The sequence below is a fragment of the Scyliorhinus canicula genome, chromosome 4 (genome assembly GCF_902713615.1).
Source record: "Scyliorhinus canicula chromosome 4, sScyCan1.1, whole genome shotgun sequence".
Lineage (NCBI taxonomy): Eukaryota > Metazoa > Chordata > Chondrichthyes > Carcharhiniformes > Scyliorhinidae > Scyliorhinus > Scyliorhinus canicula.
The window spans coordinates 6,313,720-6,567,159 of NC_052149.1; the positions used below are offsets into that span (position 1 = coordinate 6,313,720).

Consider the following 253,440-nt stretch of genomic DNA (forward strand, 5'->3'; position numbering starts at 1 on the left):
CATCTACACCTCCCGCTGTTCCATCTACACCTCCCGCTGCCGGGGGAAAGCGGGCAGCATAATCAAGGATCCCTCCCACCCGGCTTACTCACTCTTCCAACTTCTTCCATCGGGCAGGAGATACAGAAGTCTGAGAACACGCACGAACAGACTCAAAAACAGCTTCTTCCCCACTGTCACCAGACTCCTAAATGACCCTCTTATGGACTGACCTCATTAACACTACACCCTGTATGCTTCATCCGATGTAGTTACATTGTATATCTTGTGCTGCCCTATTATGTATTCTCATGTATTTTCTTGAATTTTGTTTAATTCCCTTTTCTTCCATGTACTGAATGATCTGTTGAGCTGCTCGCAGAAAAATACTTTTCACTGTACCTCGGTACACGTGACAATAAACAAATCCAATCCTTTAATCCACACCAACTGGAAGCCTGCGGATCCAGGACAAAGCAAGAGGCCATTGTTCCCTGATCCGGCAGTTCCCTTATTCCAGATATGTATTGGCCTGTTAGTGGTAGGATTAGCCTAGTCTTGTAGTTTTATACGCATAAGTAGTAGACAACTGTATTATAATAAACGTGTCTTGTTTGAACTTACTAACTGGTGTATTGAGTTATTGGTCTGAACTTGAACTTGAAACTTGTGGCGGTATCTTAACGATACCTGGCGACTCTAGAGCTAAGGAACAAAACAGAGCCAAATTGAGTGTAAAGACACTCACCCAGAACGAGCAACAGAATCTTTTACCCCAGAGAGCAGTGGTCCTTCCCGTACCAACCTCCCCAAACAGGCACCGGAATGTGGTGATGAGGGGCTTTTCACAGTAACTTCATTTGTAGCCTACTTGTGATAAGAAGCGATTTTCATTTCATTTCAGTGGGTCCTGGACTATACTCCAGGCCGAGTTGGACAAGGGAGGTAAATGAGGTTAAGGTGACAATCTGGTCCACCTAATCTTAGCTCCTGGAGGGACAGGCTCGAGGGGCTGAATGGTCTATTCCTAATTCGTATGTTCTTAGGATCTACATTTACATAAGGACCAAAATAACTTGGGACGTGGAGACTATATCAACTTGAACGAATTAGCTGGAACTGCCTGGGGACAGACAAGGATGTGAGTATTTCTGGTGCAATTGCAATTAGGGGCTATTTAGCACAGGGCTAAATGACTGACTTTGAAAACAGGCGAGCAGCACGGTTCAATTCCCATACCAGCCTTCTCAAACAGGTGCTGGAATGTGGCGACTAGGGGCTTTTCACAGTAACTTCATTTGAAGCCGAATTGTGACAATAAGTGATTTTCATTTTTTCAATTGGGCGCTTCCGCCCCTCTCCAGGGTCTGTTGCCGTAATTTGGGTGAATGGTGAAATCAACGGCGCACCCAGGAGGCACAATGTGTCGACATTCCCAGACCTGTTTAACATGTTCCCTTCCTTTAAGTGGGTGAACGTGCTCCAACATGAAGGGAAATCCGACACCCACTTCTCTGGAGTCAGTGTTCCTTGTCAACACAATTTATCTTCGACAGGAATCTTAGCCCAACAGTTCCTCAAAGCACCTCGTGTCCAGACAAAGCGTCCCCACCTGTTCACAAGTCCCCCTCCTCCTCTCCTCCCCACACTGGCCAGGGAGCTGTCCTCTCTGCAAAGTTTGTCCCCTTTTCGCTCCTTGGGTTGAGGGCACACAGCCAGGGCTGTGCAACTTTCTCAACACAACAGAGAGAGAGAGAGAGTGAGAAAAGGAATCCCAAGGGGGCGGCAGTGAAACTCGCCCAGCACCGCTGCAAGAACAGAGATCTCTGGAAGTGTCCTGACCCTGGGAGGAACTACTGCTGCTTTATTCACTCCCTACCCCTGCCCCCAGAAAACCGGGAGAAGGTGAGCAAAATGCCATTGAGCCCTGAATCTTGCTGATGTGACCAGGGCTGCCTTCTGCTTTGTTGATCAGCCTTGTTCTGTACAGGTAAGTGGGGGGTGAGTCTCCCAACGCAGCTAAGCAGATTCCTCAACCAGGACTTCAAATATACTTTCGTTTCCAAATTCACAGTTGGGTGAATTATTGGTTAATTCCCCGGGCTTTAGCCACCGGAATTTAATGAAATGACTGAGAACATTTTCCAGGAGTTTTACAAAGTAAGCAAATGGGATCAGTGTGAATGATGGTGACTGTGTTTAAAAGTGAAATTGCCAGATCTTCATTTCCAGTCTGCTGTCTATTTTTTGAACGCGGTTTCTTGTTTTATCACTGGAATGCTGTAAAGATTAGAGCAATGGCCTGGTCACCTAGTAACCCCCTATCAAAGGGATGTGTGTCTTCAAGCTTTCGATATCACACAAGAAGTTCACGGGCAATGGAATTCTTCCTGAACTGTAGTTGATGTTAAAATGTCGGGAAATGCTTCCGCCAATTTGTGAGCTGTACTAACACAGCAGTTAGAGGACCAGGGAATCTGGTGCATTGATGCTGGGTGAGTATCACTGTTGCCCCTGACGGTCGCTCGCTCTCGTTTTAAAGATATGTGTAACCAGCCTCCCCGGACAGGCACCGGAATGTGGCGACTAGGGGCTTTTCACAGTAACTTCATTGAAGCCTACTCGTGACAATAAGCGATTTTCATTTCATTTCATTTCACATGTTTTTAATAAGATAGGAAGCTTAACTGGTGCCAACCTTCGCAGGGCTATTTCACCCTCTAAAACTCTTATGGATGCTACCACACTTCACTTGCCACCGATTGTACTCAAATTCACTTTCAGATGTGCTGCTAGGTGAATTGGACGTTCTGAATTCTCCCTCAGTGTACCCGAACAGGCGCCGGAATGTGGCGACTAGGGGCTTTTCACAGTAACTTCATTGCAGTGTTGATGTGAGCCTACTTGTGGCAATAAAGGTTATTGTTACTATAGGTTGAAATGAGTTTCCCTGTTTGAGGTGCTGTGTACATTTAAATGTTGGGTCTACTGCAGAAACGCTGACCCACTTTTACTCTTCAAAGGTGAGAACTAACTAGCTGCAATTTTCATTTCATCAAAACTGTTCAAACTTACTTTAATCCTCCACACTCAATGGCTCAGAACGGTTCCTGATAGAGGACAATGAAAATAAAAAATGAAATGAAAATCGCTTATTGTCACGAGTAGGCTTCAATGAAGTTACTGTGAAAAGCCCCTAGTCGCCACATTCCGGCGCCTGTCCGGGGAGGCTGGTACGGGAATTGAACCGTGCTGCTGGCCTGCTTGGTCTGCTTTAAAAACCAGCGATTTAGCTGAGTGAGCTAAACCAGCCCCTCTCACTGGAAGAGCTCAGAGAAACAATTTTGTTAAGATTCATTTCTTTATTGTTCCCTATCAGGAAGGGTTCTGACCCTTTCAGCACACAGTGCCTGGCACTAACAGATTGTTCAGGCATTCACTGTCAGTGTAATTACTGGACAGTACGTGCACATTTGGCTGCTTTACAGACTGGGCGGCCACTTTCAGGCAATTGATCATCTTCTTGCTGACATTAGCTGCAAAGTTCGTAACAAACTAATGCACACTGGGAGCTCCCATGTGGGCTGTCGTCAGTTTCCCAGCAAAAAATTTAATATTTCCAAATTTGCCGATAACACATAACATAAATAGAGACATATAAGATAGTCAGAGGGTTAGATAGGGTGGACAGTGAGAGTCTTTTTCCTCGGATGGTGATGACCAACACGAGGGGACATAGCTTTAAATTGAGGGGTGGTAGATATAGGACAGATGTCAGAGGCAGCTTTCTTCACTCAGAGAGTAGTAGGGGTGTGGAACGCCCTGCCTGCAACAGTAGTAGACTCGCCAACTTTAAGGGCATTTAAGTGGTCACTGGATAGACAGAGGGATGAAAATGGTATAGTGTAGGTCAGATAGGCTTCAGATGGTTTCACAGGTCGGCGCAACATCGAGGGCCGAAGGGCCCGTACTGCGTTGTAATGTTCTATGTTCTAGGTGGGAATGTGAGTTGTGTGGAGGCTGCAAGGGTATTTGGAGAGTGAGCAAGGACTTGGCAGATGGAATATATTGTGAATAAGCCTGAAGTTATACACTTTAGTCGAAAGAAACAGAAAGACGGAGCATTTCTTCAATGCTGGGAAAAGGCTGGAAAGTGTGGGTGTCCAAAGGGACATGGTGTCCTTGTTCATGAGCCACTAAAAGCCAGCAGGCAGACTCAGCAAACAATCAGGAGGGCAAATAGTACGCTGACCTTCATTGCAAGGGGCTCAAGTACAGGGGTGAAAATGTCTTGTTGCAATTGTCTGGAACATTGGTGAGACCACAGTTGGAGTATTGTGTAGTTTTGGTCTCCTTATCGGAAGAAGGATATATTTACTATAGCGGAAGAGCAATAGAGGTTTACTGGACTAATTCCTGGGATGACGGGATTGTCTTATAAGGAGCGGCAGAGGAAATTAGGTCTGTATCCTCCAACATTTAAAAAAAAAAATAAGGCGATCTTATTGAAGCTTACAAAATGTTTAGATGTGGATAGGATATTTCCCCTGGTTGATGAGTCTAGAACTAGGGGTCACAGAGTCAGAATGAGGGGCAGGCCATTTAATACTGAGATCAGAAGGAATTTCTTTGCTCAGAGACTGGTGAATCTTTGGAATTCTCTGCCCAGAGGGATGTGAAAGGTCAATCATTGAGCTTGTTCAAGAGAGAAATCAATACATTTCTGGATGCTAATTACATAGGAAGAACGAAGTTGAGACCAAGACAGCAAGAACCAGTGAGATATGGAACTTGGGACGAATGTGGTCAAAGGACGTGGGGGTAAGGCAGGATCAGGCTATTGAGTTGGATGATCAACCATGGTCATAATGAATGGTGGAGCAGGCTTGAAGGGCCGAATGGCCTCCTCCTGCTCTTATGTTCTATGTATTGGATTGGATTTCTTTATTGTCACATGTACCGGGGTACAGTGAAAAGTATTTTTCTGTAAGCAGCTCAACAGATCATTAAGTACATGGGAAGAAAAGGGAATAAAAGAAAATACATAATACAGTAGGGCAACACAAGGTATACAATGTAACTACATAAGCACCGGCATCGGATGAAGCATACAGGGTGTAGTGTTGATGAGGTCAGTCCATAAGAGGGTCATTTAGGAGTCTGGAGACAGCAGGGAAGAAGCTGTCTTTGAGTCTGTTAGTGCATTTTCTCAGACTTCTGTATCTCCTGCCCGATGGAAGAAGTTGGAAGAGTGAATAAGCCGGGTGGGAGGGGTCTTTGATTATGCTGCCCGCTTTCCCCAGGCAGCGGGAGGTGTAAATGGAGTCAATGGATGGGAGGCAGGTTCGTGTGATGGACTGGGTGGTGTTCACGACTCTCTGAAGTATCTTGCTGTCTTGGGCCGAGCAGTTGCCATACCAGGCTATGATGCAGCCAGATAGGATGCTTTCTATGGTGCATCTGTAAAAGTTGGTAAGGGTTAATGTGGACCTGCCGAATTTCCTTAGTTTCCTGAGGGAGCATAGGCGCTGTTGTGCTTTCTTGGTGATAGCGTCGACGTGAGTGGATCAGGGCAGATTTTTGGAGATGGCACCCAGGGGAATTTGAAACTGCTAACCATCTCCACCTCGGCCCCGTTGATGCTGACAGGGGTGTGTACAGTACTTTGCTTCCTGAGGTCAATAACCAGCTCTTTAGTTTTGCTGACATTGAGGGAGAGATTGTTGTCACTGCACCACTCCACTAGATTCTCTATCTACCTCCTGTATTCTGACTCATCGTTATTCGAGATCCGGCCCACACTGGCCGTATTGTCAGCAAACTTGTAGATGGAGTTGGAACCAAATTTTGCCATGCGTGTGTGTACAGGGAGTATAGTAGGGGGCTAAGTATGCAGCCTTGCGGGGCCCCGGTGTTGAGGACTATTGTGGAGGAGGTGTTGTTGTTTATTTTAACTAATTGTGGTCTGTGGGTCTGAAAGTCGAGGGTCCAGTTGCAGAGTGGGGAGCTAAGTCCTAGGTTTTGGACCTTTGATATGAGCTTGGCTGGGATTATGGTGTTGAAGGCGGAGCTGTAGTCAATAAATAGGAGTCTGAAGTAGGAGTCCCTGTTTCTATTTTTACGGAATATGGAGATAGTGGGAAAAATGGAGTGAGAGATAGATGATCAACCGTGCTCTGGTTGAATGGGGGAGCAGGCTCGATGGGCTGAATGGCCTTCTCCTGATCCTATGTAGCTGTCTGTCATGGAGGTGCACAGCCAGAATGCATCACGCTACAACAGTGGCCTTGGTCTCCTCTGCTATAGAATTTTTCTCTACCTTATGGACCCACAGCTGCCACACAAGGATTGTGACTATACAGCTAAACATCTTCATAAGCACGGTGTCAGGGAGGTTCAAGTCTGTGTGTCTCCCTGTGCTGTCTCACTTGCTGTTCACTGTGCAGACATTGCACTCAATGAGATTGGAAAAGACATGAATAATCCAGGCTGTCCTATTAACAAAGTCATGAAAAGCCAACCATGAAATGGCTTAAAATTGCCCCCAGCCATTCTGTGAAACAGCAGCTAATATTCATGCAACTGCCATGGACCACTATCCAGATGGATGGTATTGTGGGGTGCATGCACTATGAAGGAGCAACATCTTATTGCTGACCCATCAGCAGAGGGCCCTGGCTTCGGCCTCATAAGATTACATAGGATATAGGACGCAGAAACAAGACTTTGGACCCAACCAGTCCATGCCGATGTTTCTGCTCCACTTGAGGGTCATCTCATCTTTCCTCATCTAAATCTACCACCTTAACCCTCTATTCCCTTCCCCCTTATATTCTTGCCCAGTTTCCCTTTAACTACATTAATGTTATTTGCTTCAGCCACTCCCTGTGGTGGCCACATTCTCACCACACTTCAGGTGAAGAGGTTTCTTTTGAATGCCCAATGCATTTCTTGGTGACTCTCTGATAACTGGTCTCGAGTTCTGCTCTTCCCGACAAGAGGAAAACTCCCCTCTGTCTCCTGCACTCTATCTACATTTTACCTAATTTTAGCAAAGTCCTACTCGGTCATCCTTCAGCCATCCATTTACAAAGTTAAATAAACCCAGCCTGCCAATCCTGATATGTACATCCACACAAATCTGACTTCCGCCTTGCGAATGATGGTGAAATTTGAATTCAATAAAACTCTGGAATTAAAAGTCTGATGATGACCATGGAACAATTGCCCATTGTCGCAAAAACCCATCTGGTTCACTAATGTCATTTAGTGAAGGAAATCTGCCGTCCTTACCCGGTCTGTCCTACATGTGACTCCAGACCCACAGCGATGTGGTTAACTCTTAACTACCCAACTCTGAAATGGCCGGGCGAGTCACTCAGTTCAAGGGCAACTGGAGATGAGCAACAAATGCTGACCCACCCAGCGACGCCCACGTCCCAATAATGAATTTTAAAAAAGAATCTAACTATAGGTTTTACTCTTCCAGGCACAGGAACATTTAGTAAACCCAATTAAAAATATGCCTTATTTCTTTTAGCTATGAGGAGAGATTGAATAAACTGGGGTTGTTCTCCCCAGAGAGACAGAGGCTGAGGGGGGCGACCTGATAGAAGTTTATAAAATTATTAGGGAAATAGATAGGGTGGACAGTTGGAGGCTGTTTCCCAGGGCGGAAATGACAATCACAAGGGGGCACAAGTTCAAGTTGAGGGGGGATAGATTCAGTGGAGATGTGCGGGGGAAGATTTTTTACACAGAGGGTGGTGGTGGCCTGGGATGCACTGCCAAATGAGGTGGTTGAGGCAGATATATTTGCGACCTTTGAAACTTATCTGGATAGGCATATGAACAGACTGGGTATAGAAGGATACAGGCGGTTGGTTTAGATAGTTTACATGATCGGCGCAGGCTTGGAGGGCCGTGGGCCTGTTCCTGTGCTGTTCTTTGTTTTAACGTTTACCAATGCAAATATAAAGCCCTTAAAACTACCTTCTTTTTCCTCAAACGGTTCCAATTTCCAATTATTTCCTGCACCTAGTGATACATTAAGGCAGACTTTTGTCCATTCTCCATGAACAGGCCGTTCATCTGTCGCCAGGGGCGTATAGCTTGAGGCTTGTGTGGCGCTATCCCGCATCAAGCGTCGCTGATCAGGAATCTCTCCCACTCCTAGTGCCAGTCATTAGTGTGTTTGCAAGGATTTTGCAGGCTGTTTGACCGCGTTATGAATGCACCTTCCTTGGCCATTAAGTCCTGGAATGGGATTCGAACCCCCAGCTTCTGGCTCAGAGACGGGGACATTACCCACTGAGCTACAGGACCACCTCTCTGGACAAATACCAGGTGCTAATATGTTTTCTTGTTGAATTATTACAACATAAACATTTCATTTTCTTAGCCAACGTCATATTACACAATTTTATTTGCCAATCATGGTCAGGGCAGGTTTACATGAATTGATGCATGAGTATATTAAGATTCAATTCAGTTTAAATTACTGAATTACTGACACTAGGGAATTATAAGATGGTACCTAATGAGATATTCAGGTTGACTCACAGCTGTGAAACTCAAGAATATTTTTGTCTTTTCAGCCACAAGATTTGGAAAAGTAATCAGTCCACCTAACTACATCTAGTCCAAAAGATACATTAAATGCTGTGGAGATTCACAGGAAAGATGGATTTTGTTCCAATTTATTTTCTTTATGATCGATATCGAATGTCACTAAATTCCATGATATCGGCTCTCAAGGATTAACTCATTGTTCAATAAACATTCAGCCGTGCTAAATAGTAACCAGCATTTCTAGCCGAATTGAGAACATGGCCTCTCTTCCTTTAGATGTGTATTTACTTAATTCTGTTTCATTAACTTGACACTTTAACATATGAAGGAGAGGAGGGAGCAAGCAGAGAATTACATTCAGTCATTATATCAGGAAACATGGTAGCCACAACTTGTTCAGAAGTGTCCCACAGATTGCACCCAAAATGACCGACCAATTAATCTGATTTTCTCAGTGTTGCTCTTCCTTGATTTTAATCGCTCTACCATTATGCCTTCAATTGCTGAAGCCCTCAAACCTCTCTCCTCCTTTAGGACACTCAATAAAAACTACCTCTCTGACCAAGCTCTGTATGTCTCAAGCAAAAGATGGCAATGCAGCAGTTACTCAATACCGCACTGAAGTGTCAGCTGAAATGACATGCTGTAGTCCTGGAGTTGGGCTTGAACCCATAGCCTTCTGATGCAGAGAGGGCAGGAGTTCTGACAATGTAGTGCTTACTGCTTTGAAATGATGGACAAAGCTTATAGTGGGATGTCTCGTTTGTCTATTCGACGGTGGAGGGAAATGAGGAATCTCCGAACAGATCTCAGCGGGCAGGTTGATCTGATGTCTTCAGTGATCTGAGACTCAATCCACAATTGCACCTTGGGCCATCCCTCATCTTCCACTCACGGACCAGGGGGATGCATCACCCATACCCAGTGCAGATACAGTTGTGCTGTGCCCCTGTATTTGAGGGAGGTAATGTTAGAGAGGTGGCAAAAATAGAAAATAATTATTTTGCTTTGGTATATTTACAAGGAGAATAATCAGGTAGACATGATACTGAACAACGAGATGAGCAATGAGATGTAAAGCCACACCAATCTGAGAAGGCTGAGATGCCAGAAAGACATCTGAAGTGATTTTCAGGCCTGTGAAATGTGGGTTGAAATAATCGTGGAAATCGGTGGCTGCCTCTCAGAGTTTGTGCAAGGAAGACAAAGAAAACCTAAAATGTGGTAGTGTAAAATCCTGGACTGGATGTCCTGTAAAAAACAGAGCAGAAACATTGTTTAAAAGTGTAATTTGGATAACGCGGACTGGAGTTTGGACTGCAAACTGCTAAGGGAAAGTAGTATTGTGAGAGAAGATTCTAAAGCCTGTTTTTGGAGTGGAGTTTGGAAACACTCCTGTGATAATCATCTGGGGCAATTGTGAGGAGATATCGACAAACATTGATTTGGGGCTCAGAGTGGAAAGAAAGGGTCTTTGTGTATTAATGAGACCGTTGTAGCTTAAGATGTTGTTTGTAATCCGTGTTAATCTTAAAATCTGTGTGTATTCGTTAAGATAACGGAGTGTTGTAAAATAATCCAATAATTGGATCCAATAATCCAATAATAATAAGTATAATAATCCAATTTTTCATGTTTAATAAATGTTTTCTTTTTCTTATTGTTAAAACTAGTCAGCAGGCCCGAGATTTGTTCCTCCGTGTTTTATTTAAATAGTACAACTTATGGTCTTTTGAGCCAGTGTTCCAATTTGGGATCTTCCTGTCCAGACATAATATCAACTGGCGTCATAACAAAATTCATTTGTCCACATGAATGCAGATAGTTCATGCTCTCTTGTCAGTTTGCAGTGTGTTGTTTAGCTTATATTAACACTGTTCTAATAACTACAAGTTAATTCTCTAGTTAGTACAACCCATAACCAACGTTCATGAAAATCAACCGTAATTGTGTGTCACATTTGTGAATGCCGCTTCCTTTGTGATGTAGCTGGTTAAGACTGTGTAAAATCTAGCAGAATCTGAGGTTCAATCACTGCTCTGTGCTTATTATTCAATATCATCTGGAGCGAAGTCTTACATTTCATCTGCGCACCTTAATGTTTTTTTTAATAAATTTAGAGTAATCCAATTCATTTTTTCCAATTAAGGAGCAATTTAGCCTGGCCAATCCATGTACCCTGTACATATTTGGGTTGTGGGGGCAAAACCCATGTAAATGTGGGGAGAATGTGCAAACTCCACACGGACAGTGACCCAGAGCCGGGATCGAACCTTGCACGCCTTCATGTTGATAACTCAGCCAGAGATACCTCCCAATGATTATCCAATGGCACCAACCTGAGCTGTGTGTGATGCGGAACGAGGCCAGCAGCACGGGTTCAATTCCGGCACCGGCTGAGGTGATTCAGGAAGGCCCCGCCTTCTCAACCTTCCCCCGCCCCTGGTGATCCTGCGGTTAAATCACCACCTCAAAGGCTAAAGCAGCCTATGGTCTTCTGGGACGATGGCGACTTTTCTTTGCTTATATGGATTTTCGGAATGTCACATGATCAGACATGGTCTCCTGCTGCACTCATAGAATTTTCCGGCACTCACTGCATTACAGCTGATTGCTCAGGGGTTACACTCATTGGGTACTTACTTGTGTTGATATAAAGGAACACTCCTTTTATTAACCGTGATGTAGTAGGTAGCATTCCTGCCTCTGACTTAGAAAGTTGCGGATTCAAGTCCCACTCAGGAGGTGTAAGAGAACAATCCAGGGTGACACTCTCGAGCCGGGGTGTCCTTGGAGAGGGCGGGTGTGATGTCAGTAGTACGCTTGAAATCTTTGCGATGGATGAGACAGAGGCTAGAGTGTATCGTCGACCTACAAATATTATTTCAATTTAATAAATTTCTGTTGTAGTTTTCTTTTTGTTACTGTGCCACGTTATCATAGAATTTACAGCGCAGCAGGAGGCCATTCGGCCCATCGAGTCTGCACCGGCTCTTGGAAAGAGCACCCTACCCAAGGTCAACATCTCCACCGTATCCCCATAACCCAGTAACCCCACCCAACACTAAGGGCAATTTTGGACACTAAGGGCAATTTAGCCTGGCCAATCCACCTAACCTGCACATCTTTGGACTGTGGGAGGAAACCGGAGCACCCGGAGGAAACCCACGCACACACGGGGAGGATGTGTAGACTCCGCACAGACAGTGACCCACGCCGGAATCAAACCTGGGACCCTGGAGCTGTTAAGCTATTGTGCTAACCACTGTGCTACCGTGGGGTGGTTCATCACTTACTTTGCTGAATAGTTCATTAGTTTACTTCATTGGCACTGTGTACTCAAAATAGTTTCAAAAGACATATTTTGTGGGATTCTCTGATTCACCGGCATCGCATTGACACTGGCGGGTTTCTCCATTGGCTGGCTGCGGAAAGGGGAATCCCGCTGTGGCGGGAACACGCCGGAAAACGGGGCTGGCGGGAGTCAGAATCCCAACCATTGTGTTTTTTTGTTACATTGTCCCTTTAAGCGGCATTCGTTTGTTTATTGGGTTATTTGTTTTAATCTTGCACGAAAGAATATGTGAAGAGAGACTTTGCCACCTGGAGAAGGTGTGGGACCCAGGTCCTCCCCTTTCCCATCAGGGATTTTTCACGGATATAACAATTCCGTGCAATGAAGATTAAGTAGTTTTGTGGACTTCCGGCTGCCAGTATTTTCTGTGCCTTTGAGGAGGCTGAGTTCCATGTCCATATAGGTTGTGTAAGCTCCAGCTCCGTTTTGGGAATTTGATGGGGTTGCTCCTCAGGTTTTGAGTTTTGTCTGCAATTCAGCTCCATGCTTCTGATCTTGGTGCAGGAGTGAGAATGGTGGGGTGCGGGGGGAGATGTTGTGGTAGGTGGGCAGATCAGAAGTTGTTGTAGCTCCTGGACATGGCCAACGTGGCCATTGACAGGTCCAGGCATCGGGCAGTTGAGCGGGTCCTTTGACCTGACTGTCTTTCCCTCTTCCATGGTTACGAATGTGCCCTCGCGGGCAGCATGATAGCACAGTGGTTCACACTGTTGCTTCACGGCGCAAGGGTCCAGGGTTCGATTCCTGGCTTGGGTCACTGTGCGGAATCTGCACATTCTCCTCATGTCTGTGTGGGTTTCCTCCGGGTGCTCTGGTTTCCTCCCACAAGTCCCGAAAGACCCGTTGGATGTAATGGTGGGGCATGAAGCGTTCTCCAAGGCGGCCTTCAGGACGCGCGACAACGCAGAATCGCTGAGCAGAAACTTATAGCCAAGTTCCGCACGCATGAGTACGGCCTCAACCGGGACCTGGGATTCATGTCGCATTACATTCACCCCTCACCATCTGGCCTGGGCTTGCAAAATCCTACCAACTGTCCTGGCTTGAGACAATTCACACCTCTTTAACCTGGGGTTACCCCTATCTCTGGATCTGTAAAGACTTTGTCTTTGTCTATATATATATGTTTCTGGAACATACCTCTTCATTCACCTGAGGAAGGAGCAGTGCTCCGAAAGCTAGTGTTTGAAACAAACCTGTTGGACTTTAACCTGGTGTTGTAAGACTTCTTACTGTGCTCAACCCAGTCCAACGCCGGCATCTCCACATCATGGTCACCAGAGAAAACTATCTCAAGTCTAGAAGGAAAAAGTACCAAAACAAAAGCCTGAACCTCAGAAAGATATTAACTGGAAATCATCCCAGTGCATCAAAGATCCTTTATCCTTTTATTTCATTAATATTTTCTTTACCTTTCAATCACCCTTTCCCCTCTATGTTGTTTTTCTGTATATTTGGACATATGTAGAGAGTGGAGGTAGTAGGAGGGGGGTAGGGAAAGGGGTATTAGATAGCCAGTTACATCTTCTGTCCATTTCATTATAATACTGTAGATGATAAAAGGTTACTTGTGTTAAAGTTACAAACATGGGGCGGCATTCTCCCCTACCCGGCGGGGCGGAGGGTCTCGGTGTAGGGGAGTGGCGCCAACCACTCTGGCTTCGGGCCTCCCCATAGGTGCGGAATTCTCCGCACCTTTGGGGGCCAAGCCCTCAAATCGAGGGGCTAGGCCCGCGCCGGAGCGGTTGGCACCACACCGACTGGCACAAAAACCGGCACCAGCGGCCTTTGACGCCCGCCGCCCGGCGGAAGAGAAAGAGTACCCCCACGACACTGGTCCGCCCACCGATCGATGGGCCCCAATCGCAGGCCTGGCCACCGTGGGGGCGCCCCCCCACCCCGGGGTCCGATTGCCCCGCCCCCCCCCCCCCCCCCCCAAGGACCCCGGGGGCCCGCTCGCACCGCCGATCCCGCCGCCACAGAGGTGGCTCAAACCTCGGCGGCGGGAGAGGCCTCCCAGCGGCGGGACTTCGGCCCATCGTGGGCCGCAGAATCGCCGCAGGGGGCTCGCCGATCGACGTGGCGCGATTCTCGCCCACGCCAATCCCCGGGTGACGGAGAATTTCTGCCACGGCGGGGGCGGGATTTTCGGCGGCCCCGGGCGATTCTCCGACCCTGCGGGGGGGTCGGAGAATTTCGCCCCTGGTGACTACAATTTATTTGCGCTCAACCGAGAAGCTCGGGTATTTTAAATAAAATATCATTTCATCTGTGTTGCGACTCTGGGTCAACTGCACATCAGCCCAGGGTGTTGTGACACATGCAGATAGATAGTGGACAGGCTTTGGGAGTCAGGAGGTGAGTCACTCACAGCAGGATTCCTAGTCTGCTCTTGTAGCTACAGTATTTATATGGCTAGTCCGGTTCAGTTTCTGGTCAATGGTAACCCCCAGGTTAATGGGGATTCAGCGATGGTGATGCCATTGAATGTCAAGGGGTGATGGTTAGATTCTCTCTTGTTGGAGACGGCCATTGCCTGGCACTTGTGTGGCATGAATGTCACTAGCCACTTGTCAGCCCAAACATAGAGATTGTCCAGATTTTGCTGCATTTGTATATGGACTGCTCTGTATCAGAGAAGTTGTGAATGGTGCTGAACATAATAATAATCTTTATTGTCACAAGTAGGTTTACATTAACACTGCAATGAAGTTACTGTGAAAAGCCCCTAGTCGCCATACTCTGGCCCCTGGTCGGGAGAACTGAGGGAGAATTCAGAATGTCCAAATTACCTAACAGCACGACTTTCGGGACTGGTGGGAGGAAACCGGAGCACCCGGAGGAAACTCACGCACACATGGGGAGAACGTGCAGACTCCGCACAGACAGTGGCCCAAGCCGGGAATTGAGCCTGGGACCCTGGCGCTGAGAGATGCAACTGTGATAACCACTGTGCTACCGTACCACCCATTGCAAGATCATCAGCGACCATCCCCACTTCTGATCTTATGAGGGAAGAAAATTCATTTATCAAGCAGCTGCAGATGGTTGGGCCTAGGACACTACCCCGAGGAACTCCTGCAGTGATGTCCTGGAGTTGAGATGATTGACCTCCAACCACCACAACCATCTTCCTTTGTGCCGGGTATGACTCCAACCAGCGGAGAGTTTCCCCCCTGATTCCCATTGACTTCAGTTTTGTTACTGCTCCTTGATGCCATGCAATACACATATTTACAGACAATTATTGACAAGTTCATTTTACAATGAAACTATCAGCCGGTCGGGGGCCCTGGGCGTTCTCTGCGATTGTCGCAGTCACGGCGGTGATGCTGGCGTCGGCTCGAGCATCCGTGGCTCTTGGAGCGTGTCGTCTTCAGCTTCATCGCATCCGGATGGGGCCAGTGGGAGGACGGATCCTCCTGGGAAGGGGGCTGCGGTGGGGTGTGCTGGTGAGAAAATGGTTGGGGTTGGTGGGGGGGGGGAGTGAGGGTGGGGATCCAAGGGGGGCCGGATCACGGAGAGAGACCGTGTCTTGTCGGCCGTCGGGGTGCGGCACATAGGCGTACTGGGGGTTAGCATGGAGGAGATGTACCCTCTCGACCAGTGGGTCCGACTTGTGGGCCCGTATGTGTTTGCAGAGTAGGACGGGTCCGGGGGCTGCCAGCCATGTTGGGAGCGAGGCCCCCGAGGAGGACTTCCTCGGGAAGGCCAGGAGACGTTCATGAGGTGTTTCGTTGGTAGTAGTGCACAGTAGTGCTCGGATGGAGTGAAATGCATCGGGGAGGACCTCCTGCCATCAGGACACTGGGAGATTCTTGGGCCATAGGGCCAGTAGGACGGCTTTCCAGACTGTCCCGTTCTCCCTCTCCACTTGCCCGTTTCCCCGGGGGTTGTAACCGGTCGTCCTGCTGGAGGCAATGCCCTTGCTGAGCAGGAATTGATGCAGCTCGTCACTCATGAAGCAGGACCCCCTATCGCTTTGGATGTTGGCGGGGAAACCGAACAGGGTAAAGATGCTGTGGACGGCTTTAATGACGGTGGCAGCCATCATGTCGGGACAGGGGATGGCGAAAGGGAACCGGGAGTACTGATCAATCACATTTCAAAAATACGTGTTGCGGTCGGTGGAGGGAAGGGGCCCTTTGAAATCCACGCTGAGGCGTTCAAAGGGGGGGGGAAGCCTTCACCAGGTGCGCTTTCTCTGGCCTGTAGAAGTGCGGCTTGCACTCCGCGCAGATTTGGCAGTTTCTGGTTACGGCCCTGACCCCCTCGATGGGGTAGGGCAGATTGCGGGTTTTAACAAAATGGAAGAACCGGGTGACCCCCGGGGTGGCAGAGGTTGTCGTGGAGGGTCCGGAGTCGGTCTACTTGTACACTGGCACAAGTGCCGCGGGACAGGGCATCAGGAAGCTCGTTGAGTTTCCCAGGACGATACACGATCTCGTAATTATAGGTGGAGAGCTCGATCCTCCACCGTAAGATCTTATCATTTTTAATTTTGCCCCGCTGTGCATTGTCAAACATGAAGGCTACCAACCATTGGTCAGTGAGGAGAGTGAATCTCCTACCGGCCAGGTAATGCCTCCAATTCCGCTCAGCTTCGACGATGGCTTGGGCCTCCTTGTCGACGGAAGAATGGCGGATTTCTGAGGTGTGGAGGGTGCGTGAAAAGAAGGCCACGGGTCTGCCCACCTGATTGAGGGTGGCAGCCAGAGCTACGCCTGATGCGATGCTCTCGACCTGGAAGGGGAGGGACTCATCGATTGTATGCATTGTCGCCCTGGCGATGTCTGCTTTGATGCGACTGAAAGCCTGGCGGGCCTCTGCCAATAGGGGAAAACCATGGGCTGGATTAGTGGGCGGGCCTTGTCCGCATTATTGGGGACCCACTGGGTGCAACAAGAAAAGAAGCCCAGGCAACGTTGGGGCAGTGGAGGAGGGGAAACTCTATGAGGGGGCACATGCGTTCGGGATCTGGGCCTGTGACTCCATCATGCACTACGTAGCCGAGGATGGCTAGGCGATCGGTGCTAAACACACATTTGTCCTTGTTATAGGTTAAGTTAAGGATTTTTGCGGCATGGAGAAATTTGCAGAGGTTGGTGTCGTGGTCCTGCTGGGCGTTGCCGCAGGTGATGACATTGTTGAGGTACGGGAACGTGGCCCGCAGACCGTACTGATCAACCATTCGGTCCATCTCCCGTTGGAAGACCGAGACCCCATTTGTAACACCAAACGGAACCCTTAGAAAGTGATGGAGCCGCCCATCTGCTTTGAATGCAGTGTACTTGCGGTCGTCCGGGCGAATGGGGACCTGATGGTAGGCTGATTTAAGGTCTACTGTGGAGAAAACCTTGTATTGCGTTATCTGGTTGACCATTTCAGATATGCGGAGAGAGGGTACGCGTCGAGCTGTGTATACCTGTTGATGGTCTGACTGTAGTCTATGACTATCCTATGTTTCTCCCCGGTCTTTACAACCACCACTTGAGCTGTTGCTGGCCTCGATAATGCCTTCCTTTAGTAACCGTTGGACCTCCGACCTAATGAAGGTCCGGTCCTGGGCGCTGTACCATCTGTTCCTGGTGGCGACGGGTTTGCAATCGGGGGTAAGGTTTGCAAACAGGGAAGGCGGGTTGACCTTGAGGGTCACGAGGCCACAGACAGTGAGGGGGGTATGGGGCCGCCGAATTTGAACGTTAAACTTTGCAGGTTACACTGGAAGTCCAGTCCCAGGAGTGTGGCAGCGCAGAGATGGGGAAGGACGTAGAGTCGGAAGTTATTGAACTCCACGCCCTGGACCATGAGGTTGGCTATGCATTACCCCCGGATCTCCACAGAGTGGGACCCAGAGGCCAGGGAGATCTTTTGTTTTATCGGGTGTACAGCGAGGGAGCAGTGTCTTACCGTATTGGGATGGATGAAGCTCTCCGTGCTCCCAGAGTCGATCAAGCAGGATATTTTGTGCCCGTTGATGAGTACCGACGTCGTAGCGGTTAAAAGCGTTCGGGGCCGAGACTGGTCCAGTGTCGCTGAGGCAAGTTGTGGCAGAAGCTGAGAGATCTCGTCAGGCAATACACAGCCACCTGAGTCGGGGTCCTGAGACGCCATCCAAGATGGCTGCCCCCATGAAACGCACATGGCCGGCTGGGTGATCTCATCAGGCGATACATGGCCAGCCGAGTCTGGGTCATTCGAGATGGCTGCCCCCATGAATCACACTTGGCCTGTGAGGAGAGGAATGGCAGCGGGCCCGGTTCGGCTATGGAGACAGCGGCAGTGACCGGGCCTGGCATACTGCCACGAGGGGCCCCTTCTTCCTGCAGCCCTTGCAGATTGCGGATCGGGCCGGGCAGCATTGCCTGGGGTGTTTGTTTTACCCGCAAAAATAGCATCCCCCCCCCCCCCCCCGGGTTTCCTGGCTGCCGCACTGCACTAGCTTGTGGGGAATTTAGGGGTGCTTTGGAATCGGCCGCGGGTGGGGTCCACCCTGTCCATGCGGGTACCGCGCGGTCAGGAACGTAGGCCTGGGCATTGCAGGAGGCTACATCTAGGGAGTGCGCAAGTTTCCGTGCCTCTTTCCAAGTTTCCCAGCAGTTGCTGGCAGATTTTAGAGGACAGCAGGCCTGCAGCAAAAGCATTCCGTATTAAGAGTTCGGTCTGGTCATTGGCTGGAACTTGTGGACAGTTACAGTTTTTACCTAACACTAACAATGCGCAGTAAAAATCGTCCAGTAATTCCCCTGGGATCTGCCATCTGGTAGCTGAAAGATGCCGAGCATATACCTGATTCACAGTGCGGACGTAGTGCTCTTTTAACAAAGTCATTGCGTCCTCGAAACCGTCCGCGTCTTCGATAAGCGTGTAGAATTCTGGGCTCACCCTTGAGTGGAGGACTTGCATTTTCTGTTCCTCCGTGGGGGTAGTCGGGGCCGTCCTGATGTACCCGTTGAAACATGCCAGCCAATGTTTAAAAGTTGCTGCTGCATTTGCCGCGTGGGGGTTGATTTGTAGACACTCTGGCTTGATGCGGAGAGCAGCCATTCTTCAAGTCTTGTTCATTAAATTGATGCACGATCAATCACTACTGAAGCGAGATTGTAGTCCAATTGAAGGCTTTAATGAACAAGTAGTTACCCCAGCAGCTCCGATACAGAATGACTGCTGTGGGTGAAACACAGACTCTTATGCTCCGCCTGCTGGGCGGAACCAGCAGGCAGGTTCTACCACTCATACTACAGTATAAGGTACATCCCACCTAGGTACCGCAATACCCCGAATATAGCCTACCACACTTTCTCCTTAGTATTTTGGGTCATTGATTGGAGGATTCTACGTTTCATCTGGGGGACGGAACGTTATGCCATTTTATACAAATGTAAACTTGTAGGACTGCACGTTATATGCCCCCTCTGGGTGTGCTTTTAGCTGTTTGCGGGACATGTAAAATAAGGCAGGTGACCAGCCCACCACTTTCATGCCCATCCTTGAGTTCACCCCCTAACACGGAAGGGTTGGGTGGGCAGCAAGATTGGCAGCCCTGCCGTTATATTTGAATAAGTAATCAAGCGTCAATTAGTCTTGTTACCAAGCCAATTAACCCTGATAACACACTACCCACCCCACAAAACATTTGAAATGGGCAGCCAAGCAGGGATGGGAAGCCCAATTCTTAAAATAAGGGTCTGGATTCTCCGCACCCCGCGCTGAAATCGCGGCCGGCGCCGGGGAGGAGAATGCATTTCCCTGCACGGAATTGGGACCGGCGCCGGTTCTCCAATTCTGCGGGCCCCGAAACGCGGCGTACTCTCCGAGCCTAGCACCGACCTGTGGTCATTGCTGGAGGCCCACTCTGCCCGCCTTTCCGCACCCGACCGGCCGAAGTCTCGATGGCGTGGATCTAATATGGTCCTGCCGGTTGGATACTACTCAGTCCGCGGCCGCCCTGGTCGGGGGTGGGCTGATCGGAGGGCAAGAGGGGCCTTATACGCGGCTGAGCAATGTTTGGGCGGGCGGTCAGAGTCGGGCACGCGGCCGATCGGGGGGTGTATTTTCAGTGTCCAGTTCCGCTGTCTGAGTCTGGCATGGAGCATGGTGCGGCCGCTGGAGGCCATCGCCATGTGCAAGCGTGGCCTCTGACCTGGAAGTGTGGGGGCCCGTATCTGCAGCAAAAGCTGTTAGATTTACGCTGGGTCCCTGCTAGTCCCCTGCAGGGCTGGGAACATGTGGCCCTTTCACACCAGTTTTTCTGCCATGTGAGTCTACAGTTTTGACGCAGGCGTGGGGACATAGTCCCCAAAACGGAGAATCCAGCCCCTGTTCTTTAAAAGTGCGGGAGCGAAGGATAGTTCGCTTTTTGTGGGCTGTCTTTTGCCGATTGTGGGGTGTCCCCACTTCCCCCCTCATCCAGCCCGCCTACCTGAGCTATCCAAGTGCTCTCCGCATAAGCTCCCAGTAATGCCTCCTTCGAGAATCCACTTCTCCCTTCTCCTGCATTCCTGGCAATCACCACACAGCTGCTGGGACTGATGAGGCCGTTGGCCAATCGGATTCGCCCGCAGCTCCAGATTATGGCACAGCCTCCCGAATGAGGGGTGAGGGGCAGATGTTCCACTTGCTTACCCACCTCCCCCTCCCTCCCACAGCCCCGTTTACCTGCCCCGAGTTTGCTTCGTGGGTTGGAAGTGAGCCAAATACTTGAAGCAGAAAAATAAACCTTGCTGGAAAATTTGGTGCCGATACCATTTTGTTGATCTCCCGTCAGGAATCACCTTCGCCGGTCACTCACAGACTTACCAGCTGGGAAGTGGTGGGAAGGGGGATTGAGCAGAAAACAACAATATTGTCTGGAACATGGCCCTGAGTTTCGAGATTCCAATCTCAGTAATTATAGCAGAATGAAGGAACAGACAGTTCTGAAAACTGCTGACCTGTTTTTTGGTTTCAGTCATCTCTGGGTATAATTAACAGTCAGTTATACACATGGCTCACAGATTTATTTTGTATTTTTCAAATATTTATGCTTGGTATGTTTGCCAGTTCTCGACATATAAGAGAAAGGGCAATGCACCAAATGCATAACAAAACACACGCCATTCACCCCACGTTGTGAGAATGGACTGGCAACGAGTTTAGCATCAAGTATCTTTAGGAAGCAATAGTGTGAGCAATTTGGCTGTACATTATCATCGACCATCTGGCAGTGCTTACATTATTGTCAAATTACATGACGAAATTTCACTCCTTTAAACCTAAATCCAATACTTCTCCCGCTGTGAGTTTCAGCTATTGCTGCGGGTATTGCTCGAGGAGTAAAATTATCCAGATTGCCATGGCTTCAATGAGTCCCCTCCATTTTCATTAATAGCCTCAGGCAGCTAGCTCAACAAGATACGGGGTGCGATTCAATGGTAATTAAATAGAGTCCTGTGTCAGGCTCGTTTAGCGGGGTGATTCCCGGTGCTGGCAGTGTTGAGAATGTTACTGCTATTAAACAGGGTTCTACTTAATTTATGGACATTGCCAGGGTGGTACCCAGGTGGCACTGCCAGGGTGCCCGGGTGGCACTGCTAAGGTGTCCGGCTGGCCCGACCACCCAGGGGCCCCCGATTGCCTGGGAGACACACGCCGCCCAAGTGCCTGGCGGTATGACTGGTCCATGTTTGTGGAAACCAGCACTAAACGGCACCAGCTCGGGCTCTCCGAGTGAGGCTGTTCGATCCTGGCTGCTGGGTAGATCTGGCGCAGACATGTTCAAGTGAGACGAGCCACTCACTTGAATATGAAAATCTGGATCCCGACCTCAATGGACATGTCGAGGCCAATAGATCGCGCCCATAGCATCTAATTTCAATGTGTTTCACAATGCTCTGTTTTGTCAAGAGACTAATACATGGTGACCGATTGTATACTCTATTATGTACACTCTTGCACAATCATGTATATGGACCGTGTAGCTACATCAAGTCTGGCAGATGTAGAACCATAGAACCATAGAACCATAGAACAGTACAGCACAGAACAGGCCCTTCGGCCCTCAATGTTGTGCCGAGCCATGATCATCCTACTCAAACCCACGCATCCACCCTATACCCGTAACCCAACAACCCCCCCCCTTAACCTTACTTTTTTTAGGACACTACGGGCAATTTAGCATGGCCAATCCACCTAACCCGCACATCTTTGGACTGTGGGAGGAAACCGGAGCACCCGGAGGAAACCCACGCACACAGGGGGAGGACGTGCAGACTCCACACAGACATTGACCCAGCTGGGAATCGAATCTGGGACCTTGGAGCTGTGAAGCATGTATGCTAACCACCATGCTACCCTGCTGCCCCAAAGTAGTTCATATATCTTACTCTCTCCCATTCTAATTATTTCCCTACATTGCCTGGTTTAAGGAATATAGATTTGCATATTCAAAACAGTCTCACCTCTGCCAAAACTGCTCGCTATGTTAGCATCATCCTTGAATGTAAATATAAGTTGCAGCTTATTTTTGCCACCATCTGCCCTCTTTCCTCCGCCGTGCCCTTTAGAAACAGTGCAATGTGTTTATCACCTTTTTCAGTAAGATTGAGGCTATCAACTCTCTCTGCCACATCCCTCCTTCCCCCTCGAGCCCTGCATCAGTCTCCAATTCGACCTTATCCTCAATCATGTCAGTCCTGAGCTAGTCATGAACCGAGACACTCCCCTGCTCCCGCGATTCTATCCCACTAAGTAACCACCCAGTCTGTATGCAGCTCCATCTCCTCACAAACTGCTCCTCTCTCTGCCAAATCCTATATAATTACCCCTCCTTCCCCTTAATAAAAGTCTCAAATGGCATCCCATATGACTGTGAGTTTGGTGCACTACCTCCTCGATCTCTTTCCACTGTCTGGAGTCTTTGGTATAATTGGCAATGTGATCCTCATCTCCCACCTTGGCCATTTAAATGAATCTAAATCCACTCTTGACTATCAAATCTCAGAGAATCTCCTGCAGCAGATTATCTTTCCATTCCCGCACTGTTACCTCTGGTGGTCCCTGAAGGATTTATTCTGGATCCCCTCCTATTTCTCATCTACGCGGTGACCCTGAGAGACACCATTCAGAAGCACAGTGTTCATTTTTTAAATGTGTACCGACATGGAGGCTGTGATTTCCTGGCCAAGCTGCGCTGGCTAGCTTCTCCTCTAGCGGATGCAGCAAACCAGCCAAAGGTCCATTGTCTTCGGCATGACCGGAGGATTGTGCTGGTGGACAGGGCTAGCTGGAAGCTAGCGGCCAGAGTTATGTCTCATCGCCGCCTCTTTGGACACCCGACTGTTACTAAGTTCTGAAATTCCTTATCCACTTTCAGTACGGACTGAACAGAGATCTCCTCCTCTTCCCGTACCAGCCTCCCCGGACAGGCGCCGGAATGTGGAATGTGGCGACTAGGGGCTTTTCACAGTAACTTCATTGAAGCCTACTCGTGACAATAAGCGATTTTCATTTAATTTCATTTCAATATCGGGAAGATTGACGCTGTTGACTTTGGTCTCCATTGCAAACTCCATTCTCCAACTACCAACTTCATCGCGCTCCCTGATAACTCTGCAGCTGAACTTGTCTTTTCCCAAATTTTGTGTCACTTGTGACCCTGAGATGAGCTTCCGACAACATGTAGGCGCCGTCAATAAGACTCCTCTGTAACATCGGCCACTCTGCCCCACCTCAATTTATTTCCATGCCTTTGTTACCTCCATTTCATTCATGACTGACCTTCTGCATTCTACTATCTGTCACCTTAAGGCCGTCCAAAACTCTACCATCCATATCCTAAGCTACTCTAAATCCCGTTTACTTTTCATGTCTGTATTCAGTGACCTACACTTACTCCTGATCAAACAGGTATCAATCACGGTAACACAGTGGTTAGCACTATTGCTTCCCAGCGCCAGGGTCTCCGGTTCGATTCACGGCTTGGGTCACTGTCTGTGCGGAGTCTGCATGTTTGCGTGGGTTTCCTACGGGTGCTCCGGTTTCCTCCCACAAGTCCTGAATGACGTGCTTGTTAGGTGGATTGGACATTCTGAATTCTCCCTCAGTGTACCCAAACAGGCGCCGTGTGGCAACTAGTTAATTTTCACAGTAACTTCATTGCAGTGTTAATGTAAGCCTACTTGTGACAATATAGATTATTATTATTATATTAAATTGATCAGCCTTGTTTTTAACACCCTTCGTGGCCTCTCTACTTATTATATCTGTAACCTCTTCCAGCCCCATTACATAGCCTCTTGCATCTAATTCTGGTCATTTAAGCATCCACAATTTTATTGACTCCATTATTAGTGGCCATGCCTTCAGCTGTCAAGGCCGTAGGCAATGAGATTTCATCTCTCAACCTCTCTGCCTTTCAATCTCTCTTTCTTTAAGACACTCCTTAAAATTTACCCCTTGATAAAGGTTTTGGTCACCTTGTCTAATATCTCCTACTGTGAATTGGTGCCAAATTTTACTTTAAATTGTTCCTGTTGTTGTGCCGAAACCACAGTGCGTCTTTAACCCGCCGACAGTGGACAAATGACTACAAGTCTTCTTCATACAGTGATTCAATATTTATTCACTATCACACAATTGTTACTGTTAATCGATCACACACACACACACTTAAATTAAACTACAAAGCTAGTACGCACAAGACTTTAACTTAACTTCAGAGTGACTAGCAAGTACCAGACAGATATTGGCCTTTATCTGTCTCCCGAATCTTGTAGTCCTCAATGCTCATTCCTTGGTCTGCTCTGGCTCTGGTCTTCCTTCAGTTGGTCGGGTGATGGTCTTTCTCTTCGGCCAGTGAATGGTCATTGTGGTTGGTTGCTGCTGCACAGCGAGAGATTCTCAGGTGGTGCAGCACCTTTTAACCTGCTCAGATTTTGTGCCCTTTGGGCCATTGTCAGTCAGTCGATCAGGGCTAGATCACCCTGATCGATCGAGTCCAATCAGGGGCTGCCACATCGATTTTGGGGCGGGCACTCAGTGTTGGGGCAGGCAGGCCCATTCAAATAAGGAGTTTAGGTGCCGCTGTGTGTGGTGAACATATTATAGTAACCATTCACCTCTGTACTACATTGGACCACGCTGTTGCCCATGTGGGCTCCACCTATGGACCACTGTACTGTACTACACTGATTGTATCATGTTGGTGCCCTTGTGGGCTCCGCCCCCTTGAGGGGAGATATAAGAGCAGCTGCCCTGTAGGCGGCTCTCATTGCAGAGCAGTCGCAGGCAGGCACTGTTCTAGTTGATTAAAGCCACTGTTCACTTCAACTCTCTGTCTCGTGTGAATTGATGGTCGCATCACTGTGTCTGGTAAACAAGTGTGTTGACAGCATAGTTCTATTGTTCCTGGGATGGCCTGGAGATGGCCTTTTTCCTGGGTGGTTAAAAATGTCGGAGCTGCAGCTTTTAGTGTATCTGCAAGCTGCAGCCCGTCTGTCCCTGGCTTTGACCATTTTTCCCAGTGTTCTTTGCAGGAGGCCATTTTAGGTGGCCACACTGTGAAGGACCTTGGTATATCTTATTATGTTAAAGGTGCCCTCTCTCTCTGTCTCTCTCTCTCCCTCTCTCTCTGTCTCTCACTATCTCTCTCTCTGTGTTTTTCTCTCTGTTTCTCTCTCAGTCTCTCTGTCTCTTTATCCCTCTCTCTGTCTCTCTCTTTCTCTCTCTCACTATCTCTCTCTCTCTCTCTAACTCTTTGTCTCTCTCTCTCTGTTTCTCTCTCTGTCTCTCTCATTATCTCTCTCTCTCTCTCTCACTCACTATCTCTCTCTCTCTGTCTCTTTCTCTCTCTGTCTCTTTCTCTCTCACTGTCTCTCTCTGTCTGTCTGTCTTGTGGTGATATGCATCACTGTAAATACACAAGGGGTTAATGTAAATACACATAGACTAGATAGACACTAGAGGGAGCACCAGAGACATGACACACAGACATTCAACCAATAGGTCAGTAAGGTAGGACACGACCAATGGGCATTCACGATACACACAGAGGTGACACCACCACAGGAGGGCATTACACCAACCCATATATAAAGGACACAGCACACATGATCTTCCTCTTTCCAGTGGAGACACTCAGTGAGTACAGACACAGGGTTGATTGAACATCACACCCACCACGTGGATTGTAGCAGACTGGTTCGTCAGGCTGAGTAGCTATAGAAGGATTAACAGTAGAGTCGAATCCAGGTAGGAGAATTGTTAGTAGCTTAATAAATGTGTTGAAGCTATCTCCAAGTCTGAACCTTCCTTTGTCAGACTGCACATCAAGGAAGCAGCTTATGCTACTTCAAGAGCATAACAAAACATGTCTGTCTGTCTATCTCTCTCTCTGTCTCTCTCTCTCTGTCTGTCTATCTCTCTGTCTCTCTCACTGTCTCTCTCTGCCTGTCTATCTCTCTCTCTGTCTCTCTCACTGTCTCTCTCTCTCTGTCTGTCTGTCTATCTCTCTGGCTCTCTCTCTATCAAGTTGGTGTTTTTCTCAGGTCTTCTTTGCCACTGTTGTTATTTGTCAACTATATATTTAATGGTTTTTAATTGTATGAGATGGTGGACATTAACGAGGGTTTCACTTGTGCTCCTCGAAAGAGGAACATACATCAGTTGTGGGGTTAGAAGATGCCTGCTAGTAATGTGCACCTCTATAAATAAATATAAATAAAAGCTTTACTTCAATTTTGCACATAAATAATTGTTATAAATTGGTTCAATATCACACCTGTAACAAAGTGGCACTTCCCAGCAGTGTTATCAATCATAACTCAAACACAAAGATTTATCAGAAGAAGTTACCAAATGCTTGATTAAAGAGTTGGTTTTCGTGCGGCATATACAAACGGATAAGAGCGAGGTAGAATGGAGGAGAGGTTTAGGGAGGGAATTTGAGAGCTGAGACCCCAGGGAGGGGCTTTGACATAGATGGCTCAGAATGTAAAAAATTGACTCAGTGTCTAATGGGGTTCCAATGTATAAGCAAACACAGAATGAGTGATTAATGAATCTCAAGAGTTAAGTTCCAATATAAAATATTACAGTAAGAAGTCTTACAACACCAGGTTAAAGTCCAACAGGTTTGTTTCAAACACTAGCTTTCAGAGCACTGCTCATTCAACTGAGGAAGGAGCAGTGCTCCGAAAGGTGGTGTTTGAAACAAACCTGTTGGACTTTAACCTGGTGTAAGACTTCTTACTGTGCTCACCCCAGTCCAACGCCGGCATCTCCACATTATAAAATATTAGTCACCCTAGTCAATATCCTGAGGGGCACTAATCCCAGACAATGTAACCACCCCTTTCAGAACTCCTTCTCAACTTTAACTAGAACCGGGGCGAACGAGCTGTCTTTGTGACTCAATCTTCATTGTTCCTGTAAGCAGCCTGATGTGACAATATGTTCCTCTGACAGGCACCCACGATCAGGACGCATAGAGTGTTCACTTCATAAAATATGTACATTAGTATGTTTACATATAGCATGGCTTCTATCTGAATACATCCTTGATTAGTAAGTTCGCCGACGACACAAAAAGTGGTGGAGTTGTGGATAGTGAAGAGGATTGTCAGAGGATACAGCAGGATATAAACTGGTTGGAGTCTTGGGCGGAGAAATGGCAGATGGAGTTTAATCCGCACAAGTGTGAGGTAATGCACTTTGGAAGGTCCAATGCATGTAGGAATTACACAATAAATGGTAGGACTCTTGCAAGTACTGACAGGCAGAGAGATCTGAGCGTGCATGTCCACGATCACTGAAAGTGGCAACACATGTGGATAAGGTGGTCAAGAAGGCATGTGGCATGCTGGCCTTCATCAATCGGGGCATTAAATATAAAAATTGGCAAGTTACAGGACCTTAGTTAGGCCTCATTTGGAATATTGTGTATAATTCTGGTCGCCACACTACCATAAGGATGTGGCTGCTTTGGAGAGGGTACAGACGCGGTTTATTAGGATATTGCCTGGTATGGAGGGCATTAGCTATAGGGAGAGGGTGGATAAACACGGTCTGTTCTCACTGGAACAACAGAGGTTGAGAGGCGACCTGATAGAGGTTTACAAGATTATGAGTGGCATGGACAGAGTGGGTAGTCAGATGCTCTTTCCTAGGGTAGGAGAGTCAAGTACTAGGGGACATAGGTTTAAAGTGCGTGGGGAAAAGTTTAGAACGGGGCGAAATTCTCCGACCCCCAGTAGGGTCGGAGAATCGCCTGGGGCCGCCGAAATCCGGTCCCCGTCGTGGCAGAGATTCTCCGCCACCCGGGAGGTGGCGGCGGCGGGAATCTCGCCACTCCGATCGGCGAGGCCCCTGCGGTGATTCTCCGGCCCGCGATGGGCCGAAGTCCCGCCGCTGAGAGGCCTCTCCTGCCGCTGAGGTTTGAACCATCTCTGGTGGCGGCGGGATCGGCGGCGTGACGGGCCCCCGGGGTCCTGGGGGGGCGGGGGGCGATCGGACCCCGGGGGTGCCCCCACGGTGGCCAGACCCGCGATCGGGGCCCCCCCACTCAGACCCCGGGCCAGTGCCCTGGGTGCACTTTTTCTCTTCTGCGGAAGAGAAACCCACATCGCGCATGCGCCGACCGGCGAAAGCCTTTCGGCCAGCCCCGCTGCCGGGGGCGCCGGTTTTTTTTGCGCCAGTCTTCTGGTGCCAACCGATCCGGCTCGGGGCTAGCCCACAAAGGTGCAGAGAATTCCCCACCTTTGGGGAGGCCCGACCCCGGAGTGGTTGGCGCCACTCCCCTACGCCGGGACCCCCCGTCATGCCGGGTAGAGGAGAATCCCGCCCCAGATGTGCGAGGCACGTTTTTTACACAGAGGGTGGTAAATATATGGAACGTGCTGCCCGAGGAGCTGGTGGGAGCCGGTACGATAGCGGCATTTAAGGGGCATCGAGACAAATATATGAATAGGGTGGGAATGGAAGGATACTGACTCCGTAAGTGCAGACGGTTTTAGTTTAGGCAGGTACCATGGTCGGCACAGGATTGGAGGGCCAATCTTTGTTCTTTTATTGCACACAGGCTTCTTAAGACACACACATGAATATGTACTGGTTTGTAAGCTGAGGGAGAGACAGCCAGACTCTGGCTTGAGGATGCCCCTTCCTCAGGGTAGCTGTTGTCCCCTCTGCCTCCAGGATTGGTCTCACAAGTCACCCAAGGACACACAAATCATGAAATGTGGCAGACACCACCCTTGCTTCGAGGAACTGTTCGCGACGACAGCAAGAATTTGTTGCCCGAAAGCCCTGTAAAGTGTGGTGGTCAGGAAGTCCATGTTGCCGTGGCAACGTGCACATTTACATGCATGTTATGGTCTGGAACTTTGGATAGCGATGGCAGAGGCTCCAACGATTTTTCCATCATACGGCTGACCAGGAATCTCGCCAGCCATTGGTGTGAGTTGGAAAGATTTACACTGTGATGCTCAACCTGTTTGACCTCGTTACGAACTCACCTTCCTTTTAAATCAAGTCCTGAGTGGGAGTCAAACCCGGAGCTTTTGGCAAAGCGGCAGCGATGCTACCAACTGCATCACGGGACTTTACAAAGTGTAAATTCTGAAAACCTAATAAAAAGGATAATTCTCCATGACAGTTCCTTGACCAATCAGAGTCAACCTGTCCGGTTTGAATTTAAACAAAACCATGCCAATTTACTGATTGCTGGTGCAGTCTCCATGGCAATGACTCTATCAATCAGTAAGAAGTCTTACAACACCTGGTTAAAGTCCAAGAGGTTTGTTTCAAATCACTAACCTTCGGAGCACTGCTCCTTCCTCAGGTGGAAGGAGAGGTAGGTTCCAGAAACATTTATATAGACAAAGTCAAAGATGCCAGACAATATTTTGAATGCGAGCATTTGCAGAGAATTAAGTCTTTACAGAGCTAGAGAGAGGGGTAACCCCAGGTTAAAGAGGTGTGATTGTCTCAAGCCAGGACAGTTGGTAGGATTTCGCAAGCCCAGGCCAGATGGTGGGGGATGAATGTAATGCAACATGAATCCAAGGTCTCGGTTGAGACCGTACTCATTGTGCGGAACTTGGCTATAAGTTTCTGCTCGGCGATTCTGCGTTGTCGCGCGTCCTGAAGGCCGCCTTGGAGAACGCTTACCCGGAGATCAGAGGCTGAATGCCCTTGACTGCTGAAGTGTTCCCCGACTGGAAGGGAACATTCCTGCCTGGTGATTGTCGCACGATGCCCGTTCATCCACTGTTGCAGCGTCTGCATGGTCCACCAATCAGAGTACACTTGCCAACCAATCAGGACCCTCTTCCCATGGAGTACAAATTGTTGTTCCCTTCGAGATTTGGTATTCTTTTAAATCTGCCGTGATGAGTGCAAGGTGAAAAGCTTCGACAGGTTGTTTCATATTTAGCATAACTTAAGCTCTGTGCAACCAAGTGGCCATTGATAAAAAGGAAGTTGATTAAGAACACTGACAGCGGCACTTCGCATTGCTGTACGACAAAATATGCCGAAGACTGATCTCAGCCGTGTTCGTGATTGTGAACTTGGCAGTCAGCAGCATTGCCCGATTTAATCACTGCCTTGTGTCCCACTACGAGGAACTGGTTATTCCACCTCAGTGGAGATTTATTTGGGAAACAAAGTGAGGTGCTGGGCTGTGTTCCCTAAAAGTCTCATAAAGATTCCAACTCCTCAGAGATTTCTGCAGAGGACGTGCTCAAATATAGCGGAGTTCTGTGGTACGCTGTGTATTTTAGGTGGAAGCATTGACTGTTGCAAGTATGTGATTCCGATCTTGGTTGACATTTCTGTAACCAAGCTTTAGGGCGAGTCATTTATTTTGGAACAATTTTCTTTCACAAAGTAGGAGAGGAACTGTAGTGAAATCAACATGCAAAGTTAAAGATGTTGTACAGAGATAAAGGAGCCCAGCAGGAGCACGTACGTAGCAACCTCATCACAATTTAATGTCATAATGTCGTAGAATCTACAGGACAGAAAGAGGCCATTCGACCCACCAAGTCTGCACGGGCCCTTGGAAACAGCTCACCACTGACTCCGCACAGTGACCCAGCCGGAAATTGAACCTGGGAGCTTGGAGCTGTGAAGAAACAGTGCTAACCACAGTGCCACCCTTAGAAATACCTCCGCCCTATCCCCATAACCCAACCTAACCTAACCTTTGGACACTGAAGGCAATTTATCATGGCCACTCCACCTAACCTGCACATCTTTGGACTGTGGGAGGAAATCGGAGCTCCCGGAGGAAACCCACACACACACGGGGAGAATGTGCAGACTCCGCACAGTGACCCAGCCGGGAATTGAACCTGCGAGCTTGGAGCTATGTGCCACCCTTAGAAATACCTCAAAGCGCTGCATGCCATGAACTACTCTATAAGTGCAAAGATTTGGGGATTTTTGGCCTTTTCTCCCTGAACTTGCTCTCCTCCATCACCTCACTCCTCCAACATGGAGGAGATCCACTCCTCCAACACCTTCAACAGCTCCCCCTCTTCCCACAGTCCCTTCCCATGCAGTCGCAGAAGGTGTAACACCTGCCCCTTTACCTCCTCTCTGCTCACCATCCCAGGACCTAAACAATTTTCAGGTGAGGCAGCGCCTCACGTGCACCTCCTTCAATCTGGTCTATTGAAGTCACTGCTCCCTGTGTGGCCTACTCTACATTGGAGAGACTATACACAGACTGGGTGACCACTTTGCAGAATACCTCCGGTCCGTCCACAGGCAGGACCCAGACCTTCCTGTTGCTGCCATTTCAACTCACCATCCTGCCCTCACGTCTACATGTCTGTCCTTGGCTTGCTGCAATGTTCAAGTGAAACCCAGCGCAAACTGGAGGAACAACACCTTGGGCGCGATTCTCCGCCCCCCTCGCCGGGTGGGAGAATAGCGGGAGGGCCTCCCGACATTTTTCACGCCCACCCGCTATTCTCCCCCCACCACGCCCGATAGACGCCACGAATCGCCGCTCGCCGTAAAAAACGGCGAGCGGCGATTCTCCGAGGCCGAGTGGCCGGGCCTTCATGCCCGTTTCAACATGGCAGCAAACACACCTGCTCGCTGCCGTCGTGAAACGGGCGCCAGATGCCCGTTTGGGGCATCTGGGGGCCCGATTGGCACGGCAGTACCATGGCCGTGCCAATGGGGGCATAGGCCCGCGATCAGTGCCCACCGATCACGGGCCGTGCAGCTTGATCTTGTGGGGCGGCTGAGGGAAAAAACGGCAACTGCGCATGCGCGGCTGACGTCATCGGTCGCGTCAGCCGCCGTGATGCTTGTCGTGTGGCCTTGTCGACCGTCGTCAAGGCCACGCCGCCGTGACGCATAGGGCCGCGCTCCTAGCCCCGCCCGGGGGGTTGGGGGGGGGGAGATTCGGCCCCGGAAGTGGGCGTGAAGGCTGCCGTGGGTCACGGCCTGTCCCACGGCAGCCTTTACGATTCTCCGCATTTGCGGAGAATCTCGCCCCTCATTTTCCGATTAGGCACGTTACAGCCTTCCGGACTTAACATTGAGTTCAACAACTTCAGACTGTGAACTCTCTCCTCCACCTTCACCCTTCACCCCAATTTTATTTCTATCAATTTATTTTCATTTCTTCCATCAATCTGTTTTCCCCTCACTATTGTCCCACCTCGCCCACCCCACTTGAACCATCTGTCCCAGGTTCCTATTTGTCCCTTGACACCTTTGTTCTGCCATTAATACATTCTAACCTCTTAATGTGCCTCCCTTCTCAGCCTGCGTTCAACTCCTGCCACGACAGATGATGGGAATTGTATCCAATAAACATCTGGAATTCAAAAGTCAAGGATCATGCCCAGCAAGCCACTCAGTTGTGTCAGACTGTTACAAAGTCAGTAAACTGGAAATGACAATGGCAAACACAGCCCTGCCGACCCTGCAAAGTTCTCCTCATTAACATCTGGGGGCTTGTGCCTGAGTTGGGAGAGCTGCCTCACAGGCTGGTCAAGCAACAGCCTGACATAGTCACACTCACAGAATCACATCTTATAGACAATGTCCCAGACACCATAATCACCATTCCTGGGTATGTCCTGTCTCACCGGCAGGACAGACCCAGCAGAGGTGGCAGCGTGGGTTTCTTCCTGGTGCTCCGGTTTCCTCCTACAGGTCCCGAAAGACGTGCTTATTGGACATTCTGAGTTCTCCCTCTGTGTATCCGAACAGGCGCTGGAGTGTGGTGACTAGGGGCTTTTCATAGTAGCTTCATTGCAGTGTTAATGTAAGCCTACTTGTGACACTAATAAAGATTAATATTATATCCTTCTGAGCATCAGCTTTTAAAACTGAGATTGGTGTATTCTTGTTCAGCAATGATATTGATTCGACGTGGAACGAAGGTGCACAGATAGAGTTAAGATGCAGGTCAGCCGTGGTCTGACTGAATGGAGGAACAGGTTGGAGGGGTTGAGTGGCCTCTGCCTGATCCGATCTTTACGATCAGCTGCCAGGCATCAGTTGTACACTGAAGAGCTGGGAACAAAGTTTCTGAGCATTCACGTTGTCAGTCCCATGAGATGACATTGAATTTGAGTCAGGCAATTTCCACTCCCAGTGCAGTTTATGTTATACTGCGCTCCACATCACAAACACACTGGAGTCCGAGGACTATTTAGTAATCCTCCCAGAACAAACAGTGACTGAGGAATTTCCTGCCACTTGTAATTAGCAAACTTATCAGATGATCATGGGGGTGACCAGACAGATGGAGATCATCACTGTGGCTCTGACCAAAAAGATGGAAACTAGCGGGAACTGCAATCAGAATTAATAACCACTTTGGAGAGAAGAGTCAAGAAATTCTTTTCAGTTCATCACAAATGAAAAATCAAGAGCGCAGGGCCGTGAAAGCAATCCTTCTTTCTTATCCTCTGTTTCACTCCTGTACTGGAGATTTTGGCTTCCCAGATCAGGATCTGTGTTTATGTCATCCAAACATCCATTATCCGCGTGGGACTCCAACCTTTGTGCAAGCAATAATTCCTCCTGAATTCATGGGAAAAGTAAACCAGGAAAATATCTTCTGAGAACTCGACACCCGGGGGGGAAGGTCAGCAGATGTGTGGCGAGTCCACAACAAGCACATTCCCTCCAGGTCATCACTATACTTACTTTTAGAAAACATTAAGAACTAGTGTGTTTGCATCAGTTAATTGATGTGACATTGTGCGGCTGGCTGATAACACAGAAACTACACGGTGTATGTACCGTGTTAATCACATTAGTGGGTGATGTGTGTACCGTGTTAATCACAGTAGAGGGTAATGTATGTACCGTGTTAATCACCCTTGTGGTTAATGTGTGTACCGTGCTCATCACATTAGAGGGTGATGTGTGTACCATGTTAATCAGATTAGTGGGTGATGTATGTACCGTGTTAATCACATTAGTGGGTCATGTGTGCAGTATGTTAATCACATTAGAGGGTGATGGGTGTACCGTGTTAATCACAGTAGAGGGGGATGTATGTACCGTGTTAATCACATTAGTGTGTGATGCGTGTACCATGTTAATCACATTAGTGGATGATGTGTGTACCGTGTTAATCACATTAGAGGGTGATGTATGTACTGTATTAATCACATTGGAGGGTGATGTGTGTACCGTGTTAATCACAGTAGAGGGTGATGTGTGTAACGTGTTAATCACAGTAGAGGGTGATGTGTGTACCGTGTTAATCACAGTAGAGGGTGATGTGTGTACCGTGTTAATCACAGTAGAGGGTGATGTGTTTTCAGTGTTAATCGCATTAGTTGGTGATGTATGTACCATGTTAATCACATTAGAGGGTGATGTGTGTAGCGTGTTAATCACATTAGAGGGTGTTGTGTGTACCGTGTTAATCACATTAGAGGGTGATGTGTGTACCGTGTTAATCACATTAGAGGGTGTTGTGTGTACCGTGTTAATCACATTAGTGGGTGATGTGTGTTCGGTGTTAATCACATTAGAGGTGATGTGTGTACCGTGTTAATCACATTAGTGGGTGATGTGTGTTCGGTGTTAATCACATTAGAGGTGATGTGTGTTCGGTGTTAATCACATTAGAGAGTGATTTGTGTACCGTGTTAATCACATTAGTGGGTGATGTGTGTACCGTGTTAATCACATTAGAGGTGATGTGTTTTCAGTGTTAATCGCATTAGTTGGTGATGTATGTACCGTGTTAATCACATTAGAGGGTGATGTGTGTACCGTGTTAATCACATTAGTGGGTGATGTGTGTTCCGTGTTAATCACATTAGAGAGTGATTTGTGTACCGTGTTAATCACAGTAGACGGTGATGTTTTTATCGTGTTAATCGCATTAGTGGGTGATGTGTGTACCGTGTTAATCACGTTAGAGGGTGATGTGTGTACCGTGTTATCACATTAGAGTGTGATGTGTGTACCGTGTTATCACATTAGAGGGTGATGTGTGTACCGTGTTATCACATTAGAGGGTGATGTGTGTAACGTGTTAATCACAGTAGAGGGTGATGTGTGTAACGTGTTAATCACAGTAGAGGGTGATGTGTGTACTATGTTAATCACATTAGAGGGTGATGTATGTACCGTGTTAATCACATTAGAGGGTGATGTGTGTAACGTGTTAATCACAGTAGAGGCTGATGTGTGTACTATGTTAATCACATTAGAGGGTGATGTATGTACCGTGTTAATCACATTAGAGGGTGATGTGTGTACCGTGTTGATCACATTAGAGGTGATGTGTGTACCGTGTTAATCACAGTAGAGGGTGCTGTGTGTACCGTGTTAATCACATTAGTGGGTGATGTGTGTAACGTGTTAATCACAGTAGAGGGTGATGTGTGTAACGTGTTAATCACAGTAGAGGGTGATGTGTGTACCGTGTTAATCACAGTAGAGGGTGATGTGTGTAACGTGTTAATCACAGTAGAGGGTGCTGTGTGTACCGTGTTAATCACATTAGTGGGTGATGTGTGTACCGTGTTAATCACATTAGAGGGTGATGTGTGTACCGTGTTAATCACATTAGAGGTGATGTGTGTACCGTGTTAATCACATTAGTGGGTGATGTGTGTTCGGTGTTAATCACATTAGAGGTGATGTGTGTACCGTGTTAATCACATTAGTGGGTGATGTGTGTACCGTGTTAATCACATTAATGGGTGATGTGTGTACCGTGTTAATCACAGTAGAGGGTGATGTGTGTAACGTGTTAATCACATTAGAGGGTGATGTGTGTACCGTGTTAATCACAGTAGAGGGTGATGTGTGTAACGTGTTAATCACAGTAGAGGGTGATGTGTGTAACGTGTTAATCACAGTAGAGGGTGATGTATGTGCCGTGTTAATCACAGTAGAGGGTAGTGTGTGTACCGTGTTATCACATTAGAGGGTGATGTGTGTAACGTGTTAATCACAGTAGAGGGTGATGTGTGTACTATGTTAATCACATTAGAGGTGATGTGTGTACCGTGTTAATCACATTAGTGGGTGATGTGTGTACCGTGTTAATCACAGTAGAGGGTGATGTGTGTAACGTGTTAATCACAGTAGAGGGTGATGTGTGTAACGTGTTAATCACAGTAGAGGGTGATGTATGTGCCGTGTTAATCACAGTAGAGGGTAGTGTGTGTACCGTGTTATCACATTAGAGGGTGATGTGTGTAACGTGTTAATCACAGTAGAGGGTGATGTATGTACTATGTTAATCACATTAGAGGTGATGTGTGTACCGTGTTAATCACATTATTGGGTGATGTGTGTACCGTGTTAATCACATTAGAGGTGATGTGTGTACCGTGTTAATCACATTAGAGGGTGATGTGTGTAACGTGTTAATCACAGTAGAGGGTGATGTGTGTAACGTGTTAATCACAGTAGAGGGTGATGTGTGTAACGTGTTAATCACAGTAGAGGGTGATGTGTGTACCGTGTTAATCACATTAGTGGGTGATGTGTGTACCGTGTTAATCCAATTAGAGGGTGATGTGTGTACCGTGTTAATCACAGTAGAGGGTGATGTATGTACCGTGTTAATCACATTAGTGGGTGATGTATGTACCGTGTTAATCATATTAGTGGGTGATATATGTACCGTGTTAATCACATTAGTGGGTTATGTGTGTAGTATGTTAATCACATTACAGGGTGATGTGTGTACCATGTTAATCACAGTAGAATGTGATGTATGTACCGTGTTAATCACATAGAGGGTGATGTGTGTACTGTGTTAATCACATTAGTGGGTAATGTGTGTACCATGTTAATCACATTAGAGGGTGATGTGTGTACCGTGTTAATTACATTAGTGGGTGATGTGTGTACCGTGTTAAACACATTAGAGGGTGATGTGTGTACCGTGTTAATCACATTAGAGGGTGATGTGTGTACCGTGTTAATTACATTAGTGGGTGATGTGTGTACCATGTTAATCACATTAGAGGTGATGTGTGTACTGTGTTGATCACATTAGAGGTGATGTGTGTACCGTGTTAATCACATTAGAGGGTGATGTGTGTAACGTGTTAATCACAGTAGAGGGTGATGTGTGTAACGTGTTAATCACAGTAGAGGGTGATGTGTGTACCGTGTTAATCACAGTAGAGGGTGATGTGTGTACCGTGTTAATCACATTAGTGGGTGATGTGTGTACCGTGTTAATCACAGAAGAGGGTGATGTGTGTACCGTGTTAATCACAGTAGAGGGTGATGTATGTACCGTGTTAATCACATTAATGCGTGATGTGTGTACCGTGTTAATCACAGTGGAGGGTGATGTGTGTACCGTGTTAATCACAGTAGAGGGTGATGTATGTACTGTGTTAATCACATTAGTGGGTGATGTGTGTACCGTGTTAATCACATTAGTGGGTGATGTCTGTACCGTGTTAATCACATTAGTGGGTAATGTGTGTAGTATGTTAATCACATTAGAGGGTGATGTATGTACCGTGTTAATCACAGTAGAGGGTGATGTGTGTAACGTGTTAATCACAGTAGAGGGTGATGTGTGTACCGTGTTAATCACAGTAGAGGGTGATGTGTGTAACGTGTTAATCACAGTAGAGGGTGATGTGTGTACCGTGTTAATCACATTAATGGGTGATGTGTGTACCGTGTTAATCACAGTAGAGGGTGATGTGTGTACCGTGTTAATCACATTAATGGGTGATGTGTGTACCGTGTTAATCACAGTAGAGGGTGATGTGTGTACCGTGTTAATCACAGTAGAGGGTGATGTATGTACCGTGTTAATCACCCTAGTGGTTAATGTGTGTACCGTGTTAATCACATTAGAGGGTAATGTGTGTACCGTGTTAATCACATTAGTGGGTGATGTATGTACCATGTTAATCACATTAGTGGGTGATGTATGTACCATGTTAATCACATTAGTGGGTGATGTGTGTACCGTGTTAATCACATTAGAGAGTGATGTGTGTACCATGTTAATCACAGTAGAGGGTGATGTGTGTACCGTGTTAATCACAGTAGAGGGTGATGTATGTACCGTGTTAATCACATTAGTGGGTGATGTGTGTACCGTGTTAATCACAGTAGAGGGTGATGTGTGTACCGTGTTAATCACATTAGAGTGTGATGTGTGTACCGTGTTAATCACAGTAGAGGGTGATGTATGTACCGTGTTAATCACCCTAGTGGTTAATGTGTGTACCGTGTTAATCACATTAGAGGGTAATGTGTGTACCGTGTTAATCACATTAGTGGGTGATGTATGTACCATGTTAATCACATTAGTGGGTGATGTATGTACCATGTTAATCACATTAGTGGGTAATGTGTGTAGTATGTTAATCACATTAGAGGGTGATGTATGTACCGTGTTAATCACCGTAGAGGGTGATGTATGTACCATGTTAATCACATTAGTGGGTGATGTATGTACCGTGTTAATCACATTAGAGGGTGATGTGTGTACCGTGTTAATCACATTAGAGGGTGATGTGTGTACCGTGTTAATCACATTAGTGGGTGATGTATGTACCGTGTTAATCACATTAGTGGGTAATGTGTGTAGTATGTTAATCACATTAGAGGGTGATGTGTGTACCGTGTTAATCACATTAGTGGGTGATGTATGTACAGTGTTAATCCAATTAGAGGGTGTTGTGTGTACCGTGTTAATCACATTAGAGGGTGATGTATGTACTGTATTAATCACATTGGAGGGTGATGTGTGTACCGTGTTAATCACAGTAGAGGGTGTTGTGTGTACCGTGTTAATCACATTAGAGGGTGATGTGTGTACCGTGTTAATCACATTAGAGGGTGATGTGTGTACCGTGTTAATCACAGTAGAGGGTGATGTGTTTTCAGTGTTAATCGCATTAGTTGGTGATGTATGTACCGTGTTAATCACATTAGAGGGTGATGTGTGTACCGTGTTAATCACATTAGAGGGTGATGTGTGTACCGTGTTAATCACATTAGAGGGTGATGTGTGTACCGTGTTAATCACAGTAGAGGGTGATGTGTTTTCAGTGTTAATCGCATTAGTTGGTGATGTATGTACCGTGTTAATCACATTAGAGGGTGATGTGTGTACCGTGTTAATCACATTAGTGGGTGGTGTGTGTACTGTGTTAATCACATTAGAGGGTGATGTATGTGCCGTGTTAATCACATTAGAGGGTGATGTGTGTACCGTGTTAATCACATTAGTGGGTGGTGTGCGTACCGTGTTAATCACAGTAGGGGGTGATGTGTGTACCGTGTTAATCACAGTAGGGGGTGATGTGTGTACCGTGTTAATCACATTATAGAGGGTGATGTATGTGCCATGTTAATCACATTAGAGGGTGATGTATGTGCCATGTTAACCACATTAGTGGTGATGCGTGTACCGTGTTAATCACATTAGAATCTTTGAAAAGGTCCCGGTTTAGCTCAGTTGGTTGGACAAGTAGTTTGTGTCCGATGCCAAAAGTACAGGTTCAATTCCCGTACCAGCTGAGTTTATTGGGGAAGTTATGGCGTAGTGGTGGTGTCCCAGGACTAGTAACCCAGAGCTCTGAGGTCCCAGGTTCAAATCCTGCCACTGCAGATGGTAAAATTTGAATTCAATAAAAAAAAATGTTTGGTCTGACGGTGACCATGAAACCATCGTCAATTCTTGTAAAAACCCATCTGCTTCACTAATGTCCTTTAGGGAAGGAAATCTGTCGCCCTTACCAGGTCTGGCCTATACATGACTTCAGACCCACATCAATGTGGTTGATTCGGAATTGCCACTCAAGGGCAATTAGGGATGGGCAATAAATGCTGGCCCTGTCTGAGGTGCCCATGTCCCAAGAACAAATAGAAAAAAAATTCTTGAAGGCCCTGCCTTGACAACATTGCCCCTCACCTGAGGTGTGGTGATCCTCAGGTTAAATCACCACCACTCAGCTCTCCCTGTAAAGGGGAAAGCAGCCTATGGTCACCTGGGACTATGGCGACTTTATTTATTTTTAGGAGGCATTACGAAGCATTTTGTTTTTACAAGTTAATTGATGTGACCTAGATATAACTGGCAAGACCTGGGGGCAGCACGGTAGCACAGTGTTTAGCACAGTTGCTTCACAGCTCCAGGGTCCCAGGTTCGATTCCCAGTTTGGGTCACTGTCTGTGCGGAGTCTGCACGTTCTCCCCGTGTCTGCGTGGGTTTCCTCCGGGTGCTCCGGTTTCCTCCCACAGTCCAATGATGTGCAGGTTAGATAGATTGGCCATGATAAAATGCCCTTCGTGTACAAAAAGGTGAGGTGGCGTTACTGGGTTACGGGGATAGGGTGGAGGCTTGGGGTTAAGTAGGGTGCTCTTTCCCGGGGCCGGTGCAAACCCGATGGGCCGAATGGCCTCCTTCTGCACTGTAATTTCTACGATTGTATGATATTGCCCATTACTAGTTACCCTTCAGGTGGCAGTGATTCACCACATGAACCACGTAGTGATGCTAATGGTACTGGGTTCCAGGACTTTGACCATACAACAGGGAGAGAATGGCTTAAAAGTGCTTGAAGTCAGGATGGTGATCTGCTGGAAATGTGCCTGTTGTTGTCTACCCAAGCATCTGCTGCCCTTCTTCCAGGCTGTGGGTTGGGAAGGTGCTGTTGAAGGCTTCCTGTTCCATCTTGTAGATGGTAGACGCTGTTGCCAACTGGTGGAGGGAGTGAATGTTCAAGCTGGTGGTTGGGGTGCCAATCAAGTGGCCTGATTTGCCCTTGAGTGTTGTTGAAGTTGCATGGATCCAGGCAAGCAGAGTATTCAATTACACTCCTGGCTTGTGGACAGGCTTTGGGGAGTCAGGACGTGAGTTACTCGCTGCAGAATTTCAGGCCTCTGACTTCGCCATGTAGCCCTTCCAGTTAAGTTTCTGATCAATGGTGACTCCCAAAGTGTTGATGCTGATAGAATCAAGAAGTTACAGTGCTGAAGGAGGCCATTCGGCCCATCGAGTCTGCGCCGGCTCTGGGAAAGAGCACCCACTTAAATCCACACCTTCAACCCATCCCCGCAACCCAGTAACCTCACCTAACCTGAGGGAAATTTAGCATGGCCAATCCACCAAGCCACTGATGAATTCAGTGAAGGTAGCTGAACGTTAAGAGGAGATGGGGGATTGCCTCTTGTCGGATATGATCATTTTTTGAATGGAAGAAAACTGAGATATTTTAACCATTCTGCTCTCACTTGTTTTTAGGACACTGGATATTCTCAAGCAGACAAAGGGGGATTTTACTTGCTGCCCTACAGCAGAGGTTTACAGCAGGAGCCAGTGGCTGTGCTGGGTAAGGATTGCATTATTAACATTATAACCCTTCAAATATTGGGGAGTGATGTTCTCCCTGATTACTTTTCTGTTGTGATGAATCAGTAAGAGATCCCACAAGAGTGAGTTTCCAGCAACACACACACACACACACTTGTCTACACACAAGGAGATGCCCACAGACACACACTCTCTTACACACTAATACGCACTCTCTCACACTCTGAAATACATTCTCGCACCCATGCCAACATCCCCCCCACACACCCACCCACACAAACCTACTTCTTCTTCGGCGATCGCTCGCTAACGAGTATGATTGTCCACCTAAGAAACTCTCTGTTACTGGTCATGGGTTCTGTGGGTCTTTGCATGGCTGATGATCCCGATTCTTGAACACGCCTTTGGAGATCCGACATCGTATCCAATCCATGAGCGCCTCCTTCAGACGGCGAAGGACGAGAGTCTTTGACACCGTGACATTCGTGCAGACACCAAGATCCTCGTGTACAAGGTGGTCGCCCTCCCAACTCTTCTAAACGGCTCAGAATACTGGACTCCGTACAGATGCTACCTCACGGTAGCACAGTAGCATGGTAGCATAGTGGTTAGCACCGTTGCTTCACAGCTCCAGGATACCAGGTTCGATTCCCGGCTTGGGTCACTGTCTGTGCAGAGTCTGCACATTCTCCCCGTGTCCGCGTGGGTTTCCTCCGGGTGCTCCGGTTTCCTCCCACAGTCCAAAGACGTGCAGGTTAGGTGGATCGGCCACGATAAATTGCCTTAACGTCCAAAAGGTTTATGTGGGATTCCAGGTTACGGGGATAGGGTGGAGGTGTTGGCTTAAGTGGGGTGCTCTTTCCAGGAGCCGGTGCAGACTCAACGGGCCGAATGGCCTCCTTCTGCACTGTAAATTCTATGAGTCTATAAGGCCCTGGGGAGGTACCATCAACACTGTCTGTGACAGATTCTCCACATTAGCTGGGAGGATAGGGACAATAATATCAGTGTCCTTGAAGGAGCCAATATACCCCCCACACCCTCACACACCAATATACCCCCCCCCCCCCACACACACACACACCACTATACCCCCCACACCCTCACACACCAATATACCCCCCACGCACACACAAACCCCCCCACACACCAATATACCCCCCACGCACACACAAACCCCCCCCACACCCTCACACACCAATATACCCCCCACACACAGATCCCCCCAAACCCTCACACACCAATATACCCCCCACACACAGACCCCCCACACCCTCACACACCAATATACCCCCCACACACACACAACCCCCCCACACCCTCACACACCAATATACCCCCCACACACACACAACCCCCCCACACCCTCACACACCAATATACCCCCCCACACACACAAAACCCCCCCACCCCCTCACACACCAATATATCCCCCACACACAGACCCCCCCCACCCCCTCACACACCAAAATACCGCCCACACACACAACCCCCCCCCCACACCCTCACACACCAATATACCCCCCACACACACACAAACCCCCCCCACACCCTCACACACCAATATACCCCCCCACACACACAACCCCCCCCCACACCCTCACACACCAATATACCCCCCACACACACACAAACCCCCCCCACACCCTCACACACCAATATACCCCCCACACACACACAAACCCCCCCCCACACCCTCACACACCATATACCCCCCCACACACACAACCCCCCCCCCCCCACACCCTCACACACCAATATACCCCCCACACACAAACCCACCCCACACCCTCACACACCAATATACCCCCCACACACACACAACCCCCCCCACACCCTCACACACCAATATACCCCCCCCCCACACACACAACCCCCCCACACCCTCACACACCAATATACCCCCCCCACACACACACAAACCCCCCCACACCCTCACACACCAATATACCCCCCACACACACACAACCCCCCCACACCCTCACACACCAATATACCCCACACACACACAACCCCCCCCACATCCTCACACACCAATATACCCCCACACACACACAACCCCCCCACACCCTCACACACCAATATACCCCCACACACACCCAACCCCCCCCACATCCTCACACACCAATATACCCCACACACACACACAACCCCCTCCCACACCCTCCCACATCAATATACCCCCCCACACACAAACCCCCCCCACACCCTCACACACCAAAATACCCCCCACACACACACAAACCCCCCTCCCCACACCCACACACACCAATATACCCCCCACACACACACAACACCCCGTCCCACACCCTCACACACCAATATACCCCCCACACACACACAACACCCCCGTCCCACACCCTCACACACCAATATACCCCCCACACACACACAACCCCCCCCCACACCCTCACACACCAATATACCCCCCACACACACACAAAACCCCCCCACACCCCCTCACACACCAATATACCCCACACACACACAAACCCCCCCCCCCACACCCTCACACACCACTATACCCCCCACACACACCCAACCCCCCCCCACATCCTCACACACCAATATACCCCCCACACACACACAACCCCCCCACACCCTCACACACCAATATACCCCCCACACACACACAAACCCCCCCCCACACCCTCACACACCAATATACCCCCCACACACGCACAAACCCCCCCACACCCTCACACACCAATATACCCCCACACACACAAACCCCCCCCACACCCTCACACACCAATATACCCTCCACACACACAACCCCCCCACACCCTCACACACCAATATACCCCCCACACACAGACAACACCCCCCTCACACCCTCACACAGCAATAACCCCCCCCACACACAACCCCCCCACACCCTCACACACCAATATACCCCCCACACACAACCCCCCCCCCACACCCTCACACACCAATATACCCCCCACACACACACAACCCCCCCCACACCCTCACACACCAATATACCCCCCACACACACAACCCCCCCACACCCTCACACTCCAATATGCACCCCACGCACAACCCCCCCACACCCTCACACTCCAATATGCACCCCCACACAAAAACACACACACGCCAATAAACCCTCCGACACACAACCCCCACCACACCATCACACACCAATATAGCCCCCAACACACAATAACACACACACATACCCTCACACACCAATTCACCCCCTCACGCACACAAAAACATACACTCACACACCGACATGCCCCCCACACACAGAATCTCTCTCGCTCTCGGACGCACCCGTACAACACACCTACGCACAACTTAACATACATACACACAATGGGCGCACGATCTTCCGGCCTTGCTGTGCTGGAAAAGCAGCTCACCGTGGCGCAGCGTGGCCGGTGAAAGCCGGGAGACCCCGCTGGGATCTACCCAACTCGCAACGCCTCGCGAGATTCAGTGCAATCTTGCGGGTCGTTGCTTGCGGGATCACATTTTAGCAAATTTGCATATTAGAACGAGGCTGTAAGCCTTACCCTAATGTGCAGATTTCCGAGGTACCCAAGGCTTTGGGGTTCAGTCCATTCACCTCAGAGACCTTGGGTGAGCGATGTTTGGTACTGGCCCCACAAACGGGGACCAGACCTAACGGCACCCGTGAGGGTCTCCAAGGGGATCGGAGGCCCCAGCTGCATGCTCTTTGGGCCTGGGAAATTGGGAAGCCATTTTTAAAATGGCGTCCCAATTTCTTGCTACAACTGGGGTTTTGGCAAGCAGGGCTCCACACTGTAGAAAATGGGGCTATGTGTAGCCTCCGCCGTGTGTTCCCCATTTAGGCCCCTTATTCAAAGTGAGTTATGTTCAATAGCCGTGTGTTTCTTGGCACTGTGAGTGCTCGCTCGGGGACACACACATATATTCTCACACACACTCATACAGACACATACATATACACACACATACACACAAATATATACACTCACACACAGCCACACTTACAATTCTGGAGGATTAACCACCACCACTTATCAAGGACAATTAGAGATGGGCATGAGGTTTTAGCTTTGTCAGTAATGCCCCATCCCATAACTCAGGAACCCCTACATCCCTCCAGATTCTGACTGTAGCCAGCACAAAACAATATTTTCTGGTAAACCAGATATTCTGATTTACCAGAACTAGTCTTCTTAAGTTGTTTGAAATTATCTGTTTTACTGAAGGTACCTATCAATTGATCCAGTATTTAACTTATTCACATTCTCTCTTTTACAGTCTTAAAATTGGATGAGAAGATGGAAACTTGCCACTACAATAAAACAATGCAATATTTCTACAATCTCAGTAGCAGTGGCTCTTCAGAGAATTTCGCCGGGAAAACCTACGACATCGCTTTAGGCTTTGGTATCATTTGCTGCCTGTTTATATTTCTTTGCAATTTAATGATTGTTATCGCAGTGGTGCGGACCCGACAGTTCCATTTCCCTTTCTACTACCTGCTCGCCAATCTAGCGGCGGCCGACATTTTTGCCAGCTTAGCTTACGTCTTCCTGATGTTTCACACTGGCCGCGTTTCACGGACGCTGACGGTGCAGCAGTATTTCCTTCGCCAGGCGCTCCTAGACGTTAGTTTCTGTGCGTCATTGTACAGCTTGCTGGTCATAGCGGTGGAGCGCTACTTCTCTGTCATAAAGATGAGACTGCACAGTAACCTGTCCAAGCGTCGCGTCATCTGCCTCATCGTGGCTATCTGGGGGACGGCAATTTTCATGTCCACTATCCCCAATATGGGATGGCATTGTATCTGTCACACCGTTGCCTGTTCTTCACTGGCCCCCATTTACAGTCGGAGTTTCCTGATATTCTGGGCTTCTGTCAACCTCTCCACGTTTTGTGTCATAGTAATGATATATTTGCGGATCTATACCTACGTGAGAAAGAAAACCTTGAACTTGATGTCGCACACCACTGGCTCCATCAAACGCAGCAAGATGCCGCTGAAGCTAATAAAGACCATTGTGACTGTTCTGGGTAGGTGATTGACTTAATCATTTATTAGAATTATAGAACCTTGCAATACAGAAAGAGGCCATTTGGTACATCGCGCCTTAGCTGGGTCTTTGACTATACCAAGCGCAGGAACTGGGACCTGAAATGGGCCATTTGGCCCTTTTTAGCTATTTGCCCTTCAACAAAATGATGTCTGATCTTGCCCTCCAGCCTTCCCCTACCCCCTTCGTTCCCTCAGCATGCAAAAATCCAATGACTTCTGACTTGGTTATACTTAATAATGACCTTCACTGAGATTAAGAATTGCAAAACTTCACAACCCTTTGAATAAAGAAGTTTCTTTCCCAACTCCTTGTTTTGAGAGTGCGGCCCTGAGTTCTAGATTGCCTAACCAGGGAAATGTTTTCTCAGCATCCACCCGGTTAATCGGTTCCAAATGATATGGGGTGTGACTCCAGTTGGGAACACACCATTATCATTGACTCTTGGCTACCTTCTGAGGTTTCCACTTGATTGCGTCCAACTGTGGGGAAACTAGGGATGGGTAATGAACGCTGGCCTTGCCAACTAGAGATCCAGAGGCCCAGGCTAATGCTCTGGGCACACGGGCTTAAATCTCACACAGGCAGCGGCTGAAATTTAAGTTCAGTTAATAAAAGCTGGAACATAAGGCGAGAGTCAGTAATCGAGAGCATGAAACTCTGCCATTGGTGGTTGTAAAATCCTACCTGGTTCATTAGTGTCCTTTGGGGAAGGAAATCTGCCGTCCTTACCTGGCCTGGCCTACATGTGACTCCAGACCCACAGCAATGTGGTTGACCCTTAACTGGCCCTGGGAAATGGCCTAGCCAGCCACTCAGTCCAAGGGCAATTAGGGATGGGCAGCAAATGCGGGTCCTTGCCAGTGACGCCCACATTTCATGAAATAATATATAAAAGAATGCATAATTTAAAAGGAAGAAATGAATCTGTTGTGTGGCCTGTCCTTTACTTTTCACAAACAAATGATGCTTTGTGAGCAATGTTAATGGGTGAACTGAGGGTTTGCCAAATAAAGATGATGACGATTAACAACATAATCCTCTCAACCTGTTGGGGCATGTCTTTCCTCTGGCTGTACTTGTACTTGTGAGAAACAAGGGAAGCGCAATACACACCGTATTTGATTGGTGCTCGATTGGTAGGGAGATGTTGAAAGGCATCTGAGTGGGTTGACGCACTGAAAACCACCAGTGGCAGCGGGGCAGTGACGTAGAGGGAGAAGAACGGTAGACATTTTAAAGGAGGGTTTAAAATGGAAGAGGAGGGGAAGAAACATGTTGACTGAATTAACCAAACATTGTTGAAGAGTAAACGATCTTTCTGTTCGGACTTATGTTGGACTCCTGTGAAAGCGAGATGGAAAAACCGGCAGTAATGAGAACAGAAAGTGATGCGCAATCACAGAAAGTCTGGCAGCATCTGTGGAGAGAGAAACAGAGTTCTCATATTTCGAGCAACTTTCTCTATTTGCTTCAGATTCCTACATCCGCAGTGTACTGTTTATTTTGCTGACTTTAGCCGTGCTGTTTTAGATTTGAATCCAGAATTTTCACCACTCGCACAGCCTAGAGCTCCTGAGCCTGCCCTTCCACCACCAAAACCCAGTCGCTAATCACTCTTATGCAAAGCACCCTCCAGCCCAAAGACTGATCTGGACGTGACTGTGCTTGCCCTGTTGCTGAGCACTTGATTTTTAGAAGAGCTTTCCTTATTAATAACTGAGATTGCTTCTCGTAATAACACATGCCCCAAGCCATCGGCAGATCAACACAAGGGCTCTTTCATTTCGACGTGCTTTAGAACATTCTAGAAATCAGCTGCACAGTGTATCATTTCACAGCAGCTTACCTACGAAAAAGGTTCAGAAATGACTAACGCGGGGCAGCACGGTGGCCTAGTGGTTAGCACAACCGCCTCACGGCGCTGAGGTCCCAGGTTCGATCCCGGCTCTGGGTCACTGTCCGTGTGGAGTTTGCACGTTCTCCCCGTGTCTGCGTGGGTTTCGCCCCCACAACCCAAAAATGTGCAGAGTAGGTGGATTGGCCACGCTAAATTGCCCCTTAATTGGAAAAAATAATTGGCTAATCTAAAATTTAAAAAAAAAATTTAAAAAAAAAAAGAAATGACTAACGCCAATTGAAATGTGCAAACCTGGCCGGTTTAGTGGCTGCGAAATAAAAGTGATTGTTTATTCAAACTCTTCCCACACATGCAAGGTCGGATTTTTGAAATTGCTTCACGGGGTCTCTGCTGAACAGCATTTTCAAAATCAGCTCTGTCAGTCTCTGACGGTTTATTTCGGATTTATAACCATGAAGCCAGGAGCATGAAGTTGAAATGATTAGAATCCTTATAGTGCAGAAGGAGGCCATTCGGCCCATTGTGTCTGCACTGCACCCCCCCCCCCCCCGCAGAGAGAGCACTCTATCGAGGCCCACTCCCTCGCCCTAACCCATAACCGCGCATTGATCATGACACTAAGGGACAATCTAGCACGGCTAATTACGTGACCTAACCTGCACATCTTCAGACTGTGGGAGGAAACCCACGCAGACACGGGGAGAACCTGCAAACTCCACACAGACAGTCACCCGAGGCTGGAATCAAACCCGGGACCACGGCGCTGTGAGGCACCGTGTGCTGGTCAGAAACAACAAAAGAAAAAAGGCATAATCTGGTGTGAAGTCAGTTTGTCTGTCATCAGCATGGATAAGCGTGTCAAGATTAATAAAGTGAAATGAAATGAAATGAAAATCGCTTAATGTCACAAGTAGGCTTCAAATGAAGTTACTGTGAAAAGCCCCTAGTCGCCACATTCCGGCGCCTGTTCGGGGAGGCTGGTACGGGAATTGAACCGTGCTGTTGGCCTGCCTTGGTCTGCTTTCAGAGCCAGCTATTTAGCCCTGTGCTAAACAGCCCCTGGTGCTCACTGGGTCAGAGAGTAACGTGTAAATTAACTGCTGACTGGCTGAATTACTGAGTGTGAAGGTTGCTGGGACGGCAGGGGTGGGGGGTGGGAGAGTGGAGTGGGTGATGGTGGTCATGGAAAATCAACAAAAGTGGGCATAAACCACCTGGGAGGCGGTGGCACTGTGTTATTGTCACTGGACGAGTAATCCAGCAACACAGATTCACAACCCACAATAGCAGACGATTGAATTGTTGATTACCGCGAAAACCCAATCTTGTTCACTAATATCCTTTAGGGAAGGAAATCTGCCGTCCTTACCCGCTCTGGCCTACATGTGACTCCAGATCCCAGATCCACAGCAATGTGCTTGAATCTGAAATGCTCCCTCAAGGACAATTAGGGATGGGCAACAAATACTGCCTCAGCCAGCGACACCCGCAAGCCATTTCCCAAGGTGACATTCCAGTGCTCCAAGCAGATAGCCACGACAAGATTCCAAAGTGCTTTGTCCATTATTAAAACCTTCCATCCTAGTCTAAACCAGATCACGTGATCAATCTACAGTGAGCCAGTTGCATTATATTAACGTGTTTCCTTCTCATTAGAGATGGAAATATTGTGGCCTCTACTCTTGCCTGATGTCATCACGTGCATATCTGTGCCCCTTAGCTCTGTTTCAATTAAATAACCTACCAACAGATATACGAGAAAGAAGAAGGGACTTTCATTTATATATCGGCCGGGATGCTCCCCTAACCGGCTGAGCGGGCTATACCGGCGCCAAGGAGTGGCGTAAACCACTCTGGCGCGGGCCGCCCGGCATGTGCGAGGGGTTGGTTTAGCTCACTGGGCTAAATCGCTGGCTTTTAAAGCAGACCAAGCAGGCTAGCAGCAAGGTTCGATTCCCGTACCAGCCTCCCCGGACAGGCGCCGGAATGTGGCGACTAGGGGCTTTTCACAGTAACTTCATTGAAGCCTACTCGTGACAATAAGCGATTTTCATTTTTCATTTCAATCCTCCGCACCTTCAGGGGCTAGGCCGGCGCCGACGTGGTTGGCTCCGCACCAACTGCCGGCGAAGGGCTTGGCACGGCGCCAACCGGCAATGAAGGGCCTCCGCCGGCCGGCGCAAGTTGGCGCATGTGTGGGAGCGCCAGCGTGTGCTGGCGTGATCCCAGCACATGCACAGGGGGGGGTTCTTCTCCGCGTCAGCCATGGTGGACGTATACAACAGCCGGCGTGGAGGGAAAGAGGGCCCCCATGGCACGGGCCCGCCCGTGGGCCCCGATCGTGGGTTAGGCCACCATGGCGGCACCCCCTGGGGCCAGATCCCCCCCCCCCCGTGCTCTCCCGAGGACTCCGCAGGCCGCCCGCAGAGCCCACCGGTAAGGACCTTGTTTGATTTTCGCCGGCAGGACTGGCTGAAAACGGGTGGCCACTTGGCTCATCGCGGAGCGGAGGATCGCCGGGGGGGGGGGCCACTGTCAACGGCCCCCGACCGGTGTGGCGCGATGCCTGCCCCCGCCGAAAAACCGGTGCCGGAGAATCCAGCAGCCGGCGGCGGGGCAGCATTGCCGCACATCATTCTCAGGATATCCCAATGTACTTCACATCCAACAGAGTGCTTTTCAAAGTGCATTCACTGCTGTAACATTGGGTAACTGAGCACCCAGTCTGTGCACAGCAAGCTCCCACAGTAAGATAGTGACCAGATGATCTGCTTGCTGATGACGTTGATTGGAAACTGGGGAGAACTCTCCTGCTCTATTTTGAAATATTGCCAGTTTGATCCACATGAGAGGGTTTACAAGGACTCGGTATAGCCAAGCGACATCTCCGACAGAGCAGCCCTTGCTCAGCACTGCACAGAAGTGTCAGCCTGGATCATGTGCTCAAGTCCCTGCAGTGGGTCACAGACCTGCTGACTCGGCTGCGAGTGTTACCGACTGAGTCAAAGCAGACACTCTGTTCCTGTTCAATACTCATACTGAACAACAGACTGAACCAGGACCACCATTCTTTTAACATTTTAAGACTGTGCGGAAAGTTCGATACGTCCCAGGAGTGATAACATAAGAAATAGGGCTTGGTTATTTTAAAACAAACTTTATTCAACCAAAACAAAAGAAAACAATATTTAAATTGCTTCAGCTCTGACACTAACAGATTGCATGCAGTTTCTTAACCTTAACACAGTAGTTCCCATAAAACAACAATATAACAGAACATACAGCTCTCGTTCCACTTTACAGGTAGACAGAGGCAATATTGAATTTAGAAAGCAATCTTTCTTCTGTTAGGAACATGTGTTCGGAATCCCTTTCCAAAGCGTGCCTCAGTGTCAACTTTCATAGCCTCTGGTCAGTTTCCCACAGCCTTCTGCTGTAACTGTTCAAAAAGCATTTCTTTCTCTCTCTCTCTCTCTGAGCTCTGTCCATCTCCTCAAACAAAGGTTCTCCCCTGAGATGGCCAAACTTGAATCCTTCATCGTTATTTTGGCTGATTGACCACTCCCGTTTATACAAAAGAACAATGGCGGGATTCTCCACCGGCAGGATTCTCCGTTCCGCCAGCAGCACATCCACATCCACGAGTTTCCCGGCAGCGTGGGGCAGCTGCAATGGGAAATCCCATTGGCAGGTGGCAGGAGCGGAGAATGCGGCTGCCGACGAGGACGGGCCGCTGACAAGTACGCAGCTGAGGGACTGGAAATTCCCATCCCAGAGCTGTGCCATTCATATACAACTAACCTTCTCCTGGCGGACAAATAGGCAATCAGACTCTGTGATGGGATAATGGCTGGTCATATAAGTGTCCTGAACGACGATGGTTCTTGAGTGGATCATCCTGGCTCAACCGGAGCTTCTTGTGTATTCTTAATGAGGTTAAGTCTGAATGGGACAATGTGACTCAGTCTGTGGGTGTAACCCTCTGAATCTGCTTCTGGCAGTCTTTTTAACCCCTAAATTGCCTCCTACATCTTGGACTCTATTTCTGGCCCCAAGTTCCCAATATCTCCCTATCATGACAGCCTTTCAATAGAACTGGATCGGGATTCACCGGTCACCGATGCCGAAATCTTGTTCGGCGATCGGCTGGAGAATCAACGCCGGCGCCAAAATGGTGTGTGGTGCAGCTTTTGCGATACTCTGCCCCATCCAAAATGGCATACTACAGGAGTGCGCCGTACGCCATATGGACAACCTCAGGACAGTACCTGAGGCCCTTCCCCAATGCTCCGCCCTCCCTTCCCGGGCGTCGGTCAATCATGGTATTTTTTGCCGGGAACTCGGTGTGGCGGCTGCGGACTGAGTCCAGCGCCACCGCAGTCTGGGGGGGGAGCCAATCCGTTGGCAGAGGGGGCTTTGGCGGGGGCTGGGTGCGTGGGTGGGGGGTAGCCTGGGAGTGGCAAGCCTGGTCAAAGGGGGTCACTATTTGGCAGGCCGGGTCCGCGCTGGGCCGGTGACATGTTGCACGGCGCGGCAATAGCAGGCTGCCGGCGTGCGCGGCCACAGACCCGGAAATTCTCTGACCATATCCACAGGTAAAGCCAGGTGCTTTACGCTGCGTGCCTGCTGGCCCCCCACCAGACCGGGGATCGCTGGCCGATTTGCGGCGTTTTTTTCAGTTGTAAAACACCACCGTTCCCACGCCGCAGCACTTAGTCTCAGAATCAGAAAATCCAGTCCCTGGTCTCTGTTTCCTCTTCCATCTCTTCTTCTCCATTTGCTCAAACACTTAAAGTTTAACAAGCCATGGAATGATTCAGGGAGGGATTAAAATAGCTGGCAGTGAGGTCGCAATGGGTTGTCATTGGTATACACATGGAAACTGATACTGTGCTTCTGGATCATTCCACTATGAAAAATAGGAAGTGACCAAGGATAGCCCCTGGGCGACAGCAAAAGTAATAGTGCAGGAAGAAGAAGAGAAGTCAACACAAGTCATTGCCTGGCTACATTGTGAGAAAGACCATTGATGGTCTTTTAATGGTGCATTGCTCGAATATACTCAATGTTCTCCTAATGAAGATTTAATTGCTGCTGTTACACAAGAGTTATGTTGTAATGAGGAAAAACCAAATTGCCTAAAGGTGTGTCCCAGTGTTATGTTGATTGATCTGGTTAAGAGTTCGCCTCCAGTAATTGTATCAACATCTGAGTATCCATATTAAATTCCCACCAACACTAAGTGTGTTTATTTAATCGATTTAAATACCTTGAATGCTTTCCCTTGTCTTTGGCAACTTTTTTTCTCATAAGACGCTAGTTTGTGTTGTGGTGATATCTCTGTGTTGAACATGGCTGGTGTGACTAAGAACCCCACTCTGGCATGGCATCTCTGCTGTACTTGCTGCAGGGGAGGATAGTGGCTGAGAAGGTGCATGATCCACCCGCTTGTTTCCTTTGAGGTCTCTTCCCAATTGGCTGAGCCTTTTGTTTCTGCTCACCTCCTCCAATGCTCTTCCAGTCAACCTCCAGAGGTCGCGGCCATCAGCGACTCTCTCCCAGTTGTCAGTGTTAATGGCCACCGTCTTCATATGCCTCTTGCAGCATCCTTGTCATGGAGACATGGACAGCTAGGAGGTCATGACCCAGGGGTCAGTGGTCTTTGGGTTTATGGCCATCATCCACCGTGATGAACGTGGCTGAGCCAGCGCGGACTTCATTAGCAATGAGTTTATGCTGATGGAATTAACACGCTCCAGGATCTCTGGGTTGGTGACCCTGTCATAGATCATAGAATTAACAGTGCAGAAGGAGGCCATTCGGCCCATCGAGTCTGCACCGGCCCTTGGAAAGAGCGCCCTACCTAAGCCCACACCTCCACCTTATCCCCGTAACCCCACCTAACCTTTTTTGGACACTAAGGGTAATTTAGCATGGCCAATCCACCTAACCTGCACGCCTTTGGACTGTGGGGGGAACCGGAGCTCCCAGAGGAAACCCACGCAGACACGGGGAGAACGTGCAGACTCCGCGCAACAATGTCCCAAGCCAGGAATCAAACCTGCGACCCTGGGCCTGTGAAGCAACTGTGCTAACCACTGTGCTACCGTGCTGCCCTACTGTGCTGTCCTGTCCAGAGATGCTCGAGATTCATCTGAGACAGAGAAGATGGAAACTGCTCAGCGTTTTCTCCTGCCTGGCATATCTTGTCCAGGTCTCGTCATTGTAAAGGAGTGTTAGTGCGCTGAGGACACAGGCTTGGTAAACTCACAGTGTGGTATTCTCAGGCAGGTGTCCCTTGCGTTCTTTATCGTATTGGTATTATCACATTTCATAATATTACTCCAGACACCCCACTGCAGATTAGTTTTGCAAATACTGCCGCCCCAAAGTCCTCAAACTTTGTTGTCTCCCAAATGTGTCCACATCTTTCCCAAACTCCATGTCTGAATCTCTCCAATCAACTTTCCAATGCTGACGCACTAATAAAACAGCTCTTATCAAAGTCACAAATAACATCCCGGGTGAGTGTGGCAAAGGTAAACTGGGATCTATCTTGGCACCCAGTCAAGCAACAGCTTGATTTAAAAATTCTTATCCTTTTTTTCAGAGTGTCCTTAGCCTCAACCCTCCCTATCACCACCTCCAGGCTTGAAACCCTCAGAAATGAACAGGGATTGGGCGGGGGAGTGGGCCTAGGTGGGTGCTCTTTCAGAGGGTCGGTGCACACAATGGGCCAAATGGCCTCCTTCTGCACTGTAGGGATGCTGTGGTCACGGAACCTGCATGTTCTCCCTGTGTCTGCGTGGGTTTCCTCCGGGTGCTCCGGCTTCCTCCCACAAATCCCGAAAGACGTGCTGTTAGAACATAGAACAGTACAGCACAGAACAGGCCCTTCGGCCCTCAATGTTGTGCCGAGCCATGATCACCCTACTCAAACCCACGTATCCACCCTATACCCCCCCTTAACCTTACTTTTATTAGGACACTACGGGCAATTTAGCATGGCCAATCCACCTAACCTGCACATCTTTGGACTGTGGGAGGAAACCGGAGCACCCGGAGGAAACCCACGCAAACAGGGGGAGGACGTGCAGACTCCACACAGACAGTGACCCAGCCGGGAATCGAACCTGGGACCTTGGAGCTGTGAAGCATTTATGCTAACCACCATGCTACCCTGCTGTTAGGTGAATTGGACATTCTGAATTCTCCCTCAGTGTACCCGAACAGGCGCTCGGGGCTTTTCACAGTAACTTCATTGCAGTGTTAATGTAAGCCTACTTGTGACACTAATAAAGATTATTATTATATGCACTGCTCCAAATCCCATACTGCGCATCGGTTTTAATTGCTCTATTATTGGTGGCCATGCCTTCAGCTATCGAGGCCCTAACCTCTGTAATTTCCTCACTAAACCTCCTCACTTCCTCCTTTGTGATCCTCCTTAAAATTTGAAGTTTGCAAGACACAATTTCAAACTGCGAACTGTGCGGAGAATGATGACAGACTTCACGGGATGTTCAAAGTCATGAGGGGTCTGGACAGAGTGGATGTGGAGGAACTGTCTCCACTGGTGGAAGGTTTGAGAACCAGGGGGGTCGCAGATATAAGGTGACTGGCAAAAGAACCCAAGGTGACAGGAGTGAAACCATTCTGACGCAGCGAGTGGTTAGGATCTGGAATGCACTGCACTAAAGTGTGGAGGAGGCAGTTTTGATTGTAGCTTCCAAAGAGAGTTGTGCAATCATCTGAAGAGAAATAAAGACTTCAGGGTTACAAAGAATGGAAGGTGCGAGTGGGGTTAGCCAAGTTGCTCCTGCAGAGAGAACTGGCACAAACATGAAGGCCATTAAGGGGCAGCAGGGTAGCATGGTGGTTAGCATAAATGCTTCACAGCTCCAGGGTCCCAGGTTCGATTCCCGGCTTGGGTCACTGTCTGTGCGGAGTCTGCATGTCCTCCCCGTGTGTGCGTGGGTTTCCTCCGGGTGCTCCGGTTTCCTCCCACAGTCCAAAGATGTGCGGGTTAGGTGGATTGGCCATGCTAAATTGCCCGTAGTGTCCTAAAAAAAAAGTAAGGTTAAGGGGGGGGGTTGTTGGGTTACGGGAATAGGGTGGATACGTGGGTTTGAGTAGGGTGATCATTGCTCGGCACAACATCGAGGGCCGAAGGGCCTGTTCTGTGCTGTACTGTTCTATGTTCTATGTTCTATGATGGGTTGTAACTCCGCAATTCTTGCGGGATTTGCCTTTTCCCCAGCATTTCTACCCCTGATTGTCAGCCGCAGGCTAACTTTGACTTGTTTACCTGAAGCACTGTGGCCTAGCTTTTGATATATTACTTTCAGAATCCTTTCCGCATGCCTGACTTCTGGCAATTTCTCCCGAGTAGACCTTCCAAGCACTGTGGCTGGGGATCAGTAATGGTAACCACGGAAACAAAATCTCAAGGCCACAGCTCACAAGGATGAGTGGGAGTTTGGGTTGCAGTTGTCGAAATTTTTCGCAGATCGCTGCCTGCCACAGAGGTACGGTTAGGACATCGGAAGTGTGGCCACGAGCTTTCAGACCACATTTGGAACCTGTGATTCTGGGAATTACTGACCTCACAGTTCCAGAGGGAAAAACATTTGAGTTTGTTCTGGAGAACAGTACAAACTCAGATAATGAGCATAAAGGCTCCTTTGACAAACTTAGAATTTGTCAAGAGGGGACAGATTTGGTTGTGTTGCTAATATTGTGTACCATTGAGAAACATCCCATTAATCTGCTCAATAGCTTACAGGGACGAGGTGGAATTTGTAAATTTGAGAAAGAACCTGACAGGATAAATTGGAATCGTTAAATGCCCATTTTCTTTCCTGCACCAGAGCTGTCACTATAACCCATTGTGTGTGGAGTTCTTTGAGACGATTCTTTCAGGCAATTAATAACCAATTAATTTGCTGAAAAATTCAAGATTTATATCAAATGGGGAACACAGCGTAACTCCCACTCATTCATTAAAAGCAATGAACTGTATACTCCCTTCTTCATAGCAGGATAGACAGGCCCGTCCCTTTTTCATTCAACAAGCCGAAGTTGCAATAGGTTCTCCCTCCATAACACACCCACTCGCCTCTCTTTTATATGACCTGTCTGACTAGTTTATTCCAACCGACTCATCGGCTGTATGGACGCGCTCCAGCGCCATCTTGTTGGCTGGGATTTTGTGTGTGTGGGGAGTGCCGTGTGTATATGTGGCTGCAGCTTGCCGTCCTCCCGAGTGTCGATCGGGAATCCGGTGAATCCGGCAGCGTTCCTCATTGGAATCGATTGTGTTCCACGTTGCACTCGCCCCTCCATGGCCGCAGAATCGGGTCCAGGTGCAATGCCAGTTTTGCTGTCATGGAAGTCCACAAATCCTGCCCCGGTGTCAACACTTAGGGCGGGATTCTGCGGGGCGGGCAACTCCGGCACGAAAGAGTGGCGTGAACCACTCCGGCGTTGGGCCGCCCCAAAGGTGCGGAATCCTGGCGTGGGGCTTGGCGCCATGCCAACTGCCGCCGAAGAGCCTCCACCGGCCGGCGTGGCGACATTCCCGCCCCCGCCAAATCCCAAATCCCCGGTGCCGGAATATTCGGCAGCCGGAGGGCGGGATTCTCCTTGATTTACCTCCTTTAATGGACTGACCCAATTGCCTTATTGAAAGTTACTATTGAATCAGTATCCACCGCCCTTTCATGGTTCACAGTGCCAATCACTCGTCTTTTTCACATGTTGCCTCTGATGCCTTTTCAAACTATCATGACTCTGTGTCTTTTGATTGACAATTTTCTTAGTCTCTTTGGAATCATAGAATGAGAGAATCCCTACAGTGTGGAAGGACACCATTCGGCCCATCAAGTCTGCACCTACTCTCCGAAAGAGCACTCTACCTTATCCCACTTCCCTGTCCCATCCCTGTAACCCCATAACCCACCTCACCTTTGGACACTAAGGGGTAATTGATCGTGGCCAATCCACCTAACCTGCACATATTTCGGCAGCAATATATGCTGCCCTTCTTCAGCCATGGCTTAGTTGATAGCAGTCTTGTCTCTCAGTTGGGAGGTTCTGTATTCAAACCCATCCCAGAACAGGAATCCAGGCTGACACTCCAGAGCAGATGTCAGGGAGTGTTGCACTCTTTGACGTCTTGGATTGGGTTTTTCCATTGGGTGAATCAGGTCATTTCCGGAGTTCAGAAAGGTGAGTCCGTCACCTCTGCTCATACCCACCACATCTCTACCCCGGAGATGTGGGAGGGCAGGTTTTCTGAGTCTTGAGGCAGTATTGGAGGAGTGTGGGTGCTGGAGTGGACTGGCTAGAAAGCCCCCCCCCCCCACTTGGTTTGCTGGATATCAGCCCAGCTCTCGGCAACATAATTCTTATGCCCCCTGACCTTCACCCCCAGACCCCCTCACAACCTCCATTCCACGCAATGCCCCCGATACCCTCATGCTCCTCTATGCCCACCATGTATCCTCCAAAGTTACTCACCCAGTATCCACTCCAAACAAACTTCCTATTTTCTTTGAAATTACACTAATACATAAACTTCTATCAACCTAACAGAACTGTCTTATTCAAAGTACTTCACTGCGAAAGCAAACTTTCGGCCGTACAACGCATTGAAAGAAAGGAAATGCCGCCAAATGGGCAACCTCTTGCTCAAACAAACAAACATCGATTTCCCTTACCACATCAAAGACAGATAATCTTTTAATAACCTATTCGACTGTCAATCAAAATGCAAACAGAGCTCCCCCCTCCACTGACAAAAGTCATTTGCAACCTTTGAGACTCCGCCAAATACTCATAATAGCCCCAGCTATCAAAACAAATCCTAAGAAATGTCAACAGTGGAATCCATTGTAACTGAAGATTGATGGGCTTTATCAAGCCGAAAGCATTGTTTCATTTTCATTTCAAAAGAGATTTCCTGTCAGTCAATGGAGTCAGCAGGTGTTTTGATTGTTTTTAATATTCAACAGCTTGGCCTTTTTCTAAATTTAAAGACTTTCAGATATTTATATCTCAGTCCAAAGCACGGTAGAGGGTTTGTCGGGCTATTTTTCAACAGTTGTGACCGTTTGATGGCACTTTCCCCAATGGAAAAGTACTGCAATGCATGTCAATGTTGACCCAATGTGGTTGATGTAAAGTTCAGTGCACCCCTGACACTGTGAATTACAATTTAGAATCAAAAATCCTACATTTTCTACTTGACCCGATCTCTACCTCCAACAGTAGAAGAAAGTTCAGCCCAATGTCTTTCAGATGAGATGTGAAACTGAGGCCCCATCTACCTGCTGAGCTGTATGTAAAATATCCCATGGGACTATTGTGAAGAAGAGCAGGGGAGTTTGTCCTGGTGCCTGGCCGATATTTAATCCCCAATTAACATTACAAAAATAAATAACCTGGTCACAGTTTAATTTTTTAATTTATGACTTTGTGTTTCTGAAATTACACTTCATAAGCACGTCATTGGCTGCAAACAGCTGTGAGATGTCCTGTAGTTGGGAAAAGTTTTTTCGTTTTGATAATTGCAACTTCCTGATGCCTGGGATCTTCCTTGTCCTTTCCTCTCCCATCTTCCAGGTTTTCTCTCCCAATCTTTCTCGCGGACAGGACCATTCCTCTTACTTACGCAGGTCTGAAGTCTGGGATCCAGTACAGTTGCGATTAAGACCATGCTGGATTTTCTCAAATTTTGGATTACCTGTTACCCAGCAAGTTGAAGCATCACGCAAACCCCGAGCAGATTTCTGGCTTGCGTTTAAATCAACCATTTTCAGGGAAAGCTCCATTCTACCACTCCATGGAGGTGTTGGATTGTGAGAAGTGCAAGACAGGACAGCTGCTTATTGCTGATACTTGAGGTGCATGCTATTAACTGACAGGATACATGAGGGGCGGCATTCTCCCCTACCCGGCGGGGCGGGGGTCCCGGCGTAGGGGAGTAGCGCCAACCACTTCGGCGCGGTTGGCACCACGTCGACTGGCGCGAAAACCGGCACCAGCGGCCTTTCAGGCCCGCCGCCCGGCGCCGGTGCTGGTCGAAAGGCCTTCGCCGGTTCGCGCATACGTCGGTGGTGATGCTGGCGGCGGCGGAAGAGAAAGAGTGCCCCCACGGCACTGGCCCGCCCACCGATCGGTGGGCCCCGATCGCGGGCCTGGCCACCGTGGGGGCACCCCCCGGGGTCAGATCGCCATGCCTTCCCCCCCAGGACCCCGGGGGCCCGCTCGCGCCGCCAATCCCGCCGCCACCAGAGGTGGTTCAAACCTCGGCGGCGGGAGAGGCCTCCCAGCGGCGGGACTTCGGTCCATCGCGGGCCGGAGAATCGCCGCAGGGGGCTCGCCGCTCGACGTGGCGCGATTCCCGCCCCCGCCAATTGCCAGGTGGCGGAGAATTTCTGCCACGGCGGGGGCGGGATTTTCGGCGGCCACGTGCGATTCTCCGACCCTGCTGGGGGGTCGGAGAATTTCACCCGATATAACAATTGTAAATTGTGGTGTAGTGGTCATGTCACTGGACTAGTCATCCATAATTCTAAGGCGATGCTCAGGGAACATGGGTTCAAATCCCATCACAACAGTTGTTGAAATTTAAATTAAATTAATACATCTGGAATAAATCTGTATAATGGTCACCATGAAACTATCCTCAGTTGTAAAACCCTTTACAAACCTTACATGGCCTTGCTTAAATGTGACTAGATCCACAGCAATGGCCCTCTGAAGTGACCGAGCAAGTCACTTAGTTCAAGGGCAATTAGGAATGGGGAACAAATGGTGGGTCTACCTCCTGTCAAAGAATAATTTAAAAAACCTCTCGACTCTGGCTATCAGTCCATTTACAGTTAGCACTGTTGCTTCACAGCTCCAAGAAACCAGGTTCAGTTCCCGGCTTGGGTCACTGTCTGTGTGGAGTCTGCACGTTCTCCCCGTGTCTGTGTGGGTTTCCTCCGGGAGCTCCGGTTTTCTCCCACAAGTCCCGAAAGACGTGCTTGTTAGGTAAATTCGACATTCTGAATTCTCCCTCTGTGTACTCGAACAGGCGCCGGAGTGTGGCGACTATGGGATTTTCACAGTAACTTCATTGCAGGTTTAATATAAGCCTACTTGTGACACTAATAAAGATTATTGGCATTCAATGGCATTGCCATCGCTGAATCCCCGACTGTCAACATCCTGAGGTTGTCATTGACCAGAATGTGAACTGGACCAGCTACATAAATACTGTGGCTACAAGGGCAGGTCTGAGGCTTTAAATCCTGCAGAGAGTAACTCACCTCCTCACTCCCCAAAGCCTGCCCACCATCAACAAGGCACAAGTCAGGAGTGTAATGGAATACTCTCCACTTGCCTGGATGGGTGCAGCTCGAACAACACTCAAGAAACCCGACACCATCCAAGACAAAGCAGCCCCACTTGATTGGCAACCCATTCACTACCTTAAAAACATACTCCCTCCATCACCGACGTATAAAATGCCCTGCAGCAACTCATCAAGTTTCCTTCCACAGCACTATCCAAACTTGTGACTTCTGCCATCTCGAGTCCTTAAAGGACAAGGGCAGCAGATACATGGGAACACCACCACATGCCCCTCTATGCTACAAACCATCCTGACTTGGAATTATATCGCCATACCTTTACTGTCACTGGGTCGAATTCCTGGAATTTCCTGCCTAACAGCACTGTGGGTGTACCTACACCACCTGGACCGCAGCGCTTCAAGAAGATAGCTCACCACCACCTTCTCAAGGGCAATAAGGGATGGGCAATGAATGTTGGTTCAGCCAGCACTTCCCACATCCTGGGCGGGATTCTTTGAAATGGAGGTAGAGTGTTTGCGCCGCGTTTCACGACGGTGCGAAACGGCGCGGGCACTACCGATTCTGGCCCCCATAGGGGGCCAGCACGGCGCTGGAGCGGTTCACGCCACTCCAGCCTCCCTTCCTGGCACCAACTGGGCGCTGCGCCAACCCGCGCATGCGCAGTTGGGAGGCACCAACCCGCGCATGCGCAGTTGGGAGGCACCAACCCGCGCATGCGCAGTTGGGAGGCACCAACCCGCGCATGCGCAGTTGGGAGGCACCAACCCGCGAATGCGCGGGGGACTTCCTCAACGTGCCAGCCCCGACGCAACATGGTGTGGGGGTTCAGGGGCCGGCCGCGTAATAAAATAGGACCGGGACTGGAGAGGCCGGCCCGCCGATCGCAGGCCAGACCCCATCGGAGGCCCCCCCCGGTAAAGGAGCCCCTCCCCCCCCCCACTCCCACAGGCCGCCCCCCGACCCACCGCGCAGAGTTCCCGCCGGCTGCGAGCAGGTGTGAATGGCACCGGCGGGACTCTGCTGTTTCCACGCGGCCGCTCGGCCCATAAAGGCTGGAGAATCGGCGGCCCGGCCGCGGATGGCGGCCCGCGATTGGCTCCACGCCAAACGCGCCGGCGCAAGTGGCGCCGATTCTCCGCTCCTTGTGTATGACTAAGAAAACATTTGGATTTCAGTTTTTTTGAATAGGCGAGTGTTCATAAGGAGAATGTGTTACTTTCACTATCTGGGCTGTTAAATTTAAATCACTACTAGCTCACTGGAAATGATCTGTACTCCTCGGAGTTCCGAAGAATGAGCGGTGATATGATTGAAACGTATAAAATTCTTTCGGGAGGTTAGACAGGGTAAATGTTGGAAGGATTTTTCCACTCATGGGAAAGTGTAGGACCAGAGGGCATAGTCGCAGAATAAGCGAGGGCGTTCTCATTTAAGAACGATTTGAGGAAGAATTCCTTCTCTCACAGAGTGGTGAATCTTTGGAATTCTTTATCCCATCTGAATCTGTGGAGGCCAAGACCATGAACGTTTTCAAGGCTGAGATCAATAGGCTTTCAAGCAGTCGGGGAATTAAGGGTTCAGGGGGAAGACAGGAAGGTGGAGTTAGTGAGTAATGGGTCATCCATAACCTCATTAAATGGTGGAGCAGGTTCGAAAGGGCTGAATGGCCTACTTCTGTCCCTATTGCTCATGGTCTTATGCTTTGGACTGTGGGGGGAAACCGGAGCACCGTGGAGGAAACCCACGCAGACACGGAGGGAATGTGTAAACTCCACGCAGACAGTCATCCAAGGCCGGAATCGACCCCGGGTCCCTGTGAGGCTGCAGTGCTAACCACTGTGCCGCTGTGCTGCCCCGACAAAACAATAGGAATTCAAACGGGTATTATGGAACAGAGAGAAGTGGATTACACTCGGTGGAAGGTTGAAGGATTCTTTGGGATTCTGACTGGGAAAGAAGCCGGGTAGAGGTGGTGCTGTGAACGTTGTGCCATTGTGACGGTGATGGAGATGTCTACCACATTCCGCACGTCCAGTTTGCTGCAGGAGGCAGCTATTCCTTTGAAAACAGGAATGAGCATAAAGTAGAGAGGTTACCTCTCCAATTCACACTCTGGTACGGCAGATTTCACTTGTGCTTTGACCCGCTCCCTTTATCTTCTTGCTGTTGCATTGTTATTGCTTCAATGACAAAATGTTCTGCCGAGTGAGTGTTCAACCTCGAGAGGGACCTGATTTACTGTTTCGAGCATCGCGGGAGAGGAACCCACTTCAGCACAAGAAGTTCTCAAACCTGCCTTCAGTGCGATAAAGCTGTAACGATGTTCAAGGCCATCGCTCACAGACTCTGGCATTCGAAGCTCCTGTTTATCGGCAGAGTATATATTTTGAGGATCAAGAGCACTGGTAAAATCTTACTGGCGTACGGTCACTGCCAACAGCTTCTATACAGTCCGGCTGCTATCGGTGAAACCAGCGTAAAAGATAGGATCATAGAAAACAAAGAACAAAGCAAGAGTGGGTTATTTGGCCCTTCGAGCCTGCTCTGCACTTTAATAAGACCAGGGCTCATTGAGTTGTGGTCTCAAATGTGGGCGGCACGGTAGCACAGTGGTTAGCACTGTTGCTTCACAGTGGCAGGGTCCCAGGTTCGATTCCCGCTTGGATCACTGCCTGTGCGGAGTCTGCACGTTCTCCCCGTGTCTGCGTGGGTTTCCTCCGGGTGCTCCGGTTTCCTCCCACAAGTCCCGAAAGACGTGCTGTTAGGTGAATTGGACATTCTGAATTCTCCCTCTGTGTACCCGAACAGGCGCCGGAATGTGGCGACTCGGGGATTTTCACCAGTAACTTCATTGCAGTGTTAATGTAAGCCTACTTGTGACAATAATAAAGATTATTCATTATTAACTCCACTTTCCTGCCTGCACCCACAATAACACCTGACACCCTCTAGTCCATCAAACATCTGTCTCCGCCATGTATAAATTCATTGCCCCAGCCCCCACTGCTTTCTGGTCTTGCGGAGACCGCTTATTTTTAAGTGTTATTTTTAATTAGATTGGGGAACTTAATATGTGGTTGAGTTTCGCCTCGAGTCAACCTACGTTGGTGTTTTTCACCTTGGGCGCAATCCAACGGCCAGGCTGTGCTGGAAAAGCAGCTCACCACGGCACAGCATGGCCGTTGATAGCCGGGAGACTTTGCCTCCGGGATCTATCCGGCTCGCAACGCCTCGCGAGATTCAACGCAATCTCGTGAGACGTTACAGGGGGAATCCCGGCCCAGAATTGGCGGGATCACTTTTTAGCAAATCTGCATATTAAAGGCAGTAAGCCTTACGCTAATGAGCAGCTTACCGAGGTACCTGAGGCTTTGGGCTTCAATCCCTTCGCCAGCGCCGTTCAACACTGGTCCCCATAATTGGGGACCCGATGGGACAGCACTCATGGGGGTTTGCTAGGGGATCGAAAGCTACCCTTTGGGCAGCGTGGTGTCCTGGCACTGCTGGTGCCACCAGGCACCCTAATAGTGTCCCTGCCAGGTGGCACTACCAGGGTGCCAAGCTGGCATGTTATGCGTACGTGTGATGGAGCCGGGGTTGCCTGGCATGGCTGTTGTGGGAGGGGGGGGGCGGAGATTCTCCCATATTTTGTTCGGGGGGGGGGAGGAGGGAGGGGGGGGGGGATTGTTTTGGAGGCCTCGGAGATCGGCACGCCCCGATCTCTCGCTACAGTGGAGAGATCCAGCGAGCGGAGCTCATCACTATACAAAACTGGGCTCTGGGAGCCGGGAAACACGCGGCTAACCGCGTTGGCGAGGGGACTTTGTTCCCTTCTGGGAGAATCGCGCCCCATGTTTTCCCGCTGGATCAAGCTTGAGATCCTTTGTATCAGGCTCCGCCTAACAAACTGTCCAGTTCCACGTGCCAAAAGTGAGAGATTCTGCTCTGGGTCAGGAAGATGCTTCAAATTGTGCTCGTTATCTGAGTCTGACAGGTGGCTGTGGTCAGCACCTTTCAGAAAGTCGTGCTTGAGCGTGCCTCCATCACAATCTCAGCTGGGGCTTTCAAATTCCTAATTAAGCACTCACTGTGTCCCAAAGTATTTCCTCATGTTTCCGTGTCCTTTGGTTCGCGATCGACCCTTCTGTCAATTTTAGTTCAGATTGTGCATATGTAGAGAGCTGAACTCTCTTATGAAATTATGTTTGGTCATAAATCAATTTTCAGTATTAGTAATGAAGCAGCTCGTTACAATTCTTTGAAAAAAAATCACTGAATAATGGTCAGAAAATGAAAAGAATATTACATTTGCATGGCATCTTTCACAATCGCCAGATGTAACCCAGCCAGCTCTACGTCCAATTAAGTACTTTTGAAATGTTCTCGCTGTTGTAGAGTAGGAAACACGGCAGCCAAATTGTGCACAGGATGAACTGAAAAAAAAAATGAACTGAAGATCGCTTATTGTCACGAGTAGGCTTCAAATTAAGTTACTGTGAAAAGCCCCTAGTCGCCACATTCCGACGCCTGTTTGGGGAGGCTAGTGCGGGAATGGATGCTCCCACAAAAGCAGTGTGATAATGGCCAGATGATCTGTTTTTAGTGATGTGGGTTGAGATAGATTTTCACCATGACATTGGGAAGAACTCCCTTGTTCTTTTTCTAAATAATGCCATGGGATCCTCTAAGGGGCTGGTTTAGCACACTGGGCTCAATCGCTGGCTTTTAAAGCAGGCCAAGGCAGGCCAGCAGCACGGTTCAATTCCCGTACCAGCCTCCCCGAACAGGCACCGGAATGTGGCGATTGGGGCTTTTCACAGTAACTTCATTTGAAGCCTACTTGTGACAATAAGCGATTTTCATTCATTTTCATTTCATTTCATTCATTCGCCTGGCGCCACAGTTCAACATTACATTCGGAAGATGGCCTTCCCAGCACCCCAGTAGCCTAATGAAATATTATCTTGGATTCTTCTGCTCAAGTGCTGATTAATTTCAGTGCAAACTAGATTTGTAAATGAATGGAAGCATGATCTAATGGCATTCATATCCATTTGTCCAAAATGATTACCAGAAAATTGTATAAAGATTTGGGGCGGGATTGTCCAACCCCCCGCCGGGTTGGAGAATTGCCGGGGGGATCGGCGTGAATCCCGTCCCCGCCGGATGCCGGATTCTCCGGCAGCGTTGATTTGGCGGGGGAGGGAATCGCACCGCGCCGGTTGGCGGCCACTGGCAGCGGCACCCCCCCCCCCCCCCCCGGCGACCCGCTCGTTCTATGCAGGTCCCGCCGGTGTAGATTGGACTAGGTCCCTTACCGACGGGACCTGGCCGCGTGGACGGGCTCTGGGGCCCTGGGGGGTGGGGAGCACGGGCGATCCAGCCCCGGGGGGTGCCCCCAGAGTGGCCTGGCCCGTGATCGGGGCCCACCGATCCGACGGCAGGCCTGTGCCATGGCGGCACTCTATTCTTCCACGACGGTCGTGTCAGCCTCCGCGATGGCCGGCGTGAAGGTGAACCCCCCCCCCGTGCATGCGCGGGGATGACGTCAGCAGCCGCTGACGCTCCCGCGCATGCGCGGACCCATGCCAGCCGGGGCCGAAGGGACTCTGCCGGCTGGCGGGGCGCAAACCACTCCGGCGCCAGCCTAGCCCCTGAAGGTGCGGAGGATTCCGCACCTTTGGGGCGGCCCGACGCCGGAGCAGTTCCTGCCACTCCACTGTGCCATTTCTGCCCGCCCCGCCGATTCCCAGAGAATCCCGCCCTTGGTTTAGAGGGCAACATTGCTGACCCCGTAAACAGATTAGTCAAACCTTCCAGCACCAGTAAAGAGTATGTCTTATTGTTATCATGTTTATTTTTGCGTTGAGTCTCTGGTTGTAATTACCATGATGGTGTTTGCAGTGAGAATGGTTCTTTGCTTTTGGCAGTCAATGACTGTTTACGTTGACCAGCGCACAGATCAGCAGAAGGAATCATCACCCTGTAATCTCTCCTTCATTGGTCCAGCCTATTCTATATGTTTGCAAATTCTCTCTTCAACCTTCACGTTTCATCAGCGTACCACCATTGCAAAGGTGGCAACTCTATCCAGTTGCTGTTTTAATGACGAGCTTGGATGCTTTTGCATGATAGCACTAGACAAGTGTTTGCATCAGAACCTTTTTTACTGTTTAGATTAAGCCAAAGTTGAGCATTTATAAATAAAACAGTCTTGCAATGTTCCTTTGACTGTTTATAACATGATGAGCAGGCCACTGGAATCACTAATGTTTTACTTAATGGCCCAAGATGTATTTTCACTCCCTCTGACTCATCGCTCCCTCTACCAACTCCTCACGTTTGTAACTGAATCCAGTATCACAGGCTGTCGATTTACAACTTCCTGTGTGGGGGCTGCTTGAGGCAACACTACCCCTAGCCCCACCACCTCAATCCTTGCTCAACCCCCCCCCCACCCGATTACTGCCATCGATATTACCACACTCTCCACCCACTCACTTTAAATCTTACAACTCCTCACCCTATTTCTGTGCATATTGCGAATGATAGTGAGAGTGACCCATGGTTAATCATGCTCTTGTTACATCAATGTTTTAGTAGCGTATAGCAACCAAGTTGAGGAATGATACAGCACAGTGCTAGAGCTGGAATGTTGGACCCCGCGGGGGATTGTAGAATTCTGCCCATGGTTCCAGAGATGAGGTGCGGAATTCTCCGACCCCACGCCGGTGCGGAGAATAGCGGGAAGGGGTGTGGGGGGGAGGGGGTTTGGGGGGAGGAGGGGGGGAGGATGGGGGGGGGGGGGAAGGGTGGTATGGGGCAAAGGAGAAGGGGGGGAGTAGGAGAAGGGGGGAGAAGGAGAAGGGGGGAGGGACGGCCCTCCGTGGCTCGACCATCCTCACCGCTTCCTCCGTTCTTCTGGCCGCTCGCGCCTTTTTACAATGCGGAGCGGCATCATTGTGGCGTCATTCCGGAGTCGCAGCCTTTTCGCGTCATTTGACGCGTGACACCCGCGGCCCCGCTCCTAGCCCATTTCCGGGATAGCTCGGGAGCGGGGCCGTATCGGACCGTCGTGAAGCTCGGCCGATTTCACGACGGCCATCCCGTTGTTTATCGGGAGCGGAGAATACCGCCCGAGTAACTTAAGTTATGAGGATAGATTGGAGAGGTTGGGACTGTTCTCCTTGGAGAGAGGAAGGCTAAGGTGGGGGGGGGGGGGGGGGGGGGGGGGGGGGGGGGGGTGGAGAGAAGATAGAGAGAAACTGGACCAAGAATGAGAGGGTGCAGATTTAAAGTGATTCGCAAAAGAAGCAAAGGCGATGTGAGAATTTTTTTTTTCATACAATGAGTGGTTCAGGTCTGGAATGCACGGCCTGGAGTTGGGGTGGAGGCAGGTTCCAATGAGACATTAACATGAGAACTAGGAGCAGAAGTCGGCAATCCAGTTCCTCGAGCTGCTCCGACATTCAGTACAATCGTGGAGGACCTCACGTCCACCGTCCTGCCCGTTCTCCATAACCCTTCAACCCATTACTGATTAAATATCTGTCTATCTCCTCAAATCTACTCAATGTACCACATTCTGGGGTAGTGAATTCCACAGCATTCCACAAATGAGTATTTATTTTTTTATTCATTTACGGGATGTGGGCGTCGCTGGTCAGACCAGCATTTATTGCCCATCCCGAGTTGCCCTTCAGAAGGTGGTGGTGAATTGCATTCTTGAACCGCTGCAGTCCCTGAGGTATACGTACACCCACTGTGCTGTTAGGGAGGCAGTTCCAGGATTTTGCCCCAGCGACAGTGAAGGAACGGCAATATATTTCCAAGTCAGGGTGGTGAGTGACGTAGAGGGGAATCTCCAGGTGGTGGGGTTCCCAGGTATCTGCCGCTCTTGTCCTTCAAGATGGTAGAGGTCGTGGGTTTGGAAGGTGCTGTCTAAGGAGCCTTGGTGAGTTACTGCAGTGCATCTTGTAGATGGTGCACACGGCTGCCACTGTGCATCGGTGGTGGAAGGTTTGTGGAAGGAGGAGCAATCAAGCGGGCTGCTTTGTTCTGGATGGCGTTGAGCTTCTTGAGTGTTGTTGGAGCTGCGCTCATCCAGGCAAGTGGCGAGTATTCCATCACACTGCTGACTTGTGCCTTGTGTTATTTGAATAGAATCAATGTGCAGGATGGTGGGGAAAAGACATGGAAGTGGCCCTAAGACATGGTGCTCATTTGGAGAGATCACTGCAGAGATGATGGGCGGGATGGCCACAACAATTCTGTGATTCTGTGAAAAGGAGGCTATTTAGCCTATTCTTCTTGGACCAGCTATGTAAAAGAGCTATCCAAGTACTCTTTTCCTCCAGCCTTGCAATGTTTCTCCTCATCGTTTTGGTAGAAAGGACATGAAGCGACATTATAAAATAAAGAGAACTGATTCACAGGTGAACAGGAGCAGACACAATCGGGTGTACCTGTTCACTGCCAATGTACTATTAATCTGGCAATCACCTTGTTCAGTGAATTACTAGTTAAATATGTGACGTTGATTATCCAAAAATACAGACAATTGGAACACTTTGGGGTGAGAGCTTCTTGTGGGTCCTCAGCTATGAGGAAGTAGGGACTATGGGAGGGTCAGCACCCCCAGCACCTCTCCCAACACCCATGCAGGGCACCCCGGCAGTACCAACCTGGTAGTTCCCATCCCAGCTGGCAGTGCTTGCTGGGCACCTTGGCAGTGGCCAAGTGACACCAGCAGTGACAGGGTAACACCCTACCCAAAGGGCATGCAGCTGGGACCCTCCGATCCCCAGGGAGACACCCCCCCCCCCCCCCCCCCCCCCCCCCCCCCCCCCCCCCCGCCGGTACCATTCTGTCTGCTCCCAGTTGGTGGAGACCAGTACTAAACGGCGCTCACCCGGAGTTTCCGAGGCAAAGGGGATGTATCCCAAAGTATCCGATGAGCTTTAATTTTCTGCATGGCACCTTGTCCAGTGCCTTCTGGAAGTCTAGATACATCACATCCACTGGTTTCCTTTTATCACCTTCAAAGAACTCCAATAAACTGGTTAAACACGGGTGGCACAGTGGTTCGATTCCGACCTCGGGCGACTGTGTGCAGTTTGCACATTCTTTCCGTGTCTGCGTGCGTTTTCTACGAGTGCTCCAGTTTCTTCCCACAGACAAAAGATGTGCAGGTTCGGTGGATTGGATATACTAAATTGTCCTTGGCTGGAGTACAGGGATAGAGTGGGGGATTGGGCCTGGGTTAGGGCACTCTTTCAGCCGTTGGTGCAAATACGATGGGCCGAATGGCCTCCTTCTGCACTGTCAGGATTCTATGATTCCATGATTTCCCTTTCACAAAATCATGTTGACTCTGCCTGACCACCTGGGATTTTTCGAAGTGCCGTGCTATAATTTCTTTAATAATGGCTTCTAACATTGTCCCTGTGACCAGTGCCAAGCTAACTGGCCTGTGCTCTCCTGATTTCTGCTTCCCTTTTTCATTAAAGGAGTTACTTTTGCTATATCCCAGTCTAATAGAACCTTTCCCGAATCTAGGGAATTTAGGAAATTAAAATGAATCAACTATCTCATCTATCTCATTAGCCACTTATTTGAAGACTCCAGGATCAACAGGACCTGAGAATGTTTCAGCTCACAGCTCCAACAATTTGCTCAGTACCACTTCCCTGGGAATTATAATTTTCCTGACACCCTCCCTTCTAATTCCTGATTTACAACTATTTCTAGGATGTTGCTTGCGTCCTTTATAATAAAGACTGAATCAAAATACCAGTTTAATTCATCCGCTCCCTCCTTATGTTCCATTACCAATGTCCCAGACCGCACTTTCTGTCGGCCCAATAGTCACTTGTAGAAGCTGTTATCTGTCTTTGTATTTCTAGCTAGCTTTCTCTCATACTCTACTTTGTCCTTCCTTCTCAATCTTTTTGTCATTCTTTGCTGTTCTTCATATTCTGTCCAATCTTCTGACCTTCCCCCCCAGCTTTGTGCAATTATATGCTCTTATGGGTGGGATTCTCCGACCCGGCGGGGGGGGGTCGGAGAATCCCACCCATAAGAGACTATCCCGAAAATATTCTAAGAACTCTCATCTCCGCTACCTTTGTCCAACTGATTTTTAGTCTATATGTAGTTGAAATTTCTCATGATTATATCTCTCTGACAAGCTTCCATGATCTCTTCCTTTATACTCTGTCCTCTGATTTGATTACTGTTAATGTCCTGGACACCATTCCCATAAATGACTTTTTTGCCTCTGTAATATTTTATCTCTACTCAAACCGCTTCCTCATCCCGCTTTCCTGAACTTGGGTCACCCCTCTCCCATGTGCAAATACCACATTAATTAACGGAGCCAACCCTCCCCTTTCTAAATGTCACATACCCTTCAATACTCAAGCCTTAACTGATGTCGTCTAGCGGCCATGTCTGTGGGATAGCTATCACATCGTAGTTATTTATTTTTATTTCCCCTATCGGTTCATCTGTTTTGTTTTGAATGCTACGTGCATTCAGACAGAGCCTTTACATAGAAACATAGAAAATAGGAGCAGGAGGAGGCCATTCAGCCCTTCAAGCCTGCTCCGCCATTCATTATGATCATGGCTGATGATCCAACTCAATAGCCTGTTTCCACCTTCCCCCCAATATCTTTTGATCCCCTTTGCCACCAAGTGCTATATCTGATTATTTTTCTTACCTTTATCGGCTGATTTACTCTCTGTCCCTTCCTCTCACAGTCAGTTGGCAGTTCCCACAATAATACCTTTCTCTCTTGCATTGCTCTACTCTTTGATTTAACACATCTTCCCAAATTTGATCCCTTGTCCCCACTAATTTAAAGCCCTCTCTACTTTGCTTCATTGTGCAGCTCACCAGAATACGGGTCCCACTTCTGGGTCAAGACGGCAGAGCTTTCAACCTTCCTGTTTGAAGTTGCCACTATTCTCCCTTGACTCCGTTTCTCCTGGTACAGCGGCTATGAGCAGCCACTTCCTTTTTCTGTCTGCTGCCACGTGTCACCCGCTCACTCATGGTCATGTGACTCTTACATCATCACGTGGGTGGTACAGTTTCCACATTAACACTATTAACATGAGGCAGAAGGGGCCTCAATTGACGTGTCATCCGAATCACAGCACGCTGACAGTCCGATTTCCCCCGAATATTCCACTGTCAATGTCAACATAGATTTTTGTACTTGTCGAAATGGAGATTTTACACTTTGTGCTTTGGTTGTGAGGGCATAATTTTCAAGAAGCAAGTTTTCTAAATGCCATTGTTTGATTTTAATATGCCTCAAATACTATCTGTAGTTTTTCTCAGCTGCCAACTAAGACTTTCAGAGCAGTTTGGGTTTGACCCTTGTGGCGATATGCATCACTGTAAATACACAAGGGGTTAATGTAAGTACACGTAGACTAGATAGACACTAGAGGGAGCACCAGAGACATGACACACAGACATTCAACCAATAGGTCAGTAAGATAGGAGATGACCAATGGGCATTCACGATATTCACAGAGGTGACACTACCACAGGAGGGCTTTACACCAACCCATATAAAAGGACACAGCACACATGCTCAGTCTCTTTGCAGTGGAGACACTTAGTGAGTACACAGGGTTGATTTAAAACACATCACACCCACCACGTGGATTGTAGCAGACTGGTTAGATAGTCTGAGTAGCCAAAGCAGGATTAACAGAAGAGTCGAATCCAAGTAGGAGAATCATTAACAGTATTATAAATGTGTTAAACTATCTCCAAGTCTGAACCATCCTTTGAGTGCACATCAAGGAAGCAGCTTATGCTATGTCAAGAGCATAACAAAACAACCCTGAGGCCACGTTGAGCTAAGGTGTCCGCAGTGACATCGGGTGAAAGTAATTGGCTGGGTTCCGCACTCCTTATCACCGCCCAGGGGCCCTTTCTGGGAAGTGCGGACTTCATGTGAGCGCAGGGTTGAGTTTAGCCGCAATGGCTCTCGGGCTTCAATTGGCTCCCACCGTGCTCGCTCCCGACTCTCACGTGAAGACTGGCTGAGGAAATGGAGAGTGCTGGATGGAGCAAAAGAGAAGGACAAGAAATGGGAGGGGCATTTATTGGCCAAAAGGGAATATGCTCTGATTTTATTGCTCAATATTTTACAGTCAATCCATCCTCCTCCGATAGTCGCCTGTGATTGGGGGTTGACTTGCTTCCACTCTGGCGTGATGGATTCTGGGATGGCGGGTAAGTCCGACGTGTGATGTGCAGAATCTGACAGGAGGGGCAGGTGGCGTCTGAGGAGTTGGGTAGATGGGTTGTTTGGAGGTTTGTGCGCTCCCTCTGACTTTGTCCCTGCAGGTTCGTGACAAAGACAAATAAACCTTCTCCATTTTGGTCGTTCATAAGCCAGAGGCTCCCTTAAGTCGGCGGGGCTGTTTGACCTCTTCAGGAGTAAATTCCACAGGCGGGATTCTCCGGCCCCACCACACTGACTGGGTGATTTGGCTGAGCGCTTGATCCTCTGTTCTTGCTAACTACGGTAGCGGGGTGGACTCGCAATGGGAGAATCCCGGCCCATAGCCCATTACAAGCCCATAATCCTCTGGGATCTCTGCGTTCCTCCACTTCTGTTCTCTTGAGCATACCTGACTTTATTCTGTTCGGCATGGCCAGGCCCTATGCTCCAGAATTCCCTTGTTTCTCCACCTCTGCCTTCTTCTTCAAGAAGGCCTTAAACTTTACCGTTGGACCAAACGGTTGGACATCTAAGCTAATATATTTTTCTGTGGCGAAGTGTCAAATGCTGTCTGCCAACTCTCTTGTGAAGTACAGTAAGAAGTCTTACAACACCAGGTTAAAGTCCAACAGGTTAATTTGGAATTGCTAGCTATCGGAGCTGCTCCGAAAGCTAGTGATTCCAAACAAACCTGTTGGCTTTAACCTGGTGTTGTAAGACTTCTTCCTGCGCCCACCCCAGTCCGACGCCGGCATCTCCACATCATCTCTTGTGAAGCACCTTGGGGCGTTGTGTTGATATGTAAGTGCAAGTTGTCATGATTAGAACCTACAATAGGAATTGTTTCTAAAATGGGCGCGTCACTCAATCGCCAAGAAAGATGAATTAAAGTGGCACCGCTTTGAAATGTGTTTTCTGATTAAACAGCCCCGACATTGGCTTTGTGGCCGTTTGTTGGCCTTACCGATGATTAGATCTCAGCTGGTGTGTTGCTTCAAAACAAGTTGGACCCCACCTTTGTCAGACGACATCATCTGTATTATAAAGTTGCTATTAAATTTAAGAAATTACCCTTGATGATGAAAGTATATTTCTACACCTAGGGCTTTTAAAACTCATCTTATCTTGTGTTAAGATCAATGAGTCATCTGATTGAGTTGCATAAAAAGATTAGAGGATTAGATTGTGTGGATAGGGAGAAACTATTTCTCAGGTGGGAGGTGGTGGGGGGGGGGGGGGGGTTGGAGTCGAGAACAAAGCAGGTACAAAACCTTACACTTCAAGCCAGGTGGTTCAGGGATGATGCCAAGAAACACTTCCACATGCAAAAGGGAGTGGAGATCTGGAGTTGCCTTTCGTCTTTCCCCCGGGGGGGGGGGGGGGGGGGGGGGGGGGGGGGGGGGGGGGGTTGGAGATTTCACAACCAAGGTGACTACATTCAGGGTTTAGCCCAGTTGGCTGGATCATCATGCAGAGCGAGGCCAGCAGCCCGGGTTCAATACCCGCATCTTGCCCCTCGCCTAAGGTGTGGTGATCCTCAGGTTAAATCACCACCAGTCAGCTCCCCCCCCCCCCCCCCCCCCCCCCCCCTCCCCACCTCCCCTCAAAGGGGAAAAGCAGCCCATGGTCATCAGGAACTATGGCGACTCTATTATAAAATGGAGAGGCTGTGGTATAGTAGTGTTATTGCTGGACCTGTAATCCAGAGACCCAAGGTAATGCTGTGGGGACCTGGGTTCGAATCCCACCACGGGAACATTTGAATTCAATTTGGGGGCGGCACGGTGGTGCAGTGGTTAGCATTCGATTCCCGGCTTGGGTCACTGTCTGTGCGGAGTCTGCACATCCTCCCCCTGTGTGCGTGGGTTTCCTCCGGGTGCTCCGGTTTCCTCCCACAGTCCAAAGATGTGCAGGTTAGGTGGATTGGCCATGCTAAATTGCCTCTCAGTGGGATTACGGGGATAGAGTGGGGATTTGGATTAATGGAAGATTTAACAACCAAGATTTTTGTTAGGAAAAGGTATTAAGAACCAAAGCTAGTCAATGGAGTTAAGAGGCAGAGCAGCCATGATCTGATTGAATGCTAGGACAGGGCCAAGAGGCTGAATGGCCTGTTCACTCCTTCTGCCGATCAGGAGAGATTACCCAGTGTCCTTGATGTTATCCAGCCCTCGTCCAATGGCGCCAGGACAAAGTCATTGCTAATTCTACCTTATCGGTGTTCATGGGATCTTTCAGTGCGTGGCTAGACTGCCACATTTGCCAATATTAAGAGTCACCACCACACTGTGAATGAAATTGGAATGAAGCATCTCATGCCGGATGCGATGAGGAATTCGGGATGTTTGACTCCAGGGGCAACGCCACGTTGCTGAATCGGCCGTGCGCCCATTGGGGCTGAGATTGGTTGGCACCTTCACCTGCAGGGTAAATTGCGGTGATTGTTTGAAATTTGGCATTCTTGTGTTTGCCCTCAGAGTGCAAGATGAAAAACTTCAGCAAAATGTCTCTTTTCAGCAAGGTTCAAGCTCTGTGCTTCCAAGTGGTAGTTTTAAACAAAAACCCTGTTTCGTTAATCCTATCGTGCCAAGTGAAGCTGACAGATTGCACTGATATTGACAGCGAACATGACGTGTTTACCTAATGTAATTGTGTCAGATCAATGTCAGTGGGAGTCTTAGTCAAGTTGTAACAGGCTGAGGGATAGATGACAAACATTTCAATTAGAGGGTGTTTCTTGCAGGAAACACCTAAAAGTCCACTGAACTTGTCAACAAATAAATCTCCCCAGTGACAGGAACATGCTAGATTTTTGTGTGATGTATCCAGTCAGTCATCCCTATTTGGGATGGAGTAATTTCCCTGAAAGATGCCTTGATGCAAAAGCAAATGATACAATTTTGGTTCAGTCCAATGAATTGCAAGTGATACATTTTCTTTGAAAATGGAGCCATGGAAATTTGATTCCAGTGCACTTTACCATGGGACAGTGAGTAACACTCAGCTCTGGGACAGCTGATAGGTTCAAATCACACTCTGGCGACTTGAGAACAAGTCTATGCCGCACTGTCGGAGGGTCAGTACTGAGGGAGTGCTGCAGTGTCAGAGGGCCAGTGCTGAGGGAGTGCTGCACTGTCAGAGGGTCAGTACTGAGGGAGTGCTGCACTGTCAGAGGGTCAGTACTGAAGGAGCCGCACTGTCAGAGGGTCAGTGCTGTGGGAGTGCTGCACTGTCAGAGGGTCAGTGCTGAGGGAGTGCCGCACTGTCAGAGGGTCAGTACTGAGGGAGTGCTGCACTGTCAGAGGGTCAGTACTGAGGGAGTGCTGCACTGTCAGAGGGTCAGTACTGAGGGAGTGCCGCACTGTCAGAGGGTCAGTACTGAGGGAGTGCTGCACTGTCAGAGGGTCAGTGCTGAGGGAGTGCTGCACTGTCCAGAGGGTCAGTACTGAGGGAATGCTGCACTGTCAGAGGGTCAGTATTGAGGGAGTGCTGCACTGTCAGAGGGTCAGTGCTGAGGGAGTGCTGCACTGTCCAGAGGGTCAGTACTGAGGGAGTGCGCACTGTCAGAGGGTCAGTACTGAGGGGGTGCGGCACTGTCAGAGGGTCAGTACTGAGGGAGTGCTGCACTGTCAGAGGGTCAGTGCTGAGGGAGTGCTGCACTGTCAGAGGTTCAGTACTGAGGGAGTGCTGCTCTGTCGGAGCCTCCGCCAAATCAAGGTCCTGCGTACCCCCTGAGCTGCGCGATGAAGGTATTATTTCCAAGAAACTCGGGAGAAATTCAACGATCTGACCAATATTTATTCCTCAGTCAGCATCAATTCCCACCAGCCCAATCCATATTTTATAGAACACTCTCCGTCTCTTTCTCGCTCCTTTGATGTAGAGAATCCCACCCAAACCTTTGATCAATGATGTGACAGTGTGACTGATCCATGCAGAATGGTGGATTGCTTCAATCTTACTCTTATTCATATTGCTCGCCATATAATCCCACAACAACTTGCACACAACATTTGGGAAGCTGTAACTCTGTTATTTTTGTTGCATCCAATTTGCTGAATTTGGAATGCCCATTGAGCATTGTTTTATTATGAAACCCCAGGTTATGGCTGTGTATGTACCTGTTGGGGAATTTGATTACAGAACAGTACGGCAGCACGGTAGCATTGTGGCTAGCACAATCGCTTCACAGCTCCAGGGTCCCAGGTTCGATTCCGGCTTGGGTCACTGTCTGTGCGGAGTCTGCACATCCTCCCCGTGTGTGCGTGGGTTTCCTCCGGGTGCTCCGGTTTCCTCCCACAGTCCAAAGATGTGCAGGCTAGGTGGACTGGCCATGATAAATTGCCCTTAGTGTCCAAAATTGCCCTTAGTGTTGGGTGGGGTTACTGAGTTATGGGGATCGGGTGGAGGTGTTGACCTTGGGTAGGGGGTAGGGTGCTCTTTCCAAGAGCCGGTGCAGACTTGATGGGCTGAATGGCCTCCTTCTGCACTGTAAATTCTATGTAAACTATGTAAACTTGAAGCCATCGGTTAATGGATTCCTTTTGTTGGTGATAACATTGCATTTTCTGGCGTTGATTGCCATCTCCTACCATTTTTGCAATTCCAGAAGGTCATCTTACAGTGAATTGATACCATTTTGAGTTTTCCCTGATGTGCAAAACACACGGCAATCTCCAAATAACCACTTCCTGTTTTTGTTTAACTTATTGGGAAGGCCGTTAATATATCTTGGATTTCAGGTCAAACCCTCCCCCCGCTCCCTATTTCTATATACAGAAACCTTCTTTGCACAAAACGAGCTGTTAATGTTCCTTTACTTTTCCCAAGACGTTCAACATCCCAGATCCCTCCGGGCAACATCTCAAATCGCCAACACGCAACTTCTGGAATGTTGGACCTTTGGTAGTATTTTGGTTTTCTGAGTGTGTAACATTCAGGAAATTTCAGGTAGATTTAGCCTCTCTCTGTACCTATATTAACAATTTTCTGATTTTACTGCAGAGTGGCCCAGCAGGCAGTAAAACTGGCCAGAAGATGCTGCCCATAAGGACTACTCCCTCTGCCCAATGTTTAGCCACTTAGTCAAATTAAAAAGTTAAGGGGTGATGCACAGTTACCACAAAGATGGGAGTAGTGGGGTAATCGAGGCTTTATTGAGCAAAGATGTTGTGCCTCCTGTAGCTGGAACCAGAATGGCTACAGCACCGGCGAGCACACACATTTATACGCCGCCTACTGGGCGGAGCCAGTAGGCAGGGATTTGCCCATGTACCTCTAGTAAATGTGTCTTACCGTAATACATATAATACAGCGAGTGGTGACTACCACAAGGAACAGCAGATTGAGTCGGGATCTGATTCAGTTCCTGCCGACAACTTGGGTTCTTAAAATACGGGGAACACTGATCTAAATAAATATTGAACCCCTCCCCCACCCCGTTGAACCCCCCATTTACACCATGGAGCTATATCCCCCTCCCCCCCCCGCCCCATCCCTCTCCAAGGAGGTCATCCTTATCCACTTAGCACTTCCCCCACGGAACCCCCCCGTCCCGCAACCCAACCATCACGAAGCCCCCCCCCCCACCCACCCCCACCCCCACCCGCCCCGCCATGGAACATCCCATTGGCCCTTGCCCCAGCACTTCCCCCTGGGTAGTACCCACTCCCCCACAGGGTAAAGCCTGTGCATGATCACCCCCTCCCCGGGGACTGTACGCCCCTGTGCCCGGGTTCTGCTCACCAGGTACCCATCATCAGGGACTCGACGTGAATCACGCCAACATGAATGGGCAATCTAACAGGGGAGGGGGATGGGTGGCGTGAGGGGATGGGGGGGGGGGGGGGAGTGAACTATCCGGCATTAAGGCCTGATCGATTGGGGGGGGGGGCATGGTAATCTGAATGGGAAATCCCACCGGTGTGAAGCCTGTTTTGGAACTCCCGTGGGTTGTCTCCCACCCACCCCCCCTCCCTGAAAACAGGAGTACAAAATCACCCCCCCCCCCCCGCCTCCCCTGCCCCACTCTGTCATTTTGAAATTCCACAGAATTTGAACTTCAATCCAAGACTTGTTAATGAGGCAATGGCGCCACCTAGTGACCAGCCATCGAAGGATCCTCGGGTGACTAATTGTTCGAATCGATACGTTACTCTGAGCTGTTGAACAGAAAGCATTTCCCTCTTCTTGCTCTTTATTTAATAAGAATAAAGCAGACAGTGGTCTGAAGAATTAGATTTAACTTCACTCTGCCCCTTTTAGCTGATGTGTCCTTAGTTTAAAATGGAAGATGCTGGGAATACTCCGCTGGTCTGACAACCTTCTGGAGAGAAAAACCACGTTACAAGTTGTACTTTACCATGGGATGCCACTTATTTTAGTGAAAGACTTTGAAAAATAATGAGCAGGTAATAATAAGGTAACTTCAAACATACAAAAGTTCGGAACAACATCGTTGGCCGAAGGGCCTGTTCTGTGCTGTATTTCTCTATTACTATTAATACACTTGCCTTATGTGTTTGAGTATTTGTTTAGTTAGTTTTGCAAAGGTAATCCATTATAAATGTATAGTTGTGGTCCAAATCTCCCTAATGGATTTAACTCAGCAGAGTTGTTTACAGAACTCTGAAGGGAATCATTAGCTTTGTTTGCTGAACAGTTTTATGAGCAGTTGAAAGCATATTGATGAGGTTTATGAACAGCTTTTTATTTTGATAGATTATATAAATTTTAGAGGAGAGAGCTTTGTTCAAGGGCCGGTTCAATGGCTGTGTTTGAATTGTGAGAGGATTCCCTTGTCCTCACTTTCCACCAAACTCCATAGTTAAAGAATTATCCTCCTCCAATTCTGCCACTTCCACCATCAAACACATCTTCTCCTCCTCTCCTGTCAACATTCCGAGGGACTGTTCCCTCCACTCCTGTATCAGCCTCAACACCTCGACCCTTTCCCACGACACCTTCCCATACAACCACGAGAGGTGTAGTGTTTGTCCTTTTACCTCTTCTCTCTGACTGTCCTAGGCCCCAAACAAGCCTTGTAGCTGAGCCGCGGTTTAGTTGCACACTTTCATTCAGCATTCGCTGCTCACAATGCTGTCACCTTGTTGTACTATCAATTACGACGAGACGAGAGTAGAATGTAATCGAGGCTTTATTACACAGAGATGTGTGGCCTCCTACAGCAGCTGGCGAAATGGCTGCAGTTTGGAGAGCACACACATTTATACTCCACTTACTGGGCGGAGCCAGCAGGCAGGGATCTACCCCGTACCTGTAGTACAGGAGCCTTACCGTAATACCAGTATATACAATATAATACAATAGTGGTGACTACCACATCCCTCCACATTGGGAATCCAAATTCAGAGTAGGTTTGCAGAGCACCTTCGCTCAGTGCACATGTACGTCCAAACTGTCCGGTCGCTTCCCATTTTAATTAGCATCTTACTCTCTTGCTCCTATTTCTGTTCTTAGCCTCCTGCTGCGTTGCTGTAAAGATTGCCACAAACATGAGGAACAGCATCATTACCGTTACCACTTCCTTTGCCTTTTGTTCAGCTACATCTGTGTTATTTAATCTCTCCCCGCTTAACCTATCCCAGACCTTCTTTTCAGTTCTACCTGACCCTCCTCGTTTCAACAGGAGAAATCCCGACGCTGTTCTACCTTGTTTCTGTTCCGAAGGTTGAGCACCAGTCTGTAAATCCATGGCAGGTGGTATGGGAGAGATTCCTGGTCAGTCATGTGATGGGAAGAATATTTGAGCCTCCACCAGCATTATCCATAGCTCCAGATTAAAACTTGTAAAAGTGCATGTTGTCGGAACAACTTAGACTCCCTAAGTGAATTATAACCCGCCATAGCCTTAACTCTGCGTTATAGAAACTGGCAGAAGTTGAGTAAATCTCAGAGAAAATTGATGTACAGAGAGATCTGGGAGTTCAGGTCCATTGTACCCTGGAGGTGGCAATGCAGGTCGATAGAGTGGTCAAGAAGGCATAAGGCATGCTTTCCTTCATCGGAAGGGGTATTGAGTACAAGAGTTGGCAGTTCATGTTACAGTTGTATAGGACTTTGGTTCGGCCACATTTGGAATACTGCGTGCAGTTCTGATCGCCACATTACCAAAAGGATGTGGATGCTTTGGAGAAGGTGCAGAGGAGGTTCACCAGGATGTTGCCTGGTATGGAGGGTGCTAGCTATGAAGAGAGGTTGAGTAGATCAGGATTATTTTACAAAATCATGAGAGGTATAGACAGGGTGGATAGCAAGAAGCTTTTTCCCAGAGTGGGGGACTCAATTACTAGGGGTCACAAGTTCAAGGTTAGAGGGGAAAAGTTTAACGGAGATATGCGTGGAAAGTTCTTTACGCAGAAGGTGGTGGGTGCCTGAAACGCATTGCCGGCGGAGGTGATGGAGACGGACACGTTCGTGTCATTTAAGATGTATCTAGACAGATACATGAATGGGCAGGGAGCAGAGGGATACAGATCCTTAGAAAATAGGCAACAGTTTGAGATAGAGGATCTGGATCGGCGCAGGCTTGGAGGGCCGAAGGGCCTGTTCCTGTGCTGTAATTTTTCTTTGTTCTTTGTTCTAGAACTATTTTCTCAAAGGGAAAGCGAGTATTCAATCAAGGAGACTGAGTACTAGCAAGGAGTTCCACTGCCAATTAGAAATGGGTGCCTGCTGTGATCCCAACAAAGACAGGTCCAATATTATACACTGTACTGACGGGTGCTGTAAGAGCTTCGCAACATCGTTGAAGTGTCTCAAGAAGTATTTCTGTTGGAAAATCGAAAAGTGATACTTCTGAATGGAGACGAAACACGGAGAGAAATTCGGATTTTGTTTCTGAGGGCTTCCCAGTCCCTATGGAGACGGACACTGGAGTAACGTCCTAGGCCGTGTCACCTACTGAAGGAACAGAAGACACAGCCGAGGCACGGTGGCACAGTGGTTAGCACTGCTGCCTCACAGCTCCGGTGTCACAGGTTCAATTCCAGCCTCGGGTGACTGTCTGTGTGGCGTTTGCACTTTCTCTCCGTATCTACTTGGGTTTCCTCCGGGTGTTCTGGTTTCTTCCCAAAGATGTGCAGGTGGATTGGCCATGCTAAATTGCCCCTTAGTGCCCAAAAGGTTAAGTCGGGTTACTGGGTTATGGGGGTAGGGTGGAGGCGGGGGGCTTAAGTCGAGTGCGCTTTCCAAGGGCCGGTGCAGACTCGATGGGCCGAATGACCTCCTTCTGCACTGTAAATTCTATGATTCTATGAGGAAGTATTATGCATCAGAATACATCCCGGTTGGTGGAACCCCACATGATTTGTCGTGACATCAGCAGAATGTTCTGTGTGGTTTTCCAGTTCTCCATGTTACAGTGAACGAACAGCGTCTCCTACTGAAACCACGTGTGTGGTACCTCCATACCTTTTTCTCTTTGCTGCACTGGGAGAATATAACGGTGTGGTGGTATGATTTGCATAGCTGTCTGTCATTGGTGCAGAACACTGGCTTACCATTGGCCCTGGTCGGTCATGTGCCTCTCGACCGATTGGTTAAGACCAGTCATGTGACGGCTCTCCGATTGGTCGAGAGGCTGAGTTAACCCCGCCTCCAGAGCGAGGTATAAATACCCAGAACGCCCGGCGGTCGTCCATTTACTGTAGTCGACCGCAGGGCTAACTTCTAGCTTATTAAAGCCTAACTTTTGTACAGCAACGCGTCTCGCGTTCGATTGATGGTTCATCAAACGGTAATGGTTTTTCTTTCACAAAACGCAGAGGAATGGAGTCACAGGATCCGTTAATTACTTTTAACAACAAGAAAAATAAATCATTTATTAAACACAAAAAAGCATTCCAAACCGGTATCGGGGATAAGGGACTCCAGTGATGTGGAGAGATTGGAGAAACAGGGGTTGTTCTCCTAAGAGAGAGAGTGTTGAGAGGAGATTTAAGGTGATCAAAATCATCAAGAATCTGGACAGAGCAGATGGAGGGAAATTCTTGCCATTGGCGGAAGGGTTCAGATCCAGAGGGAGCAGGTTTCAAATGATGAGCAATAGAAGGCAAAGGAAGGCCTTCTGGAGGAAGCTTCTTCTCCCAGTGAGTGGTTCAGATCTGGACTGTGCAACAGGGTCAATCATGGCTTTCAAAAGGGAGGAACACACAAGGGAAGACAATGCCTAGGCTGTGGGGAAAGGGTGGGAGGAGTGAGTTTAGCCAAACTGTCCTTGTTGAGAGCTGGCACTGGCTTCGATGGGCTGAATGGTCATAATACAGTGGCTGACGAGTTTGGCCGAGTCCCGCTGACATGGGTTACTCAGGTCCCCACACGGCGGGACCTGGAGGTGAGCGTGCGGGGGCCATCCTGGGGCAGGGGGGGGGGGGGGTGGGGGGAACCGACCCCAGGTGGCCTGGCCCGTGATCGGGGCCTCCTGATCGGCGGGCTGGCTGGTTCCGTGGGGGCCTACTTTACTCCGCGCCGGGCCCCTGTAGGGTTCCGCCATATTGCCCAGGGGCCGGCGTGAAGAAGGGAACCCCCACGCATCCGTAAAAATCCACCGGCCGTTCCGCGATGCGCGAACTCACGCGGGCTGTTCTGCGCTGGCTGGAGCTGCGGGGAGCACTCCGGCGGCAGCCTAGCCCCCTGGAAAGGGGAGATTTCCTCGCTTTCGGGGGCCATTGACGCCGGAGTCATTGGCGCCGGTTTTCACGCCGGTGTGGGGACATAACCCCATTATTAGAGAATCCCGCCCAATGGTTTAGGCTAATTTTGGCCATTACAGGCTGCTGACAGCACTTCAGGATGACATCAATAAGAATATTACTCTGTCAAATAGCAAGTGATGCATTGTGATGCTGGTTTAGCTCACTGGGCTAAATCGCTGGCTTTGAAAGCAGGCCAGCAGCTCGGTTCGATTCCCGTACCAGCCTCCCCGGACAGGCGCCGGAATGTGGCGACTAGGGGCTTTTCACAGTAACTTCATTGAAGCCTACTCGTGACAATAAGTGATTTTCATTTCATTTTTCATTTCATTGGGACATATAATGAGGGCTGTTAGGAAGCAAAATGATATGGGCAGAGGAACCAAAGAAAGTCTTGTATTTATTTTAGTTCTATTGGTCAGTTAAGCGATCTAAAACAACAATTGAATGTTGTCGATACAATTATGCACAAGTGCACACACTTGACTCAAAACATATACAGTCCTTAAACTCTAACACTACCTCTTCCAACTCTCCCTCTGGATCGAGCTGGCGGTCAGCTTTCTAATAATTGTATAATCTTTCTGAGCTGCATAGGTCCAGAGAAACACAAGAGAAAGATAGTCTTGAGTTCATACACTATCTGTCAGAACAATAATTAAACCACTTCACTAATGTAAAGTTAAATTTGAAGTGTGTGACGAAAGTGGGATGCGTTAAGTTTAATTACAGTGTTGAATGAAATGAGTCATTCTTTTCCCAAGAGATGGGATGTTAAAGTTGTTTCTGATCATATTTTGATATTTTTTACATAGAATTTACAGTGCAGAAGGAGGCCATTCAGCCCATCGAGTCTGCACCGGCTCTTGGAAAGAGCACCCTACCCAAGGTCAACACCTCCACCCTATCCCCATAACCCAGTAACCCCACCCAACACTAAGGGCAATTTTGGACACTGAGGGCAATTTAGCATGGCCAATCCACCTAACCTGCACATCTTTGGACTGTGGGAGGAAACCGGAGCACCCGGAGGAAACCCACGCACACACGGGGAGGATGTGCAGACTCCGCACAGACAGTGACCCAAGCCGGAATCGAACCTGGGACCCTGGAGCTGTGAAGCGATTGTGCTATCCACAATGCTACCATGCTTCCAAATTATTTCAGAAATTGACAGTAACAAAAAGAACTACTTTATTTCGGCTCTTGTGTAATCTCATTCTTGTTTTCGAATCCCTACACAATCTCGATTCCCCTCCCCTCCCACCATCGCAATCTGCCCCAGCCCTACACCCCTCGGGGTTCTCCGTGCTCTCTAAATTCTGGCTTATTGTATATCCCCCAATTTTATTCACCCACCATAGGCGACTGTGCCTTCAGCTACCTGAGCGCTAAACTCTGGATTTCCCTCCCTAAACCTCTCTGATTTCTCTCCGCCTGTATTGATTTATCCTCGTTAGGCAAAGGGTATTCAGGGTGACACAGATTAAAGAGATTAACATAGAGAGGAGGTTCAGAGTGGTCTGGCAGGCTTAAAAGTAGACAAATCTCCAGGGCCAGTTGAAATGTATCCCAGGATGTTGAGTGAAACAAGGGTGGAAATAGCAGGGGCGCTGGCAATAATTTTCAATTCCTCCCTGGCCCACAGGAGAGGTGCCGGAGGACTGGAGGATAGACAATGTAGTATCATTATTCAAGAAGGGAAGAAGGAATAAACCAGAACTACAGGCCAGTCAGTCTGACCTCAGTGGAGGGGAAACCATTGGAAGCAAATCTGAGGGACCAAATTAATGCGTATTTGGAGAGGCCGGGATTAATCAAGAACAGTCAGCATGGTTTGGTTAAGGGGAAGTCATGTCTGAGCAACGTGATTGAATTTTTAGAAGAGGTAACCAGGTGTGTTTGTGAGGAACATGCATTTGACATTGTCTACTTGGACGTCAGCAAGGCTTTTGATGAGGTCCCACACGGGAGACTGATAGAGAAGGTAAGAGCCTGTGGGATCCCAGGAAATTTGGCAAATTGGATCCAGAATTGGCTGAGTGGCAGGAAGCAGAGGGTGATGGTCGAGGGGTGTTTTTCTGACTGGAAGCCTGTGTCCACTGGGGTCCCGCAGCGATCAGTGTTGGGGCCCTTGCTGTTTGTGCTTTATATTGATGATTTAGCCTGAATATAGGAGGGTTGTTCAGTAAATTTGTTAATGATACAAAAATAGCTGGGATGGTGAAGATCGGGAGGATAACCTTCGATTACAGGAGGATGTAGATGGGTTGGTCAGATGATCTGATCAATGGCAAATGGAAGTCAATTCGGTCAAGTGTGAGGTGATGCGCTTGGGCAGAACAAACAAGGCAAGGGGAATACATGATAAACGGCAGGACCTTGGGAAACACCAAGGATCAGAGGCACCTAGGTGTCCCTTAAGGTAGCAAAGCAGGTGGGTACAGTGGGTAAAAAGGCAGATGGTATACTTGTCTTTATCAGCTGAGGCATAAAGTTTAAGAGCAGGGAGGTTATGCTGGAACTATATAGAATGTTAGTTAGACCACAACTAGAGTATTGTGTGGAGTTCTGGAATCCACATTATAGGAGGGGTGTGATAGCACTGGAAAGGGTGCAGAGGAGATTTACCAGGATGTTGCCTGGGCTGGAGACGTTTAGTCATGGAGAGAGATTGGATAGACTGGGATTGTTTTTCTTGGAGCAGAGGAGACTGAGGGAGGACAGGATTGAGATGTATAAAAATATGAGGGGCATTGATGGAGTAGACATGAAGAAACTTTTCCCTTGGGGGAGGGGTCAGTGACCAGGGGGCAGAGATTTAAGGTGAGGGGCAGGAGGTTTAGAGGGGATTTGAGGAAAACCTTCTGTACCCAGAGGGTGGTGGGAGTTTGGAACTCGTTGTCTGACAGGGTGGTGGAGGCAGAGGCCTTCATCACATTGAAGACGTATTTAGTTGTGCGCTTGCGATGCCCAAGTCAGACAAGGCGATGGGCCAAGTGCCAGAAAATGGGATTAGAATAGTTCGGTGGCTGTTTTCAACCAGTGCAGATGGAATGGGCCGAAGGGCCTTTTCTGTGCTGTACGACTCTATGACAACCAAGACAAATTCTAAAGACACCAGACTTTAGGAAGAGTGTCAGGGCCTTTGTGAGAGGGTGGAGGAGACTTTATACAATGGTACCAGGGATAAGGGACGGATCAGAGAATCTGTGATTGTTCTCCTTAGACCAGACAATAAAGATGTTCAAAGCCAAAAAAATGCTTTGATAGAGTAAATAAGGAGTGGTTATTTCCAGTGGAAGAAGTTGTCAGTAACTAGAAGACACAGATTCAAGATCATTGACAGAAGAACAATAAGGGGGAAAAAATGTTTATGCATTAAGCTGTTTTGATTTACAATGTCCTGGCTGTAAGGGCGGTGGAAACAGACCCAATAGGAACTTTCAAAAGGGAATTTGATCAATACTCGAAGGGGAAAAAAACTTGCAGGGTTCTGGGGTAAGTTTAGCACAGTGGGCTAAACAGATGGTTTAGGGGCTGGTTTATCACAGTGGGCTAAAACAGCTGGCTTGTAATGCAGAACAATGCCTGCAGCGCGGGTTCAATTCCCGCACCAGCCTCCCCAAACAGGTGCCGGAATGTGGCGACTAGGGGCTTTTCACAGTAACTTCATTTGAAGCCTACTTGTGACAATAAGCGATTATTAATTGGATCAAAGAGCCAACATTGGCACAGTTAGCCAAATGGCCTCCTTCTGAAACATTCTATAATAAAGGATATAAATCCAAATCTTTATTTTTCATTCCGATTGGGAGGTTTGTGTTGGAATTTTGGGTGGGATTCTCCCATCCGCCAGCCGCGTGTTCCTTGGCGGCTTGCCCTCACCGGCAGCGGGATTCTCCCTTTCCGCCAACTGCCAATGGGATTCCCCATTGTGGCCACCCCAAGCCGCCAAGAAAACCCGGGAGTGTGGGAGCGCTGCCGGCGCAACGGAGAATCCCGCCGGCAGAGAATTCCGCTCGTTGTTCTTCGCAAATCACTCCTTCCCTCCCAAATCGAATTCCGAAAGGAGTTATGTGTAAGGTGGTGGAATAAAGTATTGGGCTTTCCGTCAAATCTTACATTGCATTTCTCTTTCAGGTGCTTTCATTTTTTGCTGGACTCCCGGGTTGATGGTGGTCTTTCTGGATGGCGTTAACTGTACCAGCTGCAAAGTGCTGGCTGCAAAGATATGGGTCCTTCTGCTGGCTTTAACCAATTCACTGATGAACCCAATCATTTACTCCTACAAGGATCCTGAAATGTGGCACGTGATCAGGCGTATGCTCCTTGGTGGCTGTGGGAGCAAGGTCGAAATGGAACGAGATGCTTTGAAGTCCACCTCCAACAGGCACAGTGCCATCTCCGAAAATGTTGAATCGGGCATTGATCGTAATCAGGGCAGCCTTAAGAGCTAAATGCTTTGACCAAGCAATTCCTGACAATATCTTCAGAGCCACTAGTATTGAGGGAACCATCAACAAGTTTTTCAATTCGCAAAAAGGGCAAATACACTTTCATGAGATATTTACTGAATCTGGTGTGATGGTGTTTTGCGATTACAGTTGAGATTTGGTATTGGGCTTGGGGAATCATTCATGACGTTTAATGATGTCCCCCAACTGGTTTTGCCACTTTAGAAATGAGCACTTTTGTTGTATCTTTAAAGAAGACTTGTTAGTTTAACGTATCGTGCTGAACAGTTCTCAGTTGATGTGTGATGCACTCAGACCGTTGTGACCTTTATGACAAGATTTAGTCAGACATACTGTACAGAAGCCGCATTTTATTCAACATGACCTGGGTATGGCCTATAAAGCATCACACTGTCAAACACAGTTGAAAGTCATGCTGTACATCCAAAAGTCTCCAACGTAAATGAACGAACGAGGTGGGACTCAGGACAAGGGAGGCGTCGCACACATGCGACAGCATTATCACTGAGAACCACATGGAGAACCCCTTTTCTTGGTTCAAGGTCTTGCTTTCCCGACTGAGCAACTTTAGAAGCACCCCACCCACCGCACGGACTGCAAGAAGAAGAAGGCGCACCATCATCTACTCCAGGGGCAATTCGGGGGTTGACAAAGAATGCAGCCTCACCAAAGATGTCCGCATCTGAGAAGAAGAAATATTTTAAACATTGATCACCGCCTCTGAGGCCCTGTGCAAAATTGTGGTTTCTAAGCAACAAAAAAGGCGGTAAATATTGAGTGTAAACATTTATAGGACACTTGACGATACCAAGTCACTTCACCTAATGACATCAAAAGCATGTAACCCGCTATATATGTAAAACTAAAAATCGCAGGCTTGGGTTCATTTTTTAGTATTGGTTATGGCAATCTCAAATGTAATGAATATTCTAAGTGATTTCCTTGTACAAAATTAATTGTTGAGTTTAATCTTTACGCAGTAAGCTCAGGATACTATATGAATCCAAAGTATTTTTAAGGTAGATTTTTCACCCTATCAATAACAAATCTGTATAATACCAAAAAATACAGCATTCTGTCGCCAAAGGAAACATCCAAGACCATAAATATAGGAGCAGAATTAGGCCACTCGGCCCATCGAGCCTGCTCTGCCATTCAGTCATGGTTGATATGTTTCCCACCCTACTCTCTTGCCTTCTTCTAGTAACCCTGGATCCCCTTATTAATCAAGAACCTATCTATCTCTTTCTTAATGACACTCAGTGACTTGGCCTCCACAGCCTTCTGCGGCAATGAGTTCCACAGATTCACCACCCTCTGGCTGAAGATTTTCCTCCTTATCTCAGTTTGAAAGGATCGTCCCTTCAGCCGAAGGCTGTTCCCTCGGGTTCTAGTCTCTCCTCCTCGTGGAAACATCCTCTCCACATCTATTCTATCCAGGCCTCTCAGTATTCTGTACGTTTCAATGAGATCTCCCTTCATTCTTCTCAACTCCATTGAGTGCAGACCCAGAGTCCTCAACCGCTCCTCACATGGCAATCCTTTAATTCCGGGGATAACTATTATGAACCTCCTATGGGCCCCCTCCAAGGTCAGAACATCCTTCCTTGTACGGGGTCCAGCACTGCTCAAAAGTATTCCAAATGGGGTCTGACCAGAGCCTTATGCAGCCTCAGAAGTACACCCCTGCTCTTGTATTCTAGCCCTCTTGACATGAATGCTAACATTGCATTTGCCTTCCTAACTGCCAACTGAACCTGCACGTTAACCTTAAGAGAATCCTGAACTAGGACTCCTAAGTCCATTTGAGCTTCAGATTTCATAAGCATTTCCCCATTTAGAAAATAGTCTATGCCTCCATTCCTCCTTCCAAAGTGCATAACCTCACACTTTTCCACATTGTATTCCATCTGCCACTTCTTTGCCCACTCTCCTAGCCTGTCCAAGTTCTTCTGCAGCCCCCTTGCTTCCTCAATACTACCTGTCCCTCTACATATCTTTGTATTGTCTGCAAACTTAGCAACAGTGCCTTCAGTTCCTTCTTCCAGGTCGTTAATGCATATTGTGAATAATTATGGTCCCAGCACCCAGCCCTGAGGCACACGACGAGCCACCGGCTGCCATTCTGAAAACAATCCCTTTATCCCCACTCTCTGTCTTCTGACAGTCAGCCAATCATCTATCCATGATCGTGCCCCGAACACCAGGGGCTCTTATCTTATTTAGCAGCCTCCTGTGTGGCACCTTGTCAAAGACCTTCTGAAAATCCAAATATGTTTGGAATGGAGTGATCAAAACTTTCACAGAAGGCAGAAGGGAATGATAACATAATGGCAATGTTACTGGATGAGTAATCTAAAATCAGGAATAATTAAATCCTATCACAGTAACTGGTGGAATCTAAATTCAGTTAATGAAGTAATTAATTAATTAGTCAGGAATTAAAAAGCTGGACTCAGTATTGATGACCATGAAACAATGGGATTGTGGTATATATACCGGACTAGCCAATGACCTGCAGTGAATGAAATCTACCATTTCTATTGGCTTGGGCTGACATGTGATTCCAGTAGCATAGCAATGTGGTTGACCTTGAATTGCTGAGCAAAACAATTAGTTTGTACGAAACTGCTACAAGAAAAGATGAATAAGGGTAAACCTGGTTGCGGAATTAAATTCACAATTAGCCTTCTTTACCCCAGTATCCTGTCATCCACACCAACGATGGTTACCCATTCCTGAATTACCACCCAGGTAAATATTCTTTCTGGGCCACAAGAGACTCAAATTGCAGATTAATTGGACACATTTGTCATGACTTTCTTTCTCCTTGTTATTGAATCATGATAGGTTAAAGTCTGTCACTCATGGTTACCATACTTGAAGACACGGAATAGAAGCAACCCATCGAGCCTGCTCCTTTATTCAATAAAATCATGGGTAATCTGTCTGCGTTTCCAATTCCACATTCCCATCTACCCCGATGATCTTTGAATCCCCTCGCCTAACAAGAGTCTAACCACTTCCATCTGGAAAATAGCCAGTGACTGCGCCTCCACTACATTCCGAGGCTGAGAGTTCAGAAGTTGCAAAACCCTCAGAGAAAAAAATTCTTCTAATCTCGGTTCTAAATGGGCACCCCCTAATTTTAAAACAGTGCCACTAGTTCTGGACTCAACCACAAGAGGAAACATCCTTCCCACGTCTACCTTGTCGAGGCTATTCAGGATCCTATAAACTTCAATCAGTTCAGCCCCTCACTCTTCTACACTCCAGTGGAAACAAGCCCAGTTTGTCCAACCCAGCGGATAGTCAGAGACCTTTCCCCAGGGTAGAGGGGTCAATTACTAGGGGGCATAGGCTTAAGGTGCGAGGGGCAAGGTTTACAGGAGATGTACGAGGCATGTTTTTTACGCAGAGGGTAGTGGGTGCCTGAAACTCGCTGCCGGAGGAGGTGGTGGAAGCTGGGACGATAGTGACATTTAAGGGGCATCTTGACAAATACATGAATAGGATGGGAATAGAGGGATACAGACCCCGGAAATGTAGAAGGCCTTAATTTCGATGGGTAGTATGGTCGGCGCAGGCTTGGAGGGCCGAAGGGCCTGTTCCTGTGCTGTGCTTTTCTTTGTTCTTTGTTCTTTCCTCATGTGACACACGGCTCATTCCAGGTATCAATCCAGTAAACCTCCTCTGAACAACCATCAATTCAAGTTTCCATGGTGCCAATTTATAAATGCATCATTCGGAATTTTACTAAAATTATTTTTCGTTTTGCGATATTCAAATCCATGCTCTTTCTAAAATTGTAGATCATTCGGTTCCCAGGAATGTTTATCTGCCTTTGGCATTTCAAAGACAGTGGACAGGTTACAACGGTGGTAAAAGGCTTGTCCGCAAGTTATTATCTACATCAGAAGTATTCAGTATTTAGTGTAACAAAGGCCAAATCTCAAGAACCATTCAGCAAAGCTAGTAAGATTTTTTCGGATCATTTTGTTCTAATGTCAAAAAAATGAAGCCCTTTCTTGGAATGTCTATCCTCTGAGGGCATGTTTTCCGGTCGACAGCAGGATCTTCCGGTCCTGCCGATTTCTACAGTATTTTGTCCCCGGCTGTGGAGAGGAAGAGAGCAATCTTCCGTGCGTCCGAGGCAGCTTCCAGGTCCGTGGACTCGAGGGACAGCTGGAAGCGCTGTTTAGAAATGTTCCAATTTGAGCCCAGGTTCCCGGTAATGCGGAGGGGCGGCGGCGGGCGAACGGAGTCCATTCTGCAGGATGGCGCGAGACTGGTAGAAGGCTGATCACTGGTAGGTAGGTCTCAGAAGTACTAACATCCCTCAACTACTGGTACCATGAAGTGTTGGATAGTGTAGGCTTGAGAGGTGAACATATACCACCAACACTGAGCAAGGTTCAACTCTATTTTATTAACTATTAACTAATCGACATACGAGAAGTGCGGATTTAAACAATGCTATTTTAAACTAGAGACCTAAGCCCAGGGCCGGCTCACGGTACCGGCAACTCGGGCAGTCGCCCGGGGCGCCATGTGCTAGGGGCGCCGCGTGAAAGACTCGGGTACCGCGCATGTGCAGTTGGGCCGGTGCCAACCAGCGCATGCGCGGTGGCCGCCCTCCCTCAGGCCGCCCCGCACAAACATGGCGGATGGATCCAGGCTCGCTGGTGGTCACTCCGCCCCCCCCCCCCCCTCGGGCTCACTCCGGCCCCCCCCCTCAGGCCCCCTCCGGCCCCCCCCCTCCGCACCTCCCCCCCCTCCGCACCTCCCCTCCCTCCACACCCCCCCTCCCTCCCCCCCCCCCCCTCCGCCCCCCCCCGCCCCCCCCCGGCCCCCCGACCCCCCCGCGGCCCCACCCCCCCGAAGGGCGCCAAAGTTCAGCTTGCCCGGGGCGCCAGCAACCCTAGGGCCGGCGCTGCCTATGCCTGTCCGAACCAGTTGATTCTCTCAGCACGTGGTGTGAGTCTGTGCTGGGCTGGATGAGTTCTTGTTCTACTGAGAGGCAGCACCCAGAATGAGCGGGAACCGTGGTGCCCTCTGCCTTTATAGTGTGTGTATTCTAACTGGTGATTGGCTGCGGTGTTTGTACATGTTGATTGGTCCCAGTGTATGTCCATCAGTGTGTGTCTGCACCATGATATACTGGTGTATATTATGACATCACCCGTCCCATCGCCGGGGAGCCCACTGTGGGGGGGTCACCATCAGGGTAACTGGAAGGCCTTGCTGGTGGCGGTAGCTATGTTTTTAATTTGCTGGTTCTCGATCTACAGACATCCAGTTTTCGTTCATACTTTGTACCATCTTAACACTTTCTGATGCCTCTGACTGTGTCCTGATTATTTTCAAAGGGTCATTTCTATTGTAAATATACTAACGAAAATGTGTTTTGTTTGCCATTAAACATTGTTTGTCGACTAGCAAGGAAGGTGCCATACCGTCAAATTTCAAATAAAATAAAATGTTTTTAAACACCTTTCTGTCTCCTTCGCCAATTGTCCCCAAAACCTGGTTGACCATTTCAGAATCATTGGTTCCCTTCTCCAGGAACGTTGGGATGTGATGTCTGGTGACTCTAACACATGACTATCTGTTCTTGGCATCAAAGTCCCCAGAAGGAATTCGTTCTGCTCTGAAAATAAGTATTGAATGTGTTAAATGATACTGGGAGTGAAAAAGTAGTGGTCAATGTTACCCGAACAATGGTCTGTCGACTTAGGTATTTCAATTTCGTTCAATAAAAAGCTAGTTACAGTAATGGTGAGCATGAAACTCGTCATAAAAACCTGTTGACTTCACTAATGTCCTTCAGGGAAGGAAATCTGCCATCCTTACCTGGCCTGGCCTACATGTGACTCTAGACCCTCAGGAATGTGGCTGACTCTTGACTGCCCCCTACAATAGCCCAGCAAGCCACTCAATTGTCTTCACCATTACCTTCTCCAGGGCAAATAGGGATGGGCAGTAAATTATTGCCTTGCCAGTGATGTCCACATCCTGTGAATGCATTAAAAATAATGGGAAATCTAAGCTTCCCCTGATAGCCTTGTGGATTTCTTCAGTGGAATATGATGTGTTCTGAGCTGATGTTACTGCTGGACAAATCAGAATCCAGAGGAGACCAGGCTTAAAAGATCCTAACTTTGTTTTTAAACCATGGAGGAAGTTACTGAACAAATTCACAGGAGTCCGCTGATTGACTTTTAACACAAAGAATAAAATAACAAGAAAAATAATCTCTATTACACTAGACAAAAAGTTTGGAAAGATCTCAATACAAACATAAGAAAATGATTCAAATTTTCACTAACCCTTCACCCCAGTTATATCTTTACAGACACATACAAATTAGGAATATTAAAACAATCTATCATATTTGTTTTACACTCTTATACTAGGACAGCTGGTTTGTGATGCAGAGCCGGTTCAATTCCCATACCTCCGAGGTTATCCATGCCTTCTCAATGTTGCTCCTCGCCTGAGGTGTGGTGATCCTCAGGTTAAGTCACAACCAATCAGCTCTCCCCGTCGAAGGGGAATGCAGCCTATGGTTCTCTGGGACTGTGGCGATTTTATTACTCTAATTTTCAGGGTAAGTATGCTGTACATGTAAATTATCAGGTGAATTGTGGTCAGACCCATAACACTCCAAAGTAAATGACAGGTGTGACCAAAGCAGATCCCATGGATTTCTCAGCAACCCACCCAGGTTCTTGTCACACCATGAGCCAACCGATCTCACTGAAACTCTGGGTGTAGTTTAATGGCACTTAGTGGCAAAAATGAGCCCCCTCGAGATTCTCGCCATTACTGGCTCCCTCGCCATCTGATTCGCCTGACTCACATCTCGGCTTCTTGATGCTAGCAATGGGCAGCTGCTTTTAAACGCTCCCTCACCACTCACCCCCAGTCAACACACAACCATGGCAGTGTGCAGACCTGCTCCTCGCTGTGGCGATGCCAACCGGGCCAGGCTTCCCGACGCTGCGGATGAAAGATGGGCCACGCTGTTCCTCCCAGGAGGTTGGAGGACCAGCTGTAAGCTCAGCAATTCCGCCTGGCAGGCAATGACAGTGGCTGTGAGTTTGGGCAGCGCGACAAGGAGGAGTGGCATCCAATGTCGAAAAAAAGACCCACAACCTCCATCGAGCTGCAAGGGTAACTTACTACCTTGCTCCTGGCATCAGTTCCATCTGTTGCCCCTCAAGTTCCCAACCCTTCTCTTCCCCCCCCCCCCCCCCCCAGATGCACTGGCTGGCACCTTGAACCCTCTCCACATTTGATCTGCGATCTTGTACATTTGTTCCTCAGAACCCCCTGGCACCCAACAGCACGACGCCTTCATGTCCACACATGCCATCTGCTTTAGACACACCTGACCCATCAAGTGTGTGGCTCACAATGCCCTCTCTTTGTCCCCGCAGGCGAATATCACCCATAATAAGCGGGAAAGGGCCAAGATGTTGGCGGGATGACAGATATCTGATTCTTCACTCCCTATGAGGGCCCTGGAAATCACAGGGCTGCCCAAGCAGAGATCAGTCACCCACAGTGATGTTGGTCTGAACCACAGAGGCGAGGATCCACTGCTCAATCACCCAATTAACCCGTCTTAAGTGAGCTGTTCAAGTCAGTCAAAATGATCCTTCCATTTAATTGACCATAAGTCCATTGCCTCACAGGGTCTCCATCTGGTGAGGCCGGGCTATCCGGAGTCGTTTCCCCCCCCCCCCCCCCCCAACCCCCCACTCCCCAGCCCCTGCCAAGCAAGAGACCACTTCAGAGGAGACCTCCAAGGAGATCACCAGTGAGGCATCACAACTATCCCCCCCCCCCCCCCCCCCCCCCCCACCACCACTCCCCAACCACCACCACCGCCTGCACAGGCATACACACCTCAGTGTGCAACATTAGTGGACAGGCTTCTGGGGCACTAGGCCATAAAAGATCAAAGAGAGTTAGGAGCACTGAGTGGGCACTGGGGGGGGGGGGGGGGGGGGGGGGGTGGTGGTTACTATCTGTGGCTAAGGGGAATGGAAATGCCAAATGTTCATCAGTGAAACATGTCACACCTGACACATGCAAAGCCTCTGCCACCTTAACCTTCACAATGGGCCTGCCTGCACCCCCACCCCCTGTTGCCCTGCGCTCCCCCAACACCCCCTCCTCCCCCAACACAGTGGTCCGAGATCAAAAGCCCCCGGTGCTGACCCTGTTCAGAGGATGGGTGTGACGCGCTGTCAGCAGAAAGACAGGAGTCAGACTGAGTCAGACTGAGGAGCAGCAGGGATTTCTTCACAGCGAGTGATCATCACTCTCCTGCCTTGTTTAGTGACCCTGATGGGCGGTTGGGTCTTCAGGGTGTATGGCGGCCCCCTGCATATGGGGAGCCGCCTCCAACCTTCGTCTTCGCTACAAGCGTAGTGAGAGCAGCCTCCCTGGGACCCAGACCAGATCCTGCCTTCTCTCAGAGTACTATCCAGCAACCCAGTTGTGTTGGCAAACCTTGCTCTGCACACTCACCCCGGCCACAATAAGATGCCCTTAGAGCCCAGACCTCTGCCAGGAACATGAGGGAGGCTATGCTCAGTTGCTCTCCCCTAATCCACACACTCACTCTTTGGTCATACATAGAACATAGAGCAGTACAGCACAGAACAGGCCCTTCGGCCCTCAATGTTGTGCCGAGCATTGTCCGAAACCAAGCTCAAGCTATCCCACGCCCTGTCATTCTGGAGTGCTCCATGTGCCAATCCAATAACCGCTTGAAAGTTCCTAAAGTGTCCGACTCCACAATCACAGCAGGCAGTCCATTCCACACCCTAACCACTCTGAGTAAAGAACCTACCTCGGACATCCCTCCTATATCTCCCACCCTGAACCTTATAGTTATGCCCCCTTGTAACAGCTACATCCACCCGAGGAAATAGTCCCTGAACGTCCACTCTATCTCCCCCTCATCATCTTATCAACCTCTATTAAGTCGCCTCTCATCCTCCTCCGCTGCAAAGAGAAAAGCCCGAGCTCCCTCAACCTTCCCTCATAAGGCCTATCCTGCAAACCAGGCAGCATCCTGGTAAATCTCCTTTGCACCCTTTCTAATGCTTCCACATCCTTCCTATAATGAGGTGACCAGAACTGCACACAATACTCCAAATGTGGTCTCACCAGGGTCATGTATGGTTGCAGCATAATCCTGCGGCTCTTAAACTCAAGCCCCTGTTAATAAACGCTAACACACTATAGGCCTTCTTCACGGCTCTATCCACTTAAGTGGCAACCTTCAGAGATCTGTGGACATGAACCCCAAGATCTCTCTGTTCCTCCACATTCCTCAGAACCCTGCCGTTGACCCTGTAATCCGCATTCAAATTTTTTTCTACCAAAATGAATCACCTCGCACTTATCAGGGTTAAACTCCATCTGCCATTTTTCGGCCCAGCTCTGCATCCTATCAATGTCTCTTGTTACTGAAAATATGGAAATATGTGCCATTTGAAACATGGAAGTCTGGCAATATCTGGTCTGAGAGAAACATGAGAGGATACAGGGAAAGATCCCATGAAAGGTTAATAGCAGCTGCAAAGAGCAGGATTATAAAATGCAGATTCTTTTTCTCAAGCAGGCTTATCAAACACACAGGATTTTTGTATTAATCTAAAAACAATGGCTCACACGTTCATTGAAAGTAACTATCTTAGTAAGCAACTGGAAAAGCATGGATGAAGGTTTCAGTTGAATTAGGTGACGAATGTTTAAAACAGGCAGGTCTTTCAAGTTATAACCAAGTGAATTATTAGCATACAGCTAAAAGCAATGTTTCACACCTTCATTGAAATTAACTCTCTTAGTAAGCAACTGGAAAGGAAAGGATGAGGTTCAGTTGAATTTAGTGACAATTCTAGGTGTCAAATTCTACTAACATCAAATAAATTAAAGAAAATTGGAGACTATCAGTCTGCGAGAAACATAATTTAGAGCCAAAATCAAAGTCAAAATTATGAGCTGGGGACACAATTAGAAAATAAAACTATAGAAATGACAGGAACCAAACCAAAATTCACACCTCTATTCAAAGCATTTTTGAATATCACAAAGGAACTTTGAACATCACAAAGGAACAATGTAATCAGAGACCTGAGAGGTGAGGTCATGTCAAAATGAATACTTAGTTGCATTAGAATGTTTAGATCCTTTTTACAATCAAAATGAGATAAAAGTTACTTTACAATAAGGTCATAAAAACTTAATAACTGTCAGAAAGAGAATATAAACCCAGAGATCAGAGCAGGAACTACCAGAACCAGAACTCAGAGAGAAGGAACAAGAGAAGCAAGCAGAGTCAGCTTACAGCCAGCTCGGTCATGGGAAAGATAAGACATAGCATCCGAGCTAAAACAGCTAATACATCTAAGGAAGACTAGAATTTAAACAGGAGGCAGAGTCAGCTCAGAGATAGCCAGCTCTCATAGCTCAGTACATGGGATCGACAAGACACAGCAACCAAGCTAACCAGCGAATACATCTAAAGAAGGCCACACTTTAAAGAAGATTGATTGTCAAGTTGGGCTTGAAGGTCCCTTCAACCAACCAGAAGGATCCAGAAGCAAGATCTTTTTATCTTTCTGTAAAGAAAGTGATTGCAGCTTTTAAAAGAAAAAATATAATAATAAAATAACTTAATTTAACCTGAAACAGTGGTTATTCCTAAGTCTACTTTACTTACTTAGCAATGCGGGACCCAGGATCGATGCTACTAAGTAGTAAGTAGATGACATCTTCGGTGAAGGTATGGGTTATACCGGGGATAACTTGAAAATATAGTTTGACCTGAATAGCACCCACTGAAGCCTGCATCGGAGTCAGGGAGTGAGAATCCCTGTTCACCATTTAGAAGGTCGGCCCTTTTTGGTATAGGGGGAATTCTAAGAATAGTGGTGAGTTTTCAACAACACTCTTTGCAGCCTACAACAGCCCTCCACCTCATCCACTACTCCACCAATCTTGGTGTCATTAGCAAATTTACTGACCCTTCAGCCCCCTCCTCCTTAGTTACCTCCTCAAATAATTCAATAAGTCATTGATAAAAATCACAAATAGCAGAGGACCCAGCACTGATCCCTGTCGTACACCCCTGGGAACTGGTCTCCAGTCTGAAAATGTTCCATCCACCACCACTATGTGATAGCCAGTTACTTATCCAATTGGCCAAATTTCCCTCTATCCCACACCTCCTTACTTTCATCATGAGCCGACCATGGGGAACCTTATCAAACGCCTTACTAAAATTCATGTATACGACATCAACTGCTCTACCTTCATCTACACACTTAGTTACCTCCTCAAATAATTCAATCAAATTTGTGAGGCAAGACTTACCCTTCACGAATCCGTGTTGACTATCCCGGATTAAGCTGCATCTTTCCAAATGGTCATAAATCCTATCCTTCAGGACCTTTTCCATTAACTTACCGACCACTGAAGTAAGACTAACTGGCCTATAATTACCAGGGTCATTCCTATTCCCTTTCTTGAACAGTGGAACAACATTCGCCACTCTCCAGTCTTCTGGCACTACCCCTGTGGACAGTGAGGACCCAAAGATCAAAGCCAAAGGCTCAGCAATCTCATCCCTTGCCTCCCAAAGAATCCTTGGATATATCCCATCTGGCCCAAGGGACTTGTTGACCCTCAGGTTTTTCAAAATTGCTAATACATCCTTCCTCAGAACATTTATCTCCTCCAGCCTACCCGCCTGTATCACACTCTCAAGCTCAAAAACATGGCCCCTCTCCTTGGTGAACACTGAAGAAAAGTATTCATTCAACTCCTCTCCTATTTCTTCTGACTCCATGCACAAGGTCCCACTACTGTCCTTGACCGGCCCTACCCTCACCCTGGTCATTCTTTTATTTCTCACATAAGAGTAAAAAGCCTTGGGGTTTTCCTTGATCCGACCCACCAAGAACTTCTCATGTCCCCCTCCTAGCTCTCCTAAGCCCTTTTTTTTTTAGCTCATTCCTTGCTACCTTGTAACCCTCAAGAGACCCAACTGAACCTTGTTTTCTCATCCTCACATACGCTTCCTTTTTTCTCTTGACAAGACATTCAGCCTCTTTTGTGACCCATGGTTCCCTCACACGGCCATTTCCTCCCTGCCTGACAGGAACATACCTATCAAGGACACGCAGTGTTTGTTCCTTGAACAAGTTCCACTTTTCATGCCTTTCCCTGACAGTTTCTGTTCCCATCTTATGCTCCCTAATTCTTGCCTAATCGCATCACAATTACCCCTCCCCCAATTATAAACCTTGCCCTGCCGTATGGCCCTATCCCTCTCCATTACAATAGTGAAAGACACCGAATTGTGGTCACTATGGTCGCGAGAGGATCCCCAAAGCTGAAGACCTGCTCTTTCGTGTTTGATTGTTGGCAGCTGCCCCTATGGTGCTGATGCTCCTTGAGTTCAGTCATCAATGTTTGCTTGACAAGCAGTGCACTAATCACCCTCTGAGACATGGCATGTGTGCCCTTGAGGAGGCACTTGAGAGTTGAAAATATTTTGCTTATTAATCAGTCAACAGTAACGATGATTTGAGGATCAACTATGTAACATTCCACCTATACACTGCCCATTAAACAAAATGTCGCCGTTCCATGTTGGTACCAATACAAAGCTATATCAGCTTATTTTCATACAAAAAAAAACAAATGTATGGTATCACCCCTCACAGACTCCTCAACAGAAATGGAGGAGAATGTGTTATCATATCCAGAACTTTGTTGTAGAAATGATCTGTCCATCAATGTGTGATTTGTTCCACGTATCAGAGTCATTCCCCGCCCAGGAGCCGCAGCTGTGCAGGCCCCTCCCACACGGCCCAATCTCACCGCAACCAAATCCTGGCATCCACATATTCCACCGGCGCTCAAGGTGCAGTTGAACATCCTTGACTTCCAGCGTGTTTAACCCGCGCTGACGTGCCACTTACATGCAACCCTCACCACACCAACTAAAGCATCAGCAATCTGCAAAAGCATTTCTTCAACGGCGTTAGCAGGTGGTCCATTTGGATCAATATTGTGCACCAGGTCCTGCGGCATCTTCTTGCTTCAAACCGGATATGCCTCCTGGACTACGTCCCACTGAGCCCGGTGTTCCAGGGCCCAGGCATCTTAAAAAAGGTTGTCCTTATTTCTGGCTACAAAATAGGAAGGAAACAGCAACAGCAGCCTCCAGGCATCTACAGCCACCAGCAGGAGCAAGCAGCAAACACAACCTGCAGCTGCGAAGTGCTCTCACAACCAAAAAGATTAATTCCTCATTTGAAATAGCCTTCAGCCGTGAAGCTAGAGGCTGCTCACAGTCAAAGGGAGTGAAATTTACTTTGAGGAAAGAGGCTGCAGCAGGCTTTGTCCTGGAAGTGTTTGGTGGGACAGACAGACTGCAGCTGTAGTTACCCCTGTTATTGTCTCCACAATATTTAAAGCTGGCTTGAAGGCCTCCCAGATGCAAAGTGCCGCAAACCCCCGGCCCAGCTTCAGCCCTCTGAGGGAACCCCCCCCTCCTCCACAGCACTGGTGAACCCACTCCCCCCCCCCCCCCCGCCCACCCATCCACCCACCCCGCCAGCACTGGGGCAGCAGCTCTGGAGTCCTGGAGCTGCACGCTGGAAAATGAAAATGACTACTCACCTCCTCATTTCCCCTCAGAAGCCATTGCGCCAGGGTCACACTTTTAAAGAGGAGTTCTACACGATGCCCGCATGATTTATCGCTAGGGTGCCGGTTAATTCCCGAGGGCCGCTGCATTCAATTTCAATGTCGCTAATGAGATTGAAATGAACACCAATAGGGTTCATGATATTCTTGCCATTTTGGGCGGGATTCGGGGCTCGCCATCGGTCTACGGGGGTCTGATCTCTCCCCCCCTCCCCCCGTAGACTCACAATGGGAAGCGCATGCATAGATTTTTAAATAAATTTAGAAGTGCTACTTTCTTACTTTAACTTATATTTAACTTATGGTAGCATAATGTAATAATTCTGCAGTCAACTAAAGTAAGTTCTTATCAGAACTCTGATCGAAGGTTTTATCCAATGCTTCCGGTCCAAAAAAAAAAGTTGCAGAGCCAAAAAACCCCCATCGTGGATATCCGCGGCTCGGATGCAACGCGGGTGGCTGTCTTGGACCCCAACACCCGCGTTATAACGGGGGACTACTGTACACAGTAAATTCAAGGGTAAGGAGAAATAAAGAAAAAATATCCATATATTTGAAGAAAATGCACGCGACATCCACCTCGCCACAGAAAAACAGGGCTGCGGAAATTAGAAGGGTTTGTTCCGTACTTAACTCCGTTGAAAAATCCCGATGTAGCTCCCAATGGGACAGTCTCTGCCGGTCCCAGCATGGCACAGGAGTGTCTCATCACACCCCCTTATGACAGATTGAGAATGTCCATTGAGGGAAAGCTGTGAAAGAACAGTTTCAAAGTGAAGACAGACAGCTCAAAGGATTTGAAGGTATGTTACAGCTTGATAAATCTTTTTTTGTTATTTCTTTTGAACAATTAATGCTATTGTTGTTGCCTCTTTTAAAGTCTAATTTTGAATTTTATTTTTTATAATTGAAGATGATTATTGTTCAATATTTATAAGTGGACATAGATTTAAATCTATGAGACTACTATATAAATCGCCAATATATTACTATCTATCTTTACATGTGGCGTGCTTAAAAATACTTGTAAGTTTTAAGTTAGGATCAGGAAACTGAAAGTTTAATCATGAAGAAGAGAAGTCAGAATTCACGGACAATAATTTGGATACATGTGTATATAGCTTAACAGGTAAGATAATTGTTAAAACTTAAAATCCTAGTTTCTGATTGTAGAAGTTGAGAAATGGAATGATGGTTGTTCTGCCTGCTCATTGTATCAAATACAATCCTGTTAACACAGAATGCTGTCTGTTTGCTACCTTTATGAGGGTGCGAAAAGGGCAGTATCTTGGTTATGCTATGAATGAGGCCATCTCGTGTAAATAAGAATGTCTCCTTGCTAACTTTCTCAGGAGTCTTAAAATGCTGTTGCTTTGGAGAAGGTTCTGTTCTGCTCATAAGTGTTATAATGGAAAAGGTACCCCAGGCATGACAAGCGTTCAGCTGTCGCTGTGTTTGACATTTTCATTTCTTTCTGCAGGCAAAACGGGCCCATAATTTCCAGAAGCGTTTACAAACTGTAGGGGGCTCTCGTACATCCCCCTTTTCTTATGCATGCTCCTTTTTTAATTGTTGTTTTCAGCTGGCCACCAACCTGATATAAAATGTGTTTTGAACATCTGGGGCTGGATTCTCCATCGGTGGGATTCTCCGCTTCGCCGACAGCACAATCACACCCCCGGATTTCCCGCCGGAGTGGGAGTGGCCACAATGGGAAACTCCATTGGCCGGCTGCCGGGACTAATGATCCTGCTGCTGGCGGGGGTGTCGCCGCATCGGAAACCGAGCGTGAAAATACGGAGAATCCCACCCCGATTGTTTTTTTTGATTGGTGTTTATCATTAGTATTTTCTGCCTTGTTTACTTCAATTATGTTATTTAGTTATAATTATCTAATATTTAAATATTGTGTTTTGATGTTTGAATAAGACATTTGCAGTTGTTTGTAATGTTTAATGGAATATATTTATTAACAGATATAATGTTATTAATACAAAATGTTGATACCATGCCAACATTTCAGCAGCAGTATGACATTTTGTTTAATAACTACCTCAACTTTCCAAATTTCTTGCAATAAAATATACTGTTTAACTTTAAAACAATGGTTCTTTGTCATTTTGTAAATAGGGCAGGGAGGGGAAGGAGGTGAGGGAGGGGAGGAAGGAGGGAGGGGAGAGGAGAGGCAGAGGGGAGGGATGGAGAAGGGCGAAGAGGTGGGGAGGGGGGGAGGAAGGGAAGGTTCAATCCAAAAGCAGCAACTGCCAAGCAATCTCGAGCTGCCCTTGTGTCACCTGGAGCCTGGGCTTCCTCAACTGAATACTCAGTCCATGCTGCACAGTGCAATGCACAACACACTGCATGTACCATGTTTCACCTTCACTGTTCAGGCAGTGCCGCAGTTAGAATTCAGCTTCAGGTCACAAAGGCACCCAATTGCTCCCTTGGGGTGGGGCGTTGGATGTGCGGAGGAGGGGTGGGGGGAGTGAGGTGGGATGGGGGGGGAGGTTCCTCTGTTCAAAGGCACTCAAGGCCTGATCAAGAGACTCAACATCGGGCAAAGCCATTAAGAGTCATACCGCCAACAAACCCACCTCCACAGTGACCCACACACCATGAAACCCCTTCCAACATCACTCACCTGAATCCAGGGATTCAAGGCCTGTTTTTTTTGTCACTAACTGTGATTTTACGGATATCTTTCCTTTTTCTTTCTTCTCCATCTAATCCTTTAATCATCTAAATACCCTTAAATGTCCCTTAATCTTCTAAAGTCAAAACGTCCAAGCCCAGTCTGTGGAATCGATGCTCACCATGTTCTCAAAGGTAATTGGTGAAAATCCACTGGTAATTGTAAAGATGCACTTTCACAGACTTCATTCATGAACACCGAAGCTATTATTGATAAGAATTAGTTACTACATGTTTTCTGCCTCAGAATCGCCCAGGGATGATTCAATGTCTGAGACACAATTGGTCTCCCAAGCCTGGTGACCCTTCCTCTGCTGTATTGCAGAGGAAGGGTCCTAAAGGGACAATCACCACATCCGTCCCCCTTTAACTCCTTTATACAATCTTCCACAACTAAGTTACACCGCTGAGTACCCATTGGTCACATAGGCCATGTGACCCTTACTCTGTTGCTCTTAAGGGGACAATCACCACAGTAATATTCTTCCAAACTGATGATATTCCTGTGTTGACACCCTCTGCATACTAGCAATATTCCCCACAATCCTCCATCCACACATACTTATATCGCACCCAATCAGATTTATAATCCTTTTCTCCTTCAGAGGCTTATCTAGTTTCCCATTAAACACCTTTATGTTTTTCAACTTAAGTTCCACATTCTCAACACTGAGAGTATTCTTTCACTTCCTGGTTGCGGCTTCGAATCCTGGCAGCTGTTCTGGTCGGCCTACATTTCTCAGTATGAAATTAAAGTCAATACAAAATCAATAAAAAGGAAAGAAACTGGACGGACCAACCAACATCAACCCAGGCAAACTGAGCCCCGCCGACCCTGTAAAGTCCTCCTCACTAACATCTGGGGGTTGTGCTAAAATTGGAAGAGTAATGTCGCAGACTGGTCAAGCAACAGTCTGACATAGTCATACTCGCAGACCAAACCTTACAGATAACATACCAGACACCGCTATCACCATCCCTGGGTGTGTCCTGTCCCACCAACAGGACAGACCCAGCAGAGGTGGCAGCACAGTGGTATACAATCGGGAGGGAGTTGCCCTGGGAGTCCTCAACATCAACACTGGACCCCATGAAGCCCCATGGACATGGAAACCTCCTGCTGATTACCACGTACCGGCCACCATCAGCTGATGAATCAGTTACTCCTCCATGTTGAACACCACTTGGAGGAAACACTGAGGGCAGCAAGGTGCAGAATATACTCTGGGTGGGGACTTCAATGTCCATCAGCAAGAGTGGCTCAGTAGCACCACTACTGACTGAGCTGGCCAAGCCCTAAAGGACATAGTTGCGCGACTGGGACTGCGAGAGGGTGAGGGAACCAACAAGAGGGAGAAACATACCAGACCTCACCCTCACCAACCTGTCTGCCACAGGTGCATCTGTCCATGACAGTATCAGAGTGACCATCCCACAATCCTTGTGGAGATGAGGTCCCACCTTCACATTGCCTCCATCGTGTTGCGTGGCACTACCATCGTGCTAAGCGGGATAGATTCAGAACAGATCCAGCAACCCGAGACTGGGCATCCATGGGGTGCTGTGGGCCATCCGCGGCAGCAGAATTGTATTCAGCCACAATCTGCAACCTCATGACCTGGCATAACACCCCCCCCCCCCCCCTCCCCACCGCCCCTCCAGTCTGCTGGACGGCATGCCAGGGGTAGCACCAGGCGCACCGAGAAATTAGGTGTCAACCTGGTGAAGTTAAAGCACTGGACTACTTGTGTGCCAAACAACTTAAGTAGCATAATGTGGCTAGTCCAGCCAATGACCATGTCCTACAAGAGAGGATCTAACCATTACCCCATGACATTCAAGGCCATAGCTGAATCCCCACTATCAACATCCTGGGGGTTACCATTGATCAGAAACTGATCTGGACTAGCCATATTAATACTGTTGCTACCAGGGCAGATCAAAGGCTGGGAATCCTGTGGCGAGAAACTCACCTCCTGACCACCCAAAGCCTGTCCACCATCTACAAGGGACAAGTCAGGAGTGTAATGGAATACTCTCCACTTGCCTGGATGGGTGCAGCTCGAACAACACTCAAGAAGCTCGACACCATCCAAGGCAAAGCAGCCTTCTTGACTGGAACCCTTTCCACAAACATTGGGCTGAATTCTCCGCTGTTGGGATTCCCCATTCTGTCGGCAGTGCGGGGGTTTCCCGACAGCGTGGGGCTGCCCCACAATGGGAAGCCCCATTGACCAGCTGGCAAAACGGAGAATCCCAAGGGAGTGCCGCACCAGAAATCTGGTGCGACGGAATGGAGAAACCCGCCCACTCATTCCCTCCACCACCGACGCACAGTAACAGCCGTGTGTACCATCTACAAGATGCATTACAGCAACTCATCAAGGCTCCTTAGGCAACACCTTCCAATCCCACAACCACTGCCAACGTGAAGGACAAGGGCAGCAAATACATGGCAACATTGCCACCTGCAAGTTCCCCTCCAGGCCATACACCATCCAGACTTGGGAATAGATCGCCATTGCTTCACTGTTGCTGGGTCGAAATCCTGGAGCTCCCTCCCTAACAACACTGTTGGTGTACCTACACCACATGGACTGCAGCGATTCAAGAAGTTAGCCATGATGTGGAGATGCTGGCGTTGGACTGGGGTGAGCACAGTAAGACGTCTTACAACACCAGGTTAAAGTCCAACAGGTTTGTTTCAAACACTAGCTTTCGGAGCACTGCTCCTTCCTCAGGTGAATGCATTCTGTACTCCAGCATTTGCCTTCTCTCTCTGTCAAACACAAACCCAATTTTCCCAACTCCCCTGACTCCCCCCCAACTTGATTCCCCACTCCACTTCATTCCCCCCCCCCAAATTCATTCTCCCCCACCCACCCCCAACCCCCCCCCCCCTCCCCGCTTCCCCGCTCTCCCCTCCCCCACAAACCCCAAAGAAAACCAGCAGATGGAATCTGAGCTTGGATTAGCTGCTCTCTGACAACAAACTGACTAATGAGGGCGGCACAATTAACACCAGCCAGAGAGCAGCAATTACGTGAGCTTTTGTTCCTTCTGCAATTACAGTGCTCCAACCTTGGTCACGGCAGCTGAAACACATCATCAGCCACTCGCTAAGAGGCCTAAAGGGCACAAAGGACATTATTAGAGCCGGATTAGAATTCGAAATCTAGAGGGAACAAAATAAGATGCTCCAGGAGGTGGTGACTCCAAAGAAAAGAGCGTTGTTACTGTGTTGGCCCTACAGCTTTGAGACAGAAAAGCAATTTAACAAAAACGTTATTGAAAAGAAACAAAAGATTTTGGATTTCTGCACCATCTTCTGTGACCCCAGGATGCGCCAGAGTTCATTAAAGCCATTGAAGTACTTGAGAAACGCAGTCACTGCTGTGAATCCGAGCCAGTTTGTGCACAGCAGGATCCCACAGCAAGCTATCATCTAATATTGACAAGGCTGTCTGTATTATTTAAGACGTGGTGATGCCGGCGATGGCATGGGGTGGGCACAGTAAGAAGTCTTAGAACACCAGGTTAAAGTCCAACAGGTTTGTTTGGAGTCACTAGCTTTTGGAGTGTAGCTGATGACCCACCTGAGGAAGGAGCAGCGCTCATTCTCAACAAACCTGTTGGGCTTTAACCTGGTGTTGTAAGGCTTCTTACTGTTTTTTTGGAAGTAATGTCAGCTTATACTTTAGTGCTCAGGGTCTCTGGATTCACGGCTGTCTGCCCCGAAGTGAGAGAGTGTCACCCACTCAGCCCTGCCACGGAGGGGACATTTAAAACAAAACACCACAGCATCGTGGGAGTTAGTTGTTTCTTTTGACGACAGTTTTAACAATTGAAAGATTGTAAAGTCATTAAATGCAAAAACGTGACGATCTGAATATTTGAACACATCAGTCGGGATTCTCTGTTGTGAGGCCCCCCCCCCAGGCGCTCAGCCAAATCACCCATGGGCTGCAACGGGACCGGTGAATCCCGCCCATGATCATAGAATCCCTACAGTGCAGAAGGAGACCGTTCGGCCCATCGAGTCTGCACCGGCCTTTGGAAAGAGCACCCTACTTAAGCCTACCCCTCCAGCCTATCCCCGTAACACAAGAGAGGCCGTGGCATAGTGGTACTGTCACTGGACTAATAATCCAGAGACCCAGAATAATGCTCTGGGGGCCTGGGTTCGAATCCCACCATGGCAGGTGATGGAATTTAAACTCAATAAAATATCTGGAATTAAAAAGTCTAATGAGACCATGAAACCATTGTTGATTTTTCCCTTTAGGGAAGGGAAAAGGAAATCTGCCGTCATTACCCGGTCTGACCTACATGTGGCTGCAGACCCACAGCAATGTGGTTGACTGTTAACAGCCCCCTCATGGGCAATTAGGGATGGGCAATAAATGACGGCACAGCCTGCCACGCCAAAGTCCCATGAATGAATTTTTTAAAAGTAACCCCACCAAACATTTTGGTCACTAAGGGCAATTTATCATGGCCAATCCGCCTAACCTGCACATCTTTGGACTGTGGGAGGAAACCGGAGCATCCGGGGAGAACCTGCAAACTCCACACACTCACCCGAGGCCGAGCTGAATCGGTGACCCTGGAGCTGACCTTACTCCGCTATTCGTTATCAACAAACAATCGTGAGAGAGCCTTGGATCCAAAAACAGTCTTTTCTCCTTGAAGACCAGTTCTGACCAGTATTCGTATCATCCTGTTTTACTGATTTTCCCTTCTGGGTGTTTATTGTTCTATTTTTACTGGAATAGGCTGATACAGCTGTGCCGCTTATGTTGTTAATTCGACAGCAATTTGCATTTCCACAGCATCTTTAATCAGCCCCGGGCAACTCGCAAGAGCAATTTTTAAACTAAATTTGGCACTGAACCACATCTGGAGACTGTGGTCAAAGAGGTGGACATTACGGGATCTCTGAAACGGGAAAGAGGGAATTCCAGAATTTAGGATCTAGAATGGTTGATGGTATATTTGCTACTATGTTAAATGTCATCTTTTGAATATATATTTCTACTAATATGTACGTTATAGCGGATGCTCCACCTCGGTCTCCTCCAGAGGTCCCCAGCATCACAGATGTCAGTCTTCAGCCAACACGATTCACCTGATATCAAGAAACGGCTGAAGGCACTGGATACTGCAAAGGCCCTGACAATAATCCAGCAGTAGTATTGAAGATTTGTGCTCCAGAACTTGCCACACCCCTAGCCAAGCTGTTCCAGTGCAGCTACAACACTGGCGACTGCCCGGCAATGGGGAAAGTTGCCCAGGTATGTTCTGCACACAAGAAACAGGACAAATCCAACCCAACCAATTCCCGCCCTATCAGTCTACTCTCCATCATCTGCAAAGTGATGGAAGGAGACATCAACAGCACTATCAAGCGGCACTTACTCAGCAATAACCTGCTCATGGATGCTCAGTTTGGGTTCCGCCAGGGTCACTCCGCTCCTGACCCCGTTACAACCTTGGTTCCAACATGGACAAAAGAACTGAATACTAGAGGTGAGGTGAGAGTGACTGTCCTTGACATCAAGGCAGCATTTAACCGAGTGAGGCATCAAGGAGCCCGAGCTAAACTGGAGTTAATGGGAATCAAGGACTCTGTCTCGTTGGAGTCATACCCGGCACAAAGGGAGATGGTTGTGGTGGTTGGAGGTCAATCATCTCAACTCCAGGACATCACTACAGGAGTTCCTCAGGGCAGCCTCACTATCTTCAGCTGCAACCATCTTCAGCTGCTTCATCAATGACCTCCCTTCCATCATAAGGTCAGAAGTGGGGATGTTTGCGGATGTCTGCACAATATTCAGCACCATTCGCGACTCCTCAGATACTGAAGCAGTCCATGTTCAAATGCAGCAAGACCTGGACAATATCCAGGCTTGGGGCTGACAAGTGGCAAGTTACATTCACGTCACACAAGTGCCAGGCAATGACCATCTCCTACAAGAGAGGATCTAACCACCTCTCCTTGACATTCAATGGCATTCCCATCGCTGAATCCCCCACAATCAACATCCTGGAGGTTACTATTGATCAGAAACTTGACTGGACCCAGCCATATTAATACTGTGGCTACCAGGGCAGGTCAAAGGCTAGGAATCCTTCGGCGGGTAACTCACCTCCTGACTCCCCAAAGCCTGTCCATCATCTACAAGGTGCAAATCAGGAGTGTAATGGAACACTCTCCACTTTTTTTTTTTGAAATATTTTTATTCTCCTCCTTTTTCACAATTTTTCTCCTGAATTTACACCCACCAACAACAAACAATAATCAACAACAAATATATCAAACCCCATAACAATAACAACAATCCCATCCTCCCACCAACTCCAGAACACTGTCCACTTGCCTGGATGAGTGAAGCTACCACAACACTCAAGAAGGTCGACACCATCCAGGACAAAGCAGCCCCGCTTGATTGCTCCTCATTCCACAAACATTCAAACCCTCCACCACGGCGTTCGGTGGCAGCCGTGTGTACCATCTACAAGATGCACTGCCAATGACTGAGGCTGAAGTGAGAGTGCGTGAATATCCAAGTGGTTCAGTTTGGTTATTATGTTCCTTCCCCTGACTTATAAATAAAGATTTACCTCAACAAGGACCAACTGGAGGTTAGCTAAGAATTGGAAACCTTTGCAAAACATCCACATCTTCAGAAGAGAGGAGGGGGGGGGGGGGGGGGGGGGGGGGGGGAATGTGTGAGAAGATTGATTAATGCTGAAGTAAAGACGGCAACATTTTACCTCACACAGTCCTCGCAAATAAAACCATTTTTACAGAGAGACAAAGAACAATCTGTGCGACAGACTTTCAATCACTGATGTATTCTTCCTATTTGCTCCTTCCTGGGTAATGGAGGAAGATGGTTTGTGTCCAATTGCACGTAGGAACATACTTTACTAAGTTGTTAATTGCAATCATCCCACATCTCATGGGATTCAATTAACTATGAAAATCCATTTGAGATCAGATTGTCAGTATCCTAAACCTGTCCACTGAATGGAGGAACAGAAGTGAGGAGCCAGAGAGAATTGCGCACGACTAGAGGGATAAGCATGGTAGCACAGTGGATATCACTGTGGCTTCACAGCGCCAGGCTCCCAGGTTCGATTCCCGGCTTGGGTCACTGTCTGTGCGGAGTCTGCACGTTCTCCCCGTGTCTGCGTGGGTTTCCTCCGGGTGCTCCGGTTTCCTCCCACAAGTCCCGAAAAACATGCTGTTAGGTAATTTGGACATTTTGAATTCTCCCTCAGTGTACCCGAACAGGCGCTGGAATGTGGCGACTAGGGGCTTTTCACAGTAACTTCATTGCAGTGTTAATGTAAACCTACTTGTGACAATAAAGATTATTATAAATGTTTCACACTCGGAAGGCGTGCCACGATGAGCAATTGGCATGTGTCAAAAATCGACAGATGGCACCGTCTATGATTTTCTGATGGACAAACAGTCATCGGTCTTTGTATGATGTGTCTTGTCTGAGATCTAAGCCTGCGATCCAGTCCTTAAAAAATATTCTGCATCCCAACATGGTCGATCCAAGTATATACCAGGTTTGTATGCAACTAATCAAATACTTGATTAAAAAAAGGAAATATTGTATTGAGCCCACAACGCATAGAAGGCGTATTGGGTTCAGATGAGTTTTGCCAGTGTTTACTCTTGCCATCCATCTGACCTTATCCAAATACCTTTCTATTCCATTCTTACTCATCTAATTGCCATTAAAAACGTCTATGTGCTTCCCCCACCCTCCTTGATTACTCTGCGTGGTGACCAGTTCCACTTTCTAATGTATGGTTTGGGTCACAGATCACCCATGAATATTAGAACGGATTGATAGCATCATTGAATGGTCCAGTAGAGAAGGAGACCATTCCTTCCATTGAGTCCATGCAAGAGCTTGTCCCACTACCCAGCCTCTTGTCCACAGTCGTGCACATTGCCGTGAGATAATGACTCAATGCCCTTTTGAAGGCCTTGATTGTAGTCTCAAGGGGCTAAATGTTCTGTGTTCTCATGTTCCTAAACACTGTAATGATTTGATAACTTGTAGGAGTAGGATCCAGGATAGATTCAGTAAATAGAAGGAATGATATTAAAAGACAGACGGCTGGATTCTCCGTCCCGCTGCACCATATTTCTGTTTCACCCCGCCGGCGGGATGCTCTGTTACGTCGGCTGGTCAATGGGGTTTCCCATTGTGGGGCAGCCTCACGCCTTCGGAAAACCCCCAGGAGCCGGCAAAACAGAGCATCCCTCCGGCGGAGAATCCAGCCCATGATGCATTTCAACACTGGGATAAAGGGATTGGGAAAACGGTGCTTAGGTATCTTTGAACATGGGAATAAAGTATTTGTCAGATGCCAAAGGCCCCTCTCATTCATCTTCCAACAGGTTGGTAATCATACTTGTAAGGCAAGACCTACCCCTCACAAATCCGTGCTGACTATCCCTAATCAAGCACTTACTTTGCCCTACTTTGGAGCAGCAGGGTAGCATGGTGGTTAGCATAAATGCTTCACAGCTCCAGGGTCCCAGGTTCGATTCCTGGCTGGGTCACTGTCTGTGTGGAGTCTGCACGTCCTCCCCCTGTGTGCGTGGGTTTCCTCCGGGTGCTCCGGTTTCCTCCCACAGTCCAAAGATGTGCGGGTTAGGTGGATTGGCCATGCTAAATTGCCCGTAGTGTCCTAGAAAAAGTAAGGTTAAGGGGGAGTTGTTGGGTTACGGGTATAGGGTGGATACGTGGGTTTGAGTAGGGTGATCATGGCTCGGCACAACATTGAGGGCCGAAGGGCCTGTTCTGTGCTGTACTGTTCTATGTTCTATGTTCTAAGCAATGCCTTTCCAGATGCTCAGAAATCCTATCACTCAGTACCCTTTCCATTACTTTGCCTACCACCGAAGTAAGACTAACTGGCCTGTAATTCCCAGGGTTATCCCTATTCCCTTTTTTGAACAGGGGCACGACATTCGCCACTCTCCAATCCTCTGGTACCACCCCTATTGACAGCGAGGACGAAAAGATCATTGCCAACGGCTCTGCAATTTCATTTCTTGCTTCCCATAGAATCCTTGGATCCCGTCAGGCCCGGGGAAATAATTGAGCTGTTGACTAATGATCAAGATAATTCTCTAAAAGTCAAGATGAGGCAAGAAAAGTTTCAGTGTGAAGAGACTCGGGAATCAGAAATTTAAAATGGCCCCAAACACATTACACTCAGCTTATGTCACTCCGCAAATTACTGAAAAGCTGTCACGCTAAATTATATTTTCCGAAGAACATCCCATGGGATTTGCATTTGAATGGATCAATAACATCTCACTGAGGGGTCTGTTGTTTTATCATTACACCCAGTCTCTTGTGCGTCAAGCTGTCACTTTATTTACATTTTGCACGCTGGAGAATTCATGCCCCTTTAAGGCCCAAAATGTGTTCAGGAATATTGAAGTGTACACCTGGAGCAATTTGCTGCTTTTGTGTTGAGATTGCATTTGACCAGTTTGAATTGGGTTTCAGGTGTTCACAGGGTTTAGACTTTTTCTAGTTGTCGTGTTTTCTGTATCTGTTTTCACTTTTTTTCAGCATTTCTGATATTTTTTACCAATGGTACAGATATTTTCACAATCATTTTTGATTACATCATTGTTGGTGTCGTGCTCAATGAATGAATTAGTCTGCACGAATATCGCAGTCGCAATGCGGCTATCAGCTCACGTGAACTGAGAAAGTATTACTATTAGAGCAGGCGGGGTGAGAGACTGGGAACAAGAGAAGGTAAAATGTAAGAAAAGAACAGGCCAGGTCGAAGACCTTCAGTGTGGCACAGTGGTTAGCACTGCTGACTCACAGTGCCAGGGACCTGGGTTCAATACCAGCCTTGGGTGACCGGCTGCGTGGGTCTTTCTCCCTGGGTCTGTGTGGGTTTCCTCCGGGCACTCTGGTTTCCTAAGCAGCCTATCGCCGGGACTACGCCGACTTTACTTTTATTTTACTTGCACATTTCAGCTGGTGAGCTATCAACGGAAGTGCCATTCATAGAAACATAGGTAGAGGTGGAGACCATTCAGCCCTTTGAGCCTGTTCTGCCATTCAATTACCCTGCGATTGACCTGTAATGTAGACCCACCTTTGCCGCATAACTCTTAAAAGCTATGGCTTGCAAAACTTCATTGACCTCCGATTTAAAATGATTGAACTAGCATTTTCTGCTGTTAGTGGGAGAGAGTTTATAATTTCTAAAAAATAAATTTAGAGTACCCAATTAATTTTTTCCAATTAAGGGGCACTTTAGAATGGCCAATCCACCTAACCTGCACATCTTTGAGTTGCGCGGGTCGAAACCCACGCAAACACGGGGAGAATGGGCAAACTCCACACGGACAGTGACCCAAAGCCGGGATCGAACCTGGGACCTCGGTGTCATGAGACAGCAGTGCTAACCACTGAGCCACCGTGCTGCCCTCTTTCTATCATCTTTTGGGCGAAGAAGCGTTTCTAAGCTTCTCTCCTGAATGGTCGTGCTGAGATTTTAAGGTTAGCTCCCCTTATCCTAGACTTACCATGAGCAAAACAATGTTCTCTTTATCTCTCCTATCCATCCGATTATCTGCACAAAGCAGAACAAATCAAATCTAGCCAATTACCGCCCCATCAGCCAACTCTTGATCATCACCATAGTGATAGAAGTGACATCAACAGCACAATGAAGTGGCCCTCAGCAATAACCTGCCAGCTCCTGGCCTCATTGCAACCTTGCTTCAAACAGGGACAAAGGAGGTGAACTAAAGAGAGAAGGGGGGAGCGACTGCCCTTGACATTAAGGTAGCACTGGATCGGTCTGGCATCGAGGAGCCCGAGCAAACCTGAAGGCAGTCAGTGTGAATCAGGGGAAAATTTTGCACTGATTGGAATCGTCCCTAGCACCAAGGAGGATAGCGCTGGTTGCTGGAGATCAATCACCTCAGTTCCAGGACATCACTGCAGGAGTTCCTGAGAGTAGTGTCTTTTGACCAAGTTTCCTCAGTTCTTCACTAATGATCTTCCCTCCATCAAAAGGTCAAAAGTAGGGATGTTCGCTGATGGTTACACAATGTTCAGCAGTATTCATTACTCCTCATATTCTGAAGCAGTCTATGTCCATGTGCAGCACGATCTGGGCAATACGCATGATTAGCAAGTGACATTCGTGCCACACAAGTGCCAGGCAATGACCATCTCCAACAAGACAGAATCTAACCCTCTCCTTTTATCATTTGATGGTATTACAATCGCTGAGCCCCAAATATCAACATCCTCAGGGTTATCATTGGCCACAAACTGAACAGGACTAGCCATGTAAATATTGTGGCTAGACGAGAAGGTCAGGGACTGGGAATTCAGTGGCAAGTAACTCACCTCCTGACTCCCCAAAGCCTGTCCATCATCTACAAGGTACCATTCAGGGGTTTGATGAAATACTCTCCACTTGCCTGGATGAGTGCAGCTCCAACAACACTCAGGAGGCTTAACACGATCCAAAACGAAGCAGCCCGCTTGATTGACAACCATCCACCCACATGAACATTGACTCCCTCCATCACAGTGGCAGCCGTGTGTACCATCTACAAGATGCACTGCAATAACTCGCCAAGACTCCTTGGACAACACCTTCCAGACCTGTGACCTCTACCATCTAGAAGGACAAGGGCAGCAGATACCTGGGAACACTACCACCTGCAGGTTCATCTTCAAGATACACACCATCCTGATTTGGAAATATATCCCCATTCACTTTCACTGGGCTAAAATCTTGGAACTCCCTCCAGTACAGCACTGTGGGTGTAACTACTAGTCAGTAAAGTCACCATATTCCCAGATTACCACAGGCTCTCCCTTTGAGGGGGAGAGCTGACTGGTGGTGATTTAACCTGAGGATCACCACACCTCAGGCGATGGACAAGGGGGGAACATATGGCAGGAGGCCTAGAAATTGGTTTCACGCCAGTGCGAATTTGCACTGGGATCTTCAGCCGTGCTTGCCATGGTGGATCAGAAAGTCCACCAGAGGCCGGTGTGAACATTCCACCCCCCCCCTCCCCATCCAGATTAGTTGTCTTTGAGGGTGCCCATCTTCCAGCCGCAGAATTTTCCTGGAAATCCACCTTCTGGTCTCAGTGCTCCCGGAGGACTATTTTCATATTCATGAGGTCCACCTTCTTCCTTCGATGGTGGCCCAGTGATGTTGGGCGATTTTTCAATATGACAGCTGGGCACGATGGCGGACTACGCACTATCACGGCCTGCCCCGATGCTGAATAAGGCATAAAGCACCTGGATGCATAACTAATGAGGTATGAACAGGAGGATTTAGTATTTTTTTCTGCCGGCTGCTACAGCGGGAGACACTCCACATTGCCACATCCCGCAACAAGACATCGGGCTGAATTCTCCCTCTCGCGAGGCCGGAAATGTGAACCGCAATTGGTTGGAGCGTAGGGAATCCGGCCAAAATCGAGGTCTGCGGCTGGCACTGATTTGGACGTTGTGCATCGGTCCCACCCTGGTGGTGATAATGGGATTTGCGCCCTTCACCGACAGAGACATACAAAACCGGCATTTACATTCATTTAAATGTACTTCGCACGTTTGACCCACTGTACTCCGCACCTCCGTGATGCTCAGCCCTTCTCAGGCGAAAGTCACGCCGACGTGAGTTACTACAGGTCTCGACAAAACTATGCAATCCTTTCCTCAGTCCATAACTATCAAATCTTTTTTAAAATAAATTTAGAGTACCCAATTCATTTTTTCCAATTGAGGGGCAATTTAGCATGGCCAATCCACCTACTCTGCACATCTTTGGGTTGTGGGGGTGAAACCCACGCAAACACGGGGAGAACGTGCAAACTCCACACTGACAGTGACCCAGAGCCGGGAATGAACCTGGGACATCGGCGCCATGAGGCAGCAGTGCTAACCACTGTTCCACCGTGCTGCCCTCATAACTAGCAAACCTCAAATCAAATGTTTTACCGAAGATTTCGGCAAACCAGGGAGACCATGTGCCACCTGTGTCAACTGGTGGTGCACCTGGCACTGCAGGGGTATGGAGGAGGATACCCGATGACCATCAAAGGAACGGTCACCCTGAACCTTAATGCCTCTGGGCCTTTCCAGGTGCGGGGACCTGTCTGGGATCTCTCAGACATCCACACACAGTTGCTTCCGTAATGTGATGGATGACCTTTGCCCTAGGGCAGCGGACTATATAACCTTCAGTCTGGACTAGGCACACCAGGATGTCCGGCGAGTAGGATTTGCTGCCATCGCTGGCATGCGGCAGTTCCAAGGGGTGATCGATCGATGGCATACATGTCCCCCTACGAGCACCGGCTCATCAGGGAGTACCCTTCATCGATCGGAAGGGGTGTTACTCCCTCAATGTGCAGTTGGTGTGTGATCACCAGCTGTACATCATGCACGTCTGCGCCCAATACCCTGGCAGCACACATAACACTTACATCCTGGCGCACTATGAGGTACCCGGCACCTTTGAGGTGCTCCCTCGGATGAGGGGGTTGATCCTTGGGTGACAAGTGTTACCTGCTGAGGTCTTGGTTAATGGAGCCTGTCTGGAGGCCCCAGATCGATGCAGAGCCCGTTATAATGACGCCCATGCAGCAACCAGAGGCATCACTGACCGGTGCATCGGCGTCCTCAAGATGGGCTCCTGGTGACTGGACCACTTCAGTGGGGCGCTCCAATGTAGCCCCAGAAGGGTCTCACACATCGCGCTGGCCTGCTCCATCCTGCACAACATCATCCAGCAGATGGGGGAACATGTCGGAGGAGGAGGAAGAACACCTGGCCTCAACTGACGAGGAGGAGTTAGAAGAGGGTCAGCATGAACCGGGCTGGGAGCCCAGGCTGCCTCTGTCCCTCCTCCCTTCACTGCACCCTCCCCTGTCCCTCCTCCCGTCACTGAACCCTCCCCTGTCCCTCCTCCCTTCACTGCACCCTCCCCTGTCCCTCCTCCCGTCACTGAACCCTCCCCTGTCCCTCTTCCCTTCACTGCACCCTCCCCTGTCCCTCCTCCCTTCACTGCACCTTCCCTGTTGCTCTGCCCTTCATTCCATCCCACGACCCCAGCTTCCCCTCCCTCACTCTGAGGGTCCAACTAACATCACGACAGGGTGTTGGCGCTGGGTTGGCAGTATCAGCGGGTCTTGTCCACGGGACGGAGGATGATGACGACTCGCTGGGAGATGAGCTCTGGTGCTCCTCATTGTCTGACAAAGTTTGACTCCTGCCTTCAGGGTCACATGCCACTGTCCGCCCAGGTGACCCCTGCATGTGTGCTGGCCATTCCATCTCACGGGTCCAGATATCCTTGGGGGGTGGGCGGGCGGTTATGGAGATGGTGAATGGTGATGGGTCGCTCACTGGGTACAAGGCAGCCTCAAACTTCTGGCCTTGTTCCCTGCCACCTCTGAGGGTGACCTCAGGTGGAATGTCCAATTGTCCTGGACATCCTCAAACACCCACACCCACACCACCAACCTCCCACACCCCCACCCGGCACACCCTCTACACCCAGCCCAGCACATCCCTCACACACTTCAGACACAAGATTGGGGCAGGTCATAATTTTGGTGAGAAGGTGTTTAATGGTGACCATATACATGATTGTGCATTGACTCCTATCTCGGACCAATGTGCTGCACCTGTGCCAACTTAACTAGTGTCTAACTTCCTTAGGTTACATGGCCCACTGCTCCTTCTGGATGTGACCCCAGACAGCATATCAGACATGGAGGCAGCCTGCTGCGTATCTCGCCCTCTGCCCTGAGATACCTTTGGCGGCTGTCCCCTGGAAGTCCTCAACTTTGTAATGGGCCTGGCTGACTTTCTGGTGTCACAGCGTAACGAGGTGCCACCCTGTTCTGCCCACTGCCCTGGCAGGTTGGGGGGGGGGGGTCTCAAAAGCGGTGAGGTGTTCCAGCTCCTCCCCTGAAGGAGGCATGAGCCCCTTCTCTTCCTCCTCCCCCAGGGTGTTCAATGGCCCCCTGGGCTACTCCATGGGATGGAGGTGAGGCCGGAGTGAGTTCCGGAGTCTTCACTGTCACCTGGCGCTGCCAGCCCTGGAGGCTTGCCTTGGTCTGGACCAGCATCTCAAAGCCTGTAACCATGGAGCACTGAGTCCGGGCCATGCCCCTCTGTAGTGAATCATGTCCATCAGGCACTGTGAAATGTCCCTCTGTATGTGAATCATGTCCATCAGGCACTGTGCAATGTCCCTCTGTATGTGAGTCATGTCCATCAGGCACTGTGCAATGTCCCTCTGTATGTGAGTCATGTCCATCAGGCACTGTGCAATGTCCCTCTGTATGTGAGTCATGTCCATCAGGCACTGTGCAATGTCCCTCTGTATGTGAGTCATGTCCATCAGGCACTGTGAAATGTCCCTCTGGGACAGGCCCAGGTCAGTCAGCACCCAGCCAATGGTCTCAACACTCTCAGCCATGACCCTTTGTGACTGTGCCCAGCTCTGGAGTGCCGCAGCAATGTTCATGTGGGCCCGGTACATGTCTGCATGTGACTGGGCTCCCCTATCCTGAGCCTCAGCCATCGACCTCAAAGGTTGCCCCAAACCTTGGACTTCTTCATCCATTTCTCGGACATTTTAAGCCACAGAGTCCACCATGGACGCCACCCGTTCAGTGTTGGCCTAGGTTCCACGCATTGTCGGCACAATCTCCTGTACCTGCAGGTGGGTGGACTCCTCCACCTGCCCCTTCAGGCGCTGGAAAGTTGCTGACACCCTCTCCTGTCGATCCTGGTTCTGCGTCTGCATCTCCACCAGTGATGGGATCATATTTTCTATAAGACCATTAGACCATAAGACATAGGAGCAGAATTAAGGCAGTCAGCCCATCGAGCCCATCGTCCCTGCTCCGCTGTTCAATCATGGCTGATATATTTCTCATCCCCATTCTCCTGCCTTCTCCCGATAACCCCAGAAGTGTGATACCTGTCTAGATTGCAGTTGCTTTCTGGGAATGGGCGGGTCTCCGACTTTCTGTTCCCTCACGTGTCCCTACCTCCACATGATGTGTGATGTGCACACTATAAGGTGACCCAGGAGCCTCTTCACTAATGTGACCCACCCAGGTGATAGTCTCTACCATGGTGGGAACTGCAGGTGACAGCGGTGATGAAAAGCCGGTGTCGTCCCCGGACGGGTCCTCCAGGGTGTGCTGCGGATGTGGCTAGGGGGGGGGGGGTGAGGCACCCCAGACAGGCTGACCTAGAATGAGGGTGATCCTTCAAGACAAAAGACAAGACACATGTTGAGATCCTGGGAATGAGTGGTGTGGGGGAGAGGGCTGCCTCATTTGCTACAGGAACATCACTCTCTTTCTCCTCCCCGGCTAACTGCAGCACCCCGGGGGGGGGGGGGGGGGTTGAGTCCTGAAGTCCAGGAAGACCCCTCCGGGTCCTCCTCGGACCCCTCCGAAATGAAAATCGCTTATTGTCACGAGTAGGCTTCAAATGAAGTTACTGTGAAAAGCCCCTAGTCACCACATTCCGGGGCCTGTTTGGGGAGGCTGGTACACATAATGGACATGGTGATACACATGCAGGTGTGTTACATGGGGGACCAGTAGCTGGTGGCCAAAGAGGACCATACAGGTGTTGGGTTTTCTTGCAGGGTGGGATGTGAGGGAGATGGAGGCAGGTGGGTTTTGATTGGCCTCCACGGGAGTGTGAAGGGGGGGAGTGCTGTGTGAGGAGTGAGGGGTGGGGGCGATGCCAGGGGCATGGAGGTGGGGAATCACCTCAGCTCTCCTAAGGCGGTCATTCATCTTCTTTCTGCATTGCGTGCCGGTCCATCCGGTGAGGCAGGTGGCACTCACTGCCTTGGCCACCTCCTCCCAGGCCTGGTTAACGATAGCGGGCTGGAGCCTCCGGCCTACCCTGGAGAAGAGGTATTCCCATCTCTCCTCCACTGCAAGCAGCTTCCTCTCATCGTCCGGGTCCAAGAACCGGGGCATCGGCCTTCTGGCTATCACCTTGACTGGAATGAGAGTATTGGGTGCAGTTTTGGTGTCCTTATCTGAGGAAGGATGTTCTTGCTGTGGAGGGAGGACAGCGAAGGTTTACCAGGCTGATTCCTGGGATGGCGGGACTGTCATATGAGGAGAGACTAAGTCGGTTAGGATGATATTCATTGGAGTTTAGAAGGGATCTAATAGAAAAATAGAAAATTCTAACAGGATTAGAAAGGGCAGATTCAGAAAGAATGTTCCCGATGGGTGGGGGAGTCCAGAATTAGGGGCCATAGATTGAGGATGAGGGGTAAACATTTTAGGACTGAGGGGAGGAGAAATGTCTTCACCCAGAGAGTGATGAATCTGTGGAATTCACTACCACAGAAAGTAGTTGAGGCCAAAACTTTGGGCTGGATTCTCCCTCCCGCCGCACCAGATTTCTGTTTCACCCCTCTGGCGGGATGCTCCGTTACACCGGCTGGTCAATGGGGTTTCCCATTGTGGGGCAGCCCAACGCCGTTGGGATACCGCCAGGGGCAAAACGGAGCATCACGCCGGCGGAGAATCCAACCGGTTGTGTAATTTCAAGAAGTAGTTAGATATAAGTCTCGGGGTTAAAGGGATCAAGGGATATAGGGGGAAGGCGCATGTATGTTTCTGTGTATGAGAGTGTGTGGCGAGTGGAGTACTTATTAGCATCCCCAGCTTGTCAAGCTCTCCAGTACCAATACCCTGCGAATTAGGCGCTGGCGGGAATGAGAATTGCTCGAGATTTATGAGGGCAGAGTGCTGGCCTATTAGCATGACTCCACAAATAGTGCCCCCCCAATGGAATCGCGAACCGCACGCAATTCAGTCCCAGCATCAACATTGAAGGGCTGGATTATCCGTTCCTGCGGCTAACTGCTGACGCCAACGGAGGATCCATGGAGTTCCCATGACAGAGAAATCGGTGCCACACTCGCACCGATTCCGCTACCGGTGAGGGGTTAGCACCAGCGCCGCGTGAAACACCCGCGGATCACGCGACAAACGGTGGGAGAATCGGCGGGTCCGTGCTGGGCACGCGGAGGGTTGGGGAGCTGCAGCCATGTGTACACTTACACCCACCACTCAGGCACCGAACATGCCCGAAAAGATGGCGCCGGTTCTGCTGAACTGCATACCCGCCCACCCCGGCCTTACAGCCCACCCACTGGCCACCTCCCACTACATCCCCCAGCCCTGGCAGAAGCCTCCCGGCCAGCGGCATGACTGTCGGCGCAGTATGGTGGTGCTGGACACTGTCCGTACGCCCGCTCTCTCTCTCACCACAGCCACCACGCCAGGCTCGCGATTGTTGAGACCACATGTGGACCCCACCGTCGGTAATTCGGCCCATCGGAGGTGTAGCATCGCGGATGGGCCCGCTAATGAGATGCAAACGCAGTTGCAACTACAGCGCAATGAGGCCGATTTGGAGGGGGCGGAGCATCACGATTCAGCGTCAAACCGACGCCTGCCACGAATTCGCCGGCAGAAACTATTCTCCCCCACGATTGTGTTCCCGATTTCAGCATCGGGCAAGGAAGAATCCCACCCTTAGTCTCCTGAATGGAGAATTCAGCCCACAGTCTCACAATGGCAGAAATCGGCCCATGAAACTATCAGCAATTGTCATAAAAGCCAATCTGGTGCATTAGCATCCTTTAGGGAAGGAAATCTGCTGTCTTTGCCTGGTCTGGCTGACCCACACAAATGTCCTTCAACTACCCTCAAAGGACAATTAGCGATGGACAACAAATGCTGGCTTACCCCAACACCACGTCCTTAGAAAGAAGAAAAAAAGAATAAATAAATAAATATTGGAAGCTGCAAAGACACAGTAGGTCTATTGGCCTCTGAGAGGAGGGAAGAGCATGTTGATCCCTGATTAGGATGACAGAGCCTTCTGTTAAGATTGTTCTTTTTTTGGTCTCCTTTTGACAGCAGGGAGCTGTAATCATGGCCACTCGAGACAGAGATTAATCAACCCCCACTGTACCTGTCAGTGATTGAAAAAAAAATAGAATCAAGTGTTTGTGACAGACCTGGACAGAGCGATAGGAAGCTGAGGAAGCATTGAAAATACACCAACAATGGGGCACAGGAAATACAGGGCTGTTTTACAAATCTTCCCCCTTTTCTTCATGGTAAGCAACTTGTCTGATTAGTTCATGAAATATCATCACTTTTATTACCAGAGAAACGATAATGGAAACTATTTTTATACGGCTGGAATGAGTGCATTCGAGTCATATGGCTGCTTTAATTTAAACTGGCAAACCTCAAACTGAGACAAAATGTAGATTTGAAATGCGTATATTAGTGGAGATGAAATGTACAGAATATGAGCACAACTTTCATACTTCTCTTGTCCACTTTCTGAAATGCTGTTTCACTGTGTGCGAAATCCACTTGAATCAATGTTGCTTTGCTATTGCGATGTTTGAATGTGAATAAAGGTTGAGTTCTTTAAATAAGGAGCGCCGGTCGGTGAATGTTAGAATGTTACTGTAAAAATGTGCTTGCTTCGAACTTTGTGAAAATGGACGGTAGAGGTGAAACTGCTTCAGAATATGAGACATTTAATAAGTGAGTTTAAGCGATCTGTCTGTCGTATCTGTTTAATAAACTCCCTGCTTTTGTAGCCTAGTTCTGGGGTGTACTGGGCTACACATTAAGAGTATTTAAATCCCCATTGGGCGAAGTTGGACATCAACAATCAGGGTCTGTCCTGACCCTGATGGGCTCAATTAAATAGACCTCCTTCCTACTTGTGGTTAATAGATTAAGCAGTGATTTAACTGTGGTGTTTAAGATGATATGTGGATAGGGCAGATAGTGAAAAACTGTTTGCTCTGGTGGGGTGGTGGGAGTCCAGAACAATGAGGCATAAACTTCAAATTAGATCCATGCTTTCAGGGCTGATGATAGGAAGCACTTTTCTTGCAAAGACCATGAGACAAAGGAGCAGAATTAGGCCACTCAGCCCATCGAGTCTGGAGAGTGAAAATCCTCCAAAACGCTTGAGTCTGAGCTTCAAGCAAAAAGTTCAAAATTGAGATTGGCAGATATTTGGGGAAGTTTAGGGAATCGGGGTTGATAAGTGGGGTTAAAATACATTCCAGTCATAAGCTAATTGAAAGGCGGAACAAATATGAAGGGCCGAATGGCCTTCCCCTGTTCCTGTGTTCCTACATTTTGTCCTATGTTTTGGGTCAGGCTGGTTCTAACAAACAACTTTGCTCTCCTCCTAGTATCTGGCTCTCCTTGATGTGACTGTTCTGTCTCTCATCTTTCTTTTCAGCATGCACAATGTTGGCATGACTTAGACAACACAGAGTATGACTGCTGGCCCATGGAGCGTCCAGATGAGTACAACATGATCGATTGTGCGGGTAAGGACCCACACAACGTGTGGACATCCAGCACCATTAAAAGGCACCACATAAAGATATGCACGTTGAGCCGGGAAATGTATTTGACAGTGACCATTATGCCCAGCGTGAAAGATCATGGTAAAGACACATTGGAGGATGGAAATTAGTCTGATGGTGGAGATTTGTGATATTCAGTCTTCCCATCCATGAGCTATTTTGTTTCATTATTTGTTGTGGGTTGGGAATCGCTGGCAAGGTTGTATTAATTGTCCATCGCTAGCTTTCCATCTTGTTCAATACAGGAAACTACACGGGCGGCACAGTGGTCAGCACTGCTGCCTCACAGCACCAGGGACCCGGGTTCAATTCCTGCCTCAGGTGGCTGTGCGGAGTCTGCACATTCTACCAGTGTCTGTGTACGTTTCCTCCTGGTGCTCCGGTTTCCTCCCACAGTCCAAAGATTAGGTGAATTGGCCAGGCAAAATTGCCCCTTGGTGTCTAAAAGGTCAGGTGGGGTTACAGGGATAAGGTGGAGAGGTGGGGTTCAGTAGGGTGCTCTTTCCAAGGGCTGGTACAGGCTCAATGGGCCGAATGGCATCCTTCTATGATTCTAAATGAAAGTCACCATAGTCCCTGAGGACAAAAGGCTGCTCTCTCCTTTTTTGAGAGGGCTGGCTGATGGTGGTTTGACTTGAGGATCCTTATGACTCAGGCGAGAGGCGTGGTTGAGAAGGCGGGGGCCTGCATGGATACCCCCAGCCGGTACGGGTGTTGAACCTGCGCTGTTGCCCACCATCCGTATCCCGAATCAGCCGTCCAACCAACTGAACTAACTGATCCCCAATATAATACATGTGGTGATTCCTGTTGTTCTTCACAGTTGGTTTGGTACAATCAAGTCACTTAAAGGACACATTGCAGAGCAAAATGCCAGCCAACTTGTTGTGGGACTGAAGTAACATGTAACAGGCTCCCTTTCCCTCGGCAATAAAGCACCTGGTTTTCATGATAATCGAACAGCGAATAGTCATTTTTCACTGAAATCTTTGATGCTTCCCCTAACTCTCAAGTTACAATTTGCTTTCACGTTTAGTTTGGGCCTCTGAAGTACGAATCCACTACCATATCGACTATCCGGCACTTACTCTCACAATGGGAGAATCTGCTCCACACAATTATCATCAATTGTCAGAAAGGCACATCTTTTTAAAAGCCCGCCTTTTGAATGTGGACTGGTGGGCCTTTTACTTCTACCTTCACTGCTCCCCACTTTAGTCTCCAAGAGGAATTTACTTAATTCTCTGTTTCCACTTCCGATGGAGAAATCGTGTTCCCTCAAGAAACAAAATTTAATCTCTACAGATGATAGAGCCATAATATGTAGGGCTGGTTTAGCTCAGTGGGCTAGACAGCTGGTTTGTGATGCAGAACAAGGCTAGCAGTGTGGGTTCAGTTCCCGTACCAGTTTACCTGAACAGGCGCCAGAATGTGGCGACTAGGGGCTTTTCACAGTGACTTCATACTTGTGACAATAAAAGGTTATTATTGGGCAGCGCGATAGCATAGTGGTTAGCACTATTGCTTCACAGCTCCAGGGTCTCAGGTTCGATTCCCGGCTTGGGTCACTGTCTGTGCGGAGTCTGCATGTTCTCCCCGTGTGTGCGTGGGTTTCCTCCGGGTGCTCCGGTTTCCTCCCACAGTCCAAAGATGTGCAGGTCAGGTGGATTGGCCATGATAAATTGCCCTTAGTGTTGGGTGGGGTTACTGGGTTATGGGTGGAGGTGTGGGCTTGGGTAGCGTGCTCTTTCCAAGAGCCGGTGCAGACTCGATGGGCCGAATGACCTCCTTCTGCACTGTAAATTCTATGTAATTGCTGTTTTCACTTGATATTTTTTCAACATTTACCTGATATTTCCCTTGTTACTACATAGGTCTCTCCCTTCCAACACAAAGGAAATGAAGAGATTTCCTTGCTTTATTGCTCTGCCATATAATCTGTTGTCACTGGGTCTAATTAGCGGATTGACATCAGTACATTATAAAAGATTATCATAAGACATTATTATAAACATAAACGAACAGGAAGTAATGTAATTCCACTGCACTTTACTCAGGTATTAACTTTGAATTACACCCACCACCAATTACAGAATTGGGATGGCCAATATTTTAACTCCGTGTTAAAGAGCTAAAACCAAAAATCTGGAAGGACAAAATGCCTTCTGCATTTCAAGTGGTCATGTGAATATTTCACATATTCTCCATCAGACTTTCTGAAAATCGGAATGACGAAATAAGCAAGTACTGATCACAGCCGAAGTGAAATTAGTGGAAGTGTCAGGCTCCAGGCTGAAAGATGCTGCCCGCCCCCAGCTTCTGACACTATATACAGCAGCAATGCCTTTCTCCAAACGGTGCGACCTCCATCCAGACTTCCTGCCCTGTGCCATTGGGGTTTAACACTGATGAAATTTGAGGTAGCTGCAGGTTTGACATGTCTCTAAGATTGGGACCCTCTGCCAGCAAGAGGGGTGTAGTTTAATCTTTGCTCGCAGCCTGCCCGAAGGCTTCTTGCGAAGCCTACCAATCGGTATGGGTTCAGTGGCAGGTTCCTCTCGGCACTGGCTGGTACTGGGTCACACAGCCAGTGATCCAGGTGGATGTCAGAGATCTAAAAGGGGCGAGAGACAGTGAAACAATTCCTGCCTCTTTTGCATGAACTTGTCAGAGGGAGAATCTACTTAACCTTTTAACTGTTGGGAATAAAGGACAGGAATTATTTGGGTTTCAACTCTGCGGTGTATTTACGTTTCCCACAAGAAGCCTGATTATCTCCACATTGTGATTTTTCTTCTGCATATTGTAAGGGCTGGAAATGAGCTGGGTTGACAGACCCCCTGAGAAAGTGCGGAGTGGGGAAGAATTTAACGTCACCTACGCAGTTACTGCTTCCCATGATTTCTATCAGATGGCTGTCACACGTGGAATTTTTAAATACAGGTAGGAATTTAAAGGTAGTTCAGAAATGTACCTTCCTTCTAGACCACCATCGATGTTGCTGTCGGGCAGAGATTTCCCAATGGCAAAATAATTGAGCATGGAATCAATTTGGAGTCTTTCGCAAACCTTTATTTTGTGATCAAAGTAAAGTACAGTTACTCTTTTTTTAACTAATTTTTATTCAGGTTTTCACAAAATATCAATAACAGCTCTGACTGGTGCATAATGAATATAAGAAATTGTCATTTTATGGCTTGTATTCTTGTAGTGATATTATTAAAACCTAGTTTAAATGCTTACAGCCAATTTGTCTGCTAGAGCTGTGATTACAAGTGAGGTAATCAGTGATTTTTGCAGTGGACGTGTTTTGCTGATTGGATTAAAGACCATTTTACCTATTTGCAGATAGAGAGCTAATGCAATGTTGTAACAGTTTTAGCCTGGCTAAATCAAGGCACGTCTTGTAACAAGAGACAAAAGAATGCCATTTGCTTTGAGTGCACCTCATGTAGCTAATGGGATGGGCCAGGTCTGCCTGGACAAAAGAGTTGCTTCCAAGAATCTAAGCCCAGCAGAATGTTTTCAGCTTGCTCGTTAAAAAAAGGTTTCTGACTCCAGGGACTCGACACCAAAATAAGCAAGTAAAACTCGGTTGTCAACTTTATACATAAGTGCTATTTGAAATATATGGGTTGCTTAATTGGAATGTCAAGGCAGGATTCACGAAGCAAGTTAAGATGTTGTAACTTAACTGTAAAGCTATTTCTTTGTTGCTAATGTGCTTAATCCTGCGTTCTAATTAAAGCTTGTTTTGATCTTAAGCTGTCTGCTGGTCATCACTCCTGTTGTGCAGTAACATTTCCTCACAGTTTTACGAATTGCAAATAGTTAGGTTCTGGTCCGGACCCATGACAATGGATAAAACATATGATGAGATTGGCAATGATGCATTTACCAAGATATTTACCACTGGAGGTTTCATGACTTGACTACCACTGAGAATCGGGCCAAGCAACTGTCATTCAGGCTAAAGCTAGTAGTTGAATTTATTTACAGGATCTACAGTTAAACGGAAAGGGCATTTGGTGAGAAAAAGCAGCAGCTTAGCAATGAAATTGTATATTTTTAAAACTGCGTTTAAAATCTTCAAATCATTTTGAACTTTGCTCATATTCTGAGGATTGCTTCTTCCAAGTGAGCCCCACCTCGACATCTTGATTAGAAAATAGACAGTTGAGTGAAGACATCTCAAACTTGATCCAATCCTCTGGGGTCTCGGGGATAGGCATCAACAGAGGACCACAGGGACTATTTTCCCATTGACCAAGCTGTTCGCATTGGACAGAGTGAACAGGAAGATTTTTGACTGTCGCAGTTGCCTTTGACAACTGTTTTTCAAAATTGCCCATTAATTGAACACGTCAAAGGCCGCAGAATGTTACTAATGTAGCTGGTATGGAGTGACTTCCTTCCATGAGGTTAGACTGGCCAAATATTTTGATTGGAAGCAGCTCATGCTGTTCTGTTTCAAACTGATGATATATTTATGACCTATGAGAAGATGTGAGTCTGACTGCCCCATTCCTCCAATTAATCAGGATGAACTAGAATTCAGACAATTCCAACAATTTATTGAGAGAGTTGATCAAAGTGCTCAAAGTTTTCGATAGTTTTGAAACTGTTTTTGTGGCAGGAAGGTCAACAAGAGGAAGACACCAACTTACGGCAATAGGCAGCAGATTCAGAGGTGGTATGAGGGAAATGCAACAAATCGTTGCGATCTAGAACATGTTGCCTGAAAGAGCAATGGAATTCAATTCAATCGTAAATTGCAAAAGGGACTTGGATAAGTGCTTGAAGAAGAAAAATGTGCTCGACTATGGGGAAAGAGCTGGGATTGGGCTTAATTAGATAACACTTTCAACCAGCCAGCACTTGCAAAATGGGCTGAATGGTCTCCTTTTGTATTGCATAATCCCTGTTTCATAAGACCATAAGACATATAAGCAGAATTAGGCCACTCGGCCCATCGAGTCTGCTCCGCCATTCAATCATGGCTGATATTTTCTCATCCCCATTCTCCTGCCTTCTCCCCATAACCCCTGATCCCCTTATTGACCAGAACCTATCTATCTCTGTCTTGAAGACACTCAATGATTTGGCCTCCATAGCCTTCTGCAGGAAAGAGTTCCACAGATTCACCACCCTCTGGCTGAAGAAATTCCTCCTCATTTCTGTTTTAAAGGATCGTCCCTTTAGTTTGAGATTATGCCCTCTGCTTCTAGTTTTTCCTACAAGTGGAAACATCCTCTCCATGTCCACTCTATCCAGGCCTCGCAGTATCTTGTAAATTTCAATAAGATCCTCCCTCATCCTTCCAAACTCCAACGAGTACAGACCCAGAGCCCCCACCATTCCTCATACGACAATGAAGTTTCAATGAAGTTAGATACACTAAAGGGCAGCACGGTAACACGTTGGTTAGCACTGTTGCTTCACTGCTTCAGGGTCCCAGGTTCGATTCCCGGCTTGGGTCACTGTCTGTGCAGAGTCTGCACGTTCTCCCCGTGTCTGCGTGGGTTTCCTCCCGGTCCTCTGTTAGGTGAACTGGACATTCTAAATTCTCCCTCTGTGTACCCGAACAGCTGGCAGAATGTGGTGACTAGGGGATTTTCACGGTAACTTCATTTGCAGTGTTAATGTAAGCCTCCTTGTGACAATAAAGATTGCTATTATTATTAGCACTTGCTACTCAGCTAAAGCCAGAAGAGGAAAAAATGACCTCCTCTGTATATATGTTGCTGTGAACAGGCTTAAGGGACTGAAACTGTCTCCAGACCTATTTTCCATTATGATAGTTGACAAGGGGGCAGGCCCTACTTACAGCTTGAGCTGCTATTCTAAGTGTTCCTCTTTTCTTCCTTTACTAGTTTAGGCCAAAGTTGCAATGTTACCTTGTCATAGCTAATACTCATTCATTCTAAACATTTTGGCGTCAGAGAGAATGGCAACGCAGGTGGAAAATATTTCAAATACCACTCATGAACGTTAACAACCAGGTTTATTTTCTCTGTGCAGGATTTGTGGGGAGAACACCTTTCAGGACCAAACTGAAACTCTTCTGTTCACATACGAGTTCTGGGACCACCTGCCTTTTCAGACAGATCTGTCTCCTCCCATTAACCACATCATCTGTGCCCAAAGTATAAGGCATTCTTTTGTATCTTCTACAGTAGGTCTGTTGAATTGCTTAGCCAGAACCAAACACAATACCCCTCATAAATTATCAATACCCCAGGGGTCCTTCAAACATAAACAATATTCCATTAGCTAGCTATCTGTAAAGAAGTAAATGGTTCTCAAGATCAAAACACAAAACACTGAAAATCAATGCTTACATCACTTTTATAAGTTTGATTGTATTCTTTGAGAAGGTAACTAAGTACATTGATGAAGGTTGATGTCATATACATGGATTTTAGTAAGGCTTTTGATAAGATGCCCCATGGTCCCCAAAAGTAAGGCGGCATGGCATAGAGGGAAATTTGTCCAATTGGATCAGTAACTGGCTATCACATAAAAGACGGAGGGTGGTGGTAGATGGTAAATTTTCATCCTAGAGCCCAATCACCAGCGGTGTGCCATAGGGATCAGTGCTGGGTCCTCTGCTATTTGTGATTTTTATCAATGACTTTGATGATGTAGTTGAAGGTTGGCTTAGTAAATTTGCTGATGACACCAAGATTGGTGGAGTAGTGGATGAGGTGGAGGGCTGTTGTGGGCTGCAAAGAGACATTGATAGGATACAGAGCTGGGCTGAAAAGAGGCAGATGGAGTTTAACCCTGATAAGTGTGAAGTGATTCATTTTGGTAGGACAAATTTGAATGCGGATTACAGGGTTAACGGCAGGGTTCTGAAGAATTGTGGAGGAGCAGAGCGATCTCGGAGTTCATGTCCATAGATCTCTGAAAGTTGCCACCCAAGTGGATAGAGTCGTGAAGAAAGCCTATATTGTGTTAGCATTTATTGACAGGGGGATTGACTTTAAGAGCCCTGAGGTTATGCTGCAACTGTAGAAAACCCTGGTGGATCACATTTGGAGTATTGTGTGCAGTTCTGGTCACCTCATTATAGGAAGGATGTGTAAGCATTGGAAAGAGTTACCAGGATGCTGCCTGGATTGGAGGGTAGGTCTTATGAGGAAAGGTTGAGGGAGCTAGGGCTTTTCTCGTTGGAGTTAAGGAGGATGAGAGGTGACACAATTGAGGTGCATAAGCTGATGAGAGGGATAGATAGAGTGGACATTCAGCGACTTTTTACCTCGGGTGGATGTAGCTGTTACAATGGGGCATAACGATAAGGTTCATGATGGAAGATATAGGAGGGATATCAGAGGTAGCTTCTTTACTCAGAAAGTGGTTGGGACGTGGAACACACTCCCATCTATGGTAGTGGAGTCGGACACTTTAGGAACTTTCAAGCGGTTATTGGATAGGCATATGGGGCTGGTTTAGCTCACTTGGCTAAATCGCTGGCTTTTAAAGCAGACCAAGCAGGCCAGCAGCACGGTTCAATTCCCGTACCAGCCTCCCCGGACAGGCGCCGGAATGTGGCGACTAGGGCTTTTCACAGTAACTTCATTGAAGCCTACTCGTGACAATAAGCGATTTTCATTTCATTTTTCATTTCATATGGAGTGCACTAGAATGATTGGGAGTAAGTTGATTTGATCTTAGTTTCAGACTAGTTCGGCACAACATCATGGGCCGAAGGCCCTGTACTTTGCTGTACAGTTCTATGTTCTATGCACTGTAACAGCTCTCACAGTCATACTGTTTGTATGCATCTTGCCCCAGGTTTTAATAACATTACTGCAAAAAATATAAAGTGCGACAATTTCTTACATTCATCACACCAGTCTCCTCAATCTCTCCTCCTCGACAATCCTGCCACCCCAGGAATCAGCCTGGTGAACATTGTGTCACTATGGGACAATACCCAAGGTGTGGTCTCACCACTGCTCTGTACAATTAAAGCAAGACTTCTTCACTCTTGAACTCAAATACACTTGAACATCAACACTTCCAAACTCTCTCCATTTAAGAAATACTCTGTAGGCGGGATTTTCTGATCGCGCCCGCCCAGAGATCAGAAATTTCCAGTGCATCTTTAAATAGTCTGTCAAATTATCCATTCGCAGTGGGCAGAACAGGAAGATTTATCCCTGCATTTCTGTTTGCCCAACGAACATAAGCAACTTCATATTTTTCCACACGTTGTCCATTCACGTAGAAGCCTAAGTCCCCTTGAAACCTATAGAACATAGAACATAGAACAGTACAGCACAGAACAGGCCCTTCGGCCCTCAATGTTGTGCCGAGCCATGATCACCCTACTCAAACCCACATATCCACCCTATACCGTAACCCAACAACCCCCCCCCTTAACCTTACTTTTTATTAGGACACTACGGGCAATTTAGCATGGCCAATCCACCTAACCCGCACATCTTTGGACTGTGGGAGGAAACCGGAGCACCTGGAGGAAACCCACGCACACAGGGGGAGGACGTGTAGACTCCACACAGACAGTGACCCAGCCGGGAATCGAACCTGGGACCCTGGAGCTGTGAAGCATTTATGCTAACCACTATGCTACCCTGCTGCCCCTTTGTATCCTCCACACTGCTCACATCCCCACCAAGGTTTGTGTCATCAGTGAACTTGGAAATTTTACATTGGCTCCCCACATTCCAAATATTGATATATGCAAAGGAGCAGAGATAGAAAGTAGGGGTAAGTTTAGCAAATCTCTCTCTTCTCACAGTGCGTGCATCAATAAAATGCAATCACAGGCGATTCTAGCCTGCCTCGTGTCACATAGCTGACCCCCATGCCCTGTAGGCCCATCAGGATTCCCAATGAGTGAGGAAAGCTTCACAAAATTCATCTTGTGCTATCCAATTCTTCTTCTTGCGCTCCACTGATGTTCACTAAACTCAACATCTTCAACATCCCATCACTACATTTGATCCTCTATGAGTGACAATGTCAGGGCGGTATAAATATTTCCTACTTTCTCTGTCTTTAGCTTTGACAAAGGGTCATCTGGACTCGAAACGTTAGCTCTTTTCTCTCCCTACAGATGCTGCCGGATCTGCTGAGATTTTCCAGCATTTTCTCTTTGTTTTCAGATTCCAGTATCCGCAATAATTTGCTTTTATCCAATGTAAGGGCTTGCTCTTCATTTACTAGTGAGAAATTGACATTGGTCAATAGTGTAAAATGAGCCAGATTGGGTTACACCCCTGTCACGTATCACTCCCAATTTGACGTGGGCAGCACTGTAGCACAGTGGGCAGCACGGTAGCACAGTGGGCAGCACGGTAGCATAGTGGGCTGCACGGCAGCACAGTGGTTAGCACTGTTGCTTCATAGCTCCAGGTCCCAGGTTTGATTCCCGGCTTGGGTCACTGCCTGTGCGGAGTCGTCACGTTCGCCCCGCGTTTGCGTGAGTTTCCTCCGGGCTCTCCGCTTTCCTCCCACAAGACCCAAAAGACGTGCTGTTAGGTCAATTGGACATTCTGAATTCTCCCTCTGTGTACCCGAACAGGTGCTGGAATGTGGTGACTAGGGGCTTTTCACAGTAACTTCATTGCAATGTCAATGTAAGCCTACTTGTGACACCCTCCCTAACAGCACTGCGGGTGTACCTACACCACATGGACTGCAGGGCTTCAAGAAGGCAGCTCACTCTCACCACATCAGGGGGCAATTAGGGATGGGCAAGAAATGCTGGCCTTGCCAGTAATGCCCACATGCCGTGAAAAATTAAAAAAAGGAGGGTTGGTAACTGGGGGGTCTTAAATTGTAGAGAATTTGCAAAAAAAAAAGGGTCACATGAGGGAATAAAATTTATAATGCTTTGTTAAAATCTAAAATGTGGGCTGCACGGTGGCGCAGTGCTTAGCACTGCTGCCTCACGACGGCGAGGACCCAGGTTCGATCCTGACTCTGGGTCACTGTCCGTGTGGAGTTTGCACATTCTCCCCGTGTCTGCGTGGGTTTCGCACTCACAACCCAAAGATGTGCAGGGTAGGTAGATTGGCGACGCTAAATTGCCCCTTAATTGGAAAAAAATTATTGGGATCTCTAAATTTATTAAGAAATAAATAAATAAAATCTAAAATGCATTATCTGAGAGGGGTTCAGTCATAACGTTGAAAAGAATTTTGAATAGATACTGAAAGGGGAAAAGTTCTAGGGTTATAGTGAGTGGGATTAATTGGATAGCTCTTTCAAAGGGCTAGCATAGCTGTGCTGGGCTGAATGGCTGCCTCTGGGCTGTGTGATTTTATGATTCCATCGGAGAAGACCCATTGCGAACCTTAATACATTTGAACTGTTTTGATTAAACAAGTATCACATTGGCTTTGGTGAAGTGTACCCTATCAATACTAATTTCCTGTTAAATGAATGGCTATAATTTGCAAAGATTCCAGTGATGTTTTGTTTGACACACTTTTGATTTCTTGTTAATACACAGCAATGTGAGTGAAGCAAAAGATTCTGTGAAGAAAAGGAGTGTCCAGTGAATTGGAAAGACGCAACAGAAAGCAACTGCTGTGTTTATCACGCAAACATCCATTCGTGCCCGATGGCATTCATGGTGTGTGCTTGTTTTACTTCATTGTCATTCACTGAACAGCCTGTTTTCAAATCCCTGCACAGCTTCACCCTTCTCTATCTCAATAAGCTCCTCCAGCCCTTCCAAAATCGCCCCCCTTCTCCAATTCTAGTTTCTTATGAATCCCCAAATTTTATCGCCCCACCATTGACAGCCATGCTTTCAGCTACCTCCGACATAAAATTTCCTTCCTAAATCGCCCTGCTCCTCCGTCTCCTTTCAAACACACCTTAAAAACCACCTTTTGACTCAACTCTAGTTCACCTCTCCTAATGCAGGTACGGTTTCTCAAATCCGGCTGCTGACAATCTGGGGTTGTCTGAAAACTGGACATTTATAGAATGTGTCATGCATCAATTGTAATTGAGGGAAACTTTAAAAAAGCTAATCTGCATTTGGCGCTGCATTAGAGTGGACTGGTTTAGCACTTTGCTGCCTTCACGGCGATTTATTCCAACACCCCAAGTGACGTTTGACCCCACACTTGACCCCAAATCCCCAACCTACCCAACGTGAAATTTGTCAAAGTCCAATGTTTTGAGGTGCCCGTATCTGTATCTCCTCATGTGGCTCAGTAACAAATCTTGTTTAATAATGGCTCCTGTGAAGCACCTTGGGATGTTTTACTATGTTTAAATGCAGATTGTTGTTGAACTTTCATGAAGTTGATCAAACCTTGAGTGGAATCATATGTTTTTATTGTTGCTGGTAACAGTGACTGCAGAATTACTGCAGTCGCTCTTGATTGGACATGGAGTCAGTTCATGCAGACTCGCTGTGGTACACATGCGCGGTGCATTGTAATATTGGGTTGGATTCTCCGATTCCCAACGGCGAAATCGCTTTTGGCGATCAGCCGGAGAATGTGTTTCTACGCTGGAATCGGGGAGGAGTCGTTTTTCCGATGCTGTACAGCGCGGCCGCCGCAGGCCACCGCCATGTATATGCACGGCCATGGACCTGGCAATTCTGCAGCCGTATCCACGGCATAAAGCCGGGGGCTTTACGCAGCGCGGCTGCTAGCCGCAGACCTGCCGGAGGATCGGTGCGGGGACGGCGCTGACTTTTTGGTCATAAGACCAGATGGATCCTGCGGACATAACCGCAGAATCGGAGAATCCAGCCCCATGTTTTTCGCAATATGTTTGTAATTTATCAGAGAACCGAAGGTAAAGTGGTAAAATGATTCTGCTGCAATGCATTGTGGTCTGGAAGACGCCACCTGAAAGGGCGGTGGCTGCAGATCCGGTAATAACTTTCAAAAGGGAGTTGGATGAATAGTTGATGGCGAACATTACACAGAGCTGTGAAGCAAAGGTTAGCTGGTGGGATGACTTAGATAGCTCCAGGGCTAGAACAGACACAATGATCGGCGTTTTCTGGCCCTGTCATGGTAGGACCCACCGCGAGAGGCTTGCCAACCCCATAACATTCACTCGCGGAGGGACAAGAAAATCCTGGCTGAAGGTTTGTCCATAAAATCCCAAGATTTCCCCCCAAAATGGGTGAAAAGGACCAAATACCCAGGACTCTAGCAGGAGCGACCCGAACTTCTCCAACATGTCGCTCCCGGAAATCCTGGGATCCAGAAAATCCCACCCAATGGCTCAAATAGTCTTCTCTCGGCTCGGACATAGAAACATGGAGAAAATAGGAGCAGGAGTAGGCCATTCAGCCTATTGACCATGCTGTGCCATTCATTGTGACCGTGTCTGATCCTTTACCTCAGCGCTATACTCCTGCACTCGCCTCATATCCCTAGATAGCATCTAGGAAACTATTTGTTTCTCAAATATATTCAAGTGGCTTGGCTTCCACTGCGTTCTGTGGTAGAACATGCCACAGGTTCACCATCCTTTGAGTGAAGAAAAGTTTCCTCATCTCATTCCGAAATGGTCTATCTGTATCCTGAGATACCCCTTATTCTAGACCCCCCCAGCCAGAGAAAACACCATCCCCCCAGACAGTCCATTCTGCCCTGTCAGAATTGGATATGTTTCAATGAGATCCCCTCTCATTCTTCTAAATTCCAGTGATTATAGGCCCAGTCAGTCCAATTTCTCCTCATACCGACAATCCTGCCATCCCAAAAATCAGTCTGGTGAATCCCCGTTGCATTCCCCCCATGGCAACTACATCTTTTCTGAGCTAACAAGACCAAAACTGCACACAATACTCGAGATGTGGTCTAATCATAATCCTGTACAGCTGCACTCATCCAGGCAAGTGGAGAGTATTCCATTATACTCCTAACTTGTACCTTGTGGATGGCAGACAGACTTTGGGGTGGGGGGGGGGGGGGGGGGGGGGGGGGGGGGGGGGGGGGGGATCAGGAGGTGAGTTACTCTCCGTAGGATTCCTCGTCTTTGACCTGCCCTGGTAGCCACAGTGTTAGTATAGCTAGTCCAGTTCAGTTTCTGATCTGATAGATAAATCTTTATTGTCACGAGTCGGCTTACATTAACACTGCAATGAAGTTACTGTGAAAAGCCCCCAGTCGCCACATTCCGGCGCCTGTTTGGGTACACAGAGGGAGAATTCAGAATGGCCAAATTACCTAACAGCACGTCTTTCGGGACTTGTGGGAGAAAACCGGAGCACCCGGAGGAAACCCACGCAGGCACGGGGCGAATGTGCAGAATCCTCACAGACAGTGAGCCAAGCCGGGAATCGAACCTGGGACCCAGAACCACTATGCCGCCCATAGCCACAAGGGATTTGGCATTCTAAGGCGGGGAGCGTGAGCAGTTGCGGGATGGGTTTCGGAGGCCAGGAGGATAGGCACAAAGGTGGGGGCGTCATCTTGGGGAGGTGACCCTGATGAGTACAGGACAATCCCAAAAATTGCATCCCCCTTCCTTTCTGCTTTCTCACCTCAGATAGTGAAAAGATGGGCTCTCCGCCCTCACTCGCCTGCCCGTGCTCCCTGAATTATGATGTGAGCAGCCTAATGTTTAGGCCAATTGGCTTGTTAATGGGGTTTTCAACATGGCGAATGGGCTGCCCATTATGGCTCCCACCCACCTACCGTTCTCTGAAGAGCAGGTCAGGGGAGGATGGGAAGGCAGTAACCCAACCATTTCACTCAGAGTTGAACATTGTTAATAGCTGTGGTCTTAATGAGTTGGAATGAAACTTCTTTCGCTGCTGTTTCCATGTTGGTTTGGATCAACATTGGCAGCACATTTCTGTCCTGTGTTTATTCATCATTTTGTTTGAATCAAACAAAGTAGTTCTGGCCAGGACAGTCGGTGATGGTAAGGGCACATTGATGGTAAAAGATGGGACAGTTCTCCTTGGAGGAGAGAAGGATGAGAAGATGGAGGTGTTCAAAATCATGAGGGGTCTGAGAGAGTAGACAGAGAGTAACTGTACATATGGGGGCGGGGGGTCAGTGGGGGGAGGGGGGGGTGGTCGAGAGCCAGAGGATGCAGATTTCAGAATAATTGCCAGAGAAAAAGCAACAGGAACATGAAGGAAAGCTTCATTGCCCAATGAGTGGATAGGATCTGGAATGCACTGTCGGAGAGTGCGGTGGAGCGAGGTCCCACTGGGACCTTCAACGGGAAACTGGATGAGCAGCTGACTTGGAAAGAATTACAAAGCAATGGGGGAATGGACAGGGGAGTGAGAGGAGCTGGGTGACTCTGGCGGAGGGCTGATGTAGACACGATAGGCCAACCTGGGTCCTTCTGTGCTGTAACCATTCTGTAGCTCCATCATTTCATGGCTCTCACAGCCGGAATATCAAATATTGTTTATTTCAGAAAGAAGGCGGCATCTGTGGTCCCTGGATTCCGGACGATGGGAAAATAGTGACCCACACTGTTTCACAAGCAGGGAAGATGTCCCAACAAAACTGGACAACTAAGGTACAGGTTAATGAGCGATTGAGTTGTTTACGCTTATTGGCTGGTCAATTATTGTACCTCAAATGAATAAAGAAATCAAAGAAAAAGTGACAATTCTATCACCATCCGGCCTCTTAAAACTTTATGGTTGTACAACCCAAGGGTTTTAGTTTGATGTCATGGATACCAGGCACCTCTTCTTCTTAGGCAGTCGCTCCAAATAGAAGATAATTTCCTTCCACACCAGGTTAATGGGTTCTGGGATGTTGGATAAGTCTGATGCATGATCTGCAGACTCAGCCACATGCAGGGCAGATTGTGCTTGAAGAATTGGGTAGATGGTTTGTTTGAAGGTTTGTGCGCTCCCCTCGAAGCCTTGACTTCACTTCTGCATGTTTCCGAGGAAGTCCCTTGGTGAATTTGGTGCCTCCCCAAATGAAACTTTTCCATTTTGGTTGGTCACAATTCAGGGATTCCCATTACATGATGGGTGCGTTTAAATTCTTGAGGAATGCTCTGATACATCCTGAAACATTTCCATTGTCCACCTGGGAGTGAATATGGAGCAGAGCGGTGGCTTTGGGAGTCCAATGTCAGGCATACGAATGGAGCAGAGCTGTTTTTGAATGACTAACACCTCGATTCTGGGCATATTGGATTGGGAGAGGGTGCTGCTGTTGGACTGGCTTTTTACCACCAGATTTGGAGCATCTTGCAAAACCATCGCTAACGTAGCATAACCTAAAATATATGTTTGCCTTTAGTTTTAAATGTTTCATAACAGAGGAAATAGGAGTAAATCGAATGGCCCACCATGCCTGCTCCATCATTCAATATGATCATGGCTGATCAATGGCCTCAACTCCACTTTCATAGAACCCCGACAGTGCAGAAGGAGGCCACTCGGCCCATCGAATCTGCACCGACCCTCTGAAAGGGCATCCTAACCAGGCTCCCCATCCCTGCAACCTCGTACCCCCCACCTAACCCGCACGACCCTGGTCACGAAGGGGCAATTTAGCACGGCTAATCCACCTAACCTGCACATCTTTGGACTGTGGGAGGAAACCGGAGCACCCGGGGGAAACCCACCCAGACACGAGGTGAACATGCAAACTCCACACAGGCAGCCACCCGAGGCCAGATCTGAATCTAGGCCGCTGGCGCTGTGAGGAAGCAGTGCTAAATTCCTAATTTCCCACGACTCCCTGAGAAACCCAAATTCTGCCTCTCTCAACCTTCATGATATTCAAAGATGGAACATCCACAACCTTTAGAGAATTCCAATCTAGAGATTCACAATTCACAGGGTGAAGAAATGTATCTGTTTTAATTTGGCCATCTCTCATTCTCTTAAGCACCAGGAAATATTCTAACGATCCCGGCCCAGACCCAACAGTGTCTAGGATACTGGACAGAAACCCTAATATTTTATTTTAATTTTGTAAGACTATGGGGAAAGGATATCTCGCTCCAGGAGTGATTTCACAAATATGGTATATTAAAACAAACTTTATTACTAACACAGTATTAAAATATCATTAACATCACACCAAAAAGAGCTTCCAATTACTCCTTAAACAGTGCTAACTAATACGGTGAATGAGAATGCAGTACTCCTTAACTGCTATCTTTCTTCCCATGAAAATAGCAACAAAAAAAAGTCTCAGCTCTCAATCCATTGTTAAACACAATTTCCACTCAAGAGTATCTGCTTCAGGAGTATCTGTATCTGTTTGGATACTATACTTTGCGAAGGAGAGACCTTGAGACACTGCCTTAAAGAAAAGACCTGACTCCTGTCAGAACCATGCAGAAACTTTGGCTGTATTACTTCGGAAGATGCTTCTCAGCTTGTTTCAGCTCACCTTCGAACCAAACAATTCTGAACTGCATAGAAAGAAACATGCCTTCAGACATATCTTTGACTGAACCTCTGTGAGAGCAAAATGCTTAACTTCGGCTCACAACTCATTTAAAACTGAGCCGCTGTGCCACAAAATGCCTGATACCTTAGCTGCACCCAGTAACTACATCACAGTACCAAGCTGAAATCGAATTAACTCCATAGTGAACCTCACCCTAATCCAAAAAAAAAACTGCATTAGTCCAAGCTTTTTACGGTGCTTTAATTGCACCTCAACCTTACAGACCAAGATTTTTAAAAACATGACTGCAGCAGTCACACACACATTAATCCAAACGTTTAACCCTTACTGCACCAAACACCTATAATACAATATATCTGAAATTCCTATTTTCATCACCATATAGACTTCATCTACTCAATCTGTTCTCATAGGACAAACCCTTTACCCCAGGGTTTACTGGTCCACTGAAGTCTGGTTGTACTCTTTCTAGGGTAAGGATGTCCACTCAATCCTATTGATCTAAGTAATAACAACTGCTTCTCTCATTTGACACTGAACTCTGTTTAGGTTGTCTTAGTCCATGTCGGAGTGACTTCACTGATTGCACATGTTAAAGTGGGACGAATGCATGCAGCCTTAGAAGCAAAGACAACAGTGCTAAGTGCACAAGGTATTTATTGAGTTTGAGGCATCACAAAATAACTCTAAATTCTCACACTGATGGGAGATAATGATCATTTAGATACTTCTCCCCATTGAAATAATGCTCAACATCTGTGAAATAAGAAGCACTAAAACAGCATTGTTCTTTTTAGTCAAGTTTATTATAACCCTGAATCCTAATATATCCGAAGGGGCTGGTTTAGCACAGGGCTAAAGAGCTGGCTTTTAAATCAGACCAAGGCAGGCCAGCAGCATGGTTCAATTCCCGTACCAGCCTCCCTGAACAGGTGCCGGAATGTGGCGACTAGGGGCTTTTCACAGTAACTTCATTTGAAGCCTACTTGTGACAATAAGCGATTTTCATTTCATTTCATATAACCAAAGGCAGCCTTTAATCAGGGAATGTGACTTGACCACAACCCAGAGACCCAGAGTACTGCTGTGTAGATCCGGGTGCGAATCCCACCTCAGCAGATGCTGAGATTTAAACTCAATAAAAAACCTGCGATTGATGACCTTGTAACGATTGTTGGACATACCCAACTGGTTCACTAATGCTCTTTAGGGGAGGAAATCTGCTCCGGAGTACATGTGACGGCAGACCCACAGCAATGTGGTTGACCCTTAAATGGCTGAGCAAGCCACTCAATTGTGTAAAGCTGCTACAAAGCAAACACAAAAGAATGGAACAGGACATTGGAAATGACAACAACCCTGCAGTCCTTTTACTAACTTCTGGGGCTTGTGACAAAGTTGGGAGAGCTGCCTCACAGACCAGACAAGCAACAGCCTGACATAGTCATACTCACAGAATCATACCTCACAAATCTGACCCAGCCACCACTATCACCATTCCTCAGTACCCAGCCGAGCTGATATTACAGTGGTATACAATCGGGAGGGAGTTGCCCCTGCAGTCCTCATCATCGACTCTGGACCCCACGGAGTCTAATGGCTTCAGGTGGAAAATAGGCAAGGAAATCTCCTGCTGATTAGCAAGTAGTGTTCACTATCAGCTGGTGAATCAGTACTCCTCCACGTTGAACACCACTTGGATGGAGCACTGAGGGTTGCAAGGATGGGAAATTGATCTACGCCTGATACAAATCCCATTTCAAAGCTCTCCCGCAACCTTCCCGACAAAGCGGCCGTGAGCAACGCGGCCTGCGAATCAAATCCAGAGGTGCCGAGTGGATGATCCATCTCGATCTCGTCCGTAGATCCCCAGCATTAAAGCTGTCAGTCCTCAGCCAATCTGATTTATTCCATGTGTTATCAAGAAACAGCAGACGCCGCTGAATACTGCAAAGGCTATGGGTCCTGACACTATTTCCACAATAGTCCTGAAGACTTGTGCTCCAGAACTTGCCGCAGCCCTAGCTGAGCTGTTCTAGTACAGCTACAACACTGGCATCTACCCAGCAACATGGAATATTGCCCAGGTGTGTCCTGTACACAAAAAGCAGGACAAATACAACCCAGCCAATTATCAATTTACTCCTGATCATCAGGAAAGTGATGGAACGTGTCATCAACGGCACCTACTCAGAAATAGCCTACTCATGGACTCTCAGTTTGGGTTCTGCCAGGGTCATCCAGCTCCTGACCTCATGGCAGTCTTGGTTCAATTATGGACAAAAGAGCTGAGTGCCAGAGATGAGTTAAACAGAGCTAAACTGGAGTCAATGTGAATCAGGGGCAAAACCCTCCGCTAGTTGGAATGATACCTAGCACAAAGGTATGATTCCAACCAGCAGGTGGCTGGAGGTCAATCATCTCAGCTCCAGGACATCATTGCAGGAGTTCCTCAGGGTAGTGTCCTCGGCCCAACCATCTTCAGCTGCTTCATCAATAACCTCCCTTCCATCATAAGATCAGAAGTGGGGATGTTTCCGGATGACTGAACAATCTTCAGCACCATTCGCGACTCCTCATAAATTGAAGTAGTCTATGTCCAAATGCAGATACCCAGGCTGGGGCTGACAATATCCAGGCTTGGGCTGAGAAGTGGCAAGTTATATTCGCGCCACAGGAGTGTCAGGCAGTGACCACTTGATTGCTCCTCCTTCCACAAACATTGAAGCGCTCGACCTCCAATGAACAGCGGCAGCCGTGTGTACCGTCTACAAGATGCACTGCAGGAACTCGCTAAGGTTCCTTAAACAGCACCTTCCAAACCCACCACCACTACCATCTATCTAGAAGGACTTGAGCAGCAGATACCTGGGAACCCCACCACCTGGAGGTTCCCCTCCAATACACTCACCACCCTGACTTGCAGATATATCGCCATTCCTTCACTGTCGCTGGATCAAAATCCTGGAACTAACTCCCTAACAGCACAGTGGACATACCTACACCCAAGTGGCTGCAGCGGTTCAAGAAGGTAACTCATCTCCACCTTCTCACAGGCAACTCGGGCTGGGTAATGAATGCTGGACTAACCAGTGACGTCCACATCTCGAAAACAATTTTTTTTTAAATATGGAAGGAGAAACCTTCTTTACAATATTCCTTGCCCTTCCCATCACTGGGATTGCTGATCTTGGGTTACACGCCCATTCCACAACACACAATCTTATCCCTCCTTCTTATCACAGATCTTTAGCTTGTAACTGAGTGGCTCGTTCACTGCTTTCCACCTCTTTCTCGGCCACTTCTCTCTTCAATCTGCCTCATCACACCGACTGCAGATATTTATCTCGTCACAGCTTTGATGCTGTCTGACTAACATGTGGAGATCACAGCTGTGTCCTGACAAAACTTTTCTTTCAGGTTATTATGTTTTGTTTGGTTTCTCAGCAAGGTTTCCATGGATACCTAAGAGAGTTCTGAAAGAACCTTTCTACTGAATAAATCCTTCCTCTGCTGATTTAGATTTTAATTCCTGATTTTTAAATGTGTGGGCATCCCTGGCCCAGACCAGTATTTGTTTGCCAATCCCTAATTGCCTTGAGGGGGCATTTAAGAGTCAACCACATTGCTGTGGGTTTTGAGCCATATGTGGGTCAGACCAGGTAAGGACGGCAGATTTAATTCCCTCAAGTTTAATGTTCCGTGTGTAGTCCTCCAAGATGGCTAAAGGTCGTAGTGCTGACAAAGAACATCAAGCTGTGTATTTGAAACAAAGCTAGTTTATTTTACACTACTTTAAATGATTCTTATACTTTACAAAGTAATACCTGCTAAAATAACAGTATTAAATCTATGCTACAGAAATCTATAACATCTTTCTAATACAACTAACACTCTATCTCGACCTTTAATTCACTTCTCTAAAACCTTCTCTAAAACCTTCTCCCAGAACTCCAGGAGGTGGAGTCTATTTATATAGCTACTCTGTGGTGCCACCTAGTGTTCAGATACATAAACATCATCTCCTTACATTATACATATCATTACATAAAGGACGTTCCTCATGTATTTACTTGGCTTTTATGTTGTCTGTTTGAATATCAGGAAATTGTTCATTTCTTAGATAGAATTCAGAATGACCAAATTACCTATAATAATAATAATCACTTATTGTCACGAGTAGGCTTCAATGAAGTTACTGTGAAAAGCCCCTAGTCGCCACATTCAGGCACCTCTTCGGGGAGGCCGCTATGGGAATTGAACCCACGCTGCTGGCATCGTTCTGCATTGCAAGTCAGCTATTTAGCCCACTGTGCTAAACCAGCCCCAGATTTATTTGTGATTACCTGGTTTCTATGTATTCCAATTTCTCTCAGCTGACAAGTGGAAACATCTTCTCTCGATAAGTAAACACTTGTTGCAATGAGATCCACACATCCACCAGAAGCTCGCAAAACAAAACAGATCAGAATGATATCGAAAAAAGCTAGGAATATTTCCAGCATTCACTTCCTGTAAGCATCATAATTCCTTCCTGTACATGTCGGGAGAGCCTCTGACTTATGAAAAACGGCATCAACGATCTGCTGATATTTATGCCAAATATATAATATATTATGAATAAATATTTTACATGAGTTCCTGTCTAAGTGACATCTTCCCATGGTTGCATTATTGCTATCTATTAACACCACTGATTAGTAACGGAATTCTTCCAGTAGCATACTGTACAATAAGACATGTTTCCTTTAATCTCATGTTACAATAGTTTGTGACGATGGAGTTTGTGACGGGGCCGAACGATGTGATACCTGTCCTGCTGATTGTGGAGCCTGCCCCATGTCTATTGGGATCAAAGTTTCGATTGGCCTTCCAATTGCCCTGTTCTGTAGTGGGTTTATACTCACCCTGGTGGTATGTAGTGATAATCCTGATCCACTTCAGTTTATCTGTTTGATCGAGTAGGTCTGTGTGACGAGGATCAAATCTTTGTTTTTTACATATACAATGTGTGTGTTTATGCTGAGGTGATATGTACCGGGTGTGGTATACCTGGGTGGGGATTGGAACAAAGAACAATACAGCACAGGAACAGGCCATTTGGCCCTCCAAGCCTGGACCAGCCATGATACCACCCTTGGCCAAAACCCTCAGCACTTCCTTGTGCCGTATCCCTCTATACCCATCCTATCCATGTGTTTGTCAAGATGCCTTTTGAACACCGTTAATGTATCTGCTTCCACAACCTCCCCTGGCAACGTGTTTCAGGCACTCACCACCCTCTGTGTAAAAAACCTACCTCGCCCATCTCATAGAATTTCATAGAATTTACAGTACAGAAGGTGGCGATTTGGCCCATCGAGTCTGCACCGGCTCTTGGAAAGAGCACCCTACCCAAGATCCACACGTCCACCCTATCCCCATAACCCAGTACCCCCACCCAACACGAAGGGCAATTTTGGACACTATGGGAAATTTAGCATGGCCAATCCACCTAACCCGCACATCTTTGGACTGTGGGAGGAAACCGGAGCACCCGGAGGAAACCCACGCACACACGGGGAGAACGTGCAGACTCCGCACAGACAGTGACCCAAGCCGGGAATCGAACCTGGGATCCTGGAGCTGTGAAGCAATTGTGCTATCCACAATGCTACCGTGCTGCCCAAACCTCTAAACATTGGCCCACAGACCTTAAACCTATGCCCCTTGGTGACTGACCCCTCCACCCTAGCAGAGAGTGCCTGCCCATCCACTCTATGGCTGCCCTCTTGGGAGGGGAGCAAAATTGCGAGAGATAAATTGTGTGGCACTATTTTCCAAAGAATACTATGTTACTAAATGGTTAATTACCCCATTGTGCCATCTCTACCCTGCACCGCAAATCCGTCCTGACACCAACCCCCCCACCCTGTAGACCGCACAGCAATCCCCAACCCCGATTGCCTGGGTGCCCCACGCAATCCAACCTGCCTTCCTGGGGACCCCGATAATAGGTGACCCTCCCACAGGGAACCTCTACCTAGAGGAACCCCCACAAACCCCCCCCCCCCCCCCCACACACAAACCTTCCAGATACAGACCATCCCCACAAACAGACCCCACCCCACACACAGACCACCCCCCAGAAAATAGACCCCTGTCTGGAATCTAGACAGCAGTCCGAACAGGGGCAGTGGGAAGCATTATAGTGGCACTACTTACCTTGCAGCGCCACATGTCCATTTCTTCGAAAGTGAGCAGCTGTGCCTACATCAGGTTCCAACAGATTCACTGTCCGAAATCCATTCATGGCTTTCGAGTAGGGTTTGTGATTACCAACTCGTAAAAACTATCTGCCACTTCGAACTATTCATCTCCCTTCATGCTTCAGTAGCCTAACTGGAGAAACCTCAATGTGTATAAATATTGCCCACATCAAAGAGACGTAAGTTACACGATGTGCATTCCAAACACTGAAGCATGTGATTTCACGGCACTTAGTTTCCTTTAAGCAGGGGATTCCTATGAGAGGGGTCTCCCTATTCCAGGGGTTCTGGTGTGGCGTCCCCTATTAAACTAGTCCCTGTGGTGGGTCCCCCATTACATGGTTCCTGTGGGTGGTTCCTCCTATCTGTGGTCTGTGGAAGCAGGGGGGGGGGGGGGGCACCGCCCCAGTACCTGGGGGCAGGGGAGGCTCCCAGGCAATCTGGAGGTAGGGGGCTGCCATGCGGTGTGGGGTGGGTGAGGCCGATCTGCGGTGCAGGGGGGTGCCAGGCGCGGGATGCCATTGCACTGTAAATTCTAAAAAAATATATATAAAAAAAGAATTGGATAGAAACAAAGGTTGAGATTTCAATGAAGGGTCATGTTTTGCAACACACATTAATTGCTGCGTCTACCTCACAGCTGTCAATAATCTCTGCATTCAAATCGGGTTTGATTCTGAAAGATCTTTCATATACTTTTTAGTGGCTGCAATACCAAAAGCAAAAGATGCTTTGGGACGAGAGCTGGATCATCAATCTGAAGGACATTAAGATAGGTACTTCAACACGTTCAGAGTGTTTTCAGAAATGTTCGGTGGTGTCACTTCGTTTCTCATTTGCCGTTCCAATTGTGTGTTTCAGGGAGTGAATTTGTACCGAGAGTCGGCAGCATTGTAACTGTCCAACAAGCCAATGGAACTTCAGTGCCAAGTCTCATGACAGATGCTACCGTAAACACATGCACTGCAAGCCCATCACATAAACAGAGTTTTATCCAGACTGGAATTTAGTAAGTCTGCAGCCCAGTCACGTATTTTTGTCAACCTCTATAACTAACTTGGAGTCATACCTGACACAAAGGGTGGTTGGAGGTCAATCATCTCAGCTCCAGGACATCACTGCAGGAGTTCCTCAGGGTAGTGTCCGAGACCCATGCATCTTCAGCTGCTTCATCAATGACCTTCCCTTCCATCATAAGGTCAGAAGTAGGAATGTTCGCAGATGACTGAACAATGTTCAGCACCATTCACGACTCCTCAGATACTGAAGCAGTCCATGTCTAATTGCAGCAAGACCTGGACAATATCCAGGTTTGGGCTGACAAGTGGCAAGTTACATTTGTGCCATACAAGTGCCAGACAATGACCATCTCCCACAAGAGAGGATCTAACCACTGCCCCTTGACATCCAATGGCATTACCATAGCTGAATCCCCCACAAGCAACATCCTGGGGGTTACCATTGATCAGAAATTGAACTGGACTAGCCACATTAATACTGTGGCTACCAGGGTAAAAGACTAGGAATCTTACGGTGACTAACTCACCTCCTGACCCCAAAGCCTGTCCACCATCTACGAGACACAAGTCAAGAGTGTAATGGAATACTATCTATTTGCCTGGATTTTGACCCAGCGACAGTGAAGCAATACTGATATATTTCCAAGCCGGGATTATGTGTGGCTTGGAGGGGAACTAGCAGACGGCAGTGTTGCCATCTACCTGTTGCCCTTGTCCTTCTATTTGGTAGTGGTTGTGGGTTTTGAAGGTGCTGTCAAAGGAGCCTTGGTGAGTTGCTGCAGTGCATCCTTTAGATGGCACACACTGCTGCCACTGTGGAGGGGGTGAATGTTTAAGGTGGCGGAATGGATGCCAATCGAGCGGGCTGCTTTGTCCTGCATGTTGTTGAGCTTCTTGAGCTGTTGGCTTGGGGCTCCACTCATCCAGGCAAGTGGAGAATATTCCATAACACTCCTGCTGTGCCCCTTGTGGATGATGGACAGTGTAATGATGTGTATAGTACATGTGTAGTAAAGGGTTAACAACAGAAACTGTGTGTAACTCAATACTAGATGGCGTTATTAAGTTATTGTATATAATGCAGCATCTCTAGGAATTCTGGGAGAAGATGATGAGAAGATGATGAGAAAGCAGAGGGAGATTTCATTGTAGAAACATAGCACGAAGTTGAGTTCTAGTGTAGTTTAATAGTTAAAGAGAATATTGATTACTGTACTACAGATTCAGTATTATTAGTTTATATCTGTTACTTAGTAAAGTGTGAGAACCTAATCATGTTTAGTAGTGAAAAATAAATTTGTTTTGATTTAAAGTTCTTATTTCAATGTTCTTTGTCAACACTACATATCTGGCTATCTTGGAGAACAAGGCAAGGAATATAACAGGCAGGTTTTGGGAAGTCAGGTGAGTTATTCAACGCATAAATCCCATCCTCTGACCTGCTCTTGCAGCCACAGTATTAATATGGCTGGGTCCAATTCAGTTTCCCCCAGGATGTTGATAGTGGAGGATTCAGTGATGGTAATGCCATTGACTGTCAAGGCTCTTGATGGAGATGGTCATTGCCCAGCACTTGTGCGGTGCAAATGTTATTTTCCACTTATCAGCCCAAACTTGGATATTGTCCAGGTCTTGCTGCATTTGGTGGACCTGGATTGCCTCAGTGTCTGAGGAGTCGTGAATGGTGCTGAACATTGGTGCAGTCATTAGCGAACATCCCCTCTTCTCACCTATTGATGGAAAGAAGGTCACTGATGAAGCAGCTGAAGATGATTGGGCCGAGGACACTACCCTGAGGAACTCCTGCAGTGATGTCCTGGAGCTGAGATGATTGACCTCCAACCACCACAACCATCTTCCTTTGTGCCGGGTATGGCTCCAACCAGGGGGCAGTTTTCTCCCAGATTCCCATTGACTCCAGTTTACCTCGGGGCCTTGGAATCATAGAATTATGGAAGCATGCGGCACAGAATGGAGCACAACTCTGGAGTCATCAGGAGAGGTTGGTAGCAGACCTTGTGCTGAAGTTCCAGGAACAGAAGCTCCGAGAGCTCCAGGCAAAACAAAGCAGAGCTGACCATAAAAAATAAATCAAATGACATTAATATACATTCTATTTGAACTAAAATTTATTTTGAAAAAGACGGGCCTGGTAAAGTGCACCAAGGGTTTATTTTCCTCTTGTTAAACCCTGTCCTATTTTTATTTCAGTGATGGCCGGACAGTGGCTATTAAAAGGATCCCCAAGAAAACCTTCGCTCTCTCAAAAACCATCAGGAAAGAAGTAAAGCAAGTGAGGTATATGCTGACCTTTGAGAATTCTCACTTTATTCTGATATGCTTAATTTAAAATACTAAGCGAGTACAATATCCATGTATGTATATGCAATTTGTGGAATTCGGGATCGAGGCTCAACTGGAACTAATGGAAGGGGGGAACAAATACTTGTTGATGGGTGAACATAGAATGAAATGGTATGTGTGCGCAGTGAGTTTCCCGCACTGTACAAGAGGAGAGTGGATTCATGCTGGCTAACTTTAGAATAAACTGGGTGGGGGACAGTGATTAGGGAGCACAGTTATTGGCTTTGGCACCCTTGGGTTAGTTTTAGGTTATTGACCATGGCTGCCATTTCATTACCAACAACCCTGTGCTAAACCACTGTTACACCTTTATTAGGTGATGTATGGTAGGACCTGTAACACAGGTTCGCCGGTAGTCCCTGCCTGCTGGCTCCGCCCAGTAGGCGGAGTATAAATAATGTGTGTCCTCCATGCAGCAGCCATTTCGCCAGCTGCTGTAGGAGGCCACACACCTCAGAGCAATAAAGCCTCAGTTGCACCCAACTCTCGTCTTTGTTCAATTGATCGTGCATCAAACCCCCCTTCGCGCTGAAAGTATACAGGTGGACAAAACGCCCTTCACCCGTTAATGCCTTGGATCACATCTTTCCTGGGCACGGCATCAAAGGGTGGATGGTCAAACGAGAGGGGCAAGTCACCCTGTTCGCACCATCAGAGGAGGAAATGGTGTGAGAAGGAAAGGAAGAAGTAAGATGTTAACAAAGCAGCAAGACGCGTGGAGTCCAAAATGGACTCCAACACAGGACTGTTGAAGGAACTATGTCAGCTGGGTCAAGTAAAGCTTATCTTCATATTCTGAAGAAGAGACATCAGTGTCATTCCAAAAAGGATTTCCAAGGTTATAAATATTAGGAAGGATTGAACAGTCTGGGATTTTTTCCTCTAGAAAAGAGCTAGGAGTCTGGATAGAGGCTTTAACATTATGAAAGGGTTTGATAAGGTAGACATAGGAAAGTTACTTGTGGAGGAGACCAAAACTATGGATAATAAATATAAGATTGGGAGAGTTAGCTGGGAGCCCGCATTGCCTTGGAGGGCCAGCCCTATTCCGAGGTGGCACTTAGAGTAATAAAAAAAGAGAATGTTGGAAAAACTCAGCAGGTCTGGCAGCATCTCTGGAGAGATGCTCTTCCTCAAAGCTAAGAGTCATACTGACCTGAAACAATGGCTCAGTCTCTCTCTCCACAGATACTGCCAGAATGGCAGAGATTTTCCAGCATTTTCTGTTTTCATTTCAGATTTCCAGCATCTGCAGTATTTTGCCTTTACTTATCTCCACAGCATTGGGCCTGCCCTGAATTAAGCCCCCAGTATGGTGGATGTCCTTGCCCTCGAGAGCTGGTGGCCACAGCTGCCGTTATTGTAGAGGGGCTGAACTACAGGATCAGTGGTCGATCCTTCAGAGAAAGATAAGTGGGATGGGATGCAGGTACCAGGGAAGAAATGGGAGAGGGGAAGAGAGCAAGGCAGGGGGTTGCCTTCCTCAGGCCTCCCCTGTAGCAAAGCCCGATCCTTAAACTGGGCACAGAGTGCCTTTGTATGAGAGCCTCTCCCCACCCCTCAGTAGCAGCAGGTAAACCGACATGGTTGCCCAGTGGCCTTCCAAGATAGCATGTCATCCTGCCCGTTGCTGGGTGAATACCAGCTGGAGTGGGTCAAGGCCCTTAAATTGCTACTAAAGGTCCCAGTAAGCCTCCAGGTGAGAAGTTTTCCCACCCCTGGAGCCCCTGACCTTAATTGGAGGGAGGCAGGAATGTTGCAAGATCTCGACCCCGCCGGATCGCACGGAACCCCACCTAAAACTTGTCTCTGGGGGATCGATCGGGGGGGTGGGGGGGGGGGGGGGGGGGGGGGTGGCGGGGGGGGGTTAGCATAAATTTACACCAACATCGTCATTAATAAATTGAACCGGAAATTCACACGACACATCTTTACCCAGAGAGTGGGGAGAATGTGGAACTCGCTCTCGCAGGGAGTGGCCGAGGTGAATAGTATTGATACATTGAAGGATAAACTTCAGTGAGGGAGAAAGGAATAGAAGGAGATGCTGAAAGGGTGAGATGGAGAGGGGGAGGGAGGAGGCCCGTGTGAAACACAAACCTCAGCGTGGAGTTGGGTCAAATGGAATGTTTTCACGTTGCGATATCTTGTATCATGTAATAAAACCAAGGTGGATGCAGTACACAGCTGAGTAATAATTACTCTAGATAGAACCAAGATGATGAAAAAACACTGGATGAATACTTAGTCGCTTCTAGTGAAATATAAAATGCACACACCACAATAGAATAATTTTAAATTATTGGGGGGGGGTGGTTTAGCTCATTTGGCTGGACAACTGGTTTGTAATGCAGAGCAAGGCCAGCAGCACGGGTTCAATTCCCCGAGGAAGACTGGCTGAGCTTATTCAGGAAGGCCCCACCTTCTCAACCTTACCCCTCGCCTGAGGTGTAGTGACCCTCTGGTTAAATCACCACCAGTCAGCTCCCCCCCTCATCAAAGGGGAAAGCAGCCTATGGTCATCTGGGACTATGGTGAGAACGTTCAATGAAATATTATGGTGTGTATATACTGAGTGGTTAATAGAAATATTCTCTTATGCCCTGTGGTTGAGGAATAATTTAAATATTGCACCTTAAACCCAATTTGTTTCAATGTTTTGATGAGATTAGTTGGCAATAATATCAGGAATGATAAAAGGGTGATCAAATACACACAGCTTTAACGACCTTCTGGGCTAGTGCGGAGTCAATTCCAGACCCACTTGACCCGGACTCGCAACACAATCGAAATGAACAAATAATTCTTGGAAATACATCCCAAGTCTTTGGCCCTTGGCTGCCCAATAACTTCAGTCACAGGATTGTAAATTTAAGCACAATTCATTTTATTAATATCAATAACTATAATCCAATAAGGAGCAAATACAACTGGTTAACTATTATCTAAATCTGACCCACTCCTCTTTAACTCACTCCTATCCGCTACCCACACACAGAAGACAGACAAGCAAACACAGAAGGAAAATAGTGCAAAAATAATGATGAAAGTTGTAGTAATCCACGGGTGGCAGGAGTTCCGTCACCACACCAATATTTATTTACAATAACGATATTACAGGAGCAGCTACAAACAGTGCTGCTAGCAGTCCAGTCAAGTAAAGACTGGCTCACAAAGCCTACACAGGTGATTATATGGGCCCCCACTATGAGCTATCATTGAGGGAGCTCATACTCCAATTGGCCAACCAATAAAGCCAATTGGAGTTCATTACAAAAGTAAAAAGGATAAGTGTCTTTGTTTCAGATGGCTTCTTCTAGCCCACCTTCCTTTCGTTTAAGCTTTCACCTCGAGATTTCTTCTTTCAGTCTGCAATGGTTTTCACTGTAGATTCATCCAGATTCTCAGTAGGTTCAGAAACATGGCAGTTGTGCAGCTTTACTGGAGTGAGAGAGAGAGAGAGAGAAACTCACAGCTTCTTCTGAGATCCAGGACCCGACTGTCCTTTCCTTGCTTCTCTGAAAACCATCCCACTTGGCGAGGACCCAATCACCGCCTGCTCCCAGGCAGAATGCGGCCTTTTGGCCAATTCATTGGCCAGAAGGGGAGTGTGCAGCGGGACCTGGGCGTCCTTATACACCAGTCGCTGAAGATAAGCATGCAGGTGCAGCAAGCAGTAAAGAAGGCTAATGGTACGTTGGCCTTCATTGCGAGAGGTTTCGAGTATAGAAGCAGGGATGTGTTGCTTCAATTATAAGGGCCTTGGTGAGGCCACACCTGGAGTATTGCATGCAGTTTTGGTCTCCTTCTCTGAGGAAGAATGTTCTTGCTCTCGAGGATTCACCAGACTGATTCCAGGGATGGCGGGACTGCCATATGAGAGAGATTGACTCGGTTGGGATTGTTCTCGCTGGAGTTCAGAAGAATGAGAGGCGATCTCATAGAGACGTATAAAGTTTTAACGGGACTGGACAGGGTGGATGCAGGGAAGATGTTACCAATGATGGGTGTGTCCAGAACCAGGGTCGCAGTCTGAGGATTCAGGGTAAACTATATCGGACAGAGATAAGGAGACATTTCTTCACCCAAAGAGTGGCGAGCCTGTGGAATTCATTACCACAGGAAGTAGTTGATGCTAAAACTTTGAATACATTCAAGAGGCGGCTAGATATAGTACTTGGGGAGAATGGGATCAAAGGTTACGGGGAGAAAGCAGGATTAGGCTATTGAGTTGGATGATCAGCCATGATCGTGATAAATGGCGGAGCAGGCTCGAAGGGCCAAAAGGCCTCCTCCTGCTCCTATTCTTTAAGTATTTATGTTTCAATGTACCTTTTGAGTTCCGCACTTCCTTTCCTCGACTTAAAGGTATATGTCTATTAAACATCCATGGATCAAAAATGATAACGGCAAACTAAAATAAATGAAAATCAAAGGGAATTAACAAAAGGGCCCTTACACTGCATAAAACAAGAGGATATTGTAATTCGTACTGACATTGCTATTTCTCACATTTAGAATCACACACCTGAGAAAACTGCTGGAGACGGTGTGTTAGTAAATTGCATCAACAAAATAAAAAGCAGAAAAGGAGACAATGGTATCTAGACAAACCAGAGCTATGGAGGTGATGGAAGAGAAGGCGGGGTGTGAGAGGGAGCTGAGTTTAAAGAGAGAGTCTTAAGTTGGAGCAGTGACTGAAACTGTTAATAGAGCTTGCTATCTGTACAAGCACGTTTTAAAAATGTGGTTAGGGTGATAGGTCACTCCATTAAAACATGCCACCCAACTGGTCACACATTCACCCTTTATCTATCTGACAGATATTTAATAGGTGTGGTTAACCATCTCCCATTAAAATAATACATGAGTGAGGAGAATATAAATCTGGTTTTATAAAGTGCTACTGTCAAGCTCTGTGATTTTCAGTTTTCACAGAAAATAAGCTGGGATTGTGGAAAGGGATTTCCAAACTATTGGCAACATTTCCAGAATCATACACAATAACATTGAACTTTTGCTTTGACATTTATGCGCCGCTGATCGATATTCAATGCATAAATCTATTTTGCACATGTTAGTTAATGGTGTTTGTGAGTTTGATTTGCGAATTGTTTCCTTGCTCATTCCAGAGAACTCGATCATCCAAATCTATGCAAGTTTATTGGTGGATCTGTCGAGGTGCCCAATGTTACCATTGTTACTGAATACTGCCCAAAAGGAAGTCTGACTGATGTTCTGTTCAATGATGATATTCCCTTAAACTGGGGATTCAGGTAAATGACAATTTGGAATGGTTCACTTGGTTTTTAGATCCAAATCTGAATAATATTGGCACAGTGGTTAGCACAGTCGCTTCACAGCTGCAGGATCCCAGGTCCGTTTCCAAGCTTGGATCACTGTCTGTGCGGAGTCTGCACGTTCCCCCCTTATCTGCGTGGGTTTCCTCCGGGTGCTCCGGTCCAAAGATGTGCAGGTTAGGTGGATTGGCCGTGATAAATTGCCCTTAGTGTCCAAATAAACAGGTTAGGTGAGGCTGCTGGGTTACGGGGATAGGATGGAGGTGTGGGCTTGGGTAGGGTGCTCTTTCCAAGGGCCGGTACAGACTCACTGGACTGAGTGGCCTCCTTCTGCACTGTAAATTCTATGATTCTATGATTGATACTTCCACCTTCATAACACCATAACATCGCTCACCTAAGCCCCTGCTGGAACAGCAAAGGCTGCTGAAGGCCTCTGGCTTCATTACCTCCAGGGTAGCCCATTCCTATGTTCAGCCACCAGCCTTCCACGTTGCACACTCCATATATTTGACATCATCCAAAACTATGCTACCTATCTTCTAATTTTCTAACTGACAGCAAGTTCCATTCACCCATCGACAGCTCGCTGATCTACACTGTCTCTCAGTCTGGAAACTCCTCAATATTAAATTTCTCATTGTTTTCAAGGACTCCCATGGCCTTGGCCAACCCTATGTCTGTAATCTCCCCATAACCCATAATCTTCAGGATCACGACGCAACTCAAATTGTCCTTGTTCCGCCATTGGTGGCTGTGCCTTTAGCTCACTGGGTTCCTAAGCTCTGACATTATCTTCCTTAACATCTACCCCTTTATCTCATTTCTCCACCTTTCAGGTAATCCTGAACATCTGCCTCTTCGAACAAGCATCTCAGTCCCATGACATCAGTGTAGTGTCCTGGGCCCAACCAACTTCAGCTTTCCCTCTCAATGATCTTTCCTCATCATAAGCTCAGAAGTGGGGATGTTTGCTGATATTTGCACAAAGTCCAGCATCGTTCACGATTCCTCAGATACTGAAGCTGCCCAAATGCAGCAGGTCCTGGATAACTGTCAGGCGTAGGTACCAACGTTAAGGCCCACGCTCAACGTGCCTCTGTTACGATCCCTTGGGCAGCTGTACAATCAATTCCAGCCCCACTCATCCCAGAGTCATGACACAAGTGATCCAACCAATAACTCTGATAAAAATACCCCAAATCTTGGCCCTTGGTTCTAATTACAGTCACAAGGTTTGTCAGTTTAAACACAATTGCTGTTTATTTATAACTAGAACACATATGAAGTATGCAGTGAATACAGTTGCTTCATGTCAAACTAAATACCTGACTCCGCCTTCAACTGTCCCACCCTCTACCCAGACACAGAAGACAAACACAGAGGGATGGAAAGGGGTAAAGAAAATAAGGGTTAAGATTAAAAGATAAGAATCCTTGCTTCACATGATGAGTTCTTCAGTGCACATCATCTGAAGCAAGGACTCTGATCTTTTAATCTTAACCCTTATTTTTGTTACCCCTTTCTATCCCTCTGTGTTTGTCTTCTGTGTCTGGGTAGAGGGTGGGACAGTTGAAGGAGAATCAGCTATATAGTTTGACATGAAGCAACTGTATTCACTGCAGACATCTTTAACCTGTCCCTATTCCACTCCGAGGTCCCCACGCGCTTCAAGAAGACCACCATCATACCGGTACCAAAGAAGAACCAGGCAACGTGCCTCAATGACTACCATCCAGTGGCCCTGCCTTCAGTCGTAATGAAGTTCTTCGAGAGGTTGATCATGAAGCGCATCACCTCCATACTCCCAGAATGCCTTGATCCACTGCAATTCGCATACCATTGCAACCACATCAGACGCCATTTCCCTGGCCCTACACTCATCCCTCGAGCATCTCGAAATCAAGGACTCCTACATCAGACTCCTATTTATTGACTACTGCTCCGCCTTCAACACCATAATGCCAGCCAAGCTCATATCAAAGCTCCAAAACCTAGGACTTGGCTCTCCACTCTGCAACTGGATCCTCGATTTTCTGACCAACAGACCACAATCAGTGAGAATGAACACCAACACCTCCACCACAATAGTCCTCAATACCGGGGCCCTGCAAGGCTGCGTACGTAGCCCCCTACTCTACTCCCTGCACACACACGACTGCATGGCAAAACTTGGTTCCAACGCCATCTACAAGTTAGCTGACGATACAACCATAGTGGGCCAGATCTCGAATAACGATGAGTCAGAATACAGGAGGGAGATAGAGAACCTAGTGGAGTGGTGCAGCGACAACAATCTCTCCCTCAATGCCAGCAAAACTAAAGAGCTGGTTATTGACTTCAGGAAGCAAAATACTGTACACGCCCCTGTCAGCATCAACGGGGACGAGGTGGAGATGGTTAGCAGTTTCAAATTCCTAGGGGTGCACATCTCTAAAAATCTATCCTGGTCCACCCACGTCGGCACTACCACCAAGAAAGCACAACAGCGCCTATACTTCCTCAGGAAACTAAGGAAATTCGGCATGTCCACATTAACCCTTACCAACTTTTACAGATGCACCATAGAAAGCATCCTATCGGGCTGCATCACAGCCTGGTATGGCAACTGCTCGGCCCAGGACCGCAAGAAACTTCAGAGAGTCGTGAACAATGCCCAGTCCATCACACAAACCTGCCTCCCATCCATTGACTCCATCTACACCTCCCACTGCCTGAGGAAAGCAGGCAGCATAATCAAAGATCCCTCCCACCCGGCTTACTCACTCTTTCAACTTCTTTCATCGGGCAGGAGATACAGAAGTCTGAGAACACACACAAACAGACTCAAAAACAGCTTCTTCCCCACTGTCACCAGACTCCTAAATGACCCTCTTATGGACTGACCTCATTAACACTACACCCTCTATGCTTCATCCGATGTCAGTGCTTATATAGTTACATTGTGTACCTTGTGTTGCCCTATTATGTATTTTCTTTTATTCCCTTTTCTTCCCATGCACTTAATGATCTGCTGAGCTGCTCGCAGAAAAATACTTTTCACTGCACTGTACCTCGGAACACGTGACAATAAACAAATCCAATCCAATCCAATCCAATCCTTCACAGTATGAATGTGGTTTAAAGTCTCTGACCTGCACATATAATGATCTTCCTTGCAGCTGGCAATATCTTACTCACAGCTGCTCCAGGAGAGGCTTCTTGCTTCACATCAGGCTCTGCTTTTAGTTTGTGGTTTATTTCCAGACCTCTTTATTTCTTCAGACACTTTATCTCATGTCAAGCCTTTCCTTCATCTTGTGGTTTAATCCCAAGCCTTTATTGTTCCAATAGAATGGCACCCAGACCTACTGGCAAAAGAGAGTGAGAGTGAGAGAAAGAAGAGTCCTCCAGTGACTCACTGCCCATTTATTTCATAGAGTTTACAGTGCAGAAGGAGGCCATTTGGCCCATCAAGTCCGCACTGGCTCTTGGAAAGAGCACCTGACCCAAGGTCATAACCATAATCATAACCATAACCCCGTACCCCCACCCAACACTAAGGGCAATTTTGGACACTAAGGGCAATTTTGCATGGCCAATCCACCTAGCCTGTACATCTTTGGACCGTGGGAGGAAACCGGAGCACCCGGAGGAAACCCACGCAGACACAGGGAGAATGTGCAGACTCCGCACAGCCAGTGACCCAAGCTGGGAATCGAACCTGGGACCCTGGAGTTGTGAAGCAATTGTGCTAACCACAATGCTACCGTGCTTTATCCCTCATAATTCTGTGAAGCACCTTGGAATATTTATTTTCTATATTCAAGGCGTGATAGAAATGCAAGTTTTTGTTGTTGCTTCAGACTCTCATTTGCAACTGACCTGGCACGGGGGATGGTCTACCTTCACCAGCATAAAATTTACCACGGGAAGTTACAATCAATGAACTGTGTCATCGATGATAGATGGGTTTGCAAAATCGCAGGTAATTCTCCGTCATGCAAGCTGGGCAGTTTAATGGATTGCAGCATCTTGTACAGAATTTTACTGTTAACTGGCGTTTCAATTTTATTGCACGAAGATTATGGTTTAGCTGCCTACAGAAAGGATGATTTTGAGGAATTTACCAACACAATCAACGGAAATGCAAACTGCATTTACCGTGCTCCAGAAGTATTGGCAGGAACTGTTTCGAACATGTCTCCTACTGCAGATGCCTACAGGTAACGTGTCTCAAACTCAAACTGCTCCCTCCACGTTATTGTTCACCAGGTTCAGTGGATAGTTGAGGGGATATGCAGAATCCCGGGATTTAAATGGATGGGGTCTGAGAATAGAGGCTTTTGTGGAAGATTTGGTTGAGCTTTGGCCGGAGTATTTTGTCCATTTCCAGGTGCCACTCGTCGAAAGGAACGCTTTCAAATAGAATTGGACAATTATCCGAACGGAACGTGGCAGGAATTCTGTGGCCATTGCTCTACATTTGTCCCACTGGGCGCTTCCCCACACCTGGGGGCCCCTCCACGCGACATTTCTGCCCCGACCTGCCGGCAGGATTCTCCGTTATGCCGACCGGTCAATGGGGTTTCCCACTGTGGGGCAGCCCCACGCCGTCGGGAAACCCCAGGGCGCCGGCATAACAGAGAATCCCGCCGGCGGAGAATCTCGGCCCTTATTGACAAGCGGCGGGTGTATAGAATCCCGCTGCCAGAGAACGATGGGTCGCTGAGAAACACGTAGCTGGGGAACCGGAGAATCCAGCCCAATATATACAGGGCTACAGAGAAGAAGGTTTGGAGTGGGACTCTCGGAGAGATGGGCCGAACGGCCGTCATCGTTCTATGATTCCATGATTCCATAAATGAATATGGCGTAGGAGTAAAGAGATTCAAAGGGGAATTCAGAAGAAAATTCTTGACCCAGGGAGTGGTGAGATGTGGAACTCACTCCCAGAGAATTAACATGAAATGAAAATGAAAATCGCTTATTGTCACAAGTAGACCAAATGAAGTTACTGTGAAAAGCCCCTAGTCGCCACATTCCGCCGCCTGTTCGGGGAGGCTGGTACGGGAATTGAACTGTGCTGCTGGCAGCCTTGGTCTGCTTTCAAAGCAGGCGAACAGGGAAAATTCAGGTTGGAATCACAATAAGGACTGTCCCCGCCCACTGCCACGGTCTCCTGGTCCTGTTGAAAGTCAGTGGAATTTTGGTTGACCCACTGTATCCCCCGTGGGAGGATCCCAACAGGAGCAGGCCGGCAAATCCAGCCTAAGAGTTTTCTAAGGGTCGACCAACTTTTTCTTTAACCTTTTTTTAGATTGGATTATGTGGAACAGTAATCGGGTATATTTCAATTTGGTTCCTGAGAAATTTGACACCATTAATCAGGAAAAGTGGAAAATGTTAGTGCTTCTGGATTGGCTCTATACAGGAGGCAGAGAGGTTGTTGAGAAGATGGAGTTCATCATGTGGAAGCTAGATCTGATTAAGTTTCTTTCTCTTTCGCATTTCTAAAAACAAAATGCCATGTTTGTCTACATCCAGCTACTCCATAATACTGCTCGAAATTGCAACACGCTGTTGCCCAGTCCCGGTAGGTCAATTACCTTCTTGGCTAACACTTTGTATGTTGCAATTCACATCCTTTCATTCCCCCGAATTAAACTGTAATTTATTACGTCCACTTGTTCAAGGGTGATATTGACATTGAGAAGGTTGAACCAACTTGGCGGCCCTACCTCCCTGAAATGAACACGGGAAAGTCTGATAGCGACTGTCCAAATCAGAGGGACTATACTGAGGTAAGGTGCTGGCATTGAGAAACCAGATCCTGCACATTATCAATGGCAAAGTCGCCTTGGGAGAATTTAGGTGGAAAATTAAATACAATTTACCACCTGCCCATGCAACTTAACCAATGATTTTACAGTGGCAGAGGGGTCGGTCACCGGAGAACACAGAGAGAAGGTATTTGGTGAACTAATCAGAGACAACATGAAGATATGTTTTTCACACCGAGGTTTGTGGGGGTCGGGAATACGTTGGTCTGAAATGGTGGTGGAAACAGATTCAATCAAATTTCGAAAGCAAATTGGCGAAATATTTGAAGACGTGAAAAAAGTCAGAGAGCTATGGGGAAGAACTTTTGTGTGGAAGTAGATGACCATCAAAGAACCAATGTTCAATGGACCGAATCTGGGCTGTATCAAATTTTCAACCTTTGGGCGGAGTCCTCCAATCTGGGATTTTGTCCAGTGGTGTGGGTGGGATCAGGAAGTGTTTCCCGCTACAGAGGTTGGCTGGACACCAAGCCGTACCTCCCGGCCCGAACTTACTTATGTGCCTGGGGGCTAGCACCGCATTCCATGGAGGGACGGGCATGATGGCACAAACCCCGCCATCAAACCGCGGGTGCCAAATCAAAAAGGCGCCTAACGTCACTGACCCACTGTTGTAGAATGAAGATGAACTTCCTGAAAAAGAAGATGGATCACCAGCAACACTCTAAGGCTGGGTAGACCTCCTCAACGACATTGAATCCGGAGGATTTGCCTGTCGATGCCCTCACCACCACCCCTCCCCCCACCCACTGCGGTCTGTGACCCAGGTTGCTGGCGACTCCATTCCGAGCTACGGAGGCAGCCAAAGGCATTGCTCAGATGTGTGCCGACTCCTGCACGCTACATTGTTCCACTCGTCTTCTGGACCAGCATGGTTTCCCGTTAGTGTTGTGGAAAATCGAGCATGGGAGACAAGACTCCGGTCAGGCCTTCATCTGCATCCCAGTAGTGGGATGTAAACCAGTTTGCTGTGTGCTAGCCAAGGGGGTTCCCGATCTGCAATGGCAGGCACTAGCGGAAGATTCATGGGAAATTCACACCAATTTTTGGACACCCACCAAATGCTACCCCTCCTGCCCGCCATTTAGCCGGTGAGAATTCCACCCATATCCTTCCAAGTTGTCAGTCATGAATGCATTTTTGATTTCAAATGGCAGCTTTAATCCAATTTCCTTTCTTTTGTTTAAAGTTGATAAAAAAGTGTTGGGCACACAATCCATTTTTGAGGCCAACCTTTGAACAAATTAAGAAGATGCTTGAGAAAATGAATCCCAACAAAGTGAGCCCAGTTGACATGATGATGAACTTGGTAAGATGGTTTCTTTATTTAACCCACTTAATTTGCTTCACTTGCATTAGCGACTAGGGGCTTTTCACAGTAACTTCATTGAAGCCGACTTGAAATGAAATAAAATGAAATGAAAATTGCTTATTGTCACGAGTAGGCTTCAATGAAGTTACTGTGAAAAGCCCCTAGTCGCCACATTCCGGCACCTGTTTGGGGAGGGTGTTACGGGCTGGTGTGACAATAAGCGATTATTATTATACGCTCCATCAGAATTATTTTCAACCTCCCTTGATGTGTTTGAAGAATTAATTGATTTTTTAAAATTGGGAGCATTAATAATAAAAATCTGTATTCTCACAAGTAGGCTTATATTAACACTGCAATGAAGTTACTGTGAAAAGCCCCTAGTCGCCACACCCCGGCGCCTGTTTGGGTACACTGAGGGAGAATTCAGAATGTCCAAATTAGCTAACAAGCACGTCTTTCAGGACTTGTGGGAGGAAACCGGAGCACCAGGAGGAAACCCACGCAGACACGGGGAGAACGTGCAGACTGCACAGATAATGACCCAAGCAGGGAATTGAACCTGAGTTCCTGGTGCTGTGAAGCAACAGTGCTAACCACTGTGCTACCACGCTGCCCATTATCTGAAATGATTTTAGAACATAGAACATAGAACAGTACAGCACAGAACAGGCCCTTCGGCCCTCGATGTTGCGCCGAGCAATGATCACCCTACTCAAACCCACGTATCCACCCTATACCCGTAACCCAACAACCCCCCCCCTTAACCTTACTTTTTAGGACACTACGGGAAATTTAGCATGGCCAATCCACCTAACCCGCACATCTTTGGACTGTGGGAGGAAACCGGAGCACCCGGAGGAAACCCACACACACACGGGGAGGACGTGCAGACTCCGCACAGACATTGACCCAGCCGGGAATCGAACCTGGGACCCTGGAGCTGTGAAGCATTTATGCTAACCATCATGCTACCGTGCTGAGCAGTTCCCGCATGCATTCACTGGACAAGATGGATTATAATTTAGCACCAAATAGGTGTTATAACCCAATGGAGATCCCGGGATCGGGACTATACAGTTTCCCATGGCCTTCCCCCCCCAAATGTAAACTTCTGCTTTAAGGGGGCGGGTCTTTCCCTTAACAAGGAGAGCACGGTAAGAAGTCTTACAACACCACGTTAAAGTCCAACATGCTTGTTTCAAACACTAGCTTTCGGAGCACTGCTCCTTCCTCAGGTGAATGAAGAGGTATGTTCCAGAAACATACATATAGACAAATTCAAAGATGCCAGACAATGCTTAGAATGCGAGCATTAGCAGGTAATTGAATCTTTACAGATACAGAGATAGGGGTAACCCCAGGTTAAAGAGGTGTGAATTGTCTCAAGCCAGGACAGTTGGTAGAATTTCACAAGCCCAGGCCAGATGGTGGGGGGTGAATGTAATGCAACATGAATCCCAGGTTCCGGTTGAGGCCGTACTCACTTGTGCGGAACTTGGCTATAAGTTTCTGCTCGGCGATTCTACGTTGTCGCGCGTCCTGAAGGCCGCCTTGGAGAACACTTACCCGGAGATCAGAGGCTGAATGCCCTTGCCTGCTGAAGTGTTCCCCAACTGGAAGGGAACATTCCTGCCTGGTGATTGTCGTGCGATGTCCATTCATTCGTTGCCGCAGCGTCTGCATGGTGTCATGTGAGAGTGCCTTTAAGAAATGGATGTTTAAGCAATGTACCTTTAAGAAATGCAGTGATGTCAGAATATGGGTGGAGCTGGGCTTCAGCTCGGCCATTTTTGAAGTTTTAAATTTCAGTTTTGAGAGAGAGCAGCTGAAAAGTGCCTGGTTGGTTTGCTGTGAGCTGCTTGAAAGGAGAAATCCAGTTTGAGGAGAAAGCTGGGAGTGTCAGTGTGTTTTGCTAAGAGCTGCAGGAAGAAAACACAGAGCTGGTCTGTTGATGTCTGCAAATCCAAAGACTATAAATATATTTGTGGTAGTATTAGAACAGTACAGCACAGAACAGGCCCTTCGGCCCTCGATGTTGTGCCGAGCAATGATCACCCTACTCAAACTCACGTATCCACCCTATACCCGTAACCCAACAACTCCCCCTTAACCTTACTTTTTAGGACACTACGGGCAATTTAGCATGGCCAATCCACCTAACCCGCACATCTTTGGACTGTGGGAGGAAACCGGAGCACCCGGAGGAAACCCACGCACACACGGGGAGGACGTGCAGACTCCACACAGACAGTGATCCAGCCGGGAATCGAACCTGGGACCCTGGAGCTGTGAAGCATTGATGCTAACCACTATGCTACCGTGCTGCCCCTAGACTAGAGGTACTACGGTACCTGGGAGTGCTGAGCCACCATTGGTGGAGAAGGCACGCTGCTCATTGGCCCAATGGTTTGTATTTCATTGGTCAGAGTGTAAGGTAGCTCCGCCCAGTGAGGCGGGGTATAAGAGCCCGTGTTTCCCAGCAGCCAGCCTTTTCTGTGCTCGAGCTGCTGGGGAAACACCTTGTTGATTAAAGCCTTCAATTCAGACTACATCCTCGTTTCAGTTATTTCCTGCAGCGTATGAGGTAGACAATATTGGTCGAGTCGCAAGAGTTTGTACCGCGTACCTGGTGGGTGGTGTTCTCACGTGTATTGGTAGTATCCATGTCGATGAACTGGCAGGTCTTGCAGAGATTGCCATGGCAGGGTTGTGTGGTGTTGTGGTCACTGTTTTGAAGGCTGGGTAGTTTGCTGCAAACAATGGTTTGTCTGAGGTTGCGCAGTTGTTTGAAGGCAAGTAGTGGGGGTGTGGGGATGACCTTGGAAAGATGTTCATCTTCATTGATGACGTGTTGGAGGCTGCAAAGAAGATGTCGTAGTTTCTCCACTCCAGGAAACTCGAGGACGAAGGGTACTTTGTCGGTTGTATCCTGTGTTTGTCTTCTGAGGAGGTTGGTGCGGTTTTTTGCTGTGGCGCGTTGGAACTGTCGATCAATGAGTCGAGCGAGAGATCTGTTGTGCGGCAACCGACGAGGAAAGAGTCGAATTGGGCCCCTCTGGAAGGCCGCTGCCCTAGATTCGACATGTATGCTCAAGCTGTTGGGAGTCACGTCAATGCCAGATTCACAAGACAGCCCTGAACGTCACCCAAGCACAACGCAACGCCATCCGCGCTCTCAAGGCCAACTGCAACATCGTCATAAAACCAGCAGACAAAGGAGGGACCCCAGTCCAACACCGGCATCTCCACATCTTAACAAGGAAAGCCTCGGCTGTACGAAAACACAGCCGGGGTGCAGGTTGGGATGGAGATGCTTCGGGGAGAGAAGGAGGTTTTAAATTGTATTTGTAATAAACTTTGTTTGTTAGTTTCTACTATCGTCAATGCGTTCTGCTTACCTCGGATTCAACAATAGGAAAATCTGTTCAGAGTGATATTGAAAGTTAATTTTGTTTTGTTCTTTTGATTAAAGAGATAATGACATATAGTGGAGGCTGAGTCCTATATTTATTCTAAACTTGGCTTAATCTTGGCATCAAGGGGCCCTGGCAAACTGGAGTCAATAGGAATCAGGGGAGAAACACTCCGCTGGTTGGAGTCAAACCCGGCACAAAGGAAGATGGTTGTGGTGGTTGGAGGTCAATCACCTCAGCTCCAGGCCATCGCTGCAGGAGTTCCTCAGGGTCTCGGCCCAACCATCTTCAGCTGCTTCATCAATGACCTTCCTTCCATCATAATGTCAGAGGTGGGGATGTTTGATGTTAACTGCAACCATTCACAACTCCTCAGACACTGATGCAGTCCATGTTCAAATACAGCAGGTCCTGGGCAATGTCCAGGCTTGGGCAATGATCATCTTCAACCGGAAAGAATTTAGCCATGTACCCTTGACATTCAATAACATTATCATTGCTGAATTTCCCACTATCAACATCCGAGGGATTACCATTGACCGTGAATACGGTGGCTACAACAGCAGGTGAAGCTGGTAACTTGGCTAGTAACTCATGTCCTGTGGCTGGTAACTCACCTCCTGACCCACCAAAGCCTGTCTACCATCTACAAGGCACAAATCAGGAGTGTGATGGAATAGTCTCCACTTGCCTGGATGAATGTGGCTCCAACAACACTCAAGAAGCTCAACACCATCCAGGACAAAGCTTGATTGGAAACCCATCCATAAACATTAAATCCCTCCAGCACCGACGCACAGAACCAGCCATGTGTACCATCTACAAGGTGCATTGCGGGAACTCACCAAGGCTCTTTAGACAACACCTTTCCAACCCATGACCGCTACCATCTAGGACAAGGGATGCAAACACATTGAGGACACCATCACATGGATGTTCCCCTTCCAAGCTACTCACCACCCTGACTTGGAAATGTATTGCCATTCCTTCATTGTCACTGAGTCAAAATGATGGGACTCCCTCGCTATCAGCACTGTGGATGTACCTGCACCACATGAACTGCAGCGGTTCAAGAAAGCAGCTTACCACCACCTTCTGAAGGGTGATTAGAATGGACAATAACCGCTGGCCTTGCCAGTGACGTCCACATCCCATCAATGAATTTAAAAAAATTTAAAGATGAAAGTATTCTGACAATGAGTTTCCTGATGAAAATATACAAAAGAAATGAAAGCTGCCTTCAGCATGAGAAACACAGGTACCCTTTGAGGCAGTCTTGTGGCGCAGTGGTAATATCTTAGTCTGGACCAGAAGTTCCGGATTCAAGCCCCTGTTCAGGACTTGTTGCCCATTGAAGGTGGCCAAAATGTGGCCAAAGAAGCAACAGAGTTTCCTGGTCAGTCGAACACTGCAGAAGACAATAGCAAAGCACAGCAGTGCTTTGCCAAGCATCGTTATGGACCAATGAAGCCCACGATTGGCCATGTCCTCTGAGGGTAGGGTACCAGAAGAAGGAGGAGTATCCTGTGTAGATGAAGGGGATGCATGTTATCGACCTTAACCGTGTGCTGACCTGCTAAATGCGGCCGCCGTATTCTCCAGCACCGGAGATCCGGTAGGGACGGGAATCGCGCCGCGCCAATCAGCGGCCGCTCGCAGCAGCCCCCACGGTGATTCTCCGGCCCGCGATGGGCCGAAGCCCCGCTGGTTTTTTACCAGCCCGGCCGGCGTAGATTGGACTAGGTCCCTTACCGGTGAGACCTGGCGGCGCGGGCGGGCTCCGGGGTCCTGGGGGGGGGGGGGGGGCCAGGGCGATCTGGCCCCAGGGGGTGCCCCCATGGTAGCCTGGCCCGCGGTCAGGGCCCACCGATCCGCGGGCGGGCCTGTGCCATGAGGGCACTCTTTTCCCACGCGTCGGCTGTGTCAGCCCCCGCGATGGCCGACGCATAGGTGAAGCGGCTGCTGACGTCGTCCCCGCGCATGCGCGGACCGACGCCGGTCGGCGAAATCCCTTCGGTCCCGGCTGGCACAGCGCCAAAGGCCTTCCACGCCGGCCGGCGGGGTGCAAAGGAGGATTCCGCACCTTTGCGGCGGACCGATGCCGGAGTGGTTCACGCCGCTCCGTCCCGCCGGGACCCCCCGCCCCGTCGGATATGGGAGAATCCTAATCTCTTTCTCTATGAAGGAGAAGCAAAACAAGCCATGGGATGGTGCGGATTGAAGTTGATGTAAGTGTGCAGCATTTGCATTGATGGTGTTTGAATTAGAAATATCTGCCTTGTGATTTGTTGGGTAGATATTCTCAAAATAGCAATTTCATCTCATCACTATCATGGCCATCAAAAGTCAAATTGTACCTATTTTGCAGAGTTATCAAGGATTTGTTTAAAGGTACAAGGCCGTTGGCTTATCCCATTTTTGTGTCAAGCGATTCCATAATTTTTAAAGAGTGTTTCAACGAGCGCATTGTGTCCACTTTCATTTACAAAAATTGTAAATCTGTCCCTTGCCGACCAGTTAACTTACAGAAGACACTGGGCAGCACGGTGGCACAGTGGGTTAGCCCTGCAGCCTCAGGGCAGCACGGTGGCGCAGTGGGTTAGCCCTGCAGCCTCACGGCGCTGAGGCCCCAGGTTCGATCCCGGCTCTGGGTCACTGTCCGTGTGGAGTTTGCACATTCTCCCCGTGTTTGCGTGGGTATTGCCCCCACAACCCAAAGGTGTGCAGGCTAGGTGGATTGGCCAGGCTAAATTCGCCTTAATTGGAAATTTTTTAATTTTTAAAAAAATAATTTTTATTGAAAGATTTTGTATTTATATAACAACAACAAACAGCAATAAAATACCAGCAATAACAATAACAATAACAGTCATAAACATTTGTCCAACCTCAATGAACAACAAAACATATTAACAACTAAATTAACACAATATTAAGTTAAATAACCATAGAAAATAAATAAATAAATAAAGAACACCCCCCCCCCCCCCCCCCCCCCCCCCCCGGGTTGCTGCTGCTATTGACCAAGATCCTATCTTTGAGTCAGAAAGTCCAGAAAAGGCTGCTACCATTTATAGAACCCTTGTACTGATCCTCTCAGGGCAAATTTGACCCTCTCCGATTTTATAAATCCCGCCATGTCACTGATCCAGGTCTCCACACTTGGGGGCCTTGCATCCTTCCACTGTAGCAAGATCCTCTGCCGGGCTACTAGGGACGCAAAGGCCAGGACACCGGCACTCCCAGCTCCGCCACAACTCCAAAAATCGCGAGTCCCCAACCTGGTTTGACCCTGGATTCAACCACCCTCGACATGCAGGAGGTGGAAGAGTCGTCAGTGGAGGAGCTGAAGGCTAAATGGGAGGGGGAACTAGGGGAGCAGATAGAGGATGGGACTTGGGCGGATGCCTTGGAGAGGGTTAACTCTTCCTCTTCATGTGCGAGGCTTAGTCTCATCCAATTTAAGGTGCTGCATCGGGCCCATATGTCTGTGACTCGGATGAGTAGGTTCTTTGGGGGTGAGGACAGGTGCACCAGGTGTTCGGGGAGTCCAGTGAATCATGCTCATATGTTCTGGGCATGCCCGGCAGTGGAAGAATTCTTAATTGGAAAAATTAATTAGGTACTCTAAAATTATTTTTAAAAACTTATAGAAGACACGTGAGACATCTTCCATTGTTTACATGTAGATGGAAAAATACAGCAAGCACCTGGAGGTTATTGTGGCCGAAAGAACTCAAGATCTTCTGCAGGAAAAGCAGAAGACTGATTGCCTCTTGTACAGTAAGTTCTCTACGGTAGAATTCAATCCAATGCCTTTATTCTGAGAGAGCATTCACAGTGCATGGTGTGTGAAAACTGATTGAATGTATTTACCATTGCATATGTCACCAGGCATGTTACCAAAGGAAGTAGCGGATGATCTTCGTCAAGGGATTACTTCACAAGCTCAAAGTTACTCTAATGCTACCGTGTTTTTCAGGCATGTTACTTAGGTGTTGTGCATCTGATTTCACTGTTTGTGATGGTTGGAGTGTTGTTATTGGTGTTTGTCACTGGTGTGAATTTTGCACTTAAACTGATGGGATATTAGCTGGGGAAAATTAAACACTTTCTATTCATGTATTCAATGCCAGGATCAGGCACTCAACAGTAGATACAGCACAATTAGATGCAGTGTGAATCACAGCTACCCTGCCCCCATCTCAGAGTGCCCAGACTTCATCAGATGGATCACAAATGCTTGACATACCAACAGGTCAGACCAACTCCTTGGAGGGAGAGCCAAAGTCACCATTTAAAATCAATGACCTTCAAAACTGAGTTCTGACCTGGTCATTGACCTGGATAGTTAAATCTATTTCTCCACAGATGCTGCTTGAATATTTCCAGCATTTACTGTGGAAGGACATGTGAACATAAGAAATAAGAGCAGGATGAGAGCATTTGGCCCTGGGAGCCTGCTCCGCCAGCCACTATTATCATGGCTGATCCGAATGAGGCTTCAGCTCCACCTGCCTGCTCTGCCTCCCATAACCTTGACTCCGTCGTTGTCAAAAAACTCTCAATCAATCTTGAATACGTTCAATGGCCCACCCCCACTGCTGTCTGGGGAGGACAATTCCAAATATTAATCACCTTCGGAGAGATGAAATTCCTCCTCATCTCCATCTTAAATGGGAAACCCCTTGTTCTGAAATTGTGCGCCCCCCCCCCCCCCCACCCCTAGTTCTAGATTCCCGCACAAAAGGAAACATCCGCTCCATGAAGGCAGGAATAAAATCCTGCGCAATCTATTCTAGAAGACATTGCCTTCATTCCAGGAATCGGATAGTGAACCTTCTCTGAGCTGCCTCCAATGCAAGTCCTTCTATAAGGAGACCAAAACTGTAGACGGTACTCGAGATACCGTTGCCCTGAAAAGCTGAAGCACCGCTTCCTTACTTTTATACTCCATTCCCCTTGCGACTTTGCCTTTCCATTTCTAATTACTTGCAGTGCCTGCTTGATTCTGCACTTCAGGTCTCCTCTACACAAACGCATTGAGCGCACACATTATATACATATTTATACACCCATTCAGGACAGCTCAGCAGGCAGTATTTCTCCAGAGATTCAGCAAGCACCATTACCAATAGCAACAGCTGCAACTGACAGCTGCACACAGACAGCTTTAGATCCTGGTTACGCGATGGCATGTCATTTGCATATTTACTGAAAGAGATATTGCAACACCTGCATATTAAATTTTTGCTCTGCATTTACAATCACACCCGATCATAGGAATATAAGAACTGGGAGCAGGAGTCGGCCATTCAGCCCCTCGAGCCTGCTCCGCCATTCAACACGATCATGTCTGATCTCCTCTCGCCCTCAACTCCACTTTCCTGCCCGTTCTCCATAACCCTTCAGCCCATTACTTCATAAATTTGCTCACTGCCCCGGCATCCACCGCACTCTGGGGTAACCAATTCCACAGATTCACCATCCTTTGAGAGAAGCAATTTCTCCTCATCTCTGTTTTAAATCTGCTACCCCTTATTCTAAAACTGTGACCTCTCGTTCTAGATTGCACCATAAGAGGAAGCATCCACTCTACGTCTACTTTGTCAATCCCCTTTATCATCTTACACCCCTCAATTAGATCTCCTCTCATTCTTACAAACTCGAGAGTCGAAACCTGAACTGCTCAACCTCTCTTCATAAGTGTAATGACTTAGACCAGGCCTTTGAGATTGACCAATTGGAATATGAGTTCCCTGATGAGTGGGCCAATCAGGGAACCTCTTATCTGAACATAACAGTGTCAGACCCTCTGGGCTCCCAGTGTGGACAGCAGTCTGAGTGCATGTGGGCATACTGCTGTTGGTTTGTTAATGGAAGCAATTCTGGTGAAGGGACTTCTGCCTCCGTGGACTTATTACAATAAGGCAAACCCCTCGGGCGGGATTCTCCAATAATGGGGCTACGTCCCCACGCCGGCATGAAAAACGGCGCCAACCAATCCGGTGTCAACGGTTCCCGATAATGGGGACTGCTCCCCTTCCTATGGGGCTAGGTCGGCGCCAGAGTGGTCCCCGCAGCGGCAGCCGACGCGGAACGGCACGCTCAAGTTCACGCATGCGAGGAATGGGTAGTGTGACTCCGCGCATGCGCAGAACGGCCGCCGTATTTTCACGAATGCGCGTTATGACCGGCCTATTTCCGCGCATGCGTGTGGGTTCCGCCTCCGCGCCTGGCCCCCGGGAAATATGGCGGAGCCCTACAGGGGCCCGGCGTGGAGTAAAATAGGCCCCCATGGAACCAATCGCTGCTCCAATCGCGGGCCAGGCCACCGTGCCCCCCCCCCCCGGGTCGGATCCCCCCCACTCCCCCCTCCAGGACGGCCCCCACAGACTCACCTTCCAGGTCCCCCCATGTGGAACCTGAGTAACCCACGCCGGCGGGACTCCGTCAAACCTGTTGGCCACTCGGCCCATCGGGCTCCGGAGAGTCGCCGGGGGGCTGCTGCCAACGGTCCCCGACTGGCGCAGCGGGAATCCCGCGGGCACCCGAGAATTGGCCCCGGAGAAGGGAAGCCGGCGGCGGGGAGCGATCCCCTCCCCCCCAGGGATTCTCCGACCTGGCACCGGGTCGGAGAATCCTGGCCCTCGTCTCTGAATTCAATCTACTGAACCTCCTCTGAATTGCCTCTTATGGCCCGTGGTACTGCAGCATTCCCTAGACCGTCTCCATTTTAATAATATTCTGCTTTTTTTACTTTTCCTACTCAAGTAGATAGCCTCACATTTTACACTTTATCCTCCATTATCTGTCCATGTTTTGCCCACTCGATTAGCCTATTCAACTCCCTTTGAGGGTCTTTGCATCCACATCACATTTATTCCTACCTTTCTTTACATCATGTGCAAATCTGACTATAATTTAGACAGTCCCTTCATCCAAGACATTAGTATAGATTGCAAATAGTCGTGGCCCCAGCACTGACCTTTGTGGCACTCACTAATTGCAGTTTGCTTAAAAATAACCCAGTTTGTTTCCTGTTAGTTAACCAATCCTCTGTCCATGTTATAATAAAAAATCAGGCAGCGTCTGTGAGTGCCAGAGGACACGATTGAGTGACTTCTTGGCGTCCAACTCCATGAGGCGACGAGGCCGTTAAATCTCACGAGAGGCCTCTCACAAGATTTGCGATGCTCACGGGATCTCGCGAAACGTCACGATCTGGATCTTACCCTCGCTGGGCGAGATCTAAATATATTTTTAAATGAGCCAGATTATCCCAGCGGGAATTAATGCCTGCGCCTGGGACCCCCCTCGCCATGGCATTATTTAGCACTGGTCCACAGGTGTAATGGGAGCTCGGGGGTCTCCCAGGCCTTTGGAGACCCCTGGGTGGTCAGGGATCCCTGGGCGGCACCGCGGCTCCCCTCTGACTTTGGTGTTGAGCTGGTTTTGAACAGTAATTCTGATTACGTCTGCTGGGAGGGGCTGGGAACATCGCAAGCTGTTTGGTGCCCAGCGCAAATTCCATTTCAGGCCTCTCCTGAAATTTGCCGACATAGCGGGATTTGTGCCAGGTGCAAACCGCCCGGAAAATCGCCCCTCAGCATCTTTTTTCCTTTTTCGAATTTTGCTTTTTTTGCAGAAGAGGGGCATTTTGTTTGTCATTTTCCAAGTCAACACTGTTATGATTCTACGGCGGCACGGTCATAGCGGTTAGCAATGTTGCCACACAGCGCCGAGGTCCCGGGTTCGATCCCGGCCCTGGGTCACTGCCCGTGTGGAGTTTGCACATTATCCCCGTGTCTGCCTGGGCCTCACCCCCACAGCCCAAAGGCGTGCAGGTTAGTCGAATTGGCCATGCTAAATTGCCCCTTAATTGGAAAAAAAGATGTAGGGGTGCATTAAGTTTTAAAAAGCACTGTTATGGCTCTTCTGAATGAGATCACCAATTTTGATCCATAAACTACTTGCATGACAAGTTTAATCCCTGCTCAGCATGTGTCATTTGTTTGTGGATTTCAGAACTAATTATACCTTTACTTCTGTCAAAATGGTAGATGTAAGTTTAAATTTACTGTTAAAGGAACAAGTTCTGAATTTTTTTTTCAACTTGCTTTATAAAAGAATAATTTCAGAGGATTCCTCCTTTTAAAGTAATAATCGTATTCCCTGTGTACTCTGGTACCTTACCTTTATAGATAGATAGCTCAAACTAATTGTTCCAATTATGTTCCTGATTAAGAACTCCCTTTGTGTGTGTGTGTGGTTTTTCTCCCTTTAGCGATATTGTTGGATTCACGATGCTGTCCAGTGCTAGCACCCCTTATCAGGTGGTGGATTTCCTCAACAGACTGTACACCTGCTTTGATGCTATAATCGATAACTACGATGTCTACAAAGTTGAGACAATAGGGGATGCTTGTAAGTATATTTCAAGGTCGGGAACTTCAGTGAAACTGTTTGATTATAATTGATAATTCTACTTAATTTTTAATTTCTGGTGCTCGGGTCTTTCAAATAGTGATGGTCCTGGGTTTCAAACGCATTGGAGCTTCAATTAGACATACTTTCTTTTGATGACAAACTCTTGCTCAGCCATATCGCTGCCGAGACAATCTAAGAGGTTTAGGTTCCTCTTTAGCAAACACAAAGAACCTAATATAAGGAGACATTTCTTCACCCAAAGAATGGTGGGCCTGTGGAATTCATTACCACAGGAAGCAGTTGATGCTAAAACATTGAATATATTCAAGAGGCGGCTGGATATAGCATTTGGGGAGAATGGGATCAAAGGCTATGGGGAGAAAGCAGGTTTAGGCTATTGAGTTGGATGATCAGCCATGATCGTGATGAATGGCGGAGCAGGCTCGAAGGGCCAAAAGGCCTCCTCCTGCTCCTATCTTCTATGTATCTAAGTATCTAATCTCAGTTTTAGGAGTCTCTTGATTTCTCTTTTGCTACCAGATGGTCTGGGCTTGCAAAATCCTTAACTGTCCTGGCTTGAGACATATCGCACGTCTTTCACCTGTGAGTGTCCCTCTCTCCAGTCACACCATCTGGACCTGCAAAGACTCGCATTCAACATATCATCTTGCATCATTGACTTTGTCTATATATGTGTTTGTGGAACCCAGCTCTTCACTCACCTGGTGAAGGAGCAGTGCTCCGAAAGCTAGTGATTCCAAACAAACCTGTTGGACCTTAACCTGGTGTTGTAAGACTTCTTATTGTGCCCAGCCCAGTCCAACGCCAGCATCTCCACATCAAATCATTCAATGAAATTGGAGTAAAGGCCAGCTGATTGTTGGGAGGAGGGTCACTGCAAAGTAGGAAATGCAGCAGCCAGTGCGGAGAATAGAAATGACCTGATAACCCATTTTCAAGGCTGATGTGAAACATTGATAGGACCTCGGGGAGAGCTCTCCTTCTCTTTGTAAGAGTGCTGTGGGATATTTCACATTCACCTGAAAGGGCAGACAGTGTTTAACTACTCACCTGAAAGACAGCCCCACAAACAGAGTAAAACTCCTTTGGTGCTGTACAGGGGTTTGCTCAAAGTGTCCGCAGTGGAACGCAATCTTCTGAGAGGAAAGTGCAATCCACTGGGCACCGATGGCATAACGAAGCATTTTAACCCAGCCAACACAACATAGCTGGGAGAGGTGACCACTGATACCTGTCAGAGTAGGTGCAGAATCTAATGAAGCCATTTTCAGGAAGCTCAAATCTGCCCTCAGAAACCGTTTCATTTTGGTAGATTGCAAACTTCTAATAATAAATTTGATTTCATCGTCTAGCTGGTTTAGCTCACTGAGCTAAATCGCTGGCTTTTAAAGCAGACCAAGCAGGCCAGCAGCACGGTTCGATTCCTGTACCAGCCTCCCCGGACAGGCGCAGGAATGTGGCGACTAGGGGCTTTTCACAGTAACTTCATTGAAGCCTACTTGTGACGATAAGCGATTTTCATTTCATTTCATTTCATTTATGTGTCCCCCCAAAATGGTATATACCACAAAATAAACCACAGGGTGCGATTTACAGGCTGCATCCCACTGGAATCGGGGCGGGATGTGGTTGGTAGATGCCACAAGAGGCCTCCCCCGGGATCCCCGAAGGTCATTACGCCTCACAAGATCTAACGGGATCTCAAGAGATCTTGTGATCTGAATCCCGCCCACAAATTGTGGGACTCACACTTGCAGAGTTAAGTGGGTTAAAAACTCACTTAGCTGTGCCGATGCCAGATTGAACCGGCTCCCAAGACCTTCCAGCTTTGCTGAGGAGATCTCAGCTGGACGCCGTTCAGCACTGGATCCCACAAATGGGGATCAGACGGAAGGGCACTTGGGGAGGTCTCCAAGGCGATCAAAGGCCCCTGGATGGTTGGTATCTGGGCCAGGCGGCACCCTGGCACTGCTGATGCCACCCAGGCACCTTGGCATTTTAAGCCTGGCACCCTAGTAGTGCCACCCGGGAACTCTTTCAGTAGCCCCGGGCGCCCCGGAGGTGCTATCTGGGTACCAACCTGGCACTGCCCATGTGGTGCTGGCAGGGGCACTGCCAGGGTGCCAGGCTGGCAGTGCCAAGGTGCCCAGGTCAGGGATCAGGGGCTTCCCTGCCCATGTGAGGTGGGGTGCAGATGGCTCAAAGACCCCCAACAGGTGAGATGGGCATTGGGGCGGGGGTTGGGGGGGGTGGTCCGGGGTCGCGCCAAGATGTCGTGAGATCAGTGCAACATTTTAAAATGGTGTCCCACTCTCCTCTTGCACTGACCAGCGGATCTTCGGCTAAGTGTGGCTTCGCCGGGGCATTCCCCATCGAGGCCAGGAAAAAACCCAGAGTGCCGTCATATAGCGGGGTGGTCCATGGCCCACGAATGACCACTCGATTCCCGCCCAGGACGGACTTTTTCTTTGGTTAGATCGCGCTGACAAACAGGCGGACCATCCCTCTGAGCTAACTAAATTCATGGTGCAAAAATTCAAGTAGTTCCACACTTCCTGAGCCCTGCAAAGGTGGGGGGGGGGAGGGGGTTTTGGGACTCTCCATTTCCCTGACTCCGTCTCCCCTGCATCTTCCCCCTCTCCCCAGCCATTTATTTTGATATTTCACTTTTTAATTCATGTCTAAAAGGACACCAATGGGAGGTGAGATTTTAATTGAGGTTTGGGAGCCAGGATGGGCAGACGGAGTGGCTGCCATTTGACTTGCCCTTTCCAACCCTGTGTGTGAGGTTTGGAGTGAGCTATAGATGGAGGGGATGGTTACAATTGTTCCCTGACAGTGCCAGCTGTGATATTTGCAATGACAGAGCCAGCGATGGCTGTGCATGTCCGTAATGCTGCACATTACCCCTATAAAGATGGTGGCTACGTTTACAACAGGGGGCAGAAAACACAGCCTTAACCATAACTGGATTCAAGCTGCTTCTTTACTCTTAACAAATAATACGAAATTGGGTCAAAAATAATTATGCTGATTTTAATTTTATTGATGAGTCACTTGGAACTTACTTAAATTACAATCCCTGTGTGCTTTACTGTGCAGCAAAGGACATATATATTTCATGCCTGATCATGAAATATTCACACTGATGCCTCCCATCAGGGGTTGCAGATAGCTTCCTATTTGGGTTAATGAAATGACCCTTGCGTAACTTATAAACGTAGAAGAGGAATGGAGGGTTGGATATAAATCTGGTTGAGACAGGAAAATGTTTGGTCAGGATTTTCCAGCCCTTCCCACCGGCAGATCTTCCGGTTCTGCCGACATCAATGGATGTTTGAATGGCTCACCGTCTACGCCACGGTGGATCTTGCCACCAAGGAGCCAGAACTTTCCGGCCATTTAATGGCGTGCGGCAAATTTCCAAAAGCAAAGAGAAGGTTTATCTGCATAAAGATTGAAGTTGATGGCAGATTGTGGAATCTGTTGAGCATTGGGATTTTCCGATTTCCCAGCCGTGTCTTTCCCAACGGCGCACCGTTCGATGACGGCGGGATTCTCTACTCTCGTGACTTGTCAACGGGATTTCCCTTTGAAACCATCCCGAGCCACCAGGAACCCCGTACACGGGGTGAGCGGCCAATTGGGAACAGAGAATTCCAACAGCCAGAGAATTCCAGCCAGTGTGTTACATTGTTGTCAAATTCCTGTGGAATGGGAATTATTGGTAAATATGCTAAATGGGTCAATGGGTCACTAGTGGGTGCCACGGCAGCACAGTGGTTAGCACTACTGTCTCATGGCGCCGAGGATCTGGGATTGATCTCGGCCCCGGATCACTATCCATGAGTTTGCACATTCTCCCCGTGTTTGTGTGGGTCTCACCCCCACAACCCAAAGATGTGCAGAATAGGTAGATTGGCCACGCTAAATTGCCCCACCGGTGGGATTCTCTGTTTAGCCGGCCGGTCAATGGGGTTTCCCATTGTGGGGCAGCCCCACACCGTCGGGAGCCAGCAAAACCGAGAATCACATCCACGGAGAATCCTGATCGTCATCTCAGACATTGCCACACCTGTTGGTGAATTTAAATTGAACTAAATAAATCTGGAATAAAAAAATCTAGAATCGCTAATCTATTTAACTATTGAATATTTGGCAGCATGTTAGCACAGCTCCAGGGTCCCAGATTCAATTCCCGGCTTGGGTCACTGTCTGTGCGGAGTCTGCACGTTCTCCCCGTGTCTGCGTGGGTTTCCTCCGGGCGCTCCGGTTTCCTCCCACAGTCCAAAGATGTGCAGGTTAGGTGGATTGGCCGTGATAAATTGCCCTTAGTGTTCAAAGGGATTCGGTGGGGTTGCTGGGTTACGGGTATGGGGCATAGGTGTGGGCTTGAGTGACGAGCTCTTTCTAAGGGGCGGTGCAGACTCGATGGGCTGAGTGGCCTCCTTCTGTACTGTAAATTCAATGTCTATATATATGAATTGTTATAAATAGTTCACTGATGGTTTTCTCAGGAGGAAATCTTCTGTCCTTGCCTGGTCTGGCCTGTATGTCACACGATATCGACAATAATGTAATTGGCTCTTAGCCCCCCTCTGAAATACCTAGCAAGCCACTCAGTTGTATTCAAGGAGCTGGTTCACCATCACCTTCACAAGGCAAATAAACACTGGCCTTTCCCTCCTGAGAATGAATAAGAAGAAAAATAAAATAAAAATGGAACAGAAATTAACCCCAAAGGGGTTCATCTGTCCCATTTTCTGTTTAATGATGTGTCCTTGTGGCAAAACATTTATGGTGTTGTCTTGTAATCACAGTTTACTCTGACTGAGAAACAATCTGCTCCGACACCACTTTCACAAGAACGTGAGTCGTTTGCCAAGCTAAATATTAATTATTTTCATTGCATAGCATTTGATGTATGGAGCAGACTCCCTGGAAAAGCACGGAATGCTGTGTTAATGAACTTCTCTTTGAAATAGTTAAATTTGGATTTGGATAGAGCAGATAGTTGGTTCAGTAGCCAAGGGGTATAGATTTAAGGTCACTGCCAAAGTGACTTGCGAAAAAAATGTGATGTTGTCAGTTAGAATGTTAAAAAGATTGACCTGCATTTATGTTGCATCTTTCACAATCTCAGGCACCACAAAACACCTCACAGCCAATGAAGCACTTCTGCACTGAGTGTTAGAATATAGGAAGCATGGAAGTCAATTTGCCGATGAGACATTTCCTACACGTCACAATGTGGTCATCAGATCATTTTTTTTTTACTGATGTTGATTGAGGTGTAAATGTTGGACAGGGTAGCAGGGAAAACTCCCCTTGTCCTTTTCTAAATAACAACAGGGTCTTTTAACCACGTGACGATCCCTTTGGGAATCTGTTCACCAAAATAACAACATTTACTGAACTACCATCATTTGAAGGAATTTATCCAACCTGATTCCCGTTTTTCCAACTTTTATCACCAATCACGATCAATACAAAATAGGCATACTCAGCTGTTCCTATGGAGAACTTGTCTTATGAATGAAGTAAGGTTAAATTAACAGGCACATCAGCGAGAATTCAGCGAGAATGGTGGTGTGGGTGGAAAATTCCATGAGAATCTCATGAGAATCCATGAGAATTTCCATGAAATTAGAGGTCAGGAGCACAGATTTGACTTTGCAGGAGGGTGCCAGTGTTCAGGTAGGTGGTTTGTAGTGTGTCTACTTCAATGCCAGGAGTATACGAAATAAGGTAGGGGAACTGGCAGCATGGGTTGGTACCTGGGACTTCGATGTTGTGGCCATTTCAGAGACATGGATAGAGCAGGGACAGGAATGGTTGTTGCAGGTTCCGGGGTTTAGGTGTTTTAGTAAGATCAGAGAAGGGGGCAAAAGAGGGGGAGGTGTGGCGCTGCTAGTCAAGGACAGTATTACGGTGGAGGAAAGGATGCTAGATGGGAACTCTTCTTCCGAGGTAGTATGGGCTGAGGTTAGAAACAGGAAAGGAGAGGTCACCCTGTTGGGAGTTTTCTATAGGCCACCTAATAGTTCTAGGGATATAGAGGAAAGGATGGCGAAGATGATTCTGGAAAAGAGCGAAAGTAACAGGGTAGTTGTTATGGGAGACTTTAACTTTCCAAATATTGACTGGAAAAGATATAGTTCGAGTACATTAGATGGGTCGTTCTTTGTACAATGTGTGCAGGAGGGTTTCCTGACACAATATGTTGACAGGCCAACAAGAGGCGAGGCCACATTGGATTTGGTTTTGGGTAATGAACCAGGCCAGGTGTTAGATCTGGAGGTAGGTGAGCACTTTGGAAACAGTGACCACAATTCGGTGACCTTTACGTTAGTGATGGAAAGGGATAAGTATACCCCGCAGGGCAAGAGTTATAGCTGGGGGAAGGGCAATTATGATGCCATTAGACATGACTTAGGATGTATAGGTTGGAGAAGTAGGCTGCAAGGGTTGGGCACTGGATATGTGGAGCTTTCTCAAGGAACATCTATTGCATGTTCTTGATAAGTACGTACCAGTCAGGCAGGGAGGAAGGGGTCGAGCGAGGGAACCGTGGTTTACCAAAGAAGTGGAATCTCTTGTTAAGAGGAAGAAGGAGGCCTATGTGAAGATGAGGCGTGAAGTTTCAGTTGGGGCGCTTGATAGTTACAAGGAAGCGTGGAAGGATCTAAAGAGAGAGCTGAGACGAGCAAGGAGGGGACATGAGAAGTCTTTGGCAGGTAGGATCAAGGAAAACCCAAAAGCTTTCTATCGGTATGTCAGGAATAAAAGAATGACTAGGGTAAGAGTAGGGCCAGTCAAGGACAGTGGTGGGAAGTTGTGTGTGGAGGCTGAGGAGATAAGCGAGATACTAAAATAATACTTTTTGTCAGCATTCACTCAAGAAAAAGATAATATTGTGGAGGAGAATGCTGAGACCCAGGCTATTAGAATAGATGGCATTGAGGTGCGTAGGGAAGAAGTGTTGGCAATTCTGGACAAGGTGAAAATAGATAAGTCCCCGGGGCCTGATGGGATTTATCCTAGGATTCTCTGGGAAGCCAGGGAAGAAATTGCTGAGCCTTTGGCTTTGATTTTTAGGTCATCATTGGCTACAGGAATAGTGCCAGAGGACTGGAGGATAGCAAATGTGGAGTAGAGATAACCCCGGTAACTATAGGCCGGTGAGCCTAACGTCTGTGGTGGGTAAAGTCTTGGAGAGGATTATAAAAGATACGATTTATAATCATCTAGATAGGAATAATATGATTAGGGATAGTCAGCATGGTTTTGTGAAGGGTAGGTCATGCCTCACAAACCTTATCGAGTTCTTTGAGAAGGTGACTGAACAGGTAGACGAGAGTAGAGCAGTTGATGTGGTGTATATGCATTTCAGTAAAGCGTTTGATAAGGTTCCCCACGGTCGGCTATTGCAGAAAATACGGAGGCTGGGGATTGAGGGTGATTTAGAGATGTGGATCAGAAATTGGCTAGTTGAAAGAAGACAGAGAGTGGTAGTTGATGGGAAATATTCAGAATGGAGTTCAGTTACGAGTGGCGTACCACAAGGATCTGTTCTGGGGCCGTTGCTGTTTGTCATTTTTATAAATGACCTAGAGGAGGGCGCAGAAGGATGGGTGAGTAAATTTTCAGACGACACTAAAGTCGGTGGAGTTGTAGACAGTGCGGAAGGAAGTTGCAGGTTACAGAGGGACATAGATAAGCTGCAGAGCTGGGCTGAGAGGTGGCAAATGGAGTTTAATGTGGAGAAGTGTGAGGTGATTCACTTTGGAAAGAATAACAGGAATGCGGAATATTTGGCTAATGGTAAAATTCTTGGTAGTGTGGATGAGCAGAGGGATCTCGGTGTCCATGTACATAGATCCCTGAAAGTTGCCACCCAGGTTGATAGGGTTGTGAAGAAGGCCTATGGTGTGTTGGCCTTTATTGGTAGAGGGATTGAGTTCCGGAGCCATGAGGTCATGTTGCAGTTGTACAAAACTCTAGTACGGCCGCATTTGGAGTATTGCGTACAGTTCTGGTCGCCTCATTATAGGAAGGACGTGGAAGCTTTGGAACGGGTGCAGAGGAGATTTACCAGGATGTTGCCTGGTATGGAGGGAAAATCTTATGAGGAAAGGCTGATGGACTTGAGATTGTTTTCGTTAGAGAGAAGAAGGTTAAGAGGTGACTTAATAGAGGCATACAAAATGATCAGAGGGTTAGATAGGGTGGACAGCGAGAGCCTTCTCCCGCGGATGGAGGTGGCTAGCATGAGGGGACATAGCCTTAAATTGAGGGGTAATAGATATAGGACAGAGGTCAGAGGTGGGTTTTTTACGCAAAGAGTGGTGAGGCCGTGGAATGCCCTACCTGCAACAGTAGTGAACTCGCCAACATTGAGGGCATTTAAAAGTTTATTGGATAAGCATATGGATGATAAGGGCATAGTGTAGGTTAGATGGCCTTTAGTTTTTTTCCATGTCGGTGCAACATCGAGGGCCGAAGGGCCTGTACTGCGCTGAATCGTTCTATGTTAATCATAAAACGCTATTCTCGTCGGAGGCACAGTGGTTAGCACTGCTGCCTCACAGCACCAGGGACCCAGGTTCAATTCCGGCCTTGGGTGACTGTCTATGTGTAGTTTGCACGCTCTCCCTGTGTCTGCATGGATTTCCTCCTGGTGCTCCGGTTTCCTCCCACGAAGATGTGCAGATTAGGTGGATTGACCATGCTAAATTGCTCCTTAGTGTGCAAATGTTAGGTGGGGTTATGGCTTTGCAGGGGGCTGGGCCTAGGTACGGTGTTGTTTCAGAGGGTCGGTGCAGACTCGATGGGCCGAATGACCTCCTTCTGCACTGTAGGGATTCTATGATTTTTTAATTTTCTACTCCCTTCACTGGTGAAGTTCACATCCAGAAATGGCCTAATGTAAATCCATTTAAAGATATTCAATGAGCCCCCACCGACTACATGATTCCCCCCCCCACCCCCCCCCGCCCCCAACCCACAACTCACTGAATACTCATACCTCGCATGTGTGGCATCACATTGTCAAGGTTTACAACAGGTTCAGAAAACAGGAATCCATCAAAGGTATTGCCTGGAGCACAGGGGTACGTTAAGCCCGTGGGAGGAGAGGGGGGAGAGAGGGGCGGGGGGGGGGGGGGAGGGGGGGGGGGGGAGAGGGGGGGGGGTGAGAATCAGATCAGGACTTATCAAATGGCAGAACCGCTGCAAAAGGCCAGATGCCCATTCCTGCTGCTAATTCTTGTGTTCAAATACTTTCTAAATTTTAACTGGCTCCCAGTTGAGCAACATCTCAATTGTTTTCAAATCCCTCATGAACTCGTCCTTTCTATTTCTGCAATCTCTTCCAGTCACACAAACCTCTGACATATCTGTGCTCATCCAAGTCTGGCCTCTAATTCTAATTGCTCTACCATTGGTGGCCAAGCCATCAGCTTTCTCGGCCCTAAACCCACTCCCTAAACCTATCTGACTTTCAACCTCACTTTGTTCCTTTAAGACACTCCTTAAAACCTCAAATGCCCTAAAATATCTTATATGGCTCAGTGTCCAATTGTGTTTATTAGCAATATAGAAAATAAGAGCAGTAGGAGGCCATTCGGCCCTTTAAGCCTGCTCCGCCATTCATTGTGATCAGGGCTGTCCATTCAATTCAATAGCCTATTCCTGCCTTCCTCCCAGATCCTTTGATCTCCTTCACCTGAAGTCCTATATCTGACTGCTTCTTGAAAATGTACGATGTTTTGGCCTCAACTACTTCCTGTGGTAACAAATTCAATAGGCCGACCACTCTCTGGCTGAAGAAAATTCTTCCCATCTGTGTCCTAAATGGTCTACCCCATATCCTCAGACTGTGACCCCTGGTTCTGGACACCCCCCCACCATCGGGAACATCCTTCCTGCATCTACCCTGTCCTAGTTCTGTTAGAATTTTATAGGTTTCTAGGAGATTCCCCCTCATTCTCCTGAACTCCAGAGAATATAATCCTAACCGACTCAATCTCTCCCCATACGTCAGTCCAGCCATCCCAGGAATCAATCTGGTAAACCTTCGCTGCACTCCCTCAAGAGGAAAAACATCCTTCCTCAGATAAAGAGATCAAAACTGCACACAATATACCAGGTGTGGTCTCACCAAGGCCCCTTATAATTGCAGCAAGACATCCCTGTTTCTGTACTCGAATCTTCTCACAATGAAGACCACCATTCTACTTGCTTCCTTACCGCCTGCTGTACCTGCATGCTTACCTTCAGTGACTGGTATGTGAGGACACCCAGGACTTGGTGCATATTCCCCTCTCCTAATTTATGGCCATTCAAATAATAGTCTACCTTCTTGTTTTGCCACCAAACTATACTGTGTCTGCCATTCATTTGCCCACTCACTCAACCTGTCCAAATCACACTGAAGGATCTCTGCATCCTCCTCACAGCTCACTCTCCCACCCAACTTTATGTATAGATATCTGGAATATCACATTTGTTCCCCCATCTAAATCATCAATATATATTGTGAATAGCTGAGGTCCCAGGACGGAAACCTGCGATACTCCGCTAGTCATTGCCTGTCAATTTGAAAAAGACTTGTTAATTCCTACTCTTTGTTTCCTGTGCCCCCAGTTTTCTGTCCATCTCAATACACTACCCCTAATCCCATGTACTTTAATTTAAAATGCTAATCTCTTATGTGGGACTTTGTCAAAAGCCTTAAGGGGCTGGTTTAGCACAGTGGGTTAAATAGCTGGCTTGTAATGCAGAACAAGGCAGCAGCACAGGTTCAATTCCCGTATCGGCCTCCCTGAACAGGTGTCAGAATGTGGCGACTAAGGGCTTTTAACAGTAACTTCATTGAAGCCTACTTATGACAATAAGTGATTATTATTATTCTGAAAGTCCAAATATACCACTTCCACTGGCTCCTCCTCATTAACTCTACTACTAATAATACTAATATTAGTATTATTAATACTAATATTAGCACGGCAGCACGGTAGCATTGTGGATAGCACAATCGCTTCACAGCTCCAGGGTCCCAGGTTCGATTCCGGCTTGGGTCACTGTCTGTGCGGAGTCTGCACATCCTCCCCATGTGTGCATGGGTTTCCTCCGGGTACCCCGGTTTCCTCCAACAGTCCAAAGGTGTGCAGGTTAGGCGGATTGGCCATGATCAATTGCCCTTAGTGTCCAAAATTGCCCTTAGTGTTGGGGGTGGGGTTACTGGGTTATGGGGTTATGGGGATAGGGTGGAGGTGTTGACCTTGGGTAGGATGCTCTTTCTAAGAGCCGGTGCAGACTCGATGGGCCGAATGGCCTCCTTCCGCACTGTAAATTCTATGTATCTATGTAATACTAATGTCACAAGTAGGCTTCAATTAAGTTACTGTGAAAAGCCCCTAGTCGCCACATTCCGGCGCCTGTTCGGGGGGGGGGGGGGGGGGGCTGGAATGGGAATTTAACCTAAGCTGCTGGCCTTGTTCTGCATTACAAGCCAGCTATTTAGCCCACTGTGCTAAACCAGCCCCTAAATTACATCTACTAGTTACATCTTCAAAGACTTCCAGTAGATTTGTCAAGCATGATTTCCCCTTCATAAATCCATGCCGGCTCTGTCCGATCCTGCAATTATTTTCTAAGTGCTCTCCTATAATATGTTTGATTATGGATTTGAGAATTTTCCCCACTACCGACGTCAGGCTTACTGGTCCTATTTTCTCTCTATTTTCCCTATTTTCTCTATACAGTATAATATAATATAATAATCCTTATTGTCACAAGTAAGCTTAGATTAACACTGTAATGAAGTTACTGTGAAAAGCTCCTAGTCGCCACATTCCAGCACCTATTCGGGTGCACTGAGGGAAAATTCAGAATGTCCAAATTACCTAACAGCACGTCTTTCGGGACTTGTGGGTGGAAACCGGAGCACCCGGAGGAAACCCACGCAGACACGGGGAGAACGTGCAGACTCCGCACAGACGGTGACCCAAGCGGGAATCAAACCTGGGACCCTGCCGCTGTGAAACAACAGCGCTAACCGCTGTGGTACCATTTGCCTCCTTTTTTAAATAGTGGAGTTATAATAGAACATAGAACATTACAGTGCAGTACAGGCCATTCGGCCCTCGATGTTGCACCGACCTGTGAAACCCCTCTAAAGCCCATCTACACTATTTCCCTTATCATCCATATGTCTATCCAATGACCATGTGAATGCCCTTAGTGTTGGCGAGTCCACTACTGTTGCAGGCAGGGCATTCCATGCCCTTACTACTCTCTGAGTAAAGAACCTACCTCTGACATCTGTCCTATATCTATCTCCCCTCAATTTAAAGCTATGTCCCCTCGTGCTAGACATCACCATCCGAGGAAAAAGGCTCTCACTGTCCACCCGATCTAATTCTCTGATCATCTTGTATGCCTCAATTAAGTCACCTCTTAACCTTCTTCTCTAACGAAAACAGCCTCAAGTCCCTCAGCCTTCCCTCATAAGATCTTCCCTCCATACCAGGCAACATGCTGGTAAATCTCCTCTGCACCCTTTCCAATGCTTCCACATCCTTCCTTTAATGCGGCGACCAGAAATGCACGCAATACTCCAAATGCAGCCGCACCAGAGTTTAGTACATCTGAAACATGACCTCATGGCTCCAAAACTCAATCCCTCTATCAATAAAAGGTAACACAACGTACGCCTTCTTAACAACCCTCTCAACCTGGGTGGCAACTTTCAGGAATCTATGGACATGGACACCGAGATCTCTCTGATTGTCCACACTACAAAAAATCTTACCATTAGCCCAGTACTCTGTCTTCCTGTTATTCCTTCCAAAATGAATCACCTCACACTTTTCTGCATTAAACTCCATTTGCCACCTCTCAGCCCGGCTCTGCAGCTTATCTATGTCCCTCTGTAACTTGTAACATCCTTCCGCACTGTCCACAACTCCACCGACTTTAGTGTCATCTGCAAATGTATTCGCCCATCCTTCTACGCCCTCCTCCATGTCATTTATAAAAATGACAAACAGCAGTGGCCCCAAAACAGATCCTTGTGGTACACCACTAGTAACTGGACTCCAGTCAGAACATTTCCCATCAACCACTACCCTTTGTCTTCTTCCAGCTAGCCAATTTCTGATCCAAACTGCTAAATCACCCTGAATCCCATGCCTCCGTATTTTTTGCAATAGCCTACCGTGGGGAACCTTATCAAACGCTTTACTGAAATCCATATACACCACATCAACTGCTTTACCCTCATCCACCTGTTTGGTCACCTTCTCAAAGAACTCAATAAGGTTTGTGAGGCACAACCTACCCTTCACAAAACCGTGTTGACTATCTCTAATCAAATTATTCCTTTCCAGATGATTATACATCCTATCTCTTATAAACCTTTCCAATACTTTGCCCACAGCCCCAGTAAGGCTCACTGGTCTATAGTTACCGGGGTTGTCTCTACTCCCCTTCTTGAACAATCGGACAACATTTGCTATCCTCCAGTCTTCTGGCACTATTCCTGTAGACAAAGATGACTTAAAGATCAAAGCCAAAGGCTCAGCAATCTCCTCCCTAGCTTCCCAGAGAATCCTAGGATAAATCCCATCCAGCCCAGGGGACTTATCTATTTTCACTCTTTCCAGAATTGCTAACACCTCCTCCTTATGAACCTCAAGCCCTTCTAGTCTAGTAGCCTGTATCTCAGTATTCTCCTCAACAACATTGTCTTTTTCCTGTGTGAATACTGACAAAAAATATTCATTTACCACCTCTCCTATCTCCACAGACTCCAGTAAGCACAACTTCCCACTACTGTCCTTGATTGGCCCTACTCTTACCCTAGTCATTCGTTTATTGCTGACATATCTATAGAAAACTTTAGGGTTATCCTTGATCCTACCTGCCAAAGACTTCTCATGTCCCCTCCTGCCTCTTCTTAGCTCTCTCTTTAGGTCCTTCCTAGCTAACTTGTAACTGAACCTTCACGTCTCATCTTTACATAAGCCTCCTTCTTCCTCTTGACAAGTGTTTCAACTACTTTAGTAAACCACGGTTCCCTCGCTCGACCACTGCCTCCCTGCCTGACAGGTACATACTTATCAAGGACACGCAGTAGCTGTTCCTTGAACATGCTCCACATTTCCATTGTGTCCATCCCCTGCAGTTTTCCTCTCCAGGCGATGCATCCTAAGTCTTGCCTCATCGCAACATAATTGCCTTTCCCCCAGCAATAACTCTTGCCCTGCGGTTTATACCTATCCCTTTCCATTGCTAAAGTAAACGTAATCGAATTGTGGTCACTATCACCAAAGTGCTCACTTACCTCCAAATCTAACACCTGTCCTGGTTCATTACCCAGTACTAAATCCTCTTGTTGGCCTATTGACATAGTGTGTCAGGAAACCCTCCTGCACACATTGGACAAAAACGGACCCATCTAAAGTACTCAAACTATAGTGTTTCCAGTCGATATTTGGAAAGTTAAAGTCCCCCATAACAACTACCCTTTTACTTTCGCTCCTACCCAGAATCATCTTTTCAATCCTTTCCTCTACATCTCTGGAAATTTTCGGAGGCCTGTAGAAAATCCCTAACAGGGTGACCGCTCCTTTCCTGTTTCTAACCTCAGCCCATACTACCTCAGTAGACGAGTCCTCACCAAACGTCCTTTCTGCCACCGTAATACTGCCCTTAACTAACAATGCCACCCCTCCCCCTCTTTTCCCACCTTCCCTTAGCTTACTGAAATATCTAAACCCCGGCACCTGCAACAACCATTCCTGCCCCTGCTCTATCCATGTCTCCAAAATGGCCACAACATCAAAGTCCGAGGTACCAACCCATGCCGCAAGCTCACCTACCTTATTCCAGATGCTCCTGGCATTGAAGTAGACGCACTTTAAACCACCTTCCTGCCAGCCGGTACACTCCTGCAACTTTGAAACCTTACTCATGACCTCACTACTCTCAACCTCCTGTATACTGGAGCTACAATTCAGGTTCCAAATCCCCTGCAATCCCCTACTCTGCAATCTGCAGGAACTGTTCCAGAGTCTATAGAATCTTTGAAGATGACCACCAATGCATCCACTATTTCTAGTGCCATTTCCTCAAGTACTCTGGGGTTCAGATTATCAAACCCTGGAAATCTATCAGACTTCAATCCTATTAATTTCCCCAACGCCATGGCCGTGATTCTCTGAAAACGCAGCTAAGTGTTTCACGCCGGCATCAATGCGCCTCTTGGCCGAGTGATTCTACTGCCCCCAGGGGGCCAGCACGGTGCTGGAGTGCTCTGCGCTGCTCCAGCTGCCATACGCAGCCCTGCACTGCTCGCCGCGGGTCTGCGCATGCGCACGGCGGCCAGCCGAGGGTCCGCGCAACACGGCGGGCCGGCGAGGAAGAACGTAGGCCCCCCGGATCGCGCACGCCTGCCGATCGGTGACCCTTGATCGCGGGCCTGGCCATCGTGGAGGCCCACCCAGAGTCTGATGCCCCCGCCCCTCCCCCACCAGGATGGCCACTGCGGCCCCGGGTCCAAGCTGCCGCCGGGTGGAACCGTGCTAGAACCACGCCAGTGGGAACTCGGCTGGTCGACCACGGAGAATGGCCGGGGGGGCCTCATTCAACGGCCCCTGACTGGCGCCACGGCGACTGCACGTGCGCGGGTGGCGGCAATTCTCCGGTCGCCGGAGAAACGCGTCCCAGTGTCAGACCGGCGTCGTGGGCCGTCTCAGTGTCAACTCCAATTCTCCAAGCCGGTGCAGACTCGGAGAATCCTGGCCTATTTCCCTACTAATATTCATCTCTTTCAGTTCCTCCCTCTCACTAAACCCTGTATTCACCAACATTTCTGGTATCTTTATTTGTATCCTCAGTTGTGAAGTCAGAGCCAAAGTATGTATTTAGTTGCTCAGCCATTTCTTTGACCCCCATTATAAATTCCCCTGTTTCTGAATGTAAGGGGCCTACATTTGTCTTCACCAATTATTTTTCTTTTCCCGTACCTATAGAAATGTTTACAGTCAGTTCATATGTTCTCTGCAAGCTTACTCTCGTACTCAATTTTCCCCTTCTTAATCAAACCTTTGGTCCTACTTTTCTCAATTCGAAAGTGCTCCCAATCCTCGGACCTGTAGTTTTTCTTGTCAATTTGTATGTTTCTTCCGAGGATCGAATACTATCTCTAATTTCCCTTGTAAGCCATGAAGTGGCCACCTTTCCCATTTTACTTTTGTGCCAGACAGAAATAAACAATTATTGCAGTTCCTCCATGCGCTCTTTGAATGTTTGCCGTTGCCTATCCACTGTCATCCCTTTGAGTAACATTCCCCAATTGATCAAAGCCAACTCACGCCTTATGTCATTGTAGTTTCCTTTATTAAGATTCAGGACCCTAATCTCAGAACCAACTACTTAACTCTCCATCCTGATGAAAATTCTATCATATTATGGTCGCTCATCCCCAAGGGGTCTCGGAAAACTAGATTGCCAATGATTCTGTTCTCATTACACAGTACCCAGTCTAGGATGGCCCGTTGGCTCCTCAACATATTGATCCAGAAACCCATCCATATACACTCCAGGAATTCCTTCTCTACATATTGTTACCTTTGATTTTCCCAATCTATAGGCAGATTAAAATCACCCATAATTACAGCTGTTCCATTATCACATGCGTCTCTAATTTCCTGTTTAATGCCATTCCCAACATTACCAATACAGTTTGGGGATATTTATACGATGCCCATTAATGTTTTTTGCAGGGCAGCACGGTGGCACAGTGGTTAGCATTGCTGCCTACGGCGCTGAGGACCTGGGTTCGAATCCTGGCCCTGGGTCACTGTCCGTGAGGAGTTTGCACATTCTCCCCGTGTCTGCGTGGGTTTCGCCCCCACAACCCAAAGATGTGCAGGTTAGGTGGATTGGCCACGTTAAATTGCCCCTTAATTGGAAAAAATAATTGGGTACTCTAAATTTATAAAAAAAAAATTAATGTTTTTTGCCCCTTGGTGTTTCTCAGCTCTATCCATACAGATTCCACATTGTCGGAGCTAATAATAATAACAGCCTTTTATTGTCATAAGTGTGAAGTTACTGTGAAACGGCCCTCGTCGCCACATTCCGGCGCCTGTTCAGGTAAGCTGGTACAGGAGTTGAACCTGCACTGCTGGCCTTGTTCTGCATTGCAAACCAGCTGTCTAGCCCACTGAGCTAAACCAGCCCATCATTCCACACTATTGTGTTAATTTCCTCTTTAATCTGCAATCCAATTGCACCGCCTTTTACATTTTGTCTGTCCTTCCTAAATACTGAATACCCCTGGACTTAGCACTCCTGTGAAACAATTCAGGATGCTTTACTATGTCAAAGTTGCAAGTTGTTATTATTGGGACACAGATTCACCTTAAGTCTATTTGCCGTATATTGCATCTCCTGAATGGAAAAATTATCCCACCAGCCTCCGTATGCAAAGCACAATCCTCCGCCATTTTCGCCAACTCCAGCGTGATGCCACCACCAAACACATCTTCCCTTCACTCCCTCTGTCAGCATTCCACAGACACTGTTCCCTCCGAGACAATCTAGTCCACTCCTCCACCATACCCAGTACCCCTCCCATCACCCATGGCACCTTCCCATGCAATCACAGAAGGTGTAACACCTGCGCCTTTACCTCTTCCATGCTTCACATCCCAGGCCCAAAACACTCATTCCAGGTAAGCAGCGTTTCACTTGCACCTCTTTCAATCTGGTCTATTGTATTCGCTGCTCCCAATGTGGTCTCCTCTATATCGGAGAGCCCAAACGCAGACTGGGTGATCGCTTTGTTGAGCATCTTCGGTCTGAGCGCATTCAGGACCCTGACCTTCCTATTGATTGCCATTTTAACAAAAGACCCTGCTCCCATGCCCACATGTCTGTTCTTGGCCTGCTGCAATGTTCCAGTGAAGCGCAACGCAAACTGGAGGAACAACATCTCATCTTCCTGTTAGGCACACTACAGCCTTCCGGCCTGAACATCGAATTCAACAACTTCAGATGATCAGACCCACCTCGACCCGTTTGTTTTCATTTCATTTTAACTGCCTTTTACCATTTCTTTCTTTCTTAATATACATTTAATTCCCCCCCCCCCCCAATCTTATCCACCTTTCCTGCACCTTTCTCCTCTTTGCTTCCCCCTTCCCTTCCCCCCACACATCCTCTGATGTTAGTTTCCCTGCTGTTTGACCTTTTACATCTTTTGTCCTCTCTGGGGACAACCATTAACACTCTTTCCTCTTAGTATCTGTGGCCATTAGCACCCGGTTTCCCTGGGTTTCAGTGGCTATGACTCATCTTTCATTCTCACTCCTCGTATAAATATTTCCCACTCTCTCTGTCTGTTAGCTTTGAAAAAGAGTCATCGGACTCGAAATGTTAGCTCTTTTCTCTCCCGACAGATGCTGCCAGACCTGCTGAGATTTTCCAGCATTTTCCCTTTCGTTTCAGATTCCAGCATCTGCAATAATATGCTTTTATCCAGTGGAAAAATTATTGATAGCTTTGAGACTGGAGTGATAGATTATCCAAAGGCTTCCTGCTCAGATGTTGCCCAACATAAGCTTTGGGCTTCTCTTTCTGATTGTCAGAACGTGACTGCGAGTTCCTCCACTTTAACAAGGCCTCTGTTAGTGGGTGCACGGTAGCACAATGGGTAGCACTGTTGCTTCACAGCGCCAGGGACCTGGGTTCGATTCCCGGCTTGGGACAATGTCTGGGATGCGGAGTCTGCACATTCTCCCTGAGTCAAATTGGGGAGAAGTGGGTCAGTTACGTCGATAGCCGTGTAACATAGATAGCATAGAAATTACAGTGTGGAAGGAGGCTATTTGGCTTACCGGTTCTGCACCAGCCCTTGATAAGAGCACCCTGCTTATGCCCACACCTGTACCCCATCCCTGTAACCCCACCTAACCTTTTTGGACCTAAGGGCAATAATTTATCATGGCCAATCCACCTAACCTGTACATCTTTGGACTGTGGGAGGAAACCAGAGCACCCGGAGGAATCCCACGCCGACACTTCTCCCCAATTTGGAATAAAGTCAACAATAGAGGAAGGTGTTGCTTTGAAGTCAGACTTCTGTGTCCTCGAAATGTTGGGATCATCAAGTTTAATTCAATGCTCTTATTCAGCGTACACGTACTCTGTACTACCCAAGATGTCACAGTTTGGATCGAGGATTCATTCGCCAGTGAGACAAGCATTGCTAAGAACAGTCCTAGCAAAACCTCCAGTTCTGCACTCTCACCAGGGAACAAATCCCAAAGAAACAGCATGTTGAGGAGCACTGTAACATTGAGGCTCCATCTCTGACCCACGCAGCCTCTCAGCATGAATTTACTCCCTAGTCTCATTTATAAAACGTATAGAATCCTTTCAATGCAGAAGGAGGCCATTTCTTTGAGGTTGCAGGGGACTTCCTGGAGGGATAGAATTGAAAAGTGGGAAGTCATGGAAACATTGCCTGGAGCTTGGATTAGACACAATTGGAGCATAGTGTTGGCCTTCCAATTAGAAAAAGAATATAGAGGGATTGTCAAAGAGTGCAAAAATATATTTCACATATCTGAGTGGTATTTAATGCAGGTGACAGGAGTCTCACCAATTCAAGGTGGGAAAGTCCCCGTTGTCTCTTTTTGGGTAGGATGCCATGTTTAGTGCAAATTAGGCACTTAAATGGGTTGTGAGAAGGGGTGGAATCCAACCCGAAAGAGCCGCCAATCAATCAGAGACTGGCAGCTCCTTGTTGTTCAGCAGTGTCACTGGGAGACAGTGGCTCCTGCCGGTACTGCACCCACTCGAGGCTGAGGACTGTCAGTGACTCGAGCCACAGGTGTGTGATGGCGGGAGGGGATTACTGGGAGGGGCAGTGCTGGATGGGGAAAGGAGTCGGCAACAAGGGCTCCCTGAGGGTGCCGGGCCGGAGAATCAACGCAACAGCGCCACGAAGCCCCAACGCTGCCGCGCGATTCTCCGAGGTGCAGAGAACCGCCGTCATTTGCGCCGGCTCGTTTGACGTGGCGCTGGCCGCGGGCCGCTGGAATCGGTGGGGCCTCTCCGGCCTGGATGGGCCGAGCGGCCGTGTGGATATGGCAGAGACCCGCCGGCGCTGTTCACCCCTGGTCGCTGCCGGCGGGAACTCTGCGCGAAGGGTCGGGGGGGGCGGCCTGTGGGGCGGGGAAAAGCGCTCCTTCCGGGGGGGGGGAGGGGGGGGGGCCAGATGGGGTCTGGCCCGCCATTGGGGCTCACCTATCGGCGGGCCGGCTTTTCCCCCCCACCGCGCCTACTTTGTTGTGCGGTCGACCTCTGAACCCTGATGCCATGTTGAGTTGGGGTTGGCGCGCTGAAGAAGTCCCACGCGCATGCGCGGGTTGGCGCGGTGCCGGGAAGGGAAGCTGGAGCGGCGTGAACCGCTCCAGCGCCGTGCTGGCCCCCCTGTGGGGGACAGAATCGGTCGTCCCCATGCCTGTTTCGCGCCATCGTGAAACGCGATGACGTTCACGACGGCGCAAACACTTGGGCTCCATTTTGGAGAATCGTCCCCAGTATGTCCCACAATGAAGGATACCACCCCTCTCCCATCCCAGAAGTAAAACACCAGAGTTTTCTTTTCAACTGCCCTCCCTGGATGGGGAGCCCTCGCCAACCACTGATTTAATCGCAACAGCACTAGGATAAGGCCCTTAACTGGGCATTAATTGCATCCTCCAGGGCCTCAAGTGGAGGCAGGGCTGGAATGATATCCCTGGCGATCTTTACCTTGGATTTAATCAAGACAGAGGTGATGGAGTCCTCACCCCATGCCCCCCTGCTAGACTAAACACCACCGTAACTAAGCACGCCACAGGGGAGGGCAGCAAATTCTGCCCGATGATGCCAGAACTGCGAGGATGCAGCTATCAGGAAATGTTGAATAGGAATTATCTCCTGAAAATACAGAGGCTCAAAACAGACTGGATCAGGTGTTATGGGGAGAAGGCAGGGGAATGGGGATGAGGAAATATCAGCCATGATTGAATGGCGGAGCAGAATCGATGGGCTGAGTGGCCTAATTCTGCTCCTGCGTCTTATGGTCTTATGGATAAAGGCCTATCAAGTGATTCGCGTGTTGAATAGATAGACATGAAGAAAATGTTTCCACTTATTGGGGGAAAATTTAGAAGCCATTTTAAAAAAGAATTGTTCCCAATAAATCCAATCTGGGAATTCAGGGTCTTTACCCAGAGAGTGGTGAGAATGTCAAACTCGTAGCCACAGGAGAATAAAATCGATACATTTGAGCGGAAGCTGGTTAAACTCAAGGGACAAAGCAGAAATATATGCTATTGGCCGCTATAAGGTGGGACGGAAGGCGGCTCATGTGGAGCCTAAAACCCAGCATGGATCATTTGGGTCAAATGGCCTGTTTCTAAGCTGTAGACTCATTGTAATTTGTGCCATGAGGAACAGTATGTGTGTCTTACAGATGCCTGGAGGACTGCAGGACAATGCACAGATTCTTGTGATAAAGACTAGATTATTCTGGACTGAGACTCAATTTACTGTTATCTTTGGCCTCTGGCTGTTTGGCTTTGAGCCAGGAGGAATGTTTTTTAAATAAACGACCATTCTTTGCGTGGCGTCTTTGCATTATAAATTATCTCTGGGAAGTACAAGGGCAGCTCTGAAATAGAATGGTTAACCTATGTGACACCACTTGCTCTTGTTGGGCTGACTATATTATATGAACCCAATTTCATACATATTACATTTTAGTTCACAAAGAACACAGTGACAGATATAAGAATTCGAGCTATTTCAGGCTAACAATATCGCGAGTGTTTATTGCAGGGTCCGCAACAAAAATGATTCCTCCCAAATGGCTAAGGGTATTTCTGCTTCTCCATGTTAATAATAACATTTAATGATCCTGTATGGGGCTCTGTGTTGCTTGCCAGATGTGAAGGGAACAATTAAAATGCCAGGGCAACGTTCTCTTTTGCAAATTGACAAACGTCCTTACTGTATCCAAACCCAGAAAATATCTGGTCACCATGAATGCATGACATGAAATTAAAGTCACGACTATTTTTTAATGGAAATGAGAGTTGGCGTTTAGTTTCTTTTAAAGAAGGACAAATTTAAGGGCTGCTTTGTTGATGGGATAAGTATGTTAATTTCTCATCTCATCAATCATTTTCAATATGCACTTGAATGTTTTAAATATACTGAGTAATTTTCCTGCTTAGTTTCAATCAGCAAAGAAGGCTGAAACAGTTGCTGTTACAATTGGGATGGGGGTAGTGTGTGTATTATCTAGCCCCATCACTCCGCTGGTCGCACTATTGATTTAACAGTTCCATTTCCTTATCAGGATGTTTGTCTAATTTCTGTGGTACCCAGAATAAAATAGACTAAATAATAACCTGGCCTCTTTCAATAAACACAAGATTCTTTTTATTAGGAAACAAAACTTTTTAACCATGTTGCAAGAACTGGTTATAAACAATCTACCTCTTCCTAAAAATCCCCCCCAGCACACACGCATGCTTATACAAACAAAGGACAAACAAATACGGGATTCTCCGATAATGGGGCTAAGTGTTGACGCCGTCGTAAACGCGTTTTATGACTGCGTCTTCTGGCCGCTAGAAAAAGCGATCCTGCGCCGCACAGGGGCCAGCACGGCACTGGAGCGCTTCACGCAGCTCTAGCTGCCGATGTGTGCCTCAGCACGGCCAGCACGGGTCCATGCATGCACGCTATGGCTGGCACGGTTCCGCGCATGCGAGTGGGTCGCTGGCACCCGGGCAACATGGCGGAGCCCTACAGGGCCCGGTGCGGACGAATGTAGCTCCCCCCCCCGGAATTAGCCCGCCGCCGATCGGTAGCCCCCATGGAGGCCCCCCCCCCGCAGTCGGATCCCCCCTCCCCCCACCAGGGCAGTCCCCCACAAGCCAGAACACCAAGGTCCCGCCAGGTAGGACCGCACACTAACGACGCCAGCGGGACTCGGCCGAACTCTGCGGCATTTGGCCTGTCGATCGCGGGGGGGGGGATGCGTTGAGTAGCCCTCGACCAGCATTGTGGTCGATCGCGCCGTCCGCCATTGGTGGCGATTCTTCTCCGGTCGCTGTAGAATCGGCGGCCCCGGCGTCTGGAGCGGCGTCACGGGATCCGCGCCCCTCCCCCCCCCCCCCCCCCCCCCCCCCCCTGCGAATCTCCCACCCGGCACGGGATCAGAGAATCCTCCCAGCGTCTCTCTACAACGATGGGCTTTAGAATTTGCCATTAGAAAAAAAAGGATGAAGCTTGCATAGTACTGGTGCTGTTGATCTGGAGTTCCCTCATGTGAAGACATTTCAATGATCCTGGAACTTTGGAGTAGAGGAGAACAGAGGGCTGGATTAATTCTTCTTGCCTCGGCTTTGCAGGTGGTCCACATGCAGACGAGTTGCACTCAGATGAAGATTCTCTGGCAACAGCTTGAGAACCAGACAAATTTCAAGTAAGGCAGAGAGAGAGAGAGCCTGGTAGGGTAGCCCTCCTTTCTCAGCTTATTCCATAGCAAGACAGTCTTTGGCCAAAGTTAAAAAGTCTCTCAACAAAGACTCCACTCAGACTGCATTAATGCATCTTCCTCATTTAATCTATTGAAGGAAGCACACACTAATTCTTCCCACTGAAATGTTAAGGTCTCACAGATATGCAAACAGAGGTGTGCATTAATATAGAACCTTATCACATCTTTTGGAAATGGCCTAAGGTGCTTCAGGTGCACAGAATAATGGCAAATGCAGCAGTTATTTTATTGCACAGATCCCAGAAGCAGAAAGGATTTGAGCGATCAATCTGTTCTATTGGTGCTGGTTGAGGAAGGAATATTGGGCCAGGGTGTCAAGAGATTACTCTCCTCCCCTTCGGATCTTAAATATTAATTTTAGTTTGTTCTTAAGGGCAGCACGGTAGCATTGTGGATAGCACAATTGCTTCACAGCTCTAGGGTCCCAGGTTCGATTCCGGCTTGGGTCACTGTCTGTGCGGAGTCTGCACGTTCTCCCCGTGTGTGCGTGGGTTTCCTCCAGGTGCTCCGGTTTCCTCCCACAGTCCAAAGATGTGCAGGTTAGGTGGATTGGCCATGCTAAATTGCCCTTAGTGTCCAAAAATGCCCTTGGTGTTGGGTGGGGTTATTGGGTTACGGGGATAGGGTGGAGGTGTTGACCTTGAGTAGGGTGCTCTTTCCAAGGGCCGGTGCAGACTCGATGGGCCGAATGGCCTCCTGCTGCACTGTAAATTCTATGATAATCTATGATTAATCTAGGACAAAAGTCCGGCACAACATTGTGGGGCGAAGGGCCTGTTCTGTGCTGTATTTTTCTATGTTCTATGTTCTATATTCTATGTTCTATGTTCTAATATCCAGCTGAACTGCTGTGACAGACAGGAGTCTCAGGTTAGCATTTCTTGTGAAGGGAGGGAGTGCTGGCACTCCATGTCACTTCCATGCCAGCACTCCCTCAGCTGGACTGTCGGTCTGGAATAGGTGTGCATTTCTTGGGGCCCAAACACACCACCTTCTGAAAATGAAAATCGTTTATTGTTACGAGTAGGCTTCAAATGAAGTTACTGTGAAAAGCCCGTAGTCGCCACATTCCTGTTCGGGGAGGCTGTTACGGGAATCGAACCGTGCTGCTGGCTTGCCTTGGTCTGCTTTCAAAGCCAGCGATTTGCCCTGTGAGCTAAACAGCCCCTGATGTTCTGAACGGAACATCAGAATGCTACCAATGGAAAAAGATTGAGTCAATCCGATGCCAAGTCAATTTAATGTGTGCAGCACATGTAAATATCTGTCATGTGTCACTTTATCAAGGCGCCTCTGACTGAGATGCCAGTTGAATGGAATTGTGCTGCATTAGGGGCAATATAGGGCTGGCTGTCCATCCTCTGCAGGAGCTAATTACACACAGGACGACTGCAATGCTACCATTGCACAACCATAACCATATTCCCCCTTAGACAGGGGCTTTCTACAGGACAATAAGCCAATAAGGAATAATAATAATTATCGCTTATTGTCACAAGTAGGCTTCAAAGAAGTTACTGTGAAAAGCCCCTAGTCGCCATATTCCGGTGCCTGTTCTGGGAGGCTGGTACGGGAATTGAACCCGTGCTGCTGACCTTGTTCTGCATTACAAACCAGCTGTTTAGCCCGCTGTGTTAAACCAGCCCCTATATAATATATATTGAATATAAATTGACTGTGATGCCATGGGGAGGTGACCGAGCATTTGAGTGTTGTAAATATACTGAGTGATTTCCCAGCTATCTCTCTCTGTTTTTCAGTTCAGCTGAAAAGACTAATGGAAACATAGAACTGCTACTGTTCTGCTGTATTGAACTTGTGAAATCATGAGCGCGATTTAGTGGGGGAAAACAGACTCCCGTGTTGGGCGTGTTTAGCTGTGTGTTTCCCAGTGCTTGCAGTGTCGAGAGTGACCCCGCTATTAAACAGAACTCTGCTTCTTTCTTGACCCTTGCCTCGCCTAGGCCACACTTAGACCCCTGTCCTGCACTAACAAGCTCAGCTTGCTAGTGCAGGACGAGATTGGGGTGCCATCTTTAGATGGTGTCCGATCTCTCGGCCCCAACCATGGTCTCCAGGCACACCAACCCTTAAGGGCTGGGCACCCCCAGGCCCGCTCCTGGCACGGGCAAGATGCAATGTTGGCAGAGCCAACCTGACGTCCTGACCATGCCCCTACCAGCCTGACAGTGCCACCTGGGTGCCCTGCCATTGGCAGTTTGGTACCCGAGTGGCACACAGGTGACACTGCCAGGGTGCCAGGCTGGCAGTGCCAAGGTGCCAGGGTACCAGCCGGCCCAGTGCCCGATCGCCTGGGAGAACCTCCAAGTGTCATTAAACTTCATCCATGTTTATGGAAACCGGTGCTAAACAGCGCCATGGAGAGGTCTTTGAGGTGAGGACACTCAATCCCGTGCCTTGGGTAACCCCTGCACAGACATATTCAAGAGAACCTAACTGCCCGCACGGGATTTACCGGCCTTGACGTGTCACCAAGTGGGGCGTGACGAGGCCGGTAGATGGGGCCCTTATCTGTCGATCACTGATAGGGGGCCACTCGAGAAGCTTGACACAATCCGAGAAAAGCAGGTTGCTTGATTGGCACCCCACCTACACCTTAAGTATTCGCGCCCCCCTCCATCACCGGCATGCAGTAACCTCGACAAGATGCACTGCAGCAACTCACCCAGGCTCCTTTGACAGCAGCTTCGAAACCCGCAATCTGTACCGTCTGGTAGGACACAGACAGCAGATACCCGAGAACAGCACCACCTGAATGTTCTCACACACCACCCTGACTTTGGACTATATTGTCGTTCCTTCACTGTCGCTGGGTCAAAATCCTGGAACTGCCCCCTCCCAACAGCACTTTGGGTGTACCTACAGCCACATGGACAGGACACAGGACATTGACGGGCAGGAAAAGACCAGCCACATACTCATGATGAGCATACTAGTGGTGCTCTCCCACATAACCAATGGTTCCAGAAGTTTCTATACTTGGCAATGAATGGTGGTAGGGACAGAGACGACCTTATTCCCGGCAGGTTTTTAGGGCCATTATTTTGAAGATCACTGGGAATCCGCCCTCCACCTCCATGGTTTTATTTGTTCCTCTTGATCATTGTGAGAAAAACCTGATAAATGCCAGAAAGAAAAAGGGATTATTTTTATATCACAAAAGAATGTTTCAGGTAGATAACCCAAAACCGGAACAAAATAAGATGAATTGATATGCCACCTCGTTAATCTGCAGGACCTCTCCAGGTGTTTTCAGCGCAATTTGTTTTTGAAGGGCAGTCAGTATTGCAATGCAGCCGTATCCAGCAGTCAATCTGTCCACAGCAAGGTCCCACAAATGACAGGTGTGTTAACCCATCTGTTAATCCCTTTATCGTGGAGGCCAATCGAGCAATGAGCCTCTAACCTCGGATTTGACCTCCAACCCTCCGAGATCTCGGAGGTCCAACAACTCTGGTCACTAGAGCAGCTCGCACTTCCTTCTCTCCTCATTGGCTGCCAGGCCTCAGCTGTCTGGGTCCTAACTTTGGAATTTGCTCCCTCAATATTTTATCTTTCTCCTCCTTCAACACTCTTTAATATATACCTCTTGGTTCGAGTGCTTGTCGTAGCTCCCTATGTGGCTTGGATTTGTTTGATAATCTTTATGAAGTGCCCTGGGAAGTTTCATGACAGTAAAGGCACTTTACAATACAAGTTGCTTGTTGTAACACTTTATAAGATGTGCGAGTGTCTTCTTAGCTGCTGGTTGCATTAAACAAAGAAAACCTGCAAAAATGCAAAAGGGAGGCTATTAAACACTGAGTGGTCCATTCTGCTGATGCTGTCTCCTGTTTCTTCTCTCCCCCCCCCTCCCCCTCCACAGATATGGTGGTGTCTGGGGTTCCCAAGGAGAATGGCATAAACCATGTGGCCGAGATTGCAAGCATGGCACTGGATTTAGTTGCGGTCTGCTCCTCATTCATAATCCCGCACAAACCAGATGTCAGGCTGAAAATCAGAGCAGGCGTTCACTCAGGTAAATCAATTTTTGTTTTTCGGATGCCAAAGAACTGACCAAATGAAAAGCTCGCCAAATGGAAGCAGTTCAAAGACTCTGTCGACAATTATTCAGCATCACTGATTCGCCCCTCTCCTCCTGCCTTTTGGAAAGATATCTATTTGATGGTTACATTGTGGCTTCTCATTCTACATGAACATTCTTCACGCCTGAGACCAGTTAGTGAACATTGGCAGCTTAATGAATTGCAAGCGACCATCGCAGTCGACTGTAATCCCCGACATTGAGTTCCTCTTGTCCAGCCCCCACTTCATTTGCTCTCCCTTTAGTAGCCTTTTCCAGGCACTGAAATACCCTGCCCTTGGGTATCTCTGCTTCTCAACCTCTCTTCAAAAACCTACTTCTTCAACCAAGCCTTTTACTTCCCCAAACTAATATATTTGGCTTGATGTCAAATAAAGCATTTTGGATATTTTATTCTGTGAAAGGCACAATTTCTTCCTTTTATTCTTTCACGTGATGTGAGCATCACTGACAAGGCCAGCATTTGCTTCCCATTCCCATTTGCCCTTGAACTTGGCCATTTCCATTTCAGAGGGCAGTTAAGGGTCAGCCCCATTGCTGTGCATCTGGGGGCACATGTAGGCCGGAGCAGGGAAGGTCGGCAGATTTCCTTTCCTAGAGGGCATTAGTGAACATGATGGGTTTTTACAACAGTTGATGATAGATTCACGGTCGCCATGACTGATGTTCGCTTTCAATTCCAGATATTGTGAATTGAAATTGAATGCCACCAGCTGCAATACTGGGACCCCAAGTTTACCAGTGACAATACTTCTACACCAACCACCCCCCCCCCCCCCCCAACCCCATGTAAACAAAAATTATCTTTCTCATCATCACCCAACATCCATATACACTTTCCAGCAGTGTGGCCAGTGAGTTAAAACTGTAAAATACTTAGGGGCAGCAAGGTAGCACAGTGGTTAGCACAGTTGCTTCACAGCTCCAGGGTCCCAGGTTCGATTCCCGGCTTGGGTCACTGTCTGTGTGGATTTTGCACATTCTCTGTGTGGGTTTCCTCCGGGTGCTCCGGTTTCCTCCCACAGTCCAAAGATCCGCAGGTTAGGTGGATTGGCCATGCTAAATTGTCCTTAGCGTCCAAAGGATAGTTGGGGTTACTGGGTTACGGGGATAGGGTAGAGGCATGGGTTTAGATAGGGTGCTATTTCTAAGGGCCGTTGCAGGCTCGATGGGCTGAATGGCCTCCTTCTGTACTGTAAATTCGATGATTCTATGACTTTATTCCTTTCTCTGCCCTATTTGGTTGAAGGCAGTTGTGATGTTTCCGTTGGTGTACAGAATCTGTCCAGGCCAAACATCTACCCTGATACCTTCTGGTCAGAATGGTTCATTGCCTTCCACAAATGTGGCATCCCGTCCACCTGTGATGCAGTCTGCTATTGGAGGGACTGAAAATTCCCGGTCCAGCTGTCTGAAAGTGTAATTGTGTTTTTTTGTCTTAACCTTGAAAGGTCCGGTAGTGGCTGGCGTGGTTGGAACCAAAATGCCTCGCTACTGTTTATTTGGAGATACAGTGAACACTGCATCAAGGATGGAATCAACAAGTGAGGGTAAGTAAACCATCAAATCACTTATTCATTCGCTGTGTTAGGCTATGTGACTGCGACTGTGATCAACTATCGCTTCTCATTCCCCTTGATCTGCCTGAAACATTTGACATGGTTAACCACACCCTCCTCCTCTAATGTCTGGATTCCAATGACCAGCTGGGTGTGGACTGAACTCGCTTGTCCCATTCTTATCGATCGAATCGAAGTTGGGAAATCTGCAATGGTTTTTCATCCCATTCCCACACCATTAAGTCTGGAGTCCCCCAAGGATCTATCCTTTGCCCCCCTTCTATTGCTCACATACCTGCTGTCACCCAGCAACCTTATGCAAAAACGAATCAGGTTTCACATTTATGCTGATCTCACCACTGATTTGATCAAGGTCTTCACTTTCTGATTTTTCACATTGCCAATCCAATCACGATGAGCAGAATTTTTCTCTAATGAAATCTTGTGAAGACTGAAGCCACTGTCTTCATTCTCCATGTCAAATCCCGTTCCCGAGTTATCAGCTCCACCTATCTCCCCGGGACACAATCTGAGGCTGGCCCAGATTAATTGCAGATTTGGCCATGAGTCCAGTTTTCAAGTCCACGTTGGCTCCGATTACCAACCCCACCCACTACCACCTCCATTGACTCACCTGTCTCCACCTCTGACTCAGTGCATCTTCCGCTGAAACCCTCATCCATGCCTCTATTTCTACAGGTGGGCCATCCCCCCATCTTCCACTCTCCATCAACTAGAACTCATCCAAAACTCTGCTGCCCAATTGATAACTCGCTGCGTCCCGTTCGCCTATGTTGACTGGCCCACATTGGCTCTCAGTCTTGCACCTCCTCGATTTTTAAAATTGCCATCCGTGTTTTCAAATCCTGCCATGATCTCACTCTTTCCCTATTTTTGTAACCTCCTCCAGTCCTACAACCATCCTAGATTTCTCTTCCAATTCTAGCCTCTTGCTCATCCTGATTTTAGTCCCCCACCATTCACAGTCGGGCCTGGGTCCTATTTTTAAAAGATTTGTTAATGGGATGTGGGCGTCGCTGGCTGGGCTGGCATTTATTGTCCATCCCTGATTTATTGCCCATCCCTGAGGGCATTTAAGGGTCAACCACATTGCTGAGGAGTAGGTCAGGCCAGGTAAGGACGACAGATTTCCGAAAGAACATTAGTGAACCAGATGGGTTTTTACGACAATCGGCAATGGTTTCATGGTTTCAGCATTAGACTTTTAATTCCAGATTTTTATTGATTCAAATTTCACCAACTGCCACGGTGGGATTCGAACCCAGGTCCCCAGAGCATGATTCTGGGTCTCTGGATTACTAGTTAAGCGACAATTTTACTATGCCACTGCCTCCCCATGGGTTAAAGGTATGTTTAGTTATGTTGTTAACATAGACAGGTGAAGTATATTGATTGATTGATTGATATTTATTGTCACATGTACCGAAGTACAGTGAAAAGTATTTTTCTGTGGTCAAGAGAGTGTACACAGTACGTACATAGTAGACAAAAGAATAATCGACAGAGTACATTGACAGTGGTGCATCAACAAATAGTGAATGGTTACAGTGCGAATTGTCATGTGAGAGGATGTTTAACAAATGGGTGTTTATAAATGGGTGTGTATATAAATATCTGTAGTGAGAGTACCTTTAAGAAATGGGTGTTTACTACTGCAGTGATGTCAGAGAGTGGGTGGAGCTGGGCTGTCTGTCAGCTTTTTACTTTTGTTTTTGAGCAGGTGTGTTTTAGTTTTGTTTTCAGTGTTGGAGCTGAAGGCAGACAGAGCAGGTGTACTGCTGTTCTCTCTGCCATCAAAAGACTATCTCTTGATCATTTAGTGAATTCACAATTATAAATGTTTTCAGTAGTGACTTTAACCTGATGTGCTTCTGATAAAGGTTTTGTTTTTAAGTCGCATGTATGTTAAAAGGAAAGCTTAAGGGATTGCGTAGTGTTGTATTCTTTAGGGGTTGTATTTGAATTAATGGTTGCTAAGATGTTCACTGTTTGTTTTAAAAAGGTTAACCTGAGTTCATAGAATAAACATTGTTTTGCTTTAAAAAATACTTTTCCATTTCTGCTGTACCACACCTGTAGAGTGGGCCGTGTGCTCCCCATACCACAATCTATTAAAAGTTGTGGGTCAGGTGAACTCCATGATACACTTTGGGGTTCTCTAAACCCTGGCCCATAACAGGTTATGAAGTGTAAAAGAGTTTTAGTCGGTCAGAACCGATGATAAGAGAGAAAAGAAAGGGGTCTGACTGAGAGAGCTCACAGAGAGTCATTATGTTCCAGCGCCATCTTGAATCAATGGTGCATCATTGTTTAATTACATACTTAGAGTACTTCTAAACTGAGACCTTTTTGAGGGGGTCATCCAGTTGTATCGTTGTCCCCTCTTCCACAGCTATGTTTGTGACCAGGGGCGGGATTCTCCGACACCCCGCCTAGTCGGAGAATCGGCGGGAGTCGGCGTGAATCCCGCCCCCGCCATCCTCCAAATTCTCCGGCACCCCCAAAAATCGGAGAATGGCGAAGACCGGCGCGACTCAATGGGCCCCGGGGCTGCCCGAATTCTCCGGCACGCGATAGGCCAAAGTCCCACCCGTTTTTGCCAGTCCCGCTGGTGTAAATTGGAGTAGGTCCCTTACTGGCGGGACCTGCCGGCGGTGCGGCCTCCGGGGTTCTTGGGGGGGCACGGGGGGATCTGGCCCCGGGAGGTGCTCCATGGTGGCCTGGCCCGCGATTGGGGCCCACCGATTCACCAGTGGGCCTGTGCCGTGGGGGCACTCTATTGTTCTGTACTGGCGGCTGTAGCAGTCCGCCATTGCCGGTGCGGAAACGAAGCCCTCTGCGCATGCGCGGGGATGGTGCTGGTGCTCACTCGCATGCGCCAACTCGCGCCGGCCGGCACGAAGATTCCGCACCTTCGGGCGGCCTGACGCCGGAGTGGTTCACGCCACTCCTCGCCGCCAGGACACCCGCCCCGCCGGGATAGGGAGAATCCAGCCCCTAATCTTTGGATACTTGGGAGCAATTTAGCACAGCCAATCAACCTAAGCTGCACATCTTTGGGAGGAAACCGGAGCACCTGGAGGAAACTCATGTAGACACGGGGAGAACATGCAAAATTCACACAGGCAATCACGCAAGGTGGGAATCAAACCTGGGTCCCTGACGCTGTGAGGCAGCAGTGCTAACCACTGTGCCACCATGCTACCCTGGACTGAGTTTTTAAAGGACGATCCAACAGCTGGATTATCAAGGTCTTGTGGCGCAGTGGGTGGCGGCCTGTCTCTGAACCAGAAGCTTGAGGTTCAAGTCCTACCCCAGGTCTTGATGACCAGGAAGGTGCGTTCACAATGTGGCTAACAGGTTGAGTATCAACCTGCAAATTCTTCCAACATACCAATGGCAAGTGATAAGAGCAGGAGGGACTCCTGGACAACCATGCTTGATGTGGAGCGGAGCCCCTCAAGCTATAGGCCTCTGATGACAGATTCGCAACCTGTCCCAGGGAAATCTCACGATGACGTGGAAAGCAAAACTACAAGTTCTTTGTGAATAAAAACAGAAAATGCTGGAAACCCTCACCAGGTCAGGCAGCAACTGTGGGGAGAAACAGTTAGTGTTTCAAGTCGATGACCCCATTCACCTTCGCCTTGGGTGCCAAATGTTTTAATTCAGATTCTCAAACTGCCATGGTGGCATTTGACCTCATGTTCTATTGGAGCACAAATAGTCCAATAAAGTAGTCACTGCATTGCTGTACCAGTTGATGTTAACCATTGTTTTTCTACTTTTATTGAAGAATAACACTTGAAAATTCTTATATTGTGGAATTTTTACAGAGCAGAAGAAGACCATTTCGCCCATCGAGTCTGTACTAGCTCTCTGAAAGAGCAATTCCCTTAGCCCCATCCCCCACCTTACTCCCGTAACTGCACATTCTTCCTTTTCAGATAACTGTCTAATTAACTTCATTTAATATTGTTTCAAAGCGATCATCTTAAAACTTCATCAATAGCAATACACATGAGCCCCACTTCCCAAACTTCCCCGTCGACCGGATTTCTAGCAGAAAATGGTAAGCATGGCTCATTCAAGCTAGTTCACACTACCAGGTTCTGAAGGACTAGTCTAAGGTTCCTCTCGAGTTAAACTTTAGGACTGCATTTCTGCCATTTTTCTTTGATGTCTGCTTCTTACTGGATTTAACTTCGCTCGCTATTTTATGACCCTTCGGCCATTGAGTAGATTGCTGGGCAATGGTAGATGGGTAGGGATTTATTTCCCGTCAAATTGTACTGTTGCTTCACTTGTTGTTCATCAGGAAACCAGGCCTTTATTGCAAAACCCTTTGATGTCTTGTCCTTTGCAATCTCTATAGTAAAAGGAATTTATTGCCTTAATTCTGCTGCAGTAATTTCCTTCTTTTACACTCCCCGCTGCTGTGATTCAAAGCGTGATTGTAATCTGAGGAGCCTTTTATCTCCATATTGTTTCATTCATGCCAACTGGCTTATTTATTGAAGGACTGATATGTGCCAATCCTTGCAGAGTACAATGTCTTAATGCTGAAATTCACCTTCTCCACTGTTGTCAGTGGGTTTGTAATCAACAGATAGAACTCGCAAGTAAACAGTTTAAACCCATTCTGCCTTCATTAGCCATTCTGTCTTTGTTCTGTATTTAACTAAAGTGCAAACCTAGCTCTGTTCTTGAACTGAAACAAAAGTACTGAATACTGCAAGGAGCCCAGCTGTTCAAGCACCACCTGTAGATAAAGAATCGAAGGTTAGTGAGCTTTAGCCAGCCGCGTTGTGTGGCGTAGGACTGGAGTCACATATACGCCAGATTGTATGAGGACAGCAGGTTTTGTTTTCCAAAGGGACTTGCTGGGCTGTTAAAGGACAATCCAACAGCTGGATTATTGAGGTCTTGTGGAGCAGTGGGTAGCGACCTGCTCCTGAGTCGGAATCTTTCGGTTCGAGTCCTACCTCAGGACTTGGTGACCAGGAAGTTGCATTCACAATGTGGCCAACAGGTTGAGTATCGACCGGCAAATCCTTCCAACAAGGGCAGCACGGTGGCACAGTGATTAGCACTGTGGCTTCACAGCGCCAGGGTCCCAGGTTCGATTCCCGGCTGGGTACCTATCTGTGCGGAGTCTGCACGTTCTCCCTGTGTTTGTGTGGGTTTCCTCTGGGTACTCCGGTTTCCTCCCACTCGGCCTGAAAGATGTGCTGTTCGGTAATTTGGACATGCTGAATTCTCCCTCAGTGTACCCAAACAGACACCGGAACGTGGCGACTAGGGGCTTTTCACAGTAACTTCATTGCAGTGTAAGCCTACTTGTGACAATAAGGATTAGGTGCCAAGAGCAGGAGAGATTCCTGGTCAGCCATGTTTGTTGTGGAGTGGCGCCCCCTGAAGCTATAGGCCTCTGGCGATAGAACAAAGAACAATACAGCACAGGAACAGGCCCTTCGGCCCTCCAAGCCTGTGGCGATCACGTGTCTTATCTAGACCAACCGCTTGAATACTTCTATACCCCGCAGCTTCATATGCCTATCCAGAAAAATCTTAAAGGTCGCTAACGTATCTGCCTCAGCCACCTGACTTGGCAGTGCATTCCAAGCCACCACCATCCTCTGGGTAGAAAACCTCCCCCGCGCATCTCTACAGAGCCTTTCCCCCCTCACCTTGAACGTGTGCCTACTTGTAATTTTAAATTCCGCCTTGGGGAAAAGCCTCCAACTGTTCACCCTATCTGTACCCCTAATAATTTTATAAACTTCTATCAGGTCGTCCCTCAGCCTCCGTCTCTCTAGGGAGAACAATTCCCAGTTTATTCAATCTCTCCTCATTGCTAATACCCTTATAGACGTGATAGCCTTCCCAGGAAAACCTCGCTATGAAAACAAAATGAAGTCTTGTGCTCCATTGGGTTCGAGAAGCAAAACTATAACTTCTTTTGTCATAAATGAATACAGAAAATGCTGGAAACACTCACCAGGTCAGGCAGCATCTGTGGAGAGAAACAGTTAGCATTTCAAGTCTTTGAAACACCAAAGGGAAATAAATATTTTCTTTCGCACCACCCTTTTCCCTTGTGTTGTTTGTGTGTGTGTGTGTGTCCTTGTGTGTAGCGAGAGGGGAAAGGTAGGAAGGGGGATTGGGGAAGAGGTATTGAATAGTCAGTTATATTTTCTCATAGAATCATAGAATTTACACTGCAGAAGGAGGCCATTTGGCCCATCAAGTCTGCACCGGTCCTTGGAAAGAGCACCCTACCTAAGCCCACACCTCCACCCAATCTCCACACCACCACCCTACCTCCGTAACCTCACCTAACCTTTTGTTTTGGACACTAAGGGCAATTTGGCATGGCCAATCTACCCAACCTGCACATCTTTGGACTGTGGGAGGAAACCGGAGCGCCCGGAGGAAACCCACGCACACACGGGGAGAACGTGCAGACTCCTCACAGACAGTGACCCAAGCCGGGAATCAAACCTGGGACCCTGGAGCTGTGAAGCAACTGTGCTAACCATTGTGTTACCGTGCTACCCATGTTTAATTATAATACTGTAGATAATAAAAGTTAGAAACCTAGTAATTGCAGTTTATTTAGGCTCAGTCAAGGACCCTGTGTATTTTAAGTAAAATCTAATTTCACCTGTATTGTGACTCAAGTGGGGCTGAAATTGACAGCGCACCAACCCAGGGGGTCGTGGCAATTTTCTTACATCTTTTATTGAACAAGGGATTTCAATGGAGCAAAGAGGGAGAAAGAGTTTCCACTGAGTGGAGTGTCAGTAATCGGGGAATACAAATCAAAATGGGTCAATAAAGCCAGAGGGAGATGAGAATAAATAGGCTTACTTAGGGAGTTGTTATGAGCTGGACTGCATCGCCTGAAATAAGCAGATTTAAGAGTAATCAAACGAAATTTGGATAAATATTAGAAAAGGGAAGTAAAATGGCAGGGTTATCAGAAAGAGCAGGGTGTAGGGCTAATTGGAAACTGCTTTGAAAGAGTCGGCACCGACATAATGGGCCCAATGGCATCTTTAATTTGCTGTATGATATATTTGGGTCTTTGTTGTAGGGACGTGCACGAGAGATGTTGCATTTGTAATGATGGAACCATCAATTCTATGGACACGTGCTTGTAGGATTAGAATAGCGGTTTTAATATACTTACAACAGAGCCAGCCTGTTAGTCATTGAACTTTCGGTGAACTGGCTGGCTGACTCTGTGGCACGGATCTTTATACAGCAGCTCCAGGGGGAGGAGTTCTGGGCGGAGCCAAGGGGGGAGCCCAGTACAAACTCTCGAGTACTCCCAGAGCTACTTCCCCTGGTGGTCAGGTAGTGCAACTGCACTTACAATATCGGTACATATATATACTGGGAACAGAGTGACATTGGTAACTTATAATACCGTGTGAATCTCATTCACCACATGTAAATATTCATGCAGGTGGGAAACCCTGATATCCTCACATAACATTCTTAGATTCGGAAACAGAGCCAATGCACAAAATATCCCATCCAATTTGTACGAATCAGGCTCCCCATCAGCCTGGGGCGTGAATTCAGTTTTGCTCTTTGGCGACTGAAGGACAAGGTTTTGGCGAGGTTCGCGTTTAATTGCAGTCAGATTAGTGCTGGTGCTACTGAGCCTCTGGGGTTCAGGCAGCTTACAGTTAGGGTCACCTCAGCTTGGAGAATTAAAACCTTTTTTAGTACTGGGACTTCTAAATTATTTCCAAGCAAGGCTGCTGGATAACGGTTGCAGCATCTTGTGCAACGGCCACAGAATGAGCCCAGGAAAGTTGCTCTTCCGCGTGTGTGCCACTGACTTGGCCACTGCTACTGGATTTACAGAGAAGCGTGTGATGCCTCCCTTGAAATCATGATTAGCAAGGATTTGCTCACTGGGAACTGGTGTACACATCAGATTAACACAGAACAGCTGGACAGATCAATTCACTCATTCCTTATGGCAGGGAAAGATTTGCTTTGTTTCAATGTCATAGTTACTGGAAAGGCAAGACTCAAATACATTTTATTAATTAGATATTGCATTAACTTTCTTCAAAAAAACAGATAAATACTTGGTCAGTAAGATATTGAAGGTTAGATAAGGATTTGTATAGAGATAAGAAAGAATATATATCTTGGTTCACAATTAGTAAGTAGCTAGACCATAAACCTGAGACTAAAATCCATTTGTAATTTGGCTGCGAAGTTGACAATGTTTGCCTGATGGCTTTTGTATTGATGAGGATTGTATTGATCACAGGTTCAAATTTCCATTTGCTTCTCCCACTAATATTAGCAAATCCAGGCAGAATCAACTGTTACAAAGAAAGCAAAAAGAATTGAAACTGGACAGATCACCTGGCATTGATCGAGGCACCGGAAGTGACAACGGCAAACCTAGCCCCTCCGACCCTGCAGAGTACTCCTCAATAATAGCTGGGGGCTTGTGCCAAAATTGAGGGAGCTGTCCCACAGATTAGTTAAGCAATAGCTTGACATCTCCTTTGACAGCATCTTCCAAACACATGACCATTACCATCTAGAAGGACAAGGGCAGCAGATACCTGGGAACCCCACCAAGTCACTCGCCATCCTGAATTGGAAATATATCGGCCGTTCCTTCACTGTCGCTGGGTCAAAATCCTGGAACTCCCCCCTAACAGCACTGTGGGTGTACCTACACCACATGGACTGCAACGGTTCAAGGAGGCAGCTCACCACCACCTTCTCCAGGGCAATGAGGGATGGGCAACAAATGCTGGCCTAGCCAGTGTTGCTGACTTCTATCTTAATTGCCACTCATAACCACAATGTGCCCGTGTGTTCCGTGTATTGGACAAATGACCACACATCAAGTATTTAGTATAATCACAGTTTATTACTGAACATAGGATTAGTTCTATGCTTAATAAATTACATACTACTACACCTTAGACTATATCTAGCAGTTTAAACGACCTTTACTAAACTTCCAAGTGACCGGCTCTGTGCAGTTAGATAAGGCCTTTATCTGGTTCCCCACATGTGGCGTCTGGAGGTTGTTTGGTTCGTCTAGGCTGAGTGTCGTCTTTCAGGTGGAGATCGCGCATCCTTGAACTTGGCTGGTCGATGTGCTGCAGTTGGTGGACGGAAGCCGATCCCCCAAAAGAGACAGAATGTCGGTTGCGCAGTTCTTCTTATCCTCCGCTCTTTCGCGGTCTTTTGGGCGGTCCCAGGTCTGGACCCAATGGATCGATAGGATTTCAATCACCTTCATCGATTCCAGCCAATTAGGGGCGGGTCCTAGTTGTTATTGTCCAAGGCACGTAGACACTCCCAAATAAGGCAAACAGCTGCCCCTGAGTCTGCTACTAATGGTAAGTTTTAATCTGAAGTCCATTGTCCCGGGGAGACCTGTGAGTGGCCTCTAGCAGGTGCGAGTTTCTGTATAAGTCTTGAGTTGTTGTTTGCAGTATACACAAGTTGTGTCCTGTCTGTGTCCCAACCTGACCACAATTCCCATCATCCTTTGCGGGCGGCAATTTTACATGGCCACACCAGTGACACCCACATCTCATAAAATGAATTTTAAAGAATCAGTCCAACCAGCACAATGATCAGGGGGTTTTAAACGTAAATGAGTTATGCAGTGTTTAAACTTTTGATCTATTATGGTCAGCTTCGGTTTACCCCACGCAAGGTCATAACTGCATGATTCCACGGATTGAACTGGTTCAGGAAGCTTTCCTCAAATGAGTATGTTTTAAAATACTTTTATATCAGAAAAATACCATTGAAACCGCTCAATGGTTCAGTATAGTTTATTTAAGTCATTTTCAGTGATTTCAAATCGATCATCTGTAGGAGTGGACACAGATTAAAAATGGTTATTTTGGTGATTAACCAATTTTCACCTGTATTTATATTGACAGAAAAAAGAATAATTAGAATGCTACTGTGGTGAATGTATAGTACTAGTAATTCACCAGTGTATTAGTATCAGGTTCTGCCATTGTGTTACAGCTCTGTTATGTTGTTGACCTTGTGGGCTCCACCTATGGGCCATTGTGTGGCTTCACCCACAGGGGGATATGTTGGGGTATGTACGGGCTCCGCCCATGGCTCCTCCCCTTGAAAGGAAGGATAAAGAGCAGCTGACCTGTAGGCGGGTCACAGTATTGTACTAGTCGCAGGCAGGCTCTGTTCTAAGCTGATTAAAACCTCGGTTTGATTCTACTCGTGTCTTTGAGTGAATTGATGGTCGCATCAACTACAAGGATCAGTGCTTTCACCTCAGCTATTTGCAATTTATATCAGTGACTCAGATGAGGGGACTGAGATTTCCTTCTGTATTGGGGGAATGAGTCAACGCAATGGTTTCTTTTGTACAACAATCAATGGTCACCATTACTGAGATTTAGCAAATTCTTTCATTGATTGAATTCCACCAGCTGCCATGGTGGGGTTCGAACCCATGTCCTCAGAACCTTAGTTAGGACCTCTCCATTACTAATCCAGCTAAAATCCCATTCCTCCACTCCCTTCCTGCTTCAGTGGATTGGGCCAGAATGTAGCAGGTGGGGAATACACTGTGGGGAAGTGTGAAATTATCCCCTTTGGGAGGGAGAACGCAAAGGCAGGATTATCTTAAAAGGTGAGGGATGAGTTAATGTTAAAAAGCAGAGAGATTTGGGGGTCCGTTTATAAAGATCATAGAAAGCTAACACGTGCAGTAAGCAATTGGGAAGGCAAATGCTACATTCCTCTTTATTGTAAAGGATGTGAGGGCAAGGGTAAGGGCATCTTGCTGCAATTAAATGGGGTTTTGGACAGACGCCACCTGGAGTAGCCTAGTTCTGTCTCTGTAACTATGCAAAGGACACACTTGGCTTAGAAAGGGTGCATGAGATTGCCTGTCACTATTCCTGTGGCATTGCCAGGAGGAAGTGCCAGATGGGTGAGTGTGGTGGTGGGGGGTGGGACCTAAATTTTCTGGCCAATCCTGCCTGTGGGATCTTCAAGTCCAGTCCCACCAATGGCGACCCCTCCCCCCCCACCACGGTATCCCTGGCAACAATGGGAAAACCTGTTGACAGCGGTGGGACTGGAAATTCCCCTCAGCCCACCAATGTCGGGCTACCTTCATTCTGCAAAACACGCCATGCTGGGGTGGGGGCTAATTCAACCCGCTGCGCCCCGTGACATCATGGCCTGCCCTTTCCAAATTATTTTTCCAAGTTGCGAGCAATGCATTGGAGTAAGCTGCCACTGGGGATCAGCAGTTCGAATGCCGATTTTCCCACCCGCTGTGACATTGTGCAGGGAAATGGAAATATCCTACCCCGAATCTGAGTGGTACAATTTCAAATGCAGAGCCCAGGTGGGTGGATGGAGTTAGGGTAGAGGTCAGCAATGATATTATTGAATGATCCATCAGGCTTGAAGGGCCAACTAACTTCGTCCCGCTCTGACCTCTTCCTGCTCGCTGTTTAAATCACGAAACAACCCTCTGCTTCCACCATAACTCAAATTGCTGCAGTTAACATCACAAATGACATTTTCTTCAAATGCGACTGTGGCTCTCCGCTCCTCCACATTCTTTGAAACCATCTTCCAACCACCGTGCCTAAGTACTCCACAAATGTGGCAATATCTGACCCAGGTTCCATTAACTTGTCCCATTGATGACATTGCAATGCCATTTTCCATTGTAGGTGACATCAGTACATCAGAGCCTGATGTCACTGACCAGAGGTCGAGGGTCATTCTGATTTGATAGGTGGGTTACCTGCACATTAGCCGTATGGACAGGCATCTCATCGACGGCTGATGGGCAGGGAACAAGAATCTGGTGGCTTCTCTATGGAGGCAAAACAGTGAAGACACAGATGAGGAAGGGTGGGCTAAGGGGAAACTACAGAGGGCAGTCTATTTGTGGCTAATGGGGGGTGGTGGATGCATTAATTCCAGCAACTTAACTGTGACATTATCGAAGAAGCCTCGAGGGGTTCCTTCCCTTTTATGATTGGCAGTCAAGTCCTTCGACTACAGTTGGGCTTCTCCAGGGTGTATCCACTTGTTGAATTCCAGAACTCCACATGCATGTCATAAGATGCTGATTAATGTGTATATTTGGGCAGAGGCACTGCTCATCCATGTCCTGGTCAGAGAGCTCGACAGGAAGCAGACTCCTGGCTTTTCATTTTAAGCTTGTTTACCAAGATAAAATCATAGATTACTGCTGTTCTGACTCCTATGTTGATAAAGCAGTGTCTTTGATGAAGTGAGGGGACAGAGTTCGTGGGGCGGTGACCTTGTACAGCCCAATTATTTGGCTTTTTAAAAAAAAAATGCAGAAATTTCCACGTGAACCCTTAAACCGGAATATAACCAGCCGTCATAAAGTCTACCAGAGGAATTTGAGACAGGAAAACAGAGGAAATGTGTATGATTACACAGTTTGATCAAACTATCGATCCAAATTCTGGAATTGGATTATACATTTTGAAATGTGAACATTACTTTCACGAATTTTAATTTTTGTTTCTCCCCATTTTAGCTCTGAAGACACAATGCAGTTCCAGTTCTTCTGAACTCCTCAAAGAAATTGGTGGCTATATTCTCAGCTGCCGTGGTCCGCTGGTTGTAAAGGTAAAATTCTCCACTGGGTTGGTACCAAATTATTTTTAAACACTTTGGGTGGGGTTTTCCGGCCCTTCCTGCTGGCAGATCACCTGGTCCTGGCAGTGGCGGTTCTCACGGTGGCTGGATGAGTGAGCCACGCAGAACGCCGTAGACATAGAACATAGAACATAGAACAGTACAGCACAGAACAGGCCCTTCGGCCCTCAATGTTGTGCCGAACAATGATCACCCTACTCATCCACCCTATACCCGTAACCCAACAATCCCCCCTTAACCTTACTTTTATTAGGACACTACGGGCAATTTAGCATGGCCAATCCACCTAACCTGCACATCTTTGGACTGTGGGAGGAAACCGGAGCACCCGGAGGAAACCCACGCACACAGGGGGAGGACGTGCAGACTCCACACAGACAGTGACCCAGCCGGGAATCGAACCTGGGACCCTGGAGCTGTGAAGCATTTATGCTAACCACCATGCTACCCTGCTGCCCCATCTTCCAGTCCTGCCAGCTCCGCCGCTGGAAAACACACTGCTGGTGGGAGGGAAACTCTCGGGCGCGATTCTCCGCTCCCCACGCCGGGTGGGAGAATCGCGGGAGGGCCCCCCGACAAATTTCACGCCCCACTGGCGCCCCCCGCTTCTCCCCCCCCCCCCCCCCCACTTGCTGTTTTTCACGGCGAACGCCGATTCTCCGACCCGGATGGGCCGAGCGGCCTGCCGTTCCCGGCCGTTTCACGACGGCGGCAAACACACTTGGTCGCTGCCGTCGTGAAACGGGAGTGAGAAGCCCGTTTGGGGCTTGTAGGTGGCCTAGCAAGGAGAGAGCACCACGACTGTGCTCGGGAGGGGACAGGCCCGCGATCGGTGCCCACCGATCGTTGGGCCGGCGTCCAAATCAGACGCACTATTTCCCCTCCGCTGCCCCACAAGATCAAGCCGCCGCGTCTTGCGGGGCGGCTGAGGGGAAAGACGGCCACCGCGCATGTGCGGGTTCTTGCCGTCAGCGTCATGACATCAGCCGCGCATGCGCGGGTTGGAGCCGGCCAACCTGCGCATGCGCTGCTAACGTCATTAGGTGCGCCGGCCGCGTCATTCTTGGCGCGATGCCCCCGCGGCCAAGAGTTACGGAGCGCCGCTCCTAGCCCCGCCGGGAGGGGAGAATAGGGGGCGAGGAGCGGCCTCCGAGGCCGTCGTGAACTCGGCCGAGTTCACGACAGCCTTCCCGATTCTGGGCGGGAGCGGAGAATTCCACCCCTCACTCTTTGGAATTGAAATTAGTCTTTGCCAGTAGTCACCAGCAAGGAGTCAGAGGAAAGGGAAAGGGCTGGTTCTCCGTACGCCTCCTTGATGGGAGGTTCCTTGATCAGTGCCTTTGAACGGGTGGCGCCCCCTGGAAGGTGGAGCGAGGTTTGCTTGTTGTGTCCCCTGTGTGTTGTGTACCCCACCCCACGGCTGATTGAATACTTCCCGTACCAGCCTCCCCGAACAGGTGCCGGAATGTGGCGACTAGGGGCTTTTCACAGTAACTTCATTTGAAGCCTACTTGTGACAATAAGCGATTTTCATTTTTTCATTACAATACCAGCAATGATGGGATTAAACCCTTGAGTGGGCATTAATTGACTAAAGGACATTATGTGAACGAGTTTTTAACATCAATTCGATAATGTCATGTTCATCATTATTGATATTAGCTTTGTAATTCCAGAGTTCATTAAATTGAATTTTAATCCCAGGTGGGATTTGAACTCAAGACACAAGAACACACAGGCCTTGGATTACTAGTACAGCAACATAACTACTATAATACAATTATGTATTCAGAAATTGTGTGGAAGGTTTCACCCAATACAAAATTATTCAGAATATAATATGATGCATAATATAATAAAGCAGAAAAACCTTTTGTCCAAGAGCTGAAGTTTGTTCAGTTATTTGGGTTAAAGTTTATTCGGTTATTTGCTGAATCTTTGGACCAGAATGTTCAGTCCCCATTCTTTTTTAAAATATTATTATTCAAGGCTTTTTACAAATATACATCAAATATCAGAAGAACAACAACCGAAACACAACAAAAACAGATCCCCAACCTCCCCTGCTACCAACACCCCAACACATCCCCTTCCCCATTTTAACCCCCTTACCCCCTCAAAGCACCCCCCCCCCCCCCCCCCCCCACCCACCCGCCCCTTGCTGACTCCTCAATCCTCCTTGAAGATATCGATGATGGAGATGCCGGCGTTGGACTGGGGTAAGCACAGTAAGAAGTCTTACAACACCAGGTTAAAGTCCAACAGGTTTGTTTCAAACACGAGCTTTCGGAGCACTGCTCCTTCCTCAGGTGAATGGAGAGGTACCTCTCCATTCACCTGAGGAAGGAGCAGTGCTCCGAAAGCTCGTGTTTGAAACAAACCTGTTGGACTTTAACCTGGTGTTGTAAGACTTCTTACCGAAGATATCGATGAACAGTTTCCACCTCTGGGTGAACCCCTCTGCCGACCCCGCCAAGTGAACTTGATTTTCTCCGACCTCAAGATTTCTGCGAGGCTGCTCACCCACAGCCCTGCCTTCCGCAGCTCCAAGTCCAGCCAACACAACAAGGTCAATCTCCGGACTGTGCCACCTGGGAATCCACAGCCAACACATCGGCTTTTCGCCCCCACTGGACTCCCAGGATCCTTCGACACATCAAATATCATCACCTCCAGATTCGGGGCCACCCCCACACCCTCTCCTCTGACATAACAGCCAAGAATCCCTGCCTGAACCCCGTCAATCATGGACACCCCCAGAACATGTGGACGTGACTCGCGGGCCCTCCCGCCCACACCTGTCTTCCACCCCCCCCCCCCCCCCCCCCCGGAAAGAACCCACTCATCTTCGCCACTGTCATGTGGGCCCTGTGCATCACCTTAAACTGGATGAGACTTAACCTCGCACATGACGAGGATGTGTTCACCCTCCTCCGCAAGGCCTCCACCCATATCCCAGTCCACACCTCCCCTCCCAGCTCCTTCTCCCATTTGTGCTTAATATCCTCCGCTGGGGCTCTCTCCCTCTCCATTATAGATTTCATAGAAGTTACAGTGCAGAAGGAGGCCATTCGGCCCATCGAGTCTGCCCCGCCTTTTGGAAAGAGCACCCTACCCAAGTCCATACCTCTACCCTATCCCCATAGCCCAGTAACCTCACCCAACACTAAGGGCAATTTTGGACACCAAGGGAAATTGATCACGGCCAATCCACCTAACCTGCACATCTTAGGACTGTGGGAGGAAACCGGAGCACCCGGAGGAAACCCACGCACACACGGGGAGGATGTGCAGACTCCGCACAGACAGTGACCCAAGCCGGGAATCGAACCTGCAGTCGGGACCCTGGAGCTCTGAAGCATTTCTGGTAACCACTGTGCTACCGTGCTGCCCGATTAATTACTTGTAAATGTCCGAAACCTTCCTCTCCCTGATTCCGTCCTCCGACAACAGCTTGTTCTGCAACACCAGAGGCCGCAGCCCCGGGAATGATGGCACCTCTCTCCTCACAAAATCCCAAACCTGTAGGTATCTGAAGCCATTCCCCTTGGGCAACTCATGCAATTCCTCCAAATCCTCCAACCCCATGAATTTCCCCCTATAAACAAGTCCCTAAAGCACTCGATCCTGACCTGCCGCCACCACCCAGAACCTCGCATCAAGCCCTTCCTAGCGGCACAAACCTCTGGTTGTCGCATTTTGACGTCCACAACGACGTACTTTCCAGCCCAAAATGTAGCCGGCTCCACACCATCAACGGTGACACCACGACAAGCCCCGCGGAGTACCTGACCGGCGTGAACAGAAGAGGTGCCAACAACAGTGCCCTCACACCCGTCCCCCTACATGACGCCGCCTCCATCCGTTCCCCACCCCCATCTCTCCTCTACATCCCATTTCCCCACCATCACAATATTTAAAACTCTGGGTCACAAGATGGTCGCTTTATCCAATTATAGGTATTCAAGAGAAGCTTCTTTATCCAGTGACTAGTTAGAATGTGCAACGTGCTGCCATGTTATGTCATTGAGATGAACAGCACAGATCAATTTAAGGGGAAGCTGGATCGGTTCATGAGGGAGAAAGGAATATGCCCGATAGGGGCAGCAGGGTAGCATGATGGTTAGCATAAATGCTTCACAGCTCCAGGGTCCCAGGTTCGATTCCCGGCTGGTTCACTGTCTGTGTGGAGTCTGCACGTCCTCCCCGTGTGTGCGTGGGTTTCCTCCGGGTGCTCCGGTTTCCTCCCACAGTCCAAAGATGTGCGGGTTAGGTGGATTGGCCATGCTAAATTGCCCGTAGTGTCCTAAAAACAAAAGAAGTAAGGTTAATGGGGGGGGTTGTTGGGTTACGGGTATAGGGTGGATACGTGGGTTTGAGTAGGGTGATCATGGCTCGGCACAACATTGAGGGCCGAAGGGCCTGTTCTGTGCTGTACTGTTCTATGTTCTATGAAGAGAGGAAATAGGCTGTAAGAAAGCTGGTGTGGAACATGGCATCAACCAGTTGGCTGAATGGTCTGTTCCTGTGTTGTAATTTCGATGGAAATAGAGTAGCAATGTATTTGCTAAAATTACCCCAGACACCCCCAAATATGAAGGGGACATTGCTTTCCAATGACCCCAGCTTGAAATGGGCAAATGGACATTAGGTAAGGCAGAGGCAATCAAAAAAACTACATACATTTTATTTTGCCGCAAGCTGTGAAATAATCCATTCAATTCAATCATGGTTGTATCTTACCTCCATTCCACAGCCTGCTTTAATAACCTTTGCTGAACATAATCTATCCATTTTAGTTTGAAAGTTTTCAACTGAAGTCCGGGAAGGTACAATTACTCTCTCAGTGACCTTGGAAATTTACACGCCGTTTATTTTCACTTGCAAATTTGGACCAGTTTCACACAGAAAATAAACCTTAAAAGACTGGCCAATTAAATAAAATCCCCTCAGTATCTAAATGCCACATTTGGGCTCTTGGATACCTGTGAGTAACGTCATGAGAGAGCCATTAATTTATACAGATTTCACATGTTCAAGATTTTTTCTTTCAAAATGCGAGTGAAATAAATGCTTTAGTTCTTGTAGGCCGCTTTCAGATAAATCTAATAAAGACTTAAGCAGTTCAGGACAGAGTTTTAGAACACGTGTTATAACCATGAAATTTACACCTGGTAAAGAAAGGCCGGAAATTGGTGGCCTTTGTGATTCTCTTTGCCGCTGCAGCGCACCCACCCGTGGAATTCCTGGGGACATGGGGGGTGTCTTCATGGGAAATCCTAATGACAAGGAGCGGGTGTAGCTATCCCGCCTCCAGCGAGAAACATGCAGCTTGGGGGGGGGGGGGGGGGGGGGCCGGAGAACTCCAGCCCAAAGTATTGCCTTTATATGGTGAATTTCAGGATGGCCCAAAGCACTTTTACAGCTAATGAGATACTTTGAAGTCTTGTAATGTGGGAAAGACAGCAACCGACGTGTGCACAGCAAGAATCTTCAACAGCAGTGAATAGATCATAAATTCATAAGATATAGGAACAGCGCCAGGCCACCCGCCCCTCACATGCTCTGCCATACACTACAATCATGGTTGGATTTTGTGCCTTTGACTCCACTTTCCTGTCTGCCCCCATAACCCTTGAAACCCTTGTCTCTCACGAATTAATCTAACTCAACCTTGAATGTTCTTCAATGACCCAGTCTCCACTTCTCACTGGGTAAAGGAATTCCAAAGACTAACAATACTTTGAGGGAAGAAATTCATTCTCATCTCAATCCTAAATGGGTGGCTCCTTATTTTTAACTGTTCCCCATAGTTCTAGGTTCCCAATGTGGGAGCATCCTCTCAGTATTTACCCCATCAAGTCCCCCCAGAATCTTATTTGTTTCAATAATGGCTGGATTCTCCTGTTTCCCAGCCAGGGATTTCTTGGCAGTGCCGCATTCACTGGTGGCAGGATTGTCTCTTGCCGCCCCTTGTCAATGGGATTTCCCATTGAAGCTGCCCCACGCACGCGGGAAACAGTGCTGCGTGCCGGTGGAAGAGTGAGTGGCAACAAGAGGAGAATTCTGGACAATGTTCTTTTAAAGTCCAATGAGCATAGAACAAAGAACAACACAGTACAGGAACAGGCCCTTCGGCCCTCCCAGCCTGTACTGGTCATGATCCCACTCTGGCCAAAACTCTCAGCACTTCGTAATGCTGTATCCCTCTATACCCATCCTATCCATGGGCGAAATTCTCGCCCCCGCCGTGGCCGGAATTCTCCGCCACCCGGGAATTGGCGGGGGCAGGAATCGCGCACGCCGATTGGCGTGCCCTCCGCGCCGATCGGCGAGCCCCCTGCAGCGACTCTCTGGCCCGCGATGGGCCGATGTCCCGCCGCTAAGAGGCCAATCCCGCCGCCGTGGTTTCAACCATGGGCCCGCTCGCGCCACCAATCCCGCCGCCGTGGTTTCAACCACCTCTGGTGGCGGTGGGATTGGCAGTGCGAGTGGGCCCCCCGGGGTCCTGGAGGGGGCGTGGGGCGATCGGACCCCCGGCGGGGTGCCACCACAGTGGCCTGGCCCGCGATCGGGCCTGGCGGGCCAGTGCCGAGGGGGCACTCTTTTTCTTCTGCAGCCGCCATGGCCTCCACCATGGCGGAAGAGAACCACCCTACCGCGCATGCGCGGTGGTGACGTCAGCAGTAGCTGACGCACTGGCGCATGCGCGAACCAGCGAAGGCCTTTCGGCCAGCCCTGATGGCGTAGCGCCAACCACTCCGGCACAGGCCTAGCCCCCAAAGGTGAGGAGAATTCCGCACCTTTGGGGAGGCCCGACGTCAGAGTGGTTGGCGCCACTCCGCTACGCCGCAGCCCCCCGCCCCGCCTGGTAGGGGAGAATACCAGCCCACGTCTTTGTCAGATGTCTTTTGAACGCCGTTAGTGTTATTTGCTTCCACAACATCCCTGGAAGCCCCTTCCAGGCACTCACCACCCTCTGTATAAAACCCTGCCTCATATTTCCTCTAAACCTTGCCCTACGGACCATAAACCTATGCCTCCTGCTGACTGACCCCCTCCACCCTAGTAAAGAGTGCCTGCCCCATCAATGAACGCAGGCATTCCGTATGCTTTCTTGACTACTTGTCCACTTGTGTTGCACTTCTTCAAGATCTGTAGACCTGTATGCCCAGGACCCTCTCTGACTTTCTATATTCCTAAGAGTTTTGCCATTTACCGTATACTTTCCCTCTATGTTAGATCTACCAAAATGCATAACCTCATGTTTATCGAGATTAAACTTCATTTCCATTTCTCTGCCAAGGTCTCCAACCTATCTATGTCTTGCTGTATTCCTCTGACAATCCTCAACACTATCTGCCACTCCACCAACCTTGGTGTCATCCACAACGTATAATCAGACCAGCTACATTTTCCTCTAAATGGTTTATGTGAACATAGAACATAGAACATAGACACTACAACGCAGTACGGGCCTTCGGCCCTCGATGTTGCGCCGACCTGTGAAATCATCTGAAGCCTATCTGACCTACACTATTCCATTTTCATCCATATGTCTATCCAGTGACAACTTAAATGCCCTTAAAGTTGGCGAGTCTACTACTGTTGCAGGCAGGGCGTTCCACACCCCTACTACTCTCTGAGTAAAGAACTGCCTCTGACATCTGTCCTATGTCTATCACCCCCTCATTTAAAGCTATGTCCCCTCGTGTTGGTCATCACCATCCGAGGAAAAAGACTCTCACTGTCCACCCTATCTATCCCTTGACTATCTTATATGTCTCTATTAAGTCACCTCTCAGCCTTCTCCTCTCTAACGAAAACAACCTCAATTCCCTGAGCCTTTCCTCGTAAGACCTTCCCTCCATACCAGGCAACATCCTAGTAAATCTCCTCTGAACCCTTTCCAAAGCTTCCACATCCTTCCTATAATGTGGTGACCAGAACTGCACGCAGTACACCAGGTGCGGCCGCACCAGAGTTATGTACAGCTGCAGCATGACCTTGTGGTTCCGAAACTCAATCCCCCTGCTTATAAAGGCTAGCACACCATATGCCTTCTTAACAGCCCTATTAACCTGGGTGGCAACTTTCAGGGATTTATGTACCTGGATGCCGAGTTCTCTCTGTTCATCTACACTACCAAGAATCTTGCCATTAGCCCAGTACTCTGCATTCCTGTTACTCCTTCCAAAGTGAACCACCTCATACTTTTCCGCATTAAATTCCATCTGCCACCTCTCAGCCCAGCTCTGCAGCTTATCTATGTCCCTCTGTATCCTATAACATCCTTCAGCACTATCCACAACTCCACCGACCTTCGTGTCATCTGCAAATTTACTAACCCATCCTTCTACACCCTCTTCCAGGTCATTTATAAAAAAGACAAACAGCAGTGGCCCCAAAACAGATCCTTGCGGTACACCACTAGTAACTGAACTCCAGGATGAACATTTGCCATCAACCACCACCCTCTGTCTTCTTTCAGCTAGCCAATTACTGATCCAAACCGCTAAATCACCTTCAATTCCATACTTCCTTATTTTCTGCAATAGCCTACCGTGGGGAACCTTATCAAACGCCTTACTGAAATCCATATACACCCACGTCAACAGCTTTACCCTGATCCACCTGTTTGTTTACCTTCTCAAAAAACTCAATAAGATTTGTGAGGCATGACCTACCCTTCACAAAACCATGTTGACTATCGCTAATCAACTTGTTCTTTTCAAGATGATTATAAACCATATCTCTTATAACCTTTTCCAACATTTTACCCACAACCGAAGTAAGGCTCACAGGTCTATAATTACCAGGGTTGTCTCTACTCCCCTTCTTGAACAAGGGGACAGCATTTGCTATCCTCCAATCTTCCGGCACTATTCCTGTCAACAAAGATGACATAAAGATCAAGGACAAAGGCTCTGCAATCTCCTCCCTGGCTTCCCAGAGAATCCTAGGATAAATCCCATCTGGCCCAGGGGACTTATCTATTTTGACATTTTCCAAAATTGCTAACACCTCCTCCTTTTGAACCTCAATTCCATCTAGCCTGGTCGACTGAACCTGAGTGTTCTCCAACATTGTCTTTCTCCAGTGTAAACACTGACGGAAAATATCCATTTACCGCTTCCCCTATCTCCTCTGATTCCACACACAACTTTCCACTACTATCCTTGATTGGCCCTAATCTTACTCTAGTCATTCTTTTGTTCTTGATATACCTATAGAAAGCCTTAGGGTTTTCCTTGATCCTATCCGCCAACGACTTTTCGTGTCCTCTCCTCGCTCTTCTTAGCTCTCCCTTTAGGTCCTTCCTGGCTAACTTGTAACTCTCAAGTGCCCTAACTGAGCCTTCATGTCTCATCCTAACATAAGCCTTCTTCTTCCTCTTGACAGTGCTTCAACTTCCTTAGTAAACCACGGTTCCCTTGCTCGACAACTTCCTCCCTGCCTGACAGGTACATACTTATCAAGGACACGCAGTAGCTGTTCCTTGAAAAAGCTCCACATTTCGATTGTACCCATCCCCTGCAGTTTCCTTCCCCATCCTATACATCCTAAATCTTGCTGAATAGCATCATAATTGCCTTTCCCCCAGCTATATTCTTGCCTTGCGGTATATACCTATCCCTGCCCATTGCTAAAGTAAACATAACGAGTTGTGATCACTATCACCAAAGTGCTCACCTACATCTAAATCTAACACCTGGCCGGGTTCATTACCCAGTACCAAATCCAATGTGGCCTCGCCCCTTGTTGGCCTGTCTACATACTGTGTCAGAAAACCCTCCTGCACACACTGCACAAAAACTGACCCATCTATAGTACTCGAACTATAGTATTTCCAGTCAATATTTGGAAAGTTAAAGTCCCCATAACAACTACCCTGTTACTCTCGCTCCTGTCGAGAATCATCTTTGCTATTATGTGTACTACAAACAACCCAACCTGCTACACCTTTCCTCAGAAAACAACCCCTTCATCCTAAATCAGCCCAGTGAATCTAATCTGAACTGCTTCCAATGCAACGAGACCTTTTCTTAAAGTATACTGCGCTGTGTAATGAGCAGGCAATCTGTTTTGTTGGTGTTGACTGAAGCATAAAGATTGACATGGGAGTACGCCTCTGCTTGAAAATAGTGACAAGGGTTCTTCTTATGTCCACCTGAGACGGCAGATAGGACCTCGTTTTAACACCTTATCTGAAAGTTAGCACATAAAACAGCGCGGCACTCCCTCAATACTTCACTGGGAATCGGCCTAGATTTGGATAAACAACATGGAAAACACATTCCATTCGAGCTTGTGCTGAAATGCATTAGATATCAACCAGTCTCACCTCATACGCCCAGGGATAATCACGTCATCCATTAACTATCCATCTATCTGGCTATAATTCCTGTGGGCAAAGAGGATGTCATTGAACCTGATTTGTGGGCTAAATGGACACACCATGCCTGAAGCTAGGCTTCAGTGATCTGGCATGCTGCATTGTACCGATAAACCCCAGAGGGGGAAAAGCTAAAAATTCCACTCGAGAGTGCTCACAGCTGGTGAGCACGTCAAAATCCCTGGAAGGTTCAGCTGTTTTAGAACTGGATATGTCGCGGCTAATTGCACCATTTGCCACTCAAACGAATACTCATGCTACCCAATTACTGCTTTCTGCAAAAGATCATCTTCAGAAATACTGTCTCTATTTCAGATTGCTTTTAACTTGCCAGGATTTTGTACGTTTTGGTCAAGAACGAAATATCTCGATGCAGACCCTGCATGTAACTTAATGCTATAGCCGGTGTATTTACCCATTTATATTGCAGTCAGAATCTAAACGCTTTCAGGGAGTGGCTTAAATAGACAGTCAGAGATATGCTGTGAAAGAGAATCTCAAGACTATTAGTTTGCAGTGACCAACTTTCATACGACTATAAAAGGTGCAGCAGGAGCAGACCATTTGGCCCCTTGAGCCTGTTCCTCCATTCAATACGATCATTACTGATCTGATTGTGACCTGATTCCACTTTCTTATCTGACCCCTATAACCCCTGACTTTCTGAGATCATAGAAAAGTTACAGCACAGAAGGAGGCCATTCGGCCTGTCTTGTCCAGCCCGAGGACACCCAGTCTAATCCCACCTTCCTGCACCCAATCCACAGCCCTGTAGATTAAGGCACCTGTGGTACAGATCAAGATACTTTTTAAAAGAGTTTAGGGTCTCTGCCTCCACCACCAACTCGGGCAGCGAATTCCAGCCTCTCACTACCCTCTGTGTAAAAAAGTTCTTCCTCATGTCCCCTCTACACCTTCTGCCTCTTATCTTGAATCTATGCCCCCTGGTTCCAGAATTCTCCACCAAGGGAAACAATTTTATCCTGCCCACCCTATCTCGTCCCCTCATCATTTTCTACATCTCAATAAAGTCACCCTCAATCTTTGTTCTAGGGAAAATAACCCCAAACTATCCAATCACTTCCCGTAGCTACACTTTTCCAGTCCTGGCAACATTCTTGTAAACCTCCTCTGCTCTCTCTCCACAGCAATAACGTCCTTCCTGTAATGTGGTGACTAGAACTGCATACATTATTCCAGTTGTGTCCTCATCGGTGTTTTTTTTACAATTCCAACATTATATCCTTCCGTTTATATTCTATACCTCTGTCAATGAAGGTGAGCATTCCATCTGCTTTCTTCACAATCTTGTCAATCATAAATCTGCCTAACTCATCCTTGCATAGATTCAATGACGCAGCTTCCACTGGTCTCGAGGGAAAAGCATCTCACAGGCTAATCGGGATCACAGGACGGAAGATGTGGTTGATTCAAAGGAAAGGCCAAGGGAATAGAGCAATAAGGGTAATGATAACAGAGTGAGTCAGGTAGGGACAGGGCATCCAAATGTAAGAATGAAACAGAAGATAAGGCCAGAGTTGACAAAAATAATGAGTGACAGAACTAAACGCTCTGTACATGAATGCTTTCACAACAACGTTCAAATAGAAGTAGGTTTGTGTGACCTAATAGCCATCACAGAGCAAGTCTGCCAGGTAACTGGAATGCTGCACTTTCAGAGACTTCCCAAAAAGGGATTTATTTAGTGATCTTCAAGAGCAGCAACATGTTTGCAGCTAGCTCCAGAATATCTCTACTTAGGCGAACTCCTCACCCTGGTGCGATTCCTCACTGATTCCCAATTGGTCTGTCAGGTCAGATGATCCTTGCTCTGTTGTGTTGTCCTTAAAGGAACTGTGGTGAATGTAATTCACACTGTAATATATATGATACCATATTATTGTAAGCGCAGTTGCGTTGCCCGACCACTAGGGGGAGTAGCACTGGGAATGCATAGGAGTTTGTACAGGGCTCCACCCTTGGCTCCACCCATGGCTCCTCCCCCTGGACTGCTGTACAAAGATCGATGCCCAGAGCCAGCCGACCAGTTCATCCAGGGTTCATCGTGTTACAGGCTGGCTCTGTTGTAAGTAGATTAAAACCACTGTTCATATCTCAAAGCACGTGTCTAGTGAATTGATGGTCTCATCAATTTAATCTACTTAAGAAACAGTCAGGATCAATCATGGAATCAGCCCTCAAGCCTGAGCGACTGGAACTCGACCCACAGGATGCAGAGGCAAAATACATTTTTTCTCATTGGCTCCAGTGTTTTAAAGCCTACCTGGCGGAAGCAAGCACAGCCGAAACAACGGAGGAGGAGAAACTGAGCCTACTGCACGAGAGGGTGAGCCACAGAATCTCTACTCAACTAAACTGTGCCGGTTCGTATACTGAAGCACTAACGCTACTCGACAAAATGTATGTGAGGCCTGTTAATGAAGTCTATGCACGACACGTGTTCACTACTCGCCGCCAGGGGCCTACGGAATCGCTCGCAGAATTCCTGAGAGAGCTTAAAACTTTATCTAGTGACTGTAATTACCAGCCGGTTACCGCGGCAGAACATAGAGAACTTGCTGTACACGATGCCTTTGTTGTGGGCCTTAGGTCAAATTACGTGCGACAGCGACTGCTGGAAAAGGGGGCCCTAAATCTTGAAGCGACTGTTGAACTTGCTACCACTATGGAGGTCTCCTTCCGCAGCCTCACCTCATTCCCCGCGGACCCCGCGACCCCGTCATGGGCCCCCGACCAGCGACTCCCACAGGCCTGCGCCGCGCGGCCACCCAGCCACAATGTTGCCTCAGCCTGCCAATTTTGCGGCCAGAATCAGCACTCGCGGCAGCACTGCCCGGCCCGCAACGCGACCTGCAGCAGCTGCGGGCGAAAAGGACACTATGCCAGAGTGTGTCTGGCGAAGAAAGCCCCAGCCTCTAACCCTCCCACGGCTCAAAGCACTCGTTCCCTGAATTCACAGGCCCGCAGGCCCCGAAATGCAGCAGCCTGTATGCCGACTCCGCCCCCACCCGACATGTGCGACTCATGGGGGCGGCCATCTTGGCAATCCTCCTCCATGCGGCCGGCCATGTGCGACTCATGGGGGCGGCCATCTTGGCAATCCTCCTCCATGTGGCCGGCCATGTGCGACTCATGGGGGCGGCCATCTTGGGATCCATCCCCTTCAAACTCTGAAACTCACCTCGACGACTACGAACTCAGAGGGCAATCATCACAGAGCCACTCCAGCACAGCTGATCGAGCCGCCGACTACCCGCAACTCAGCGCAGTCACTCTGGACCAATCACGCCCGAAGCATCTGCGAAACTCGATGGCGATGGTCCAAATTAACGGGTACAGCACGCCGTGCCTTTTCGACTCTGGGAGCACTGAGAGCTTCGTACACCCAGATCTGGTAAGACGCTGTTCGCTCCCTATTTTCCCCGGGCGGCAAACTATCTTCCTCGCTTCGGGCTCCCACTCTGTCCAAATCCAAGGGCGCACCACCGCGACGCTCACAATCCAAGGCGCTAGCTATGGCAAATTCCAGCTCTACGTCCTGCCCGAACTCTGCGCCCCACTCTTATTGGGCATAGATTTTCAGTGTAACCTCAAGAGTCTCACCCTCACTCCCTACCCCCTACCCCCACTCACTATCTGCAGCCTAGCCACGCTGCGAATCCCCCCCTCCTCTCTTTGCCAATCTCACCCAGGACTGTAAACCGGTAGCCACCCGCAGCAGGCGGTATAGCCTGCAGGATAGGGTGTTCATCAGAACGGAGGTCCGAAGGCTTCTCAGTGAGGGGATCATAGAGGCCAACAACAGCCCCTGGAGAGCTCAGGTGGTGGTCGCCAAGACCGGGGAAAAATTCCGCATGGTCGTAGACTATAGTCAGACCATTAATCGGTTTACGCTCCTCGACGCGTACCCCCTCCCCAGGATTGCAGACATGATAAATCAGATTGCTCAGTATCGGCTCTTTTCCACGGTGGATCTGAAGTCTGCATACCACCAGCTCCCAATCCGCCCGGAGGACCACCACTACACGGCATTCGAGGCCGATGGCCGCCTCTTCCATTTCCTCTGGGTTCCCTTCGGCGTCACTAACGGGGTTTCGGTGTTCCAACGAGCAATGGACCGAATGGTGGACCAGTACGGGCTGCGGGCCATGTTCCCGTACTTGGATAACATTACCATCTGCGGCTATGACCAGCAGGACCACGACGCCAACCTCTACCGTTTTCTCCAGACGGCTCAGAAACTAAACCTTACCCATAACAAGGAGAAATGCGTTTTCCGCACGACCAGACTGGCAATCCTCGGCTACGTCGTGGAAAACGGAGTCCTGGGTCCCGACCCGGACCGTATGCGCCCCCGCTTAGAACTCCCTCTTCCTCATTGTCCCAAGGCCCTCAAACGGTGCCTGGGATTCTTTTCGTATTACACCCAGTGGGTCCCTCAATATGCAGACAAAGCCCGCCCACTCTTTAAGGACACACGATTTCCCCTGTCAGCTGAGGCGCGCCAGGCCTTCAACCACATCAAGGAGGACATCGCCAAAGCAGCCATGCGGGCGGTGGATGAATCCACTCCCTTTCAGTTTGAGACCGACGCCTCAGAGGTAGCGCTAGCAGCCACTTTAAATCAGGCAGGGAGGCCCGTCGCATTTTTCTCCCGTACCCTCTCAGCTTTGGAACTCCGACACTCCTCAGTCGAGAAGGAAGCACAAGCCATCGTGGAGGCTATTCGTCACTGGAGGCACTACCTCGCAGGTAGGAGGTTCACCCTCATCACCAACCAAAGATCGGTTGCCTTCCTGTTTGACAACTCGCAAAGGGGCAAAATTTAAAACGATAAAATTCTGCGGTGGAGGATCTAACTCTCAACCTATAGCTACGATATTAAGTATCGACCGGGGAAGCTTAACGCGCCCCCAGATGCCCTATCCCGTGGGACGTGCGCCAGCGCGCAGAACGACCGCCTGAAAGTCATCCACAACGACCTCTGTCACCCGGGGGTCACCCGGCTCGCCCACTACATCAAAGCCCAAAATCTGCCTTTCTCCACTGAGGAGGTAAAAACCGTCACCAGGGACTGCCCGATCTGCGCGGAGTGCAAACCACACTTCTACAGACCAGACAGGGCCCACCTGGTCAAGGCTTCTAGGCCCTTTGAACGCCTCGCGATCGATTTCAAAGGGCCGCTCCCCTCAACTAATAGGAACATTTACTCCCTAAACGTCATTGATGAGTTCTCCCGCTTCCCCTTTGCTATCCCGTGCCCCGATATGACCTCCCACACAGTCATTAGGGCCCTGCATAGTATCTTCACCCTGTTTGGTTTCCCCAGCTACGTACACAGCGACCGGGGTTCGTCCTTCATGAGCGACGAGCTGTGTCAGTACCTGCTCGACAAGGGCATCGCCTCGAGCAGGACTACCAGCTACAACCCCAGGGGGAACGGGCAGGTGGAAAGGGAGAACGCGACGGTCTGGAAGACCGTCCTACTGACCCTCCGGTCTAGAAAGCTCCAAGTCTCCCAGTGGCAGGAAGTCCTCCCAGACGCTCTCCACGCTATTAGGTCACTCATGCACCGCGACCAACCAGACCCCTCACGAGAGGCTCTTTATCTTTTCCAGGGGCACTACCCCGGGGGTCTCACTCCCGGCATGGCTGAAGACACCGGGCCCTGTACTCCTGAGGAAGCACATCAGGATGCACAAAACTGACCCCCTTGTAGAGAACGTGCGCTTGCTTCACTCAAACCCCCAGTACACCTTCGTAGAGTTCCCTGACGGCCGTCAGGATACCGTATCCCTCCAGGACCTAGCACCCGCTGGATCCAGCATCCCCACTATCACTGCAGAGGTACCCCTCACTCTACACCCCACCCAGCCGCCCCCTCACGCTCCTGAGCCCACTAGCTCGCTACATTTGTTTCGCGCACCCGCACCGGCTAACTCCCAGCGCCCCCATTCGAACCAGACGGGTATGGAGCTCGGACAGAATCACCCCCGGAGTCCGCCATCGTACCCCAACCCACAACACCCATCCAGCCACCACAAGAGGCTGCAACCCCGGTGCTCCGCAGATCGCAGCGGACGACTCGACCACCGGACAGACTCAATTTGTGAACCACCACCCCCGCCAGACTTGATTTTTTTGTAGGGGGTGAATGTGGTGAATGTAATTCACACTGTAATATATATGCTACACTAGGGGGAGTAGCACTGGGAATGCATAGGAGTTTGTACAGGGCTCCACCCCGGCTCCCCCCATGGCTCCTCCCCCTGGACTGCTGTATAAAGATCAATGCCCAGAGCCAGCCAACCAGTTCATCCAGGGTTCATCGTGTTACAGGCTGGCTCTGTTGTAAGTAGATTAAAACCACTGTTCATATCTCAAAGCACGTGTCTAGTGAATTGATGGTCTCATCAGGAACAATTAGGACATTGACTGTCATAACCACCCACAGGACCACGGGGTAACCTTCATTGATCTCCCTGTCGGACTGATGGATTACAAACTCCCCAGGTAGGGAGCATAGGCCTATTACCTGAACCCATTATGAGCAAAGATTCAAAGCAGGCCCAGATCAGGGCCTGGTGAGATAAATGCTCCAAACTAGGATTGCACGGGACGTGAGATGTTGCATTATGCAGACCCTTGTAAATAAATTTAACTTAAGTTTATCCTGCAGCCTCCTCTGGTTCATTATCATGACCAAGTCTGGGACCTGAATATTCAAGGGTACTTGATGTTTCGGAAGAGCATGAAGCTAGGAAAAATTGTTGGTGTAGCTCTGTTGATTAAGGATGACATTAGTGTAAGAGTGACAGATTCCGTTTGTTCTAAAGGTCAATATATAGAATCAGTTTGGATAGAGACAAGCCCCCCCTCCGGGTCGGAGAATCGCCTGGGGGGCGGCGTGAATCACGCCCTCGCCGGACGCCGAATTCTCCGGCACCACAGCAACCCCCCCCCCCCCCCGGCGATTCTCCGGCCCACGATGGGCCGAAGTCCCGCTGGTTTTACCCTGGTCCTGCCGGTGTAAATTGGATTAGTTCCCTTACCCGCGGGACCTGGTGGCACTGGCGGGCTCCGGGGTCCTGGGGGGGGCATGAGGCGATCTGGCCCTGGGGGGTGCCCCCACAGTGGCCTGGCCTGTGATTGTGGCCCACCGATCCATGGGCGGGCCTGTGTCATGGGGGCACTCTTTTCCTACGTGCCGGACGTCAGCCTCCGCGATGGCCGACGCGTAGGTGCCCCCCCCCAGCGCATGCGCGGGGATGACGTAAGCAGCCACTGACGCTCCCGCGCATGCGCAGATTCGCGCCGGCCGGCTGAATCCCTTCGGCCCCGGCTGGCATGGCACCAGAGGCCTTCCACGCCAGCCGGTGGAATGCCAACCACTCCGGGGCAGGCCTCGCCCCTAAAGGTGCGGAAGATTCCGCAACTTTGGGGCAGCCCGACGCCGGAGTGGTTCACACGCCCCGCCGGGTACGGGAGTATTCCGCCCCAGAAATAGTAATAGTAAGAAGTCACTTGTGGAAGTAGTGGCCAGCCAACCTAGTAACTCAATCTTTAATTGATCTCGGGCGGGACCCCATGAAACACGGCAGCTTTAGTCTTGCCCAGCGTGGGTGCAGGTAGCAGGTAAAATTCAGGCCTAGGAGTTGGTTTAATGTGGGGGACATTCTGGATGAGCTTTAGATGAACGTTGGATGAGTTTATAGAAGGTGCAAACCAGGTAGGAGTGCGTGGAATGATTGAGAATAGAAGTAAAAACAAAAAGCACGGAGGAGAGTTTTAACAGCAGGTGAGTCTGAAAATAACAAGACTGAGATTGATAGATGTTTCTTAGGCAAGGGTACTAAGAATGACGGAAGCAAGGCTGGTAGATGGAGTTAAAATACAGACCAGGCACTGAACAGCGGAACAGGCTCAAAACGCTCCTGTTTCTGATATTTCAGGAAATTTTCCACTTCATGAAAACCACCTTCTGATTATTTACCATAGAAATTGCAGTGCAGAAGGAGGCCATTCGGCCCATCAAGTCTGCACCGGCTCTTGGAAAGAGCACCCATCCCAACCGCACACCTCCACCCTATCCCCATAACCCAGTAACCCCACCCAACACGAAGGGCAATTTTGGACACTGAGGGCAATTTATCATGGCCAATCCACCTAACCTGCACATCTTTGGACTGTGGGAGGAAACCGGAGCACCCGGAGGAAACCCACGCACACACGGGGAGGATGTGCAGACTCCGCACAGACAGTGACCCAAGCCGGGAATCGAACCTGGGATCCTGGAGCTGTGAATCAACTGTGCTAACCACTGTGCTACCGGGCTGCCCGTTATCTTGGATTATCGCATAACATATTTGTGCTTTCCTGAAACAGAAGCCAATCTAACGTTGCTGAAAGATTATTTTTCATTTGTCTACTGTTAAACCAACTATTTGAACTCTTGAGTAAAGCAAACCATTGGAAAAGGTTTATTTCATTATCTGTTCCTTTACTTTAAATTGAATTTGACCATCAAAGTCACGTCACTATATTTTCCTCTTTAGGGTAAAGGAGAAATGATTACATGGTGGCTGGAAGGGCGAGAATGTGATGGATTACAATAATCAGAGTCAGAGGAAGTTCAAACGACTCATTTCCAGGTGAAGACAGCCGTTTCCACAACTATTAAATATCCCAACCAATGTCCAAAGCGGGCAATAATAATAATTGTTTTGTATGGTGTATAAGTAGGACTGTCTCATTGTTAAGGATTGCTCACAGCTGTGGTTTTAGAATAGCAGCGTAATTTTGTATTGGTCCACCATTGTTGTAATTTTAATATTTCCTACTTGTTAATAGTTTAACTTAAGCACAATTTGTGGTTGGTATCAGTTATGCAATCAGAATAAACTGCAAACAATATGCAGGCTATGTAGAGGTTAATCGAAGCTTACGATGTATTGTAACACATGAATTATTTCTCAAAAACATTCGACCGTGACACGTAATGGTATGGCTAGCGGAAACAACTCTTTCCTTCTTCCTTCTCTTTCCTTCTCTGTGTCTCATGTCTTCACATCTTGTCAAATTATCCAGGAGGGATAGCATGGATCTACCCTTCGGCGTTTCCCCACATTGCCTAGTTCACTGAGGCTTCCCAAAGGCTCTTTTTTCAGGAATGGACCTGAATGGATTATTGACAGAGTTATATTGCCCAAGAACGATTTCCTTCCATACAAAATTGTTAGACGTATTAGATGCTGTGGTATGAAGAGACAAAAGCTCTGTTCCTTTTTCACCAACACACTTTTATTTCTTCCAACAGACTCTTCACAAAACTCTGCACATCACCAGACCCAGAGGCCACCTGAAGCCCCTTTACCTATCAGTGTCAATTATTGGACACTTAACATAAATGAGACAACTAACTGCAATGTCTCTTAACCCATTACTTAACAAAAATATCCAATAACATATTAAGTTGTTTGTCTAAAACATGGGGTAAGCACCTACCCTAATATTAACCAGCTACCATTGGCTTCGTTGGCATTTTCAAGTACCTTCCATCCTTGATCGATCAGATCTTTGCATCACCTTTCCTAATCTCACCCTGGCTGATTCCCTGTGACTAGTTTTCTCTCGTCTGTCTCACCTCTGGACTACTTTCAGGGGCTCCATTGTTCGAATGGTCAGTTATTGGTGCCCAGAATGAATGTTTTTAATGACTAGCCAGTCTAAGGGTGGCACAGTTGTTAGCATTGCTGCCTCACAGCTCCAGGGTCCCAGCTTCAATTCCGGCCTCTAGTGACAGTCTGTGTGGAGTTTGCACGTTCTCCCCCTGTCTGCGTGGGTTTCCTCCGGGTGCTCTGGTTTCCACCCACAGTCCAAAGATGTGCAGGTTAGGTGGATTGGCCATGATAAATTGCCCCTTAGTGTCCAAAAGGTTGGGTTGGGTTACTGGGTTCGGGGAATAGGGTGGAAGCGTGGGCCTTGGGTAGGGTGCTCTTTCCAAGGGCTGGTGCACACTCAACGGGCCGAATGGCCTCCTGCACTGTAAATTCTATGATTCTAAGTGGATTAATTCCTTATCAGACAATTGAACTGTCGGGTCATTCCCTAAAGTAACTTGTATTCTGCTTCCACACAGTAATTATCTTTCACATTTCAGCAAGCATGTTAATTAAGCAAGGTTAAATGAAAATCTTACACAGTTTTGTCTCATGGTAATTTGTTTTAAGTATCTAGCCAGCTGCTCTCCACGACAAGGAGAGGCCTTGTCTGAGCATTGATTTTTTATCGAGCTTGCTACAGGTTGATGTCACTGGATACTGCAAAAGTAATGGGCCCTGACAATATTCTGCCAATAGTACTGAAGACCTGTGCTCCAGACCTTGCCGCACCCCTAGCCAAGCTGTTCCAATTCAGCTGCAACACTGGCATCTACCCGGCAATGTGAAAAATTGCACAGGTGTGTCCTGTACACAAGAAACAGGACAAATCCAACCCAACCAATTATCGTCCAATATCCAGGCTTGGGCTGACAAGTGCCAGGCAGTGACCATCACCTACAAGAGAGGTTCTAACCTCCTCCCCTTGACATTCGATGACATTACTATCGCTGGATCCCCCACAATCAACAGCCTGGGGGTGACCATTGATCAAAACTGAACTGGACTAGCCACATTAATACTATGGCTACCAAGGCAGGTCAAAGGTTAAGAATCCTCCAGTGACTAACTCACGTCCTGACTGCACCCCCAAAGCTTGTCCACAATCCACAAGGCACAAGTCAGGAGTGTAATGGAATACTCTCCACTTGCCTGGTTGAGTGCAGCTCCAACAACACTCAAGAACCTCGAGACCATCCAGGACAAAGAAGCCCTCTTGATTGTTCCCATTCCACAAACATTCACTCCCTCTATCACCGACGCAGAGTAGCAGCCATGCAGTAACTCACCAAGGTCCCTTAGACAGCACCTTCCAAAAGCACGACCACGACCATCTAAAAGGACAAGAGCAGCAGGTACCTGGGAACCCCACCACCTGGAGGTTCCCCTGCAAGTCACTCACCACCCTGACTGGGAAATATATCTCCGTTCCTTCACTGTCGCTGGGGCCAAATCCTGGAACTCCATCCCTAACAGCGTGGTGGGTGTACTTACATCTCACGGACTGCAGACGTTCAAGAAGACAGGTCACCACCACCTTCTGAAGGGCAACGCTGGATGGGCAATAAATGCTGGCCCAACCAGCGACGCCCACATTCCGTCAATGAATAAAAAAAGGTGCCTTTGTCCCTTTCATTTGATCCTATTGAAACAAAATGCTAAACTATTTCCAATAAGACAAAACTTACAACACCACTATTTTTTAAACATTATTTCATGCTGACTATTGAATGTATGTTTATTCTCCGCACAATTCTAATTTCTAACACTATGAAAGAGGCAGGAACAATAAATTAAATGATTCTGTTTAAAAATCCCTCCTAAATGATCTGCAAAATAACCACAAACTGAACAATCTCTGATATATTGTTCAAATTATTAATAATGATTACAGGGAAGCTCCCTTCCCTGGAGGCTGGTTTAGCACAGTGGGCTAAACAGCTGGCTTGTGATGCAGAACAAGACCAGCAGCACGGTTCAATTCCCATACCGGCCTCCCCGATCAGGTGCGGAATGTGGCATCTAGGAGCTTTTCACAGTAACTTCATTGAAGCCTTCTTGTGACAATAAGAGATTATTATTATTATTTCATGCCCTTTGTCTTCTGTTATGCCAAATATTCATCAAGTTATCCGATCAATGATATGATGATCTTTCCGGCAAAGCATTCTATGCTTTTACAAATCCTCTGCGTCAAGGAATTCCTCGTAGCCCCTGCAAAACACTGTGCTGAATTGACTGACCTTGGCCGAGTGGCTCAGACCACAATGAGACCTGAGTGTCCATGTACACCAGTCGCTGAAAGTAAGCAGGCTGGTGCAGCTGTCAGTAAAGAAGGCAAGTGGTATGTTGGCCTCCATAGTGAGTGGATTTGAGTACAGGAGCAGGGATGTCTCGCTGCAATTATACAGGGCCTTGGTGAGATGACACATAGAATATTGTGTGGAGTTTTGGCCTCCTTTTCTGAAGAAGGATGTCCTTGTTCTAGAGGGAGTGCAGCGAAGGTTTACCAGACTGATTCCTGGGATGGTGGAACTGACGTATGCGGAGAGATTGGGGGGGGGCACGGTAGCACATTGGTCAGCATAGTTGCTTCACAGCTCCAGGGACCCGGGTTCGATTCCCGGCTTAGTTCACTGTGTGGAATTTGCACTTTCTCCCGTGTCTGGTGGGTTTCCGCCGGGTGCTCCGGTTTCCTCCCACAGTCCAAAGATGTGCAGGTTAGGTGGATTGGCCATGCTAAATTGCCCTTAGTGTCCAAAAAGGTGAGGGGGGGTTACTGGGTTACGTGGATAGGGTGGAGGTGTGGGCTTAGGTAGGGTGCTCTTTCCAAAGGCCGGTGGAGACTCAATTGGCCGAATGGCCTCCTTCTGCACTGTAAGTTCTATGATTATATGATTGAGTCAGTTAGGATTATATTCGTTGGCATTTCGAAGGATGATGAGGGGGGGGGGATCTCCTAGAAACCTATAAAATTCTAACAGGACTAGACAGGGTAGATGCAGGAAGGATGTTCGGGGACACCCGAACTAGGGGTCACAGTCTAAGAATACAAGGAAACCATTTAGGACTGAGATGAGGCGAAATTTGTTCACCAAATGATTCCAGGGACGAAAGGGTTGACGTATGAGGAGATATTACTCATTTTGTGCTTATGCTCGCTGGAGTTTAGAAGGATAAGAGGGCTCTGACCGAGGTATATAAAATACTAAAAGGGATTGATAAAGTAAACGTAGACCAAACATTCCACCTTGTGGAGCAATCTAGAATGAGAAGTCACGGATATAGTTTGAGAGCCGGTAGATTTCGAACTGAGATGAGGAGGAACTGGTTCACGCAGAGGGTGGTAAATTTGTGGAATTTGCTGCCCCACAGTGCGGTGGAATCTGAGTCATTAAATGGTTTCAAGAAGGAGATAGATATATTTCTGATTTTAAAAACAGGTTAAAGGGATATGGGGAACATGTGGGAAGATGGATTTAAGACCAGGAAGAGATCAGCCATGATCTGAGTGAATGGCGGAGCAGGCTTGAGGGGTTGAATTGCTCACTTCTGCTCCTAATTCCTATGTTCCTAAATTTCTGCACCCAGAGAGTGTGGAATTTGCTACAACAGATAGGAGTTGAGGTCAAATCGTTGTACGTTTTCAAGAAGGAGTTAGATATAGCTCTTGGGGTTAAAGGTATTGCAGCATATGAGGGCAAAGCAGGAACAGGTTACTGAGTTGGATAATCAGCTATGATCATAATGAATGGTGGAGCAGACTCAAAGGGCTGAATGGTCTCCCCTTGCTCCTATTTTCTAACTTTATATTTTCACATTGTATTGTCCCACCAGATGTAACACTGCCGAGGTTCAAATGAATTTTGCACATGCCACTCGTGCTAGTAGCCATTTCTTTAAGCTGTTTCCAAATTTAAACAGAAGTTACTCGAATGATATAGAGTTCACAGCACAGAAGCAGGATATTCAGCCCAACCGGTCTGTGTGAGTGCTTATGTTCCACATGAACCCTCCTGCCACCCCTCTTCATTGCATCCAATCAGAATAACCTTCTATTCCTTTCTCTCTCATGTGCTGAGGTAGCTTTCCCTTCAATGTTTCTCCGCTATTTGTCCAACTACCCCCTCTGATAGGGAATGCCACATTCTCACCACTCTCTCGGCAAGGGAATTCCTTCTGACGAATTCCTTCTGAATTCCCTATTTGATTTTTCTTTGAGACTATGGTCGGGACGTGAGAGCCATTCAAAATGCCGTGGTCTTCGACGGGGCCGGAAGATAATACACTATGTGGGGGAGGGGTGGGGAGGGGGGGTGGGTGGGGGGGCCTCCTCCTAAACTTTGTGTTGTTTCCTGCTGGAGTTCAGCTGCCTGGGTCCCAAGGTCGCACTGTGAAGACTGAAGAGCCAGACATTTCTCATTCACCTTCAAATCTCTCTGATGAGACCATCAATTCACTAGACACGTGCTTTGAGATATGAACAGTGGTTTTAATCTACTTACTACAGAACCAGCCTATTACACGTTGAACTCTCGATGAACTGGTCGGCTGGCTCTGGGCATCGATATTTATACAGCAGTCCAGGGGGAGGAGCTGTGGGCGGAGCCAAGGGTGGAGCCCTGTACAAACTCCTAAGCATTCCCAGAGCTACCCCCCTAGTGGTCGGGCAACACAACTGCGCTTACAATCATACGGTCTCATATATATATATCAGTGTGAATTACACAGTTACATTCACCACACTCTCTTCAGAAAAATAAATCTTCCTTTCTCTGTTGGAAACAATCTCAGCTCTATTTTGCCCCACTGAATAGTAATGAAACGAGTGTTCAGTAAAGGAGGTAGATGTCTGTATTTTGTTGCTATTGTGATTAACAATGTGCGGAGAAAATTAACTGAAAAGACGTTTTGAGGCTTGACACTGAACTGTTGCTGATGGTGGAAAATATTAAGAGTTGCCATTAATCACCTTGGCATCAAATGTCAGGTGCTATAGATTAATATTTAATCAGGTGATACATTCGTCAATGTTAATAATCAGATCTGAGAGAATATACAAATATATATGTCCATGTATCCATGTATGTTTTGTTGTATCAGTTGTAGATCACATGTTTTTAAATGTTAACTATTCATCAACAATGACCTGCAGTGTGGTAGTATTGTTGCAATCATTAAAATTCATTGCCACAAGCAGAAAGAACATTATAAACCTCTGTTCTAGGTTACTTGTCTCTTTGTTATTCGCCTCACTGCAATTTATAACAAGGTTTAAAGTATTTATTACAAATGCCTTGCCTGCTTTAAAAAATGTGTCGCCCGAATTTGAACAAGGATCAGGAGACATTCTCTTTGCAGCCCCTCCCCCCACTCACTCACTGCCCCTGATTCTTTCCCTCCTCTAGTTCATTGATTGGCGGAGTATGGTTCCCAAGGGAACGTTTAGTCTTCAGTGCTTCATCCTGTTATTTATTATGCGAGAGTTTACAGTGAGCGTAGCAGGTTATCTGATTGTGAAGGACATCATAGGCACCTTGCCCTGCTTGGCATCCATTCACTTACACTTTCCACAGGGTTGCTCAATGGGGAAGGCATTTTATGTGGTGGTGCTGGTCCAATCCACTGGCCAGAATGTTGGCGGGGACTCTGCCTCGGTCAGTCACCGAGGACCCTAGTGGAATTTGTGACTCTCAGGCAATTAATTTGCCTGCGGTTGGTGATTTTTATCCTTTTGAGAGACAGGGGGCGCGATTCTCCGCTCCCCACACCGGGTGGGAGAATCGCGGGAGGGCCGGGCGACTCATGACACGCCCCCCTGGCGCCCCCCGCGATTCTCCCACCCCCCCCCCCCGCTCAGAAGAATCGCCGCTCGCCGTTTTTCACGGCGACCGCCGATTCTCCGGCCCAGATGGGCCGAGCGGCCTGCCGTTCTTGACCGGTTCACAACGGCGGCAACCACACCTAGTCGCTGCCGTCGTGAACATGGTGCCAAAAGCTGGATTGAAGCTTGTGGGGGGCGGAGAGGGGAGTGAGCACCACGGCCGTGCTCGGGAGGGGACTGGCCCGCGATTGGTGCCCACCAATCGTCGGGCCAGCGTCTCAAAGGGACGCACTCTTTCCCCTCTGCCGCCCCGCAAGATCAAGCCGCCGCGTCTTGCGGGGCAGCGGAGGGAAAGACGGCAACCGCGCATGCGCGGGTTTGAGCCATCAGCCGTCGTGGCGTCAGCCGCGCATGCGCTCGTTGGAGCCGGCCAACCTGCGCATGCGCGGCTGACGTCACATAGGCGCCGCCGTCGCGTCACTCTCGGCCCGCTGCCTGGCGGCCGAGAGTTACGGAGCGCCGCTCCTAGCCCCCCGGGTGGGGGTGAATAAGATGAGAGGAGTGGCCTCCGAGGCCGTCGTGAAACTCGGCCGAGTTCATGACGGCCTTCCCGATTTTTCGCGGGAGCGGAGAATTTCGCCCAGGAAACCAGTTAATTGGTTGGGCTCATTGTGGATGTCACTGGCTAGGGCAGCACTTAATGCAAACCCCCAATATCTCTGGAGAAGGGAGTGGTAAGCTGCGTCCTTGAATTGCTGCAGTCCATGTGGTGTAGTTTACCCACAGTTCTGTTAGGGAGGGAGCAGGAGGGTTTTGACCCAACGACAGTGAATGAACAGTGATATATTTTCAAGTCAGGTGGTGAGTGAATTTGAGGGGAATTTCCAGGTGCTCATGTTTCCATGTTGTCTGATGCCCTTGTCCTTCCAAATGATTTGCAAGGTGTTGTTGAAGGAGACTTGGTGAGTTTTTGCCCTGCTTCGTGGTAGCATGGTGGTTAGCATAAATGCTTCACAGCTCCAGGGTCCCAGGTTCGATTCCTGGCTGGGTCACTGTCTGTGTGGAGTCTGCACGTCCTCCCCGTGTGTGCGTGGGTTTCCTCCAGGTGCTCCGGTTTCCTCCCACAGTCCAAAGATGTGCGGGTTAGGTGGATTGGCCATGCTAAATTGCCCGTAGTGAGGTCTGTGGGTCTGGAATCACATGTAGGGGCTGGTTTAGCACCCTGGGCTAAATCGCTGGCTTTTAAAGCAGACCAAGGCAGGCCAGCAGCACGGTTCAATTCCTGTACCAGCTTCCCCAAACAGGCACTGGAATGTGGCGACTAGAGGCTTTTCACAGTAACTTCATTGAAGCCTACTTGTGACAATAAAGCGATTTTCATTTCATTTTCATTTCATTTTCACGTAGGCCGGGCCAGGTAAGGACAGCAGATAGAAGCAGAGTTAACCTTTCGGATCTAAATGATCCTTCCACAAAACTGTTAACTCTGTTTCTCTCGCCTGCTGAGTTTATCCGGCATTTTCTCTTTTTATTTCAGATTTCCAGCAGCTGCAGGATTTTGCTTCTTTATGACAGATTGCCTTCTTTAAAGGACATCAGTCAACCAGATGGATTTTTTACGACAATCGACATGAAATGAAAATCGCTTATTGTCACGAGTAGGCTTCAATGAAGTTACTGTGAAAAGCCCCTAGTCGCCACATTCCGGCGCCTGTCCGGGGAGGCTGGTACGGGAATAGAACCGTGCTGCTGGCCTGCTTGGTCTGCTTTAAAAGCCAGAGATTTAGCCTGGTGAGCTAAACCATGGCCATATGGTCATAAGACATGGTCATCGTTAGACTTTTAATCCAAATTTGGAAAAAAATTGAATTCCACCATCTGCCATGGTGGGATTGAAACCCAGGTCCTGTATCACCAGGCCAGTGCCAATACACCACCACCTCCCCTTGCTGGCAAAGAAGGATAATGCTCTTCTATCACAATGTAACAATATACTTCAGGCAGATTCTGTTATTCGTTCACAGATTGTGGGAATGACACAAGGCCAGCATTTACTGCCCCTCACTAATTGCCTTTGCAGAAGTCTTTTGAATAAACTGCCGTTCTTTCAATGTCACTGGGTCAAACCCTGGAACACCCTCCCAAACAGCAGTGTGGGTGGACCTACACCACATGGACTGCAGAGTTCAAGAAGGCGGCTCCCCACCACCTTCTCAAGGGAAATTCGAGGAGGGATTTCTTTTTCTAAAGGGTATTAGTGAATCAGATGGGCTTTTATGACTAGCTGGTATTGCCATGGTCACCATTACTGAAGCAAGCTATTTCTGCTAAATTTATTTAATTAAAGATGTTTAAATCCCCCAGTCACAGTGATGGGATTTGAACTCGTATCTCCAAACACTTGGTCCATTTCCCTGGAGAATTTGTACAACTAATATAACTACTCTGCGACTGGAAGCTGGGGTGCGAAGCCTGCCATACACACCTGACCCCTTTACCAGGTGGAACAGCAACAGGGCACAGATAGTTTAGGCAAAAACTATAAATCAGCATAATTAAAATAGCAGTGGCACGTCGAAAAAGAGGTTGACGTGGTGAAACGGTATGGTCTGGAGTGCACTGCATGAAAGGTCTGCACGAGCAGATTCAGTCGCGCATTTCAAAAGACAAATAGATGAATATTTGAAGGGAGGAAATTCTCAGGGCTCTGGGAGAAGGGGAGGGGAGGGGCCGGGGGAGTGGGTCTAAGTGGATCGCTCTTTCAAAGAACGGGCACGATGGGCCAAATGGCCTCTTTCCGTGCTGCATCTTTCTGTGGTTGTACAATACATCACTGAACTGGCGCAGGCACTCGAAGGAGAATCCAGAAGAAAAATAATAAAACATGTTTTCGTTCTTAGTTTCTTCAATTAGCGTTTCTTGATTGTGCAATTTATTGAGGATCAGTTTTGTTATTCAGAAAGTGCTGAATGTGTGCGTAATCCTTACAATGCATTCCCTTTCCAAAATACGCTGTCCTTGTTACTTAGCAGATCATTCATGGTCAGGGGCATCTGGCGTGACAGCTCGGTTCTGTTTGTGATTTAGTAAAGAAAGAGGTTCCACTTAACCCAAGTTCATTTAAGAGCAACAATACTACGCTGTTGTGTAATATCAATTGCTGAGTTGGAACTATTTAATGGCGGGACAGAAGCTGGATTGAGCATCTATCATAATAATTACTTCATGAATGGAGCTGATATTAAAGATCTAAAGCCTGCCGTAGGCCTGGCATTCAACAATGATCCAATCACTTTGAAGGAGCAACCAGCAGAGCAAATATATTATGTCCACGGCCTCTGTCACCCTTTCAGGCAGTGACATCCAGATTCCCAAAACTCTGTGGGTGAAAATGTTTTCCTCACATCCCCTCTGAATCACCTGACCCTTACCTTAAATCTATGCTCCCTGGTTATTGCCTCCTCATCTAAGGGGAAACAATTCTTCCTATCTACCCTATCTATGACCCTGATCATTTTGTACACCTCAATCAGTGGTTAGCACTGTTGCTTCACAGCACAGGAACCCGGATTCGATTTCCGGCTTAGGTCACTGTGCGGAGTGCGTACATTCTCCCCGTGTCTGCGTGGGTTTCCTCCGGGTGCTCCGGTTTCCTCCCACAAGTCCCGAAAGATGCTCTGTTAGGGTGAATTGGTATATTCTGAATTCTCCCTCTGTGTACCCGAACAGGTGCTGGAATGTGGCAACTAGGGGATTTTCACAGTAATTTCATTGCAGTGTGAATGTAAGTCTACTTGTGACGATAATAAAGATTTTTTTAAATTCAGCTCCCCCCTCAGCCTTCTATGCTCTGAGAACAACCCCAGCCGAAACACATCAGTAAATTATTGAACATTTATGAAATTGCTGGAAAAAGGGATTAGAATAGCTAGGTGTTTGACGGCTGGTGCAGTGTCAATGGTCGAAGGGCCTCTTTCTGTGCTGCAAAGTTCTATAACAACTTGCATTTACCCAGAATCTTTAATGTTGCAACACAGCCCAAGTACTTCTTAACCAAAGATCATCTTAAAGGAGAGTGAGAGGGAGAGGTTTAGGGAACGAATCCAGAGCTGAAGGTAGATCACTCAATGATGGAGCAATTAAAATCAGGAATGCACCTGAATTGAAGGGGTACAGATATCTCAGAGATGTGTGGGGCTAGAGGAGGTTTCAGAGACAGGGAGGGGTGAGACCATGGGAGGTACTTGAAAACAAAGATAAGCAGCGGAATTCTCCATCGGCAGGATCCTCCCATTCACCGGCGGTGCACACACGCCCACGGGTTTCCCGATGACCTAAGGTGGCCAAAATGGGAAACCCCATTGGTTGGCTGCAGGAAAGGAGAATCCCTCTGCCATGAGGGCCCGCTGCTCCGGAAAACGTGGTTGTCGGACCGGAATATCCCGCCCAAAAATGTTTTAATTGAGTCTTTGCCAAATTTGGGGCCAATACAGAACACAGGGATGAATAACACTTACTGCAAATTAGGATGTGAGCAGCAGAGTTTTAGATGTGTTTAGAGATTACGAAGTGTGTAGATTTTGAAAAAGATTGTCTAGTGTAAGCATGTTGGTCAGGCCAGCATTCATTGCCCATCCTTAATTGCCTCTGAAAAGGAGGTGGTGAGACTGCCTTGAATCACTGCAGTCCTTTGTGTGGTGATAAGCATATGCATAGTAATGTACATAGTTAGATATACGACCTCCAACCAGCAGGTGGGGACAGAGATCGGGCAGTTGGTAGTATGTCGTACTAGAGGAATGTCGCATTAGAAGTAGCTGCAGAAAAATTCAGTTATTCGTTACCATTTATATCATAGTTTCTTTAGTTATCTTTCCAAGTGTTCATTTTGTCAATAAACTATCTTACTAGTAAAGAACTAGGTGTTCTGTGTGCATCTTTACCACGGCCACAGTACAGAACTAATACATATTGGCACAGTGGTTAACAATGCTGCCTCACAGTGCCAGGGACCCAGGTTCAATTACCGTCTGTGTGGAGTTTGCACTTTTTCCCCGTGTCTGCGTGGGTTTCCTCCGGGTGCTCCGGTTTCCTTCCACACCAAAGATGTGCAGGTTACGTGGATTGGCCATGCTAAATTGCCCCTTAGACTCTAAAGTTGGACAGGTTAGGACAGGATTACGGGGAGAGAGCAGGTTGGGCCTAGATAGGGTGCTTTTTCAGCAGGCAGGTCCAGATTTGATGGGCCAAATGGCCTCCTTCTGCACTGTATGGATCTATGCAATTCCCTGTATGTAGGTACGCCCACAGTAATGTTAGGATTGGAATCCAGCATTTTGATCTAGTGACAGCGGAGATAGAAGACAAGTGCAGAAAGCAAGAGAATAATGACGTCTAAAGGTGACAACGGAAGAATGATAGAGAACGCCACATGGACTGCAGTGGTTCAACACCACTTTCTCAAGGATAATTAGGGATGGGCAATAAATGTTAGCCTGACCAACATCGCCCACATCTTATGAAAGAATAAATAAACAGGTTGGAGATGGTTACGTTTAAACATTATGAGTGCATTGATCAGGTGCATGTGGAACACTGCATACAGCTCTGGTCATAGCAATATGGAAAATGTTTACATTCGGGAGAGAAGGAAGAGAAGATTTATAAGAATGAGTTGTTTAGCTTCCTTGTTTCGGTTCTCAATGACACTGCCCATTTCACTCAGCCAGTGTCTGCTTTAGGAGAGGGAGCCCAGCGGTGTTACGTTGCTATAGCAACTTTAGATCACAGTAATTTAACAGAAACAGAATTCAGGCAACCCGACAGACAACAATCAGCATGTGCCTTGTTGATAGTTTTGGTGGCAAGAGGGTAAGCAGCCAGAAGACACAAACTTAAAGAACCATCGGTGACACAAAGAGAGTCTTTCATGCTCTTTATGACCTGAAACACGCTCGCTGAAAGGGTAATGTCCCAGCCAACGTTTGTCAATCAACACCACAAAATCAGGTTATCTGGTCAATAACACATTGCTGTTTGTGGGAGCTTGCTGTGTTCCAATTAGTTGTCACCCTTCCCGCATTACAACAGTAACGTACTTCATTGGCTACAAGGAATACAAAGAAGTGAGTTCCTACGTTGTAATAACAATATTATTACAGCGCAAACGGAGACCATTCATCCCATCGATATCTGCACTGCCTCTCCAAATAAACAATGAAGCTTGGTATGGCAACTGCTCGGCCCAAGACCATAAGGAACTACACAGTGTCGGGAACACAGCCCGTACATCACGTGAACCTGCCTCCCATCCATTGACTCTGTCTGCACCTCCCGTTGCCTTGGGAAAGCGGGCAGCATAATCAAAGACCCCTCCCACCCAGGTTATTCACTCTTCCAACCTCTTCCATCTGGTAGGAGATACAAAAGTCTAAGAACACGCAGATTCAAAAACAGCTTCTTCCCTACCATTACCAGATTCCTGAATGACCCTCTTATGGACTGAACTGATCTCTCCACGCAACTTCTCTACTGAATGTGCTTCACCCGATATCTATGTTGATGTATTTACACTACATTTATCATATGTCCTATGTTTTCCATGTGAAAAAATTAAAAGTGAAAATGAAATGAAAATCGCTTATTTTTAAAAAAAATTATTTTTACTGTATTAAGGTTTTCACAAAATATAAACAACAAAACAATATTAACAGAATAAACATGGTAAAAACCCAAGAACAACACTCACCCCCATGAAAATCGCTTATTGTCACGAGTAGGCTTCAGTGAAGTTACTGTGAAAAGCCCCTAGTCGCCACATTCCGGCGCCTGTCCGGGGAGGCTGGTACGGGAATCGAACCGTGCTGCTGGCCTGCTTGGTCTGCTTTAAAAGCCAGCGATTTAGCCCAGTGAGCTAAACCAGCCCCTATGTATGGAACAATCTGTCTGGACTGTACGCAGAACAATACTTTTCACTGTACCCGCGGTACACGTGACAGTAAATCCAAATCTGAATCCATTTCACTTAGTGCCATTCTCCTGCCTTTTCCCTGAAATCCTGCATATTTCTCCTCTTCAAATAAGAGTGGGAGGTGGTGGCATAGTGGTATTGTCACTGGACTAGAAACCCACAGACCCAGGGTAGTGCTGGGGACCTGGGATCGATTGCCACTGATGGCAACATTTGAATTCAATAAACATCTCGAATTGAAAGTGTAATAATGACCATAAAACCCATCTGGCTCACTAATATCCTTTAGGAAGGAAACGTGGCTTTCTTGTGACTTTAGATCCACAGCAATGTGGTTGACTCTTAACCTCAAGGTTAATTACGGATGTGCAATAAATGCTGGCCCAGCCAGCATTGCTCACATCCCATCCAATGAATAAAAAATAAATCCCCTCTGTAATGCCTTGAACCTGCCTCTCCCATACTTGGTGCTTCTGAACGTTTCTATATAAATGTCTTTCTTTCATAGTAACAAGACCAAGCCAGATTGTCCTTCCTTTAAAAGTATAACCTCATATTTCTGTTTTTCTAATATTTTCAGATCATTTTTTCATGATGCTTCATGATCATTCGATCATGCCTGATATTTTTCTCATCCCCAGTCTCCTGCCTTCTCCCCGTACCTCTGATCCCCTTATTGATCAAGAATCTGTCTATCTCTCCACAGCCTCCACAGCCTTTTGTGGCAATGAGTTCCACAGATTCACCACCTTCTGGCCGAAGAATTTCATCGTCATCACAGTTTTAAAGGATCGTCCAGTCAGTGAGGCTATGCCTTCGGGTTCTAGTCTCTCATACTAGTGGAAACATCTTCTCCATGTACACGCTATCCAGGCCTCTCAGTATTCTATAAGTTTCAATGAGATCCCCCTCATCCTTTTGAACTCCATCGAGTACAGACCCAGATTCCTCAACCACTCCTCATACGACAAGCTCTTCTTTCCAGGGATCGTTCTTGGATACCTCATCTGGACCCTTTCCAAGACCAGCACAGGGCCCAAAGCTGATCACAATATTCCAAATTTGCCCTTTCTATGTTTGTTACTCATATCACTAATTTGTTTGCATTGTCCTTAGCAAGCAGAATAATAATAATAATCTTTATTGTCACAGGTAGGCTTACATTAACACTGTACCAGCCTCCCCGGACAGGCGCCGGAATGTGGCGACTAGGGGCTTTTCACAGTAACTTCATTGAAGCCTACTCGTGACAATAAGCGATTTTCATTTTTCATTTCATTTCATAATGAAGTAACTGTGAAAAGCCCCTAGTCGCCACATTCTGGCGCCTGTTCGGGTACACAGAGGGAGAATTCAGAATGTCCAATTCACCTAACAGCACGTCTTTCGGGATTTGTGGGAGGAAACCGGAGCACCCGGAGGAAACCCACGCAGACACGGGGAGAACGTGCAGACTCCGCACAGACAGTGACCCAGGTGGGAATCGAATTGGGACCCTGGCGCTGTGAAGCAACAGTGCTACCCACTATGCTACCGTGTCACCATCACAGAATTGTTAGTGCTGAGCGAGGATATTCTGCTACAGGGCGACAGACTGTCCCTTTATTTTTTTTGGAAAATTTTTTATTGGCTTTTCTCATATTTATAAGCAGTTGTGTATATCCATTACATTATATACATTACATTATATGCATTACATTCATCTTGCCCGTTCTAAGTTGCTGTATTTTACAGAGAGGTTTATTTTGTCCTTCATTTAACTAACTGTACGTATATATGTTGCCCTCTGGATCGGTCTATGATATTTCCACTTCCTCCAGGTGTGGTGACCCTCGCCAGAGGCATGATGACCCTCAGCCCGAGGCGTGGTGACCCTCGCCCGAGACGTGGTGACC

At 47.9% G+C, this 253,440-nt stretch overlaps 2 protein-coding genes across 3 annotated transcripts; both read left to right on the plus strand.

Moving 5' to 3' along the window:
* Positions 1-1,510: 1,510 nt before the first annotated feature.
* lpar3 (lysophosphatidic acid receptor 3) lies at positions 1,511-90,346 on the plus strand. Of its 2 annotated transcripts, none has more exons than XM_038793637.1 (4): positions 1,511-1,884; positions 41,625-41,712; positions 45,951-46,706; positions 89,060-90,346. In XM_038793637.1, the coding sequence occupies exons 3-4, from the start codon at positions 45,971-45,973 to the stop codon at positions 89,374-89,376; spliced, it is 1,053 nt and encodes a 350-aa protein (XP_038649565.1). In that variant the 5' UTR covers positions 1,511-1,884; positions 41,625-41,712; positions 45,951-45,970; the 3' UTR covers positions 89,377-90,346. The 2 variants fall into 2 exon arrangements, with proteins under 2 accessions (XP_038649565.1, XP_038649564.1); XM_038793636.1 differs by lacking the exon at positions 1,511-1,884 and adding an exon at positions 34,035-34,049.
* Positions 90,347-111,101: 20,755 nt separating this feature from the next.
* Positions 111,102-237,812, plus strand: LOC119964113 (atrial natriuretic peptide receptor 2-like). The gene is made up of 24 exons (XM_038793419.1): positions 111,102-111,119; positions 126,222-126,312; positions 129,162-129,294; positions 130,988-131,044; positions 136,855-136,963; positions 140,749-140,853; positions 143,271-143,373; positions 147,490-147,635; positions 149,673-149,764; positions 149,850-149,978; positions 152,200-152,286; positions 157,485-157,628; positions 161,498-161,619; positions 161,716-161,857; positions 163,179-163,227; positions 163,328-163,435; positions 164,664-164,783; positions 171,892-171,985; positions 172,097-172,184; positions 176,490-176,629; positions 204,178-204,330; positions 205,848-205,946; positions 218,554-218,645; positions 237,648-237,812. The coding sequence occupies exons 1-24, from the start codon at positions 111,102-111,104 to the stop codon at positions 237,705-237,707; spliced, it is 2,481 nt and encodes an 826-aa protein (XP_038649347.1). The 3' UTR covers positions 237,708-237,812.
* Positions 237,813-253,440: the final 15,628 nt, after the last annotated feature.

What these genes read in the sequence shown, in the direction of transcription:
- LOC119964113 (XM_038793419.1), top strand. An exon ending in CAACATGATCGATTGTGCGG is followed by an intron (nt 126,313 to 129,161) that starts GTAAGGACCCAC and finishes GCATATTGTAAG; the next exon opens with GGCTGGAAATGAGCTGGGTT. An exon ending in AACAAAACTGGACAACTAAG is followed by an intron (nt 140,854 to 143,270) that starts GTACAGGTTAAT and finishes AACTCTGTTTAG; the next exon opens with GTTGTCTTAGTCCATGTCGG.
- lpar3 (XM_038793637.1), top strand. Translation starts at nt 45,971, where the DNA reads ATGGAAACTTGCCACTACAATAAAACAATGCAATATTTCTACAATCTC. An exon ending in GACCATTGTGACTGTTCTGG is followed by an intron (nt 46,707 to 89,059) that starts GTAGGTGATTGA and finishes TTTCTCTTTCAG; the next exon opens with GTGCTTTCATTTTTTGCTGG.